Source organism: Ornithorhynchus anatinus, chromosome 4, assembly GCF_004115215.2.
Source record: "Ornithorhynchus anatinus isolate Pmale09 chromosome 4, mOrnAna1.pri.v4, whole genome shotgun sequence".
Taxonomy (NCBI): domain Eukaryota; kingdom Metazoa; phylum Chordata; class Mammalia; order Monotremata; family Ornithorhynchidae; genus Ornithorhynchus; species Ornithorhynchus anatinus.
Window position 1 is genome coordinate 103,115,961 of NC_041731.1, and position 222,078 is coordinate 103,338,038.

Sequence of the window (222,078 nt, forward strand, 5' to 3'; positions counted from 1 at the left end):
AAGTGCTTACTATGTGCAAAGCACCATTCTAAACACTGGGTGGGATACAGGGTGATCAGGTTGTCTCACGTGGGGCTCAGAGTTTTCATCCCCATTTTACAGATGAGGTAACTGAGGCACAGAGAAGTGAAGTGACTTGCCCAAAGTCACACAGCTGGCAAGAGGCAGAGCGGGGATTAGAACCCATGACCTCTGACTCCCGAACCCAGGCTCTTTCCACTGCTTCTCATGTTCTGAGGACTGTACTAATCTCTGGGGTAGATCTAAGCTAATCAGGTTGGACACAGACCCTGTCCCACTGGGAGCTCATGGTCTTAATCCCCATTTTACAGATGAGGAAACTGAGGCCCAGGGAATTGACTTGCCCAGGGTCATACAGCAGGCAAGCTGCAGAGAGAGATTAGCATCCAGGTCCAAAGGACTCCCAGGCCCGTGCTCTAGCCACTAGGCTGTGTTGCTGCTCTGTTGGAGTCTACCAGCCAATCGATGGTATTTATTGAGTACTTACTATGTGCAGAGCACTGCACTAAGCCCTTGGGAGAATGCAATGCAGAAGAATTAGCAGCCACATTTCCTATCCATAATAAACTTACAGTTTAGAAGCAGTGTGACTTAGTGGAAAGAGCCTGGGCTTGGGAGTTAGAGGTTGTGAGTTCTAATCCTGTTTCTGCCACCTGTCAGCTGGGTGACTTTGGGCAAGTCACTTCACTTCTCTGGGCCTCAGTAAAAAGGGGATTGAGACTGTTAAGCACTTACTCTGTGCCAAGCACTACTCTAAGCACTGGGATAGATACAAGGTAATCAAGTTGCCCCACATGGGGCTCACAAACACCATCATCATTATTATTATTACTGTTATTTAGAAGATGAGCTTACCAACTCTATGGTACACTCCCATCCCCTAATAGGATACTCTGTACTCAGTAATAATATTAGTATTTGTTAAGCGCTTACTATGTGCAGAGCACTGTTCTGAGTGCTGGGGTAGATACAGGGTGATCAGGTTGTCCCATGTGAGGCTCACAGTTAATCCCCATTTTACAGATGGGGTAACTGAAGCACCGAGAAGTTAAGTGATTCGCCCGCAGTCACACAGCTGACAAGTGGCAGAGCTGGGATTCGAACCCAGTGAGGTTGATTGGTTCATTTACTTACCAATCCACTTTCCCAGTTTTTTGGTTCTTTCCTTCTGATTTCTCTCCCCCTCTCTTTCCTTGTTTTCCCATTTCTCTTCGTTTCAAGTTGTACTTGTGTCCCTTCCTCTTGTTCTTCTGGAAGTTTCCTCCTTTTAAAATCAGCTCCTTCCCCTTGCAGTCTTTGTCTCTCTTTTTTTTTTTTCCTCTTGTTTTTCTCATTTTTACTAGCTTGTTCCTCCCCACTTTCTAACCCATTTTCCCCCCTTTCACAGTTCTTTTTCCTCACCTCTTTTTTTTCAAATTTTTCTGGCCTTCCCTCCCCTCCCCTTTACCCTGTTCTTCAGCAGTTTCCCCTTTAGACTGCTGCGAGTTTCTAATAATAATTATTATGGCATTTGTTAAGTGCTTAATTATGTTCCAGGCACTGTGCTAAGCACTGGGGTGGATACAGGCAGATCGAGTTGGACACAGTCTCTGTCCCACATGGGGCTCTTAAACTCAATCATAATTGTGGTATTTAAGAGTTTACTATGTCAGGCACTGTACTAAGCATTCATTCATTCAATCAATCGTATTTAATGAGCGCTTATGATGTGCAGAGCCATGTACTAAGCACTTGAAATGTACAATTCAGCAACATATAGAGACAATCCCTGCCCAAGAATGAGCTCACAGTCTAAAAGGGGGAGACAGACAGTAGTCAGTTAAAAAAAAACAAGTGGTCAGGATCATATATATATACACATCATTAATTAGTAAAATAGAGTAATAAAGCAATGGGGTGGATACAAGCAAATCAGTTTGACACAGTCCCTGTCCCACATGGGGCTCTCACAGTCTCAGTCCCCATTTTACAGATGAGGTCAATGAGGCCCAGAGAAGTGAAGTGACTTGCCCAAAGTCACAAAGCAGACAAATGGTGGATCCGGGATTAGAACACATGACCTTCTGTCCCTCAGGCCCATGCTCTACTGTTTTGTTAAGCACTTACTATGTGCCAGGCACTGCACTAAACACTGGGCATTGTACTAAGCCCTGGACAATAGTAATGGTGATATTCTTAAGGATTTACTATTTAATAATAATAATAATAATGTTGGTATTTGTTAAGCGCTTACTATGTGCTGAGCACTGTTCTAAGCGCTGGGGTAGACATAGGGAAATCAGGTTGTCCCACGTGGGGCTCACAGTCTTAATCCCCATTTTACAGATGAGGGAACTGAGGCACAGAGAAGTTAAGTGACTTGCCCACGGTCACACAGCCGACAAGTGGCAGAGCTGGGATTCGAACTCATGAGCCCTGACTCCAAAGCCCGTGCTCTTTCCACTGAGCCACGCTGCTTCTCTCCAAGCAGTGTACTGAACACTGCGGTAGATACAAGATCATAGGATCAGACCCCGTCCCTAATCCTACCTGGGGCTCACATTCTAGACTGTAAGCTCATTGTGGGCAGGTAATGTGTCTGTTTTATTATATTGCACTCTCCCAAGTGTTTAGGACAGTGCTCTGCACACAGTTAAGGCTCAATAAGTATGATTTACTGACTAGATGCTAAATAATTGAGACTTTTCTCTGATGTGCTGCATGATCTGGCATAAGTCATCTAACATCTATTTTTAGTGATGTTTATTAGACACTTGCCATGTGTCAAGCACTATTCTAAGCACGAGGGTAGGTAATAATAACTATTTGTTAAGCGCTTACTATGTTCCGAGTAGCGCACTAAGCGCTGGGGTGGATACAAACACATTGGATTGGTCTCACATTTTACAGATCCCCCTTTTAGAGATGAGGTAACAGAGGCTCAGAGAAGTGAAGTAACTTGCCCAAGGCCACAGCGGAGGAGCTGGGTTCTAATCCCGACCTTCTGACTCCCTGGCCTGTGCTCTATCCACTACACCATGCTGCTTTATCAGGTTGGACACAGACTGTGAGCCCCATGTGAGACAGGGACTAAGTAGGAGGGAGTAAGATTTAATCCCCATTTTACAGTTGAGGAAACTGAGGCACAGAAGAGTGAAATGACTTGCCCAAGGTCACACAGCAAGCAATTGGCAGATCCGGGTTTAGAGCCCAGGTTCTCTGACTCTCAGGACCATGTTCTTTCCACTAGGCCCCGGTGTTTCTGGTGCTCCCTATGCTTCGGTTTTCTCGTATGTAATTGGCAGTAATGATGAAACTGCCTGGAAAAGCCATTTGAAGTGGGAAATATTATTTCAGGGCTAATAAATGATAGGCTTTTGCCCGAACTAGTACCTGTTATGTGCTCTACCTGTTCTGGTCAACCGATAAACCTCGACGAGGATTATTTTAACGATGGTGAGAGAGGATCTGTGAAAAATCAGTGGGCTATCCTAAATCAGTAAACACAATCCGTTATTAAGTAAATGAAACAGGAATTCAGGTAATCACTGAGAACTCTCTCTTGGAAACTATTTTGAGAATGAGGAAATCTCTGATCGTTTTATTCATTCCCAAACTGTCTTTCCTTTTTTTTTTCTTCCCTAATGGTATTTAAGCGCTTATTCTGTGTCGAACATTGTTCTAAATGCTGGGATAAATAGAAGTTAATCAGGTTGGACACAATCCCTTTCCCTCATGGGGCTCATAGTAGGAGGGAGAACAGGTAACCTCATTTTACAGTTGAGAAAACTTAGGTCTAGAGAAGGTAAGTGACTTGCTCAAGGTCACACTGGCATAGCCGGGATTAGAACCCAGGTCCTTCTGACTCCTACATCTGAGCCCTCAAGAAGCAGCATGGCTTAGTGGAAAGACACGGACTTGAGAATAATAATGTTGGTATCTGTTAAGTGCTTACTATGTGCAGAGCACTGTTCTAAGCGCTGGGGTAGATACAGGGGAATCAGGTTGTCCCACGTGGGGCTCACCGTCTTCATCCCCATTTTCCAGATGAGGTAACTGAGGCACAGAGAAGTGAAGTGACTTGCCCATAGTCACACAGCTGACAAGTGGCAAAGCCGGGATTCGAACCCATGCCCTCTGACTCCAAAGCCCGTGCTCTTTCCACTGAATCACCCTGCTTCTCGCCGGCTCCGCTACTTGTCTGCTGTGTGACCTTGGGCAAGCCACTTAACTTCTCTGTGTCTGTTACCTCATCTGTAAAATGGGGATTAAAACTGTGAGCACCACGTGGGACAACCTGATTACCCTGTATCTACTCCAGCGCTTAGAACAGTGCTTAGCGCATAGGTGCTTAACAGATACCGTAATAATTATTATTATTAGGCCACACTGTTTCTTTTAGTAGTTCTCACTTTTTTTTTTTTTGAGTTTTTCCTTTTTCACCACGAGTATGTGCAGCTACTTTCTTCCACGTGTGTTCGCTGGTTTTCGGAGAACACGCCTTGACTGAGATTTGAAAAGCAGCCAGCAACAGAATCTGAGTCCACATGGTGGCAAAAGACTGTTCTCCGGGGTTGAAGACCACACAGAAAAGGTAAAAAGATGTGATCCTTGCCACTGAATTGCTTACCATCTAGTAAGAGAGACAGTAGACATTAAGGCACCATTTCCTCATCTATCTATTTAATAGCTGGAGCCCCTTTTTATTTATCTCCCACAGAGTTGTAATCTGTGGTTTCTCGTGTTTGAAGAAGTAATAGTTACTGGCTTCATTTTCCAAACGGGCTGCTTTTATTTGACGTTTATGCTATTTGGATGTAGCCCTGAAGTTACTACAAACTAATTATGGGTGTCTTTTAACTCTCTGGGACGTCATTACACTACACGTCTCCCCATCTGTTCTTGGGTGCATTCTTAAGGGACTGAAGAGTGATGCCCAGAAGAGAGTCAGGGCAGTAGATGGAAATTTGGTCTAGATCTCCCATACAGAAGACATTTCAGAGTTTTTACTACTTGCCTCAAGATTCATTCATTCAATAGTATTTATTGAGCACTTACTATGTGCAGAGCACTGTACTAAGCGCTTGGGATGAACAGGTCGGCATGACATTGCCCACACAGATCAGGAACGTAGAAGGCGCCTTACAAACCCGCCTTCCTGTCAGAAAACCTACGTCAGGATAACTCACTTCAGCAAAACAGAAACAACTCCTCAGAAACCAAGTGAAATGAAGGTGGATCCAGTTTGGGATGACAAGACAATGCAGCCCATAGTGGTTTCCACTGGTTCCTTCTCCCAATGAACATCTGTTGTTCTGCAGACTCAGTCCTAAAGCAGACTCTGCAGGCTCTCATGAAAAAATGAGAAAAAACATTTTTGAATAAGTCTAAGGGCAAAAAGCCACCGTATGCTTTCACCACTCACGTTGGAAGAAGCGATGACAGTTAACCAACGAGATGTCCTATCAGTGTAAACTCAGGCGACTATAGGGAAGCTAGGAGATAGGGCAGAGTTCCAAGTGGCTTAATTGTTCGAGAGTTGAAATATACACCGCATTTTTTTCTCTCTCTCCATTTCCCCTGGGTTTTTCCTTTCCTGACCTCTTCCTCTCTTCCCCGTCACTCTTTTTCTCTTTCTTCTCTGCCTGAAACATTCCAGTAATGTTAATGACGCCTGCTGTGGGGATATAAAACGCCGCATCTGTTTTCAGTACGTGTTTCTTATTCAGGCGATAAAGCCGCAATTGAACACATCTGTGTTTGTCAGCATTGAAGGACAATGTCAACAATGGCCCTAATGGTAGTAATGGAATTTATTGGGACCTGACTGAGCGCACTGCAATTTTTCCAAGCAGCGGAGAGATTGGAAAGAAGTGTAAGACACGTTTCCTGACCACAATAGCAATACTGTTGGTATTTATTAAGCGCTTACTATGTGCAGAGCACTGTTCTAAGCGCTGGGGTAGATACAGGGTAATCAGGTTGTCCCACGTGAGGCTCGCAGTCTTCATCCCCATTTTACAGATGAGGGAACTGAGGCACAGAGAAGTGAAGTGACTTGCCCACAGTCACACAGCTGACGAGTGGCAGAGCCGGGATTCGAACCCATGACCTCTGACTCCCAAGCCCGGGCTCTTTCCACTGAGCCACGCTGCTTCTCAAGGAGTCTGTGGTCTAACTGGGAAGGCAGATGTACAAATATCGAACGCGCATGTCTACACACGGAGAGACGTGAATAAATACGCCAGTGCAAGAGGGAGCCGGAAGGGTAGATGAGAATCGGGGGGCACTAACTAGGAAGCAGCGAGGTTTAGTGGATAGAGCACGGGCCTGGGAGTCAGAAGGACTTGGGTTCTAATCCAGGCCCCGCCACTAGTCCGCTGTGATGTTGGGCAAGTCACTTCACTTCTCTGGGCCTCGGTTACCTCATCTGTAAAGTGGGGATTAAGATAGTGAGCCCCACGTGGGACAGGGAGTGTGTCCAACTCCAGCATTGAGTACAGTGCCTGGCACATAATAAGCGCTTAAATAACACAGTATTATCATTATTAGCTAATCAGAGAAGGCTTGCTGGAGGAGGTGAGACTTTTCAGAGGAGGTTGAAAGTGGGGAGAGTTAAGATTGGTATTTATTGTTATTCTTGATTCTATTTATTGCTATTGTTCTTGTCTGTCTCCCCCAATTAGACTGTAAGCCCATCAAAGGGCAGGGACTGTCTCTATCTGTTACCGATTTGTACATTCCAAGCGCTTAGTACAGTGCTCTGCACATAGTAAGCACTCAATAAATACTATTGAATGAATGAATGAATGAACGAATGTAGTGGTTCAAAGACAAGGCCAGGCTGATATATGGCCAGGGTGTGGGTTTGGGAAGAGCAGAAATTATGAGTGGGGAAAGTAGGGAGTGAGGAGAGACATTCATTCAGTAGTATTTATTAAGCACTTATTATGTGCAGAGCACTGTACTAAGCGCTTGGAATGGACTAATCGGTAACAGATAGAGACAGTCCCTGCCCTTTGACGGGTTTATAGGAAGTAGAGAATTTTGAAGCCCAGAGTAAGAAGCCTGGGTTTGATGGCCAATGATTAGAGGGTTTTGAGGAGAGACGTGTGGGAGAAACACTGCACGGAGATGATCTAAGCGATAGCGTGGAATACGGACAGATGGGATTAGAGGTCGGAGGCAGAGAGACCAGTGAGGAGGCTGATACAGTAATCCAGGCATGAACTGTCAAGCATTTGAGCCTGGGTAGGGTCCTTATGGGTGGATAAGAAGGGATGGAGCTGCAAAACGCTGATTTTTTCCCCCTCAAAAATCGCTTTTATGAGTATATTGAGATGCAGAGTAGACTAGTGGAAAGAGCATAGGACTGGGTACTAATCCCAGTTTAGCCCCTGGCTTGCTGTGTGACCTTAGACAAGTCTCTTAACTTCTTTTCGTCCCAGTGTCTTCATCTATAAAGTGGAGATTCAAAACCTACTCTTTCTCCCCACACTGTGAGCCCCATGAGGGATGGGGATTGTCTAACCTGCTTATCTTCTATCTACCCCAGTGTTTAGGACAGTGCTTGGCACATAGAAGCACTTAATGAATAGCATTGTTGTTGTTATATTAGAATGACAGTGAGGAGTTGAAGATGATACTAAGATTGGGAAACTGGGATTAGGGATGTTGGTGCTGCCGTCAACAGAGATAGGAAAATCGGGAAGAAGGGAGGTTTTAAGAGGGAAGATGAGAAATTTGGACATGTTGAGTTTAAGGTGTCAGTGGATCATCCACGAGTTGTCCTGGAAGCAAGAGGAGATTACAGAGCAGGAGGGAACCCACAGCAAGAGGAAGATATGTAGTCTGGTGGATAGAGCGCAGGCCTGGGAGTCAGAAGGCCCTGGGTTCTAATCCCGGCTCCGCCACTTGTCTGTTGTGTGACCTTGGGCAAGTCACTTACCTTCTCTGTGCCTTAGTTACCTCATCTGTAAATTGGGGATTTAGACCATGAGCCCTTTATGGGATAGGAACTGGGCCCATCCTGATTAGCTTGCGTCTATCCCGGCACTTAGTCCAGGCCCAGCCACAAAGTAAGCACTTAATGCCATATAAAAAAAAAAAAGTAGATTAGTCAGTCATCGGCACAGAGATGGTAGCTGAAGCCAAGCAACTGAACGAATTCCCCAGGAGGCTGGGCGTAGATGGATAGAGCAAGAGATATGAAGGATACCAACAGTAAGGAGAGAGGAAATGGAAAGAGAGCCAGCAGAGGAAATGTAGACTTGGTCATAGCAGTAGGAGGAGACTGAGAAAAGTCAAGATCGGAGGCAGCGCGGCCCAGTGGAAAGAGCATGGGCCTGGGAGTCCGAAAATCTGAGTTCTAGTCCCCGCTCTGCCACTTGGCTGCTGTGTGACCTTGGACAAGTCACTTAACTTCTCTGAACCTCAGTCTCCTCACCATTAAAATGGGGATAAAATGCTTCTTTGCTCTCCCCCTTAAACTGTGAGCCCTGTGTGGAACAGAGACTCGTTCAATCTGATGATCATGTATCTACCCCGGTGCTAGGCACGTAGTAGGTGCTTAATAAATACGATCACTGTTATAAGTTCTAAGAAGAGGGTGGTCCGCAGTGTCAAAGGTGATCGGTAGGTCAAGGCGGATTAGAACAGTGTAGAGCCCACGGGATTCATTTTGAGAAAGTCATTTGCCTAGTTAGTACAAGAAGAGCTTCATAGCGCCGATGTAGTCTTATTAGGCTTATAAAAGGATGTATCAGCTCCTTGCTCCAAGAGCTGGGTGGGGCTTGCTGAATTCGTCTCCCTGGCTGGTGCCAATCTGTGGCCCCGGGGCCAATGAATACCTCTGCCAGCTTTTTCCTTATGTAAAAATGGGGCCCATAATGCCTACCCATTGGTGAGGTTGTGAAATTTAATTCATGTTTTTATAGTATGTTGCAAACCTCTGTTGAAATCCTCAAGTTATCATCAGTGGGTTTTTTTTCCTCAGTTTTGAATGTTCAGAAACATTCCCTACGCAGAAAATGGGGGTGGCGAAAGCACCCGGTAGATGCTTAGTGGTCTATGGCCCAGGGAGGGGCCAGGAGAGCAAACACTTGGGCTAAGAAAAGATTAAATAGTGGCAGGTACGGTTCTTAGTGGCTTATTTGTTCCAGGAGGGAGGTTTATATAAAGAGCTCTAAAGAGTCCCATTCCTCCTCCTTGGGTCTCTAGTGTAGAGGATAGAGCATGGGTCTGGGAGGTCAGAAGTTCATGGGCTCTAATCCTGATTCTGCCACCTGTCTGCTGTGTGACCTTGGGTAAGTCACTTCACTTCTCTGGGCCTCATCTGTAAAATGGGGATTGAGTCTGTGAGCCCCATGTGGGACAGGGACTGTCTAACCCGATTTTCATTCAATAGTATTTGAGTGCTTACTATGTGCAGAGCACCGTACTAAGGTGTACAATTCGGCACCAGATAGACAATCCCTGCCCACTGATGGGCTTGTCCCTCCCCCCGCCAGAGTTTAGTACAGTGCCTGGCACAGAGCAAGTGCTTAACAAATACCACTGTTATTATTATTATTATTACCACCACTGAGGAATAATAATAATGTTATTTGTTAAGCACTTACTATGTTCAGAGCACTGTTCTAAACGCTGGGGTAGATACAGGGTAATCAGTTGTCCCAAATGAGGCTCACAGTCTTCATCCCCATTTTATAGATGAGGTAAATGAGGCACAGAGAAGTGAAGTGACTTGCCCACAGTCACACAGCTGCCAAGTGGCAGAGTGGGGATTTGAACCCATGGCCTCTGACTCCCAAGCCCGGGCTCTTTCCACTGAGCAACGCTGCTTCTTAACATAGCCACTCCAGCCCCATCTCCCAGCCAGGACCAGAGCTGAAAGTGTCAGTTTGGAGACTTTATTTTGTAGACAAAGTCCTCTAGACTGTCAGATGGTAAGATTTCCCCTCCCTTTTTAAAAAAATGTTATTTGTTTAGCGCTTACTATGTGTCAGGCATTGTCCTAAATGCTGGACTGGATTGAACATAATCACATAACACAGTCCATGTCCCACATGGGGCTCAAAACCTTAATTCCTTTTTCATAGATGAGGTAACTCAGGCACAAGAAGCGAAGTGACTTTTTTAATGTATTTCTTAGGCACTTACTATGTGTGAGGCACTGTTTTAAGCACTGGGGTAGATATGAGGTATTATCAAGTTAGACACAATCCCTGTTCCACTTGGGGCTCACAGTCTTAAATCCCATTTTACAGATGAGGGAACTGAGGCCCAGTGAAGTGACTTGTCCAAGATCACACAGCAGATGTGGTTAAGCTGGGATTAGAACCCAGGTCCTTTGGACTCCCGGGTCCTTGCTGTATCCACTAGGCAACGCTGCCCTTTGTAGACAGGGAATTTGTCTAGTAACTGGTGTATTGTGCTCCCTCAAGTGCTTAGTATATTGCTGTGCACACAGTAAGTGCTCAGTAAATAGCACTGATTGATTGATTGGATAGTCATAGTGTAAATTGAGTGTCCACTTGCTGCACAGCACTGTGCTAGGCACTGAAGAAGTACCGAATAACAAAGTGAATAGTTTCCTGTTCACATGGGTTTACACTCCTATTGAGTTAAGGTTGTTTGAAATTACTCAATGCCTTACTGATACGAGTCAGAGGACATGGGTTCTAATCCTGGCTCAGCCATTTGACTGCTGGGTGACCTTAGGCAAGCCGCTTAACTTCTCTGTGCCTGTTACCTCATCTGTAAAATGGGGATTAAAACTATGAGCCCCACGTGGGATAACCTGATTACCTTGTATCTACCCCAGTGCTTAGAACAGTGCTCGGCACATAGTAAGCACTTAAATACCAATAAGAAAAACATTGTGTTATAGTCATTTTTTTCCCTATTCTGTGACAGGACAGTCATGTGGCCTAGTAGAGCACAGGCCTGGGAGTCAGAAAGACCTGGATTCTAGAGAAGCAGCGTGGCTCAGTGGAAAGAGCACAGCTTTGGAGTCAGAGGTCATGGGTTCGAACTCCGGCTCGGCCACTTGTCAGCTGTGTGACTTTGGGCAAGTCACTTAACTTCTCGGTGCCTCAGTGACCTCATCTGTAAAATGAGGACTAAAATGAGGATTAAGACTGTGAGCCCCACGTGGACAACCTGATTCCCCTGTGTCTACCCCAGAGCTTAGAACAGTGCTCGGCACATAGTAAGCACTTAACAAATACCAACATTATTATTATTATTATTAATCCCACCTCCACCACTTGCCCTCTGTGTGACCTCGGACAAGTCACTTCACTTTTCTGTGCCTCGATTACCTCATCTGTAAAATGGGATTTAAGATTGAGAGCACCACGTGGAACAGGGACTGTGTCCAACCTGATTATCTTCTATCTACCGCTTAGAGCGGCGCTCGGCGCATAGTAAGCACTTAACCAATACCATTAAAAAATAAAAAGGTATTTGGACTTTTGGCAAGGCGATTCGTACTGATGTTGAATTCATCCAAAATATAAAATCACCCGAATTCCAAAATCCTTCCAGTTGCGGCTGGGCCAGAAACAAAGCAGACTTACGAATCAAATGAATTGTTTTGGAAAATTCCAACCCAAGGAGGGCTATGGGCTTTTTCTAGGAGGGCGTCTTATCTGTAGGCAGTAGCAGGAACAGCAGCGGCGGCGGGTACAGGGAGAGTTACCCAACTGGTTCAGTGGGATTACACAGCTGCCTTAGTTTTGAAGGCCAAACAGGGTGAGTTCCTGGCTTTCTCCTTTCAAAGCCTGCAGGCTTTAACCTGTAAATGGGTGCCTAAACAAGGTCTCATCTGTCACACAAATATGCAGCAGGATCAAATCTAAAAACAGGCTCCTAAATGCTAATGGCCTTGTATCACCTATCCCAGAGCAGACAGACCCACTGCGGAATGCAGGGCATGCGTTAGTTAATCAATCAGTGGTATTTATTGAGAGCTTACTACTAATGATAACTGTGGTATTTGTTCAGCACTTACTACGTGCCAGGCACTGTACTAAGCACTGGGGTGAATAGAGGAGCAGCGTGGCTCAAGGGAAAGAGCCCGGGTTTGGGAGTCAGAGGTCATGGGTTCGACTCCCGGCTCTGCCACTTAGCTGTGTGACTGTGGGCAAGTCACTTAACTTCTCTGTGCCTCAGTTACCTCAACTGTAAAATGAGGATTAACTGTGAGCCTCACCTGGGACGATCTGATTACCCTGTATCTTCCACAGCGCTTAGAACGGTGCTCTGCACATAGTAAGTGCTTAATAAATGCGGATATTATTATACGCAAACTGGCTTGTCGTACCTGGGGTTCTCAGCCTCAATCCCCATTTTACAGGTGAGGTAACAGGCACAGAGAAGTGAAGTGACTTGCCCGAGGTCACACAGCAGACCAGTGGCAGATCCAGGATTAGAACCCATGACCTTCTGACTCCCAGGCCCGTGCTCTATCCACTATACCATGCTACTTCTGTGTGCTGAGCACTGTACTAAGCGCTTAGTTGCCCTATATTCGTCCTCTAGACTGTAAGCTTGTTGTGGATAGGGAATGCGCCTGTTATATTGTACTCTCCCAAGTGCTTAGTACAGTGCTCTGCACACAGTAAGTGCTCAATCAACACGACTGACTGACTGACAAGTTGTAACGCTTGCAGTGTGTGGGAATTTCCATGTAAGCCTCGTAGGACTTTGTTTACAGCCCTACATTGATTCAAATTTTATTTATAGGAACTAATTCGAACCCTCCCCCACCATCAGCCCAGGCCTCAAGAGCAGCTCTAAAATAACAAACCTGCAGGCGTATTTGTTAGATGCCTTTTGGCCTTAGACTAAGATCAAGTTTTATGTCCTCTGGGGATTATATCCCTACCCAACGGGGAAGCTGGATTTTAGTTTACTAATTTTAAAATGACCTTTTATACCGCCATTTTCATTTATAACCTCAGTTCATTTCAAATGTTTTCTTTATAACAGGATTATTTTCAGTAAGAGGAGGAGAAAATGCAAAGAAGGTATTTGGGAAGAAAACCAAAAACGTTTGCAAAAGGTTACTGTCCTTTAAGTTTAAGAGTTAAGGAAACTTTGTTAGTTTTGTTTTGGTTTTTTTGGTACTAAATCTAAATATATATTATAGAGCACTCTCTTACACTCTAGTCACCGCTGCTTCATGAAGTAATCAGGAGAGAGATTAGAGTTTGAGGACTTCCATTTACCAAAGAATATAAATATTTTGCATATCTCTGGAGCTAAGGCTTTCCAGGACAAATCTCCTTATCTGAAATAATGTTTCTATTTTGAGCGAGCGATCTAAAAAGCGGCATCTCGGCCTTTTTATGGTTTCACTGTAAACTCTATTGGGTGTTCACCCCAATTACTTCCCAAGCCTTTATTACAGTGCTCTGCAGACAGCAAATGCTCAATAAATAGGATTGATTGATATCCCTGAAGGAGTGGGCCATGAAGATATTTGCTAAGAACATCTCTTTCAAGCTCCAAGCACTTTCCTTCCCTTTGTATATCTGAGAGGCCGCCTCAAGTTCAAAGCCCTCCAAATATCCCAAGCCTTCCCAAAATCCCAAGCCTTCCCATAGTAATTTACAAAGCTCTTTTATCCTACAACCCTTATGATCTTGTTGATATCCATTCTCAGGACTCTTGTATATATGTCTATTCAATTAATCATTCTGTTATTTATTTTGACCTCTCTCTATAAATTTTTATGCCCTGAGAGTGAAAGCTCCTTGTGAGCTGAGAATATTTTACTTCATGATTCTTTGCTCCCCAAGCTCCTAAAAAAACTGAGTGGGTGCTTAATACATACAAATACTTCTTTCCAACTCCTAAATCATTAAATCCCAAATCATCGCTCAGATGAAAAGGGGCAAGTGTTGTCATTTTCAAGATGGAATCACTGAGGGCTGGTTTAGGTTGAAGAGAAACCAATTTGCAACCATTTTGTTTGCAGTTACGAGAAGTAAATAACTTGCCGTTTGAAGGCCCATAATAAATAGCTTGAAGTTGATGTAATCATGTCATCATGCCCAAGTCTCTCATTATCCACTTCATAACCAAGCTCCAGGGCCTCGTCTTCTTTCCCTGGACTGCCTTCAACCTTTTAAATATGTAATCTGTGCATATTTGGGGGCGACTTCCCAGCGCTTAAAATACAGTGCTCTGCAAATAGTAAGTGCTCAGTAAATACCGTTGATTAATTGATTGACAGTTTAGAAGAAGCAGCATGGCCTAGTGGATAGAGCATGGACCTGAGAGTCAGAAGGTCATGGGTTCTCATCCGGGCTCTGCCACTCATCTGCTGGGCGACCTTGGGCAAGTCGCTTCTCTTCTCTGTGCCTCAGTTCCCTCATCTGGAAAATGGGGATTAAGACTGTGAGGCGTATAAGGGTCAGGGGCTGTTTCCAACCAGATTATCTTGTATCTATTCCAGTGCTTAGAACAGTACCTGCACATAAGTGCTTAATAAATACTGTATTATCATCAGTAGCAGTACTGCATCGGATTCCAACACGGGACAGTACCCTGTGCCCTTCGGAACGCTACCCAGGTGAAACGTTTCCAAGACGACACGACAATCGCGCACTTCTCCAAAGATGACGTTTGTTCTCTGAGGAGTGCGAATTCCTCAGTCACCAGATCTGGGGAGCTGAGGACGACCCCGAGGAAGAGGGAGGTGGGATTTGCCGTGAAGCTGGGGAGGAAGGAACCCAGGCTGATGAAAGGGGCACGTGTGTTCTCCACCCAAGTGTGTGTGTGGATGCTCTCGAGCTGACCCTCCCGCAGTGGGGACCCACCTGAGCGTGCAGCCCTGAGTCGGTCTACCCACTTGTCCACTGGGAGCATGGAAAGCTCGGAGGGAGGGAGAGAGGGAACCGTTCCCTCTGGGCTGTCAGTTTGTTGTGGGCAGGGAATGTGTCTGTTTATTGCTGTATTACATTCTCCCAAGCGCTTAGTATGGTGTTGTGCACACGGTAAGTGCTCAGTAAATACAATTGAATGAATGAATGGAAGCCACCGAGGACTTTCAAACTGGCCACATCGCCATGGTGTAGTGGATACAGAAGCAGCGTGGCTCAGTGGAAAGAGCACGGGCTTTGGAGTCAGAGGTCATGGGTTCAAATCCCGGCTCGGCCACTTGTCAGCTGTGTGACTTTGGGCAAGTCACTTAACTTCTCGGTGCCTCAGTTACCTGATCTGTAAAATGAGGATTAAGACTGTGAGCCCCACGTGGGACAACCTGATTCCCTTGTGTCTACCCCCGCGCTTAGAACAGTGCTCGGCACATAGTAAGCACTTAACAAATACCAACATCATTATTATTATTATTATTAGAGCCCGGCCTAGGAGTCAGAAGGCCATGGGTTCTAATCCCGGCTCCGCCACTTGTCTGCTGTGTGACCTTGGGCAAGTCGCTTCTTTGTGCCTCAGTGACATCATTTGTAAAAGGGGGATTGAGACCGTGAGTTCCACATGGAACGTGAACTGGGTCCAACCTGATTTGCTTGCATCCACCCTAGTGCTTAGTACAGTGCCTGGTACATAGTAAGCACTTAAAACATGCCATAATTATTATTATAATTATTATCATTATTCCCAGGTAATCGGCTGGGCAGGGAGAGCGGCCTAGTGGAAAGAGCAAAGAAAGACCTTGGCACTTGCCGCTTGCTTGACGTGTGACTTTGGGCAAGTCACTTAACTTCTCTGGCCTCAGTTTCTTCATCTGTAAAAAGAGGATTAACCATCTCATTAGACTGTGAGCTCCATGTGGGACAGGGATTGTGTCCAAACTTAATTATTGTGAATCTACTCTAGCACGTGTGCCATGAAGTGCTTCACAAATACCACTATTATTAGTATTAGTTGGGAGTGGTATGGCTACACTGGTATAAGAAATCAATCAATAAAAGGTATTTAGTGTTTATTGTGTGCAGAACACTGTTCAAAGCACTTGGGAGAATACAATAGAGTCAGTAGACAAGGATCTCTGCCCCCAAGGAAATTACCATCTACCTCAAGGAAATTCCAATCCAGTGGGACAAACAAGACTGGAGTCAAAACATTAAGTTATCACTCTTTTGGATCAGGACATGCTACTGCTTCGTATCTTTGGATGCAAACAATTATCCATTGGTAAAACAGAGGCAAACAGGATAGAAAGAGCAACGATTTTTTGGAAATGGGGTGTTTGGAGAAGGCTTCTGCTAATACCACGGACTGCCTGAAAAACAAATGGATGGATTTTTGGATCGTATTAAGCCAAAGTGGTCTTTGGAGAGCCAAATGACTGGCTTTAGATTAACATATTTTGGACACATAATCAGGAGGACTAATTCTCTGGGAAAGACATTAATGCTAGAAAAAGTCCAGGACAAATGTGGAAGAGGCAGACCGGCAGCTAGATGGATAGAGACCGTAACGATAACAGAAGGACCGTTAGCAAGGTTACCGATTATAGCAGAAGACAGCATGTTCTGGAGAAAATATAACCACAGAATCGCTAAGAATAGGAAATGACTCAATGGGAATTGATAATAATAGTAATGAGAAAAGGCAGAAGGTCCTAAATGAAAATGCAGAATTCTTGGTGGTGAATTTCTTCTAATGTGGTTAGAATCTTCCCCTATTGGTTATTGTCAGTGACCTTTTAGTTTACTTAGTAGTGGAGATATTGATTGAGCATACAATCTATGAGCCCCATGTGATCAGGGATTATGTCTTATGTCCACCTGATTACCTTCAGTCTATCCCAGCTCTTATAAAGTGCTCGACACAGAGTGTTTAATATTATTAGTATAGTATAGTACAGTGGATAGAGCATGGGCCTGGGAGTCAGAAGGTTGTAGGTTTTAATCCCTGCTCCGCCACACTCCGTCTGCTGTGTGACCTTGGGCAAATCACTTCACTTCTCTGTGCCTCAGCTCGTCTGTAAAACGGCGATTGAGACTGAGCCCCAAGTGGGACAGGGACTGCGTCCAATCTAATTCACTTGTGCGCACCCCAGTGTTTAGTACTGTGCCTGGCACATAGAAGGGTTTAATAGATACCTTAATTGTTATGAATTACCATTAATAATAATAGAACGCTCTCTGAGTGTAATGATCATAATTAAGAACTTGGGAAGGTACAACTGAAAACAATGAGGCCCGTTTCCTGGCCACAAAGGAGCCGACAGTCTAAAGAGGGAGACAGGTGAACAAATATTTACAATACATACAAATATTTAGAGAAGCAGCACGACGTAGTGGATACTGCAGGGCCTGGGAATCAGAAGGACCTGGGTTCTAATTCTGTCTCTGTCACTTGTCTGCTCTGTCATTTAGGACAAGTCACTTCACTTCTCTGGGCCTCAGTTACCTAATCTGTTAAATGGGGACTAAGACTGTGCGCCCCTTATGGGACAAGGACTGTATCCAACCTGATTTGCTTATATCCATCCAAGCGCTCAGTAGAGTGCTTGGCACACAACAAGTGCTAAACAAATGCCACTGTTAATATATTTAGAGTAATCGTATTTCCTGAGGGATCATGAGAGTCTTCTGGTCCTCTGTGTGATGGAGACATCCCAGTTTACTCCAAGATGGAAAACTAGCTGGAGGCCAAAGGTATCCTTGGTGGAGTTTCTGTTTCCAGTTAGCCGGGAAGCAGTGTTGCCCAGTGGAAAGAGCACGGGCCTGGAAGTCAGAGGACCTGGGTTCTGAACCCAGCTCTGCCCCTTGCTTGCTGTGTGACCTAGGGCAAGTCATTTAACTTCTCTGTGCCTCGGTTTCCTCAGCTGTGAAATGAGGCTTCAATACCTGTCCTCCCTCCTACTGTTAGCTTTATGCGGGTCAGGGGCTCTGTCTGACCTGATTAACTTGTATGTAACCTAGTGCTTAGAACAGTCTTTGATACATAGTAAATGCTTAACAAATACCCTAAAAGAAGTGTCCAGGGTAATGCTACACTCCAGGGACTAGGGTTAGATCAAGTATTTCTCCTGAACGAAACAGAATGAGTTAGGAAAGACTGGTCCAAATGGGGCTGGTTGAAAGGAAGAGGGGAACAATTTCATGGTCTGGTTTGCTTATTTAAAAGATGAGTAAATTTGGATTATTTGAATAGTCCATCACTGGAATTCCTCTGAACTTTGAAAAAAGACTTAAGATGAGCAGAAGACATACTGGATGATGCATTCTCCTGAGTTCGATTCTTGCTCTGGGACAATCACTTTCCAATCTCCCACTTCACACTTGAGCTGAGTTTCTACATAGCACAGAACCCAATTTAGGCCAATGCACTGGCCTAAGCCCTTGGAGAAGTCTATAATAATAATAATAAATTAAAGCACTGTACTAAGTGGTGGGTTAGATGGTGGACACAGTCCCTGTCCCACGTGGGGCTCACAGCCTCAATCCCCATTTTACAGGTGAGGTAACTGAGGCCCAGAGAACTAAAGCGACTTACCCACAGTCACACAGCAGACAGGTGGCAGACCAGGAATTAGAACCCATGACCTTCTGACTCCCAGGCGCTATCCATTGCGCCATGCTGCTTCTCTATCAGAGGCACAGGGCACATTCTCTGCCTACACGGAGTTTCCCGTCTAATGGATGAGATTAGGTTTAGTCAGTCAGTTGCATTTATTGCATCCTTACTGTTTGCAGAACACTGTATTAAGCGCTCCTCCAATAGAGGGGAAACTCCTTGTGGGCAGGGCTTGTGTCTTGTGCATGTGTACTTTTCCAAGGGCATAGACTAGTGCTTGTACCAATTGATTGCCACTATTTCTACTGCTCCAACTAGTTTGAGGCAAGAGAGGAGGTAATTAGTTCACTTCCCCAAATTCGCCAACCGTCCTGGCAATCCTTCTGTTTCGGTCTCTGTTGATCTCAGTCGAGGGAGGATGCCGAAAGACCACTGCTTCTGAGCGCCTCCTCTTCGTGGAGGGAAATTAAGTAGGGGCTTTTCGGAAAGCGCCCTTGCAACGTCACACTGTGTCGCTTTGAAAAGGAATGAGTTTGGGCTGTAATAGGGGAAGGAATTGTAGAAGCGAAGTGAGACGATTTATGCGCTTGCCAGTACCCCGGGATACCTCTTCACCCACACAACTATGTTATACCATTTCTCACATCTGCATTCTGGAAATACACCAAGCACACAGGCCTGTTGGTGTGCGTATGCAGTTGCCTGAATGCCCTTTGTTTGAAAAACAGCTCTCTTGTTTCTCCTACTAGTATGTGTACCAAGCAGAGCTGTGATTCATATGTTAAATATGCATTTATTTAATTGAATCACGGAGTAAACAGAGACATAAAGCTTCACATGCCTTCCGGCAGTCCTGACTTATACCCGGCGTTTTGTTTGAGAGCTTTGTTCCTTTTCGATTTGAACAACCTTCGGGTGGGTAATTATGAGGCCGGCCATGTATTGTACCCGATAAAAGAGTTTTCCGATTAGTCAAACTGCACTGTAGTCCAAGGGAAAACTGCATTCTTCAAAGAAAGCATATGGAAACAGCTTTCTTGCTAATTCTTCATCGAATCCATTTTGAATTACTGTTGGGAGTGAAATTTCTTATTCCGTAGAGTGTAAAATTAGATCTCTAGAATCTCATCAAAGGCTTAAGGTTCTGGGACAGTCAGCCTCTATTTCAATAATATTAGTGTCTGTGGGAGCTCGATGTGGGCAGGGCATGTGTCTGATTGTCATTGTATTGTACTCTCCCAAGTGCTTAGTACAGTGCTTTGCACATATTTGAATGAATGAATGCTAGTTGAAATCCACAGACACAAGTTTATATCTTGATATTAACAAATCGTAGAACGGAAAACATTCACCTGTAGTTCTTTTAAAACTGCAGGTGTAAGAAACTGCAGGGTAATTTAGATTACCCAGTGAGGTCATGGAGAATTTTCTATAATAAAACTTAAAATTTAGAGCAATTCATCTTATCATGTGATAAAGTATTATTCCAAGGAAAGCAGCTGAAACTGTAGATAATGCAATTCCAGTTTTGGCATGGACCACTTTTGAAGCCACTGAATACCCACGTGCATATTTATATCTGATTTTGGCTAGTATCTTCATTAAAAAATATTCCTTTTAGAGAGAAAACAAAGTTAAGAATACATTTTTAGGAGTCTGAAATACACACTCAATATATACTTGAAGCTCAAAAAACATTCTTTGTGAGCTTGAAGTGAAATTTCAGGGGTTTTTTGCATTGTATTTTTCCCCTAAATCAGTCTATTCACTGTCTCATACCACCTAATATTATGTAGCAGATACTATAGTATTATAGGACTCTGGGAATCAGAGATAATCCTCAGCATGAAGCGAGACAAGGATAAATCTCTAATTGTGCTCAAAATACAGAGTATTTCACCATGGCGCTCCTGTAATGTGTGTTGTTTTGCCTAAATAACATTTACTTCCCTTGTTCTCCAAGGACCAAAAATCAGATTTGAAAAACACAGGTCTAAGTCAACAGAGGCGACATTTCTTCTCTGCTACCTATCCTCGCTCCTCTCCAATACTCCGCTCGCACACTCAACTCCTTAATTTGTTTGTTTTGATGTCTGTCTCCCCACTACTAGACTGTAAGCCCGGTGTGGGCAGGGATGGTCTCCCTTTATTGTTGAAGTGTACTTTCTAAGCGCTTAGTACAGTGCTCTGCACACAGTAAGTGCTCAGTAGTAATAATTATTATGGTATTTAAGTGCTTACTATGTGCCAAGCACTTTCTAAGTGCTGGGGTAGATATAAGTTGTCCCACATGGGGCCTCACAGTGTTCATCCCCATTCTACAGATGAGGTAACTGAGGCATGGAGAAGTTAAGTGACTCACCCAAGGTCACACAGCAGACAAGAGGCAGAGCTGGGATTAGAACCCATGTCCTCTGACTGCCAACGCATGCTCGTAATAAATACAATGGAATGAATGACTGACTGAATTCCTCCCAAACCAACCTTCTCAATGGGCCACATTCTTGCAGGGACTGCGTCTACCAACTCTGCTGTATTGTACTCTCCCAAGCGCTTAGTGCAGTGCTCTATGCAGACAGTAAGTGCTCGTTAAATACGATTGACTCACACCACCCACCTCTTGCTCCCTCTCTTCTGCCTGGAACTCCCCTTAAATGTAGCGATCGATCAATTAATCATCATTCATTAAGAATAATAATGAATCAGTTATTTATTGGAAGCTTACCCTGTGCAGAACACGGGGTTACGCTCTTGGGGGAGTATGATATAAGAGTTGATAGACATCTTCCCTGCTCACAACGAGCTTGACTGTCTTTGGCAGACCTCAGCTCTCCCTATCTTTAAAACCCTTTTAAAAACCACATAACCAGGAAGGCTAAATGAAGGTGCCACCTCTCATTTGCCCCATCATATTCTCCCCACGACGCCACCTCAACACTCGAGAAGCAGTGTGGCTGACTGGCAAGAGCACGGGCTTGGGAGTAGGAGGTCGTGGGTTCTAATCCAGGCTCCACAATATAGCTGTGTGACTTGGGGCAAGTCACTTCACTTCTCTGGGCCTCAGTTCCCTCATCTACAGAATGGGGATTAAGACTGTGAGCCCTACATGGAGCAACCTGATTACCTTGTATCAACCCCGGTGCTTAGAACAGTGCTGGGCACATAGGAAGCGTTTAAGAAATACCATCATTATTATTGTTATCACGTCACTGAACTACTTGGTAATCAGTGGTATTTATTGAGTGCTTACTGTGTCTAGAGTAATAATAATAATGTTGGTATTTAAGCGCTTACTATGTGCAGAGCACTGTTCTAAGCGCTGGGGGGGAGAGAAGCAGCGTGGCTCAGTGGAAAGAGCATGGGCTTTGGAGTCAGAGGTCATGGGTTCGAATTCTGGCTCCGCCACTTGTCAGCTGTGTGACTGTGGGCAAGTCACTTAACTTCTCTGTGCCTCAGTTACCTCATCTGTAAAATGGGGATTAAGACTGTGAGCCCCATGTGGGACAACCTGATTCCCCTGTGTCTACCCCAGCGCTTAGAACAGTGCTCGGCACATAGTAAGCGCTTAACAAATACCGACATTATTATTGTTATTATTACAGGGTCATCAGGTTGTCTCACGAGAGGCTCACAGTCTTCACAGTCTCTGAGGCACAGAGAAGTGAAGTGATTTGCCCACAGCCACACGGCTGACAAGTGGCAGAACTGGGATTCGAACCCATGACCTCTGACTCCCAAGCCCAGGCTCTTGCCACTGAGCCACGCTGCTTTATAATCAGTAAACAAATCAATTTAAGCTATTTATTGAGCACTTACTCTGTGCAGAGCACTGTACTAATTGTTTAGGAGAGCACATGACAAGAATTAGCAGACGCAAACCTTAAGTCCCGAAGGAGTTTATCAAAAACATTGGGCATTGGGATATAATAAAGTCAGTCAATGGTATTTATTGAGCGCTTACTGTGTGTACTAAGTGCTTGGGAGAGTACAGTATAACAGATATTCCCTGCCCACAACAAGTTAATCAGATTGGACACAGCCTCTGTCCCACATGAGGCTCACAGTCTTAATCCCCATTTTCCAGATGAGGTAACTGAGGCACAGAGAAGTTCAGGCACTTGCCTAAGGAGTACTGTGCTAAGTGATTGGGAGAGTACGATTATTACAGAATTGGTAGACGTGTTCCCTGCCCACAAAGCACTTACAGTCCAGAGGGGGAAACAGATGTTAAAATAAATTATGGATATGTACATAAGTATGTGGAGCTGAGGGTGGGGTGAATGGCAGCGTGGCTCAGTGGAAAGAGCCCGGGCTTTGGAGTCAGAGGTCATGGGTTCGAATCCCAGCTCGGCCACTCGTCAACTGTGTGACTTTGGGCAAGTCACTTAACTTCTCGGTGCCTCAGTTCCCTCATCTGTAAAATGGGGATCAAGACTGTGAGCCCCACGTGGGACGACCTGATTCCCCTGTGTCTACCCCAGCGCTTAGAACAGTGCTCGGCACATAGTAAGCGCTTAACAAATACCAACATTATTATTATCAAGGACCTAAAGGGTACAGGTCTAAGCGCGTAGAGCCAATGCAGAAAGAAGAGGGAGTCGGGGAACAGAAAGCTTGATCGGGGAAGGCCTCTTGAAAGAGATGTGATTTTAATAAGGTGTTCACCCAACACCCCCCTTTAGGTTGGATTTATGTACAGATTCATTCATTCAGTTGTATTTATTGAGCGCTTACTACGTGCAGAGCACTGTATTAAGCACTTGGGAAAGTACAATACAAAAATAAATAGTGACATTCCCCGCCCACAAAGAGCTCACAGTTTGGGGGCCGGGGAGCAGGGAGACAGGTATCGATACAAATAAATACAGTTCAGATATGTAAGCCCGTCAATGGGCAGGGGTTGTCTCTATCTGTTGCCGAATTGTACATTCCAAGCGCTTAGTACAGTGCTATTGTTCTTGTCTGTCTGCCTCCCCGGATTAGACTGTAAACCCCTCCAAGGGCAGGGACTGTCTCTATCTGTTACCGATTTGTACATTCCAAGCGCTTAGTACAGTGCTCTGCACATAGTAAGCGCTCAATAAAGACTATTGAATGAATGCTCTGCACATAGTAAGCGCTCAATAAATACTATTGAATGAATGCTCTGCCCATAGTAAGCGCTCAATAAATACTATTGAATGAATATGTACAAAAGTGCTTGGGGGCTGGGAGGGGGTCAGGGCAAAGGGATAAATAATGGTCTTCAAACTGTTGCTTTCCATCACCTGTAATATCTCTTAGTGTCTTTTTTTCCAGCTACACTTTAAGCTCCTGGAGGGCTGGGATCCCGTCTACTAGCTCTATTGTATTCTCCCAAGCCCTTAGGCCAGTGTCCTGCCTAGAGTCAACACCCAAATACTTGAATCACGTTTCATTCTCAAATGATATATCTGAGGCCATAAGGAAGTAGAGATTTAGCTCAATAGTTGCATACATTGAATTGTGAAGACAGTGTTTATGAATCTATTTTCCAAGTTATCGCTTTTAAAAGAATGGCCTGTCAAATCCCAAGACCTTTTAGTGTTATGTAATGTATATGAGAGATCTGCTTATTTATTGCTCACCTTTCCTTTCAACTGATCTTTTTCCATTCATCATTAATTTTATCTTTTTATCTTTCTCTCGTGATTAGAATAGGAAAAGGCTCATAGGCTATATGTTTCCTCTCTAATGCTTTATTGCTCTTACCAAGGAAATTCTCTACATTGTAATAGAAAACTTGATGCTTTCAGAAGCAGGGATTTTCAAACTTGTCAAATACTGTCAGCGAACAAGAAAAGTAAAAGTATTTGTTTCCTCAGGAAAGAGGTGCTTTTTGACTCTGAAGAGTTATTATTCCAACAAGTTGTTGTTTTATAACACTGTTCAGATTTGCATTCAAATAGCAAGCGTAGTAGGAATTCTACAACGCTGTAGCTAAATGACGAGAAGCAGCATGGCCTAGTGGATAGAGCACAGGCCTGGGTGTCAGAAGGGCATGGGTTCTAATCGCAGCTCCACTTCTTATCTGCTGTGTAAACTTGGGCAAGTCACTTCACTTCTCTGCGCCTCGGTTACCGTGGCTGTAAAATGGGGATTGAGACTGTGAGCCCCATATGGGACAGGGACTGTGTCCAAACTAATTTACTTGTACTCATCCCAGAGCTTAGAATAGTGCCTGCCACAGAGTGAGTGCTTAACAAAAGCCATAATTATTATTATTAAAATGGGATATGTATAGAAAAAGGAAAATTCATATACCACCTCTCAATCATTCTCTTTTCTGAAGCATCGTGTGGAGCTCATCGTTGTGGGAAGGAAATGTGTCTGTAATTGTTATATTGTACTCTCCCAAGTGTACAGTGTTCATTCATTCATTCATTCAATAGTATTTATTGAGCGCTTACTATGTGCAGAGCACTGTACTAAGCGCTTGGGATGAACAAGTCGGCAACAGATAGAGACAGTCCCTGCCGTTTGACGGGCTTACAGTCTAATCGGGGGAGACGGACAGACAAGAACAATGGCACTAAACAGCGTCAAGGGGAAGAACATCTCATAAAAAAAAATGGCAACTAAATAGAATCAAGGCGATGTACAATTCATTAACAAAATAAATAGGGTAACGAAAATATATACAGTTGAGCGGACGGGTACAGTGCTGTGGGGATGGGAAGGGAGAGGTGGAGGAGCAGAGGGAAAAGGGGAAAATGAGGCTTTAGCTGCGGAGAGGTAAAGGGGGGATGGCAGAGGGAGTAGAGGGGGAAGAGGAGCTCAGTCTGGGAACGCCTCTTGGAGGAGGTGATTTTTAAGTAAGGTTTTGAAGAGGGAAAGAGAATCAGTTTGGCGGAGGTGAGGAGGGAGGGCGTTCCGGGACCGCGGGAGGACGTGACCCGGGGGTCGACGGCGGGATAGGCGAGACCGAGGGACGGCGAGGAGGTGGGCGGCAGAGGAGCGGAGTGTGCGGGGTGGGCGGTAGAAAGAGAGAAGGGAGGAGAGGTAGGAAGGGGCGAGGTGATGGAGAGCCTCGAAGCCTAGAGTGAGGAGTTTTTGTTTGGAGCGGAGGTCGACAGGCAACCATTGGAGTTGTTTAAGAAGGGGAGTGACATGCCCAGATCGTTTCTGCAGGAAGATGAGCCGGGCAGCGGAGTGAAGAATAGACCGGAGCGGGGCGAGAGAGGAGGAAGGGAGGTCAGAGAGAAGGCTGACACAGCAGTCTAGCCGGGATATAACGAGAGCCCGTAATAGTAAGGTAGCCGTTTGGGTGGAGAGGAAAGGGCGGATCTTGGCTATATTGTAGAGGTGAAACCGGCAGGTCTCGGTAACGGATAGGATGTGTGGGGTGAACGAGAGGGACGAGTCAAGGATGACACCGAGATTGCGGGCCTGCGGGACGGGAAGGATGGTCGTGCCATCCACGGTGATGGAGAAGTCTGGGAGCGGACTGGGCTTGGGAGGGAAGATGAGGAGCTCAGTCTTGCTCATGTTGAGTTTTAGGTGGCGGGCCGACATCCAGGTGGAGACGTCCCGGAGGCAGGAGGAGATGCGAGCCCGAAGGGAGGGGGAGAGGACAGGGGCGGAGATGTAGATCTGCGTGTCATCTGCGAAGAGATGGTAGTCAAAGCCGTGAGAGCGGATGAGTTCACCGAGGGAGTGAGTGTAAATGGAGAACAGAAGAGGGCCAAGAACTGACCCTTGAGGAACTCCAACAGTTAAAGGATGGGAGGGGGAGGAGGCTCCAGCGTAGGAGACCGAGAATGATCGGCCAGAGAGGTAAGAGGAGAACCAGGAGAGGACAGAGTCCGTGAAGCCAAGGTGAGATAAGGTATGGAGGAGGAGGGGATGGTCGACAGTGTCAAAGGCAGCAGAGAGGTCAAGGAGGATCAGAATGGAGTTTTTTTTTCTGCACACAGGATGCACTCAGTAAATATGATTGAGTGAACGAATGAATGAAGGAGTAAACAGCCTTGGATTGAAGCTGGCACCCACCCCCATCCAACAATTCCCTGGAAGCAGGCCGTTTTGGGGGGGGGATCCTGGGGAGGGGGGTTCCTGATTGATTCCCAATTTTGAGGCTCCCCTAGGTCACGCTGACAGTGTTGCTTCTGCAGGTCTGCAAACCACTAAGAGTTGAACCTCTCAGTTTTAGAACCTCTCAAAGCGTAGTCGGTCACTCACGTTCAATCGTATTTATTGAATGCCTACTGTGTGCAGAACACTGTATTAAGCACTTGGGAGAGTACACTATAACAATAAACAGACATATCCCTGCCCACAGTGAGCTTACAGTCTATAGGGGTAGGCAGACCTTACTAGAAATAAATAAATGACAGATAGGGACGTAAGTGCTGTGGTTCTGGGGCGGGGGGGAGATGAATAAAGGGAGCAAGTCAGGGTGACGTAGAAGGAAGTGGGAGAAGACGAAGGGGGGGGCTTAATCAGGGAAAGCCTCTTGGAGGAGATGTGCCTCCTGGGAAGAGACCAGAACCCTTGGGAAGCTCCATGATCAACACCACCACCAGGTCTGCCAAGATACTCTTATGTGGAAAAAATTGAGGCACAGAAAAATGAAGTGACTTGTCCAAAGTCACTGAGCAAGCAAGTGGCAACTCCAGGATTAAGACTCAGTCCTACTGACTCCCAATCCTGTGCTCTTTCCACTAAACCACACTGCTGCGTTAAGTGACTTGTCCAAGGTCTCTCTGGCTCCCAGGCCAACACGCTTTCTACTAGATCATACTGCCCCAACTGTCTGCTCCATCTTGCCTACTCCCTGAATGAGGATAGGCTCCTATGGGCTTGGTTGGGACTACAGATAAAAAATCTATTAGGAGCTCACAGATTAGGGGGAAAAACAAACCCAGAATGAGTTCACAGCTCCATATTAGAGATTGTGGCTCTCAGAAGCCAGGTGGAAAACTGTCTTCATCATCACCTTTAGACTTCTTAACAAAAAACAGGTGTTCAAGGAGATTGTCTGGCACTTAATAAACACTTAAGTACCATAAAAAAAAATACAGCCCTCAATTTCCTGCCCTCTGCTCCTGGGGAGGGGTGGGGTTTGAAGTAGGCATCTTTTCTGAGCAGGGAAAAGGAAAGCAGGAGAAGCAAACCTCAGGAATCCTAATAATAATAATAATGTTGGTATTTGTTAAGCGCTTACTATGTGCAGAGCACTGTTCTAAGCGCTGGGGTAGACACAGGGGAATCAGGTTGTCCCACGTGGGGCTCACAGTCTTAATCCCCATTTTACAGATGAGGTAACTGAGGCACAGAGAAGTTAAGTGACTTGCCCACAGTCACACAGTTGAGTGGCCGAGCCGGGATTTGAACCCATGACCTCTGACTCCAAAGCCCGTGCTCTTTCCACTGAACCACACTGCTTCAACAGTTAAAATATAAGATAAATATGCAATCCAGATAAACAGAAAAATAGATATCTGGCACCTCAGTTGATGACATTATGCTGTGTATATTTGCTTTGACTGAGTGTACTATAACTTTAAATTCTAAATTCCTAGAGGGCAGGGTTTTGTCTTGCTTCATCTAAATTTGGCATTTGCCCTAGCAGAGTTCCATGCTTCTAAAACTATAGTACATGCTAACTTGCTCTTCTGATTTTGAAATCTGGTACATTAGAAGAGCAAGAAATTCCCCAGAGACAATTTTAAAATGCAAAACAATTCTGGTGCTCTGTTGCAGCAGAATTAGATGGGGTTGAGCTCCGAAAGAGTGCACGTGGCATTTGGTTCTAGACAGCTTATTTTGCAACACCTTCACTCCCAAGAGGTGAAATAAGGACAAAAAAATCAACAGTAACTTCTCAGTGCTTGACTTCAGTTAGTTCCAACAAAAATCTCAATTTTGTTTTGTCATCGTTTTTAGCATGTGCGAGGCTGGTTTGGCCAAGCAAATAGTAGGTGGAGCATTTCCTTAATTCACGTCTGTGTGAATTATGAAAAGGAAAGTTTTACCACCACCAATTGGAATGGGAATCATTTCTGAGCTACAGATCAAACTGAGTTTATAAAAATGGTTATTGGCAGGTTTACCCTCAGTCGCTTCCTGCATGGGAGAGTAATCTTACTGCTGAATTATTCACCGAATAGTCCTGAGCTTATAAAATGAAAATACAGTAACGAGTGACATTATCAAAAAAATCACCGCGTGACTTTTAAAAATGACTTTAATTCCTCTGAGCTGAAAAGTATTTGCCTGTCACCCTTTTTTTCTAGGCCTGTTTTGTCTACTGCACTATAGACAATCTACCCGTTCTGAATCTCTAATATTCATCAATGGAAATCATGGCAAAAATAACACCGAGGCGGTATGGTCTGGTGGATATCTAAGCAATGGCCTGGAAAGTAAAGTGGATTGTTTCCTTTAAATTTCATCTAGTATCCAGTCCCATGGCTAATCAGTGCACCCCAAAGAGCCAAAGAGGACTAATATTATAGAAGCAAAGAATCACAGAATTTAGAACGGTGTCCAGCTCTGAGAACAGTGTTTGATACATAGTGCTTAATAAACACCATTTTAAAAGTAGGGGGAATAAAAAAAAGCTAGGCCGGTCCTTGAGGAGCAGCATGGTATAGTGGATAGAGCACGGGCCTGGGAGTCAGAAGGTCATCGGTTCTAATTCGAGCTCTGCCGATTGTCTACTGTGTGACCTTGGGCAAGTCACTTCACTTCTCTGTGCCTAATTACCTCACCTATCAAATGCGGATTGAGACTGTGAGCCCCAGGTGAGACAGGGACTATGTCCAACTAAATTTGCTTGTGTCCACCCAATATCTGACACATAATAAGCGCTTAACAAATACCATTGACATCATTACTATCATTATTACCTTGAGAAATCATCTAGCCCAGCACCCTGACTCCAGGTAGGTCTACAATTAAACAGGGAGGGATTACCAATACTTTGGGAGATAGTAAAAAAAGTATTCCAAGTGATTTAGACATGTTAAAAAGAGAGTACTACAAAAACAAGACACATTTCAAAATTGTAAAGTGAAGAGTGCAGGGGAAAAAAATAACTCCTAATACTGGATGGAGAAGGATTGACTAAAAATAAGTATAGTAGACAAAGACTCCGGGGCAGGAGTTGACCAATATGTGTACAGAGTTCAGCAACATACTGACTTTAAAAAAAAAATATATATATATATATATATATGGTTCTGGAATATATCATTGGGAATGTTAAGCATCTGTGAACAGTTCCTGGGCTGTGCTCCGCTCTGGCCAGATCCTTATTTGAGCATTTTTTTCTGTTGTCAGTGTCCCTTAAAATGAAATAATCATGCACCGAAGTTAAACTAGGCACCCCTTAGCATAATGTTCATTAATCAGTGAATAAGTGGTATTTATTGAGCACTTGCACTGTGCAGAGTACTGTACTAAACACTTGGGAGAGTACAGTTGAGTTGGTAGGCAGGATTCCTGTCCTTGAGGAACTCAATTTAAGCACATCGTCAGTGCTTAACAAATGCTATCATTAATAGTCAAGAACTTCTAGTCCTTGCTCATTTCAGTCGATCAAATTAGAGGTGCCATTTCAGGCTACCATTTTGCAATTAGAACTTTAATTCGTATTCTACACAGATCAGTAACTAAGCACTCACATATGGCCTAGTGGCTAGAGCACAAACTTGCGAGTCAGAGGATGTGGGTTCTAATCCCTGCTCCGCCACTTGTCTGCTGGGTGACCTTGGGCAAGTCACTTAACTTCTCTTCCCTCAGTTACGTCATCTGTAAAATGAGGATTAAGACTGTGAGCCCCATGTGGAACAACCTGATTACCTTGTATCTACCGCAACACTTAGAATAGTGCTTGGCACAGAGTAAGTGCTTAATAAATACTATATTATTTTATTTTATTATTTATTCTATTATTTTTTATTTATTTTATTATTATTTTAGAAGGCAATAACGTTTTTATGCAAAGAGGCAAAGTCATCAGCTCAACAGTGTGAACCTTCCCAGGCTAAGCCCCCTTTTCCTCATCTCCCACTCCCTTCTGCATTGCCCTGACTTGACCCCTTTGCTCTTCCCCCTTCCCAGCCCCACAGCACTTTAGGGACTTGTCTGTCATTTTACTTATTTGTACTGATGTCTGTGTCCCTGACTCTAAGCCCGTTGTGGGCCGGGAATGTGACTGTTTATTAATAAATCGTACTCTCCCAAGCGTTTTGTACATAATAAGCGCTACATAAATATGATCGAATGAACGAATGAACCTCTGACATGCACATAATTTTGTCCAGAGTTCTCCCAGAGTTCTGCCCTAATGCCTAAATTCATACCATGGCCCCGGAATTTTATTTAGCATTTCTTCAATCTCTCCTCAGAACTTCAACTGCTTCTAGAAATAATGGGAAAACAAGATTACTTCATGATTTTGAACAGTTATCCACTCCTTTGTTACATAGAGGCCTTGAAAAATGTGTCCAACCCAAAACCAGCTGTGCTCCACTTTGTAAGTGACATAAATCTAACAATATACTAGTTGTTGCCAACCTTAATTAACTGCTCTCTTTCAGCAGAAAATGTTCTGTGAGCGATACCCACCCTTCTAGTTTATGACTGTGTTAACTTGGAAACACTTTTGAAAGAACTATTAGACATTATTTGTGCTCTATCTTTCTAGATTCATGTTTAACATTTCAAGTGAGGTGAAGGGCGTTGGACTTGACAAGCGACTAAACTGACAATGCTGAATTATGAGAGAGCTGTCTAAAAATTGGGGAAAACAAAAGTGTAGAAGTGATAAATATACGGGAACTTGAAAACCTTCAATTTCTTCGTAAGACCGTTTGTCTACTCTGTCATCCCTTTTGTTATCATTAGTTAAGTCTTCTCGCCTGTCTCGCCACCGACCCCTGGCCCCCGTCCAGCCTCTGGCCTGGAAAACCCTGGTTCTGAAATCCGACAGTCAATTACTCTCCCCCCTTTTCAAAGCCTTACTGAAGGCCCATCTCCTCCAAGAGGCCTTCCCAGACTAAGCCCCACTTTTCCTCATCTTCCACTTCCTTCTGCATCACCCTGACTCGCTCCCTTTGCTCTCTCCCCCACTACACTTATGTATATATCTGTCATTTTATTTGTATTGATGCCTGTCTCCCCCATCTCTAGACCGTGAGCTCGTCTTGGGCTGGGAATGTCACTGTTTATTGTTGTACTTTCTCAGGCGCTTAATACAGTGCTCCTCACACAGTAAGCATTTAATAAATATGATTGAATGAATGAATAAATGAAAGTGAACAAAAATACCCTTCCGGTTTATCCCAAAGGCATTTAGTCACCCATATCGTTAGCTACCTAGCCATATGTCCAGCGGGCCTGCAGTTAGAAACTCCAGATTCCAAACTTCTGAAAAGAGAAGTTGGGCATTTTGTCACTGGCTTGACTTGCTGGAAAACTTAGGGTGTAGTGAGAGTAAGTAGGGATATGTGGAGAAGAACTGGTGTGCTCTGCTCAGAGCAGGTTAAGTTTCAGACTGAAAGGGAGGAAAGCAGTTGCCTCTGGGCAGCACACAGTAAAGGAGCCCGATTTATCTCAAGATCGCAGACACTTGGTATATTCAAAATGGAGCCCATATCAGCCCTCCATATCAAAATGGCCACGGGGTAGGCACAGTCACTCGTGCCCTCTCCTCTCTTTGTGTGCCCGGCAGCCATCTTGAGTAATAATAATTATTATGGTATTTGTTAAGCGCTTACTATGTCCCAGGCATCGTTCTAAGTGTTGGGGTGGATACAAGCAGAGGTGATAGGACACAGTCCTGGTCCCACGTGGGGCTCACAGACTCGATCCCCCATTTTATCCCTGTAACCGAGGCACAGAGAAGTGAAGCGACTTGCCCAAGGTCACACAGCAGACAAGTGGCAGAGCTGGGATTAAAACACATGACCTTTTGACTCTCAGGCTCATGCTCTATCCACTAGGCCATATTGCTTCCCCTGTCTCCTTTATCAGACTCTATTTACAGGGATATTCATTCATTCAATAGTATTTATTGAGCGCTTACTATGTGCAGAGCATTCATTCAATAGTATTTATTGAGCGCTTACTAAGTGCAGAGCACTGTACTAAGCGCTTGGAATGTACAAACGGTAACAGATAGAGACAATCCATGCCCTTTGACGGGCTTACAGTCTAATCAGGCGAGACGGACAGACAAGGAGACCCATGGAAATAAAGAAATCTTTGAAAAAGTTCATTTAAGCACTAGGCAGCATTTCTCTTTCTTCCACCACCTCCTTTCCTTCTTCCTTGAGCCACAGGGGCAGTAGAAGGCACTTGGTGCAGGGGACACGGAGATTGTCACTGTCCAGGGCAGGGTCATCAGACCATCGAGGGGGGCGGGGGGCGGGTGAGGATGAAAGGAGCGGCCTTGGCATGGCTGCTGGGTCAGAAAAGCCCTTTGGATTTGTTGGTTTGTTTGCAGTGGTGTTTGTTAAGCGCTCACTCTGTGCCAGTCACTCTACTAAGCCCTGGCTGGGGGAGATACAAGGTAATCGGGTTGGACACAGTCCCTGTCCCACACGGGGCTCACAGTCTTAATCCCCATTTTACAGATGAGGGAACCGATGCTCAGAGAAGTGCCCAAGGTGACACAGCAAAGTGGTGGAGCTGGGATAAAAACCCAAGCCCTTCTGACTGCCAAACCCATGGTCTATCCACTAGGCCATACTACTTTTCTTTTTAATGGTATTTGTTAAGCGCTTACTATGTCCCAGGCACTGTTTGAAGTGTTGGATTAGATACAAGATAATCGGGTTAGACCCAGTCTTTGTCCCACTTAGGGGTCACAGTCTTAATCCCCATTTTACAGATGAGGGAACTGGGGCACAGAGAAGTTATGTGACTTGCCTAAGCAGCGTGGCTCAGTGGAAAGAGCACGGGCTTGGGAGTCAGAGGTCATGAGTTCGAATGCCGGCTCTGCCACTTGTCAGCTGTGTGACTGTGGGCAAGTCACTTCACTTCTCTGTGCCTCAGTTACCTCATCTGTAAAATGGGGATTAACTGTGAGCCCCACGTGGGACCACCTGATTACCCTGTATCTACCCCAGCGCTTAGAACAGTGCTCGGCACATAGTAAGCGCTTAACAAATACCGACATTATTAAGGTCACAGAGCAGACAAGTGGCTTCTGGGGACTGGGGGTCTAGAGAAGCAGTATGGTATAGTGGATATAGTACCGGACTGGAAATCAGAAGATCATGGGTTCTGACCCTGGCTTTGCCACTCGTGTGACTTGGGGCAAGTCACTTCACTTCTCTGTGCCTCAGTTCCCTCATCTGTAAAATGAGGATTAATTCTGTGAGCTCCTTGCGGGACAAGGACTGTGTCCAACCTGATTTGCTTGTATCTACGCCTGGCACATAGCGCTTGACAAATACCACAATTATTATTACTATTATTGTTACCATTAGAAATTGAGGTTGAGGGAGTGGATGGCTGGCCGTGGAACCGCCTTATTTAGCTTGGGCTGTGGGGCACCGAGGCCAGGGAGAGCGGGGCTGCCCATGGAGAGCTGGGGGACGATTATCCGCACTTGAGGAAGAGGGCCGTTCTGAAAATAGCCATTTTAGCAGGTGGTGGAACAGCACGATTTGGTGTCAACCCATGGTGGACCTTGTGACATTATCACACACCTCAGAGCTGCTGCGAGGATTCCCCACCCTTCTGAGCTGAGGCCCTTGGCTTGTTTGGGTGGCAAGGAATGTTGGCTGGCCACCTTAAAATGTTTCTGAAGCTTTCCACGGAAGAAGAATCGATTCTATTCTCATCAGACTATGGTAGAGGAAGAGATATCGCAAGAGAAGCAGCGTGGCCTAGTGGAAGAAGCATGGGCCTGGGAGTCAGAGGACCTGAGTTTTAATCTCAGGCCTGCCACTAGCCTGCTGGGTGACCTTGAGCGAATCATTTAACTTCTGTGGGCCTCAGTTTCCTCATCTGTAAAATGGAAACTAAACACCGGTTCTCTCTCTCCCATAGATTGTAAGCCTCAGGTGGGAGAGGGACTGTGTCAGATCTGGTCTTCTTCTCTCTACTCCAGCACCTAGTACAGTGCTTAACAAATACAAGAATTTTGTTTTTGCTTGGAAGAGAGCAGCATGGCCCAGTAGACAGAACAGACCTGGCAGTCAGAAGGACCTTGGTTCTAATCCCGGCCTTGCCATTTGTCCTCTGTGTGACCTTGGACACATCACTTCACTCTCTGTGACTCAGTTACCTCATCTCTTAAGTGGGGATGGAGACTGTGAGCCCCGTGTGGAACAGAGACTGTGTCCAATCCAATTTGCTTGTGTCTACCCCAGTACTTAGCTGAGTAAAGTGCCTGTCACATAGTAAGCACATGATAATAATAATAATTATGGTATTTGTTAAGCACTTAATAGGTGCTAGGCACTGTTCTAAGCACTGGGGTAGATACAAGGTCATCGGGTTGGGCACAGTCCCTGTCCCACCCAGGACTCACAGTTTTAATCCCCGTTTTACAGATGAGGGACCTGAGGCACAGAGAAGTGAAGTGACTTGCCCAGAGTCACCCAGCACATAAGTGATGAAGCCGGGATCAGAGGTCATGACCTTCTGACTCCCAGACCCTTGCTCTATCCATAAGGCCGTGTTGCTTCTCCAAACAAATACCTCAATTATTATTATTGTTTTCTGATCTGCCTGAAGGGACCAGAATTCTGTTCACCGTATATGTGGGCCCTTTAGCTAGGATTCCCTTGAACCAATTTCAGTGCTTTACCTAGTAAAGCACAGATATCAGATTTCTCCAGTGGCTATATTTTAATCTCAAGGTGCAAATTGGACTTTGTTTCATCTTTAACCTAGTACTGTACATGGCACAAAGTAGATGATTAATCTATATTGCTGTTGGTGATAATGATATCAGCTAATCAGGATTAATGTGACCATTCAACTCACACATGGCAGAAGGGAAAAAGGACAGGGGGGTTTTGGAAGGTTGTGGTAGAAAAAGAAAAGGAGCAGTAGTTCTTTAAACTCCAAACTATCCCTGCAGAGAAAGTTAATGCTCTCCGTTCCAAAAGAGAGCGTGATCCAAAATATGTTTATATTGTGAACCTCACTCCCTGGAGGTCTGGCTCACAAGTCTGGCATGAAAGTTTCCACTGCCTGCTCGGAGGACGTAATTCAACTCTGCTTTTAAAATTCCCCGACCCATTCTCTTTGGAGAGTGCAATAAAATTTTCACGGTATAACCAGAATGTTGTTAGCCTCACTTGTCTCGCTGAACAGAGACCGAGGTTGAACGGAGGTGCTTTATGAGAAGGGGTGGAGCTGGAGTGCAAATTTTAAAGGAAATTTGTGAGGGCTGGCTTGGGACACCAGTTCTGGCAACCAGTAGCGGATTGTACTGGTCGAAATTTGGTTCAGGGTCCCAGAGAAATGGCCTTTTGAAGCAGTGGGGTCTAGTGGGTAGAGTACGGGCCTAGGAATCAGAAGGACCTGAGTTCTAATGCCGCCTCCACCCCCACCCCCGTCTACTGTGTGACCTTGGACAATTCACTCAGCTTCTCCAAACCTCAGTTATCTCATCTGTAAAATGGAGATTAAGACTGTGAGCCCCACGTAGGTTAGGGGATGTGTCCAACTTTATAAGCTTGTATCTACCCCAGTGCTTAATACAGTTCCTGGTACATAGTAAGCACTTAATACCTTAAAAAAAAGTGTAAATTTCCAAAGAAATTTGTGAGGGCTGGGTTGGGAGAAAAGTTCTGGTTCGCAACTGTGGATCATACTAATTAAAACTCGGTTCAGAATCCAAGAGAAATGGCGTCTGTTTGGAGGCTTCCTCCCTTTTTCTACCTGTGACAAGCATTGTACTAACCATCAGAATAAATACGAAATAATCTGTCAGAAACAGTCCTAGGGTTCCCTGTCTAAGGGGAACAGAAGACAGATATTTCATCCCCATTTTACAGGTGAGGAAACTGAGGCACAGGGAAGGGAAGTGGTTTGCCCAAGATCCCACAGCAGGCAAGTGGCAGAGCAGGGATTAGAACCCAGGTCCCCTGCCTCCCAGGCCCCTGAGCTTTCCACTAGGCCATGCTTTGAAGAAGAGGTGAAGTTGAAGTGTGCCACTTTGGGCTTTTCATGTTTTTACAGTTACCTTGTCGCCCTTTAATATTTTGGAATAATAATGATGGCATTTGTTAAGCGCTTACTATGTGCCAATTTCGTTACGTGCTGACTGTGGGCCAAGTTCTGGGGTTCATACAAGATTATTATCAGGTCAGACCCGGTCCCTGCTCCACATGGGGCTCACAGTCAAAGAGGAAAAGTCACTCCACTTCTCCGAGCCTCAGTGACCTCACCTGTAAAATGGGGACGAAGACTATAAGCCCCACACGGCACAGTGACTATGTCCAACCCAATTTACTCGTACCCACCCCAGGGCTTAATACAGTGCCTGGCGTGTAGTAAGTGCTTAATTAATATCATTATTATTATTATCAAAGGTATTTATTGAGCGCTTACTGGGTGTATCGTACTAAGCGCTTTGGACACTACTAGAAATGCACCTGTGGGGACCATCATCATGATCAGTGACATTTTTTGAGCGCTTACTATGTACAGAGCACCGTACTAAGCGCTTGGGAGAGTACGGTTCACAGCGACATTCTGTTCTTCAGCTACAGACCACCCCTCTGAGCCCCGCCAGCAGCCTCGCACTGTCGGCTTCTATTCCTCCCTTCTGGGTCACCTACCTATTTGGTGGGTATAATAATAATAATGGTGTGCCAAACACTGTTCTAAGCGCCGGGATAGATGCAGGGTAATCAAGTTGTCCCGCGTGGGGCTCACACTTTGAATCCCCATTTTACAGATGAGGTAACTAAGGCACAAAGAAGTGAAGTGACTTGCTCAAGGCCACACAGCAGACAAGTGGCGGAGGCGGAATTAGAACCCACGTCCTCTGACTCCCAAGCCCGGGCTCTTTCCACTAAGCCACGCTGCTTCCCTTCCGGTATCCAATGATACTTCCCTCACACCCAGCCCCAAGGCCCTTACGCTGGGTTGATTCAAGGGTTTATCCTGCCCCCCCAACTTCCCCCTTTTTTTAATTGGTATTTGTTAATAGCCTTAACACCATTATATTTCCATCTGCCATTTTTATTTTTAATGGTATGTGTTCAGCACTTACTCTGTGCCAGACACTGTACTAAGCACTGGGGTAGATTCAAACTAATCTGGTTGGAACCAGTCCGTGACCCACATAGGGTTCCCAATCTCTGCCGCTTCCCCGTCTGTAATTTATTTCCATGTCTGTCTCCCCCACTAGACTGTAAGCTCTTTGAAGGCAAAAAGTCCTCACTCTAGGCTTCAAGGCTGTCCATCACCTTGCCCCTTCTTACCTCTCCTCCCTTCTCTCTTTCTACCGCCCACCCCGCACGCTCCGCTCCTCTGCCGCCCACCTCCTCACCGTCCCTCGGTCTCGCCTATCCCGCCGTCGACCCCCGGGCCACGTTCTCCCGCGGTCCCGGAACGCCCTCCCTCCTCACCTCAAACAATCTAATTCTCTTCCCCTCTTCAAATCCCTACTTAAAACTCACCTCCTCCAAGAAGCCTTCCCAGACTGAGCTCCCCCCTTTGTCCCTCTGCTCCCTCTACCCCCCTTCACCTCTCTGCAGCTAAACCCTCTTCTCCCCCCCTTCCCTCTCCTCCTCCCCCCTTCCGTCCCACCCCCTCAGCACTGTACTCGTCAGCTCGACTGTATATATCTTTACCACCCTATTTATTTTATTTATTCTGTTTAATGAGATGTCCATCACCCTGATTCTATTTAGTTGCCATTGTTTTTATGAGATGTTCTTCCCCTCGACTCTATTTATTGCCATTGTTCTTGTCTGCCCGTCTCCCCCGATTAGACCGTAAACCCATCAAATGGCAGGGACTGTCTCTGTTGCCGATTTGTACATTCCAAGCGCTTAGTACAGTGCTCTGCACATAGTAAGCGCTCAATAGATACTATTGAATGAATGAATGAAAGGAGTCATGTCTACCAACTCTGTTGAATTGTAATAATAAGAATGATAATGATGGTATTTGTTAAGCGCTTACTCTGTGCCAAGCACTGTTCTAAGCACTGGGGCGAATAGAAAGTAATCAGGTTGCCCTACATGGGGCTCACAGTCTTCATCCCCATTTTACAGATGAGGGAGCTGAGGCCCAGAGAAGTGAAGTGACTTGCCCAAAGTCACACAGCCGACAATTGTACTCTCCCAAACTCTTAGTATAAAGCTACGCACGCAGTAAGCACTTAGAGGAGCAATGTGACTTAGTGGAAAAACCCTGGCCTTGGGAGTCAGAGGTCATGGGTTCTAATTCCGGCTCCGTCATTTGTCAGCTGTGCGATCATGGGCAAGTAACTTAATAATAATAATGTTGGTATTTGTTAAGCGCTTACTACGTGCAGAGCACTGTTCTAAGTGCTGGGATAGATACAGGGGAATGCGGTTGTCCCATGTGAGGCTCACAGTTTCATCCCCATTTTACAGATGAGGGAACTGAGGCACAGAGAAGTGAAGTGACTTGCACCCAGTCACACAGCTGACAAGGGGCAGAGCCTGGATTTGAACCCATGACCTCTGGGTCCCAAGCCCGGGCTCTTACCACTGAGCCACACTCTCTTTGCCTCAGTTACCTCATCTGAAAAATGGGGATTAAGACTGTAAACCTCACGTGGGACAATCTGATTACCCTGTGTCTCCCCCAGCGCTTAGAACAGTGCTCTGCACATAGTAAGCGCTTAACAAATACCAACATTATTATTATTATTAAAATGGGGATGAAGACTGTGAGCCCTCTGTGGGACCACCTGATTACCTTGTATCTCCCCCAGCGCTTAGAACAGTGCTTGGCACATAGTAAGGGCTTAACAAATACCAACATTATTATTATTATTATTATTAATAAATACCACTGATCCTTCAAGAGACCTTCCCCGACTAAGCCCTCCTTTCCTTTTCTCCCACTCTCTTCTGTATCGCCCTGACTTGCTCCCTTTATTCATCCCCCCTTTCCAGCCCCATGGCACCTCTGTACGCATCGGTAATTTCTCTCTTTCTGTTAATGTCTGTCTCCTCCTCTAGACTGTAAGGTCGTTGTGGGCAGGGACTGGGTCTGTTTATTGTTATATTGTACTCTCCCAAGCGCTTAGTACAGTGTTCTGCACATAGTAAGCTCTTAATAAATAGATTGAACGAATGAATGGATGGTCACCGGGGAGCCGGGGAAAGGGTGTGTACCTGCTTCATTGCAAACCATTGCCACTCCGGGAAACAGAATTTAAGTGTATTTGCTTAAGGATACCTCTTTCCCCACTTCAGTTGTATTTATTGAGCGCTTACTGCGTGCAGAGCACTCTACTAAGCGCTCGGGAGGGTACAGTACAAAGATAAACAGAAACATTCCCTGGCCACCCTAAACCAAAGCCCAACTGAATCGCCTTTAGATGTTTTTGGAGGCGGCACTAGTGTTGAGCAGCACGTGAGCGTTTCAATAGTTTTATTTAGGAATGCTCTTCTCATTCCAAATGGGGAGGGAGTCTACGAAAGGTGCCTGGCAGGCTGGGCTAAAGCATTACGAGAGGGCCCTAAACTCTGCCTGCCTCGTAAAACTCAAAACTGGCTCCCGGGGGGATCACGTCGGGTGAACTTTAAATACACCGTCAGTAGCGCCATCTTCCAAGACCGAGGCGTACGCGAACGCAAAACCACAAAATGGCTTAAGTCATCTAACTGCGAAAGTTTTGCCGCTAATTCATTCTGTACCCTGAAATCCTCGCCCTCAGTTCCCGTACCTCACTTAGGCAAGTAGGTCACGTCGAAAAACCGAAGCTCGGCGACTTATCGATTCTCTGTCGGCCTTCTATTACTCTGTTTGTAATTCACTTACCAACCCTGAAAGTTTTTCCCAATCCATTCCTTTGCACTTTCTGGGAACACTCACCCCTTCGTGTCTTCCCTTCCTCACAGCCATCTTCAAAGGTTTGCTCTCCAATGGCTTCTTCCCTACTGCTTTCAAACACGTCCATGCCTCCCCTATCCTAAAAGAACACCTCCCTTGACCCCAGGGCTCCCTCCAGTTATCGCCCCAACTCCCTCCTACCTTTCCTCTCCAAACTCCTTGAGCGAGTCGTCTGCACTCGCTGTCTCAAATTCCTCTCCTCCAATTCTCTCCCTGACTCTTTCTAATCTTGCTTCTGTCCCCTCCTCCCCACAGAAACCGCCCTCTCAAAGGTCACCAGCGATCTCCTCCTTGCCAGATCCGACGGCCTCTACTCCATCCTAATCCTCCTCGACCTCCCGGCTGCCTTCGACACTGTCGACCACCCCCTTCTCCTGAAAACACTATCCAACCTTGGCTTCACCGACTCCGTGCTCTCTTGGTTCTCCTCTTATCTCTGGCCGTTCATTCTCGGTCTCCTTTGCAGGTTCCTCCTCTGCCTCCCACATCCTGACTGTGGGAGTCCCTCAAGGTTCGGTCTGGGTCCCCTTCTACTTTCCATCTACACCCACTCCCATGGAGAACTCATTCCCTCCCCTGGCTTCCACTACCACCTCTTTGCGGATGATACCCAAATCTCCATCTCCAGCCCTGATCTCCCTCCCTCTCTCCAGTCTCGCATTCCCTCCTGCTTTCAAGACGTCTCTATTTAGACGTCCTCCCATCTCCTCAAGCTTAACAAGTCCAAAACAGAACTCCGTACCTTCCTACCCAAACCCTGTCCTTCCCCTGACTCTCCCGTCGCTGTAGACGGCACCACCGTCCTTCCCGTCTCACGAGCCCGTAACCTAGGTGTTATTCTTGAACCCTCTCTCTCATTCCACCCGCGTAAATCCTGCCTTTCTCCCCCGCTAGACTGTAAGCTGGGTGTGGGCGGGGAATGTGTCTGTTTCTTGTTATATTGTACTCTCCCAAGCGCTCAGTACATTGCTCTGCACACTGTAAGTGCTCAGTAAATACCACTGAATGAAGGAATGAACCACTCAGAGGGCAGAGTGATGCTAACAAGGCCCAGATATTCGAAAAGGCGGCAACTAGCTGGTCAGCTCCGTCCATGTGAGATTCTCTCTGCCTTTCTTTCTTCTTTGTTTTCCCCTTTCCCTTCTTTACTTTCCCCAACCTCCTCCGCCTGTCCTTTCCTCCCACCCATCCTAAAAAGGTCGACAGGTTTCAGTCAGTCCATCGTATTTACTGAGTGCGTACTGTGTGCAGAGCACTGTACTAAGGGCTTGGGAGAGTACAATATATCAATAGGCAGACTTCAGCTACCAATCAATTAATCAATAGCATTTATTGAAAGCTTACTGTGTGCATTGGACTGTACAAAGCACTTGAGACAATACTATATGACAATCTAACAGAGTTCATAGACACATTTCCTGCCCACAATGAACTTACAGTCTAGGGGACGAGCGCTATTTTCAGGAAGGCAAATTTTAATTCTTCCTATTTTGTCTTTCTTTTTCCTTCTTTCTTTCTCACTTTCTCTCTTTCTTTCTTTCTTTCTTTCTTTCTTTCTTTCTTTCTTTCTTTCGTTCGTTCGTTCGTTCTTTCGTTCTTTCTTTCGTTCTTTCTTTCTTTCGTTCTTTCTCTCTCTCTCTCTCTCTCTCTCTCTCTCTCTCTCTCTCTCTTTCTTTCTTTCTTTCTTTCTTTCTCTCTTTCTTTCTTTCTCTTTCTTTCTTTCTTTCTTTCTTTCTTTCTTTCTTTCTTTCTTTCTTTCTTTCTTTCTTTCTTTCTTTCTTTCTTTCTTTCTTTCTTTCTTTCTTTCTTTCTTTCTTTCTTTTTCTTTCCTTTCCTTTCCTTTCCTTTCCTTTCCTTTCCTTTCCTTTCCTTTCCTTTCCTTTCCTTTCCTTTCCTTTCCTTTCCTTTCCCTCTTTCTTATTTACTGAGCACTTACTGTGTGCAGACCACTGTACTAAGTGCTTGGGAGAGGACTTTCTTGGCTCTCCCCTCCCTTATGCCAATTTCTCTGTGTTTGGAGTTTCAGGAATATTTTGTTGTGCCTGGTTTTGGGGGTTTTCTCACTTTCAGGTTCTTCCTTCTGCCATCTCTACTTCTCAGCCCTTTTTATGTTTGGGAACAGGTGGTTTTCCTTATAGTTGTATTTTTCTCTCAAGTCCATCTCATCCCTCATCTGTTCTGGAACTGGTCTCTTTTTTATCCAGGGCTCGAAGGTGGCTTTGCCCTGCTTTTTATTTTTTTGCCCCCCGGGGACAAGGGCTCCCAAAGCCAGAGTGGCCTAGCGGATAGAGTCAAAAAGACCCGGGTTCTAATCCTGCCTCCGCCGCTTGTCTGCTGGGTGACCTTGGGCAAGCCACTTCACTTCTCTGGGCTTCGGTTACCTCAAAGGGAGATGGAGGCTGTGAGCCCCAGGTGGGATAGGGACTGTGTCCAACCCAATCTGCTTGTATCCACCCCAGCGTTTAATACAGTGCCCGGCGCATACTTAACCGCTTAACAGGTACCATAATTATTATCATTATTATTTTTATTATTAGGGAGGAGGGAGGGGGAAGGATGGTGGGGAGGGGTGTGTGTGTGTCTGTGTCCGTGTGTGTGTTTTCCCCTTTTCCACTTTCCCCCTCTTTCCTCCTCTGCTTCCCGGGTTTGGCAACTCCGGACCTTTCCCCCTTCCCGCCAGGTTTCGGTAGTTTTTTCCTCCCCCCGGCCCCATAGTAATGATGATGATGATGTTTGCCAAGGGATTACTATGGGTCGGGCACCGTTCTACGTGGCTCAGTGGAAAGAGCCTGGGCTTTGGAGTCAGCGGTCATGGGTTCGAATCCCGGCTCAGCCACCCGTCAGCTGTGTGACTTTGGGCAAGTCACTTAACTTCTCGGTGCCTCAGTTACCTCATCTGTAAAATGGGGATTAAGACTGTGAGGCCCACGGGGGACAACCTGAATCCCCTGGGTCTACCCCAGCGCTTAGAACAGTGATCGGCACATAGAAAGCGCTTAACAAATACCAACATTATTATTATTATTCTAAACGCTGGGGTAGATACAGGATAATCGGGTTGGACACAGCCCCTGTCCCATGTGGGGCTCACAGTCTCAATCCCCCCTCTACAAGTGAAGGAACTGAGGCACAGAGAAGTGAAGTGACTTTCCCAAGGTCACACTCATTTGTATATACTTGGAAAGAGCCTGGGCTTCGGAGTCAGAGGTCATGGGTTCGAATCCCAGCTCGGCCACTTGTGTGACTTTGGGCAAGTCACTTAACTTCTCAGTGCCTCAGTTACCTCATCTGTAAAATGGGGATGAAGACTGTGAGCCTCACGTGGGACAACCTGAATCCCCTGTGTCTACCCCAGCGTTCAGAACAGTGGTCGGCACATAGTAAGCGCTTAGCAAATACCAACATTATTATTAACATTATTATTATTCCCCTATTCATTCATTCATTCATTCATTAGTATTTATTGAACGCTTACTATGTGCAGAACACTGGACTAAGCGCTTGGAATGGACAAATCGGTAACAGATAGAGACAGTCCCTGCCCTTTGACGGGCTTACAGTATTTATTTTGTTAATGAGATATACATCCCCTCGATTCTATTTATTGCTATTGTTCTCGTCTGTCCGTCTCCCCCGATTAGACCGTGAGCCCGTCAAACGGCAGGGACCGTCTCTATCTGTTGCCGACCTGTCCATTCCAAGCGCTTAGTACAGTGCTCTGCACATGGTAAGCGCTCAATAAATACTATTGAATGAACTCTGGCCCTCCTGGCCTCTAGGCCCTGCCCCTTCTGAACTTTCAGCCCCACCCCATTCCCCTTGACCTTTCCCCTCCTGTCCACTTGATCCCACCCCTCCAGTCCTGGCGGCCCCTCTGCTCCTCTAGTTAGAGAAGCAGCGTGGCTCAGTGGAAAGAGCCCGGGCTTGGAAGCCAGAGGTCATGGGTTCGAATTCCGGCTCCGCCGCTTGCCAGCTGGGTGACTTTGGGCAAGGCATTTCACTTCTCTGCCTCAGTTCCCTCATCTGTAAAATGGGGATGAAGACTGTGAGCCTCACGTGGGACAACCTGATGATGCTGTATCTAGACACTTGGCAGCGTGGCTCAGTGGAACGAGCACTGGCTTGGGAGTCAGAGGTCACGGGTTTGAATCCCTGCTCTGCCACTTGTCAGCTGTGTGACTGTGGGCAAGTCGCTTAACCTCTCTGTGCCTCAGTTCCCTCATCTGTAAAATGGGGACGGAGACTGTGAGTGTCACTTGGGACAACTTGATTACCCTGTATTTACCTTAGCTCTTAGAACAGTGCTCTGCACATAGTAAGCGCTTAACAAATAGCAATATTTTTATTATTATTACCCCAGCGCTTAGAACAGTGCTCTGCACATAGTAAGCACTTAACAAATACCAACATTGTTATTATTACACAGTAAGCGCTTAACAAATACCAACATTATTATTATTATATATATTAGGGGAAGCAGCCTGGCTCAGTGGAAAGAGCCCGGGCTTGAGAGTCAGAGGTCATGGGTTCGAATCCTGGCCCTGCCACTTGTCAGCTGGGTGACCGTGGGCAAGACACTTCACTTCTCTGGGCCTCAGTGACCTCATTTGGAAAATGGGGATGAAGACTGGGAGCCTCACGGGGGACAACCTGATTCCCCTGCATCTACCCCGGCGCTTAGAACAGTGCTCTGCACATAGTACGCGCTTCACAAATACCAACATTATTGTTGTTATTGGCTCCGCCCCCTCCAGTCCTCTAGGCCCCGCCCCTCCCGTCCCATTGCCCCCGCCCCGTCCCATTGGCTCCGCCCCTCCCCCTTCCTCTAGGCCCCTCCCCTCCCCTCCCATTGGCTCCGCCCCGTCCATTGGCTCCGCCCCGTCCAGTCCCATTGACCCCTCCCCTCCCATTGGCCCCGTCCCGTCCCATTGGCTCCGCCCCCTCCATTCCCATTGGCTCCGCCCCTCCCGTCCCATTGACCCCTCCCCTCCCATTGGCCCCTCCCGTCCCATTGGCCCCTCCCGTCCCATTGGCTCCGCCCTTCCCATTGGCTCCGCCCCCTTCGGTCCCATTGGCCCCCTTCGGTCCCATTGGCCCCGCCCACCCCTCCCATTGGCCCTGTCCTGCCCCATTGGCTCCGCCCCTCCCCCCTCTTCTAGGCCCCTCCCCTCCCATTGGCTCCGCCCCGTCCAGTCCCATTGACCCCTCCCCTCCCATTGGCCCCGTCCCGTCCCATTGGCTCCGCCCCCTCCATTCCCATTGGCCCCGTCCCGTCCCACTGGCTCCGCCCCTCCCGTCCCATTGGCCCCGTCCCGTCCCATTGGCTCCGCCCCCTCCATTCCCATTGGCCCCGTCCCGTCCCACTGGCTCCGCCCCCTCCCGTCCCCTTGGCCCCTCCCTTCCCATTGGCTCCGCCCCCTCCCTTCCCCTTGGCCCCGCCCTCCCCATTGGCTCCGCCCCCTCCTGCAGGCCCCGCCCCCCTGCCGTGCCCTTTTCCTCCCGTGCGAGTCCGGGTTCCCGCAGTCTGTTCCCGCTCCGGCTCCGGCTCCGGCTCCGGTTCCCCTTTCCCGGGCTTCCCCCCCGCGCCTACAAAGGAGGAGGGAGCGCGGAGCTCCGGGGATGAAGGGGCGGCTCGGCGGGCTCCGCCCTAAAACCCCCGGCCCCGGCCCCGGCCCGCTCCCCCTCCCGCTCCCCCCCCGGACCTTCCCGGCCCCCACCGCTGCGCTCACAGGTAATCAGCAGCATCATCAGCTTCTTTTTCTTTTTCTTCTTTTTCCTCTTCCTAGCGGCTAAGCGCTTCCTCTGTGCTAAACCCCGTTCTAAGCGCTGGGGGAGACACACGGGTCAAAAGGAGGTCCCCATCGTCCAGTTTGCACCCTCCCCTTTTCCAGATAATAATGTTGGTATTTGTTAAGCGCTTACTATGTGCCGAGCACTGTTCTAAGCGCTGGGGTAGACACAGGGGAATCAGGTTGTCCCCCGTGGGGCTCACAATCTTAATCCCCATTTTACAGATGAGGGAACTGAGGCACCGAGAAGTTAAGTGACTTGCCCGAAGTCACACAGCTGACAAGTGGCCGAGCGGGGATTCGAACCCATGACCTCTGACTCCAAAGCCTGTGCTCTTTCCAGATGAGCTCACTGAGGCCCACAGAAGTCAAGATGGTATTTGTTAAGCGCTTCCTCTGGGCCAAGCCCTGTTCTAAGCGCTGGGGGAGACACAAGGTCATCGGGAGGTCCCCATCGTCCAGTTCAATAATGTTGGTATTTGTTAAGCGCTTACTATGTGCCCAGCACTGTTCTAAGCGCTGGGGTGGACAGAGGGGAATCAGGTTGTCCCACGTGGGGCTCCCAGTCTTCATCCCCATTTGACAGATGAGGGAACTGAGGCCCAGAGAAGTGAAGTGACTTGCCCACAGTCCCACAGCCGACAAGTGGCAGAGCTGGGGATTCGAACTCAGGAGCCCTGACTCCAAAGCCCATGCTCTTTCCACAGTTTGCACCCTCCCCTTTTTCAGATGAGATCACCGAGGCCCACAGAAGTTAAGTTGCTATTTGTTAAGCGCTTATTCTGGGCCAAGCACTGCTCCAAGCGCTGGGGGAGACGCAGAGTCATCAGGAGGTCCCAGTCTTTCAGTCTTCACCCTCCCCTTTTCCAGCTGAGCTCACTGAGGCCCAGAAAAATTAAGTGAGTAGGGGTTAAGCGCTTACTCTGGGCCAAGCACTGTTCTAAGCGCTGGGGGAGACACAAGGTCATCAGGCGGTCCTAATCTTCCAGTCTTCACCCTCCCCTTTTCCAGATGAGGTCACTGAGGCCCCCAGAAGTCAAGATGGTATTTTTTTAAGCACTTACTCTATGCCAAAAAGCACTGTTCTAAGCGCTGGGGGAGACGCAGGGTCATCAGGAGGTCCCAGTCTTCCAGTTTTCACCCTCCCCTTTTCCAGCTGAGATCACTGAGGCCCACAGAAGTTGTTGGTATTTAAGTGCTTACTCTGTGCCAAGCCCTGTTCTAAGCGCTGGGGGAGACGTAAGGTCATCAAGAGGTCCCAATCTTCAAGTTTTCACCCTCCCCTTTTCCAGCTGAGCTCACTGAGGCCCAAAAAAGTTAAAGTTGGTATTTAAGTGCTTACTCTGTGCCAAGCACTGTTCTAAGCGTTGGGGTAGACACAAGGTCATCAGGCGGTCCTAATCTTCCAGTCTTCACCCACCCCTTTTCCAGATGAGGTCACTGAGGCCCAGAGAAGTCAAATGACCGGCCCCAGGTCACACAGCAGACAAGTGGTGGAGCCGGGATTCGAACCCACGACCTCTGACTCTCTCGCCGCTGAGCCACGCTGCTGCTCCAGGGGAGCCGGGGCCTGACTTTGGATTTCTTCCATTCCTTCCCCAACCCCTCTTCCCATTTTCTGGCAGGGGGGGCTGGCCAGGATTCCTCCTTTATCCCTGCGGGCCTTCCCACGAGGCTGACATGAAATATGTCAAAAAAGAAGTTTTTCCCGGGTGATCTTAAAAAACTTCTTAAGTTTACTTCTTAAGAAGTAAAAAAAAACTTCTTTTTTAAAAAAAAAAAATCTCCCCAAATTGACCCCTTTTGCTTTAATCCCCCATCTGGGCCTGGGGCCCTTCCTACTTTGTAGGTGGAGGGAGAAGGCGGGACTTGGAAGGGCTGGTGAAATTAAATTTAATCCCACATTGGGACCCTGCAACTTCTTTGGGAAAGGCTGGTGAAATATTGAATCCCACATTAGGATCCTGCAACTTCTTTTGGAAAGGGCTGGTGAAATTGTGTGGGATCCCACACTGGGATCCTGCAACTTCTTTTGGAAAGGGCTGGTGAAATTGAATTGAATCCCACACTGGGATCCTGCAACTTCTTTTGGAAGGGTTGGTGAATTGAATCCCGGATTGGGACCCTGCAACTTCTTTTGGAGAGGTTGGTTGAAAGTGAATCGAATCCCGGATTGGGATCCTGTAACTTCTTTTGGAAGGGTTAGTGAAATTGAAGCAGCGTGGCTCACTGGAAAGAGCACGGGCTTTGGAGTCAGAGGTCATGGGTTCGAACCCCGGCTCTACCACTTGTCAGCTGTGTGACTGTGGGCAAGTCACTTAACTTCTCTGTGCCTCAGTTCCCTCATCTGTAAAATGGGGATTAAGACTGTGAGCCCCACGTGGGACAACCTGATTCCCCTGTGTCTATCCCAGCGCTTAGAACAGTGCTCGGCACATAGTAAGCGCTTAACAAATACCAACATTATTAATTGAATCCCTCATTGGGACCCTGCAACTTCTTTTAGAAGGGCTGGTGAAATTGAATTGAATCCCAGATTGGGACTTTGCAACTTCTTTTGGAAGGGTTGGTGAAATGGCATTTAGTCCCACATTGGGATCTTGCGACTTCCTTTGGAAGGGTTGATGAATTTAATTCCACATTGGGACCTTGCAACTTCTTTTGGAAGAATAGGTGAAATTGAATTGAATCCCGGATTGGGATCCTGCAACTTCTTTTCCCTGCAACTCCTTTCCGCCCCCCCCCCCCCCCCCCCCCCTTGGCATGCACGTTTCCTCCAGTCAGAACGTATTTTCCGGATGAAAAAACAGGGATATTTTTCTTTTCCCTCCCCCCTCTCAGATTTGGCTTTCTGGGCAGTCAGAGATGATTCAAGTGACTGTATTTCAAATCCCGTTTTGGGGTAGGGATTCTCTCTATCTGTTGCCGAATTGTGCATTCCAAGCGCTTAGTACAGTGCTCTGCAAACGGTAAGCGCTCAATAATTGAATGAAATTGTACTTTCCAAGCGCTTAGGACAGTGCTCTGCACCCAGTAAGTGCTCCATAAATACGATCGAATGCATGAATGAATGAAGTCAGGTGAATAACATTTCACTGTTGTTGTAGAACAGTGCTTGGCACATAGTAAGCGCTTAACAAATACCATCATTTATTTTAGTAGACGATGATAAAAAGCAGCATATTTTATTTTTGTTTTTTTATATTGTATCTATTTTGAAGCCTGGGAAAAGGCCAAAACGTTTTGGTGCTGTAGCGTTTGTCAAAGTTAAACTCACTGTATTGTTCTTGGATTAAGAGTGAAATTTTGTTTTGCATAAAAGCAGCTGAGAGCAAACAAGTGGATAGGAGTTTGTTGATAGTAAACCACAAGAACCATTCATCCTCTTTCTTAAATGCTGAGATTTTTAGTATAAGTATGAAACTTTTTAGTATTGTTCTGATACCACTGATCACAGGTTTTTTGAGTTGCATTATTTCTGTGCTTTGTCGTGTAGTGCATGGAAAAAACTTACATGCCAGTGATATTTGAATGGTTCGAACAAACGAGATTTTTGAACCACGAAATGTAATAAATGCCAGTGATATTTGAATGGTTTGAACAAACTAGATTTTTGAACTTCGGAAATGTAATATTTTCTAGATATTTACACACATTTTGAACTGAATATATTGACTTTTGTTTTAATAAGTTTTTTTTGAGTAAATATAAAGTTAACTAGTTTAGAAAGCTATGCGACTTTGGGAAAGTCACTTCACTTCTTTGTGCCTCCCTTCCCTCATCTGGAAAATGGGGATGAAGACTGTGAACCCAGTGTGGGACAACCTGATGACCTTATAATAATAATAATAATAATGTTGGTATTTGTTAAGCGCTTACTATGTGCAGAGCACTGTTCTAAGCGCTGGGGTAGGTACAGGGTAATCAGGTTGGCCCACGTGAGGCTCACAGTTAATCCCCATTTTCCAGATGAGGTAACTGAGGCACGGAGAAGTGAAGTGACTTGCCCACAGTCACACAGCTGACAAGTGGCAGAGCCGGGAGCCGGGAGTCGAACCCATGACCTCTGACTCCGAAGCCCAGGCTTTTTCCACTGAGCCACGCTGCTTTAATACCCCCAGTGCTTAGAACAGTGCTTGGCACATAGTAAGTGCTTAACACATACCATCCTTATTACTGTTTATTACAAAAAGATACTGTGGGCAAATGTCTGGACAAAACTTCTAGGCACAGAGATGGTACGTACAGTGCTCTGCACACAGTAAGTGCTCCATAAATACTGTTGAATCTAAAGTGCATCATATTTCTAGAAAATATAATAGGAGTTCTGATTTATAACAAACCTACAAAATAAGGAATTCCTAGTAATGTGATTCCTTAATACCTGACTTACTTGAATTTTAAAGCCAATGTGGTGTATTATTAAATGCATCATGAAAATAGGGGTCCTTAAGCTCATTATGGGCAAGGAACCTATCTGCAAATTCTCTTGTACTCTCCCAAGCATTTAGAACAGTGCTCAGCACAGAGTTAAAGGCTCAATAAATACCATTGATTTTAGGAGAGAAAGCTTAAATGAAAGAGTTAACTTCCAATCATTCTCATAGCATAACACCGCTCCTTTCTAGCCCTTTAGTGGGCTTGATTCAAGTAAACTTCCAGAATTTCACCCTTTGTAGTATAAAATTTTTCAGACATTCTCTCTCCTATGAGGAGGCAAAATATTTACCTTTGGACAGCTCTTCATTTTCTTTTATGTATTCAAACAAGTTCTAAAACAGCCAATCCCTTTGAGATGTGGATTTGTTGAAATTTTACCAGCAAATAAGTTAGAGTTGCTTCCTGAATAAGCTGTAAGACTAAATTATAATATAAGTAGCATTGATCTTCTAAATGCATCTTGTTTCAGAAATCTAAAATGTCAGGTAATTTTAAAACCTCAAGATATTTTACTGCTCATACTGAAATTCAGCCCTTAGATAATAAGCACTTATTTATGTGCCTATCCTTTATTTATGTTAGTGTCTGTCTCCCCCCCGCCCCGGACTGTAAGCTCATTGTGGGCAGGGAATGTGTTGGTTATATTATTACACTGTACTCTCCCAAGCGCTTAGTAGAGTGCTCCGCACGCAGTAAGCGCTCAATAAATAAGATTGATAGAAAAGAGAAATGTAAAACACGAACCTGGAGAATCAATCACTTAAGTGTAAAATTTTAGATGTGACTTACATAGGATGATGATCAGAAAACCATGCATTGTATAAGAAAACAAAATGATCATGATAGGCAGAGAAGCCCTTGGGATTCTTTTAAGGATGAGTAATAGGAATTATATTTTAAGCGCTGAATACACAGGTGGAAATTAGACCTGGTCATTGTCCCTGGTTGGGGGGGAAGACTCAAAGTCTAAGAATATCTTGTGTTTATGCATACTTTACTCTGAGGGTCAGTCAAAATCAATGGCATTTATTGACCATTTGCGTGTTCAGAGCTCTGATCTTGAAATGTTTTTTGCACAGATAATTTGATTTTCCTGATATTCCAATGAGGGAGTTAGAGAGTTGCAGGTATTCTTTGGAAAAGGAAACTACTAATTCAGAGGAAAAGTTACTTATCTGCAAGTCGCCTAGGTAGGAGGGCCTGGAATCGATTGTAGTTCACTTTAAGATGACCTATACTATCTATTTGGGGGGGGGGGGGAGCAAGTATTTCACCTTTTAAAAAGTGAACTATTGATACCCACCACTTATGATTCTTCTCTCTTTCACTCACAGTTAGCATCAGACCTCAGTTCTGCTAATATGAGCAATTAAGATAAAACAGCATGCATGAGAACACGGCTTAGTGGAAAGAGCTCGGGCTCGGGAGTCAGAGGTTGTGGGTTCCAATCCTGGCTCCGCCGCTTGTCTGCTGTGTGACCTTGGGCAAGTCACTTAACTTCTCTGTGCCTCGGTTCCCTCATATGGAAAATGGGGATGAAGACTATGAGCCCCTTGTGGGACAACCTGGTTACCTTGTATCTACCCCAGTGCTTAGAACAGTGCTTGGCACATAGTGCTTAACAAATACCATCATTATTATCATTATTATTACTCTGAAAGCGTCATATCAGTTAATTCCTTTGTGTGGTTATCCACTAAAATATTTTAGGTTTTAGCAGCGGAATCCACATGGCAATTGAGGCCAGGTTATGCTAAGCATCACTGAAAAACTTTCGTGTTCCTACCCATGGTTTTATGCAGTAATGCATTTAGCAGACACGAGCCGGCCAATTAGTTCCTAATTGGGAAGATTATTTCAGAAAAATTTAAAGTTACTGCATAGAGAAGAAGATACTATCGTGTTTCTGCAAGCCTCAAGTTACTAAAGAATTCTGAACACATTTATCAGCTCTGCTACTTTGCCTTTACAAATAAGCAGTAAATTGCTTTATTCAGAGGCAATATGCAATTTTTTTTTCCTGCTCTGGACCCCGGAGTCCAGATATGTTTGTGCTGGGAATTTGAGACTAAAATATTTTTTAGGACTCTGTTTTAAAGTGCCTGGATATGCCTGAACTCATGGCAAGCCTATATTTCCTAGCCCTCCCCAGGCTTCATTTCCAGCCCTGCTGCTTCACTGCCAACCCTGCATAGCCTAGGGGAAAGACCACGGGCCTGGGAGTCATAGGACTTGGGTTCTAATCCTGCCTCCACTACTTGCCTGCTGTGTAACCTTGGTCAAGTCACTTAACTTCTTCGTACCTCAGTTTCTTCATCTACAACTCTGTCGATCAGTGTGGTATTTGTCCAGCACCTATGTACAACAATTAGCAGGCACATTCCCTTCCCGTAACAAGCATGTAATATGTAAAATGAAGATGCAATAATACTCCCTCTTATATACACATAGGTCAGGGATTGGGTCCAACCTGATTATCTCGTATCTACCCCAGTGCTTAGTACAGTGCTTGGCACATAGTAAGCGCTTAACGAGTGCCATAATCATCATCGTCATCACCTTATCCTCTCTGTATCAATTTCTTTCTTAGATTCAATTTCAATCTTGGATATCTTTCCTGGGATGACCACCAGTTTCCACACCCCTAAGATGTGACTTTCACCTTTACTTCAAGAAAATAATAGTATGTGTTGAGGGCTTACTAGGTTTCAAGTATTGCTCTAAGCGCTGGGGTGGATACAAGCTAATCAGGTCGGACGCGGTCCTTGTCCCACACGGGGCTCCCACTCTTAATCCCCATTTTACAGATGAGGTAACTGAGGCACAGGGAAGTGAAGTCACCTGCCTAAGGTCACATTGCAGGCAAGTGGTGGAGCCGGGATGGGAAAACGTGAACATTCTCTACAAAAGTAGCGTTAAAGGACAGTCGCGTTTAATGGAAGGAGTTTTCTGGACTGAAAACTCGTCAGCTCTGATTATAAGTCCATCTCTGCGACCGACTATGACAACTCTGTCATAGTTTCCCCTCTAGACTCCAAGTTCGTTGTAGATGGGGATTGTGTCTATTATGTTGTTGTGTTGTACTCTGCCAAGTGCTTAGTACAAAGCTCTGCAGGCAGTAAGCCTTCAGTGAGTACCATTGATTGATTTAGGGTAAGTGTTCAAATAGGCGTAAAGACAAGCAGTTGAGCAAAGCTAGTATGGAAAATAATTGCCATACAAGTTGAAATGTCAGAATGATAAAACAATGTAGCCTGAAACTGTATGTTCTGCCCATCAGCTATTGTTAGCAACTTCTATTTTGCATCCACTGTAGGCTGAGATGGGTTTTTTTAAAATGGCATTTGTTAAGCTCTCACTCAGGTAACATAGTAAACACCGGTGTAGACATAGGTTTCTCAGGTTGGAAATAGAATTCACAGCTTTAATCCCCTTATTACTAGTGAGGTAGCTGAGGCCCAGAGAAGTGAAGTGACTTACCCAAGGTCACACAGCAGATAAGTGGGATTAGAACCCAGTTTCTCTAACTCCCAGACCCTTGCTCTATCCACTAGACCATGCTGCTTCTCCCAGTGCATATAAAGTAACGCTTGGCTTTTAAGGAAATTTATGAAAGCCTTTAATGGTGGTGCCTTGAGTAGGCAGGAAAAAACAACAGATATTAATTAGTATGAGAGTAGATTTAAATAAAGATAAATGAAAGTATGAATGGTTTCAATTGTCAGCATCATAAATGCCAAAATCTAAGTTCAAGAGGTAAATTGACTATCCACTAATGTATTTTTTTTTCCAAGTTTCACAAACTTTACATAATTTCTCTAGTTGTAAAACAGAGCGTTCTATTAATACCTAGTACTGTTCTATTTCCAATAAAAAGGCTACATTTCCCTTCCCCCTTCAAAAAATTTCACCGTTGTGTTGAAAATTATGAACTAGGCTTCACGTGGTTTAATGTTTAGCAACAGCAAATCCTCTAGATTTATTGCAAAACAATGCTTCTTCAGAAAACATAATTGTTAAGATAGTTAACTAGTACTTAGAATACTTTTGCTCAGCAAAGAACTTTAATTGCTGCTTCTATGCATTCTTTCACAGGTAGTCAAAGGAATTAAAATGACTTTAATTAGGACTCTGTTAATTATACTGAAGGAGCTTGATGTATGACTGCAGCAAGATAAATACATTTACGTAGCAAATGTATAGGTAAAATTCACTCTTGTCTTTTTTCCCCCCATCAGGGTGTGAAGTTGGCATATATGTAGACTGAATTCCAAGAGAAATCTTAAATTTGCATTAATGTTGAAGGAACAAAAAATCAGAGGAGGAGAGCATATAGATGAGCAAAGAACTATCAATGTGACTTGTACTCTACATCTTGAAAATTTTAAGTAACTGGGAAAAATCACATACCTTAAATGATTAATATATAACTGCAACCAGAATCTCTTTGATTCACTTGACTGCTGAAATATCTTCCACAGTCTATAACATGCTTTAAAATAATTCTTTAAAGACTTTGAGCCATGTCAGTATTTATAGATTATTTTAAAAGTGAGTGGTGTAATGTTTGAAAAGATTGTTGAGGTGAAATAAAGTATTTCCCTGCAGGTGGTAAAATAAACCTTTGAGTATTACGTCCTGATTTTATTTTTGTAGAAGTGAAAAGACAAGAGACAAGCTTTTGTAGCCTGCAGTCATTAAAAATAGTTGCACCATGTGTTCTCACAAGATGTAATTATTTCTTTTAATATTTCACGTGCATTAAATACTTTATCAATAGAAGTATCAACTTGCTTAAATATGAGGCGGTAGCAGCTCAATTTTACTCCGTACATTTCTGTGGAATGTAGTGCAAGTAGAAGCGTGCCTGGCATATCATTTACAATGTTGTCAAAGCCTCTGTTAGGACTTTAAATAACGTGTCTAGCCAAATAAAATTTTGTTTGTGAGAGACTTTCTAGAAAATGTAAAGTGAGGGGTGGACTATAGCTGTCAGAAAGTACACAATTTTCTAATCCTCACCTTTCGTTTAAAGCATCTAAAGAGCCTAGGCATTCTCCTTTTTTGCGGGTATGCAAGTCTATTGAAGATTACAGGAGTTCTGAGATATGAGACGGGGCCTAAGGTGCAAGTGTGTTTTCTGAAGGGATGAAGACACCAAAAACCACAAGACTAAACCGTGGTTTATGTTTCAATCTCAGGTTTAGAGTTTGGTTGACTGTTTCAAAGCAGTCTGAGCTTTGCTGAAAAGGCCTAAATCTCAAGGCGGGAGGGAGAAAGAAAACGACCAGTGGGTGTGATGGTTGCTCAGTCTCAGGTCAATCAATAAATTGTATTTATTGAGCGCTTACTGTGTGCACAGCACCGTATTAAGCGCTTGGGAGAGTACAGTATAACGGAGTTGGTAGACGCGTTCCCTGCCCACAATGAGCTTAAAGTCTTAGAGTTTGCAGTGTACAGTTTGACTTTGCAGACTCGTAGTATCAATATTCAATCAATCAATTGTATTTATTGAGGGCTTACTTTGTGCAGAGCACTGTACTAAACACACTACAATATCACAGAGTCAGTAGATACATCGCCTGCCCACATTGAGCTTTAAAACTGCTTTTGGATTTGAGTTTTTTGAATTGGACTCAGTGGTGATATGTGTGATAAGGAATAAAGAGAGGGGAACCAAAAGTTTCATGTTTACCTTTTGTGGGGGACTCTTCTTCATGGATGAGATTTTAGTGAAAATTTGGGTTAGTTGATTTTGTGGTATATAGGAGAATTTAAGTAATTGAAATGCAGATTTGCTAATCTTTGCTACTATTCCATTCACTGCACAAGTGTCGGTTCCTTTAATTCTTCATTTAGTGATACCAAAGAAATAGACTTCCATTAAAAGTAAAATGCAAGTAAATTAGTATTAATACGGCTATATTTTATTCCATTGACACTTTGTTATTAAAGTTTAGCCTATGCAAAAGAATACTTCCTTCAACTTCTTGTAAATTGTGGCGATAAATTGTAAAAATACGTAAGTGAAATATAGTGGTCGAGTCACTTGTTTTTATAAGTATGTATTTTGCATGGAGGGTTATTCTAGAATTAAGAGGTGCTATTGAGGGAATTAGGGGACATTCTTCCATCAACACAGATCTGGCCTGAACACTGTCTCGAGAAACAGTAATAATAATAATTATTTATTATGGTATTTATTAACGCTTAGGGGTAGATACAAGTAAATGAATTTTGTTAATTAATTGTACATCGCCTTGATTTTATTTAGTTGCCATTGTTTTTACTAGATGTTCTTCCCCTTGACTCTATTTATTGCCATTGTTCTTGTCTGTCTGTCTCCCCCGATTAGACTGTAAGCCCGTCAAACGGCAGGGACCGTCTCTATCTGTTGCCGACTTGTTCATTCCAAGCGCTTGGTACAGTGCTCTGCACATAGTAAGCACTCAATAAATACTATTGAATGAATAAATGGGACTCCCTGTCCCACTTAGGGCTCACACCCTCGATCCCCAATTTACAGATGAGGTAACTGAGACACAGAGAAGTGAAGTGACTTGCTTAAGTTCACACAGCAGTCAGGTGGTGGAATCAGGATTAGAACCCATGACCTTCTGACTCCCAGGCCCGTGTTCAGTCCACTAGGTCATGCTGATTCAAAGCACAGTAGTGTGCCTTGCATCAGTCAAGGCTTAACTCATTCATTCAATCACTCATATTTACTGAGCCCTTTCTGTGGGCAGAACACTGTACTAAGTGCTTGGGAGAGACGTTACAACAGTAAACAGACACATTAAGTACAATAGCCCAAGTTTTTCTTAACGGGAGGATCTCAAAGAACCTCACATTATAGAAAACCTGGACTCCTAAACTCTGTGTTGTAGGAAAATGGACCGAACTCAGTTTTTCTTTAGGAAATCTACAGCTATACCTCACCTGTAAAATGGGGATTAAATCCCCCTCCCTCTCATTTGGAACGCGAGTCCCATGCGCAACAGGGACTGTGTCCAACCTGATTACCTCGTATCTACCCCAGTGTTTAGAACAGTGCTTAGCAAAGATCGTAATTACTATCCACCTAGGAAACTGCAGTAAACTGTGTTGATTAATAAATCAATAACAAATATTGAGTTTTGTTAACAATTTTTAATAACTTTTTGGGGGACAGTAATTTGCAAGTTTTAAATTAACAATCTACTTCTCTTTTTAAAGAAACTTTTAAAGACCGTTTGTGTGTGTTTTCCAAATTAACCGGAGCCGCTTTCAGTCCCACAGGTTTTCTGATTTAAAAGTGCAAATTGACTGTTCACTAGATCTTTTAAAACAAGAGTATATTGTCCTCTGGTTTTTGTTCTGGAGAGTAAGTACATTATAATGGTTTTTAAGCACAGGATCAGGCATGGGATTTTCAGAACTCTACTTGTAGAATATTGTTCTGACGGACAAATTTTCTGGCCAGTAAATGAGCCGAAAAGTAATGAACAGGGCACGGATATTGGGCTGCAATTCGAATGGGGAAAAAAATACATTTTTTTCAGAAAAGTGCGTAGCTGTAAATCATTTTGTATTTTCTGAAATGATTAGAAATTCTTGGTGTCTGTCAAGAAGGATAATATTGTACTGATCTGCACAAATAAAGTTTACTTTAAGTTACACATTAAACAGGTTGTAGCTGGTGTAAAAATAAAAGCTGATTTAGTACAAGGTGATTTTTATAAAGACAATCACAGAGAATGGGCGAATCTTTTCAGCATTGCATCATGAGTACCACAGTAATTCTCTGAATTTTCCAATTTCTAAATAATAGAACCAGAGTTGGAAGGAAACTCTAAAAGTTATTTGGCTTAGTTCAAGTCCTCTAGCCGGGTATGCTCATAAATATTTTGTTTCACAATGAGTTTAGAAAAAAAAATGGCTCCTTTAAGAGCAGGCTCAAAGTCAACATGATTGAGTGCCTCTTGACTGAATCCTGAAGTAATATTCCGTCTTTTTTTTATAATAGACTTAATTGAAAATGTTTACATGTCTTCAATGAAGAAAAGAGAATTTAAAGGCCTTAAGGACAATGAACTCTTTGAATCCAGGCCGAATAACAGCATCACTGTTTCCAAGAAACGTAACTGGTTACATCAGTGTACGCTAAAGATTCCTAATCTGAAAGAAGAAAATATTTCTATGAAATCTCAAGAGCTCTCTCAAGTGCCTAAATCTCCTACTCCTTTACCTGAACCTCGAATACCACACGCCTCTCCTAGATCACCTGGAGAACACTTTATTTACACAATTCACAGCGCTCCAAGCCCTTTATTATCCAAGGATTGTTCTTCAGACTTCGGCGAGGAAAATGACGCAGATGACGAAGGTGAAATATGGTACAACCCCATTCCTGAAGATGACGAGCCTCTCCTCCCTACTGTTCCTTGTTTTGCTGAGATGAACTCGATTAATTTGGACCCCCCAGCGAATGGCCTGAAAGTGTTGTCTGGGAATGACTTAATTAAATCAGTCAGGCACCCTGAAGGCCTCCCGTGCTCTTCAGAGTATGCTGGAGACAGTCAGACTGCACAATCCAGTGAAATTAATCAAGTAGATTCCATACATTCCACAGAGTTTATGCAGCTGCACAAGCAAAGATTTGGGAGCAGGAGTCAGAGTGGACTGAGAATAGATGAGAACCCCTCATTTAAATCTGCTCCAGGTAAGATGGGGACAAATGGCTCTTTTCTTTTCTCTTTTATTGCCCACCTCTGTCTCCCTCCTTCTTTGAACAAGGCGTCTTTAGCAGAGCAGATAACACGTTCCTCATTATTGTTTTTTCTTTGCCCACATTGAATATAAACACAGAAATGTGGCAAGTGTGGGTATGGTTTGGATTTTTTTCTTTGCGTAAATCATCCTACTTCTCCTAAGACCCTGAAAAATTAGCCTGACCGAAAGCTAGGAGAGTGAGTGGCTGAAAGAATCTTAATCTCTCCAGATGAGTCAGTCAATAAGCGGTATTTATTGAGCACTTACTGTGTGCAGAGAACTGTACTAAGTGCTTGGGCAGGTACAGTACATCAGAATTGGTAGACAACGAGCTTACAGTCTAAAGGGGGAGTCAGATATTCACATAAAAAAATACTAAGCGCTGTATCACACTGCCAACTCTAGTGCTTACAGACTTAATTTACAATCTCCTTAGCACTGATGTTATATGTCCACTCAGTTTATTTACTTTGATCACTTGCTGAAAACATTTTTATTTTTGTCTGCTCCTTTAGAAATCAAGCCCCTTATTGGCGGGGAGCATATCCCTTGTTTGTTCTGTAGTTCCCAACCACCTGCTTCCCTAGAGCTCCTCAAAGAGCTTATAATATCATCATCATCAATGCTGTTTATTGAGCGCTTACTATGTTCAGAACACTGTATTAAGTGGTTGGGAGAGTACAGTCCAACAGAGTTGGTAGACACATTCCCTGCCCACAGTGAGCTTAGTGACACATTCCCTGCCCACAGGGGAGATGGAAATCAATATAATTTAAAAGATGCATACCTAAGTGCTGCAGGCCGGGTTGAAGGAGACCACATGGGGCTCACAGTCTTAATCCTCATTTTACAGGTGAGATAACTGAGACCCAGAGAAGTGAAGTGACTTGCCCAAGGTCACACAGCAGACAAGTGGCGGAGCCAGGATTAGAACCCATGTCCTCTGACTCCCAAACCCGGGCTCTTGCCGCTGAGCCATGCTGCTTCTCAGTGGAAAGAACACAGGCCTGGGAGTCAGGGGGACCGGGTTCTAACCTCAGCTCTGCTATTTGCTTGCTGAGTGACCTTAGGCAAGTCACTTCAATCATTCATTAATTTGATCGTATTTATTGAGCCCATACCATGAGCAAAGCACTGTAGTAAGCCCTTGGGAAAATACAATACAACAAGATTAGATTCACTTACATTCACTTAGAATCTATGCACCTCAGTTTCCTCATCTATTACATGGGGCTTAAATTCCTGTACTCCCTCCACCCTTGACCTTGAGCTCCATGTGGGACAGACACTGTGCCCGACCTGATTATCTTGTACCTACCCCAGTGCTCAGTACAGTGCTTGGTATATAGTGAGCGCTTAACAACCATAATATTTTTATATTTACTATTGTATTTACTATTATTGAAACCGATGTCGTGGTTTGAAGAGTCATGGCCTAGTGGATAAAGCATGGGCCTAGGAGTCAGAAGGACTTGAGTTCTAATCTGGATTACTCCACTTGTCTGCGGTGTGACCTTGGGCAAGTCACTTCATTTCTCTGGGCCTCAGTTACCTCATCTGCAGAATGGGGATTAGGACTTTGTACAAGTCTGTTATCCCAAGCACTTAGTTCTTGACACGTAGTGAGTGCTTAAAAAAAACACCCTCTCCTCCCTCCTATTTAGACCGTGACCCCCATGTGGAAGAGAGATTGTGTCCACTGTGATTACCTTGCATCCACCTCAGCGCTTAGAACAGTGCTGATGCATAATAAGCGCTTAATAGATACTATCATTAACAAATACTATCCTCTCTGACTCCTCTGGCTGCCACTTTTGAGGCTGCTATCACTAATGCTGCATCTATAAAAGGGTTATTCAATACTGAGGATAATAATAATAATTATGGAATTTAAGTGTTTACTGGGTGCCCAGAACTTTTCTAAGCACTGGGGTAAATACAAGGTAATCAGATTGTCCCACGTGGGGCTCACAGTCTCAATCCCCATTTGACAGATGAGGTAATTGAGGCATACAGAAGTTAGTGACTTTCCCAAGTTCACAGAGCAGACAAGTGGCAGAACCGGGATTAGAACCCACCACCTCTGGCTCCCAAGCCCGTGGTCTTGCCACTGGGCCATGCTGCTCCCGGCGTAGTGGATAGAGCCTGGGCATAGCAGACGGAAGGACCTGGGTTCTAATCCCCGCTCCGCCACTTGTCTGCTGTGTGACCTTGGGTAAGTCACTTCTGCTCTGTGCTTTATTACATCATCCATAAAATGGGGATTAAGCTTGTGAGCCTGATGTAGGTCAGGAACTCTGTCCAACCCAATTTGCTTGTATTCTCCCCCAGCACTTAGTTCAGTGCTTGGCACATAGTAAGTGCTTAACAAATACCCCAGTCATCATTATCATTCTTGTTGCTGCACCTTCACTGCCACCTTGTCCCTTATTTAACAGGACCTACAAAATAACCATTTTTCAAAAGCTTTAAGTGGTTTGTTGTACCCAGGGTAGATGAGAAGTGATCTTTTTTTCAACTAGCACATTGGATTTCTCAAAATTTAATATTTACTTTATTAAAAAAGACAAACTTAAAGGTAGTTTAAAGACATGTGAGATCTCAAAAATGTAATGGAGATTATAACTTGAAATGATGTATTATTTAATAAGAAATATTCATTTAGTCTTATTGAAATGCCTCATACTGATATCTTAACAGATTGCGGGCTATATTTGCGAGTTAGTCCTGTGAGGCTTCAGGAATTTGCATGACTTCTCTGATAAAGCAAGCCCGGGAATACAGGTTTTATGAAACAATAAGTAACTGACTTAGTGAAATGTTTTCAATTATTTACAAGTCAGCTGATGCTGTTGATCTCTGCCCCAAAACTCTGCTTCAGTGGCTGCAGCAACTTTCCCAGATCTCTTCAAGGTGTGCCATAATATAGCATTATGTGAAATTCTGAATCTTTTCTCATTGAAAATCAATACTATGCATTAAAAATTATGTAACCATTCTTATCTACATATTTTATAGGGACAATTTTGATTCTTTGACCATTTTAGCTTCGGTGACTTTTAAAGATCATTTCTCTTGTGACTCATGTTTTCACTGTGCATTTTGGAACATTGTTCTGATGATATATCCATCTGGAGAGAATGCACGGTGATGGAGGAAGAAATAATTGTGTGCACCTCTGCAGTCTCATTTGAGGCATAAGTCCTATAATGCTAGTTTTCCTCCCCACTAGGTTCATCAAAAATAGACCCCCTAGCACAATAGAAGACTTTCTGATCTTTCAGGACTTTTGATCCTGGCATTATTTCTCATGATGTCATGAAAGGGCAGCAGTGTGGCCTAGTGGAAAGAGCATGAGCCTGGGGAGCCAGAAGAACTGCGTTCTAATCCCACCTCTGCCACTTGCCTGCCGTTCGACCCAGGGCAAGTCACTTCACTTCTCTGTGCCTCGTTACCTCATCTGTAAAATGGGGATGAAGACCGTGAGCCCCACGAGGGACAACCTGATTCCCTTGTGTGTGCCCCAGCGCTTAGAACAGTGCTCGGCACATAGTAAGCGCTTAACGAATACCAACATTATTACTATTATTATTATTGTTAAAACGAGAATTAAGACTGTGAGCCCCATGTGGGACATGGACTGTGTTCAACCTGAATTATCTTATATCAATCTATCAATCAGTAGTATTTATTGAGTGCTTACTTTGAGTAGAGCACTGTACTAAGTGTTTAGGAGAGCAAAATATAAAGTAGTGAGTAGCAAATAATAATAAAGATGGCATTAGTTTAGCGCTTACTATGTGCAAAGCACTGTTCTAAGCACTGGGGAGGATACAAGGTGATCAGGTTGTCCCACGTGGGGCTCACAGTCTTAATGCCCATTTTACAGATGAGGTAACTGAGGCAGACATAGTGTATTAATGGCTTGTCAAACATTTTGACAAGTACAGTAGTTTAGCTGAGATAACCCAACCATTTAAAAAATTATTTGATTTCAGTAAAATCCATCCCAGCAACTGGAATTCATTTTCCTTTTGCTTTTAAACTGTACACTTTCTTTAAGTGAATTGGAGCTCCTTATATGAAACAAAGTTTTAAGTTTTTCTTCTGTTCACCCAAGTGCTCCTTAGGGCATTAGCTTTGTCTTTGAAGTATTTTAGCTGGCAAGGAAGACCTCTTTCAAATCCAGGTTTGAAGCTGTAGTATTTTTGTAGAATGAAAGTCAGTCTTTTTTCTTTTTCTTTAATGGTGTTTGTTAAGCACTTATCATGTGCCAAACAGTGTACTAAGCACTGGGGTAGATTCAAGAAAATCAGATGGGACACAGTCCCTGACCCATATTATCATTATGTGGCTACTCATACTTTATATTTTGCTGCCAAGCACTTAGTAAAGTGCTCTGCACAAAGTAAGTGCTCAATAAATACTACTGGTTGATAGATGGATACAAGATAATTCAGGTTGAACACAGTCCATGTCCCATATAATAGTAATAATAATAATGGTATTCGTTAAGCGCTTACATATGCCAAGCACTCTTCTAAACACGTGGGGCTCACAGTCTTAAACCCCATTTTACAGATGAGGTGACTGAGCCACAGAGAAGTTGAGTGACTTGCCCAAAGTCACACAGCTGATAAGTGGTGGAGCCGGGATTAGAACCCATGACCTTCTGACTCCTAAGCCCGTGTGCTGTCCAGTAAGTCACGCTGCCATATAATAACACTAATTTCCCTATTCCACATAATAATACTAATTAATCGTGAAGGTATTTATTAAGCGCTTACTATGTGCCTAGCACTGTACTAAGTGCTGGGGTGGATACAAGCTAGTCAGGTTGAGCACACATTCTCAGTTCCCGTTTTCCAGGTGAGGTAACTGAGGCACAGAGATGTGAAGTGACTTGCCCAAGGCAACCCAGCAGTCAAGTGGCAGAGCTGGGATTAGAACCTATGACCTTCTGACTCCCAGGCTGGAGCTCTATCCACAGTGCCATGCTGCTTCTCCAGTTTAAATCGGAGCGGGGAGGAGGCGTCCATCCCCATTTAACAGATGAGGTACCTGAGGCTCAGAGAAGTTAAATGGTTTGCCCCCAGTCACACAACAGGACAGGTGGCGTAATGACACAGGCCTGGGAGTCAGAAGGATCTGGGTTCTAATTCCTGCTCTGCCTCTTGTCTGCTGTGTGACCTTGGACAAGTCACTTAACCTCTCTGTGCCTCCTCTGTTAACTCGCCTGTTAAATGGGGATTAAGACTGTGAGCCCCGTGTGGGACATAGACTGTGTTCAACATGATTAGCTTGTATTTTCCCCAGTGCTTAATACAGTGCCTGGCATGTAGTTAGTACTTAACAAGTACCATAAAAAACAATAACAGCCGCACTGGGGTTAGATCCCAGCGCCTCTGACTCCCAGCTCAGTGTTCTTTAAACTAGATCATGCTGCTTCCCACAGAGGGTAGGGTGAAAGGGTGAATTAAAAAAAAGAAATCTATCTTTCATGCAAATAGGCTAAGGAATTTGTTCCCTGATTATTGAGAAGCAAACATTCTAATATGCTGTATTGGTAACTCCAGATCTAGTTTCAGGGGAGAAAGGAAACGGATAAGTCACCATCTGAGCGCTTTTTTTTTCCACTGCCACACTTTTGTGGCATGGCTCAGTGGAAAGAGCACTGACTTGGGAGTTAGAGGCCATGGGTTCGAATCCCGGCTCTGCCACTTGGCAGCTTTGTGACTGTGGGCAAGTCATTTCACTTCTCTGTCTGTTACCTCATCTGTAAAATGGGGATTAAGACTGTGAGCTTCATGTGGGACAACCTGATTACCCTGTATACCCTAGCGCTTAGAACAGTGCTCTGCACATAGTAAGCGCTTAACAAATCCCAACATTATTATTATTCTTTGAGACTTTGAATTTACCAAACCTTTTCTTCTCGCATGTTGCTTGAAGTGAAGATTCAGAAAGGGACAATTGAACGTATCTGTGTATTTAATAATTTCTTTTTCCTGTCTGAGTTATTTTGGATCTGTCTTCCCCTTCAGATTGTAAACTCAGTGTGGACAGGGATCGTGTCTTCTGCTTCTATATTGTACTCTTTCAAGTGCTTTGTATACAGTAGATAAATGGTTTTATATTCATTTCTGAAGAACATACCATTAAAAATGTTTTTCTTTCATATGGGATTTCCACTAGTGCTGTGTGTTCATAGACATCACTACATTTCTATCTTCTGGAAATAGAGATGTGAGATTTCGTGTTTACCAAACCTTTTCTTCTTGCATGTTGCTTGAAGGGAAGATTCAGAAAGGGACAATTTTCAATTATCTTTGGTTTGTTTAGATGTGAAATAAATTCTTGAGCTCCTTCCAGGTGCTTCCCTCTCTTCCTATGTGTTGTTTACTTCACTTTCTTAATCTCAGTACTTGGTACTATTTTTCTGCCTTTCTTTACAAAAGAGATTATTAAAGAAAGCATAATTCCTAGTTTAGTTGCTACACTGCTGCCTCATTATTTTTTTTTTTTGCAGTGGTATTTAAGTGCTTACTATGTATCGGCACTGTACTACGTGCTGGGTAGATACAAACTAAACAGATTTGACCCAGTCCACATCCTGCATGGGGCTAACAATTTTAATCTTCATTTTGCAGATGAGTAACTGAGGCATAGTGAAGTGACTTGCTCAAGTTCCCTCCTCCACCTCACTTCTGGGGTGATTGGGTCTTGGGGATTGTCTTATTCACCTCACCCTCAGCTCATTCAATTGTATTTGAGTGCTTACTACGTGCAAAGCGCTGTACTCAGCTCCATAGAAGCAGCGTGGCTCATTGGAAAGAGATCGGGCTTGGCAGTCAGAGGTCATGGATTCTAATTCCGGCTCCACCGCTTGTCAACTGTGTGACTTTGGGCAAGTCACTTCACTGGGCCTCAGTTACCTCATCTGTAAAATGGGGATTAAGACTGTGAGCCCAACGTGGGACAACCTGATCACCTTGTATCTCCCCCGCTCCTCAGCGCTTAGAATAGTGCTTGGCACATAGTAAGTGCTTAACAAATACCGTGATTATTATTATTATTGTATGTATATACCTTCATTTTATCATCTATCTCCCCCTATAGACTGTAAGCTTCTTGTGGGCAGGGAATGTGTCTACCAACTCTGTTGTACCCTCCCAAATGCTTAGTACAGTGCTCTCCACACAGTAAGTGTTCAGTTAATGCCACTGACTGAGAGATGCTGCCCTTGGAGCAAACCCATTCAGTCATTGGTATTTATTGAGCACTTACTATGTGCAGAGCACTGTGCTAAGCACTTGGGAGAGAGCAACACAGCAAAATTAGCAGGCACGTTCCCTGCCTCTAATGGGGTGAGCTGATTTGAGTGCTTTAGAGCCACTGGGGAGGTGTTTCTGTTTAATGCGGAGATGGATGGGCTGCCAGTGTGATACGGAGCTCAAAGACCTCTGAGTGTACATCTGTATGCTCCGTCGGAGTCACAGCTCTGAACTGGACAGTGTCTGTTTGGCTCATCCCAAGTAAACTTAGCCAAAGTGATAAATTCTGCTGAAACGTTACTCCAGAAAGGCTTGATTTAGAGCACCACTGGCTTAGGGCACTCCATCACCTTACCCCCTCCTACCTCACCTCGCTACTCTCCTATTACAACCCAGCCCGCACACTTCGCTCCTCTAATGCTAACCTCCTCACTGGGCCTTTATCTTGCTTATCTCACCGCCAGCCCCTTGTCCACCTCCTGCCTTTGGCTTGAAACGCCTTCCCTCCTCATATCCGCCGGACAATTACTCTGCCCCCCTTCAAAGCCTATTGAAAAGGCCTCCAAAAGGTCTTCCTTGACTAAGCCCCTTTTTCCTCTTCTCCCACTCCCTTCTGCATCACCCTGACTTTCTCTGTTCTTCCCTCCTCCCAGGCCCACAGCACTTAGGTACACTTTTGAAGTTGATTTATATTAATGTCTGCCTCCCCACCCCGGGCTGTAAGCGCGTTGTGTGCAGGGAATGTCTGTTGCTGTATTGTACTCTCCCAAGCGCTTAGTACAGTGCTCTGCACACAAGTGCTCAATAAATACGTTTTAATGAATGAGAGCCAGCTACAGCTGAGAGCTAGGTATGCATGGGAAGAAAGAGTGAGCTCTATAGCTTTTGGTGGGCAGGCATCAGTTCTACCAAATTTGTTATAGCACTTAGTACAGTGCCTGGCACATAGTAAGCGCTTAACAGATACCATTATCATTCTTTCCCAAGCACTTAGTATAGTGCTATGCCCAAAGTAAGCTCTCAATAAATACCACTGATTGATTTATTATAGCCTCTTCATAAAATGGGGAGAGCTGGTAGCCTTGAAGCCAATCAGGTACAGTTTTTCCTTGACACTGAAGGAAATGGATTTTTGAGGAGTAGAGAATTGATGAATGCTGATTGGAAAAGCATGGCTTATAATTTGGTAAAGTGTGATCATTCTTCCAGGGCCTTTCTTGAGTTTCAAGTTCTTTTATTTTCTTTGCCTATCCTGTAGTGGAAGCCCAAGGTATTCAAGCAAAAGGAGGAAAGGAAGAAAAAAAATTGCCATGGATAATCCTTGAACAGTGGTTAAAGAATATTTGGCAGATAGTCATTTTTACTTTCATATCCAACTTTAGCATTGTCTATTTGGTGTAAACCATTTGTTCACAGTGTACAGATTTAAGTATACTTCCATTGATGTATATATTTAGAAAGCCATAACACTTAAAGCAGTTAAAAACAAACAAATCCTATAATCTATCCTAACAGTGAGATTATTTAAATATCTTTACTTTTCATTCAGTTTTGGCCCTAAATTTAAATATACATTCCTCATTAAGGATAACATTTGTCTTAATTTATGCCAATTCTGAGTATCAAAATGTATCAATATCTGTGCTATGTGAGTAGAAAAAAACCCCTTGTAAATAAAAAAAATAGATTTTTTTCTTTATCACATGAAGTTCATAGATTATTCTATAAGGCTTAAACTAAGTCTCCTGAGAGCTGAGACTTGTGGTGCCTCGTCTTAAAGCAGGTTTTGGATAAGTTAAATCCTTGAAAATAGCTCAAGAAAGGCTTGGGTACTTCATAGGTAATCTGTATTACCATACCAAAATACCATGTTCTTTGAGCGCTCAGAGTTAGACTGGCATAAGTATATCTGACATTCACCAAGAATGCACTTCTAAAAATTTTTATAATTTTTTCATGTGTGGTACAACTGAAATCATCTTCAGAATTAATTTATTGGTATTTTTGAAATCAGAATGTAGAGAAATGCTCAAAGAAATATATTGTATTTTAAATAGAATATTAGGAATGAAAGTCGCAGCATGGTGGAGAGTATAGTGTATCATTAACCGTGTATTTGAGTATTTACCATATATCAAATATATAAATATGAACTATATCAAATACATAAATAGCTACCTACAAGCTAGGTACAGATCACAGGCCTGAGAGTCAGAAGGACCTAGGTTCTAATCCCAGCTCTGCCTCTTGTCTGCCGTGTGACCTTAGGGAAGTCATTTCACTTCGGTGGGCCTCAGTTCCCTCATTTGTAAAATGGGGATTAAGACTGTGAGCCCCTATGAGACATGGACCACGTCCAACCTGATTAGTTTGTATCTACCCCACGGTCAGTACAGTGCCTGGCGCATCGTAAGCACTCAACAAATATCTTTTAAAAAGTCAGTGTTCAGTTTTTACAGGCACCGTTGAGCAAACCAGTTTTACAATAAGTAGCTTAGATGATCTCAATTAATGCCTTAAGAATTTAACCACATCATAGAGGGATTGTGGTTAATTTAATTAGGATTAAACCAATAAGAAGAAGAATACAGACTTCATTTGGGAAGTATGGTTGGAAGAAAAAGAATCCTGACCCTACAGCTTTTAGGACTGGATGCCTAACCTCGCCCATCTGCTATATGATGAGACCTGACTGGTTATGGAAGCTGCTGGCAGCATTCTGGCCTGTTTTGGGGGGGGATTTTTTTGTTGTTTTATGGTATTTGTTACGTCCTTCCAATGTGTCAGGCACTATACTAAGCATGGGGGTAGATACAAGCTACTCAAGTTGGATACAGTCCATGTCCCATAGGAGCTCACAGTCTTAATCCCCACTTTACAGATGAGGTAACTGAAACACAGAGAAGTGAAGTGACTTGCCCAAGGTCACACAGCGGACAAGTGGTGGAGTTGGGCTTAGAACCCAGGGCCACCTGATTTCCCAGCCTGTGCTAGGCCACGGTGCTTCTGTAGCCTGTTCTCTCCCAGAGCCCACCTTCTTAAAATCCACTTTCGTTCCACACTTAGCCCTTACTACATGAGGTGTTCATTTTCTCTTATTAAAGGTGAAATTTCCTTATATCTTATTTCATTATAGTGCAAACACAGTTTTACTTTACCAAGCGACCTTGGAAAAATAAAATAATGCTTAGTAAGCAATCAAATCACTGTAAACTTCCTTAAAGGTAAGTCTCCTTTTTTATGAAAGTTAAGGATAAAGGAAATTTTATGTTCAGTATATAGAAAAAGCGACTTTATTTGAACTAAGTTTTCATATAGAGCAGTTTTGAAGTGGAGTGCATCAGAGGGAGCAAATTGCACACCAGTCGAGTCTCCTTGCTTCGTGTACAGAACAAAAATAAAACACCCGTTCCAAATCCCAAAAAACAATATTTAGGTAACCATTCTTCCTGTCATCATTCCCTATTTCAAAAATATACAGCAGTCATGAGTAGAAGATACCCCATTTCCAAAATATTTAAAGACATTTCCTTACTAGGCCGGCCAAGAAGCAGGTTATCCAGGACAACTTGTTTTCTCAAACAATATTTTAGGAAACTGTTCTGGAAATAGGCAGTTGAGAAAGCAAGCATGCATTTTAGAGATATATTTAATCAGATTGTGTGAGAGGAACATTGTGTAAAATTTTTTAAAGCTTTTTAGTCCTTCAGTTCACCAAATGGCATATATCTTTGAACCCCCATTCAGGCTTTATCGGCACATCATTTGAATCTTGATTCGCATGGTGTTGGGACTTTTACATTCTCTGCTAGCAACATCATTTTAACCATTCAGTGCTGACCGAAGCACAAGTTGCAAACCCAGAAGTCAGAATGTTAAACTGACCTCTTGGTTTTAGTGAAATGGAGGAAGTTAAGTATGTTGGCTAACTTTTTTCAAACCTGTGCCAGAGATTGTTGACAGAAAAGGAAGATTAATGTTAGCAGACTACAGCGTAGCCCTGATTGCTAGAGAATGCTTCAAGCCAACCCCAGCCCACCAGTGGGATTGTGCTGTGATCTGCTGTATAAGGGAACGCTTTGTCCAATTTTATCAAGCACCACATTTCTTATTAACCGCTTGCCAGCAAAGCACGACAGGCATGCTCAAAATAATCCTTTCCCTGTAAGGAAACTACTTCTACTTCAATGGGGGTACATGAAGTAGGGAAAATAAGGAAACTTGTTTCACTGGAAAAGAGTTCATATCTTATTATCTAGTGGAAGAAATTGTTGAAGCCTTTTTCACAATTTCTAACTTTATCTCAGAAAATTAGGAATGAAACTTGTTGGCTGGATTAGATAATAATGTAGGGGTGTGGAAAGAGTTTTTTGTCCCAAAAAAAGGTTGTACAAGTTATAGAAAGAATAGTGCTCTTCACACAGTAAGCGTTCAGTAAATACGATTGAATGAACATTTTAATTTTCAAAATTGAATCATTAATGAAATGCCTAAAAGGCACTGTATTTTTCTTTTAAGTCATGGAAAAATTACCTAGGAATAAAAGTTATTGACCATCTCTTCATGTGCTGGTTTTCAGGGTTCTCAGCCTGTCCTATTTCCACTTTCCTCTCTCACTCTTTCTTCCTTCCTTTCCTTCAGTCAGCGTGTTTGAGTGCCTTAAAGCTACTGGTAAGGAGTCGGTTGGGGTGCTCAATAAATACCATTACTGCTGCTATTAAAATTTCTGCTGCGGGTACCAGCTAAAAAACATAACAATAAACAACCTAGGTTTAATTTTACCTTTTAGACCTGGGACATTGTACCTTGCCCTTTATTTTCTGGGCAATGTGTAGTTTATCTCTAGGGGGTTGAAATTAAGTGAAACATTTGGACTAATTCAGTAAGAATAGTACAATCTCAGATGAAATGTGGCTTTGACTTCGGGAAATGGAAGCAGTGTTTGACTTTTTCGCCTTCTAGAGTAACCTATTCTGTTGAGCGAAGGGCACTATTTTATATTCTAAGATGTTTGCCTCACTGTGGGGAGGGAATGTGTCTGTTGTTCTATTGTAATAATAATAATGATGGTATTTGTTAAACACTTACTAGGTGCTAAGCACTGTTCTAGTGCTGAGATACGTACAAGTTCACTCTCTCAAGCACTTAGTACAGTGTTCTGCGCACAGTAAGCACTCATTAAGTACGATTGAATGGAATTTTGAGTATTTGCTGCTGAGGAGGAGGAGTGCATATATGCTAAGGGAGAACAAACTGATGATTCATAATGATGAAATCCTTTAATCAATCAATCAACTGTATTTATTGAGCACAGTACAGAGTACACGTTAACAGAGTTGATAGACACATTCCCTGCTCACAACGAGCTTACAGTCTAGAGGGGGAGACAGATATTAATATCAGTAAATAAATTACAGATATGTAAAGTGCTGTGGGGCTGAAGCGGGGGTGCAAATTCAAATGCAAGGGTGACACAGAAGGGAGTGGGAGAAGAGGAAATGAGGGCTTAATCGGGGAAGGCCTCTTGGAAGAGACGTGCTTTTACTATGACTTGGAAAGGTGGGGAGAGCGAGCATCTGTCTGATATTAAGAGGGAGGGAGCTCCATGCCATATGCAGGATGTGGGCAACAGGTTTGGGGCGAGATAGTTGATTCAGATTGACACAGTAAGCAGATTCAAGCTGAGTTTTTGCTGTTGTGATTCAAATAACCCCTTGAATGCATTCCCTCATGCATCATAGAGTAAAGAGCTCTTAATTGTGATTCAAAAACATGAATACAACTGTTTGCTGGCTTTTACTTTCTTTCCAGAAATCTCAATCAGTGGTATTTATTAAGTGCTTACTGTGTGCAGAGCACTGTATTTAACACTTGGGAAAGTACAATAGAGTTGGGAGATTTGGTCTCTTTTTTTATGGTATTTGTTAAGCACTTTGTGCCAGGCACTGTACTAAGCACAGGAGTAGATACAAACTCATCATATTGGAAACTAATTAGATTACGAGCTAATCAGATCAGTTCATGTCCCTCGTGGGACTCACAGTCTTAATCCCTACTTTACAGATGAGGTAACTGAGGCACAGAGCATGGTTCAGTGGAAAGAGCCCGGTCTTAGGAGTCAGAGGTCCTGGGTTCTAATCTGGACTCTACCACCTGTCAGCTGGTTGACTTTGGGCAAGTCACTTAACTTCTTGGTGCCTCAGTGACCTCATCTGGAAAATGGGGATGAAGACTGGGATCCTCACAGGAGACAGCTTGACTACCCTACAGTGCTCAGCACATAGTAAGCGCTTAAGAAATATCAACATTATTATCGTTATTATTATTAAGTGACTTACCCAAGTTCATACAGCAGACAAGCTGTGGAGCTGGGATTAGAACCCTGGTCCTTCTGACTCCCAGGCCCGTGCCCTATCCATCAGGCCACACTGCTTCTTTGCCCTCTGCCCTGGTGCTAAATGTACATTACCAGCCAAAAAGGCAGTTAAATTGTTTCCAGGTGGAAGAAGGATAAAAGAAGCAACTCCCAAAGAATAATTGAACATCAGTATTTATCGAGCTTCTACTGAGACCAAAGCAGTGTACTAACCTCTTGGGAGAGTAAAACAGAAGCAAAATACATACTCTTTGTCCTCAAGGAGTTAACAATCTAAAAGGCAATAGATGAACAAAAAGCATTTATAAGTAGCAGGGTAGGAGGAAGATCAAAGCAATAGCAGGAAAGAAATACAATTATATCAGCTGAATAAATATTTAAAAAAATGTTAGTACATGCTAAGGAGAGGGATAAAATACAGGGATAAAATAGCCAGGGAAAGTGTCTACCAACTCTATTGATTTGTAGTCTCCCAAGCACTCAGTACAGTGCTCTGTACACAGTATGTGGTCAGTAAACACCACTGCTTGTAAGCCCGTCAAAGGGCAGGGACTGTCTCTATCTGTTACCGATTTGTACATTCCAAACGCTTAGTCCAGTGCTCTGCACAAAGTAAGTGTTCAATAAATACTATTGAATGAATGAATGCTTAGTTGTTGGGTCACCTTGAGAACCACTTAGAAACCACTCTTACAGACCAATGTGTAGAAACCATATTGTCTTTCCCTCAGAAAATTGTGTTTTTCTAAGTGCTCATTGATTCTGAACTTTTTTCTAGATTCAGTTTTCCAGAAAGAAAGGGAGAGTCATATCTATAATTCAGGATTACCGCTGAGAAGCAGCGTAGCTTAGTGGTTAGACCTCGGGCCGGGGAGTCGGAGCTGGGTTCTAATTCCGAGTGCTGTTTGTCTGTTGTATGACTTTGGGCAAGTCACTTAACTTCTCTGTGCCTGTTACCTTATCTGTAAAATGAGGATTGATATGTGAATCCCAAGTAGGACATGAAATGTGCCCACTGTCATTAGCCTGTATCTACCCCAGGGCTTATTACAGTGATTAGTGTACCCGTGATAAGCACTTTACGAATACCATCACAAAACCCCCAAAACCCAGAAGGACTCTGAAACTGTTCTTCTAAGTGGGAGCTGACATTGGCTTGGTGATCATCAATCTTTTACTACAATGGCCATTTGGTGTGATGCTAACCACTCTTGTCAGGAGTTCACAAGTTCCCCTCAGAATTCTTTCTGAACTTCAGTGGAGCTGTCATCTGGTCACAATGATTTGTTTACATCTAGTGTATTAATTAGGTCTTAAAAGCCCTTTGCGGTTTCCATAATTTGAATCAATTCCTTCTGCTTCCAAGAAACAATTTGAATGTGTGGATTTCTCTCAACATCTTGAGAAAAGACAGAAACAGTTCATTGAACCTAGAGGTTATCATCTCTTTCCCTGTGATCACCAACTGGCCCCCTTGGCTCCCTAGCCAGCTTCCCATTTTTGCTAGGTATGGAGCTCTAGCATTCATTGCAAGATGACATTTCAACCCTTTGGCTTTTTGCTTTGATCCTTTTTGCATCAGAACTTCCACTCTTTTTGGGTTTTCCTGTACTCCCTAAGATGAGTTTTCCCCTTTTTTGAAAGGTAGGGCCCTTTTTTCCTTTGACTTACTGTATTTTGCCAGTTGGCCATGCAGGATTTCCATTTGGTCACTTGTTGGTTTTTTTTGTTGTTGTGTTGAAGTAGTGTGATGTGGGAAAAGGACGAGGGGCTGGTTGTCAGAGGACCTGGGTTCTTATCCCGTTCTTCCTTTCTCTTGTGTGACCTTGGGCAAGTCGCTTCACTCCTCTGGGCCTCAGTTACCTCATCTGTGAAATGGGGATTAAAACTGTGATTCCTGTGGGACAAGGACTTTGTACAACTCTATTATCTTGTATCTTATCCCAGTGTTTAGTACAGTGCCTGCCACACGGTAAGTGCTTAACAAATACCAATAAAAAAACACATTTTACCCATGTCTCATGGTGATTTTAACTGTCTCCGGCATCTAGGTCTTTACTCCTTTTTTTTAGCTACTACTTTTAGTTTGTTTCTAAATAAGGTCCGTACCTCTTCATAGTTCCCGTTTCTAAAATTTCCTATCCTTCCTTGCCTTGGCTTTTTTGGGTTCATCCTCCAAAGCCAGAATGTTAAATGCAGTCAGATCGTGGTTACTGTGGAAGAGTGACACTCCCACGTAAGCTTCCTGTCTCTGGTTGTCACTATCCAGAATTTAACCCAGCTTATTGTCTCTCTTTCTGGGTACTCTGACAGATTGTTCCGAAGACCTCAATTCCACTTTTCATTTTGATGAGATCTTCCGCACATCTGTGAGAGGATAATTATTACTGGCTACCCTAATTTCTCAGCTCCCCAGTCACATCTTGCCACATCTTGCTACATCAGAGAAGCAGCATGGCTCAGTGGAAAGAGCCTGGGCCTTGGAGTCAGAGTTCATGGGTTCGAATGCCAGCTCGGCCACTTGTCAGCTGTGTGACTATGGGCAAGTCACTTAACTTCTCTGTGCCTCAGTTACCTCATCTGTAAAATGGGGATTAAGACTGGGAGCCCCATGTGGGACAACCTGATTCCCCTGTGTCTACCCCAGCGCTTAGAACAGTGCTCTGCACATAGTAAGCGCTTAACAAATACCAACATTATTATCATTATTATCTTCTATACTGTGAGCTCCTTGCAGGCAGGGAATGTGTCTACCCACTTCGTTATATTGTACTCTCCAAGTGCTTAGTACAGTGCTTTACACACAGTTAGAGCTGTTTGATTAGTTTTCTCATATAGCTAAATTAGTTACCTCCTCCACCATTCAACACTCCCTATTGGCAACATAGCCCTTTTGAGCATCTAAACATATATTTTTCTGTTGCTTAAGTCACCCTGATTTATCTGCTTACCCATTTTCCCATTCTTTTATTCTTCCTATTTGTAATTATTCTGTGTCTGTCTTCCTCGCTTTCATTGTAAACCCTGGACGAGGATGTCTTACCATGTGGTTGTCCTCTCCCAAGGACTCAGTAAAGTGCTCTGCACTCAGTAGACAATAAATACTGTTTGAAAGATTATGCGAAGTTGCTAGCTATCAGGTTATAAATCTAAAGTGTTTTCTGGTTTTGTTTTGTAGTGTTTGGTAACTATATTACATATTTACTGTAGTCAGTAGGTACCTCAGGTTCTTCACAGTACCTTTTTTTATGGTATTTGTTAAATACTTGCAATGTGCCAGGCACGATACTAACAGTTGGGGTACAAACGAGCTAGTAAGTGTGGACACTGTCCATGTCCCACATAGGGCTCACAGTCTCAATTCTCATTTTACAGATGAGATATCTGAGGCAAAGAGAAGTGAAGTGACTTGTCCAAGGTCACTCAGCAGACAAATGGGCTGGGAACCTGTCTGCTAATTCTACAGTGCTCTGTACATAGTAAGTGCTCAATAATACTTATTGATTGATTGAAATGGTGGACCTGGGATTAGGACCCATAACCTTCTGACTCCCAGGCTTGTGCTTCTTCCACTAGGCCTCACTCTTCTCTCTCCTACTTAGACTTTGAACTGCATGTGGGACAAGGACTGAATCCAACCAGATTTGCTTGTATCCACCGCAGTGCTTAGTACAGTACCTGGCACATAGTAAGCGCTTAACAAATACCACAGGCCTTTGTTCTTGTTTGGGGTCTGCTCTTCTGGTCTACCTTCCCCCTCCCCTCTTGTGTTTTGTCCATCCTGTTCCCCACCTCACCATTCCCCTATCTCTGCTCTTCTGTGGCTATGGAATCCTTTCTTTCTGCTGCTCCTGGCTAGGGCTACTTTCAATGTCAAAAGGAGAGTGGATGAAGGTATTAAAATGGAAATGGAGCCTTGCAACTTGCTAATTTTTCTTGTTTTCGTTTTTCAAGGTCCTGGAATTTTAGCTATTGCCAATAAAACCGACTCAGGAGGATCGCAGCCATCTCCTCTGAGCCCTAATCCTGCGAAAAAAGGTGGTTCGATCAATTGGTCTTTTCCAGATAAAATCAAATCTCCCAGAACTGTGAGAAAACTTTCCATGCGAATGAAAAAATTACCAGACCTCAGCAGAAAGCTAAGTGTCAAAGGGATCTCAAGCCATATTAACGGTTCCGACCACTCTTCTTCCTCCGCGTCTAAGGGTAACTGTCCGGATGCAGGCCACACGGCCCCAGTGCCTTCTAGAAATGCAACCACGGCCACTAAAAGGAACATTATCAGTCTTTATCATCTTGACAGCAGTGTGTCTTCTCAGCACAGCTATAAAAAGAAAAATTCGGGGAGTTCTAAACCTTCCTGCAGGGGAGGTTACCTCAGCGATGGGGATTCTCCCGAGCTTCTAACTAAATCGGCTAAGCACACCACTGAACACAAGTTTGGGAAAGGAAAGGAAGCCCTGCCAAACTGTACCAAACCCGAAATAGACATCGACGCTTTCAGGCATTACAGCTTTTCTGATCAACCCAGGTGCTCGCAGTACATATCTGGGCTCATGAGTGTGCATTTTTATGGAGCTGAGGACTTGAAACCGCCTCGGATGGATTCCAAAGACGTGTTTTGTGCAATTCAGGTAGACTCGGTAAACAAAGCAAGGACTGCTTTGCTCACCTGTAGGACCACCTTTTTAGACATGGATCACACCTTCAACATAGAAATCGAAAACGCGCAGCATTTGAAGTTAGTGGTCTTCAGCTGGGAATCCACTCCGAGGAAGAATCGTGTGTGCTGTCATGGGACGGTTGTTCTTCCCACTCTGTTCCGAGTGACCAAGACCCATCAGTTGGCTGTCAAACTCGAACCCAGAGGCCTAATTTATGTGAAAGTGACTCTTATGGAACAGTGGGAGAATTCTCTTCAGGGGCTGGATGCAAATCGAGAGCCGGTCATATTCGGGGTAGAGGCTCGCAAAGTGGTGGAGAAGGAGAACGTAGGGTTGATGGTGCCACTGTTGATTCGGAAGTGTATTGTGGAGATTGAAAAAAGAGGCTGTCAGGTACTGTTCTATTTTTTTGTGGGTCTGTGCGCTTTTTTGAATGCTGTACTTTGAAAACGAGGCAGCCCCGTTTTTCTGCGTGTTTTTGATATATGTCTGTTGAACTTTTAGGGCCCGATGGGAAGCAGCATGGCTTAGTGTATAGGGCACGGACCTGGTAGGCAGAAGGGCCTGGGTTCTAATGCCTGCCCTGCCACATGTCTACTCTGTGACCTAGGGCAAGCCACTTCACTTTTCTGGGAATCAGTGACCTCATCTGTAAAATGGGTATTAAGAATATGTCCAGACTGATATGGTATTAAGAATATGGGTATTAAGAATATGTCCAGACTGATAAAGACTGATATGGGTATTAAGAATATGTTATTAAGATTAACTTGTATCTTCTCCAGTGCTGAGAACAGTGCTTGGCACATAGTAAGCACTTAAGTACTTATTATTAGCAATAATAATAATGTAATAAAATAATAAAAGGGGGAAAGCATGTAGTTTGGTGCCCTCCCAAGAGTTTAGTACAGTGCTAGGAATTCAGTAAATGCCTTTGAATGAGTGGATGGGTGAGTGGATAAGGGAGTGAGTGAGTGAGGAGTCAATAAGAGTTAGCCATCTCAATATCTAAGTTTATTCCCCCAAAGAACTAAGATCCAGCTTAGACTGTGAGCCCCATGTGGGACAGGGACTGTGTCCAACCGTATTAACTTGTATCTAGTCCAGTGCTTACAACAGTGCTTGACACACAGTAAGTGCTTAACAAATACCAATACATGAATAATAAAATTCAATAGGCACATTCCTCCCCTTGGTTTTCTCCCTTGTTTTTTTTGTTCCAATATTACCTGTTGTAAAAAGCTTGTTTTGGTCAGCAATTAGACAGGAAGTTATGTGATACTCCTAAATACTGTCTTGTGAAGCCAGTCCTGCCCCTCAGTGATTGATGACCTCCATTTTAATAGTAGTGATGATATTTACTAAATTATTATTAAATTTACATCTCTTAAACCCTGTGCTAAACCTTGGGGTGGATGCAAGATAATCAGCTTGGACACAGTTCTCATCCCAAATTTTCCCACAGTCCAAGAGGAAAGGAGAAGAGATACTTTATTCCCATTTTATAAATGAGGAAAGTCAGGCACAGAGAAGTGAAGTGATTTGCCCCAGATCATTAGCGCATAAGTGGCAAAGCTGGGACTAAAACCCAGATCTCCTGATTCCCAGGCCCATGGTCTTTCCACTAAACCAAACTGCCTTTTGTGGTATTCCAATGAAAAGCAGAATTGGGTAGGCAAGTGGAATAGCATCCTGGTTCTCTTTCCTGGGATTACTGTTCCTATCTCTCTATACTGGACAGGGAATGTGTCTTCCAACTCTGTTATATTGTACTCTCCCAAGTGTTAAGTACAGTGGTCTGCACACAGCGCTCAGTGAATACCACCGATCAATTAATACTGAAAATTACCCTAATGAAGAAAATACCATATTCCCCCTAACACTTAGATCAGTAAGCGCTGAGTAAAGACTATTTATTGATATTACCCATTCTTCCTTTCCTCATCCTTGCCAGTCAAATTGTAGATTGTTTCTGAAAGCATTGGAAAGAGGATGATGAGCAAGATGCTTAATTGTATGATAATAAGGAGTTACAGATCAGTGCTATGAACGTCCCAAGAAACACAACAAGACTATTACCTGATCTTTACTTAATGCTATAGGTTAAAAAATTTTTGGAAAGCCATCGAGTATTGGCGGTCAGATGTATTTCTGTTGTATCTCAAAACTTCACCATATATCATGGTTGAGTCAAAGGGAAAATTAAATCAGAAGTCACTGCCAAATGCATGTCTGCACAAATCTTCTACTTCAGCATAAATGTGAAAGAATTCCAACCAGGGCATACAGAGTTTAACACTGAATTTGTTCTGTATTTTCCCCCTTCATTAACACTTGCGCATTCAGTGTATGAAATGTTGCTTAGACTTGAGCAACAATACTTTTAATATCCTTGCCATCTTCCAAATAGGAAAGGCATCTCAACTCTGGTTGTTTTTTTTTTTAATCTTACATCACTTTCTCTTCTTCACTTTTGTCAGGAAAACTCTGTCCCTCACCAGTTATTAAAATAGCAAGTCATGTGTAACAGTGTGAATGTTGCAATACACCTGAAATGGAACTGCCCTCATATGATCTCCCTTAGGGAGTATGGGCTGTTCTGCTGTTAAATTCGAAGAAAATCTCACCTGTGGAGGTACATGAATCCTTCAGTGTTCACAAGGGATAGAAAATCCCCTCCTCCGTAGATAAGGTGATGCTGCACACATTATCCCTACTAGATAAGCGTCCGATGGAAGCTTCCTCATGTGACTTCATTCAGTTGTATTAATTAAACATTTCCTGTGTGCAGAGCACTGTACTAAGGCTTTCTGCCAGCTGGGGTGGGAAGAGAAGGTTAGTCACTGAAGGAGACAGGAGGCATAAGCTGCTCAGGGCCTAGGGCCCCAGTGAAATGGGAGAGGTGGATGGACGGCTGCTGGCTGCAGAAGTCTTCATTCATTCAATCATATTTATTGAGTGCTTACTGTATGCGGAGCACTGAGCTAAGCATTTGGGAGAGTACAATCTAACAATAAACAGACACATTCCCTGCCACAGAGAATGGAGGCACGGGGGAGAGAGCAGAGCCCTCATTACTTCTGGCAGAGCATTGATGGCATTTTATTCATTCAATCATATTTATTGAGTGCTTACCATGTGCAGAGCACTGTGCTATGCACTTGGGAGAATACAGTATAACCATAAACAGACACATTCCCTGCCCACAGTGAGCTTACGGTCTGGCCGGTCATTCTCGATCTCCTTCGTTGGCGCCTCCTCCCCCTCCCATCCTTTAACTGTTGGAGTTCCTCAAGGGTCAGTTCTTGGCCCTCTTCTGTTCTCCATTTACCCTCACTCCCTCGGTGAACTCATTCGCTCTCACAGCTTCGACTACCATCTCTACGCAGATGACACGCAGATCTACATCTCCGCCCCTGTCCTCTCCCCCTCCCTTCAGGCTCGCATCTGCCTCCAGGATGTCTCCACCTGGATGTCGGCCCGCCACCTAAAACTCAACATGAGCAAGACTGAGCTCCTCATCTTCCCTCCCAAACCCGGTCCTCTCCCAGACTTCCCTATCACTGTGGATGGCACGACCGTCCTTCCCGTCTCTCGGGCCCGCGATCTCGGTGTCATCCTTGACTCGTCTCTCTCGTTCACCCCACGCGTCCGATCCGTTACCGAGACCTGCCGGTTTCACCTTTACAATATCGCCGAGATCCGCCCTTTCCTCTCCACCCAAATGGCTACCTTACCGCTACGGGCTCTTGTTATATCCCCATTAGACTACTGTGTCGGCCTTCTCTCTGATCTCCCTTCCTCCTCTCTCGCCCCGTTCTGGTCTATTCTTCACTCCACTGCCCAGCTCATCTTCCTGCAGAAACGATCTGGGCCTGTCACTCCCCTTCTTAAACTCCTCCAATGGTTGCCTATCAACCTCCGTTCCAAACAAAAACTCCTCACTCTAGGCTTCGAGGCTCTACGTCACCTTGCCCCTTCCTACCTCTCCCCCCTTCTCTCTTTCTACCGCCCACCCCGCACACTCCGCTCCTCCGCCGCCCACCTCCTCGCCGTCCCCCGTTCTCGCCTATCCCGCCATCGACCCCCGGGCCACGTCCTCCCGCGGTCCCGGAAGGCCCGCCCTCCTCACCTCCGCCAAACTGATTCTCTTCCCCTCTTCAAAACCCTACTTAAAACTCACCTCCTCCGAGAGGCCTTCCCAGACCGAGCTCCCCTTCTCCCTCTACTCCCTCTACCACCCCCCCTTCACCTCTCCGCAGCTTAACCCTCTTTTCCCCCCATTTCCCTCTGCTCCTCCCCCTCTACCTTCCCATCCCCTCAGCACTGTACTCGTCTGCTCAACTGTATATATTTTCATCACCCTATTTATTTTGTTAATGAATTGTACATCGCCTCGATTCTATTTAGTCGCCATTGTTTTTACGAGATGTTCTTCTCCTTGACTCTATTTATTGCCATTGTTCTCGTCTGTTCCTCTCCCCCGATTAGACCGTAAGCCCGTCAAACGGCAGGGACTGTCTCTATCTGTTGCCGACTTGTTCATCCCAAGCGCTTAGTACAGTGCTCTGCACATAGTAAGCGCTCAATAAATACTGTCGAATGAATGGAGGGGAAGATATACATTAATATAAATAAATTACAGGCATGTACATAAGTGCTGTGGGTCTGAGATGGGGGATGAATAAAGGGAACAAGTCAGAGTGATAATAATGATGGTATTTGTTAGGTGCTTGCTATGTGCCAAGCACTGTTCTAAGCACTGGTGCAGAATGGAGTTGGCGAAGAGGAAAGGAGAGCTTAGTCGGGGAAGGCCTTTTAGAGGAGATGTGTGGGGAAGAGTAATTGTTGGATATGAAGAGGAAGGGCGTGGACGAGGGGTTGGCGGCAAGTTAGATAAGAAGGTTAGCATTAGGGTATTATGTGGACAGCTGTGAACCAAGTGTCTGCTGTGTGACCTTGGGCAAGTCACTTCACTTCTCTGGGCCTCAGGTGCCTCATCTGTAAAATGGGGATTAAGAGTATGAGTGCCATGTGGAACGTGGATTGTGTATTCAATCTGATTAGCTCGTATCTACCCCGGCGTGGCACATAGTAAGCATTTAACAAATACTATTTAAAAAAACAACAATTTGAGGCCAGTCACTTGTGCACAGGCAAAACCGTAAATAAAAATATCTGCTAACGCCAGGGACTGTGGTGCACTGTAACAAATTGCAGTGTTTTTGTATGCTTAGAATAGAGCTCGTCTCCCTGCAATTAGGGAGAAACAGCATGGCTTGGTGGGAAGTCACGGGTTCTAGGTTCTAATCCCAGCTCTGCTGCTTGCCTTCTGTGTGATCTTGGCAAAGTCTCTTAACTTCTTTGTGCCTCAGTTTCCGTATTTGTAAAATGAGGATTCATTTCCCGTTCTTCCACCTACTTAGATCTTGTGCCCGATGTGGGACAGGGACCGTGACCAACCTGATTATCTTCTTGCTTGTTCCAGTGCTGAGTATGGTGGGTGGCATTAGGAAGCACTTAACAAATACCACTATTATTATTTCTCAATAAGAAATATTAATTCACACTCACAGAAAAATTCTGGAATGAGATAATTATATTTGGGTTCGGTCATCTTGTCCATGCGTAATTGCATTCTGGAATTTCCATTTGGTTGTAGAATATTAGTAGTTGTTTTGGGGTGACTGTCTGTGAACTTCAGTTTATTTCCACAGTTTTGTTCCTTAAAGTGCATTTCCCTGCTTTAATGTTTTTCACGTTTTTATCTTCTTATGTATTGGTTGCTGTTCAAATTTCATTTTCATTTCTGCATTCTCTAAATATGTCAGCCCTTTGGCTGATCATACAAAGGTTCAGATAGACAAGAAAACCCTCTCAGGTTAGTCTTTCTTCACTAGCCTCACTTCAGCTTTTCAAAAAAAGCAGTGGCTATGAAGAGAGTTTCCCACTTTTCTAAAATACATTTTATTCTACTTTAATGGCATGGAATTGATATAGGAAACATAACAATTACACCCTATCCGATCTATACCCCTGCTGCTGCCCAGATCATCTTCCTGAAGTGTAGGTCACCCTCTCCTCAAAACCCTCCACTGACTTTTTGTGTCTCTTCCTGTCAAAGCGCTTAACAAATACCATTATTATTGTTATTATTATTCCTTCTAAGTTGTCCTTCTATCTCTGCTTCACTCTCTGCTGTCCAGCCTCTGGTCTCCTTGCTCACACCCACATCAGACAGACCACAACTCTGAGAAGCAGTGTGGTCTAGTGGATAGAGCACGGGCCTTGGAGTCAGAAGAACCTGGATTTTAATCCCAGCCCTGCCATTGGTCTGCTGTGTGATCTTGGGCAAGTCATTTAACTTCTCTGTGTCTCAGTTACCTCATCTGTAAAATGGGGATTAAGACTGTGATCCCCATGTGGAACAGGGACTGTGTCTAACCTGATTAGCTTGCATCTACTCCAGTCCTTAGAACAGGGCCTGGCACATAATAAGTGCTTAACAAATACCATAAAAAACCAACAAAGTTCTATATATTCAGATCCTTCCCAAGATCTTGCCTCCTTCCACAAGCTTTCCTCAATTCACTTCCCAACATCTTGAAACATGAAATTCCTTCAACCAACTTTATTTTGAATGGTATGTGTTATGTGCTTATTATGTGCCAAACACTGCACTAAGCAGTGAGGTAGATACAAGATAATAAGGTTGGACACAGTCCCTCTCCCACATAGGGTTAGAGAAGCAATGTGGCTCAGTCGAAAGAGCACGGGCTTGGGAGTCAGAGGTCATGGGTTCAGAAACCAGCTCATCTGCTTATCAGCTGTGTGACTTTGGGCAAGTCACTTCACTTCTCTGTGCCTCAGTGACCTCATCTGTAAAATGGGGATGAAGACTGTGAGCCTCACATGGGACAACCTGGTCAACTTGTATTTACCCCAGTGCTTAGAACAGTGCTTGGCACATAGTAAGCACTTAACAAATACCATCATTATAATTATAGGGTTCACAGTCTACATCCCCATTTTATAGATGAAGTAACTGAGGCATAGAGAATTTTACTTTCCCAAGGTCAAATAGCAGACAGTGTCAGAGCTGGGACTAGAACCTTTTAACTCCCAGGCTGTGCTCTATTAACTAGGCCTCACTGCTTCTCATTTCCTTCCTTAGGTTGTATATGTCAACTTTTTTGATCTCTTCCTGGTTGTAAATATGTTTATGTTTCTACCTCTGCTAGAGTATAAATTTTTGTTGTCAGGGAATGTGTGAGTAGTGGAATTTGCCCTATGCATTTTAAATTTGAACTAGTGTTTGTAAAGGCTTTATCCGGTTTCTGGTACTATTGAATTAAATTTTCAATTTGTTTAGCTGTTACATAAATATACTTTTAAAATATTAGATAATATTCAACTTGGTAATTTATGAGGGAGCTTTTGAAAAAGTTTTCTGCATACAACCACCTTGATGGACATAATGAAAGAGTGAGAAACATTTTTCATATAGTACAGTATTATTTTCTGACACCGGAGTATTAGTTCAGTAAGTGGCATGGAGATGAGATTGTATTTATAGGAGTTACGAAAAAAAGCAACTAGCAGGGTAACTCTTTTTTTTTTTTTTTCAATTTTAAGTCAAACCCAATGTGCTAATTGATACCTAACATTGAAAGTGGGATTTCAAAAACGAATTAAAAAATATTGTAACTGATAGCTTCACATAATATTTTTATTGGTTGCCGTGATAATTATGCTAGCTTGATATGTTCTCCAAAGTAAAATTTGATAACATGATCATAATTTTATTTCTAGGTAGTAGGCCTCTATCGATTATGTGGTTCAGCGGCAGTCAAGAAAGAACTTCGAGAAGCATTTGAGAGGGATAGCAAGACTGTTGGTCTGTGTGAAAATGAGTATCCAGATATAAATGTAATAACAGGTAATGACCCCACCTTCTTTATGTCCATAAAGAATTCTAGGAAGCCCTTATCAACTGAAAGGAAAAGTGAAATTCTAATTCTTGAGTTGAAGTGTTCCACCAGTTTTTGTCCTGGAGTGTGTCTTTAGACTAAAGAACTGGTTGCAGGTTAGCTTTCCTTTAATGGGATGGAAGTGTTTCGTTTTGTTTTTTAAGCCTTTTTCCTGTTGCGGACCAAGATGGTACAAATGATATTTTGGAAGTACTATATTACAGCTTCCAAGTACTCCTCTGTCCTTATTGATAAACTAATTATTGTGGCTTTATATGTGGAATGAATCAGTTTATACTCTTCTTACAAATTTAGACAAAATAATTGTTCTTTTAAAAATTCTTTGTTTTTAACTTGACTTTTTTTTATTTCCTCTCCCCACACTGCTCCACACTCCCCCTGACTTTCCTGGATCTATTTTTTCCATTTCTCCTATTCAGCTTTCCAGTGCTTGGTAGTCCTGAGCATCATTTTTTTTCCCACCCTTTTGTGAAGATACTGAACTCTTTATTTGTTGAGGATTCCTGAATGGGGAAAAAAAAAATGCCATCCTTTGGAAACCTGGCTCTTTAACAATGGTAGTCCTTCCAGGCTTTGGGGGCAACGAGTTTGCCAACTCAAAATAATCACGTTCTTTCCTCTTAATAGCGATCATTTAAGTCGTAAGCATCCTGAAACTGTTCATATTTGTAAGTTAGTGTTCCTGTGAAGGAGAGCCCTTGCCCGCCTGCTCTGTGACCCTGGAGCAAGTCACTTCACTTCCCTGTGCCTCAGTTTCCTTATCTGTAAAATGGAGATTAAAACTGAGCCCTATGTGGGGCAGCAACTGTGTCCAGCTTGATTTTAGTACAATGCCTGGCACATAGTAAGTGCTTTACAGATTCTACAATTATTATTATTATTCTTTGAGTGCATGCAGATCTTGCAGTTGAATTTAGCCCTAGTTGATAGATGAGACCCTGTTAATCACCATTGGCATAAATTCTGCCTCACTTGGTCCGCAAATGGTTCAGGTCCAAAATTGGGTAGTTCACTTCTCTTGTGAAGCTGATTGGAAAATGCTATCAGTGTTTGGAAAATGGGTGTGGGAATGTGTCTTTAGGTTTATCTCTTCTTCCCGTTGCTGTTCCTCAGAAACTCTGCCTCTCAAAAGCAGGGACCTTCCCTTCTGGAGGTGATCTGTGTGGGTGTGACTCATCATCTAAGAAGTAGAGAGACTAGGTATTTTATCCCCAATTTACAGATGAGGAAACTCAGGCCCAGGGAGGTTATGTAACCTGCCCAAAGTCACACAGAAAGTGAGGGGTTGATCAGCCCATCTGTTTCTACATAAATAGAACATTCTAAATATTTGAGAAGGAAATTAAAGTAATCAAATTTTCTTGAAAGAGAACAAAGGAGAACATGAATGCTACTGGCAGTGTCAGTAGTTGTCCCAGGTTGTAAGAGTGGAAGATCTGGCAGTATTAAATCTGATGAGGAAAGATACTAATATTTTTTTCTGAATTATTCATTCATTCAGTTGTATTTGAGTGCTTACTGTATACAAAGCACTGTAGTAAGTGCTTGGGGGAGTACAATTTAACAATAAGCAGACACAACAAATTTACAATCTAGAGATTACTAAATCTTTGGGTTGGGCTGGTTTTCTGGTACTGACTTTTATAGCCTTGCTGATAGCGATGTCCTCAGAGCACTAAGAATTCAAGACAAGTCAAAAATGAAGACTCAATTTCTTCTTTTACTTGTTCTAATCATATCACCTAACTGGAGGGCTAACTGATTTTAAAAACCATGTGTTGCTTGGTACATTTTTTTTTTTTTTGGATTCGATGTTTCCCAAATTAAAAGTCAATTAAAATTGTCGATGAAGTAAAGAAACCTTATCCTGACTACACCCAGCTGGCCTGTACCTTGAGGGTTGGGTTCTCGCAGTCACGCTTCCCGTTCTCTTGCCGGGTGCACGGAATGTCTTGGATTATGTGGCCCACTGAGTCTGAATTTACTCGTGGTGGGGAGGGAAGGGGCTGGGTCCCCAAGTTCCAAACTACATTCTATCCTGATGGCATTCTGGCAGAACTGACTGAACAGATCTGGGTCCCACCTGATGATCTTGTATCTAACCTGGCGCTTAGTGCAGTGCCTGTCACATAGTAAGCACTTCAACTCCTTGTGGTCAGGCAACGTGACTGCCAACTCTGTTATATGGGACTCTTCCAGGCCTTAAAACGGTCCCCTCCACGCAGTAAACACTCAGTAGAGAAACAGCATGGCCTAGTGGATAGAGCGTGGGCCTGTGAGTCCGAAGGACCTGGGTTCTAATCCTGGCACTTGTCTGCAGTGTGACCTAGGGAAAGTCACTTTCCTGTGCTTCAATTCCCTTATCTATAAAATGGGGATTAAGACTGTGAGCTGCATATGGGCCATGGACTAGCCCCTATCTACCCCAACGCCTCATACAGTGCCTGTCACATAGTGAGCGCTTTAACAAATACCATAAAAAATGCTTGATTAACACATACTGTTAGTATTATCAATATTATTCATTTCAGACCAAAAGGAAAAACCTTTGCCAACTGAGTAGAATTGACAAACTGGTCTTTCCAGTGATAAAATTTACCTTTTGCATTTTGTATTGAAATGTCACCCATATCAAATAAGATTAGGAAAATGATGGGAATATTATGGTATGCTTTGTCTTTTACATCAAGACAACTGAGTTCCTCATTGTGAGACTTTGCAGGTGGAACTTGTAGAAAGTGTGTATGGTAATGTACTTTCTTACTACATTTTAAAAAATTGATTTGGAATCCTCATTTACTCTTGGCTTTTTTAATACCAATTAGCACTTTATTGCCTACATTTTCTTTCTCTGTCATTGCATTTAAGTAACACTTTTCTGAGAGAGACTATAAAGCTATTTTCTTCTTTTGAAAAAGGCCCGAGGGGCGATTTAAATCTTGACTAAGAAATGCCAGTTGGACTGGCATTGGATTATACACAATTAAGCGCTCTCACGGATCCAAATAAAGTTGGTGTTGTCTCATGTCTTTTCATCTTAGTGAATTCCCATTTCTGAATAAAGCATGAATTATAGTGAACAGTTCAGTGGTTTAGCAAAATGAGAAATTAATGAAGTGAGTGGTGGACTTTGCTTGCTGTCTAACTTTATTTTCTGGGGTTAGCAGTTTTGCCGAGGTGAAAATGCAGAAGATGGCCATCAGGATAACAGATGCTAAATTCATAAAATTGATTCTTTTATCAGGGAATAACTCATTTGAGGGGCACACTGGAAGGTTAATGGGTAGTTGAAGTCATATATATATATTGAGTGTCCACTTGGTGCAGGACACTCTACTGCGCATGTGGAATGTACAGAATAAAATAGTGACACATTCCCTCCCCATAAAGAGCTTACGTTATAATGAAGAATGTGTTCTAGAGATCCTTAAAATACAGATTAACCAGAGTGGTAGGGAGAAGTAAGTGACTGAGTGTGGTTGTATTCTGAATAATCAATCACAAGCAGCATGGCTCAGTGGAAAGAGCCCGGGCTTGGGAGTCAGAGGTCATGGGTTCTAATCCCGGCTCTGCTACCTGTCAGCTGTGTGACTTTGGGCAAGTCACTTAACTTCTCGGTGCCTCATTTACCTCCTCTGTAAAATGGGGATTAAGACTGTGAGCCTCACGTGGGACAACCTGATTCCCTTAATAATAATAATAATGTTGGTATTTGTTAAGTGCTTACTATGTGCCGAGCACTGTTCTAAGCGCTGGGGTAGACACAGGGGAATCAGATTGTCCCACGTGGGGCTCACAGTCTTAATCCCCATTTTACAGACGAGGGAACTGAGGCACAGAGAAGTTAAGTGACTTGCCCACAGTCACACAGCTGACAAATGGCAGAGCTGGGATTCGAACTCATGAGCCCTGACTCCAAAGCCCGTGCTCTTTCCACTAAGCCATGCTATCTACCCCAGTGCTTAGAACAGTGCTCAGCAAATAGTAAGTGCTTAACAAATACCATTATTATTATTATCATTATTTTTAACCACTTACTGGGTTTGGAGCACTGTACTAAGCACTGAGTACAATATAACAGGGTTGGTAGGTCTGTGAACACAGTAATTGTAATACAACTAAAATTATTTTGGTAAACTCATAAAATGTATGGGGTTGTACTGCCTCCTTTTCTCACCCCCAAATAATTCACTTAAATGTGCTTCCTGTCTTTTCTCTGAATTAAATTGGATTGGGATTGGGAGCCTCAGAATAAGAAAACATGAATAAATTACTGCCCTAAATCCAGCGGAAGAAATTTAGAACAAAAGAAATGGGCATCTAATCAAGAATTCTGACTCTGACAGAAACCCACAAAGAATGATTGGTGGAGCAGTAGAATGGCTGGTTCTATATATTCAGTCTTGTGGTTAGGGAGTATATCCACCTGAGATGGATTCATGGCAAAACTTAAAGCCTAAAATTCACTACTCTCTGGAAAATAAATACTGTGTTATTGGTTCTTTTAGGGTCTGTTGAATTGATCCAGTGGTTTATCTTTTCAGTTAGTTGAAACTCCCAATGAAATTAATGTCATGGTTTTCTAGAGGGGTCAGAAATGTCCCTCTGCCACATATCTGCTCTGTGACCTTGGACAAGTCACTTCACTTTTTCTGTGCCTCAGTTACCTCATCTGGGGATTGAGACCGAGAGCCCCACATGGAACAGGGACTGTTTCCAACCAGATTTGCTTGTCTCCACCCCAGCACATAGTACAGTGCTTGGCACATAGTAAGCGCTTAAAACCACAGTTATTAATTATTATTATTATTGTGTGTCAGTAGATACAGTGTGAGCTGTATATTTTCTTTGAGCTCCTATATCGTCCCACCATCCTTCAGTGTTTGGAGCACCTGGAACATGGATAAATTGCTAATTCCAAGGTAGTTTAAAGCCAAATAAATTTTGCAGTTGCATTCTAGGGCAAGCCTGGCAAATTGAGTTTTATAACAACTAACAAGTCTTGCTTTGTTAAGGAACAAACACAGATGGTATTTTATCATGCCCTGGAGGATTAGTGGTGCCTTTATTTGGCAGATACTAAAATGGTATTTCCACTTCCTTCTTGGAACTCTGCTGTCCTCTCTTCATACTTGAATGTTGCCATTTATTGAAAGTGGGCTGGAATTACAAGCTAATGGAAATGGTAATCCCATGATGTAAATGGGATTTAACTCAGCATAAGATATTTAGTATTTAATTGAACTGAGATGTGGGTGAAAGTGCTTTCTTAGACTTTGATATAGTGATTTTAAAATGAAGAATGAAAACCTGAAAAGTTTGGGGTTTTTAAAATAGTATTTGTTAAGTGCTTGTTATGTGCCAGGCACTGTTCTAAACGCTGGGATGGATACAAGATAATCAGGCTGAACACAGTCCCTATCCCACATAGAGCTCACAATCTTAATCCATATTTTGCTGATGAAGTAACTGAGGCCCAGAGAAGTAAAGTGACGGTCAAGGACAAGCAGCACACAAGTGCCAGAACCAGGATTGGAACTCATAATAATGTTGGTATTTGTTAAGCACTTACTATGTGCCGAGCACTGTTCTAAGCGCTGGGGTAGATACAGGGTAATCAGGTTGTCCCACGTGAGGCTCACAGTCTTAATCCCCATTTTACAGATGAGGTAACTGAGGCCCAGAGAAGTTGTGACTTGCCCAGGGTCACACAGCTGACAAGTGGCAGAGCGGGGGTTCAAACCCATGACTTGACTTCCAAGCCCAGGCTATTGCCATTGAGCCACGCTGCTTCTCCTTCTGACTCCCAGGCCCTTGCTCTATCCACTAGGCTGCACCATTAAATTAAAATGTAGCCCTGGATTTAAAAAGGAGTAAAATGGGCTGATTAGTTTAGGCCAACCCTTCTTTCGCGGGCCTATACCGTTGTGGCGAATAGGCGCCATGTCCTGCCTCTGTCCTGAAACGCCCTCCCTCCTCATTCGGACGGACAGTGACTCTCCCTGCTTTCAAAGCCTTATTGAAGGCACATCTCCTCCAAGAGGCCTTCCCTGACTAAACCCTCCTTTCCTCTTCTTTCACTCCCTTCTGCATCTTCCTGACTTGCTTCTTTATTTATCCCCCTCCCGGCCCCACAGCATTTATGTACATATCAGTAATTTATTTACTTATATAAATGTCTGTCTCCCCACCCTCCCAGACTGTAAACTCATTGTGGGCAGGAAATATGTCTGTTTATTGCGGTATTATACTCTCCCAAGTGCTGATTACAGTGCTCTGCACACAGTAAGCACTCAGTAACAACAATTGAATGAACTGAAGGAATGAAGCCAGGGCGGGGAGAATGATGGACTGTGGAACATGAAAGGAAAGATATATGATCCCCCTCCCCATCCAGTGTCCAGGCTCCACAGCCTCCCTGCAGCCACCATTCTGGATGTCTCCTTACCCCCAGGAGCTCCAGTTTCCTAGTGGATGGAGAAAAAAGAGTGGATTTTAGCATTGTTGTGAAGGTCGAACTGACGGGATTTAGTGATGGATTAAATGAGAGAGAGGAGTCAAGGAAACCGCCAAGGTTACAGACTTGTGAGACAGGAAGGATGGTGGTGCCATCAGCAGTGATGGGAAAATCAGGGGGAGGACAGGGTTAGGGTAGAGCATGGGCCTGGTAGTAGGAAGGATCTGAATTTTAATCCCAGCTCCTCTGCTTGTTTGCTGTGTGACCTTGGGCGAAACATTTAACTTCTCTGTGCCTCAGTTACCTCATCTGTAAAGTGGGGATTAAGACTGTGAGTCTCATGTGGGATTTGGGCTATGTCCAACCTAATTAGCTTGTATTTACCCCAGGGTTTGCCCTGACTTCCTCCCTTTGCTCTAGCCCCCACCCTATTCACAGCCCCACAACACTTATGTATAGATCTGTAATTTTATTTATTTGTATTGATGTCTGTTTATTTGTACTGATGTCTGCCCTTCACCCCCCACCCCCCATCCTAGATTGTGAGCTGACTGTGGGCAGGGATTGCCACTTTTTATTGTTATATAGTTCTTTCCCAAGCACTTAGTACAGTGCTCTGCACACAGTAAGTGCTCAATAAATATGACTGAATGAATTCAGTGCTTGGCACATAGTAAGCATCTAACAAATTCCTTAAAAAAGTGCTTAATTCAGTGCTCTGCTTGCAGTAAGTGCTCAATAAATGTGATTGATCGATTTTTTTTTCTTTTAACTTCCCTATTTTTCAACTTCAGTAGTGGATAGAGCATGGGCCTGGGAGCTAGAAGGTCATGGGCAAGTCACTTCACTTCCTTGGGCCTCAGTTACCTCATTAGTAAAATGGGGATTGAGAATGTGAACCCCACATAGGACAGGGACTGTGTCCAACCCAATTTACTTGTATCCACCCCAGTGCTTAGCACAGTGCCTGGCACATAGTAAGCACTTAACAAATACCACAATTATTATTATTATCATTATAAATGTGGAAGCCAGTGAAAGGAGAAGGCTTTAAGGAAATATTTTGTGATTCATTCATTCAATCATATTTATTTTGGGCTTATTATGTGCAGAGCACTGTACTAAGCACTTGGAAAGTACAGTTCAGCTACAAATGGAGACAATCCCTGCCCACAACGGGCTCACAGTCTAGAAGGAAGACAGACAACAAAGCAAGTAAACAGATTTCAATAGTATTGGTGTAAATGAACAGAATTATAGAGATATATATTCCTCATTAATGAAATAAATAGAATTATGAATATTTACATATATACACACATGTTTTGAGGTGGAGGGGGAGTAGAGCACAGGAAGGAGTGGGGGCATTGGGGAGGGGAGGGGGAGCAGAGGAAAAGGGGGGCTTAGTCCAAGAAGGAGTACTGGGGGTAGTGTTACAAAAAGAGGCTCCTGTTGTGATTTTTCAGAGGAAGAGAGGTGGCTTTCATCAGTTCCCACCAGGGATACTTGGGAACTTAAGTCGGGAAGCTGGAATGGGTCTACCTTTACCGGTGTCCTAAGGCAGTCAATCAATCAATGGTATTTATTGAGCGCTTACTATGTGCAGAGCACAGTATTAAGCACTTGGGAGAGTACAACAGAAGAGTCAGCAGGTAAGTTCCCTGCCCACAATGAACTTACAATACCCAGCTGTTGGGGTTTTTTTTGTCCAGAATACAATTCACCTTATTTCTGGCTCTTCCCCCTTTCAAAGCCCTACTGAGAGCTCACCTCCTCCAGGAGGCCTTCCCAGATTGAGCCCCCCTTTTCCTCTGCACCTCCTCTCCTCCCCATCGCCCCGACGCTCTCCCTCTGCTCTACCTCCCTCCCCGCTCCACAGCACTTGTGTATATGTGTACATATTTATTATTCTATTTATTTTATTAATGTGCATATATCTGTAATTCTATTTATTTATATAGACGCTATTGATGCCTATTGATGTAATCTGTCTCCCCACTTCTAGACTGTGAGCTTGTTGTTGGTAGGGATTGTCTCTGTGTTGCCGAATTGTCCATTCCAAGCGCTTAGTACAGTGCTCTGCACACAGTAAGCACTCAATAAATACAAGTGAATGAATGAAAGGTAAAACCAATTCTGGACTACTGTGAGATCTTCTAGCTTTGGCATCACTACAATTTGCAATCCAGAAGACCCAAAGAACACCAATTCCATGTTGTACCTTTAAGTATTGAGATATCCTTAAGTGGCAAGGGAGCAGGGACCTGAAACTCTGTGGAACTGAGGAAACCAGAAAAGGTTTCTGGTTGATAAATAATTGTTTATATTGATGATATTGATGCCTGTCTACTTATTTTGTTTTGTTGTCTGTCTCCCTACTTCTAGACTGTGAGCCCCTTGTTGGGTAGGGATTGTCTCTATTTGTTGCCGAATTGTACTTTCTGAGCACTTTGTACAGTGCTGTGCTCACAGTAAGCGCTCAGTGAATGTGATTGAATGAATGAATGAATGAAAAAGGGAGGAAAAGGGAAGGAGGAAGGAGGGTTTGGTTTTTTTTTTAAAAAAAAAGGAGAAAGGCTGACTTGAAGGAAGAGGGAAGAAAAGAACTGAGAGAAGGAGAAGAGGAGAGTATTCACTGTCTCTGGTGTTTTCCACTGGTGCTGTGATACTGCCCCCCAGAACTGAGCTAGATTAAAGATAATAAGGTCCCAATTATGGTTCACAGTCTAAATAGGAAGAAGAGCAGGCTCTAAATCCCCGTTTTACAGATGGGGGGAACTTAATCCCAGAGGAGAACAAATACATATTTAATATTCTATTTATTTTATTAATTGTGTATATATCTATAATTCTGTTTATTTCTATTGATGCTATTAATGCCCTTTTACTTGTTTTGATGTCCGTCGTCCCCCTTCAAGACCGGGAGCCCGTTGTTGGATAGGAATTGTCTCTATTTGTTGCTGAATTGTAATTTCCAAGCGCTTAGTACACTGCTGTGCGCAAATAAGCACTCAGTGAATACAACTGAATGAAAGAATGAAAAGTGGTTACTTGCCCAAGGTCACAAAGCAGAGCTGCGATCAGTATCCAGGTCCTCTGACTCGCAGGTCCATGCCCTTTCCATTAGGCCTCACTGCTTTAAATTTGAATTAATGGTATTTATTGAGCACTGACTGTGTGCAGAGCACTGTAGGCGGTGCTTGGGAGAATACAATATATTAGAGCAGCTGTCGAGGGAGAGGACTGAGCGGGAGGCTCTTTTTATTCTTCCCCTCACACTGTTCCAGTGGCTCATTGTGGAGGAGAATAGGGCCTACGGCACTTATGCAGGAATTTTTTTTCCTTATTGTTTACTGGTGAATTAAGAACAAGGATCCATAGTATGTAAATTTTATGATCCTCATTTTGTATGTAGCACTAAATCTTCAGCCAACTTCGACTAACTAGTGCTTGCAAGCTGTAAGCTAAATGCTTTCCATTTGGAAGGGAAAACACATGCTCCTGAAATCTCTCCAGCAGAGAGAAATTTAACTCTGCTATGATATATTTGTGCAAAATGGACTTAAACTTAGACAAAGACATTTCTCAGAAGATTTATTTTTGAGGGGAATTGTCTTCATCCGCCCCAAAGTTTTAAAGTTACTTCATGTTAAGGCTAAATTGTCAAATCAACTTCAACCTGACCTCAAGTATGAGCCAGACTTTCCTATCTAAGTTGTCTTTGTTTTATTTTATTTCCAGTTTATTTTCTAAGTGTAGAGAATTAAATTTATCTGGAGAAGAAGCAGCGTGGTGTTTAGAGCAAAGACCTGGGAGGCAGAAAGATCCGGCTTCTAACCCTTGCCCTGCCATTTGTCTTTGTGAGTTTGGGCAAGTCACTTCACTTCTCTGTGAGTCAGTTACTTCATCTGGAAAATGGGGATTAAGATTGTGGGCTCCATGTGGCACAGGGACTGTGTCCAACCTGATTAGCTTGGATCTACCCCAGTGCTTAGAACAATGCCTGGCACATAAATTCATTCATTCAGTTGTACTTATTGAGCGCTTATTGAGTACATAGCACTATACTAAGTGCTTGGGAAAGTGCAACACAACAATAAGCAGTGACATTCCCTGCCCAAAACAAATTTAACAAATACCATCATCATTATGTAAATTACATGAAAATGATGGTGTCTCTTGAAAAACACTGAGATAAAAGTATTGTGTTAATGATGGTATTTGTTAAGCACTTACTATGTGCCAAGCACTGTTCTAAATGCGGGGGTAGATACAAGATAATCAGATTGTCCCACGTGGGGCTCACAGTCTTAATCCCTGTTTTACAGATGAAGTAACTGAGGCACAGAGAAGTTAAGTGACTTGCCCAAAGTCACACAGTTGACAAGTGGCGGAGCTGGGATTAGAACCCTTGACCTCTGACTCCCAAGCCCGGGCTCTTTCCACTGAGCCACGCTGCTTCTCTAGTGTTAGTGGGTTAATGTGTATTATCTTCTAGGCAATAAGTCCCATATGGGCAGGGATTGTCTCTATTGTTGAATTGTACTTTTCAAGTACTTAGTACAGTGTTCTGCACACAGTAAGTGCTCAATAAATACAATTGAATAAATGAATGAAAAGTCTGTCCTGGTGCTTCCTGAACAATACATGCTACTATAGTAAAACTGGGTCCTGTTGAAACCCTGTAGACTCAACTAATGTGGGGTATTTATTGAACATCTACTTTTATACAGAGCAGTCAATCAATCCATCCTATTTACTGAGCACTTTCTGAGGACAGAGCACTGTACTAAGAGCTTAGGTGAGTTGGTAGACATATTACCTGCCCTAAAGGACCATGCAGTCTAGAGGGGAGGCAGGGGAGACAGACATTATATATCCAGGTAAGGGAAATAATCAAGTATAGGATATGTATGGAAGCGCTGTGGAGGTGAAGTGAGTAGGGGAAGCAGCATGGTGTGCTGGATAAAGCACAACCCTGGGAGTCAGGTCATGAGTTCTAATCCCGGCTCTACCACTTGTCTGTTGTGTGGCCTTGGTCAGCCACTTTCCTTCTCTGGGCCTCAGTTACCTCATCTGTAAAATGGGGATTGAGACTGAGCCCTCTGTGGGACAGGGACTGTTTCCAACCCGATTTGCTTGTATCCACCCCCCGGTTTTTAGTACAGTGCCTAGCACATATTAAAAGTTTAAAAATACCACAATTATTAATTATTATTAAGTGCTTAGGAGGTGGGGCTAAGTGCATAGGCAGGATGGCTTAGTGGAAAGAACCCAGGCTTGGGAGTCAGAGGTCATTGGTTCTAATCCCCGCTCCGCCCCTTGCCAACTGTGTGACTTTGGGCAAGTCACTTTACTTCTCTGTGCCTCAGTTACCTCATCTGTAAAATGGGGGTTAAGACTATGAGCTCCATGTGGGACAACCTGATAACCTTGTATCTACCCAGCGCTTAGAACAGTGCTCAGCACATAGTAAGTGCTTAACAAATGCCATCATTATTATTTTTTTATTTTTATAGGTAAGGCAAGAGTCAGCCATATTCAATACTAATGATATTTGTTAAGCACTTACTATGTGCAAAGCACTGTTCTAAGCGCTGGGTGGGATACAAAGTGATCAGCTTGTCCCATTGGGGCTCACAGTCTTGGTCCCCATTTTACAGATGAGGGAACTGAGACATAGAGAAGTAAAGTGACTTGCCCAAAGTCACAAAGCTGACAAGTGGCGGAACTGGGATTAGAACCCATGACCTCTGACTCCCAGGCCTGCGGTCTTTCCACTAAGCCGTATTTACTGAGCACTTACTGTGTGCAGAGAGTACAGTATAACAATCTAACAGACACATTGTCTTCCTGCAACGAGCTTACAGTCTAGAGAGGAAGAATAGGACGGACAGGGTTGGGGTGGCAGGGGATGAGAGATTAATCATGGAAAGCTTCCTGGAGGAGCTGTGATTTCAGTAGGACTTTGAAGATGGGGAAAGTGCTGGTCTGTTGGATAGGCAGGGAATTCCAGGCAGGATGGAGTGGGTGAGAGAGATGAGAGCGAGGAAAAATGAGTGTAAGGTGGTGGTAGAGGAGCAAAGTGTGTGGGTTGGCTTAGAGAAGGAGGGTGGCTCAGTGGAAAGAGCACAGGCTTGGGAGTCAGAGGTCATGGGCTCTAATCCCTGCTCTGCCACTTGTCAGCTGTGCGCCTTTGGGCAAGTCACTTAACTTCTCTGTGCGTCAGTTGTGTCATTTGTAAAATGGGGATGAAGACTGTGAGCCCCACGTGGGACAACTTGATCACCTTGAATGCTCCTCAGCACTTAGGACATAGTGCTTGGGACATAGTAAGCACTTAAATATCATTATTATTATTAATTATTATTAGAGCGGGGAGGAGTGAGGATGAGTAAGGGGTGGAGATAGAGCTGAATGACTGCCTTGAATCCCAAGGTGAGGACTTTCTGAGAAGCTCTTTTACCTTCGTGATGCATAATGTGCCTTCCCCTTCTTAAGCTCTGGAGCAAATTGCATAGTAAGTTCAAGTAAGGAGGAATAGTACTTGTTTTCCCTACCTTTGTGTAAATAGTAAGTTGGAAGTAAATATGTTGTTCCCAAAAGAATCCTGCCCCACAAAGTACAGAGAAGAGTTAAAATATATTGTGTTGTAGAAATACCTCTTTTCACATTTTTACTATGTCATATTCATTAAGTGCCTACTGTCTGCAGAACACTGTACTGAGCACTTGTCAGAGTATGAGATAAAAGTATAATGGACCCATTCCCTACCTACAACAAGCTTACAGCCTAGAGGGAGAGACAGACTTTGATATAAATAAATTATAGATACGTACATCAGAAACGCAACATGGCTTAGTGGAAAGAGCCCGGGCTTGGGAGTCAGAGGACATGGGTTCTCATCCTGGCTCTGCCTCTTGTCTGCTGTGTGACTGTGGGCAAGTCACTTAACTTCTCTGTGCCTCAGTTACCTCATCTGTAAAATGAGGATTAAGACTGAGCCCCACATGAGACAACCTACTTACCTTATGTCTACCCCAGTGCTTAGAACAGTGCTTGGCACATAGCGCTTAACAAATGCCATTAGCATTATTATTACCTGAGTGCTGTGGGGCTGGGGGCGGGATGGGTGTGGGGAGCAAGTCAGGGTGACGCAGAAGGGAGTGGGAGAAGAGGAAAGGGGGAGCTTAGTCAGAAAAGGCCTCTTGGCGGAGATGTGCCTTCTATAAGGCTTTGAAGGTGGGAAGAGTAATTGTCGGTCGGATATGAAGAGGGCCAGAGACAAAATGTGGGCGAGAGGTAGGTGGTGAGATAGATGATATAAACTAGATCTTTACTCACTACTTCCATCATTGTGTAAGGCCCAGAAAAACTCTCTAATATCCTTCTGCTTCTGTGATTTACCTGTTACAATTGTTCTTTTTTGTGTGGTTTTGATTACATAATTCAGTTCAATTTACAACTCCTTACCATCAGCTTTAGGGCACGCTATCACCTTGCCCCTTTCTACCTTACCTCCCTGATTTCCTACTACAACCCAGCCTGCACACTTAACTCTAATGCCAACACATCGCCCACTTTTCACCCACATCCTGCCTCTGGCCTGGAATGCCCTCCCTCTTCAAATGCAAAAGATTATCACTCTCCCTGCCTTCAAAGCCTGATTGAAGGCACATCTCCTCCAAGAGGTCTTCCCTGACTAGGCCCTCATTTCCTCTCTTCCCACTCCCTTCTACATCTCTCCCTCAGCCACGAAGCACTTATGCCCCTATCCGTAATTTATTTCTATTAATGTCTACCTCTCACTCTAGACTGTCAGCTCATTTTTTGTTTTTTGAGTTTTTTTGTTATTCGTGTCCTCCATCTCTGTTATATTGTACTCTCCCAAGTGCCTAGTACAGTGCTCTACACCTGGTAAGCCCTTAATAAATACAATCGATTGATTATTTGTTATGCGCTTATTTAATCATTCAAACATATTTAGTGAGTGCTTACAGTGTGCAGAGCACTGTATGGAGCATTTGGGAGAGTACAGTATAACAAACAGACATATTCCCTTCTCACAAGAAGCATACAGTCTAGAGGTGGAGACAAACATTAATATTCTTAAGTAAATTACAGATATGAACATTAGTGCTGTGAGGCTGGGAGAGGGGATGAATATGTGTCTAAGTGTTAGGGCAGATTCAAGCTTCATCAGGGAGTCAGAAGGATCTGCGTTCTAATCCTGCCTCTGCCATGAGTCTGCTGTTTGACCTTGGGCAAGTCACTTCACTTTTCAGTACCTCAATTACCTCATCTGTCAATGTGAAATATTAATAATAATAATAATAATGGTATTTGTTAAGTGCTTACTATGTGCCAAGCACTGTTCTAAGAGCTGGTTGATTGTGAGCCCCATGTGGGTCCGGAACTGTGTCCAACCTGAGTGGCTTGTAACCACTCAGTGCTTAGTACAGTTCCTGGCACGCAGTAAACACTAAACAAATACCACAATTATTATTATTATTATTATTATTATTATTAGTCCCCAAGCACTCAGTTCTGTGCTCTGCACATAGTCCTCAATAAATATCATTTCTTGATTGACTCTTGTGGCTCTCTGGGGTTTATCATGTATGTAAAATTTAATTAACTGATCTCATATTTTATAAGATTTTATTATAGTATATGCCGTTTAGCTTGTGTTACTTTCATTTCCTCTTTATACATTTTAAAATACCTCCATTTATAGAAAATCCAGTCTGGAAGCTTCTTGAATGACAGTTTTCCTACGTCTTTCTGAAGGTGTCCTTAAAGATTATCTGAGAGAACTCCCTTCCCCGCTGATAACCAAGCAACTGTACGAAGCCGTGTTAGATGCCATGGTGAAAAATCCCTTGAAGATGAATGGAAACGGGTGTGAGAACGACCCTAGCGATTCTGAATACACCGTTGACCTCCTGGACTGTTTGCCGGAAGTTGAAAGGGTAAATCTTGCTTGGCATGAAGAAAAACTTATTTGAAAGCCTGTGCCAGTCGGTCAGTCATATTTATTGAGCGCTTACTGTGTGCAGAGCACTGTCCTAAGCACTTGGAAGAGTACAGTAGAACATATAACAGACACATTCCCTGCCTACAACGAGCTAGGGAGAGGCAGACATTAATAGAAACAAATAAATTGCAGATATATATCTGTGATCTTCAACCTTTCAATAGTATTTATTGAGCGCTTACTATGTGCAGAGCACTGTACTAAGCGCTTGGGATGAACAAGTAGGCAACAAATAGAGACAGTCCCTGCCGTTTGACGGGCTTACAGTCTAATCAGGGGAGACGATACTCTGATACTAGAACCACAGATAGCTCTTCAGGGCTTTGCATTTGACTTCTATGATAGTCATGTGCCTAAGCCTCTCCAAGCTGCTATTTTGGCATCTAACCAGCCATGGGAAAGCTTTTTATGGTGACTGTGGTGTAATAATTAATTAATGGTATTTGTTAGGCACTTACTGTCTGCCAAACACTATACTCAGCATTCATTCATTCATTGTCATATTTATTGAGCGCTTACTGTTTGCAGAACACTGTACTAAGTGCTTGGGAGGGTATAGTACAATAAACACTGGGGTAGATATAAGGTAATCCAGTCAGACACAGTCCTTGTCCCCACCTGGGGCTCTAACGAGGAGGGAGAGAGTTGGTAAACACATTCCCTGCCCCTAGAGAGCTCGCAGTGTAGAGGAAGCTTACAGTCTAGTGCTTGGCACATAGTAAGTTTAGCACTGTGACTTAGTGGAAAGAGCACGGGCTTGGGAGTCAGAGGTTTTGGGTTTTAATCCCACTCAACCACATGTAAACTGTGTGACTTTGGGTAAGTCACTTCACTTCTCTGTGCCTCAGTTACCTCATCTGCAAAATGAGGATTAAGACTGTGAGCCCCTCATGGGACTACCTGATAACCCTGTATCTACGCTAGCATTTAGAACAGTGCTTGACACATAATTGCTTAAATATCATTATTATTAGTAAGTGCTTAAGTGTTATGATGATGATGATCATTATTTTCATTTGAGTCCAGATGACCACCTAGAACTCTTTTAGCTACTACTAGAAAGGCAGAAAAGTAGGGATGTCCGTGAAACCATATGATGGTAAGAAGACCATTGAGTAAATGGTGAGCTATTCACACTTATTTTGTATTTCTCCAATTTCTGTGACTGTGCATTCTGACCCGTAGTATAATTATCAGTCATCATTATAATGTTGCTTTGAGAAAAATTTGCCACCGCCCCTATCTTAGCAGGCCAGCTCTGGTTGTTCAGGCCAGGAGAGTCAATTAAGGATGGGGTAGGGGGTTTGAGACTCAGCTTTACAAACGGAATAAACCACAATATTTAGTATCACAATAAGAAAACATTTATTAACATACAAAAAAACATCAAGCGCAGCGAATCCTGTTTCTGTTAAGCCCTCAACCCAGGGGCGATGAGATCTCTGGAATTACTTAAACCCTCGACCCAGGGGCGATGAGAATTTTCCTACTGCAAAATGATTAGTCCCAAGTTGCTATTCAGTTAAGTATGGGCTGGAGACCAGCACGAGCCTTCCAAGCCCATGCTCTATCCAGTAGGCCAGTGTATTTTGTCATTCTCCATATGACATGCACACTAATTTCTTGTGTTAGATTATGGAGTTACTTTGGAATTGCAGGTAAATGTACACACTTTTTTTTTTCCAGACAACCCTAAAGATGTTGTTGGATCATTTGAAATTGGTGGCTTCTTATCATGATGTAAATAAGATGACCTGCCAAAATTTAGCAGTGTGTTTCGGGCCTGTCTTACTCAGCCAGGGACAAGAAACTTCCACCCATAACAACAGAGTCTTTACTGATTCTGAAGAGCTCGCAAGTGCCTTGGATTTCAAAAAACACATAGAAGTGCTTCATTATTTACTTCAGCTGTGGCCAGGTAATAAAACTTTTGGAAAAATTACTTGTTTTTGTGACAGAATATTATAAATCCATTTAAATGTAGTAAAATGGAATAAGATGACCACTTTTCTAAGCCACGAGATAAAATGGTAAAAGAACATGGTAGCTTAGGGTCAAGTATGAAGCCCCCACTTTCATTCACAGCTCAAATATTGAACCTGGTAATTTAAAGAATGTATAACATGGAAATATAAAAATTGCACGTGGAAATTTGCACGGGAAGGAAGGTATCTATCACATCTGGATTTTCTCTTGTTTAGTTTTCATTAAAACCATGTTTTAAAATCCACTTGAAGATATTTTGCTTAAAAATGAAAGAAGTCAAAATTTTGCCTTAAGCAGTCAGCTTATTACGGCTGGTATAGTACAATGGAGTGTATGAACTTGAACATTTATATGTGGTTTTGCCATGAGAGAATGTCTCTGAGCCCTGTATGGGATGGGTAAAACTTTGTTGGGTGGTGTCATTTTTTGTATGAACAAGCTGTTTCCTCAATCATTTGCAAGCCTTTTTAGATAAAAAAAGGGTTTTGGGGGGTCTTTTTGTTTGGGTACCAACTGAACATTTTAGTCTGACATTAGATTTCTGATATTGAAATTTGGTGTTTTAGGTTGAAGAGTTTACGATTTGGTTTTATTTTTTGTTTTAATTTAGATGTGAGTTGTAATGCATTGAGGAGTGTTTTCATAGAATTACAAGCGTGTGCCTTTTGGAAGCTTTCAAGAGTGTGTATGGGTATATGAGGACATATAGATATATGAATACGACTGAATATATACATATATTCATTCAATTGTATTTATTGAGTGCTTACTGTGTGCAGAACACTGTACTAAGCTCTTGGGAGACTTCAGTTCAACAATAAACAGACACATTTCCTGCCCACAATGAGCTTACAGTCTAGAAAAGCTGCTTATGTACACACAGTCATATCTGCTTAGTTTTTCCAATTGATTAGCTCATAAATTGGTTACGTACTTTCCAGGATAGCACCCAGCTGGCCTAAATCTTGCATCACACATACAATCTGGAAATCTCAGGTTTTTATCCTGGCCAGTTCCGACTCAGCATGCATGGCCACAAATATCTTCTGGATCACGAAGCACCGTCCTCAAATCATGCTCATGTTGTCAGACAAACATCCTCTAATGATGTTCTAGCCAACACACACAGTGAAGATATGCTTTGTTGCCCACTTGAGTGTGTGGGTGAGCCTGTATGAGCCAAAACACATAACCTACCAATTAATCAAACAATCAATCAATGATATGTATTGAGTGCTTACTGTGTGTAAGCACATTCCCTGCCCATAACGAGCTTACAGTTTAAGAGGGAGAGACAGACATTAATATAAATAAAGAAATTATGGATATCAAACCAATCAATCAATGGTAGTGTTTAATGAGTTTCTGTTGTGTGCCCATTCATTCAGTTGTATTTATTGAGTGCGTACTGTGTGCAGAGTACTGTACTAAGTGCTTGGAAAGTATAATTTGGCAACAGATAGAGACAATCCCTACCCAACAACGAGCTCGCAGTCTAGAAGGGGGGATACAGACAAGAAAACAAAGCAAAACAAATACGCATCAATAGCATCAATATAAATAAATAGAAATTATAGATATGTACACATAATTAATAAAATAGAATAATGAATATGTACATATATACACAAGTGCTGTGGGGTGGGGAAGGGAGTAGAGCAGAGGAGGAAGTCAGGGCCATTGGGGAGGAGCAGAGGAAAAGGGGGGCTCAGTCTGGGAAGGTCTTCTGGAGGAGGTGAGCTTTCAGAAGGGCTTTGAAGGGGGCAAGTGTGCTAGTTTGGCAGATGTGAGGAGGGAGGGCATTCCAGGCCAGAAGTAGGATGTGGGCCAGGAATCGATGGCGGGACGACAGCGGGACAGGTGAGAAAGAAGCACAGTGAGAAGGTTAACACCAGAAGAGTGAAGTGTGCCGGCTGGGATGTAGAAGGAGAGAAGGGAGGTGAGGTAAGAGGGGGCACGGTGATGGAGAGCTTTGAAGCCAACAGTGAGGAGTTTTTGCTTGAATTGTATTTTGTATTGTATTTTGCTTGTATTTTCCCAGGTACTAAGTACTTGGGAAAATACAAAGAGAGTTAAAAGACATGATCCATATCCTCAAGGAAGCTTACAATATACTGGGAGAGACAGATATTTTAAATTGAAGATAGGGGTTGTGATGAACTAAATGGTTACACTGGTGGTGTGGAGGCCCTGAGGAGCCACTTCCGGGGTATGAAGTGGTGAAATTAAAAATAATTCATCATAGACCTCCCAAAGGAGATGTGATGACAATTGAAGAAAGTCCCAAAGTCATGTAGTTATGGTATTTGTTAAGCATTTACTGTGTGCGCATGCTAGGTGGATGCAAGCAAATTGGGTTGAACACAGTCCTTGTCTCACATAGGGCTCACATTCTTAATCCCCATTTTGCAGGTGAGGCCCAGAGAAGTGAAGTGACTTGCCCAGGGTCACATAGATGTGATGCGGCCGGAACTAGAACCCAGATCCTCCTGACTCCCAGGCCCAAGCTTGATCCACTAGGCCAAGCTGCTTCATGTTTCTTAATAGTAGAAGCATATCCAGCTTTCAATCAATCAAGTAATCAGTGGTATTTATAGAGTACTTGTGTGCTGAACATTGTACTAAGTGTTTGGGAGAGTACAATGTAACACTATAAGAGGGCAGGGAATAACCAGCCCATAAATGAGCTCACAGTCTAGTTTTGTGTTGAAAGCAGCAAATAAGGAATTTCATAAGGTGGCTTCTGTTGCAGCTTAAGTATTACAGCTGAAAGTGATTTATTAAAGAACTACCAGGTTTTTTTCCTGGGGATTATGTCCTCAAGCGAGGCTCTTGACTGTCCCAACTCTTAATCTGCTTCATTAACACTTTTCAAATCATCTCTTAAAACTTCAAAAGGAGTGAAGCCCTTGCTTACTACAGTGTTTTGCACACAGTAAACACTTAATAAATGCCATTGACTGAGAATATTTCTCTCATTGGATTTTACTTGAAATTCACAGAGTACTTTGTTTTCTAGGTGCTTGAGAGCATTTTGTATTCTATCTTCCCCAAGGTAACACTTTTATGAAGATTTTTCCCTCGCACACAGTAAACACTCAATCGTATTTATTGAGTCTTCAGTCTCTCCTTTTTCCCAGTTCAGACCTCACTCTGCTGCCTGGGTCATTTTTCAAAAACATCATTTTCTGTTTTCTCCTTTAGACGATGTCTAAAGGAGCTCCCTGTGGGCAAGGAGCATATCTTCCAACTCTTGTACTCTTGTACTCTAGAGTACTCTTGTACTCTAGTATAATAATAATAATATTAATAATGGCATTATGTACCAAGCACTGTTCTAAGCACTGGGGTAGCTACAAGGTAATCAGTTTGTCCCATGTGGGGCTCACAGTCTTAATCCCCATTTTACAAATAAGGTTACTGAGGCACAGAGAAGTGAAGTGACGTGACCTGGGTCACATGGCCAACAAGCGGCAGAGGGAGGATTAGAATCCAGGTCCTTCTGACTCCCAGGCCTGTACTGTATCCACCAGGCCATGCTGCTTCTCACCATAATGTTGCCGATAGTAGTAGAAAAATTAGGTGCAGGAGAGAATTTGAACAGGAATTAAGTTTTGAACAGGTTGAGCTTGGGGGGCCAGTGGGACAACCAGTGGTGTCCCACTGGAAACAGACATTGCTGAGAGGCAGCAGAGAAGGAGAGGTTGGAGGTGATAGATTTGGGAGTCTTCTGCCTAGTGATGGTAGGTGAAGCCATGAGAGCAGATGAGCTCCTCAGGAGAGAGAGTGTAGTTCAATCCATCAATCAATTGTATTTATTGAGCATTTACAATGTGCGGAGCACTGTAGTAAGTCTTTGGGAGAGTACAGCACAACAGTATAGGAGACATATTCCCTGCCCACAAGCAGCCTACAGTTTAGACGGGGAGACAGACATTAATATAAAGAAACTATAGATATGTACATCAGTGCTGGGGGGAGGTGATTAAAGGAAGCAAGTCAGAGCGATGCAGAAGGGAGTGGGAAAAGAGGAAACGAGGGCTTAGGGAAGGCCTCTTGGAGAAGATGTGCCTTCAGTAAGGCTTGGAAGAGGAAGAGAGTCATTGTCAGATATGAGGAGAGAGGGCATCTCAGGCCAGAGGCAGGACTTGGCCAAGAGGTCAGTGGCAAGACAGGCAAGATTCAAGCACAGTAACTAGGTTGGCATTAGAGGAGCAAAGTGTCCGGGCTAGGTGATAGTAGAAGATTAGCAAGGTGAGGTCAGAGGGGGCAAGGTGATTGAGTAGCTTAAAGCTAGCGTTAAGGGGTTTCTGTTTGATGGGGAGCAGTCTCTGGAGGTGCTTTAGAAGTGGGGAAACTGGACTGAATGTTTTTGTAGAAAAACGATCCAGGCAGCAGAGTGAAGTATTGACTGGAGGGGGGAGAGAGGAGGCGGGGAGGCCAGCGAGGAGGCTGATATAGTAGTCAACACTTGGATTAACATGGTGGAAGTTTGGATGGAGAGGAAAAGGCAGAGTTTAACGATGTAAAGATTGAGAATAGAGGGGAACCAGAACCGAACCTTGAAGGACTCCCAGAATTAGAGAGTGGCAGCCATAGAAGAATCCAGAGGGTTAGGAGGAGAACCAGGAGAGGACGGTGTCACTGAAGCCAAGATGAGATAGTTTCCAGGAGAAGGTGGTGGCCCACCTTGTTGAAAGCTGCTGAGAAATCAAGGAGGATTAGGACAGAGTAGGGACCTTTAGATTTGGTGAGGAGGTCATTGTTTGACTTTGGAGAGAGCAATTTCGGTGGAGGGGATGGAATGGAACTCACATAATAAGAGAGTCCAGGAGGGAGTTGGATGAAAGGAAGAGCAAGCTGAAGGTGTAGACATCTAGTTTAAGGCATTGGGGGCAGGATTGGGAGGGAGGTGGGGGAATAGATGGATAGCACATTAGGGTCAAGACCGGGTGTTTTTAGAATAGTTTGTAGGTATGTTTGAAAGCATTCATTCATTCAGTTGTATTTATTGAGCACTTACGGTGCAGAGCACCATTTGTAAATTACAATTGGGCAACAGATAGTGACACTCCCTACCCAACAACGGTCTCACAGTCCAGAAGCAGAAAGGAAGAAAACATCAGAGTAAGCAGTTGAAGATGGCCGAAAGGGATGGAAGGCAAATGGGGGGGGGGGGGGGGCATAGTGTTAGCTTTTAAATCCTCTTCAACAAAAAGCCCCTTGTACTAGCATATCTGTCATCACTGATACTAAATAGATGTCATTATCTAATTCTAAATTGAAAGGGGCTTTGATCACTCTATCTTAGTCTGTCAAAATACTTCAAAGGGAGGGGAAGGAAAGTGCTTAAGCCAAGGAAAACTTTGCAGATTGAAAGTAAGGATTCCTATTTTCAAAATGATCTCCAATCACTTGGCAAAAACCTATTTATAATGATAACTGATAATGTAGTGCCTATGAATGTATGTGTATATAAATATATATATATATATATATATATATATGTGTGTATATATATATATGTATGAGTATATTCCATAATTCTTTCAGACTTTATTAGAGGGTTTAATGAGTCAGTAGGTAATAATGCATATATAGAGTCATATAAGGTAATAGCTATGGGTATATATTATGTCATGAAGTACTTTTATGTGTCTGGTAATAACTACAAGAAGTAGTCACCATGGTCTTTCGAACCAATTTTCAAACCAAAGGTCACGCTCGCTAAACAGTCTCTCAAACATGTTTGTGTAATTCTTCAATTTCTTCAGTTTACTTAACTATAAACAAGCAACCTTTGTTCCATTCTAATGGTGGTGTTTTATCATTAACTTCTGGTCTTTTCATTTTTAATCCAATGGAGTTTAAACTAAAGGGCTTTTGTTAAAGTAAAATCAGGAAGAGAAAAAGTTATTCAGTGCAACCCTTTAGCTATGAAAACAACATTTTAAATTGGGGGCATAACTTCATTACCAGAGAAACTGAAATGTTTTAGTATGTGGTTAGTAAAAACTGCTCATGAAGGCCCATTTTAGGAGAGGTGGGGTTGGCATTTAGGAGAGGTGGGGGTGAAAGGGGGTGTATGTGTGTTTATGCAAGTGTGTGTGTGTGTGTGTATGTACATACCATTTACATAACACATCTGCTTAAGAAGAGGCATGAGGGATTGTTTCACAGTTTGGGAGATTTTAATTGGTTTGGGGAAGCGCTGTCTTTGAGAATTTAGATTACCTAGCAGTTATGAGAAAATAAAACAACACATTTGTACTGTTTACCGTAGGAAAACGGTAGAGGAAGACTATTAGTAGCTTTTGCTGAATAATCAATTTCAGGTAATCTATTCTCAAGCCTGTTTGGAGTGCTAATCCAACAATGGTGTTTTGGGGATGCATAGTATAAAATTCATTATGAAACTGCTACACTTAAGTATACAAAACTGGTTAAAAACTTTTCAAAAGTTACTCTAGATGTCTCTGGTTTCCTTGTGTGTTTATTAAAGGTCGGCTTTTTTTTATTATTATAACAATTTGCCATCTACGCTTTCTGTAGTTTAGTTTGGAAGGAGTTTACCAGCTAAGCTGCTGGTTTTAACTTGAACTTTAGCTGGATGATGATTAACTTGCATAGATTGTTAATCAACACCTCTGAAGGTACTTTTATTATTTTAATTGGCTTCTGTACTTAGCTTCCTACTAGCTTTTATCTGTAATCTCCAAGCCTGAAGAATGGAAAAATAACTGTGCAATGGTTTGGCCATTTGGCTTGCATGTTTTAATGCATGTAGGCACTTGACGGTTGATGGCTAATCTTTCAGCTCAGTTTGTTTTTTGAATCTCGTTTAGCTCTTATTGGTGAAAGCACATTTTCTTTTTGTTTGCTCTAGCACAACGCTTAACTGCCAGAGAATCTCCAGACGGTTTGTCCCCAGAGTCCAAGATTTCTCTGAGTTATCTGAGACGGAAGAAGCATCGACCTCAGATGTTGAACTTGAGCAGTATTGAGATGTCAGGGATGCTCAGACCCAGGCAGACCAGGCTCGATAGCCCCTCGAGTAATCGTTATGCCGGAGACTGGAGTCGATGTAGGGAGAACTACTTTTTAGACACGAAGGGAAATGTAAATGAAGCAGATTATGATGACGTTCCGTATGAAGACGGAGAAAGCGGGGAAGACTTCAACGCGACAGATGGCTCTGGAACAGTGATGGATCAATCAATCAGTTCCAAGCCCTTAGCCAAAGGATGCACGTTGGAAACATATTTGACAATGCAGACGATAGATTCTGCGGTGGATCGCCACGTCAATCTCAAAGACCTTCAAGAGAGTATCGATACTCTGATCGGAAACCTAGAGCGAGAACTCAACAAAAACAAGCTCAATATCAGTGTTTGATTTTAGGGACTGTTTGTTTGGCTAGTGACTTCTGGATTGAATTTGCCTCTTGACCACCCAAGAGACTAGCACATTTGTTCCGATCAGTCAATGGTATTTATTGAGTGCTTACCGTGTGCAGAGCATTATGTGATGTGCTTGGGAGAGTACAGTACAATAGAGTTTGGTGGTGGTATTTAAGCGCGTACTATGTGCCAAGCGCTGTGTTAAGCACTGAGTTGGATTCAAACAAATCACTTTGGACACAGTCCCACATGGGGCTCATAGTCTCGATCCCCATTTTACAGATGAAGTAACTGAGGCACAGAGGAAGTGAAGTGACTTGCCCAAGGTCATACAGCAGACAAGAGGCAGAGCTGGGTTTAGAACCCATGAACTTCTGACTCCCGGCCAGTTTTCTACCCACTATACCATGTTGAGTTTGGTAGATGTGTACCCCACCCACAGTGAGCTCACGGTCCAGAGGCTCTATTTCCTCTTCCCCTTTTCTAGCTTTGGTCCCTAGAAATCATTACTGTTCAGAAGATGGAATCCATTTTAGACATTGCTTTCAGAAGTATTATCTTCTCTGTGCCCTAGTTCCAGGGTTAGAAATTACCCAAAGTTTTCAAGATGCAATGAATATTTCTTGCTAGGGTTTCTGGATGTTTAATAAAGTCAAATAATTTAACCTAGTTTTGACAGGTTGTCTGAGATGAGCCGCCTTTTGGCCTGTGGGTTCTGAAGGAAATGTCCTCCTCTTTCGTGAAACATTAGAAGTGATCAAGAACCTCCTCTTTGGAGAGGAATTGCAGCTGCTTGGCTGGTATTTTGCTGCATGAATCCTACTAGACTATGCTCCAGCGATTTTCTTCACCTTCATTTGTAATGCAAAGGCTGCTACACAAAAGCTTTTATAAAAACAAGCTTTAATTGTACAAATAGTAATGTATTCCTGTATTAACATTTTTCAGTAATTATTTAAAGCCTACAAAATTAAATATTTTTCTAACCCTTAATGCTTGTATATATTTATAAAAGTATATACGTGTGTGTTTTTGTGTGTGTATGTTATTTGCCAAGGGAGGAAGTAGAGTAGAAAAAAGAAGCCAGTTATATTTTAAGGAATATATGTCTTGAAGCCAAAATCACAATCTACTTTGAAAAAGAAACCTTTTCAGGGGACATTTAGAGCGAAGGCAGTAAAGAAGGTTTTTATAGAAGGATGTGCTGAAAGAGGAAATTGTCATACCAGATTGAATGGATAGTGTAAATTTCCTTTTTGTTTCTTATCTTGATCTTAAATTCATTGGGTTGATCATTAGCTGCAATAAGAAGCCATCTGATCTACAGTTTAAGCAGTTATTCCAGTTGAAGTTCCCTACCCTCTTGAAACAGCTGATGATAGAACTTGATTTTCTAAAATTCCTTGCACAGTGCTACTTACTCAAGAACTTTATCCAGAGTGAACCCTGAATGGAACACGCTAATCTATTTTATGCATTTTTATATTCTGCGTGGTTTTAAAGTTATTTATTAACAGTAGGGCAAATATGACATTGGTGGTATAAAACTATATCCCCTTTTCTGAAGGAATATCTTAGCCACCTTGCAATTGTTTGTTCGTTGTCATTAACTTATTTTGATTGTCGGACAAGAAAACAGTTACAAGTGATTACGATTCTGTTGAAAATGTAAATGCAGTCAGAAGCATTTATCAGTGAATCAAAATGTATTTTTTTAAACTTTTATACCCATAAAATGTGTAATTTTTGAGTAACTGAAGAATAAATTGAAACTGCCTACTAAACATTAGTCGAATGAAGTTTTTAAAATTGGTCTGTGTTAATTTTTAAACAAGTCCTAGAGCAGTTGCTCTTTGCCCAAAAGAGAACTGTCACTGCTTTGAGATCTAAATGGATTTACAAGCCAAAATCTATGTGAGCAATAGGAAAAAGCCTTTGGATTCTTTTGAGGCATAAAAACATGCAATCAGTTCATCAGTGACATTTATTGAGTGCTTTACTTATCCTATCCTGCCTAGATTACAGTATCAGCCTCCTTGCTGATCTCCCAGCCTCCACTCCAGTCCATACTTGACTCTGCTGCCCGGATCATTTGTCTTCAAAAATGTTTCCCCACGCCCCAAGAAGCTCTGGTGTTGCCTACCCACCTCTGCACCAGACAGAAACTTCTCACCATTGGCTTCAAAGCACTTAATCACCTTTTCCCCTCCTACCTCACCTCGCTACTCTCCTACTACAACCCAGCCCACACACTTTGCTCCTCTAAATGCTAATCTTTTCACTCTACCTCCATCTCATCTATCTTGCCACCGACCGCTCACCCACGTCCTGCCTCTGGCCTGGAACGCTCTCCCTCCTCATATCCGACAATGTCTCCCCCTCTTTAAAGCCTTATTGAAGGCACATTCATTCATTTATTCAATTGTATTTATTGAGCACTGTACTAAGCGCTTGGGAAAATACTATATGCCAATAAACAAGTTCCCTGCCCACAATGAGCTCTCCTCCAAGAGGCCTTCCTTTACTAAGCCCTTTTTTCCTCTTCTCCCACTCCCTTCTGCATAGCCCCGACTTGCTCCTTTTATTCATCCGCTCCTCCCAGCCCCACAGCATATATGTTCATATCTATATTAATGTCTGTCTCCTCCTCTAGACTGTAAGCTCATCGTGGACAGAGACTGTGTCTCTTACATTGTTATAGTGTACTCAAGTAAGAAGTACAGTGAGAAGGTTAGCACTAGAGGAGCCAAGTGTGTGGGCTTGGTTGTAGTATTATCGAGATGAAGTAGGAGGGCACAAGGTGATTGCTTTAAAGCCGTTGGTAAGAAGTTTCTTTTTGATGCAGAGGTGGATGGGAAACCACTGGAGGTTCTTGAGGAGTGGGGAAACATGGCCTGAACATTTCTGTAGAAAAATGATCTGGACAGCAGAGTGAAATATGGACTAGAGTGGGGAGAGACAAGGGGTAGGGAGGTCAGCAAGGCAGCTGATAGGTAATCAAGGCGGGATAAGTAAAGCATATGGTATGCACTCAATGGATTTGATTTACAGATTGACTTTACTGTGTGCAGAGCACTGTACTAAGTTCTTGGGAGAGTACAAGGCAACAGGGGTGGTAGAAACGATCCCTGCAAGCCAAGGGAACCTGGGAGATACTGGTACGACTTTGGGGGTGAATAAGATTGAGGATAAGTTGAGAGGGGGCTCCTCAAGATGACAAGTTTGTTTCTGGGTGGAGAAAAGAAATGTGGAAGGTAGTAGGGTGGAGAAGAAAGAGGAAAGGAGTCACCTTGGGTGTCCCTCATCCTTCCACTAGCAAATTGTTGACGAAAAGAGTACACATGAAGACACCTCTTTTTCCCTGTTGTCTCTTGATTTTTTTTTTTTCTATCTTTAACCACTTTACAGGTTCTTCATGCACACTGAAAGTGTTCTTCAGTGTTGGTGGCTCCTAGTTAAAATGCTCAATTTTACTGGTTTGAAAAAGAAGTGGCCACCCAAGTTCTTTGTTTAGCCAACTGAGGGCAGGACAGCATCTACTGCTGAAGAAGTCTGGCCCTTGAACATTTTCTGTAAAGTGAAATATAAGGAAATCAATCATTTTAAATGAGTAGATCTATTGATAACTGTAGCATCTCCCTATTTAGGAAACATCTCCTCCCAAATGATTTTTACTTCAGTTTTAGTAATTTAACTAACATTCTGGCTGATTGTTTTAATGCCCTATGGTACCTTTCTCCTTCTGGGTACATGGCTGTCTTGATTTTAAGGCCTTTCTCTCTCCCTCTCTCTCTCACACACTCATACATACACACACACACACACACACAGCATTGATTTGAGTTCTTTTCCCATAACAGTTTTGAAGCTATCTCTTAGGCAACAGGTAGGTAACAGATTTCTTCATATAAGTGAGCTTGTAATAATAATAATGATAATAATCCTTGTATTTTTTATTGGAAGCAGCGTGGCTCAGAGGAAAGAGCACGGGCTTGGGAGTCAGAGGTCATGGGTTGGAATCCTGGATCGGCCACTTAGCTGTGTGACTGTGGGCAAGTCACCCAACTTCTCTGTGCCTCAGTCCCCTCATCTGTAAAATGGGGATTAAGACTGTGCGCCCCACATGGGACAACCTGATTACCCTCTGATTACCCTATATCTACCCCAGCACTTAGAACAGTGCTCTGCACAAACTGCTTAACAAATGCCAACATTATTATTAAGCGCTTATTATGTGCCAAGCACTATGTTAAGCACAGGGGTGGATACAAACAAAAATCGGATTGGACACAGTCCCTGTGCTATGTGGGCCCTACAAGTCTCATTCCCCATTTGACAGATGAGGTAACTGAGGCAAAGTGAAGTGACTTGTCCAATGTCAAAAAGCAGACAAGTGGCAGAGCTAGGAGTAGAACCCATGACTCTGACTCCCAGGCTTGTTCTCTATCCACCAGGCCATGCTGTTTCTCTGTTGCTGCTTCTAAATTGGAAGTACTACATTCCAGCCCGCGAACTAACTCTCTTCTCCTCTTCAAAGCCCTACTGAGAACTCACCTCCTCCAGGAGGCCTTCCCAGACTGAGCCCTCCCTTTCCCTCCACTCTTCCCCTCCCCATTTCCCCTACTCCCTTCCTCTGCTCTTCCCCTTTCCCTTCCCCACAGCACTTCTGTATATTTGTACATATTTATTGCTCTATTTTATTAATGATGTGCTTTTATGGTTCTATTTATTTTGATAGTAGTGATGCCTGTCTACTTGTTTTGGGTTTTTTTGTCTGTCTCCCCCCTCTAGACTCTGAGCCCATCGTTGGGTAGGGATTGCCTGTATCTGTTGCCAAACTGTACTTCCCAAGAGCTTAGTTCAGTGCTCTGCACACAGTAAGCACTCAATAAATACGGTTGAATGAATGAATGGCACTAGCCTCCTCATGGTGCCTCGTTCTCTCCTGGCCCACCGTTGACCCCTGGCCCACGTCCTACCTCTGGCCTGGTACGCCCTCCCTCCTCACATCCGCCAATCATTCTTACCACCTTCAAAGCTCTACTGAAAGTTCACCTCCTCCAGGAAGCCTTCCCAGACTAAGCCCCCCTTTTCCTCTGCTCCCTCCCCCTTGCCCCTACTCTCTCCCTTTGCCCTACCCCTTCGCGCCCCACAGCACTTGTTTATAAACGTACATATAATTCTATTTATTTTTATTAATGATGTATATATATATCTATGATTCTATTCATAATGATGCTACTGATGCCTGTTTACTTAAAGAAGCAGCGTGGCATAGTGGAAAGAGCACAGACTTGGGAGTCAGAGGTCGTGAATTCTAATCCTGGCTCCGCCACTGATCAGCTGTGTAACTTCAGGCAAGTCACTTGAATTCTCTATGCCTCAGTTACCTCATTTGTAAAATGGGTATTAAGACTTTGAGCCCATGTGGGACGACCTGATTACCTTGTATCTTCCTCAGCGCTAGAACAGTGCTCCGCACATAGTAAGCGCTTAACAAATGCCATCATTATTATTATTACCTGTTTTGATGTCTGTCTCCCCCCTTCTAGACTGTGAGCCCATTGTGGATAGGGATTTTCTCTATTTGTTGCTGAATTGTACTTTCCAAGCCCTCTGTGGGATAGGGACTGTGTCTAACTAATTTACTTGTATCCATCCTAATGCTTAGTATAGTGCCTGGCACAAGTAAGCGCTTAATAAATATCACAATTATTATTAATTTTGTAGATGTGGAAACTGAAGCACTGATTAGTTAAGTGATCTGCCCAAGTGGCAGAGCTGGGTTTAGAATCTAGGTCCCTTAACCCCCAGGTCTATGCTCTTTCCCAGTGGGCATTCAATACATATTAATACAGTACTGTGCACGTAGTAAGCACTCAATAAATATCATTCATTGATTACTAGTTTATGAGTAAGTGCAAAATAAATGAGGTCTCAGCTGCTTTGTCAGTGCCAGGACAATCCCCTTATCTGCCTTCACTGGCAAAATCAGAATTCAATCAATCAGTCGATCATGTCTATTGACTGTTTACTGTGTACACAGCACTGTACTAAGCGCTTGGGAGACTACAATATGCAGTTGATAGACACTCTCCCTGCCCACCACAAGCTTAGAGCCTAGCAGGGGATATAGGCATTAGTATAAATAAATTACAGATAAGTGCATAAGGACCGTGAAGGGCTGAAGGACAGGTGAATAAAGAGTGCAAATCAAAGTACAAAACAACGTAGAAGGGAGTGGGAGAAGAGGAAATGAGGCCTTCATCAGAGAAGGCCTCTTGGACGTGCTTTTAAATGAGGTCTCAAAGGTAGGGAGAGTGATCGTGTGTCGGATACCATTTCCGAAGTCTTCCGCCGGCTGTCTGTTGCCTGTGCCTTGTCCCTCGGAGACCCTGACAGAGAAGGAAAGTGAGCTCCATTTGTCAAGGTCAGTGTCTGGCGGCCTGGCCGGAATCCAGGCCGGGGAATTCTATTCTGGCTGTCAACCATTCCCCTGAGGCGTCAATCGGATGTGCTATCCGCTTTCATTTCCTGTCCTAAGTGACTGCAGAACGTGGCTGGGCTGGCGGTGCCCAGTGGCTCCGGGCCGCCCCCCTCAGCGGAGGCTGGGTGTCGCTGGCTGGCCGGGGGCAGTAGGTGGCCAAAAGGGAGACCCATCTCACGGCTATGACGGGATTGGCCCGCTGACCTCCATTTCCCTCATTCAGAGGGAATGATGTGACAGGATCCTCTGGACTGTAAGCTCGTTGTGGACAAGGAATGTTTATTGTTTATATTGTACTCTCCCAAGCGCTTAGTACAGTGCTCTGCATACAGTAAGCGCTTAATAAATTCGATTGAATGACTGAATAACCAATGCAGGGATGTGCGTGCCTGCCCTGGAGTCTCGTTAAACGTGAATGCATGCGGAGAACTTGGGGATTTTTGTGCTGGAATGGTGCCTTAATAATTGTACTATTTGTTAAGCACTTGCTAGGTGCCAAGCATGAACCAAGCTCTGGGGTATGTATCAATCAATCAATAAGTTGTATTTATTGAGTGCTTACTGTGTGCAGAGCACTGTACTAAGTGCTTGGGAGAGTATAACACAACAATATAAAAGACACATTCCTTGCTCACAACAAGCTTACAGTCTGTGGGAGAGACAGATATTAATATAAATAAATACATTGGCAACATAATAATAATGATATTAACAATGGTATCTATTAAGTGCTTACTACGTGTCAAGCCCTATTCTAAGTACTGGGGTAGACACAAGCTAATCGGGTTGGACACAGTCCCTGCCCCCATGGGGTTCAGCATCTTAATCCCCATTTTACACATGAGGTAACTGAGGCACAGAGAAGTAAAGTGATTTGCCCGAGATCACACAGAAGACAAGTGGAGGAGTGGGCACTAGAACCCACATCCTTCCGACTGCCAAGACTGTGCTCTATCTACTAGGTCATGCTGCTTTTCATATAATAATAATGTTGGTATTTGTTAAGCGCATACTATGTGCCAAGCACTGTTCTAAGCACTGGGGTAGATAAAAGGTCATCAGGTTGTCCCACGTGGGGCTCACAGTCTTAATCTCCATTTTACAGATGAGGTAACTGAGGCCCAGAGAAGTTAAGTGACTTGCCCACAGTCACACAGAGGAGCTGGGATTAGAACCCACGACCTCTGACTCCCAAGCCCGGGCTCTTTCCACTAAGGCACGCTACATAAGGGTTGTGGGCCTGGGGAGAGGGGTGAATAAAGGACACAGATCTGAACAAAGCAAAAGGAGGAAAATAGGGCTTAGTCAGGGGAGGTCTCTTGGAGGAGATGTACCTTCACTAAGGTTTTGAAGGTGGCGAGAGTAATTGTCAGATATAAAGAGGGAAGCTGTTCCAGGCCAGAAGCAGGAGGTGGGCAAGAGGTCGGTGGCAAGATAGATGAGGTGGAGGTACGGTGAGAAGCTTGGCATTAGAGGAGCGAAGTGTTTGGGCAGGGTTGTAGTAGGAAAGTAGCAAGGTGAGGTTGTAGGAGGCAGGGTGATGAGTTCTTTAAAACCTATGGTAAGGAGTTTCTGTTTGACATGAAGGTGGGGGGGCAGCCAGTGGAGTTTATCAAGGTGTAGGGAAACATGGACTGAACGTTTTTGTAGAAAAATGATCCCAGCAGCAGCAGAGTGAAGTATGGACAGGCATGAGGAGAGACAGGAGGCAGGGAGATTAGCAAGAGGGCTGGTACAGTAATCAAGGCAGGATAGGATAAGTGCTTGGATTAACATGGTAACAGTTTGGAGAGGAAAGAGTGGATTTTAGCAATGCTGTGAAGGTGGAATCAACAGGGCTTTGTGTTAGGTTGAATATGTGGATTGAATGAATGAGAGGAGTCAAGGATAATGCCAACCTTACAGGCTTGTGAGACAGAAAGGATGGTAGTGCTGTCTACAGTGAAGAAAAGTCAAGGAAAAGACAGGGTTTGGGTGGGAAGATAAGGAGTTGTGTTTTGGACATGTTAAATTTGAAGTAACACCAGGACATCCAAGTAGAGATGTTTTGAAGGCAGGAGGAAATGTGAGACGGGAGAGAGATCAAGGCTGGAGATGTAGATGTGGGATTCATCTGCACAGAGATGGTAGTTGAGGCCATGGGAGCAATGACTTCTCCAAGGGAGTGGGTGTGGATGGAGAATAGAAGGTAGATACAAGATAATCAGGTTGGACACAGTCCTGTAACAACTGGGGTTTACAGTCTAAGTAGGAGGGAGGGCAGGTATTTCATCCCTAATTTACAGCTGGGGAAACTAAGGTAATGGGCATTGAAGTGCATTGCCGAGGTCACACAGCACATAGGTAGCAGAGCTGAGATTCATTCATTCATTCATTATTGAGTGCTTACTGTGTGTGGAGCACTGTACTAAGTGCTTGGGAGAGTACAGTACAACAATAATAATAATAATGTTGGTATTTGTTAAGCGCTTACTATGTGCAGAGCACTGTTCTAAGCGCTGGGGGAGATACAGGGTAATCAGGTTGTCCCACGTGAGACTCACAGTTAATCCCCTTTTTACAGATGAGGTAACTGAGGCCCAGAGAAGTGAAGTGACTTGCCCACAGTCACACAGTTGACAAGTGGCAGAGTCGGAATTCAAACTCATGACCTCTGACTCCCAAGCCCGGGCTTTTTCCACTGAGCCACGCTGCTTCTCTGCCCACATCGAGCTTACAGTACAGAGGTGGGGATACAGACATTAATATAAAAAGAAAGATATGTACATAGGTGCTGTGGGGCTGGGATGGGGGAAGAACAAAGGGAGCAAGTCAGGGCAATGCAGAAGGGAGTGGGAGAAGAGGAAAGGGGGTGGCTTAATCAGGGAAGGCCTCCTGGAGGAGACGTGCCTTCAATAAGGCTTTGAAGGGGTGGAGAATAATTGCCTGTCGGGTTTGAGGAGGGACGGTGTTCCAGGACAGAGGCAGCACATGGGCAAGGGGTAAGTGATGAAATAGACCCGATTAGACCGTAAACCCGTCAAACGGCAGGGACTGTCTCTATCTGTTGCCGACTTGTTCATTCCAAGCGCTTAGTACAGTACTCTGCACATAGTAAGCTCTCAATAAATACTATTGAATGAATAGACAAGATTGAGGCACAGTGAGAAGGTTAGTATTAGAGAAGGGAAGTGTGTGGATTAGATTAATCCAGGGGATGCCATACAATCAGGGAGTGTATGGTGTCACATCTGTTCTTGAGAGAGGGTACAAGTTCCCCCAAGGCCCCTTCCTTCTTTGCCACTGACCAAAATATGGAGAGAGGCTACTTCTGGTTTGGTTTGAAATTACCTCGGGGGAAATATCTATTTTTGCAGGTTTAACTTGGTCTTCGAAATTTCCCTGGAACCGTGGAGACTGGCGGGGCTATTTTCCCAGGCTGCCACTGGGCTTTGGAATAAAAAGGCTGCTTTGTGGCCGGCTGACACTTTTCAACAGTTCAGACCTTCTCTCTGCTGCTAAAATGCATTTTTCATGAGCCACAGTAAGTGATCCCAACCCCGCTACAGTGAGGGTTAAACAGAGCCAGCTGGCTCGATGGTAATGTTTAACTGGTTTTTTGAAATCTCGGGGATTAATCCGGCCACTTCCTCAAACGGAGGCTCCGGGGACAAGGCATAAGATATTACACAGTTCTCTCGCTTCAAACGGGAGCCCCCAGAGAGTTCGAGTGTCAGCCCGGGCTAATACAGAAGGGAGGGATGAAGTCTTGGGCCCTGACAGCCTAGGAAGGCAGGTGCTTGGGCAGAAGGTGTTGGCACCGCAGAGCCACAGAGGGTTAATAGTTTTTCACAGTGGCAGAGGTGACTCTGGGTTGACCCTTCACTTATGACCTCTAGGCCTCAGACTGTGCCTATTCTTGCACAATGCATAGCCATCATAACTGCCACATTTTTACCTGGAGAACAAGCTCGCGCCGAGCCAGTGAAAAGCAGCTTGTCTGAACTGGTTGATAAGAAATGTCAGCCCATAAAGGCCGGTCTGTCTGCAGTCATGAATCAGAGAGTGATGCATCCTGTAGAAAGGATTCTATCTGGCACTTAACCTGCGTGCTCCGGGCTAAGGGGGTGCTTTTCCTGGAAGCCAGAAGTGCAGTTAGGAGTGACCCCTAGATAAGGTAGAGGGGCTGAACATTCTTCAGGATAAACTGCTAAGCCACCCCTTGTGTTTAGTTTATCCCAAGGAGCAGAGTCCAATATAAACTATTTCCTTTCCCTTTCTTGCCCCCAGGTCACTCGCGGTAGCTGAATCCCACCCTTGGGGAACTTAATGATAATAACAATAGTGGTATTTGTTAAATGCTTACGATTGTGCTAAGCACTGAGGTAGGCACAAGATAATCAAGTCAAACACAGTCCCTATCCCACATGGGGCTCGCAGCCTGAGAGGGAGAACAGATAGTGAATCCCATTTCCAGATGAGGAAGCTGAGGCACAGAAAAGGGAAGTGAATTGCCCAAGGTCACACAGTAGGCAAAGTGACGGAGTGGGAATTAGAACCCAGGTCCTCTGCCTCCCAGATCTTTGCTCTTTCCACTGGGCCACACTGGCACTAGGAAAATGGCCCCTTCGCCTCCCCTCAGCTTAGCCCTCTTTTCCCCCCTTTTCCTCTTCTCCTCCCCCTCTCCTTCCCCTCCTCCCCTCAACACCGTACTTGTCCACTCAACTGTATATTTTCATTACCCTATTTATTTTGTTAATGAGCTGTACATCACCTTGATTCTATTATTTTGTTAATGAGATGTACATAACCTTGATTCTATTTATTTGCTATTGTTTTAATGAGATGTTCATCCCCTTTATTCTATTTATTGCTATTGTTTTTGTCTGTCCGCCTCCCGCGATTAGACTGTAAGCCTGTCAGAGGGCAGGGACTGTCCCTATCTGTTATCGATTTGTACATTCCAAGGGCTTAGTACAGTGCTCTGCACATGGTAAGCACTCAATAAATACTACTGAATTGAATTGAATTGAATTGAATTGAAAATCCCAAGCAGTGATCCTGAATGCGTTTTTCAGTTCCCTTGGGCTGAGCTCTCTTGAAGCCAGTTCTGTTCTCTCCCAAGGCAACTTCTTGATACTTTCTTGTTTCCAAGAGCTTGTAATCGATCAATCAATCAATCAATCAATAGTATTTATTGTAATCCTGCACCTTGGGCTGTTTCAGCAGTGATGTCGGCAGTTGTGGGTTTGGCTGTATTGATAGAGCAGGTGATTTTGCGGGCACTGAAGGTAGCAGGCTGCCTGCATTTATTTGAATGTCTCCTCTAGCCTGTAAGCTCCTTGAGGGCAGGGATTGTGTCCACCAACTCTAGTATACTGTACTCTCCCAAGGGCTTGGGACAGTGCTCTGCACACAATAAACGCTCAGTAAATGCCACTGAGGGAAACTCGCTGTGGACAGGGAATCTGTCTATTATTATATTGTATTCTAGCTTGTCTGCAGTGTGACCGTGGGCAAGTCACTTCACTTCTCCGGGCCTCAGTTTCCTTATCTGTAAAATGGAGATTGAGACTGTGAGCTCCACATGGGACAAGGACTGTGTCCAACCTAATTTGCTTGCATCCTTCCCAGTGCTTAGTACAGTGCCTGGCACAAAGTAACTGCTTAACCAACACCACAGTTATTATTATTAGTGCACATTCTTGCTTATCCCCATCTCTCTTCCTCTCTTCTCCCTGATCCCCAGGCACACTGCAGCTCCTCGTTTTCCTCCTGCAGCAGCTTGGCTTAGTCTTTTTATCACCATCCCCCTCTCCCACTCCTCTGGCTGCTTCTGCACTCTTCCTTCTCTCTCTTTCATTTTGGGAGCTTTCACCGCTCTCACTGAGACTCTTCTCGGATGCTGGCTTGGACACCGGTGCTGATGAAACCCCCAGGCGGTCCGAAAAGAGGACGACTTTCCTTGTCCAACTTGGGGCTCTCCCTAGTCTCCTGCAAGAGTGGAAATGTCCAGAGCCGAGAAGACCGCAGGTGATCTGCAGCTATTCAGTTGTTTCCAAACTGCCAAGAGCAGCCTGTATCCTCACGGAGGTCAGCATGGCAGAGATTCCCAGCATGGATCCCTTAGCAACAACGGTTGGGGGGATGGGAGGGAGACTGGGAAATCCGGGCAACCCTTAGCTGGGGGGATGGGAGACTGGGAAATCTGGGCAACCCTCAGCTGCGGGGTCTACTCAAGAGGCAGCTAAACCCAGCTGTTGTTTCCTTTCTCCACATCAAAGAGAAACCCTTCACCACTGGCTTTAAGCACTCAATCACCTCGTCCCCTCCTGTCTCACCTCACTACTCTCTTATTACAATCCAGCCCGTACACTTCACTCCTCTAATGCTAACTTTCTCACTGTACCCCCATCTTATCTATCTCACCACTGACCTCTCGCCCATGTCCTGCCTCTCTCTACTCAAATCCAACAATTACTCTCCTCCCCTTCAAAGCCTTATTTCCTTCAAGAAGCCTTCCCTTTCTAAGGTCTACTTTCTTCTCCCACTCCCTTCTGCATCACCCTGACTTGCTCCCTTTATTCATCCCCTCTCCCAACCCCACAGCCCTTATGTCCCTATTTGTAATTTATTTACTTATGTTAATGTATGTCTCCCCCTCTAAACTGTAAGTCGTTGGGGACAGGGAATATGTTGGTATTTGTTAAGCGCTTACTATGTGCAGAGCACTGTTCTAAGCGCTGGGGTAGACACAGGGGAATCAGGTTGTCCCACGTGGGGCTCACAGTCTTCATCCCCATTTTACAGATGAGGGAACTGAGGCACAGAGAAGTTAAGTGACTCACCCACAGTCACACAGCTGACAAGTGGCAGAGCTGGGATTCGAACTCATGACCTCTGACTCCAAAGCCCAGGCCCTTTCCACTGAGCCACACTGCTTCAGTCTATGTCTATTATTATATTTTACTCTCCCAAGGGCTTATTCTGTACGCAAGAAAGTGCTCAAGAAATGTGATTAATTCAGGGTTTAAATTACAATTACCGATAGCACGAATTAAAAAGGGCTCTGGGGACAAGATATCTTGGATCCCTCTCCTGAATGCTACTGAGGACCACTCAGCTAAGAGGACCCCAGGCCCTGGTTTTCCCTGCTGTTGCTGCATCCTGCCCTGGTTATACACAGTCAAACTTGCTTCCAAGGGATTTCCTTACTCCTGTTCCTCAAGCACCGCTCTTGACATTAATCCACTCTGGGTAGCATTTGTCCGTTTCCTCTTTGCCCGGCAGTGAGGCCGAGTGGATAGAACATGGGCCTGCGAGCCAAAAGGATCTGGGTTCTAATCCCGGATCCTTCCCTTGTCTGCTGTTTGATCTTGGGCAAGTCACTTCACTTCTCTGTGCCTCAGTTACCTCATCTGAAGAATGGGGATTGAAACTGTGAGCCCCAAGTGGGACAGGCACTGTGCCCAACCTTATTAACTTGTATCTATCCCAGTGCTTAGAACAGTGCTTGCCATATAGTAAGCGCTTAGCAAGTACCATTATCATTACTATTATTGCCCCATTCCCTGCAGAGAACAAACCCTTCGACTGTGTTGCTCTAGGAATGTGTGTGTGCGTGTGTTGTGTGTCGTTTTCCGAGCATGTGACCGCAACTATTTGAGTGACTGGAGGGTGGGTGGAGTCATGTTTCTGTCTCCCTCTCTCTGGCATATGAACATGAAATAGATGTCCCGCATCTCACACCTAGACACCCTAGACACATGGGTCTTTCTCCTCGTGGTTTTACAATCCTCTCCCCCTAAGAAAATTCTGCGGTTTTGTATTACGCATGAACAAAAACATACCGAAGGCGAAGCCATTATGGGTCAGTTTTCTTCTGCTCCCTGGTTTCTATTCCGACCATGAGGACACGAGTTTTATACGAGCCCGTGACCCTCCAAGAGCTCAGCGAGTCGTGGAAAGAGTGAATTCACCCGTATAGAGTTTAATCGGCTTGGTCTCTGATACATTGAATTTCCGCTTGACCTACTCGACTCGGTTACGCGGTATCTGACCTGGAGATGGAAACTTAACAACAGGCCAGAGCTCTGCATTATGGAAAGAGACATTCAGGGGGAAGAAGTACATTCATATGAATGAGATGTTAATTATTTACACTGGTGAATTATATTGCTGTTGTAGAACATATGGTGCAACAGTTTACCGAGGATAATTGCTTTTCACCTGAAATCAAACAGACAACGTGTGCATTCGGGAAACAAAGGAGGGTGGTTAAATTATGCAACTTTTCCTCGAGGGGAACTTGTAGGAACCTAATTTCAATGGCTAAATCGTGATTAAATTGAATCTTAATGTCGTGTTTCCAAATTGAGATAGAAATACTAATTCAGTGTATTGTTTGCAAGGAAGAGAGTTTTTGAAGATCACGGCTACCCAACATGAAAATCTTGGGTCTAAAGTGTTGCAAGCATATGACACGTTTCTGTGTATACTCTAGGCTAAGAATCTCACTTCAGAATCAAGACCTGCTAAAGGACAAGGCTGTGTTACTTTTGTTCTCTGATGTGTGAGGGAATATTGTGTTTTGAGCAAAAGAGAATGCCGGGAATCGCATGGATTATAGTTGAAAAACGGCAGCGCAATGAACTCTTGGCATAAACAATCAAGACGAACCTCGGATTTAGCCTCTTCAACAAGTATATTCCGGGCATGTCTTTGTGGCTTGTAAATCTGATGAATTTGTGGTTTATTTTTGTCCCCTGGGCCTGTTTGGTTTTGTATTTTGCTGCTCTTGAACTCTGGAAGTCTTTTGTAGTGAAGTTCTTCCTTTGAACAATGGACCTCTGTTTAAAGTCAAGAAAAATGCAGAACCAGTTTTTTTTTTTTTTTGCATTATAACATGCTTTCCACTGCCAAGTTAACACTTCTAGAAGTGGTAAATACATAAATTACAGGGGGTTTTTTTGTGTGAAATTCCAAATAATTCCAGCCCCATGGCAATCTCATTTGGTCTCATTCTGCATGCTGAGATGTTTTCATAATTTACAAAAACATAGACTGCATTTTTTTCAGCAAAGCGCCATGTTTTCGCTCATCGGTAAATTATAAGATGAATGCATGATGTTGGTTTGGAAGTTTTCAAAATGATGTTTGTGTTGGAAAACCGCTAAAAGGTTCTAGAGACTTCTCTCCCCCAAAGAAGGAAATTTCCAAGATAATGCTCTTGTCTGTCAGTTGATTTGCTCCAAGTCACTGGTATTTTCTCTGGGCTTCCTAAAACCACTGCCCACATTAAACTGATGGTGCACTCTCAGAGTCATTTCCATTCCCCAAAAATCCATGATATACTGCTTAAAAAACTGGGGTGCAAAATTTATGATGTCTCTTATGGTTTGTTAAAACCCAGATTTTTATATTGCCAGTCAAATTAACTTGTCTACATTTATAAAATGTCAACATTTGCATCTCTTGGATATGACCCTAAACATAGCTGACCATCACAGATACATCATTCAGTGAAAACAAATACATCTTGGATGATAAAATAAACACTTTCACCAGATCTACAATAGCAATCAGTTCTCAGTGTACAGGAAATACTTCCTGCTCCTTAATTAGTCCAAGTTCTAACAGGATGTTTCTTTCTAGAGCCAAATATTCTTCGTATTCCAGTTTCACCTCTGCCTCCATTTGTTCTCGTGATTTCTGAGGTGGAGCTGCTCTCTGAAGGAGAGAAAGGAGAAAGATGATATCCAAAGAATTATTTCATGCTAAAAACATCTCATTATTTTTTAATAATGAGCAGTGTGTCCTAGCGGCAAGACCCCGGGCTTGGGAGTCAAAGGACGTGGGTTCTAATCCCGGCTCCACCCCTTGTCTGCTATGTGACCTTGGGCAAGTCATTTAACTTCTCTGTGCCTCTGTTGCCTCATCTGTAAAACGGTGATTAAATACCTGCTCTCCCCAACCTTTGACTGTGAGCCCCATATGAGACAGAGTCGGTGTCCAACCTAATTATCTTATATCTACTCGGGCATTTAGTACAGAGTTTGGTGCATAATAGACACTTAATAAATACCACAATTATTATGTTGATTATTAATTGTGCCGCTATTTTTAATGATAGGATTTAATTAACTCCTTGATTACAAATGGAATTTTGGGACTACCAGTAAAGACTTCAGATACACTGTCACATTGTCGAGAACTTGATTACAAAGGTGAAATGAACTTCTCCTGAAGCATTTATCTAAACTTGGCTTCATGGACACTCCTTTTTGAGCTCTCCTTCTCACTGCCCTCTCTGATATCTCCTTCTCAGTCTCTTTTGCAGGCTCCTCCTCTTCCTCTCCCTCCCTAAATTCATTCAGTCGTATTTATTGAGCGCTTACTATGTGCTGAGCACTGCACTAGAAAGGCAGCGTGGCTCAGTGCAAAGAGCATGGGCTTGGGAGTCAGACGTTGTGGGTTCTAATCCCAGCTCTGCCACTTAACAGCTGTGAGACTTTGGGCAAGTCACTTAACTTCTCTGTGCCTTAGTTACCTCATCTGGAAAATAGGGATTAATACTGTGAGCCCCACGTGGGACAACCTGATTAGTTTGTATCTACCCAGTGCTTAGAACAATGTTTGGCACATAGTAAGTGCTTAACAAATATCAAAATTATTATTATTATTACTAAGTGCTTGGAATGTACAATTCGGTGACAGATGGAGACAATTCCTGCCCAACAATGGACTCACAGCCTTAAAGTGGGAATCCCTCAAAGCTTAGTTCTGGGTCCCCTTTTATTTCCATGTGGACCTACTCCTTTGGAGAACTCATTCACTCCTATAATTTCAACTACCATCTCTATGCAGATGATTCCCAAATCTAGTTCTCTGAGCCTGATTTCTCTCCTCTGCATTCTCGCATTTCCTCCTGCCTTCAGGACATCTCCATCTGGATATCCTGCCATCACTTCAAACTAAGTACGCCTGAACTGGAACTTCTCATCTTCCCATCCAAATTATATTCTCCCCCACAACTTTCCTAACATTGGAGGCAACACCACCATTCTCCCTGTCTCAAATACTCATATCCTGGCATGGCATTATCCTCAGGTCATCACTTTTTCAGCCCCCATATTCAATCTGTCACCAAATTCTGGTGGTTAGACCTACAAAACATTGCTAAATTCCACCTCTTCTTCTCCATCCAAACTGCTACTACGTTAATCCAAGTACTTACTTTATCCCACCATAATGGCTACATCAGTCTCCTTCCTTACATTCTGACTCTATCAATCGATCAAACAATCGATCGTATTTATGGAGCTCTTACTGCATGCAGAACACTGTACTAAGTACTTAGGAGAGTACACTATAACAGAGTTGGTAAATATATTCCTTGCCCAAACAAGTTTACAGCCCAGAGGTGGGGGAGAGACACTAATATAAATGCCTAAATTAGGGGTATGTACATAAGTGCCGTGGGGCTGAGAGAGGGGTGGATCAAGGGTGCAAATATAAGAATAAGGGTGATATGGAAGGAAGTGGGAGAACATGAAATTGAGGCCTAGTTGGGGAAGTCTTCTTAGAATAGTTATGCCTTCTAGAAGGCTTTCAAGGTAGGAGAGTGAGAGTCTGTTGAATGTGAAGAGGGAGGACATTCCAAGCCAGAGGTAGGATGTGGGCGAAAGATTGGTGGCAAAATAGATGAGACCGAGTTGGCATTACAGAAGAGAAGTGTCCGGGCTGGTTGTAGTAGGAAATCAAGGAGGTAAGATAGGACGGGTCAAGGTGATGGACTGCTTTAAAGCTGATGGTAAGGAGTTTCCGTTTGATGTGGAGATGGATGGTCAACCACTGGAGGTTTTTGAGGAGTGGAACAACATGGACTGAACATTTACGTAGAAAAATGATCCAGGCAGCAGAGTGAAATATGAACTGGAGTAGGGAGAGACAGGAGGCAGGGAGGTCAGCAAGGAGGCTGATGCACTTGGCAGCGAGGGATAGAATAAGTGCTTGGATTTACATGGTAGCAGTTTGGATGGAGAGGAAATGGTGGATTTTAGTGATGTTGTGAAGGTTGAACCAATGGGATTTGGGGACAGTCTGAATATTTGGGTTGATGAGAGAGGTGAGTTGAGGATAACACCAAATGTATGGGCTTGTGAGATAGGAAGGGTGCTGGGGCTGTCCACAGTGACAGGAAAGTCAGAGGGAGGACAGTGTTGGGTGGGAGTTCTATTTTGGATACGTTAAGTTTGAGGGGTCAGCAGGACATCCAAATAGAGATGTCCTGAAGCAGGAGGAAAGGCGAGACTGAGGAAAAAGAGAGAGATCAAGGCTGGAAATGTAGATCTGGGAATCATCTTCACAGAGATGGTAGTTGAAGGCATGGGAGCAAATAAATTCTCCAAGGCAGTGGGTGTAGAGGGAGAATAGAAAGGGACCCAGAACAGAGCCTTAAACCTCAACTCCAGCACAGCCGAAGAAAACAGATTTAATTTCTCCAATTTGACTTACAGATTTCTTCCTTTGGGCTTCAAGTTCCATTTCCTTTCTTTCTTTTTCTCGGAATTCTTTGCGCTGACCAACGTATTCCAGGTGTTTGACTTCTCTCTCGAGGTAGCATCTGACACTAACACTCTTAGCAAAGAGACAACAGATCTATGTAGAGCCAAGATGAATCTTCCCACAATGATTTGTCAGAGATTAATATAGCATATGCTACTTAGAACAAATATAACAGTTCCACAAGTACATCTGGAGAGCGATTAAATTCCTCTGGAGAGGCTTTTTTTAAAAAAAAACCCACAAAACCAAATGATGAATATTCCATAGAAAGTTTGTTATTTTTTCACACAATGATGGAGCCTAATATTAAGAACAACAGTTGAGTTTTAGTCTTGGTCTTCTTGGTCTCTTTCCTTTTCCCTTTGAGGTTCATCCTCATTTAAGTTTTCCACACGCAGAGCTTAGAACTGATTGAAATTGTAAATCCAACTGGTTGTGTTAGCACAGTGAGCCAGTAGGTAGGCAGGGAGGCAGTACATTTAGAGGGGTATACAAAGGATTTTTGTATTAGCAGTGCCACCTTTTTTTTTAAGGTATTTGTTAAATACTTACCATATGCCAGGAACTTACTAAGTGCTGGGGTGGATAAAAGCCCACTGTTGGGTAAGGATTGTCTCTATCTGTTACCGAATTGTACTTTCCAAGCGCTTGGTACTGTGCTCTGCACACAGTAAGTGCTCAATAAATATGACTGAATGAATGAATACAAGCAAATTGGGTTGGACAAAGTCCCTGTTGCACCCGGAGTTCACACACTTAATCCCCCTTTTCCAGATGAGATAACTGAGGCCCAGGGAAGTGAAGTGACTTCCCCAAGGTCACATGGCAAATAAGTGGCAGAGCCGGGATTAGAACCCATAACCTTCTGACTCCCAGGCCCGTGCTCTATCCACTATGCCGTGCTGCTTCTCATAATAGTAATAATAATAATGTTGGTATTTGTTAAGTGCTTACTATGTGCAGAGCACTGTTCTAAGCGCTGGGGTAGATTCAGGGGAATCGAGTTGTCCCACGTGAGGCTCACATTTTACAGATGAGGTAACTGAGGCACAGAGAAGTGACTCGCCCATAGTCACACAGCTGACAAGTGGTGGATCTGGGATTAGAACCCATGACCTCTGACTCCCAAGCCCGGGTTCTTTCCACTGAGCCACGCTGCTTCCCATAAGTTTCCCATGAGATGAGATGAGAAGCTTCCCATGCTTCTCATCTTTGCCACCCATATTTTTCAGAGTTGCTGCTGGGCCTGTCCAACATGCAAAATAATAATAATATTATTATTACTATTGTAAGCAGCATTGCCTCATAGAGTATGGGCCAGGGAGTCAGAAGGACCTGGGTTCTAATCCTGACTCCCACCACTTGTCTGCTGTATGACCTGCTGTATGTTTGTAAAACATGCATTGAGACTGTGAGCCCCATGTGGAACAGACTGTGTCCAGCCCCATTAGTTTGTATCTACTAGAGTGCTTAGAACAGTGCCTAGCATAGAGTAAGCGCTTAATAAATGCCATGAAAAAAAATTTGGGGTACTCATTAAGTACTTACTATGTGACAAGTACTGTAATGAGCGTTGGGTTATAGCCAAGATAATCAGGTCCTACAAGGGGCTCAGGGTCTAAGGAGAAGTGAGAACAGGGATTGAATCTCCATTTTTCAGATGAGGAAACTGAGGTCTACAAAAGTGAAGTGACAGGCCTCTAAACGGTTTCTTGGTCGGAATCCTGGTCCCAGCAGCCTCTTTCCTTCTTACCAAATGGGAATTAGAGCCCAGACCTCCTGATTCCCCATGTTCTACTTCCCCTCTAGATTGCAAACTTCTTGTGGGCAGGGAACACGTCTACTAACCCTCTTATACTGTACTCTCCCATGTGCTTAGTACAAGGCTCTGCACACAGTAAGCGCTCAATAAATACCATTGGCTAATTGATTGATTTCCACTGGACCTCGATCTCATCTTTCTCACTGCCGACCTCTTGTCCACATCCTGCCTCTGGCCTGGAGCTCCGTCCCATTTCATATTCATTCATTTATTCGCTCGTATTTATTGAGCGCTTACTGTGTACAATTCGGCAACAGATAGAGACAATCCCTGCTCAGCAACAGGCTTACAGTTCTCTGCTCAGCAACAGGCTTACAGTCTAGAAGGGGGGAGACATATGACAATTTCCTCTCATTCAAAGCCTTATTAAAAGCCCATTTCCTCCAAGAGGCCTTTCCCGACTAAACCATCTCTTCATTTTCTTCCATTCCCTTCTGTGTGGCCTTTGCTTTTGAATTTGCACCCTTTATTCACCCTTCCTTCAGCCTCATAGCACTTAGGTACATATCCAAAATCTGTGAATTACATATTCACAATGCATGTATTTATATTCATATCTGTCTTCTCCTATAGACTGTAAAGCTTGTTGTGTGCAGGCAATGTGCCTACCAACTCTGGCGTGGCTCAGTGGAAAGAGCACGGGCTTTGGAGTCAGAGGTCATGAGTTCAAATCCCAGATCTGCCACTTGTCAGCTGAGTGACTGTGGGCGAGTCACTTCACTTCTCTTTGCCTCAGTTACCTCATCTGTAAAATGGGGATTAAAACCGTGAGCCCCACGTGGGACAACCTGATTCCCCTGTGTCTACCCCAGCGTTTAGACCAGTGCTCTGCACATAGTAAGCACTTAACAAATACCAACATTATTATTATTATTGTTAATAACTCTGTTATATTGTACTCTCCCCAGTGCTTAGTTCAGAGTTCTGCACACAGTAAGTGCTCAATCAATATGATTGGTTGATTGAGCGTCCCATTTAGAGATGCCTCAAGGGTGACAGCTTATCTGGACATGTGGATTATACCATGGATTGACAATTTCATTCTCTTCTAAACTCTGAGTGTGGAAAGCTAAAGTGAGGATAGGGAGGAATCTAAAGGGAGTAGGCCACAAGGGGAGAAGGAAAAGACCAAAAAACAAAAGAAGAGAGGAAATGGAAAGGGGACAGAACAAGGAAAAAGTAGAAGAGAAAAGGAGAACTGTGAACAGGTGGCTTCATTTCTTTCTCTGCCACCCATCTTCTCATGGCCAAGTGGGGATCGGCAGCAGCGGGTCGCTGAGGGGAGGCAAGATGAGGCAAAATGGGAGGTTATTTTTCATACCTCCTGATAATATATTGAAAACATAATTACCCATAGAGATTGGAACTCTTTCATACAATGTGTAGTTCAGATAACAGAACAAAACTGTGTTTGGTTAACAGACAAGTCCCTAATTTCAGTTCAATATCTGAAATTGATTGGAACATGAATGATGAAAAGACTGGGTACTGTTCATTAATACTGTCAAACCCCTGGCTACTTTTCCATAGCATAGTCTAGGTTGAAAATTTTCTTTGAAGGCTCATTAAAATAAAATCATATACACCCCTTAAGGACTTTGATACCGGGGTCTCACAGTATATATGAGAACTACCTTACACTTTCCTATTTCCTCTATTTATAATCTATTTTAATGTATTTCTTCCCTTGAAGACCCTAAGCTGCTTGTGGGCAGGGATCATGTAGAGGAACAGCATGGCTTAGTAGATAGAGCACAGGCCTGGGAGTCAGAAGGATGTGGGTTCTAATCCCGACTCTGCCACTTGTCTGCTCTGTGACCTTGGGCAAGTCACTTCACTACTCTGAGCCTTAGTTACCTCATCTGTAAAATGAAGATTGAAAGTTTGAGTTCCATGTGGGACATGGGCTGCATCCAACCTGAATGACTTGTATCCACCCCAGCACTTAGAACAGTGTTTGGCACATAGTAAATGCTTAACAAGTAGCATAATTATTATTATTATTATCATGTCTCTCAAGTCTGTTATATTATACTTTCCCAAGTGCTTGGCACAGTGCTCTGAATCCAGTAAGCTCTCAATAAATATTATTGATCGATTGATCTCTCTTTCAACCAAACTTACTAAATGCTTGGGAGAGTACTGTAGATATAATAAACATGATCCCCGCTGTAATAAATATGATCCCTGCCCTCAAGGAATTTAGACTGTAGTAGGGAAGAGAGGCAGTTGAATAAATGACAGATAGGAGGAAGTTAATTTGCACATATAGTCTACCACCAAAGCCTACCAGTTCTTCCTCTACACCCAAACGGCAACTCTCCCGTCATATTGCCATAGATGAGCAGCACGGCCTAATGGAAAGAGCACCGACCTGGGCCTAAGAGGACCTGCATTTTAATCCCTGCTGTGTGACCTTGGATAAGTCACAACTTCTCTGAGCCTCAGTTTCCTCATATGTAAAATGGGGTTTCAATCCCTGTTCTTCCTCCTACCTAGATTGTGAGCCCCATGTGGGACAGGGACTGTGTCTAACCTGATCACCTTGTAGCTACCCCAGCAGCCCTTGACATATTGTATGGCTCTGCCACTTGTCAGCTGACTGTGGGCAAGTCACTTCACTTCTCTGTGCCTCAGTTACCTCATCTGTAAAATGGGGATTAACTGTGAGCCTCATGTGGAACAACCTGATTACCCTGTATCTACCCCAGCGCTTAGAACAGTGCTCTGCACATAGTAAGCGCTTAACAAATACCAACATTAACAAATATTCTTCTTCTCCTTCTTTTCTTCTTTTTCTTCTTCATTATTATTACTATTACTAGCCACCCTCATCTCTCTGGAAACTCTTGGGAATTTTCTTGCCAATCAGGTGATTGAAACTTGTGTCTTGGATTCAAGAACCCGAAGAACGTTGTACTGTGGTTAACAGAGGTGTTCATAAGCTTTTTTCCCGAGTTGCTACACTCATTAGTTTCCCTTCAGTGACTGCAAATTCCCAGAGCTCCTTCTCAGATCCTGGGCTTCTTTGGTTATGTTTCCCACTGCTCCTCTAGCCTAGTTCTGCTCCACTTGTTCTACATGCAAATGCTTATGTCTTTGTCATAGACGATAATGTTTAGTTTCTGGATGCAATAGGCTGGGGCTGAAAAAAAAATAGCTTTTCACAAATCCAGTGAGAGTTCCGATTACATAAAGGCTCACAGCAAAAGGCATCTTACTTCATTGAGGGAAGGATGACTTAATGTCCACGGAATTTCCAGTATATGCAACGTTCCATTGTTATCGGATACCGCTATAAATTGCTGCTTCGCTGTAAGATGAACAAAAGGGAAAAGTCAGTCCTGTGTATCGAAGCATTAAGTTGACATTATTAATGTTAACATTAACGCTGGAGAAGCATCGTGGCTTAGTGGCAAGAGCACGGGCTTGCGAGTCAGAGGATGTAAGTTCTAATCTTGGCTCTTGTCACTTGTCTGCCCTGTGACCTAGGGCAAGCCACTTAACTTCTCTGCGTCTCAGTTACCTCATCTTTAAAATGGGGATTAAGAATGTGCGCCCCACGTGGAACAACCTGATTCCCTTGTAACTACCCCAGCGCTTAGAACAGTGCTAGGCACATAGTAAGCACTTAAATACTATAATTATTATTAAGTTGTCTTGGGTTTGCAGATTCACATTCATCTCACTTTGCTCAGGATTCAGCTTGTAGTTCATGGGTCGTTGAGGCTTAATGAGGTTCTGTGGCAGGAACCATATGGTTCTAGCAGAGCTAATTTTTCCAGTTTGGGAGAACAGAACAAGAACAATGACTGCTATCAAAGCCCCAGATATCCTCAAACCATGTTTGTTTGTTTTTTCCCCTCAAAAGATGTTTGCTTATTTTTTTCCCTTCTATCCAAAAAAGAAGCGTGGTCTACCCTAAACATGCTTTGTCAGGGTCTGGCGGTTGGTAAAGATGCCAGGTTTGAAGAGAAGTTCGTGATTACACACGAATGGGTTTTCAATGGCTACTTTTAACTTCTAGGGAGAAATAAAGCCTTCCCTGAGGCAGGAATTACAGAAAGGCAGCCCGGACCACAGCCTTTTCTCCTGCAGAAACAGCAGGTTTTGTTTTTCAAAGTTTGGAACCACATACCAACCATTAATGGGCACACAAATTTCTATCTTCATCTTTCATGTTGGCTTTATCTGTGTTCATTTAAAGGAGCCCCAGCCTTATTTTTTCAACGTTGCACGGAAGAAGACTACAGGAATATGCTAAATCAATGCAGGGAAATAAACACATGCAGCTCAGCAGAGCCGAGGCCATGATCAGTCACTGGTATTTACTGAGCACTTATTGTGTGCAGAACCCTGAACTAAGCGCTCGGGAGAGTACATTTCCATAGAGTTAGTAGATATGCATTTCTGAGGGAGGGCGTTACGGAAAGATTCAAGTTTCCTCTTTTTTTTCCTACTTGTATTTGTTAAACACCATGTGTTAATTATTGTTCTAAGTGCTGGGGTAGATATATGTTTGTCAGGTTGGACATAGTCCTTGTCCCCCAAGGGGCTCACACTCTTAATCCCCATTTTACAGATGAGGTAACTGAGGCACAGGGAGGTCAAGTGACTTTCCAAGGTCACTCAGCAGACAAGTGGCGGAGCTGTGACTAGAACCCACGACCTCTGACTTCCAAACCTGTGCTCTTTCCGGTAAGCACTCGACTTCTCTGACCCTCTGCTACTTCTCTTCTTCATTTAACCCACTGAGGTGGAAGGAAGTGGCTTAGAAGGCAGAGAGAGGCCGATGTACTATTTTCCTTCAGGGGACAAAGATGATCACCAAAATTAGGTAGCCTCAGCCCAGAAAGGGAGTAGACTGCATTCTCCACTGAATCGCCTTCTGACCGAGAACCATTTTTTACCCTATTTTTTTTCTCATGCTTCCCAGATTAGTAGTAATAATAGTATTTTAAGTGCTCAACCCAAAGCTAGGTTGGCTCGTGCCGAAATATGTGTAGATGGGGACAAGAGGAGCCACAAAGATGATGAAGAGGCTGAAAAATAAAGCCCCTGGGGGAAAGGTTCAAGGAACAAGGATTAGTCTGCCTGGAGAAGGGGTGAGGGGTGATTTAATAGCAGTCTTTAAGTATTTGAAATTCGAACGAATCCATCTCTGCTGAAGACAAAAGAGGAAATGAATTTAAACTGCACTTTGAAGGATTGAGGTTAAAAATATGGAATCGTTTCCCAACCAAACTGTTATATTTCCTTTTCTGGAAGTCTTTAAAAATAGGAGAGACCAGCTGAAACCCACAAAGAATGTAGGGTGAGTCCAAGGTCTCGGCTTTTTTCTTTTCTCTACCTGGCAGTTCGTGCTCCCATTTTCTGCCCCTGCCCAGATTTTTCACCCCTCCACCCTCAGCCCTCACCTCTTCTCTCTCCCCTTCTTCAACTGTGTCCTTGACAGCTCTCAGCTCCCTCTCCCACCTTGCTTTCTTGACTTGCTTCACTCCAGGACTAGATTTGAGTGTTTGCAGGCCCAGATAACCTTCTTTTCCTTCTTCCCCTCTTCCTCCCATCACAACATGCTCTATAGATCAGATCATTTGGGCTTTAGGATTAATGACGAGAGGCAGAAGAGCAGATGGATTAATTTAGCACTGCTTGCAGTTAGTACCGGGGCAATTCTCTTAAAGCGGGACTTTTGAGAAGATGGTAACCTCATGAGGAAGGATTAAAAACTGCAATAGGATTCCAAGGATCGCTCAGGTTGCCCTGAGGTAAGAAAATAATGCTAGTCCCCTCCCTACGGTGGTTTCCCTGACATATATGGTATTAATAGGTTCTAATCCTAGCTCTCCCTCTTGCCTACTGTGTGACCTTGGGTGAGTCATTTAACTTTTCTGTTCCTCAGTTTTCTTATCTTTAAGAAACTGCCCACTCCCTTCTGTCACCTTTGCATTAGGATTTTACACCCTTTATTCACTCTTCCCTCAGCCCCGTAGCACTTTTGTGCATAATCATAATTTAATTAATTTATTTATATTTATGTCTGTCTTCCTCTCTAGACTGTGTTTGTTGTTGCTTATAACTCCGTTATAAGCATTTAGTATAATGCTCTGCGTGCAGTAAGCACTCCATAAATGTGATTGATTTGCTCGCTGTGGGCAGGGAATGTATCTACTAATTCTGTTATTCTGTACTCTTTCAAGCTCTGCACACAGCAAGTGCTTGATAAATATGATTGATTGATTGATTGACGCAGCTTTCTCTCTCACCTTGCACCTTCCTACCTCACATCGTTATTCTTCTTCTACAACCCAGCCCCTACACTTTGCTCCTCTAATGCCAACCTACTCGGGTACGTCCATTTCATCTATTTAGCCAATGACCTCTTGCCCACGTCCTGCCTCTAGCCTGGAGCGCCCTCCCTCTCCTTAACTGACAGACATTTAACGATTATTCTCCACCTCTTCAAAACCTTCCTGATGTCACTTCTCCTCTAAGAGGCCTTCCTTAAGCCCTCTTTTCCTTTCTTCCACTCCCTTCTGCATCACCCTGATTTGCTCCCATTATTCATCCTCCCTCCCAGTCCCATAGCACTTACATATATATTCGTAGTTTATTTATATGAATGTCTTCCTCCCCTCTAGACTGTAAACTCGTTAGGGACTCCCAAGTGCTTAGTACAGGGCTCTACAGGCAGTGAACGCTCAGTAAATAAGTCTGATTAATTACCATCTGAAATTAGTCCTGCTAACTGCAGGAAGCAAATCCAACAGCCCAGAGAGACCCAGTTTATAAACGTACACAACTGCCAGAGACAGTCACTTGCTCCTTAGCCATTTTGGGGTGAAACCTCACTGTCAGTAGCCTTGTCCTAGATTCAGAAGGACAGTTAGCTTCATGGACAGATAACCCAACTGTGGATCAAAAGGAGGTTAATCAGCAGAGGACGTGGGTTCTAATCCCGGCTCTGCCACTTGTCTGCTGTGTGACCTTGGGCAAGTCACTTCACTCCTCTGTGCCTCAGTTACTATATCTGTAAAATGGGGATTAAGACCGAGTCCCACATGGGACAACCCGATTACGTTGTATCTACTTCAGCACTTAGAACAGTGCTTGGCATATAGTAAGCACTTAACAAATACATTATTATTATTAGTGAAACATTTGGCAGCACATACAAGAGAATATCCATGGCCTCATGTAGGTGATCATGGCTATACAGATGTTTTGGGTCTGGGACGGCTCGTGAGTTTTCTCCAGGAGATCCCAGATTTCAATATTCCCATCTTCTCTGCCGAGAAAGAAAACTCCTGCTCTTGATAAGGACCAGTGTCCGGCTGTGTATCTTTTGGTGGAGCAACATGACAAGAGGATTGGTCCAACCTTTAAATGAAGGGATACGACATTTTTAGAACACTTGACATTTTACCATTACCCTCCGATGAAGCGCAAGATGGTATGTCATTTTGAATATTAATGGTCTTTTTATGGTAATTTTTAAGCACTTACTATGTATGGGTTGAACAGTGTTCTAAGCACTGGGGCAGATACGAGTTCCTTAGGTGGGACACAGTCCCGTCCCACCCGGGGCTCACAATTTAAGCTCACGGTTCTTCTTTCAAGATGGTAAATGCCTCGAGGGCATGGATCATATTTACCTATAATAATGTATAATAATGATAATAATAACAACAATTGTGGTATTTGTGAAGGGCTTACCGTTTGCCAAACACTGTACTAAGCACTCAGATAATCAGACTAGACACAGCCCCCATTCCAGATGAGGCTCACTGTCTAAGCAGGAGGGAGAACAGTGATTCCATCCCCATTTTAAAAATGAGGAAACTGAGGCCTGGAGAAGTAAAGTGTCTTGCCCAAGGTCACAGAGTAGGTACATGGCAGGGCTAGGGTCAGAACCCAAGTCCCCTGGCTTCCACCTGAGCTCTCTCTGCTAGGCCAAGCTGCTTGTCCCTACTCTATTTACTCTATTGTAATGACCAAGTGCTTAATACAGTGCTGTGCACATAGTAAGTGCTCAATATATACTATTGAATGAATTGTGGCATCTGTTTAGTCTTTACTGTGTATTGAGAAATGTTCTAAGTGCTGGGGTAGACACAAGGTAATCATGCTAAGCACAGTCCCTTATAGTCTAAGTAGGAGGGAGGGGCGAGTTAATATCCATTTAACAGATGAGGACAACTGAGACACAGAAAAGTGAAGTGACTTGCCCAAGGTCACACAGCAGACAAGTGGAAGAGCTGAAATTAGAACACGGCCCTCTGATTCTCAGGCCCGAGCCCTTCCACTAGAGCGTGCTGCTTCTCTGTACTCTCCCTAGCACAGTACAGTGCTCTAAACATGGTGAGCACTCAACGAATGTCATTGATTGAGTGATTAATTCAAGAGGATTCTGTGAATTAGCTGTGGGAGACTCACATTAGACAGATTTATGCATAATTCATTTTAATATCTGCCTCCCCCTGTAGACTGTAAGCTCCTTGGGGGAAGGGAATGTGTTCACCAACTTTTGTATTACACATTCCCAAGTTCTCTGCCCACAGTATGTGCTCAATAAATACAATCGATCGATTGATTGTAAATGATAGACTAATTAGTGTCAAAAGAAATAGGCTTCCCACTGCTCCTATCCTGAAGTCTTTCAACTAAACAAGGTATGAAAAATAGAAGTGGAGTTTTCTTTCCTGTGTTTCTTTAAGCTGTTTATTTTTAAAAAGGCTCTGCCCCCTATCAACCTGCAGACAGCAGCTAAAACTGACGAGTGAGAATTTTAATAGTTCAGCTGTTTCCAATTTTCCTTCCTGTTTCTATGGAGATTGGTGAAAATTAGGTAAATATTGAGAGGCTCATCTTTTTAAGCCCTTAATTTATTTTGCTATCTGAAGTCTTCTTTCCATGGAAACGGGGTCAGGTAGCCAAATGTGGAGAATGTCTTTTGTCAATCCCATCTGTGGGTTCAATGCTTAGGGCCTTTAACAGAGTAAGGCAAAATTTTGGTCCACAAAATCCCAACTGGAAACTTGGGTGGGATTTGTCAAGCGATCTATATTTTTTGAACTGGTTTATCTGGTCAGTGTGGGGGACCATCCTTTCTCATCCTTTACTGACAAAAAGGGTCCCATAAATGGCCTAGGCTTTTCCTGTTTCTGCATCGGGTTATTTCCTCTGAGAAAGAGATGGCAGAACTCAATGATGGCTCTTTCCCAGACCTTCCTTTTGGACTTGATGAAGAGCAGTGTGGGCTAGTGGATAGAGCACAGGGCTGGGAGTCAGAAGGACCTGGGTTCTAGTCCTGGCTCTGCCACTTGTCTGCTGTGTGACCCTGGGAGAGTCACTTCACTTCTCCAGGCCTCAGTTATTTCATCTGTAAAATGGGGACTAAGCCTGGGAGCCCCACAGGTGTCCAACCTGATCATCTTGTATGTTCCCCAATGCTTAGAACAGTGTCTGGCACAGAGCTTAAAAAATACCATTAAAGAAAAGACCTGAAGGGAAAGGGCAGAATAATAATAATAGTAACAATAGTAATAACTGTGGTTATTTGTTAAGCATTTACTTTGTGCCAGGCACTGGATTAAGTGCTGGGGTAGATACAAGGTAATTGGGTTGGACACAGTCCCTGTCCCACATGGGGCTCCCAGTGTTAAATCCCTATTTTACAGATGAGGTAACTGAGGCACAGAAAAGTGAAGTGCCTTGCCCTAGGTCACACAGCAGACAAATACCAGAGCCATGAATAGAAGAACCCAAGCCCTTCTGACTCCCAGACCCATGCTCTATCCACAAGGCCACACTGCTTCTCAACTTCTGGGCATTATTTATTCGATTGTATTTATTGAGTGCTTACTGTGTGCAGAGCACTGTATGAAGCAGCTTGGCGTAGTGGATCGAGTACAGGCCTGGTAGTCACAAGGTTATGGATTCTAATCCCGGCTCTGCCACTTGTCTGCAGTGTGACCTTGATCAAGGCACTTCACTTCTCTGTGCCTCAGTTCCCTCATCTGTAAAATGGGGATTGAGACTGTGAGCCCTACATGGGGCAGGGACTGTGTCCAACCCAATTTGCTTGAATCCACCCCAGCGCTTAGTACAGTGGCTGGCACACAGTAAGCGCTTAACAAATACCACAGTTATTATTATTATTAAGCACTTGGGAGAGTACAATGCAACAGTCAACAGACACATTCCCTGCCCAGGCAACCTTTGTTCCGAAAGGGTGATTTTCACTGTTGCTTCTTTGTTCGGAAGGTGAGCTTACAGAAACATTTTAGAAAAATAACTTCCTCAGTCATGAATTTGTTTTGTTTAAGGTTTGTAAACAATGAACTTACAAGCTGATAGGCCGTGCCATGTTGCCCCTTTTCTACTTAGTGACTGGAAAGTATCATTCTGTCAGACCACAGAGGCCATTGTTCTTCACTAATAACCAAGGACAAAACATACACAGTCTTTGCTCAAGCCATTAGGCGTAAAAGGTGACTTACCATCAAACCTTCTTTCCAGATGCCAAAGTTCCACCCCCCAACAGTTAATATAATGTCTTTGAAAAAAGGAGATCTCTGGACAGTAACAACACTTCCATCGTGGACCAAAAAGCGGTTTATTGGTTTCTGGCCTGTTGGAATGGAAAATAGCATTTCACCATGTCACATGTCAAACCTTTCCCCGATTCCCACTCATAATAATAATGGTGGTATTTGTTAAGCGCTTACTATGTGCAGAGCACTGTTCTAAGCGCAGGGTTAGATACAGGGTAATCAGGTTGTCCCACATGAGGCTCACAATCTTAATCCCCATTTTACAGATGAGGTAACTGAGGCACAGAGAAGTTAAGTGACTTGCCCACAGTCACACAACTGACAAGTGCCAAGCTGAGATTCGAACCCATGACCGCTGACTCCCAAGACCGGGCTCTTTCCACTGAGCCACGCTGCTTCTGCACCTCCAATGGACAGGCCAGAAAAGATTATTTGTATGAACTGAGGAATTCAATTAGAAACTTTCCACTTGGCCAGACACAGCATAGGGGCATCGATGGGAAAATGTTATCTTTACCTTTAAAAGGGTAAATGTGGCTTTTCTGAATAAAAAAGAAGATGGAGAAGCAGAAACTAGGAAAATAAAAATGAGGAAACAATAAGAAACCTCCATTCTACCATCAAGGCTTTACTAAAGCCCTTGGAAACATGAGAAGCAGTGTGGTCTAGTGGAAAGAGCACAGGCCTGAGAGTCAGAGGACCTGGGTTCCAAACCTGACTCTGCCACATAATGACACTAATGATAATAATAATAATAGTCATGGTATTTGTTAGGCTCTTACTATGTGCCAAGCATTGTACTAAGCACTACGGAAGATACAAGATAATCAGGTTCCACATGGGACTCACAGTCTAAATAGGAGGGAGAAGAGGTATCGAATTCCCATTTTGCGGATGAGGGAACTAAGGCATAGAGAAGTGAAGAGACTTGTCCACGGTCACACAGCAAACAAGTGGCAGAGCTGGAGTTAGAACCCAGGTTCTCTGACTCCCAGGCTCTTGCTCTATCCACTAGACACACTGCTTCTCATGTTTGCCTGCTGTGTAACCTTGGGCAAGTCTCATTGCCTCAGTTTCCTCAACTGTAAAATGGGGATTAAATTCTCCTCCCTCCTATTTAAATTGTGAACCCTGATGGGACAGAAATTGTTTCCAACCTGATATACCTTATCTACAGTAGCACCTTTTGACACAGTAGCAGTGTTTGACACATAATAAGTGCTTAACAAGTACCATAAAACAAACAAATCGAGCCAGGAAGGTGGGTGAGCAAGCCGTTGATTCATTTAGGCCTCTGGACCGCAAGCTCTTTGTGGGCAGGGAATGTCTCTGTTAGACTGTTATATTGTACTCTCCCAAGTGCTTAGCACAGTGCTCTGTGCACAATAAGTGCTCAGTAATTACGATTGACTGACTGACTCTGGACTAGTCATTCCCAAGAGAGTCAAGGAGTGGAACAATCTCTGCAGAAGCGCCACCTTTTCTTGAGGTCTCAGAAACTTCACTGGTGAGTAGTACTTATTAAACTGGGAACAGATGTTGGGGCTCAAGGTCTAAGTAGGAGGGGAACTGAGGCACGGAGAAGTTAAGTGACTTGTCCAAGATCACACAGCAAGCATTTGTCAGATCCGGCATTAGAACCCAGGTCCTCTGACTCCTCTTTCCACTTGGCAATGCTGCTTCTCGTGCTTCCGAGGGTTTTACTGAAGACTCCATGGTAAGGTAAAACCACTTACCATAAAGTTTTCTTAAAGTTTCCTAATCAATCTTCTAGTTGTGCCCCAGTGCTCCCATGAGAAGATTGCAATCAAAATTGACTTAAATATTAAAGAACTGTTTTCAATGAGAAATTTCCTCACTCATTTTCTAGACACAGTGTACATTTCTGTAAAGGCTTTCTCCAGCTGTGAGTAGGGAGTATGAAATGTGCTTTTGATTTTTGAAGCATGCCATGTTCTACCACTTTGTTTTGATTACATGATCTGTTAGCATTCAGTTTAAATTCCTCGGTTCATCACATAAGCCACATTTATTACTTATGCTTCTCAGAGTTGTAGGAGTCTGTCATTCTTTAAACTCCCCTTTTTAGGTAAAGGAAATCCTTCCTCCTCTAAAGTAAACTGTTTGGGATAAAAACTCAAGTCCTACCAAGCCAATAAAGAGTCTAGCCAGCTGCTTCTGAGATCCTGACTATTTAAGTAGAAAAACTCAGATGCTTTTTTTGAAAATGGCATTTGTTAAGCATTCACTATGTGTCAGGCACTGTACTAAGGGCTAGGGTAGTTGAAGCCAGTCAGGTTGGACACAGTCCATGTTCAATGTGGGGCTCACAACTTAATCCCAAATTTAAAGATAACATAACTCTGGCATAAACAAGTGAAGTGACTTGCCCAAGGCCACACAGCAGAAAAGTGGCAGAGTCAGGATTAGAACCCAGGTCCTTCTGACTCCCAGGCCTGTTCTCTATCCATTAGACCATGCTGCTCCTGCACTTTCAGTGCTATTTTAGGGTTGGTGAAAACTATCATTCTATAAGCTCATCGTGGGCAGGGAGTGTATCTACCAACTCTGTTATAGCGTACTCTCCCAACTGCTTAGTTCAGTGCTGTACACACTGGAAGCGCTCAATGAAAATGATTGATTGATTGATAGCATCAGCAGCCTGGTGCAGTGGAAAGTGAGGCAGCGAGGGGTAGAGGAAAGAGCCTGGGACTAGGAGCTGGTGGCCTGGATCTAAGTTTCAGCTCTGCCCCCGGCTTACAGTGGGACTTGAGCTCCCTATGCTTCAGATTTCCTTGGGTGTAAAACAAGGATAATCATTTCTGTCTTTCCCTATCTCACAGGGATGTTGAGGACAAAAATGCAGTAAGCGTTCAGAAGTACTTTGGAAATTAAAAAGCTCATATAAAAATCAAAGTATTATTGGAGACTGCGACAGCTTTCCCACAGAATAAGCACCAAGTAATGGGGAAAAATTGGAGGCCTAAAACATGGAGGCCTTCCTTGATTAAGCCTTTTCCCTCTTCTTCAACTTCCTTCTGCTTCACCCTGACTTGCTCCCTTTATTCATCCCCCTCCCAACCCCGCCGCAGTTTCATTCAATCGTGAGCGCTCACTGTACTAAGCACTTGGGAGAGAACGGTACAACAATAAACAGTAACTTAATTATATTGTCTGCCTCCCTCTCTACACTATAAACTCTCTTTGGGCAGGCAATGTGTCTGTTAGTTTGCTATATTGTACTCTCCCAAGTGGTTAGTTCTCTGCACACAGTAAGAGCTCAAAAAATAGTACTGACTGACTGACTGATGAAAACTTGGCTTCACTTCCACGCTGTAGTCTCTGAAGATTTTTGGCAGGGCCAGAATGGCACTGAGGGAGAAATGGCTAGGGAACATATTATCAAAGGAACAGGAGTAATGGAAGCGGTGACAGGTGACTTGTGAGTTTTGGGGGGGTTTGAGTGGGGGAAGGGAATGAAGATGGGTGGGGGGGATGGGGACAGGACAGGGACGGGGGGACAGGGTGGGCTGCCTCTTTCACCTGGAGAGCAGGGAAAGTGTCTTTTATTTCTCTTGTAATTTCCCAAGTGCTTGTTGTTGTCTTATACTGTCGTGTCCAACCCATAGCGACGCCATGGACATATCTCTCCCAGAACGCCCCACCTCCATCTGCAATCATTCTGGTAGTGGATCCAGATAATTTTCTTGGTAAAAATACCAAAGTGATTTACCATTGCCTCCTTCCACGCAGTAAACCAAGTCTTCACCGTCGACTCTCTCCCACGCCGCTGCTGCCCAGCACAGGTGAGTCTTGACTGTAGCAGATTGCCCTCCAAACGCTAGCCACCGCTCAAGCTGGGAATTGAACGGATATGCCTCTGCCTGACTCTACCTCCCATAGTCCAGACTGGTAAAGTACAGGAAACTCTCCAGGTGTAAACCTGAGAGGCCCAAATGCTTAGACCAGCTTATCCCACTCAGTAAACTAGTTATTATTACGTGTTCTCTGCGGTTGCCGCTGTGATTTACTGCTGCCTACTTTGTGGTTGTCTCTGACATCCAGGTCTGAGGGGAAACTTTAGGGGGTCCACTGGGCATTTTGGGAATGTCGCCACAGGTGAACAGGAGTCAGACATGTCCCTTGAAATTCAGAACTTTTCAGCACTTTTGTTGATGATAATAATGTTGGTATTTGTTAAGCGCTTACTATGTGCAGAGCACCGTTCTAAGTGCTGGGAGAGATACAGGGTAATCGGGTTGACCCACGTGAGGCTCACAGTTAATCCCCATTTTACAGATGAGGTAATTGAGGCTCAGAGAAGTGAAGCGACTTGCCCAAAGTCAAACAGCTGACAAATGGCAGAGCCGGGATTCGAACTCATGACCTCTGACTCCCAAGCCCAGGCTCTTTCCGCTGAGCCACGCTGATGAAGCAGTTAGGATTAGATTTTAAGATTTTAAGAGTCAGAGGCCTTAATTCTAATCCTGGCTCTGTCAAATGCTTGCTGTATGACCTTGCTGTGTGAGCATTTAACTTCTGCTGACTGTGGTCAGGGAATGTGTGTGTTTTATGGTTATAGTGTACTCTCCCAAGAGCTTAGCATAGTGCTCTGCATACAGTAAGTGCTCGATATATACAATTGACTCGTTCACTCAGTGCCTCAGTTCTCTTGTTCTCCCTTAAATCTTAATGTAACTAACAATAATTTATGTACATAACCATAATTCATGAGCAAATCCGCAATTTATTTATATTAACGTCCATCTCCCCTTCTAGACTGAAAGTTTGTTGTAGGCAGAGAATGCGTCTACCAACTCTGTGATGTTATTAACAGAGTTAATAACAAAAATGCTTAGTACAATGTTCTGCACACAGTGCACAGAGTAAATACTACTGATTGAAGAAGGTAGGACAAAGGAGAATGGAAAATAGGGCCAGATTCAGTCAATCAGTGATATTTACTGAGTGCTTACTATATGCAGAGCAGTGTACTAAGCACTTGTGAGAGTATAACATAATTAGCAGACATCTTCCCTGTTCATAATGAGTTTATTCTCAGATTATTCTGGGATTTCTTGGTCCCAGGCCCAAGGTCTCTTGGACTAACTGAACTGATACTTCTAGCCCACTTTGCAGAGGCAAATGCACTACCAGCAGATGGTAACCAGAGCCCCTCTATGGGGCATAAATAGCCAGAGTCGAGGCTGTATTGAGAATCACCCTGAAATAAGTAGGAACTAGGTCCTTCAAACTATCACTCAGAATCAGTCGGTCAATAGATCATATTTACTGAGCACTTACTGTTTGCAGACCACTGTACTAAGCAGTTGGGAGAATACAATATAACAATGAAGAGACTCATTCCCTGCCCACAACGAGCTTACAGTCTAGAGGGGAAGACAGACATGAATATAAATTTTAAAAATTACAGATAAGTAGGTAAGTGCTGTGGGACTGGGAGTGGGGATGAGTAAATGGAACAAGTGAGGACAACATGGAAGGGAGTTGGAGAAGAAGAAAGTAAGGCATAGTCAGGGAAGGCCTCTTGGAGGAGATGTGCCTTCAATTAAGGCTTTGAAGTGGGAGAGAGTGATTGTCTGTTGGATATGAAGAGAGAGGGTGTTCCAGGGCAGAGGCAGGACGTGGGCGAGACGTCACTGAGAGATAGACGAGATGGAGGTAAAGTGAGAAGTTGGCATTAGAGGAGTGAAGTTTGCGGGCTGAGTTGTAATAGGGGAAAGTAATGAGGTGAGGTAGTAGGGGCAAGGTGATTGAGTGCTTTAAAGCAGCTGGTGAGGAGTTTCTGTTTGACGCGGAGGTGGATGGACAATCAGTGGACGTTCTTGAGGCATTAGCTAGAACCACAGGGGTTATCATTCCCCCCTCTGGTTGATTTCAATCAGAAAGTCATTTACGTCAGGGAGCAGCTGCTTATACTTACAAGTCAGCCTTCCAGAATCAGGATTTTTTTCCAGTTTCCAATCTGAATATATCAGTTCACCATCCTACAAAATGACAGAAGTCAAATCAGTGCATGGACATTCCCAAGGGCCTGAGAGGGACTGAGACACGAGAGGGATAGGTCTATACATAGAACGCAAATAGGTTGAGTTGGGGAAGTGCAGGAATGAAGACTTCAAATGGCTAATAGGTCAGTGAGGCTCAACAAGGGCTTATTTTTGTTTTTTTCAGCCATTTCAAAGTTCTCAGGCCTCGTCGAGTACGTGAGGTGACTAAGGCTAATAATGATTAGACTGTGAGCCTGTCATTGGGTAAAGACTGTCTCTATCTGTTGCCGAATTGTACATTCCAAGCACTTAGTACAGTGCTTTGCACATAGTAAGCACTCAATAAATACTACTGAATGAACTAAGGCTGGGAGCCCAGCCCAAACAGCTGAGCGGCAGCCTGGCCTAATGGAAAGAGCATGGGCCTGAGAGTCAGAGGACCTGAGTCCTAATCCTAGCTCTGCCACTTACCTGCTGCGTGACCTTGGCCAAGTCGCTTAACTTCCCTGTGCCGTCCCTGTGCCTCATTTTTCTCAACTGTAAAATGGGGATTCATTATCTGTTTTCCCTCCTGCTTAAACTGTGAACCCCATGTAGAACAGAGACTATGTCTGACCCGATTAACTTAATAATAATGTTGGTATTTGTTAAGCGCTTACTATGTGCCGAGCACTGTTCTAAGCGCTGGGGTAGACACAGGGGAATCAGGTTATCCCACGTGGGGCTCACAGTCTTAATCCCCATTTTACAGATGAGGGAACTGAGGCAACGAGAAGTTAAGTGACTTGCCCAAAGTCACACAGCTGGCAAGTGGCAGAGCCGGGGTTCGAACCCATGACCTCTGACTCCAAAGCCCGTGCTCTTTCCAGTGAGCCACGCTGCTTCTCATAAACTTAACTTCTCATAAACTTAACTTCTCATAAACTTAACTTGTACATATCCCAGCTCTTAGAACAGTACTTGACACATATTAAGTGGTTAACAAAACCATAATGACTTCTCTGGAAAGAACACAGGCCTGGTAGTCAGAGAACCTGACTTCTCCTCCTGCATGTTGTGTGACCTTGGGCAAATCACTTAACTTTTCTGTACCTCATTTCCCTCATTTATAAAATGGGGATTAAACACCTGTTCTCCTTCCCCCTTAGACTATAAACCCTATGTGTTTCTGGGACTATGTCTTTTCTGATTGCATTATATCTATCACAGTGCTTAACACAGTTTTTGACACAGTGTGAGCACTTAACAAATACTATGTAGCCAGAGATCCATGAGTTGAGACATTGATCTGCATGTCCCAAAGGAGTTGATGTCTGTATTGGCATTATGTTCCTATAATATAATCCTGCAATATATCTGTAGATTAGAATTTTAAGGGCAAACAAAAATCATGAAATTTAAATATAATAATAATTGTGAAATTTATTTAAGCAAATGCCCTTCTGGAATGCTCTCCCTCCTCACATCTACCAAACTAACTTTCTTCCCCTCTTCAAAATCCTACTGAGAGCTCCCTTTTCTGCTGCTCCTCCTCGCCTCCCCATTAACCCTAATCCCTTCCTCTGCTCTACCCTCTTCCCCTCTTCCCCTCTTTTGATGGTATCGATGCCTGTCTACTTGTTTTGTTTTTGTTTGTTGTCTGTCTGTGAGCCCACTGTTGGTTAGGGATTGCCTCTGTCTTGATGAATTGTACTTTCCAAGCGCTTAGTACAGTGCTCTGCCCACCATACATGCTCAATAAATCCGATTGAATGAATGACTGAATAAAGCACTTACTTTATACCAAGCACTGTACAGGGGTAGTGCCAAGATAGGTCAGGTGCTTGTCACACATGGAACTAACCGTGTAAGTAGGAGAGAGAACAGATATTTAATCCCCAATTTACACATGAAGAAACTGAAGCTCAAAGAAGTTAAGTGACTTGCCCAAGATCACACAGCAGACAAGAGGCAGAACTAGGATTAGAAACCAGGTCTTCTGACTCCCAGGCCCACCTGTAGCTTTTACCACTAGGCCATGTTGCTTCTCATGTAAGCAAGCCAAAAAGTATTTCTCTGACAATTTAGAAAGCAGTGGAAGCAAACTACCAAATTATCTCAGTCTATATTTTTGACCTAGAAAATACTTACTAATGGAGGGAGTGTTGACGAGTAGATAGTAAAGGTATATTGTGTCCAACCCAATTTTTCTTCCACCCACCCCAGAGCTCAGTACAGAGCCTGGCAGATAGTAAGTGCTTAGCAAATTCTATCATATTTTCATAGATGTTACTGGCATTCTGCACATAGAAGATGCTCAAAAAATGCTATTAATTGATAAGTGGAATTGTGGGGATAGAAGTCTGAAAGTTTGGGAAAGTCACTAACCTTCAGGACTAAAGGGACTGCCTTATATTTAACTTCTCTCTTTGTCAAAAACCTTGCTGCATCAATAAATCAATCAATGGGATTGAACAGTGTGGCTTAGTGGAAAGAGCCCAGGCTTGGGAGTCAGAGGTCGTGGGTTCCAATGCCAGCTCTGCCACTTATCAGCTGTGTGACTTTGGACAAATCACTTAACTTCTCTGTGCCTCAGTTACCTCATCTGTAAAATGGGGATTAAGACTATAAGCCCTATGTGGGACAACCTCATTACCTTGTATCTACTCCAGTGCTTAGACCAGTGCTTGGCATATAATAAGTGCTGAACAAATACCATCATTATTATTACTTAAACAGTTCTACAGATTTTCTAATTTTAAATGAAGCACATATCACACTTGAGAATATGAGATAGCAAAAATTATTGTTCAAGCAGGCATAAAATGCTTCAGAAATCTGTCACCAAAGATAAAGACAAATCCTCAGATTAAAAAAACCAAAAAACAAAAAACCTATATTGACATTTCCTTTTTCCACATCTTTCAAATGAAGTTATGGATAAATTAATATTGATAAGGCTAATTTCACTCACTTCAGTTCCAGCGAAGAAGTTTGTGCTGATATCTTCTAATGGTTTTAGGTTGAAGTTCACAGGATGGGTTAAGTTTTTATATGGACTTTCTTCTTCTGGCTTTAATGCTTTGCTCTGGACTTGCAATTTATCTTTTTACAAGAGAAGGTATGATATTACTTCTTTTAGCAAAAAGAAAAGCACTAGTCATAAAATAATATTTTAATAATCCCCCTTCCAGACTGTGAGCCCTTTGTTGGGTAGGGATTGTCTCTACTTGTTGCCCAACTGTACTTCCCAAGCACTTAGTACAGTGCTCTGCACACAAGTAAACGCTCAATAAATACGATCAAATGAATGAGTGAATATTATTTTTGCAGCAGTCGAGAAACACAGGTAATGATAACTTTCACAGTCAGTCTTTCTAAAGTCAGCTGTTCATCTTTATCTCCTTTTAAACCAGCATGTGAAGGTAGAGCTAAGCTTCACTGTACTGAAGAGCCACCAACTAAATACATAACATGGCCGACAGTCACAGATTAAAAAAACTTATATCAAATTTAAAATTACAATTTGGGAAGCAGCGTGGTCTAGTGGAAAGAACAAGGACCTGGGAGTCAGAGGACTTGGGTTTTAATCTTGGCTCTGCCATTGACTCCTGTGTGACCTTGGACAGTGTGACTTTCCTCATCTGTAAAATGGGGATTAAAAAGTGAGCTCCATGTGGGACATGGACTGAGTCCAACCTGAATATATTTATGCAGCTTTATATTTTTTGAGCACTTACTGTGTACACAGCATTGTACTAAGTGCTTAGGAGAGTAAAATATATTAGAGTTGGTAGACATGTTCCCCCCCCATAATCCATTCATTCAATCATATGTGTTGAGCACTTACTATATACAGACCACTCTACTAAGCCCTTGAAAAATACAATTCAGCAATAAAGAGATACAGTCCCTGCCCACACCAGGTTTACAATCTAGAAGTGGGGAGACAGACATCAAAACAAGTAAACAGGCATCAAGTAGAGTGCTCTGCTCAATAAAGAAGCAGCGTGGCTCAGTGGAAAGAGCATGCATGGGCTTTGGAGTCAGGGCTCATGAGTTCGAATCCCAGCTCTGCCACTTGTCGGCTATGTGACTGTGGGCAAGTCACTTAACTTCTCTGTGCCTCAGTTCCCTCATCTGTAAAATGGGGATTAAGACTGTGAGCCCCACGTGGGACGACCTGATTCCCCTATGTCTACCCCAGCGCTTAGAACAGTGCTCGGCACATAGTAAGCGCTTAACAAATACCAACATTATTATTATTATTATTATTAAATACTATTGAGTGAATGAAGGAATATAAGTAAATACAATTAGAGACATCAAAATGAGTAAACAGGCATTAATATAAGTAAATAGAATTATAGAGACACCTAAACAAGCTAACGGGCATTAATATAAATAAATAGAATTGTAGATATATACATATATACAAAAGTGTTTCGGGGCAGAGGTGGGGGGGAAAGAACAAAGGGAGGGCGTCTAGATGACACCGAAAGGAGGAGCTGAGGAAAAGTGGGCCTTAGATTGGAAAGGCCTCTTGGAGGAGGTGCGCCTTCAGTAAGGCTTTGAAGGGGGAAGAGTGATTGGCGGATTGGATGAGGGAGGGCGTTCCAGGCTATAGGGTGTTGTTCTAGGCCACAGTGAATTTACGGTCTAGAAGAGGAGGCAGATATGAATAAAAACAAATTACGGTTATGTATATAAGTGCTGGGAGGCTGAGGGAGGGGTGAAGAAAGGGTACAAATCCAAGTGCAAAGGTGGGAGTAGGAGACGAAGAATGAAGGCTTAGTTGGGGAAGGCTTCTTGGAGGAAATGTGCCTTCAATAAGGTTTTAATAGTAGTAATAATAATCATAATAATGGTATTTGTTAAGCGCTTACTATGTGCAGAGCACTGTTCTAAGAGCTGGGGGAGATACAGGGTAATCAGGTTGTCCCACGTGAAGCTCACAGTCTTCATCCCCATTTTACAGATGAGGCAACTGAGGCACAGAGAAGTTAAGTGACTTGTCATACAGCTGACAAGTGGCAGACCAGGATCGAACCCATGACTCTGTCTCCCAAGACCATGCTCTTTCCACTGAGCTACGCTGCTTCTCTCTCAGATATGAAGAGGGAGGACCAAGGTAAGACGTGGGTGAGGGGTCGGTGGCGAGATAGAAGAGATGGAGGTACAGTGAGAAGGTTAGCTTTAGAGGAGCGAATTGTGTGGGTCGGGTTGTCGCAGGAAAACAGGGAGGAGGGAGCAAGGTGATTGAGTGCTTTCAAGCCTGTGGTAGGGAGTTTATGTTTGACGCGGAGGTGGATAGGTAACCACTGGAGATTCTTGAGGAGTGGGGGAACACGGAATGAAGTGTAGGAAAGGGATCCAGGCAGCAGAGTGAAGTAGGGACTGGAGAGGGGAGAGATAGGAGGCAGGGAGGTCAGCAAGGCGGCTGATACAGTAATCAAGGCAGGATAAGCTAAATGCTTGGATTAACGTGGTAGCATTTGGGATGGAGAGGAAAGGACGGATGTTGTGAAAATTGAACTGTCAGGATTTTGGTGACAGATTGAATGTACCTACCCCAGTTCTTAGAACAGTACTTGGTATATAGGAAGAGCTTAACAAATACTATAATACTGATAATAATGACAGGTATTGTTATTTTTGTAACATTAACATTGTTATAACATCTATAACATTATTATTATAATATGAATTATAACATGAATTGAAAGAACAGTCTCAAGAACTCTATCCACAATTTACTGATTTTACTTATGTTTATCTGAAGACCTAGCAAGCATTAAAACGTCAATTCAGGGCCCGGATAACTTATGAATAGAGACCATTACCTTGCATTTTGTAATGGAGATATTCTTCACTCAGGCTAATTCTTGTCAGACAGTGGTCTAAACTTGTGTCACCTTTGGGTAGAGTAATCTTTTTAAAGACAAAAGGAACAGACTTAAGCATTCATTGTATAGATCTCTTAAAGTGATTCACCTGAGTGATTAGTTCTAACTTTTGGGCTATAGAGGAAAAAAAATATATAGATTTGAACTGAATCGTGAAAACAACCACTCCTTGCCTTTTTTCTCTTTTCCACTGGTACTGGAAAAAAGTGAATCAAGACGTTTCTTTTACATCATCTCATTCTTAGAAAGGCAACTGAGAGTTTCCTAATCAATCAATCAATCAATCAATCAATTAATCAGGCATATTTATTGAGGGCCTGGGAGTCAGGAGATCGTGGGTTCTAATCCCGGCTCACCACTTGCCTTGGGCAAGTCATTTCATTTTCCTGGGCCCCAGTTCTCTCATCTTTAAATGAGATTGAGACTGTGAGCCCCACATGGGACAGGGACTGTGCCCAACCTGATTTGCCTGTGTGTACCCCAGTGCTTAGTACAGTGCCTGCCACATAGTAGGTGCTTAACAAGTACAACAGTTATTATTGTTGTTATTATTATTATTATTTTTATTAATAGTAATCCCCATGATCCAAAGTATTTGTTCACCCAGGGTTGCTTGAGTGAAGAGTTGGATGTAAGTTAATATAGAAGAAGTTCTATTAGGCTGACTACCTTGATGAGAGGCTTCCAGGAGAGATCTAGATGCAAAAATGTAGCGGGTACATCATAAGGAACCTCAATGACAGTTTCTTCTTTCTTTTTGTCAACCGGATCGGTAGAAGGTTTGGCCGGTCTAATATCCCAAAAAAGAACTGTACTAAAGAAACCAAAGTTCAAGCTCCGTCATTCACCGAATGTAGTTCTCAATAATTTCCGCTTGTAGTAAACAATAGAAAGCTTTCAGAATATGAAACTGATAAATAATTAAAAGAGCAGGAGGCAGTAAGAGGGTAGGACAAAAAGGAAAATGAAATTAAATTACGCAAGAGGCCTAGGAGGCCTATTAGGAACGCTCTCTTTTCCTTTCAATTCCCTTCCGTGTCGCTGCATTGAAGATAGGACAAAAAAGAAAATGAAATTAAATTATGCAAGAGGCTTAGGAAGCCTATTAGGAACGCTCTCTTTTCCTTCCTTCAACTCCCTTCTGTGTCGCCCTGACTTGCTCCATTTATTCATTCCCCCTCCCGGCTCCACAGGACTTATGTACATATCTGTCATTTATTTCTTTATATTAATGTCTATCTCCTCCTCTAGACCGTGAGCTCGCAGTGGGCAAGGAACGTGTCTGTTATATTGTTATAGCGTACCCAGCACAGTGCTCTGCACACAGTAAGGGCTCATTAAATACGATTGACTGATTTAGGCCACGTGGATGGCAGGTTTACTAACAAATGGCACCCTCTGCTGTTGACAGAGCAAAAGGATGGCTTCTCATCATAACTGGTTTTTGTTAATAATAATGTTGGTATTTGTTAAGTGCTTCCTATGTGCAGAGCACTGTTCTAAGCGCTGGGGTAGAATCAGGGTAATTAGGTTGTCCCACGTGAGGCTTACAGTCAATCCCCATTTTACAGATGAGGTAACTGAGCCACAGAGAAGTTAAGTGACTTGCCCACAGTCACACAGCTGACAAGTGGCAGAGCCGGGATTCGAACCCATGACCACGATCACCATACAAGGTGATCAGGTTGCCCCACATGGGGCTCACAGTCTTCATCCCCCTTTTACAGATGAGGGAACTGAGGCCCAGAGCAATGAAGTGACTTGCCCAAGGTCACACAGCTGACAAACGGTGGAGCCGGGATCAGAACCCATGACCTATGGCTCCCAAGCCCGGGCTCTTTTCACTGAGCCACGCTGCTTCTAATAATAGTAATAATAGCATTTGTTAAGCGCTTACTGTGTGCCAAGCACTGGGGTAGATACAGTACAAATAGATTGTATACTCTCCTTGTCCCACATAGACCACACGGTCTAAGGGGAAGGGAGAACGGGTGTTAAATCCCCATTTTACATTGAGATGCTAAGAAATTAAGGTCACAAGGTCACATAGCAGGCAATGGAACGTCCAGAATTAGAACCCTGTTCCTTTGACTCCCAGGCCTAGGCTCTTTTCACTCGGTCATGCTGGGCCAGGCTGCTTCACATTAGACCACACTGCTTTACAGTGCTTCGACAAACTTCAGTTCAAGCTTTTCAACCCCGGGTAGGTTTCCTCGGACCCTAATTCCAGCCCGGGAAGCCTTAGAAAACACTCCTCATCTTGACAACTGAGTGAGGCTAGCATCCTGGAGGCAGCAACTGTCAGTCAAAGGAATTTCAGAACCAATCAATAGTATGTATTGAGCACTTACTCTATGCAGAACACTGTATTAAGCACTTAGGAGAGTAGAATAGAACAGAGATAGCCGACTTGTTCCCTATCAACAATTGTGCATTATGCTTTACTTAAACCTAACACTTTTCATCTTTTCCCCACTGAATTACAACAAGGGTAGTGCTATCAAATGATCTTAAACAGGAAAATAAGTTAGATATTGTTGTGCTGTCGTATCGTTTATAATTATAATAGTGGTAATTGTTAAGTGCTTACTATGTGCCAAGCGCTGTATTAAATGCTGGGGTAGATTAAAACATAATAAGGTCAGACAGTCCCTGTTTCACATGACAGGAGGGAAAATAGATAATGAATCCCATTTTACAGATGAGGTAACCAAAGTACAGAGAAGCTAAGTGACTTTCTCAAGGTCACTCAGGAGGCAGAGGGCAGATCTGGGATTAGAACCCCGGTCGTCTGATTTCCAGGCCTGGACTCTTTCCACTAGGCCACACTACTGTTATTGTGAGTGCTGCTTTCATCCGGCTGGCCTTGCTTTCTCCTGGTCTTGATTGTTAAACATCCCACAAAAATCCAGGTGATCAAACTGATGTGACTCAGCACAAAATATCTTCTATGGGATCTTACCCTTCCACATCATTACCTTCCCTCCTTGAATGTCACTCACATCAATCAATCAAACAATCAGTGGTAGTTATTTAGCTCCTAGTATGGAGACAAGACAAGATGGGAATACTATGTAAGGATTGCAGGAGGGGACCATGACATCTGATGGTGACCAGCAAGGACTGTTCAGGATCAGCAGGCAGTTGTCCCTCATGTTTTTGCCCCTTGCAAATCTTGTCAGCTTTAATATTTTTATAGATAAAGTGCATGACGGATTTCAAAACCCATCGCCAAACCATGATCCGGTGAAAGATTAAAGAAATAGAAAGATGAGGAGTTAGGAGGTTGTCAGGAAAATTAGAAATACTTGGAAAACTGCAGTACCAGTCAGCGGAGCAGGTTACAAGCTGGCAACATAATCCACTTCGATTTTCAAAGGTAGCACCAAGTCTGTTGATCTAGGAAATAGAAAAGAGTTGTGAGGAGAATGTCTTCTAAAAATCACAGTCATTCAACAAAGTTGTCAAGTTTTTTGCCTCACCTTCCCTGTTCAATCCATCAGTGGTATTTTCTGGGTGCTTACTGTGTGCAGAGCACTGAAGTGCAGAGCACTTGGGGGAGTACAGTATAACAGAGTTGGTAGGTATGTTCCCTAATCACAGAAAACTTACAGTCTAGAGAGGAGATAACTACGTCTCACATGGGGCTCACAGTCTAAATAGGAGGGAGAACGGGTATTGAATTCCCATTTTTACAGATGAGTGAATTGAGGCCCAGAGAATTTAAGTGACTTGTCCAAGGTCACACAGCAGGTAAGTGGCAGAGCTGAGATTAGAACCCAGGTCTTCTGATTTCCAGGCTCATGGGCTTTCCACTAGGCCATGCTGCTTTTCTTAAGCACTTGGGAGAATACAATGCAATAGTGTTAGAGTACAATAGAACAGTGCTTAGCACATAGTAAGTGCTTAATAAGTACCATAATTATTATTATTATGATCTCTGCCCCAAAGGACTTTACAGCCTAGAGAGGGAGACAACCTTTCCACTGCTTACTTCCTCTCTCTCCTCACCTCCACTGACCTTCTGCTCCACCCCACTTCACCCACTTACCAACTTGGACACACAGTTAATCCTTCTCATTATCTCCAGTCACTGTACAATCTCTACCCTCCCCAGTTCTGAAATTCCTCCATCTGACCACAAGCTCCTCACCATTCTGCTCTCCCACATACCCACTCTATCCTGGTCCCTCACAGGGACCTCCAATCTTTTGACCCCCTCTAATTATCAAAGTCATCACACCCCATTTCATTCATTCCTTCACTCAATTGTATTTACTGAGCACTTACTATGTGCGAAGCACTGAACTAAGTGTTTGGGAGAGGAAAATATAGCAATAAACAGGCACATTTCCTTCCCACAATGAGCTTAGAGTCTAGAGGGACAGAGATTAATATACATAAATAAAGTACAGATATGTACATATCTGTGCTTATACAAAAAGTTTGGTCTTCATACCCATACTACTGCTTTTGATGCACAGATCGAAATCTGAACAACCATCATCTCCCCTGAACTCACTTCCCTCGCTCGCCTGGCCCTCTGCCGATCGCATACCACTAATCCACAGCCGAGAATGGCTTCCACAGTATTATTCTTCTGCTCCTGTGCACGAGGCACAGAGCACTGCTTGTGGAAATCCAGACATGGGATTGACTTTGTCCATCTGAAATTCATCCTCATCTGCATTAACTCTGCCCTCTCCTCTTCGTGACGACATTATTTCTCCATTCTTATTAGTCCCATGCCCATTGGCCATGCCAGCTAGAACAGCTAACTTCCTTCTCAAACACCCTGTACCTCCCCCATCATCGCTTGCTCTTTATGACCTGACCACATACTTTTTGATAAAATTGAAACCATAGGATGCAATCTCCCTAAAATCTTTCCTGTTCCTCTTCAGTCCCTCACTCCTTCTTTTACTCTCCCACCTTTCCCAGCAGTAGCTCAAGAGATCTCCTTCCTCCTCATAGTAAGCACATAGTAAGTGCTTAACAAATACCATCATTATTGTTATTATCATTATTATTGAACACAGTCCCTGTCCCACATGAGGCTCACATTCCTAATCCCCATTGTCCAGATGAGGCAATCCATACACTTCAATCCTCTAACACCAACTTTCTCACTGTACCTCCACCTCATTTGTCTCACCACCGATCCCTTACCCATGTCCTCCCTCTGGTCTGGAACTCCTCGCCCTTTCATAGCCATCAGATCACCACTCTCCCCACCTTCAAAGCATTATTAAAATCGCATCTCCAAGAGATCTTCAGTTAAGCCCTCTTTTCTTGGCTCCCTCTCTCTTCTGCATTGCCTCTGCACTTGGATCTGGGATTTTGGGGCATTTGATATTCTCCCCTCCCTCAACCCCACAGCACGCATGTACATGTCCTGAAATTATATATTATAAATTATTTATTATATTAAAGTCTGTCTGCTAACTCTGTTGTATTGTACACTCCCAAGAGCTTAGTACAGTGCTCTGCACATAGTAAGTGCTCAATAAATACCACTGATTGATAGACTGTAAGTTACTTATAGGTAGGGAACCGACTCTGATTACCAACTCTGTTGTACTGTACTCTCCCAAACACTTAGTAAAGTGCTCTACATACAGTAAGTGCTCAGTAAAAACCACTGATTGGTGAACTGGGAAGTAGACATTAAAAGCCATTATAGACTGGGGAAAAGGGAGAGTCTAGGTATATGTACATAGGCTGGGGGTGGAATGAATATCTTAAGTGCACAGGAGAGGCAAAGAGGAGATCAAATAGAGGAAATGAAGGCTCTCTTTTTACTCTCCATCAGGCTCTCTGCTGGTTCTGTTCCCTATCCCCACAGACTTTGGCTCTAATGCTCAACCCAGGCTTGTGCTTGTTTTCCTCTTGCCCTCATGCTTAGAACTTGCAACTCCTGGATTCTATGATAATTCTCCTAGAGTATCATTCTATCTTGAATACTGTGAGCCCTCTGAGGGTCAGGGACAAGGTCTAATGTATTTTTTATTTTATTCCTTCCCAGAGCTTAGTACGGTGCTTTGCACGCAGTAATAATAATTATAATAATTGTGGTTCTTGTTAAGCTCTTAGAACATCCAAGTACTGTTCTAAGATCTGGGGGAGGGACAAGTTAATTGGGTGGACCCAGTCCTTGATCCAAGTGGGGCTCACACTCTTAATTCCCATTTTACAGATGAGGTAACCGAGGCACAGAGAAGTTAAGCAACTTGCCCAGGGTCAAACAGCAGACGTGTGGTAAACCAGGATTAGAACTCCCAGGCCCACACTCTATCCACTAAGGAACTCTGCTTCTTCAGTTAATACCAATGAATGAATATTCTTCAAATAAGGACTGTACAACCAAAGTGAGCATGCCTTAAGATGGAATGGGGAGTTTGCTGTTTTTAACAAGTTAAAGGAGAGATGCACTGTACATTTCCCACATCCTTTGTTTGAAATTTACTGACAATTTGTCCAGCTTTATTGGGGAAAGGTTTTGAATAAAAAAAGGCAAATTATTCAATGTGACTCACCTCAAAAAAGTCCGATAGCCAGTGAATGTCCGTAATGACTTTTCTATGTCCGTGTTCTATGGAAGAAACTGCACTGTGCCTCACATATGGTGCCTCCTTATTACTATCTGGTTCCAGCAGAAAAATTGGCTGCAAGAATCATTTAAAGATACCTTTTTAGAAAAATCCTATTTGAAACTCAAGCATATTGATGAATGAACTAATCTTTCACCTTCTGGGGACTGACAATACTTTAATCAATCAATTAATCATATTTATTGAACATTTACTGTGTACAGAGCACTGTACTAAGCACTTTGGAGAGTCCTCTTCTTTAAATGCCATCGAGTCATTTCTGACCCATAGCGAATCCAAGGACACACCCTCTTCCAAATGCCCCATCTTCTGTTATAAAGTTGTCTGGTATATGTATCCATAGAATTTTGGTTAAAGATGCAGAGGAGATTTATCACTGAATTCTTCTTTGGAGTAAAAACTTGAGACTAAGCTTCCCTTTGTCTTTAAATTGTTAGTTCTGACTTCCTTGCTTGCATTTTCATCCTTTCGGTTTCTCCTTCTTCTTCAAGTGCCATCTAGTCATTTCTGACCCTTAGCAACTCCACGGACACATCCTCTTCAGAACACCCCACCTTCTGTCGAAGCCGTTCTGGTTTGTGTATCCATAGAGTTTCACCTATTCTGGCCAGCAGCGTCATGGGAAAGGTCAAAGGCGGATGATCAAGTAATCAAAACGTGATCTAAAAGCGATCAAGTGTTCAAAGTAGATGACAGAGACTCAGGTTTTCACTGTGTGAAAGAAGGCTGTAATCTTTCCCAAGAAAGCTCTTTGGATGCTCCTTTCAGTTTACCATACAGTAATACGTATTAATATGTACATACATTAATTTGTATTAAGTGACAAACTTAAACACCCTCTTAGGGTCGCACCTGGAGAGTTTCCAGGCCTCTACCAGTCTTGACTACAAGAAGGAGACTCAAGTAGAAACATACCTATTCCATTCCTAGCTTGGCCAGTGGCTAGTGAGTGGCAGGCAATCTGCTACCAGTCAAGACACCCCTGTGCTGGGCAGCAGTGGCACGGGAGCGAGTCAAGGGCCGAGACTCAGGTTTACTGTGTGGAAGGAGGCAATGGTAAACCACATCTGTATTTTTACCAAGAAAACTCTATGGATCAGAACGATTGTAGATGGACGTGGGGTGTTCTGGGAGAGATAATAATAATAATAATGTTGGTATTTGTTAAGCGCTTGCTATGTGCCGAGCACTGTTCTGAGCGCTGGGGTAGACACAGGGGAATCAGGTTGTCCCATGTGGGGCTCACAGTCTTCATCCCCATTTTACAGATGAGGTAAATGAGGCACCGAGAAGTTAAGTGACTTGCCCAAAGCAGCTGACAAATGGCCGATCAGGGATTCGAACCCATGATCTCTGACTCCAAAGCCCGTGCTCTTTCCACTGAGCCACGCTGCTTCCTTATAATGTTGGTATTTGTTAAGCACTTACTATGTACCAAGCACTGTTCTAAGCTTTGCGGTAGACACAGGGGAATCAGGTTGTACCACGTGGGGCTCACAGTCTTTATCCCCATTTTACAGATGAAGGAACTGAGGCACCGAGAAGTGAAGTGACTTGCCCAAAGTCACACAGCTGACAAGTGGCCGAGGCGGGATTCGAACCCATGACCTCTGACTCCAAAGCCCGGGCTCTTTCCACTGAGCCACGATGTGTCCATGGGGTCGCTATGGGTCGGAGATGACTCGACAGCATAAGACACGACAGACTTAAAACCCAGAAGAGTCAACTAGAGGGTGAGACTGGATGGAGAAGTGTGTTTCTCTACATTGGAAACAAATTACACCGTGGTGCCCTGTCTCATCAACACAGCATCAGTCCGTCCTGAGGAAGGTAGATTTGGGAATTTCAAAATCTCTAGGTACAGGGATGAGAAACTGAAGCTGTGAGACAAAGAACTTGGGACAAGATACAGCAAGGTAGATCATACAGAGAAGCAGCATGGCACAGTGGGTAGAGCATAGGCTTGGAAGTCAGCTCATGGGTTCTAAACCTGACTCTGCCACCTGTCTGCTGTGGGACCCTGGGCAAATCAGTTTACATCTCTGGGCCTCGGTTACCTCATCTGTAAAATGGGGATTGAGACTGTGAGCCCCATGTGGGACTGGGACTGTGTCCAGCTTGATTTGCTTGTATCCACCCCAGTGCTTAGTACAGCGCCTGGCACGTATTAAGTGCTTAACAAATAACATCATCATATATCACTTCTTTATCAAGGAGAGCATGGGTCTGAGAGTCAGGAGGATCTGGGTTCTAATCCCAGCTCTGCCACTTGTCTGCGGTGTGACCTAGGACAAGTACTTCACCTCTCTGGGCCTCAGTTACCTCATCTCTTAAATGGGGATTGAGACTGTGAGACCCATGTGGGATGGATTGTGTACAGCCCAATTTATCTGTATCCATCCCAGCGCTTAATACAATGCCTGGCACATTGTAAGCACTTAACGAATACCACAGGAGCCCACAGATCGATCAATCAGTGGTATTTATGAAGTGCTTACTGTGTGCGGAGCACTGTGCTAAGCACTTGAGAGAGTACAATATAACAGAGTTGGTAGACAACCACAGTTGTTAGACAATACAACAGAGTTGGTAATCGAGGAGTCACTTGCCTAGAGGAAAGAGCACGGGCCTGGGAATCGGAGGACTTGGGTTTTAATTCCAGTTTTGCCAGTTGCCTGCCGTGAGACCTTGGGAAAGTCACTTAACTTCTTTGGGCCTCAGTTTCCTCATCTGCAAGATGGGGACTCACTGTCTAGTCTCCTTCTTTCTTAGCCTATGGAAACCCATATGGGACTGTGTTCAACCTGATAACTTGTATCTACCCCAGTATTTAGAACAGTACTTGACACATAGTATGCGCCTACGATACCATAATAACACAGAAATAATAAGTTCCCTGCCCACAACAAGCTCACAGTCTACAGAGGAAGAGTGCAGTTGGTGGGACATGTCACTTCTTTCAAAGAGGAGCTAAGAAAGTCTGGAAAATGTGGCTAATTTTTCTAATTGAGGTTTGTTAAACCTTGGAATTAGTAGATCTATGCTGTAAAATTTTGAATCTTTTTAGAGGGAGAGTACTATGGAGAGCTTACCTTAAGGGTTGCTTTTTTACTTCTAGTAGTGCCAGACTTAGCAACTTCTAAATGTTCTCTGTGAGCAGTAATATCCCATAAGACGATCTAGGGCAGAAAAATAACGTTAGAAATGATAAAGTTCAACTAGCAAGTATATGAACATTTTGAATCAGAGAATCTTAGGATGTTTTGTTTGATAACTTTGACTAGGGAATTGGAGTTTCTATCAAATCAACCTAAAATGAAGCACTGTCACTGGTTCAATTAGCTCATATGTTCCAGTTTGGAAAGTTATTTTTTTTTCCCTGTGGTACCTAACATCATTTTCAATGATGAAATCAGCCTTTATCCTGAAAGATGTCTGCAACAGTAAAATTATTTGCAGCCTATTATCACGCATCAGTATCCCAACGTAATAATCCATCGGCAGACATTGTACAACCACAACCATAAAATTAACTATACTGATGTCAGTGGTACAAAACTGGAATGTCATGGCTCTCAGTTGTATTTATGGACTTTTTCAGCCTGTGGAGGGTTCTATGAGAGCTGTAGTAAATGCCCGAAAGACAAAAATAAAACCTGAAGCTTTTAAATTAAATCTGGAAAAGGTTTTCTTTAACCAAAGGAGGGATAACACAACTCTGCAACTTTCAAATTCCAACAAGAATTAGGAACGGGAGACATGATCACAGAATCGAATATGTTAAGATGAATATTTTAATATAACACAGAAAATAGGATAATAATAATAATGATGATTGTGGTATTTGTTAAGCACTTAGTGTGTGCAAAGCCTGCACTAAGCGCAAATTGGATTGGACACAGACCCTGTCCCATGTAGGGCTCACAGTCTCAATCCCCATTTTACAGATGAGGTAATTGAGGCCCAGAGAAGTGAAGTGACTTGACAAAGGCCACAAAGACAAGGGGTGGAACGGGGATTAAAACCCATGACCTTGTGACAGGCCCATGCTCTGTCCACTATGTCAGAACAGCAAATGACAAATGTAAATCTTCCACAGTGATCTCCTTTAAACTAAATATGTTTGAGAGAGAATGGAAAAAAGTTAACAAGTCATTTTCTGTGAGGAATAAAAACAAAGTTCATTTGGGGAAAAAACCTAAAAACCTTTAAATTCCAAACTGACATGTTCCTTTGCTGAGCAACTGGCCTCAGCTCCATTTTCAATAAGATGAAAGAGAATTTTACAATTAGTTGTTTTTATTTTTTTTGGCAGGGGGGTGGGCAGGGAGGAGAAATTCTAACTGTATAAAAACTATTTATTTGAGGCTGGGCAAACAGGCTTTTTTAGCCCTGGAATTGAGTTCATTCCTCTAGAGTAACAAAATTGGCAACTCAACATCAACACCATGAATTTTTCAGAGCTTACTAGCTGCCAGGGGGCCATCCAAAAGCTGAAGAGGATGGGATCCCTGTCCTTAAAGAGTTTGCAATTTAATGGGAGAGACAAGTGGATCCAAATAAAGAAGGGGTGGCCATTGAAAGGTAGGAGGGGAAACAAGAGAATTGTGTGCCGAGAACAACCAAGCTTAAGAACTTCTAGGTGGAAGGAATGGTCAACAGAGCTCAAGACCATAGAACAATGCTCTTCCCACAGTGGGTGCTCAGTAAGTGCTGTTGACTGATTGAGTGGGACAGTGGATTAAGGCAGAGTAGAAAGGGCAGAATCGAGATGGTAGCACACCGAGATGACTGTTAATAGAGAGGAAATGGGAGTCCACGGAGTCTGATGGGAAGGGGGAAAGGGGCAATAGCTGGAAGTAACAGTCAGGTTGTTCAGAATGTTTTCAATAAGGGGGAAACATGGACATGTTTGGAAAAGTGAAGGTCGGAGCCAGGGGAGAGTCAGATGTTGAAGATAACAAAATAATAACAATAATAATAATGATGGCATGTGTTAAGTGCTTACTACATGCCAGGCACTGTACTAAGCGCTGGGGTAGATACAAGCGAATCGAGTTGGACATCGTCCCTGTCCCATGTGGGACTCACAGCCTCAATCCCCATTTTACAGATGAGGTAACTGAGGCACAGAGAAGTGAAGTGACTTGCCCAAGGCCACACAGACAAGAGTTGGAGCCGGGCTTCGAATCCATGACCTTCTGACTCCCAGGCCCGTGCCCTAACCATTACGCCATGCTGCTTCCCTGCTATGTCAAGCTGCTAAACCAGAGCACTGTACTGAGAGGTTGGGAGGATGCAATGCAATAGAACTGGTAGACTGCAAGCTCACTGTGGGCAGGGATCATGTCTACTAACTTTTCGTAATGTTCTTTTCCAAGCACTTAGTACAGTGCTCTGCACACTGTAAGTGCTCAATAAATACTATTGTTTGATGGCTTGTTAGGAGTTTACAGCAGGAGTTTAAAGTCTAGAGAAGGTAACATTTTAGTGGAGAAGCAGCATGGTCTAGTGGATAGAGCATGGGCCTGGGTGTCAGATGGATCTGGATCTTAATCCTGACTCCAATCCTTAGCTGTGTGACCTTGGGCAAATCACTTAACTCTTCTGTTCCTCAGTTACCACATCTGTAAAATGGGGATTAAGACTGTGAGCCTTATGTGGGACAGGGACTGTGTCCAACTTGATTAGCTTGTATCTACCCCAGCACTCAGTACAGTACCTGACACACAGTAAGCACTTAATAACAAATACCGTGAAAAAAGAGTTCTGTATGATTTTGGGATTTTTTCCCAATATTTTTGACCTGCATGTGTTTAGATTGAGAAGGTAAATCAAGAACAGAAAGGCAACAGGTAAGGAATTGGTTTACTGGAGGGGGTCAGTATTGACGTCAGGGCCTTTACCTTTACAAGGGCAGGAAACTTGCTAGAGCAATAGTTTGTTAGAGACAAACTATTAAAAAAAATTGTTTGAGGTTGGTGGAGAGACTCCAGAGACCACAGGGCACTTTTGGAGAGGATGTGGGTGAATTGACAGAGGAGACTTTATGATAATCCAGAAAGCTGTAATTCAGATTTGGAGAGGTATGAGGTGAAATTTGTGGTTTAGTGGCTGGTAATTAGGAGGAGTCTTTGACTCCTATCCTGTGACGATGGCAACTCTCATTTGTCCTGAACTGTCTCCTTCTATTCATCTCACATTTCCTCCTGACTTCAGGTTAGCTCTACTCGGATGGCTCACCAACACCTCAAGCTCAGAATGTCCTAAACTGGCCTATTCATTTTCCCACCCAAGTCCTCTCTTCTACCTAACTTTCCCATATCAGTCGACACATTATCATCTTCCACATCTCAGAAACCTGTAATCTTCGTATTATCTTCAACTCCTTCCAGTCTTTGAAACCCCAGATTCTGTCTCTCACCAGTAACTGTCATTTATTCTTCCAGGACATTCCCAGGCTTCTCCCCTGCTTCTCTTTCCTGCACCCCCAGCTCCAGGTACTTGCCACAGTCTACTCTCCCAAGTGCTTAGTACAGTGCTCTGCACACAGTAACACAGTAAAAACTCAATGAATACGACTGAATGGTCACCTGACTACTACATAGGCCTCTTTGTTAATCTGTCTCTTGTCCTTTCCCTCTCCAGTTCAAACTTGTCTGCTACCCAGATCAAGGTTTTAGTGTTTTTCTGAGCACTTCTTCCCATTTCTCAAAACCTCTATGATCGCCCATTCCTCTACTCATCAAGCAGAAACTTTTAAACATTTTTAAAGCCCTCCCCGGTGGCTCTCCCTCACTCTCTCTCTCTCTTTCTTTCTCTCTTATCCATTCTCTTCTCCCACTAGGACTTGCTTGCTCTGTTTGTTCTTCTCAAGCTAATCAACTCACTGTACCCCCTACTTATCTCCTGCAGGTGACTTCTTTCTAATGTCCTCCCTTTGCCTGAAACACCCGCCAACTTCATATCTGATTGACGATGGCATTCCTCACTTTCTAACACCTTTTAAAATGACAGGACATCCTGGAGGCTTGCCCTGATAAATTTTTAATATCCTCACTTTCTAATCCCCACAAACGGCCCCTTTGGCAGGCTTCGGTGCCTCAGGTACTTTAAAATGGGCATTAAGCCTGTGAGTCTCATGTGGGAGAGGGACTGTGTCCAACCTGCTTACCTTGTATCTGCCCCAGTGCTTAATACAGTGTCTGGCACAGAGTAAGCGCCTAACCACGACCGTATGAAGGTGGTGGTGGTGGGAGGAGGTTCTGAAATGTCTGGAAAACTGTCTTCCAAGCAGGTGTTGTCCCTCTAGACTGTAAGCTCATTATGGGCAGGGAACGTATCTGCTTATTCAGTTGTATCGTACTCTCCCACATGCTTACTACACTGCTCTGCACATAGTAAGCACTCAATAAATACCATTGATTGATTATTTGATAAGTAAACTTCCTTAAGCTGTGGTTCATGTGCAGATTCTGGGGCTAATAATAATAATTAATAACAATTGTGACATTTATTAAACACTTCCTATGTGCCAGGAAATGTACTAAGCACTGGAGTGGATACAAGCAAATGGGGTTGGACACAGTTCTTGTCCCACATAGGGCTCACAGTCTCAATTCCCATTTTACAGATGAAATAATTGAGAAGTGAAGTGACTTACCCAAGGTCACTCAGCAGATATGTGGCGGGGCCAGGATTAGAACCCATGAACTTTTGGCGCCGAGACCCATGCTCCGTCCATTACACCATGCTGCTGTATGGTTCCTTCCACAAACGTATCCCCTGCTTGCCCAGTGCTGTCCCAACACATATTTGTATGCCCATGGAAGCTTAGGTCAAAAATGTCATTTTCCAGCTAAAAAAGTCCTTTTCAGAAATACCCTTGGACATATTTTATATTTTCAGCTTGTGCCAAATAAACTACCGAATTATCCAGGGAAGCTAATTTTGCTTATAGGGACTACCGTAACATTCATAAGGCTACCGGTCCAGATTCATAAGCGAACAGTGTCAAAAATATCTCCTGACCCCAAAAAAGGGAACTAAATACCTGTCCGTTGAAACAGCCTCCAGCAATGATGTTGGGGTCACTGGGACAGAAGCGGAAGCAGAAGATGTCATCGGGGCTCTCAAGCATGAGCTAAAACAAATCCCGAAGTTATAAAGATAGTGATCGTCATTAGAGAGTAGTCTAAATTACAACCGCACTCTGTTCTATGATGACGTGTTTTCACTATGTATTTGAGGTTATAATAATAATTACGGTATTTGTTAAGCACTTACTATGAGCTAAAATAAGTCCCGAAGTTATAAAGAAAGTGATCGTGATTAGAAAGTAGTCTAAATTTCAACCGCACTCTGTTCTATGATGACGTGTTTTCACTATGTGTTTCAGCTTATAATAATAATTATGGTATTTGTTAAGCACTTACTATGTACCAGCCACTGCACTAAGCGCTAGATCCAAGCTAATAGGGTTGGACACAGTCCGTGTGCCATGAGGGGGTTGTTGTCTTGATCCCCATTTTAGAGATAAGGTAAGTGAGTCACACAGCAGAGAAGTGGCAGAGCTGGAATAGACCCCTCTCCTGGACTTTCCCATCATCCGTCCCATCTCACAAGCGCATAACCTGGGCGTTATCCTTGACTCCTCTCTCTCATTCAACCCACATATTCAATCCATCATCAAATCCTGTCGGTCCCACCTTCACAACATCGCTAAGATCTGCCCCTTCCTCTCCATCCAAACTTCTACCATCACTCATCCTATCGCGCCTAGATTGCTGCATCAGCCTCCTTGCTGACCTTGCAACCTCCTGCCTCCCCCACTGCAGTCCATACTTCACTCCGCTGTCTGAATTATCTTTCTAAGAAACGTTCAGGACATGTCAACCCCCTCCTTAATAACCTCCAGTGGTTGCCTATCCACCTCTGTATCAATCAAAAACTCCTTGACTTCAAAGCTCTCCATCACCTTACCCAGTCTTAATCCCCACCTCGCTTCTCTCCTTTTAGAGCCCACTCCGCTGCTCTGCCGCTCAACTCCTCATGGTGCCTTGCTCTCGTCTTTCTAGCTGCCGACCCCTGACCCATGCTCTACCCCTGACGTTTGAAGAGGGAATGTCCTCCCTCCTCAAATCTGCCAATACTTTCCTCCCTTCAAAGCCTTACTGAAACTACATCTCCTCCAAGAGGCCTTCCCAGACTAAGCCCCTCTTTTCCTCATCTCCCACTCCTTTCTGCGTCACCCTGACTGGTTCCCTTTGCTCTTCCCCCATCACTTATGTATATATATGCCATTTTATGTATTTATATTGATGTCCGTTTATTTGTATTGATATGTGTCTCCCTCCCTCTAAACTGTGAGCTCGTTGTGGGCAGAGATTGTCACACTTTATTTCTGTTTTGTACTTTCCCAAAAGCTTAGTTCAGTGCTCTGCATTCAGTAAGCGCTTAATAAAACGATTGAATGAATGAATTGATCCCATAACCTTCGGACTCCAGAAGGCCTATCTCATTGTACTTTCCAAGCACTTAGTACAGTGCTCTGCACACAGTAAGCGCTCAATAAATACCATTAAATGAATGAAGAAGTGGCTTGCTCAAGGCCAGACAGCAGACAAGTGGCAGAGACTATGAGCCCGTTGTTGGGCAGGGATATTCTCTATTTGTTTCTGAATTGTACTTTCCAAGCGCTTAGAACAGTGCTCTGCACACAGTAAGAGCTCAATAAATACGATTGAAGGAATCCTGTCATGCTCTATCCACTACACCATGTTGCTTCTTTAAGCAGCAGAATTAGTAGTAGAATTTCATGAAATTAGAGAATTAGGGAGAATCCACTGAACAACATGACCTCGTTCTGAGACACTGCCACTCTGCATTGGAAGAAAGTTCACGTGTGTGTGTGCTCGGTGTTGGACACGATGAACATTGAAGTGTGAGTTTTCCTTAATGTTTTGCAAGAAGGCAAACCCTCGTGTAATAGAGAAAATGGGTATATTTGGAATGAGACCAGGTTGACCTTTCTTTTACATCATGTGCTCCCCATGTGTCCTCCTAACTGAGAAAGGGATAAAGTTAATAATAAATAATAATAGTAATTGTGGTATTAGTAAAGCATTTACTATGTGCCAGACACTGTACTTAGTGCTGGAGTGGATACAAGCAAATCAGGGTGGACGCAGTCCCAGTCCCACATGGGGCTCACTGTCTTAATCCCCATTTTACAGATGAGGTAACTGAGGCACAGAGAAATGAAGTGACTTGCCCAAGGTGAGTTGACTCTTCATTTTTCTCTGGGATTCTCTCCTCTGGCTAAACTCACATGTGGAAGAAGGTGGGAGACTTCCTATCAGGGGGCAGAAAGCATCTTACAAGATATTTATCAGCTCATCGTGGTCAGGGAATGCAGTATATTGTATTCTCCCATGTTCTCAGTACAGTGCTTTATGATGATTTGCTGGGAGAAAATCAAGAGAATTATCCATCATGTGCGACACCTTGCCGGAATGATTTTTTTTGACATTAATAGCTTACTACATGCTAAGCACTGCAATGTTACAGATACATGATAAAAGGATTGGGTTCAGTTCCTCTCCAGTGTGGGGTTCCCAGTTTAAATCTGAGGGAGAACAGATATTCCCATTTTACAAATGTGGGAAGTGAGGAAAGTGAGGAGTTAACTTCTAGCTGGGACATGGGATTCCCAGCTCCCTTCCCCGGTTTCTTTTTTCTAGGCATGGAAACATGGAAGCAGCATGGCTTAAAGGATAGAGCACTGCCCTGGCAGTCGGAAGATTTTGGATTCTAATCCCAGCTCTGCCATTTGTCTGCAGTGTGACCTTAGGCAAGCCACTTAACTTCTCTGTGGCTCAGTTACCTTATCTGTACAATGGGGATTGAGACTCTGAGCCTCAGTCTCTTTCACGGGCTCCTCCCCTGCCTCCCATCCCTTAACTATGGGTGTCCCTCAAGGTTCAGTTCTGGGTCCCCTTCTTCTCTCCATCTACACCCACTCCCTTCAAAAACTCTTTCACATGGCTTCAACTACCATCTCTATGCTGATGACACCCAAATCTACATCTCCAGGCCTGATCTCTCTCCCTCTTGGCAGACTCGCATTTCCTCCTGCCTTCAGGACATCTCTTCTCTCTGACCTCCCTTCTTCGTCTCTCGCCCCACTCCAGTCTATTCTTCACTCCGCTGCCTGGCTCATCTTCCTGCAGAAACGATCTGGGCCTGTCACTCCCCTTCTTAAACAACTCCAGTGGTTGCCTATCGACCTCCGCTCCAAACAAAAACTCCTCACTCTAGGCTTCGAGGGTCTACGTCACCTCGCCCCTTCCTACCTCTCCTCCCTTCTCTCTTTCTACCGCCCACCCCGCACGCTCCGCTCCTCCGCTGCCCACCTCCACGCCGTCCCTCGGTCTCGCCCATCCCGCCGTCGACCCCCGGGCCACGTCCTCCCGCGGTCCCGGAACGCGCTCCCTCCTCACCTCCGCCAAACTCATTCTCTTCCCCTCTTCAAAACCCTACTTAAAACTCACCTCCTCCGAGAGGCCTTCCCAGGCTGAGCTCCCCTTCTCCCTCTACTCCCTCTACCACCCCCCCTTCACCTCTCCGCAGCTAAACCCTCTTTTCCCCCTTTCCCTCTGCTCCTCCCCCTCTCCCTTCCCATCCCCTCGGCACTGTACTCGTCCGCTCAACTGTATATATTTTCATTACCCTATTTATTTTGTTAATGAAATGTACATCGCCTTGATTCTATTTAGTTGCCATTGTTTTTACGAGATGTTCTTCCCCTCGACTCTATTTATTGCCATCGTTCTTGTCTGTCTATCTTCCCCGATTAGACCGTAAGCCCGTCAAACGTCAGGGACTGTCTCTATCTGTTACCGACTTGTTCATTCCAAGCTCTTAGTACAGTGCTCTGCACATAGTAAGCGCTCAATAAATACTATTGAATGAATGAATGAATACTTGGATGTCCTCCCATCACCTCACACTTACTATGGCTAAAAATGAACTTCTCATCTGTCCACCCGAACCCTATTCTCTCACTCATTTTCCCATCAGTGTTGACGGCACCACCATCCTTCCTGTCTCACAAGCCTGTAACTTTGGCATTATCTTTGACTCTTCTCTCTCATTCCACCCATATATTCAAGCCGTAATTAAATTCTGTCAGTTTTACCTTCACAACGTCACCAAATCTTCCCCTTCCACTCAGTCCAAACTGTTGCCACATTAATGCAAGCACTTATTCTCCCCTGCCTTGATTATTGTAGCAGCCTCCTTGCTGACCTTCCTGCCTCCTCTCTCTCCCCACTCCAGTCCATAGTCCAATCTGCTGTCTGATTCAGTAACCTTCTAAAATGTTCAGACCATGTTTCTCCCCTCCTCAAGAAACACCAGAGGTTGCCCATCCACTTCCATATCAAACAAAAATTCCTCACCATTGGCTTTAAAGCAATCCATCACCTTGCCCCCTTATACCTCACCTCGCTACTCTCGTACTTCAACCCAGCCCTTACACTTCATTACTTTTATGCTAAAGTTCTCACTGTATCTCGAACTCATCTATCTCACTGCCGACTTCTCACCCACATCCTACCTCTGGCCTGGAACGCCCTCCCTCCTCATATCAGACAGATAATTGCTCTCCCCCACCTCAAAACCTTACTGAAGGCACATCCTCTCCAAGAAACCTTCCCTAAGCCCTTCTCTTCTCTCACTCCCTTCTACACCGCTTATACTTGCTCCGTCATTCATCCTTCCGCCCATCCTCACAGCACGTATGTATCTTCCAAGCGCTTAGTACAATGCTTTGCACATGGTAAGCACTCAATAAATACGATTGAATGAATCTGCAATTTATGTATTTTTTATGTATTAATTTATATTAATGTCTGTCTCCCCCTCTAGACTGTAAGCTCACTGTGGGCAGGAATGTCTGTTTGTTGTCATATTGTACTCTCCCAAGTGCTTAGTACAGTGCTTTCCACACAGTAAGCACTCAGTAATTACTTTGAATGAATAAATGAGCTCCATGTGGGAAAGGGACCCCGTCCAACTAAAATGGCTTGTATCCATCCCAGTGCTTAATACAGTGCCTGACATAGAGTAAATGCTTAACAAAACCATCATCATCATTATTATTGTTATTAGGCCCTTAGCATAATTAGCTCAATGCACAAACGTTGTGAGGTCCATCCAGCTCAGAGACCAAGAGGAAGAAATCGTCCCTTTCTCCTTCCTCCCTTTTCTCTTTTCTTCCTTTTTTCCCTCTCCCTCCTGCCTCTCTCCATCCTTCAAACAGCTACAGAGAGATGCCTTGGATTAAGCAGAGAAGGGCAAGAAGATAAAATTCAATACTATATTAAGAATGCTGAATAGATACCTGAGGATGTATAGGATCAGAGAAACTCCAAAAGAGAATCAATGACGGCTGCAATAGTAATTTACCAGAAAACTGGACTCTATTTTCATAGGAGAGCCGTTCTGCTACTGAAACCGCTAGAAGCCCTAATTGGAAAAAAAAATTCACATTTGTCATATTTGTCAGTTATTTGCATAGCTAATATTTTTCCATCCTATCCCCAATATTTTTTGAGTCTTTGGTGAAGATCTTCTATCAAAATCTATAACCTTCTTTCACTCAATTCAGGAGACATGTAGTATAGCATTCTATAAGGCACAATAATGCATAATAATGATAATAGTAATATTTTTTAAGAACTGTTCCAAACACTGGGGTAGATACAAGCTGATCAGGTTGGACACAGTCCATGTTCCACATGGGGCTCATACTGTTAATCCCCATTTTACAGATGATGTAACAGAGGCACAGAAAAGCTAAAATGACTTGCCCAAGGTTACACAGTAGACAAGTGGCAGAGTCAGGATTAATAATAATATAATAATAACGTGTTAAGAGCTTACTATGTGCCAAGCACTGTTACAGATACAAGGTAGAATATAGTACCTGTCCCACATGGGGCTCACAGAATTAATCCCCATTTTCCAGATGAGGGAACTGAGGCAAAGAGAAATGAAGTGACTTGACCACAGTCATACAGTAGACAAGTGGCAGAGGTGGGGTTGGAACCCACGACCTCTGACTCCCTGGCCCCTGCTCTTTCTACTACGCCATGCTACTTATTCATTCATTCGATCGTATTTATTGAGCGCTTACTGTGTGAAGAGCACTCTCCTAAGCGCTTAATAATAATGGTATTTATTAAGCGCTTACTATGTGCCAAGACCTGTTCTAAGCGCAGGGGTAGATACAAGGTAATCAGGTTGTCCCACGTGGGGCTGACAGTTTTAATCCCCACTTTACAGATGAGGTAACTGAGGTGCAGAGAAGTGAAGTGACTTGCCCAAAGTCACAGAGCTGACAAGTGGCGGAGCCGGGATTAGAACTCACAACCTGTGACTCCCAAGTCTGTGCTCTTTCCACTAAGCCACATTGCTTCCTATGGCCAGGGAATGTATCTACAGACTGTTGTACCGTACCCTCCCACGCACTTAGAACAATGCTCTGCACAGAACAATCCCTCAATAAATGTCATTATTGGTTGATTGATGATAATAGAAGCAGCGTGGCTCAGTGGAAAGAGCACGGGCTTTGGAGTCCGAGGTCATGGGTTCGAATGCCGGCTCGGCCACTTGTCAGCTATGCGACTGTGGGCAAGTCACTTCACTTCTCGGCGCCTCAGTTACCTCATCTGTAAAATGGGGATTAAGACTGTGAGCCTCACGGTGGGACAACCTGATTCCCCTATGTCTCCCCCAGGGCTTAGAACAGTGCTCGGCACATAGTAAGCGCTTAACAAATACCAACATTATTATTATTATTGTTCTATGTGCCAAGCTCTATACTAAGCACTAGGGAAGATAGAGGATAATCAGATTGGACAGTCCTGGGACCCTCATGGAGCACCTAGTCTAAGGAGGAGGCCCTCCGGGCCACTAAGGCAGAATCATTTTGTTGATTTGGTTATAAAGGCCACAAGGCCTGGGTCACCAGTCAGGTAACCAATGAGTAGCCCTGATCTCTAGGCCCAGTGGAAATGGAAGCCTCAACTGAGAAGAATTAAAGAGATCTGGAGAAATAACCCAGGCCATTGTATCCACCGGAGAAGAATAAATCATGCTTGCAGGTCTCTATCCAATAATAATAATATTGAATAATAATAATAATAATGTTGGTATTTGTTAAGCGCTTACTATGTGCAGAGCACTGTTCTAAGCGCTAGGGTAGACACAGGGGAATCAGGTTGTCCCACGTGGGGCTGACAGTCTTAATCCCCATTTTACAGATGAGGTAACTGAGGCACAGAGAAGTGAAGTGACTTGCCCACATTCACACAGCTGACAAGTAGCAGAGCTGGGATTCGAACTCATGACCTCTGACTCCAAATCCCGTGCTCTTTCCACTGAGCCACGCTGCTTCTCTAGCCACGCTGCTTCTCTAATAATAATAATTATTATTATAATAATAAGAATAATAATAGTTATATCTGCTAAGCACCTTCTAGGTACCGGGCACTGTACTAAGCCCTGGAGCGGATACAAGCAAAAAAGTTTGGACACAATCCCTGTCCCACATAGGGCTCACTGTCGTAAGACCCATTTTACTGCTGAGAGAACTGAGGCACAAAGAAGTTGTCACTTTAATAATAACAATAATGATGATGGTATTTGCTAAGCACCTACTATGTGCCAAGCACCGTTCTAAGCGCTGGGGTAGATACAAGGTTATCAGGTTGTCCCACGTGGGGCTCCCAGTCTTAATCCCCATTTTACAGATGAGGTCACTGAGGCACAGAGAAGTGAAGTGGCTTGCCCCGAGTGACTTGCCACTCGCTGACAAGTGGCAGAGCTGGGATTCGAACCCATGACATCTGTCTCCCAAGCCCCTGCTCTATCCACCTTGCCATTTAATCTGCTTCCCACATGGGCTGGGTGGAACAGGTACGAATAAGTCAATCCAGCCGTTTCAGATTCGATTGAATAGTGCCACCAGAATTGGACAAATGATCCCCAAGAATGTTACACGCAGTTTGTGGGCTTCTGTCTGTGTAGTTAGTTGGTCACCTTTGCCAACTGGCATTACTGGGATCTATCCTAGCTATTTAAAGGAGGGGAGACTTGTGATTTTTTTCTAGACGGTAAGCGCATTACGGGCAGGGAACGTGTCTGCTAATTCTGTTGTATTATACTCTCCCAAGCGCTTAGTACAGCGCTTAACTCTGCCCATAGTAAGTCCTTGAGAAATATAATTGATTAATGGATTGATTTTTTGGCCCACAGCCTGCGGTGGTTCAGGGGTTGGGAAGAAGCCGGAAGTTGTTAGCAGACTTGGTGTGTTTCCTATAGTTTGTAAAAGGTACAGTATGTACGTGCTTCTGAATGTAATATGGCCAACCATAGACTATGTTATGCGTCAGGCGTATTCTAAACTCTCGGGTAGATACAGGATAATCGGATTGGACACAGTCCCTGTTCCACACGGGGCTCACAGTCTTAATCCCTATTTTACAGATGAGGTAACTGAGGCCCAGAGAAGTGACTTTCCCAAGGTCACACAGCAGACAAGTGGTGAAACGAGGATTAGAACCTGGGTCCTTCTGACTCCCAAGCCCGTGCTCTCTCCACTAGGTCTTGCTGCTTCTTGTTTTGAGTGCAGAGGTGCACTAAAAATAGAGTTTTGAAGGTGGGGGAGGGATTTGAGTGGGAAATTGGTCCTGGGGAGGAAATGGGCCTTAGTCCCCAAAATGGTGAGGGTCCCAGGGGAAAGAGAGCCCAAGGATTTAGAGAAGAAGCAGGAAACAAGAATCGCCGTGTCGTGTCAGTATTACCGTAAATGGTTGGATGCCAAGAAATGCAGGTTATGGTTTTTTCTCTTATATTATGGAGATCTGTAAAAGATTGATACTCCTTAAGGTAAGAATCTGACTTGTCCCCGAAACTGCCATCATCTTCTGCTAGTGATTTCCAGTCGTCGTAAAAGACATTCATAATTTCATTTTGCTGCAGGGCTATTTCAACACTGTTTGGTATAAGAAATGAAATATATTTAGCGTTTCCTCTGATTCAATCCTTTATAATGTGTATTTACTACAATAATTCACTTTTCCTTCATTTTTCTTATTCAGATAATAATTATAACCTCTCTGCCCTCACTCTGTCCAGAGAGTGACTTCAAATGAAGGGATTTTCATAAGAAGCCATTCTCTGCAACATAATCTATATTCATATTGGATTTGACTTAAATATTTGATTTTGGATAGGAGTATGTGTCTTTATTCCGGTTTGTCCATTTATTTGAATTTTGGTTTTGACATTTTGCTAGAAAAAAAAATGACTTATTTTGAAATACAAAAAATATCCTTTCAGATTCCTAGTCAATCTCGGAAATAACTAATCACAGGTAGGAGTTTAGATTCTCAATCCACAGTTGATATTTGTGAAATTTTTGTCATTTGCATGGTTTTAACACTACTTCTTCAGGCTGATACTGTGCACAATAATCTCGTACCATCTGCCAGCGAACTAAATTAAAATGCAGAAATAATGTTGTGGGCTGTTAAATGGTTAATCTTACTATTCTTTTTTTTTTTTTACCTTACAGATACTGAGTTCAGAAAATCCTTCAGCGTTTCCGATTCCAGCAGTGACTCTTTTTCTTCCTCTGAGAACTCTCTAGGAAAATATTGGGTAGTGGCATTTTTAGGGAATTTCCTAGTTTATGAAAATAAATATGAGAAATGTTATCAACTCAGATGACAAAATCATCCACTTCTACAGGTGGGTCTAGATATGCTATTATCTTCCTCCCTTCCCTCCCCTTTCCCTCCTCTCTTCCTTTCCCATTCCCCTTCCCTAACCTTCTCCCCGGCCCCTTCTCTTTCCTCCTCCTCCTCCTCCTCCTTCTCACCCCCTTCCATCCTTCTTTGCCAGAGGCTCCAAAATTATCAAAATGCTCCTGTCATTCAATATTTCCACTGACTGCAGGCAGGGAATGTGTCCGCCAATTCTGTTATACTCTCCCAAGCTCTTAGTACAGTGCTCTGCACACAGTAAGGGCTCAATAAATACAACTGGGTCAAGACTTGAGCAGCTTTGTGGACTGTCATTGGCCCTATTTTCATGCTCTCTGATCCTCAGACTCCAAGAAAGGTTGGTTTTTGTCAAGCACTTACTATGTGCCAGGCAGTGTTGCTTCGATAAACAAGCAAATCGGGTTGGACACAGTTCCTTCCCCACATAGGGCTCACAAACTTAGTCCCGATTTTAATAATAAATAATAATGTTGGTATTTGTTAAGCGCTTACTATGTGCAGAGCACTGTTCTAAGCGCTGGGGTAGACACAGGGGAATCAGGTTGTCCCACGTGGGGCTCACAGTCTTCATCCCCATTTTACAGATGAGGGAACTGAGGCACAGAGAAGTGAAGTGACTCGCCCACAGTCACACAGCTGACAAGTGGCAGAGCTGGGATTCGAACTCATGACCTCTGACTCCAAAGCCCGGGCTCTTTCCACCGAGCCACACTGCTTCTCACTGAGGCCCAGAGAAGTGAAGTGACTTGTCCAAACTCACACAACTGACAAGTGGTGGAGCTGGTATTAGAACTCAAGTCCTTCTAACTCCCAGACCTATACCCTATCCTGTAGGGCATGCTGCTTCTCTGTGCCTACCCCAGCGCTTAGAACAGTGCTCTGCACATAGTAAGCGCTTAACAAATACCAACATTATTATTATTATTCTCTGTTTAGCAGTCTAGGAATGTTTGGTTCATTTTTTTTTCTTTCCCTTCACAAATACATCAGAATATTTTTCTTTCTGGGTCTTAATCATATACTACTCGTTAAGTATCCCATATCCCTTCTGATTAGAGAAGCAGTGTGGCTCAGTGGAAAGACCCCGGGCTTGGGAGTCAGAGGTCATGAGTTCGAATCCCAGCTCTGCCACTTGTCAGCTGTGTGCCTGTGGGCAAGTCACTTCATTTCTCTGTGCCCCAGTTATGTCATCTGTAAAATGGGGATTAACTGTGAGTCTCATGTGGGACAACCTGATTCCCCTGTATCTCCCCCAGTGCTTAGAACAGTGCTCGGCACGTAGTAAGCGCTTAACAAATACCAACATTATCATTATTATTATCATTTAGAGAGTCAGATTTACGATGTGTGTTTCCTTGCAGTCTTCTTGTCCACTTCTCTCTTTTCACTGATCCCTGTAGATTCCCCTTCTAAGCTTTGAGGGATTGATGGGAGTTTTCGGAGTTCATGAAAATGTAATTATTATTTTCACAGCTCTTCAGCTCACTGGAATTGTTGCTTTCCGGCCTGGAAAGATTTCCCTCAAATCCGATAGACAATCACTCCCCCCCATTCAAAGCCTTATTGAAGGCACACCTCCTCCAAGAGGCCTTCCCTAACCAAGCCCTCCTTTCTTCTTCTCCCTTTCCTTTAGTGTCACCCTGACTAGCTCCCTTCATTCATCGCTCCCCCTCCTGCCCCAGCCCCACAACACTTATGTACATATCTGTAATTTATTTATATTACTATCTGCCTCCCCCTCAAGACTGTAAGCTTGCTGTAAGCAGGAAATGTGTCTGTTTATTGTTATAGTGTACTCTCCCAAGCGCTTAGTAGAGTGCTCTGCACACAGTAAGTGCTCAGTAAATCAGATTGAATCAAATCACGAGAAATGTGGAAAATATTTTCACGCTTACCACTTAGTCTGAGTAGTCTTTTCTTTTATTTTTGGCACTACTTGCGTGCCTGCATCTTTCTCAAGCTGCCTGATGCTAAAATGTTTATCTGGGTAGGATGAACAATCAACAGAGACACCTTTCTCACTGGAAGCATTGTAATCCGCAAACTCCACCGGTGCCCCAAATTCCTTGCGGGTTCGAGAAATCATATACTTAATCTGCAGTAAAAGAAAGAACAATTAAATGGGCGAATGGATAAGCGTTCTCTGGGGCCCTGATGGTTAGAGAAGCAGCGTGGCTCAGTGGAAAGAGCCCGGGCTTGGAAGTCAGAGGTTGTGGGTTCTAATCCCGGCTCTGCCACTTGCCAGCTGTGTGACTTTGGGCAAATCACTTAACTTCTCTGTGCCTCAGTTACCTCATCTGTAAAATGGGGGTTAAAGCTGTAAGCCCCACGTGGGACAACCTGATCACCTTGTATCCCCCCAGCGCTTAGAACAGTGCTTTGCACATAGTAAGCGCTTAACAAATACCACTATTATTATTATTATTATTGTGTAACACCCTCTGTCAATATTTCAAGCTAGCACTGCTGTTTCCTAGGAAACCCAGTAATTCTGTCCTATAAAATAGTTACTGAACCAATAAGTAATGGGGGAGTAATTACGATTACAATGGAGGAATATCATTGAGAATTCCAACCTGGATCTGAGATCCTTTAACGGATTCTTCCTCAATTTCTTTTTCACTTCCCAGCGACACCCACGGTTTGGGAACCGGGGGGTTATAAACATATTCTTCTTCAACGCTTTCCTTTTCTTCCTTCTCAAGCTTCTCTTGTAGGGGCTGTAAAGGAGAGACACAATATGAATGCAGTTAGTCAGGTTCACAGTTTATTTAAAAAGTTAAAATGTGGCATTCAATCGTATTTATTGAGCACTTACTGTGTGCAAAGCACTGTACTAAGCACTTGGGAGAGTACAATGCAACAACAGATGAACACATCCCCCGTCCACAACGAGCTCACAGTGTAGAGAGCTTGACTTGATTTCAAGGTATTACTTTTATTCGTTCAATTGTATTTATTGAGCGCTTACTGTGTGCAAAGCACTGTACTAAGCACTTGGGAGAATACAATGTAACAATAAACAGACACATTCCCTTATTGCACTCTAGACTGTAATTTCATTTTCAGTGAATTCCGTTCCATCGTCCTTTCCCAAATGGTTAGTACAGTGCTGTGCACATAGTAAGCACTCAGTAAATAAGATTAATTGAAAATTGCACACGACTCTTATGGTAATCACAGATGGCACTCAAAAACAGACTCAGAGGCAACCCTGATTCTAGACTGTAAGCTTGTTGTGGGCAGGGAATGTGTGCTTTGCACAAGGTAAGCACTCAAAAAATACAGTTGAATGAATGAATGAATGTGCCTTTTTATTGGTGTATTGTAATAATAATAATAATGATGTTGGTATGTGCAGAGCACTGTTCTAAGCGCTGGGGTAGATACAGGGTAATGAGGTTGTCCCACGTGAGGCTCACAGTTAATCCCCATTTGACAGATGAGGTAACTGAGGCACAGAGAAGTAAAGTGACTCACCCACAGTCACACAGCTGACAAGTGGCAGAGCTGGGATTCGAACTCATGACCTCTGACTCCCAGGCCCGGGCTCTTTCCACTGAGCCACGACTCTACCCATCCCACAGCTAGGTGTTCTGCACACCGTAAGAGCTCGATAAATCCTACTGACTGACCGACCGTTACGGCAAAGACGCTACCTTGACGCGAAGCGGAATGTCATGAGATTGAATATCATTTTTGGAGGCATCAGCCCGATCGCGGCTGGATTTCCCCAGCCTAGAGTGTGTTTCGGAGTTAGCGTCATCCCGCCTGACACAGTTGCCCTAGAGTTGACTTGTTCCTGAAAAGTTGGCATGTTCCTTTTCAGGACTGGATGAACTCAGGCACTTCACCCCGAGTATCGTTAATAATATCGTTAATGGAGACATGGCCGGGGGAGGCTGAGACATGAAAATTCAAATACTGGGCATAAAAGAAGCAGCACTGGAGAAGCAGCATGGCCTAGAGGAAAGAGTCCAGTTGTGGGAGTCAGAAGGTCCTGGGTTCTAAATCCGGCTCTGCCTCTTAATAGTATTGGTATTTGTTAAGCACTTACTATGTGCAGAACACTGTTCTAAGCGCTGGGGTAGATACAAGGTAATCAGGTTGTCCCACGTGAGGCTCGCAGTTAATCCTCATTTTACAGATGAGGTAACTGAGGCACAGAGAAGTTGTGACTTGTCCACAGTCACACAGCTGACAAGTGGCAGAGCTGGGAGTCGAATCCATGACCTCTGACTCCAAAGCCCAGGCTCTTTCCACTGAGCCCGTGACCTTGGGCAAGACACTTCACTTCTCTGGGTCTCAGTTCCCTCATCTATAAAATGGGGATTAATAATAATAATAATAATAATAGTATTTGTTAAGGGCTTATTATGTGTCAAGCACTGTTCTAAGGGCTGGGGTAGATACAAGGTAATCAAGTTGGACACAGTCTCTATCCCACCTGGACCTTACTGTCTTAATCCTCATTTTACAGATGAGGAAACTGAGGCACAGAGAAGTGAAGTGGCTTGCCCAAGGTCACACAGCAGACACGTGGTGGAGCCAGAATTAGAACCAACATCCTCTGACTCCCAAGTTCATGCTCTTGCCAGTGGGACATGCTGCTTCGGACTGGGAGCCCTATGTGGGACAGGGATGGGCTTGACTTGACTAATAATAACTATAATAATAATAATTGAGTATTTGTTAAATGCTTCCTATGTCCCAAACACCATACTAAGTGCTAAGATAGGTACAAGATATTCAGGTTGGACTCAGTCCCTGCCCTACCCAGGGCTCACAGCCTCAATCCCCATTTTACAGATGAGGTAATTGAGACCCAGAGAAGTGAAGTGATTTGCCCAAGGTCACACAGCCGACAACTGTTGGAGCTGGGATTAGAACCCAGGTCCTTCTGACCTCCAGGCCCGTCCTCTATCCCCTATTAGTAGTAATACCGGCATTTATTGAATACCCAATGGGTGCAGTGTAGTATAAAATAGAGAAGTGACATGATCTTATGCTATTACAGGAGAGACAGACAGGGAAGCACTGTGGCCTAGCAGAAGGAGCATAAAGCGTGGGAATCAGAGGACCTGGGTTCTAATCCCAGCTTGGCCCCGCCACTTACCGGTTGTGAGACCTTGGACAAGTCGTGAGACCTTGGACAAGTCACTTGACTTCTCTGGGCCTCGGTTCACTCAACTGCGAAATGAAGATGGATGTTCTCCCTCTTCCTTAGACTGTGAGCCCCATGTGGGACCTGATTATCTTTTATCTCCCCCTAGGTCTTAGTATAGTGCTTGGCACGTAGTACATGCGTAACAAAAAGCACAATTATTATCATTATTACCTAGAAATGTTTACAAATAGGGTAAACTAAATAATTCAGTATATAACTGAATTAAATATATATGTGTGATAAGGATAAGTGGTGGAGATAGCTGATGTTTAAATGCGACTTGGGGCATGGGGAATTACTTGGAGTAGACTTGTTGGAAAAGGTGAGATTTCAGGAGGGCTTTGAATGTAATAATAATAATTATTTCTTAAGCACTTACTATGTGCCAGGCACTATACTAAACATTGAGGTGGTGAGAGTGGGGACTGGGCTATCTAAATGGTTAAGGGTTTAGACAGACTCCAGTGCAAAGTAACAATTACGGAAAAGCTAAACCACTCAGAAATGATCAATCCAACAGAGATCCTTTGCCGCAACTTAGTATTACTGTGGTGAAAAACCACTACTTTCAATTTTCAAAAACCCAGCAACTGTTGGGGAATTTGCTTACCAGCAAGATGCTTTCCTTGATTTCTTCAGTAGCAGCTAGATAAAAGTTTTGTCCATATGTAAAGTCTTTATCAAAAACAATCAGAAGCTCTTCTCCCGGGTATTCCTGTGTGAAAAGGATCATGCAGAGGAAACATTAATTTGCTTCAGTCCACAGGAGAGCTGCCTTATAAAACTGTTAAGCTTTCTACGAGACTTCCACGAAATCAAACAGTGCCTACAAGCAATAAATTCGAATTGCTAATAAGTAGAATGAAATAAAGAATGATGACCTTGGGGAAATTAAAAGAGCGATGATTTTTTAAAAAAGAAAAGCAAGAATTTCTTGTTTTATTTTGCTCTCTGCAACATGTAGTGGATGCAAACAAAGCCCAAATTCAATTTAGACGTCAAATTTCACTTGAAAATATGAATGTAAAGCATCTTTTGGAGTCAGTGTAAACATTTATCAGAATGAGCTTTTGGGGTATGGAAAAATGAAAACCCAGTGGACTTATATACATATCTGTAATTTATTTATATTAATGTCTGCTTCCCCCTTTAGACTGTAAGCTCGTTTTAGGCAGGGGATGTGTCCACCAACTCTGCTCTATTGTGCTCTGCATGCAGTAAGCACTCAAAAAATATGACTAATTGGCTGACAAGTAGTATCTGTATGCTAGTCCTCAGCAAAAGGTCCTCAGGAACAGTCAAGATGTTGTTACAAACTGGACCCAGTTCTATGATCTTGTCTATTTTTTATTTATTGAAAGCGTAGTTCCCATGATCATGCCTAAATCCATCAATCGGTGGTATTTACTGAGCACTTACTGTTTGCAAAGCAGTCTACTAAGCACTTGAGAGAGGATAAGACATTAGAGTTGGTAGACTTATTCCTTGCCCACAATGAACTTAGTGTCTAAAAGGGAGACGGGCAATATAAATAAATAAATTATGGATATTCATTCATTCAATCATATTTATTGAGCGCTTACTGTGTGCAGAGCACTGTACTAAGTGCTTCAATGCTATGGGGATGAGGGTGGGGTAGAATATCAAACGCCTAAAGAGTACAGATCCAAGAACCTAAGTGAGGTGATCATATATATAGTAAAGCCTTCTGTGGATTCATGTGCCTGGATGTTGCAACCTATGATTTTAATGGTGGGAACTTCAGAATGAAAAAGATTTACCAGGACAATTTTTTTGACTGGGTAGAAGTCAGAGATCGCAGCTCTGTTCCTCATGTCCTGAATGATATCCTCTTTCTTAATAAGTTTGTTTGGATTTTCTTCTGTGACATCAATATCAGGTTGGCAGTTAAATATTTCCTGTGTCTTTGTAGTCAGTAGCAGAGGAATAATCTCAGTGTGATCTTAAAAAAAACCATAGCGAAATTGGAGAGTAATACAACAACTGACTTTAAGGACTAACATTCAAAAAAATACACCATATATCCTACCGAAGCCTCATAATAGAGTCTCATATTGTAGAACAGTCAGTTCATTGAGATTGTGAGCCCAGAGTCGGACAGGGACTATGTCCAATCCAATTTGCTTGAATCCACCTCAGTGCTTAGTACAGTGCTTGGCACATGGTAAGCACTTAACAAATATCACAATAATTATTATCATTGCTATCATAGAGAGGTTGGAAAGAGAGATAAGAATGTTCCTTAAATTCTACCTACTTAGATAGAATATCACCAGGAAGGACAGTTGTGAGCACAGTTTGAATGCCACAAGTTGAATTTTCCTCAACATAGGGCTCTTCAATCCCCACATTATAGGGGACCTGACTTCTTAGAGAAGCAGCATGGCTTAGTGGAAAGAGCCCGGGCTTGGGAATCAGAGGCCGTGGGTTCTAATGCCGACTCCGCCACTTATCAGCTGTGTGACTTTGGGCAAGTCACTTAACTTCTCTGGGCCTCAGTTACCTCATCTGTAAAATGGGGATCAAGACTGTGAGCTCCAAGTGAGACAACCTGATAACCTTGTATCTATCCCTTTGCTTAGAATAGTGTTTGGCACATAGTAAGTGCTTAACAAATGCCATTATTATTATTATTAATTCATATTTACTGAACACTCACTGGGTGCCAGGCACTGTACTAGGGTCTTGGGAGAGTACAGTATAGCAACTGACACATTCCCTCCCACAACAAGCTCACAGTCTAAAAGACTATAGTAATGTACCATTCTTTTGCACGGTGTTTGTGAAACACATGACTTCAAAACTAATATTGATTAGATTATTATCGTTATAGCTCATCCCTCAAGACTGTAAATTCGTTCCTCTAATAATAATAATAATGGTACTTTTTAAGTGCTTACTATGTGTCAGGCACTGTTCTAAGCACTTGGGTGGATACAAGCAAATCAGGTTGGACACAGTCCCTGTCCCACGTGGGGCTCGCGGTCTTGATCCCCATTTTACAGATGAAGGAACTGAGGTAACTGAGACATTCCGTTCATTCGTTCATTCATCCAGTCACATTTATTGAGTGTTTACTGTGTGCAAAGCACTGGACTAAGTGCTTCGGAGAATACACTATAACAACGAACAGACACATTCCCTGCCCACAAAGAGTTCACAATCTAGAGGGAGAGATGGACATTAATATGCATACATTCATACATAAATAAGAAAGTACAGATATATACATAAATGCTGTTGTGATGGGAGGGAGGATGAATGAAGGGAGCAAGTCAGCGTGACGCAGAAGGTAGTAGGAGAAGAGAAGATGAGGGCTCAGTCACGGAAGGCTTCTTGGAGGAGATAATAATAATGTTGGTATTTGTGAAGCACTTACTATGTGCCAAGCACTGCTCTAAGTGCTTGGGGAAGGTACAAGGTGATCGGGTTATCCCACGTGGGGCTTATTTTATTTACAGATGAGGTAAATGAGGCCCAGAGAAGTGAAGTGACTTGCCTAAAGTCACACACTGTGCTTTCAATAAGGCTTTGAATGAGGGAGAGTATTATCTGTCTGATAGGAGGAGGGAAGACGTTCCAGGCCAGAGATAGGATGCGGGGGGGAAGTTGGCGTTGAGATAGACAAAATGGAGGTACTGCGAGAAGGTTAGCATTAACGGAACGAAGTGTGCGGGCTGGGTTGTAGTAGGAGAGTAGCGAGGTGAAGTAGGAGGGGGCAAGGTGATGAAGTCCTTTAAAGCCAGTAGTGAGGAGTGTCTGTTTGATGCGGAGACGGATGGGCAACCACTGGAGTTTCTTGAGGAGTGGGGACACCTGGTCTGAACATTTTTGAAGGAAAATGAACTAGGCAGCAAAATGGAGTATGGACTAGAGTGGGGAGAGACAAGAGGCAAGGAAGTCAGCAAGGAGGCTGACAGAGTAATCAACGTGGGAAAGGATAAATGCTTGCATTAATTTGATAGCAGTTTGGATGGAGAGGAAAGGGCAAATTTTAGTAACGTTAAGTGACTTCTCCAGTGTCACAGAGCAGATAAGTGGCAGAGCCAGGATTAGAACCCTTGATCTTTGGACTCCCAGCCCAGTGCTCTATCCTCTACGCCGTGCTGGAAGCTCGTTGTGAGCAGGGAATGTGTCTGTTATATTGTTATATGGTGCTCTCCCAAGCGCTTAGTGATGATATTAATGATAATGATATTTGTTAAGCGCTTACTATGTGCAGAGCACTGTTCTAAGCACTGGGGTAGATACAGGGTAATCAGGTTGTTCCACATGAGGCTCACAGTCTTAATCCCCATTTTACAGATGAGGTAACTGAGCTCAATAAATACAATGGACCGATTTTCTTATAAACTGGCTGTGAAGAAGAGTCACATGCCCTCCAAATCAACAAAATCTTCATATTCCCATCAGAGAAATTTGAGTTTCAAAAATACTTTAGGCCCCCTCTGTTTCAAGAGGGCGATTGCTGTAATCTCCTCTCTGGAGGTTTTTCAAACCTAATTTGTTTCTCATTGACCTCTATGAGTAATAGTATTTATTAAGCTCTTGCAGTATGTAGATCACTGTACTAAGCGCAGGGAAAGAGTGCACAGGTGGGAATTTGATATGGACGCCATCTCTTGAAGGGCTCACGATCTGTGCATTATGACAGTTTTAGTGTAGTTCTGTTTGTCTTTAACCATGCTGAAATCTTGGTCTCGTTTCCTGCTGTTAAATCTGAATAGGGTCAACAGCATTTTTTTAAAATGGTATTTGTTAAGCGCTTACTATGTGCCAGGCACTGAACTAAGCTCTGGGGTGGATCTAAGCAAGTCAGATCAGACACAGTCCCTGTCCCACGTGGATCTCGCAGTCTTAATCCCTGTTTCCCGGATATGGTAACTCAGGCACAGAGAAGTAAAGCGACTTGCCCAAGGTCACGCAGCAGAGAAGTGACAGAGTCGGTAATAGAACCCATGACCTAGTACTGTTCAACTGTCCATCCAAACTGCCAGGGTGGCGGTTCAAGCACTTATCGTATCTCACCTCAACTACTTCATCCTCCCCCTTCGCTGACCTCCCTGCCTCCCGCCTCGCCCCTCTCCAGTTCGTACTGAGAAAGATTCATTCGTTCTTTCAGTCGTATTTATTGAGCGCTTACCGTGTGAAGAGCACTGAACTAAGCGCTTGGAAAGTACAATACAGCAATAAAGAGAGACAATCTTTGGCCACAGCGGGCTTAAGATGGCCCTCGGGTTTGGATCGCTTACGCTCTCCCATGTGCTAACACAGTTCCTTGATGAAGCTCATTGTGGGCAGGGAATGTGTCTATTGTTACAGTGTACTCTCCCAAACGCTTAGCACAGTGCTGTGCCCACAGTAAGCACTCATAAATACGATTGAATGAATGAATTAATGAATGAATGGATAAAACCCTCCCCCTCCTCCATTTCCTTTCCCGGACTTTGAAGCCTTATTGAAGGCACATCTCATCCAAGAGGCCTTCCCTGATTAAGCCCTCATTTCTTCTTCTCCCACTCCCTTCTGCATCACCCTTGTACTTGGATTTATTCCCTTTATTCACCCGCTTCCTCAGCCCGACAGCACTTATGTCTTAGGGAAGCAGCATGGCTCAGTGGAAAGAGCCCGGGTTTGGGAGTCAGAGGTCATGGGTTCGAATCCCGGATCTGCCACTTGGCAGCAGTGTGACCGTGGGCAGGTCACTTCACTTCTCTGTGCCTCCAGTTACCTCATCTGTAAAATGGGGATGAAGACTGTGAGCCCCACGTGGGACAACCTGATTACCCTGTATCTACCCCAGCACTTAGAACAGTGCTCTGCACATAGTAAGCACTTAACAAATACCAACATTATTATTATTATTATTATTATTATTATTGTCTTATGCTGTCAAGTCATCTCCGACCCATAGCGACTCCATGGACACATCTCTCCCAAAATGCCCCACCTCCATCTGCCAACGTTCTGGAAGTGTATCTACAGAATTTTCTTGATAAAAATACGGAAGAGGTATTTTTCCACCCAGTCAACTTGAGTCGCCACCCTTGACTCTCTCCCATGTCTTTTGACTTGTAGCAGATTGCCTTCGACTCACTAGCCACTGCCCTAGCTAGGAATGGAATGGACAGGTCTCTACTTGAGAAGCAGCGTGGCTCAGTGGAAAGAGCATGGGCTTTGGAGTCAGGGCTCATGAGTTCGAATCCCACCTCTGCCACTTGTCAGCTGTGTGACTGTGGGCAAGTCACTTAACTTCTCTGTGCCTCATTTCCCTCATCTGTAAAATGGGGATGAAGACTGTGAGCCCCACGTGGGACAACCTGATTCCCCTATGTCTACCCCAGCGCTTAGAACAGTGCTCGGCACATAGTAAGCGCTTAACAAATACCAACATTATTATTATTATTATTATTACTTGACCGCCCTATAGCCAAGACTGGAAGAGTGCTGGAAACTCTCCGGGTGCGATCCCGAGAGGATAGCACTTATGTACAGATCTGTAATTTACTTATTTCTATTAATGACTGTCAAATGAGGCCAAATTATATTTTTAGGTCTAAATCAAACAGATTCACCTAAGAAGAAATTAATTTCAAAGTGGAAAAAAAGTGATTTTTTTAGGTACTACCAGGTGTTGCCGCTGTACTTTCCTAGAGTGACAGTGAACACCTGAGGGTACCAGGAATTGAAGATGGTGATATTTTTTAAAATATCAGTCACTTCTATGACCAAATGTGCAAATCTGATCTGAGAAGCTCATTTTTAATAATTTGTCATTCTCATCTTACTACCAGGGAGAAAAGTAATTCCAAAAACAGTTTAGTATCTAGCTGCACTTTTTATAATAATAGTTTTTTGAGGAGAACAGTTTTGTTTGTCTTTGTGTGTGTCACTACTCTTAGAAATGGTGACAGCACAGTAAGTAAACCTAAATTTACCGAGTTAAAAACTGAACCCAAATCTAAAGAAGGAAAGAGAGACCTTGGATAATCATATTGCCTGTGAATTTGGACTCCTGAGCCCCTGAAATGTCTCATAGTCTTTTAGATTTTACCGAAACAGGGATCACAGTTTACCTAAACCTCTTCCTTCTTTCCTGACTGCCTTTGATTATTAATGTGGCACCATTCATTAATAATTTCTCACTAGAACACATCAAGAGAAGCAGCTTGGTTAAACGAATAGATAGCTTGGGAGTCAGAAGGTCCTGGGTTGTAATTATGACTCCACCACACGTCAGCTGTGTGACCTCGGACAAGTCGCTTAACTTCTCTGGGCCTCGGTTACCTCATCTGTAGAATGGGGATTAAGACTGTGAGACCCATGTGGGACGGAAACTGTGTTCAACCTGATTAACTTGTATCTACCCCAGGGTTAGAACAGCGCTTGGCACACAGTAAGCCCTTGCCGAGTACCATCATTATTGTAATTATTATTTTCATCATATTATAATTTACCAATCACATTTTGCTCCCAAATATTTCCTGAATTCTGATCTTTGGTTACTATTTTTCACAATCCTGAAATATAAATATAAAGAGTTTTTAAACAGTAATTCAGGATAATCATGCTCTTCATTTCCTTTCGTGGCACTGGGGTAAATACAAGATAACTGGAACAAACACAGTCAGAGTCCATTTGGTAAGGGGGTCATGTGGAGCAGAGATCATGTCTACCAACTTTTTTGTATTGTACTTTCCCAAGAGCTTCGTACAGTACTCTGCTCCCAGTAGGTGCTCAGTATATACCATTGCTTGATTGATCGGGTGTCTTATTCCCATTTTACTGATGAGGAATTGAGGTACAGCAAGAAAAGCAAAAACTTAGCTAAGGACCCCATTGGACCAGTAGCAGAGCTGGGGTCGATGAATTCTCCCATCAGCAACGAGGGAGGAACCTCGGTCCTGAGACGTCATGATTGAGGACTTGTGCTCAGGCATTAATTATCGGGCTATCTCAGAGCACCTCTCCCATTTTTTCATCCCTGCCAATCATGTTCCCCGTGAAGCACTAAATGCGATGATCAAGTAGCCGGGTAGGGATGCAGAACATATCATTACAAACATTGGTAGAGGTGTCTTAAGTCTTAATCCCCATTTTATTTAAACTTAAACCCAAAGTCTTAATCCCCATTTTCCAGATGAGGGAACTGAGGCCAGAGAAGTGAAGTGACTTGCCCAAGGCCACACAGCTGACAAGTGGCGGAGCCGGGATTAGAACCTATGTCCTCTGATTCCTGAGCCTGGGCAGTTGCCATTGAACAATGCTGCTTCTCTGATATTGTCTCCCTTGAAGAGTTAAAGTTTTCCAGAACATTCAGCACAACTTCTAGCCAATTTTATGACTTACCACTGCTTGCCATAGATATCGAAATCTCTTCATCTTTAACTAGAATGCAACAAAATTGTGTCAAATTGGAATTTTCAGATCACACATTGTACAAATCATACTACAGTCATGACCCAGTTCTCAGATAAACACAAAAATATGCATACCTTAAATAAAACGTGCTTTATATTTTACAAAAGTCAAATGAAACTCAAAGGAAAAGTAAATTCATTGTGTAAAAGAAAGACTTGCATTCACACAAAGCCTCAGATTACATATATAAGACGTCATCCGTATTTTTACCACATTGACAGAATTGGTCATATTTATAAAGGGATGGGGGCTTCACTCCAGGAATCACCCAAGAACTTTTTATTTCAGGATGCTCTGCTTCAAATGGATCATCTGGAGCAAGGCATAAACTCCTCTGAGCAAGGAACATACCTACCAACTCTGTTGTATCGTACTCTCTCAAGTGCTTAGTACAGTGCTCAGCACACAGTAAGTGCTCAGTAAATGTCAGTGACTGATTGGCCAGCTTGAATTTCTTTCTCCTTCTCTTGTGCTCTGTCCCTCTCTTTAACCATCTGATATTGTCTCTATTTGCTGCTATCTCTCTGTCTTTCTGCATCTTTTTCTTGCATCAACATTCAGAGTCTTTTTTTAAATAATAATGTTGGTATTTGTTAAGCGCTTACTATGTGCCGAGCACTGTTCTAAGCCCTGGGGGAGATACAGAATAATCAGGTTGTCCCACGTGAGGCTCACAGTTAATCCTCATTTTACAGATGAGGGAACTGAGGTCCAGAGAAGTTAAGTGACTTGCCCACAGCCACACAGCTGACAAGTGGCAGAGCCGGGATTAATGTATTGTTAAGCGCTTATTACATGCCAGGCACTATACTGGTCTCTGGCGTAGATACAAATTAATTAGGGTAGACCTAGTCCATGACCCACATGGGGCTCACAGTCTTAATCCCCACTTTACAGGTAAGGTAGCTGAGGCTCAGAACTGTGAAGAGACTTGCCCAAGGCCACACAGCAGGCAAGTGGAGAGGCCGGGATAAGAACCCACGTCCTTAGTGCCTGTGGTGTAAAGAAGACTGAACTAGGCATTTGGGAATAATAATAGTCATGATATTTAAGCGCTTACTATGTAGCATGGACTGTACTAAGCGCTGGTGTAGATACAAGACAAGCAAATCGGTAACAGTCCCTATCCCACATGGGGATCACAGTTAAAGGGGAAGGAAGAACGAGTATCTCATCCCCCTTTATACAGATGAGGAAACTGAGGTGCAGAGAAGTTAAGTGACTTGTCAGTGAGTCAGGCAATTGTATGTATTGAGTGCTGTGTGCAGAGCACTGTGCTAAGCACTTGGGTTATACAGTAGGTAAGAAGTAGCTTTAGTACAGCGCCTTCTACACAGTAATTGTGTAACGCATACTATTTAAAGAAAAAAAATGAGATTAGAACTACGGTCTCCTAACTGTTTATTGTTGTATTTTTCTTTTCCAAGTGCTAAATTCAGTGCTCTGCACACAGTAAGCGCTTAATAAATATGACTGAACAAATGAATGAACTCCCAGGCCCTTGCTCTTTTCACCAAGCCACACTGCTTTTCACATGGGAAACATGTAGAAGAGATAAAAGCAGTGATCCTTGGCTGCAACGAGCTATCAACCTAATGGATGGATTACATTAGTTAAAAGATCTATGCCAAAGACTTCGTTCCCTTCTCCATCATTCAATCATATTTATTGAGCACTATGTGCAGAGCACTGTACTCAGCGCTTCAGAGAGTACGAAGTGACAATAAACAGACACATTCCCTGCCCACAATGAGCTTCAGTCTAGTAGGCTGTAAAGTCCTTGAAGACAGAGTGGGCCGTTTATCTCGTGTGCTCTCTCGACCACTCAGTACAGTACTCAGTGCGCAGACACTCAATAAGTACTATTGGCTGACTGATAACTATAATAAACCCACGCTGACATATCTCTGACAAAAAGGTAAGTACGTGAGAGGTAAATACTGTCTGTCTCTCTTTCCTGCTTCTTGCCCCCCTTTCTTGAATCATGGTCTCTTCCCACTGGAAGCTTCAAACCATGGATGCCTCCTTCGTCGCTGAATCCTCACCTCTTGGAAGCTCCATATTCCATCCTATTTTGAGCTAGGGAATATATGGATATTTTAGAGGTATGTAAATATTAGCATAAAAATACATGCATGTGAAAATCATACTTACTAGGAATCTTTTGTTTTCCCTTGACACTTCCTGACTTTTTAGAGTCTTTACTTTTTGTACCCTTGGCCTTAGAAGACTTGGCAGATCTTGGAGATTTTGACATGGTTCAGATTTCGCACCTGAAAGAGCATATCTCATCAACTAATCACAATTTATTATTTTTCAATGTCAGCTATAATAATAATAATAACTGTGGTATTTGTTGAGCACTTACCGTGTGCCAGGCACTGTACTGAGTGCTGGAGTGGATAAAAGCAAATCGAGTTGGACACAGTCCCTGTCCCACATGGGGCTCCCAGTCTCAATCCCCATTTTAGAGATGAAGTAACTGAGGCACAGGGATACTGTCCAAGGTCACACATCAGGTAAGTGGCGGAACCGGATTAGAACCCATGACCTCTGGCTCCCAGGCCCGTGTTCTATCCACTACGCCATGCGGGAGAGAGGTGTAGTCACTCCATCATTTAATAATTATAATAATAATAAAAATGTGGTACTTGTTAAGCGTTTACTATGTGCCAAGCACTGTTCTAAGTGCTGCAGTTAGATACAAGGTAGTCAGGTTGGACAGAGTCCCTGTCCCCCACAGGGCTCAAACTCTTAATCCTCATTTTACAGATAAGATAACTGAGGCCCAGAGAAGTGAAATGGCTTGCCCAAGGTCACACAGCAGATATGCGGCAGAGCCGGGATTAGAACCCATGACCTTTTGACTCCCAGACCCGTGTTCTAGTCACTAAGCCATGCTCCTACTGGTGAACATGAGCAGAAATGTATCAAGTCGATCATAGGACTGAGAGAGCCAACGCTAACTTTTTACTGGACGATAATTTATTCACATTCTAATCCGCTTGGCTGCTGTGTGGACTTGGGAAAAGCACTTTTTTCTCTGTGCCTCAGTTTCCTCATCTGTAGAATGGATATTAAATGCCTATTCTCCCTCCCCCTTAGGCTATGAGCCCCATGTGGGACAAGATCTGTGCCTGATCTGATAAGATCGTATCCACCCCATCACTTACGACATTGCTTGGCACGGGGTAAGGGTAAACGCTGGGGGAGATGCAAGGTTATCGGGTTGTCCCAGGTGGGTCTCAAAGTCTTGATCTCCATTTTACAGATGAGGTAACTGAGACACAGAGAAGATAAGTGACTCGCCCAAAGTCACACAGCTGATGAGTGGCAGAGCAGGGATTAGAACCCACAACCTGGCTCCCAAGCCTGCGCTCTTGCCACTAAGCATACTCTTAGATACACGTACACAAAAATACACAGGGATAGATTCACAGTCACCAGGTACCTTCAGTAACACACTCTCCCCGAACGCACACACATACACGTTGTACGTATGTGTGTTTGTGTATGTCATACATTGGGCTCACACACACCAACAGACACAGTCACAGAAAGAGACACAAAAACACAATTCAAGCACAGACTGGACATACGTTGTGCATATGTGGGTTTGAATATGCCATACATTGGGCTCACACACACCAACAGAGACAGTCACAGAGACACAAAAACACAATTCAAGCGCAGACGGTCTCACGGATAAATGTTTTCCCAGGTTATCTTCAATAGACTACAGAAGAGCTAGTCACTGTAATTACGACTTGACAAGTAATACGATCGGAAAAGGTTCAAATCCACAGGACCAGATATTTCCATGCATATCAAAAATGGTAACTGCAGTTCCTACCGAGCTCCAGTTAAGGGCGGAGAGACAGTTTTCTACCTCATAGAATGAAATAGAAAAACTCCGATTTCCAAATAAGTCAAAAATAAGCAGCAGTTGCAGCACCATCCTGTGGGAAAATATACCTATTGCAATAAGGCTGACTCTACGTGAAACAAACGTTTTCTACTGCAAGTCTCCAAGCTCCTTTTGGTCGGGAAACGTGATTACTAAACCGTTTGCATCGACCTCTCCGGAGTGCTTAGTACAGTGCTGGGCACTCAACCTTTCCTGTTTTAGAATCCTAGCAATGAACACTACTATTCTTTTTAGGGATCACTTCCCTTGGATTTAAGGAACACTCTTGTGTCTTCCCATACCTCAATAGAATAATATTAATAATAATGTTGGTATTTGTTAAGCGCTTACTATGTGCGGAGCACTGTTCTAAGCGCTGAGGTAGATACAGGATGATCATCCATCAATCCCCTTGATTCTATTTATTGCTATTGTTTTTGTCTGTCTCCCCTGATTAGACCGTAAGCCCGTCAGAGGGCAGGGACTGTCTCTATCTGTTACCCATTTGTCCATTCCAAGCGCTTAGTACAGTGCTCTGCACATAGTAAGTGCTCAATAAACACTATTGAATGAATGAATGAATAATCAGGATGTCCCACGTGAGGCTCACAGTCTTCATCCCCATTTTTACAGATGAGGTAGCTGAGGCACAGAGAAGTGAAGTGACTCGCCCAGAGTCACACAGCTGACAAGCGGCAGAGCGGAATTCAAACCCATGACCTCTGACTCCCAAGCCCGGGCTCTTTCCACTGAGCCACGCTGCTTCTCTACACTGCTGGGTAAGGATAGTAAAGAGGAACAGGTCTTACTCCCTGCCTAAACTCTATGTGGGCAGGGAGTGTGTCTGTTTATTGCTATATTGTACTCTCCCAAGCGCTTAGTTCAGTGCTCTGCGCACAGTAAGCACTCAATAAATACGATGGAATGAATGAATGAGCCCTTCAGGATCCTAGTGACATGCAACAAGTTTTGGCCTTGAAAAACCTTAGTCTTTCCCCAGGCCCTTTTTGATTTTACGGCACTGAGTCCAGGAATTCCAGGGAGCTAGGGGAGATGTGGGTTCTAATCCTGACTTTGCCATTTGTCTAGAATTTTCTAGAAGCATCGTGGCCTCCAGGAGTAGCGTGGCTTAGTGGATCGGCCATGGGCCTGGGAGTCAGGAGGGCCTGGGTTCTAATCCTGACTCCGTCACTTGTCTTCTGGGTGACTTTGGGCAGGTCACAGCTTCTCCGTCCCTCAGTTACCTCATTTGTAGATTGGGGATTAAGACTGTGAGCCCCATGTGGGAAAGGAACTGTGTCCAGTCCGATTTGCTTGTATCTACCCCAGTGCTTAGAACGGTGCCTGGCAGGTAGTAAGCACTTAACAAATGCCACAGTTATTATGAACATTTTTATCTGTGCCTCAGTTTCCTCATCTGCGAAATGGGGAATAAATATCTCTCCTCCTTAGACCGTGTGCCCCATGTGGTACAATAAATGTGTCTGATCTGATTGAATTTAGCCTAATAATGTTGGTATTTGTTAAGCGCTTATTATGTGCAGAGCACTGGTCTAAGCGCTGGGGTAGATACAGGGTAATCAAGTTGACCCACGTCAGGCTCACAGTTAATCCCCATTTTAAAGACGAGGTAACTGAGGCACAGAGAAGTGAAGTGACTTGCCCACAGTCACACAGCTGACAAGTGGCAGAGCCGGGAGTCGAACCCATGACCTCTGACTCCGAAGCCCAGGCTCTTTCCACTGAGCCACGCTGCTTCCCTAGCACTAAGCTAGTGCTTAGTGCAATGGTTGGCTCATAGTAGGGGCTTAACAAATACCACATTTATTATTATGCTAAAGCAATGTAATTTCTCTTAGGGGTAAGTCATCTCCCCTGGCCCATGAATTCCCTAGGAAAGGATGACGATAGCCACCTTGAGCCCGGGTTGACAGAAGAAGTTCTTTTGTTCTTAATCAGAGGCTCAGTTGTGATGGTTTCAAGTTCCCAGAAGAACTGGGAACTTGGACTGCCGAAACCCCTTTAAGAAATCCCCTGGCCTACACTTAGAAAATAAAGAACCAGTCCCTTTAGCATGTCGGAGCACACCTGAGAGATAAAAGAAATGTTTATTGAGAGGATTGGCCTTCTGACGGGAATGATTTCGCTGCTGTATAAACCTATATTACAGCACCCTGTTGTTTATAAATGCTATCTTCTTGTGACTCGTAAAGTTACTGATGGATGTTTCATGTATTCTTTGTATCCCCCTCCCCTGCATCTGTTCATTGCCTTAAGGTTTTGAATCCTAATCCCATGGCTTTTGCAACTTCCCCTGACATATTATTATCTATCATCTATACTCATTTTTTGAATGACTTGGATTCAATATTACTTTGCCCCAAAGCTCTGTATGGCTACTGGGCCTGAGATCCTGCCTGACCCCACATAATTTCTTTTTAAGAGCGCAGCCCAACCTTTCTGCCACTGGAGCTGGGGAGGGTGTCTCTGTGTGTGTAGGGGTGTGTGTCTGTGTCGGCTCAGCCACTTGTCTGCTGTGTGACCTTGGACAAATCGCTTCACTTCTCTGTGCCTGAGTGACCTCATCTGTAAAATGGGGATTGAAACCATGAGCCCCATGTGGGACAGGGACTGCGTCCAACCTGATAAACTAGTATCTACCCCTGCACTTAAGCGTGGCGCAGTGGAAAGAGCACGGGCTTTGGAGTCAGAGCTCATGAGTTCAAATCCCAGCTCTGCCACTTGTCAGCTGTGTGACTGTGGGCAAGTCACTTAACTTCTCTGTGCCTCAGTTCCCTCATCTGTAAAATGGGGATTAAGACTGTGAGCCCCACGTGGGACAACCTGATTCCCCTGTGTTTACCCCAGCGCTTAGAACAGTGCTTGGCACATAGTAAGCGTTTAACAAATACCAACATTATTATTATTATTATAGTGCCTTGTATTCATTCATTCAATAGTATTTATTGAGCGCTTACTATGTGCAGAGCACTGTCCTAAGCGCTTAAAAAATACTACCATTGTTATTATTATGATTATTAGAACTCAAATCTGGGCCGCCCTCATAGGAGGAGCGGGGTGATGGAGGGGAATGATGAGGGAGTCATTTCCGAACCTTCAAAACACCGGTGATTCAATATAATGAACCACTGAAGGAGACGGGAGAAAGGGTTGTACTTGTTGCACTAACTCCACTGACCAAAGGGCATTTTGTTTAAATACTTAAATATTTTTAACGTGAAATTTCTGTGTTGAAACTCCTTGATTGATTGACCAGGCACTATTGTTCACTGCACACTGTGTTACAAATTAACAGTTCTGATCCAGTCCCTGTCCTACAAGGGGTTCACAAAGGAAGAAGGGGATGGTAAAATGGTTCATGGATAGGAGGGTCCTGAGGGAGTCATTCTGCTCCAGCCCACAGTCCTTGTCAGTCAGTCAATCGTATTTATTGAGCTATTACTGTGTGCAGAGCACTGTACTAAGCACTAAGGAGAGTACAATATAACAATTAACAGACACACTCTCTGCCCACACGAGCTTAGCTCATTCTGTAGGTGGGAAACAGAGGAATGGGGGTAAAGTCTGTTCTTCTTTAATATCTTTACCCAGCAGTCAGTGCAGCATATTGAAGAATGGGAACACACAAGAGTGTTTAAGGATAACAATAATAATAATAATAATGATATTTGTTAAGTTTGTCCCACGTGGGGCTCACAGTCTTAAGTGGGGCTCACAGTCTTAATCCCCATTTACAGGTTAGACAACTGAGGTACAGAGAAGTTAAGTGGTTTGCCCAAGGTCACACAGCAGACAAGTAGCAGAGCCGGCATTAGAACCCATGTCCTCTGACTCCCAAGCCCGTGCTCGTTCCACTAAGCCACGCTGCTTCTCATACTAATAATGAAACTTGTTAAGTGCTTTCTATTTGCCAAGCACTTTTCTAAAGCACTGGTGTAGAAACAAGGAAGTCAGGTTGGACACAATCCCAATTCCACTCAGGCCTCACAGTTTTAATCCCCATTTTACAGATGAGGTAACTGAGGCCCAGAGCGGTGAAATGATTTGCCCAAGGTCACACAGCAGACATGTGGCGGAGGCGGGATTAGAACCCATGACTTTCTGACTCCCGGGCCCATGCTCTACCACTAAGCCCTGCTTCTTATATTATGTACTAAGGCCTTGGGAGAGTTCACTACAACAACAAACAGGTCCATTCCCTGCCCACAACGAGCTCACGGTCTAGAGGGGGAGACAGACATTAACAAAAATGAATCGATAAATAAATTACATTTGTGCTGTGGGGCTGGGAGGGAGGATGGATGAAGGGAGAGTAGAATGAAGAGAGACTAGGGAGTAGAGGCTCGTGGGCCTGGTCCTCCCTGGTAATGGGCTGGATGGGAGGGGAAGGGAGAGAGGAGAAACAGCCCTGACCACCTCACGGTACCCGCTGCGTCTCAGATCTTGCCATGCCACAGCAGCCCTGAGGACTTGGGACCTGTGGGAGGACAGGAACAGTCTCTCATTAAAGCACCGTGACTTCGTGGAAAGAAAAAAAGATGGTATTTGTTGAGCGCTTACTATGTGTCAGGCACCGTACTAAGCGCAGGAGTGGGTATAAGCGAATTGAGTTGGTCACAGTCCTGTCCCATGTGGGGCTCAAAGTCTTGACCCCCATTTCACCGATGAGGTAACTGAGGTCCAGAGAAGTGAAGTGACTTGTCCGAGGTCACTCAGCAGACAAGTGGGGAGTCAGGATTAGGATCCATGACCTTCTGGCTCCCAGGCCCGTGCTCTATCCACTCTGTCATGGTGCTTCATGATGCCTATCAACCCCCCAATTAAAGAAAAACTCCTCACTATCGGTTTCAAAGTTCTCCGTCACCTTGCCCCTTCTTACCTCACCTCCCTTCTCTCCTTCTCCAGCCCAGTACGCACACTCCGTTCCTCTGCCGCCACTAACCTCCTCACTGTGCCTTGTTCTCGCCTGTCCTGCCGTTGACCCCTGGCCCACGTCCTACCTCTGGCCTGGAACGCCCTCCCTTCTCAAATCCACCAAACAATCATTCTTCCCCGCTTCAAAGCCCTACTGAAAGCTCACCTCCTCCAAGAGGCCTTCCCAGACTAAGCCCCCCTTTTCCTCAGCTCCCCCTCCCTTCCGAATCACCTCGATTCACTGCCTTTGCCCTCCCCCCCACAGCACTTACGTATATATGTATATATCTATAATTCTTTTTATTTATATTGATGCCTGTTTACTTCTTCTGTATATATCTGTAATTCTATTTATTTATATTGATGCCTGTTTACTTCTTCTGATGTCTGTCTCCCCCCTTCTAAACTGTAAGCCCAGTGTGGGCAGGAATTGTCTCTCTGTATTGCTGAATTGTACTTTCCAAGTGCTTAGTACAGTGCTCTGCACACAGTAAGTGCTCAATTAATACGAGTGAATGAATGAATGACCTGATTTCTGATCCCAGTTCTGCCACTTGTCTGCCTGTGACCTTCGGCGAGGCACTTTACTTATCTGTGCCTCAGTTACCTCATCTGTAACATAAGGATTCAATGCTTGTTCTCTCTCTTCTCTAGACTGGGGGCCCATGTGGGACAGGGACTGTGTTGGGTCTGATTAATCCCAGAGCTTAATAATAATAATGTTGGTATTTGTTAAGCGCTTACTATGTGCCGAGCACTGTTCTAAGCACTGGGGTAGATACAGGGTAATCGGGTTGTCCCACGTGAGGCTCACAGTTAATCCCCATTTTACAGATGAGGTGACTGAGGCACAGAGAAGTTAAGTGACTTGCCCACGGTCACACAGCCGACAGATGGTAGAGTCGGAATTCGAACCCATGACCTCTGGCTCCCAAGCCCGGGCTCTTTCCACTGAGCCACGCTGGGGGAGCGTTCAACAAATACCCCGATTATGATTATTATTATGATTATTATATTATTAATATAGTCTTACCACTTGTATTCCTAGACACTCTAATATTTCATACATTATAGGTGTTCAATAAATATTAATGGTGATATTTCCAAAGATGATATTTCTGGGTTTTGTTAGGAATTTCTCAGTTTCTGTTGTGTTAATTTTTATTTTGTGGTTTTGCTCGCCTGACTCTACAGCCAATTATGGCTCCGTCTATTTTCTGGTCCCCTCTCAGGGTCTTACCAGCAGAGTTTCCAACACTCTACCAGTCTCGACTATGGGAGGGAGAGTCAGGCGGAGGCCTGTCCACTCCATTCCTAGCTTGGGCAGTGGCTAGTGAGTGAAAGACAATCTGCTACAAGTCAACAATCCCCAAGCCAGGCAGCAGCGGCATAGAGGGGGTCAAGGGCGGAGACTCAAGTTGACTGCGAGGAAGGAGGCAGTGGTAAAGCAATTCCATATTTTTACGAAGAAAACTCTATGGATCCACTACCAGAACGATTGCAGATGGAGGTGGGGCGTTCTGGGAGAGATGCGTCCATGGCGTCGCTATGGGGCGGAGAGCACTTAATAGCATAAGACAAGACAAGAAAAGATCCTAATTGGTTAAGCCCCAGTTTAGTCCCAAATTCTGGGAGATGAAATGATCGCTACTTGGGATGCAGCAGATATAATTTTACTAACCAGAGTTTGGCTCTGAGTAACCATGACAAAATTCTCCATCACAAGGATCTCTCTAAATATGCAAAGTTTTGGGGTTGTTTTTTTTAATGTCTAACCCATGATTAGCCACAGCTGGGGATCTCAATCTGGGAATTCCTGGCTAATATTAGTTTCTTTTGAAGTTTCAAAGAAGAAACTTCAAGAAATGTGCAATACAATGCACCATTCAACGTCATTGAATTACTTAGTAGAGATTACCTGTAATACCCCTTTTCAAGCAATTCTGCTTTGATCCTCAATTACTGCCTTCATGGAAACTGATTTTTAAAAGCGCAGAAGTAAACGACTTTGAACAAAAAAAAAACAACACAATGTAATGATGTAAAAGGCAAATTTAAAAATCAAAGGTACTTTAAAACTCTAATTAGAAAGTGAACTAGTCTTTATAATCTAGTGTTTTTATAACATCGTTCATGTCGCAACTCCTATTCTTCCCGAAGGCTTTAGGATCCTTGGACCTAATTCTAAGAAAATTACAATGCATTATATTCATCAAGCACCACTATTTGTATGCTGTAAATCAATTGGTTTTCTCCACAAATCCAATATAGTTTGAATAAAATGTTTAAATAAGTTAAGTGAAAGCTCCTACTTAATAATTTAATCTTCATCATGTTATTCTCCCTCCTACTTAAATTGGGAGCCAAGGCTGTGTCAAGCCTAAATATCGTGTATCTGCCCTGGCGCTTAGAACAGTGCTTGATGTTTATTATTATTATTATTATCAAATGCCGTCTAGTCGTTTCCAATACATAGCGACTCTATGGATAGATTTTCTCCAGAATCTTCTGCCATAATCTGTACCCTTGCTAAAGGTTCTTCTGTTATCATTGTGATGGTTTCTATTCATCTATCTGCCGGTCTGCCTCTTCCATGTTTTCCTTGGACTTTTCTTAGCATTAGCATCTTCTCCAGAGAATTAGTCCTCCTGACTAATAGGTTAGCAGCGTGGCTCAGTGGAAAGAGCACGGGCTTTGGAGTCAGGGCTCATGAGTTCGAATCCCAGCTCTGCCACTTGTCGGCTGTGTGACTGTGGGCAAGTCACTTAACTTCTCCGTGCCTCAGTTCCCTCATCTGTAAAATGGGGATTAAGACTGTGAGCCCCACGTGGGACAACCTGATTCCCCTATGTCTACCCCAGCGCTTAGAACAGTGCTCGGCACATAGTAAGCGCTTAACAAATACCAACATTATTATTATTATTAATATAGTGCTCCTGTCCAAAATAGGCTAATCTAAGACGAGTCATTTGGCCTACCAAAGACCACACTGGCTTAATTTGCTCCAAAACCCATTAGTTGTTTTTTCTGGGGGCAGTCCATAGTATTTGCAAAAGCCTTCTCTGACACCACATTTCAAAAGAATTGTTGGTCTTTCTATCCTGTTTTTTCATTATCCAGTTTTTGGATCCATACACTGTCACTGCAAACATCATAGAACTGACCGTTTGTATTTTTGTGACAATTGTTACATAATAATAATAATAATGTTGGTATTTGTTAAGCGCTTACTATGTGCCGAGCACTGTTCTAAGCGTTGGGGTAGACACGGGAATCAGGTTGTCCCACGTGGGGCTCACAGTCTTAATCTCCATTTTGCAGATGAGGTAACGGAGGCACCGAGAAGTTAAGTGACTTGCCCAAAGTCACACAGCTGACAAGTGGCCAAGCCGGAATTCGAACCCATGACCTCTGACTCCAAAGCCCGTGCTCTTTCCACTGAGCCATGCTGCTTCTCATCAGCCAGTATCATGATTTTTTTCCAGGCTCTTCATAGCAAATCTTCCTAACGTTAATCTTCGGCATATTTCTTGACTATAAGTTCCTTTATTATTGATTATCGAGTCCTTATATATGCTATTATTATTATCATCATCATCATCTCCGTTTTCTTGGATTCAGAGACAAGACCTGATATATACACACGGAGTACAGTTGTGGGGGTGAGAAAATTATGGAGAGGTCTGGCCAATGTAACCACCTTATATTCAACTTATATCTAAACTGTAAGCTTATTATGGGCAGGCAACATGTCTGGTAATTACGTTGTATTGTTCTCTCCCAGGTGCTTAATATAGTACTCTGCATATAGTACCTGGTCAATAAATACCATTGATTGATAAAATACCATTGATTGATGTCCATTAGGCTTTCTTAAAGCATGCTGAGAAAGCATATTTCTTAAACAGATTGGACAGGAGGCATGAGTTGATAATAATAATAATAGTAACGATAATTATGGTATTTGTTAAGCACTTATTATGTTCCAGTCACTGTACTAAGCACGGGGGTGGATACAGGCAAATCCAGTTGGACCCAGTCCGTGTCCCACATGGTGCTTACAGTCTTAATCCCCATTTTACAGGTGAGGGAACTGAGGCACAGAGATGGGAAGTGACTTGCCCAAGCCCACACAGACAAGTAGCAGAGGAGGGATTAGAACCCAAGATCTTCTGACTACCAGGCCCATGCTCTAAGCAGCATACCCTAGTGGAAAGGGCACAGGCCTAGGAGTCAGAACGACCTGGCTCTAATCCCAACTCTGCCACTTGTCTGCTGTGTGATCCTGAGCAAGTCACTTAACTTCTCTGCTCCTCGCTTACCTCATCTAATAATAATAATAATAATAATAATGTTGGTATTTGTTAAGCGCTTACTAGGTGCAGAGCACTGTTCTAAGCGCTGGGGTAGACACAGGGTCATCAGGTTGTCCCACGTGGGGCTCACAGTCTTAATCCCCATTTTACAGATGAGGTAACTGAGGCACAGAGAAGTGAAGTGACTTGCCCACAGTCACACAGCTGACAAGTGGCAGAGCTGGGATTCGAACTCATGACCTCTGACTCCAAAGCCCGGGCTGTTTCCACTGAGCCACGCTGCATCTGTAAAATGGGGATTCAGACTGTGACATGGAAACATGGACTGTGTCCAACCTGATTACCTTGTGTCTACTCCAGTGATCAGTACAGTGCCTGGTGCATAGTAAGCGCTTAAAAAGTACCACTAAAAAAATGACTCTCTGTCTTTGAATGTCATGCTTTCTAGATTAGAAGCAAGGAATTCCATAGTCATGATCAGGTCAGCTCTTCCTCTGGCTCTTACGTTCAAAACTGAACCTCTCTCTTCCCTCCCCAATTTGCTCTTCCACCTACTGCAGTTAACACCACCATCGTCCACATTTCTCAAACCCATCATCTTAACATGATCCCTGACTCCTCTTTCAACCACCATTTTCAGTCTCTTACCACATCCTGTCCATTTTTCTTCCACAGCATTTCTAGGACCCTTCCCTTTTTATTCATTCATTAATTCATTCAATAGTATTTATTGAGCGCTTACTATGTGCAGAGCACTGAACTAAGCGCTTGGAATGTACAAGTCGGCAACAGATAGAGATGATCCCTGCCCATTGACGGGCTTACAGTCTGATCGGGGGAGACAGACAAAGACAATAGCAATAAATAGAATCAAGGGGATGTACAGCTCATTAACAAAATAAATAGGGTAATAAAAATATATACAAATGAGCGGACGAGCACAGTGCTGAGGGGAGGGGAAGGGAGGGGGGAGGAGCAGAGGGAAGTGGGGGGAAGGGGGCTTAGCTGAGGAGAGGTGAAGGGGGGGCGGAGAGGCAGCAGAGGGAGCAGAGGGAAAAGGGGAAGCTCAATCTGGGAAGGCCTCTTGGAGGAGGTGAGCTCTCAGTAGGGCTTTGAAGAGGAGAAGAGAATTAGTTTGGCGCATGGCCTAGTTTTAGTGATGTTCCCAGCAGCCATCCCAGTTGTCCAGGCATGTGGCATATCCTGGCTTGCTTGGTGCATCAATCTACTCGCTAACTTCCCTGGCCTCCAGTTTTTCCCCTCTCCAGTCCATACTTCACTTCCCTGCCCAGACCGTTTTGTAAAACCTTCATTTTGCAGTTTCTCCATTCCTCACTTTGCACAGTTCCCACTTCCTCTAAACAGTAAGCTCGTTGTGGGCAGGGAATAATAATGATAATGGTATTTGTTAAGTGCTTACGACGTGCCAAGCGCTCTTCTAAATGCTGGGAGAGATACAAAGTTGTCGGGTTGTCCCAGGTGGGGCTCACAGTCTTAATCCCCATTTTACAGATGAGGTAACTGAGGCACCAGAGAAGTGAAGTGACTTTCCCAAAGTCACACAGCTGACAAGTGGTGGAAACGGGATTAGAACCCACGACCTCTGACTCCCAAACCCATGCTCTTTCCACTAAGCCACGCAACTCTGTAAAATTGAATTCTCCCAAGTGCTTTGTACGTGCAGTGCTCTGCACACAGGAAAAGCTCAATAAATTTGATTGATTCGTTGGTTGATCCTCAGAACCTTCAACTAGCTGCTCATTTCCCTCCACGGCAAGCAGGAATACCCAACCATTGCCTCTGAGGCCCTCACTCAGCTCTGTCACCAAGACTCACCCTCTTTCTCTTCCCAGTTCACATAATAATTGTGGTATTTGTTAAGAGTTTACTATGTGGGTCACACAGCAGTCATGTGGCAGAGCAGGGATTAGAACCCAGGTCCTCCTGACCCCCAAGCCTGTGCTCTATCCGCTAAGACAAGTTCTGTTCATGAAAAAAGACCATCAGCCTTTTTGAAGAACTGGACAGTCATTGAGATGATCTAAGCAGCTAATTGGGTTCTCAGTTTTCTCCAGTTCTAATTCCTGGAAATTTGGGGGTGGTTATTCTGAAGAAATTGGGCTCCTTTTGGAAAAGAGATCTTCCAAAGGCCCTAGAAACCTGAATCATTGTAATGAGCAGAGGTAGAAGCGATTTTAGTTGCAGAACAGACAGATCCCTGTTTTCATCCCCCCTCTTTTATTCATAACAGTAATTATAACATTAAGTGCTTACTATATGCCAAGTATTATACTAAGCACTGGGCAAAAATATGCAGATCAGACACAGTTCCTGTCCCACCCCGGGTTCATGATCAGTCTGAATGAGAACAGGGTTTTTAATCCACATTTTACAGATGAGGAAAATGAGGCATAGAGAAATCGAGTGACTTGACCAGTTCCACTAAGCAGCTCAGTTCCACTGAGAAGCAGCGTGGCTCAGTAGAAAGAGCACGGGCTTTGGAGTCAGGGCTCATGAGTTCGAATCCCAGCTCTGCCACTTGTCGGCTGTGTGACTGTGTAACTTCTCTGTGCCTCAGTTCCCTCATCTGTAAAATGGGGATGAAGACTGTGAGCCCCACGTGGGACAACCTGATTCCCCTATGTCTACCCCGGCGCTTAGAACAGTGCTCGGCACATAGTAAGCGCTTAACAAATACCAACATTATTATTATTATTATTAAGCAGTCAAGTGGTGGAGCTAGAATTAGAACCTAGGTCCTCTGACTCCCAGGCCCGGGCTTTTTACACATTTTTCACCTCACCACAAGAAAATGTAAAAATATTTTATAATCCAGCATTTTCTTACTACAATGGGTGGGTACAATATCATCCTGGCTTCATGCTTACCTGGATAATTAATTCTATCTAGCCTATCACTATGGCAACTTCTCTGTGCCTCAGCGCCTCAGTTACCTCATCTGTAAAATGGGGATTAAGACTGTGAGCCCCACGTGGGACAACCTGGTTCCCCTGTGTCTACCCCAGCGCTTAGAACAGTGCTCGGCACATAGTAAGCACTTAACAAATGCCAACATTATTATTATTATTATTATGTCTAATGTGGTATTTGTTAAGTACTTACTATGGGTCAGGCACTGTTCTAAGCACTGTGGTAGATACAAGTCAATCAGGTTGGACACAGTCCCTGCCCCACATAGGGCTCACAGTCATAGTTCCCATTTTAGAGATGAGGGAATAGACACAGAAAAGTCAAGTGACTTGCCCAAGTTCACACAGCTGACAACTGGCGGATCTGGGGTTAGAATCCAGATCCCTCTGCCTCCCAGGTCCATGCTCTATCCACTAGACAACACTACTTCTAAACTACTAATTGTATATCAAACAGAGCGGTTGATGAGCAGCCAGGCCTTGTGGAACGAGCATGGGCCTGTGAGTCAGAGGAACTGGGTTCTAATCCCGGCTCCACCCCTTGCCTGCTGTGTGACTTTGGGTAAGTCACTTAACCTCTCTGTACCTTAATTTTCTTATCTGTCAAACGGGGATTCATTCATTCATTCATTCAATAGTATTTATTGAGCGCTTACTATGTGCATAGCACTGTACTAAGCGCTTGGGATGAACAAGTCGGCAACAGATAGAGACAGTCCCTGCCGTTTGACGGGCTTACAGTCTAATCGGGGGAGACGGACAGACAAGAACAATGGCACTACACAGCGTCAAGGGGAAGAACATCTCTCCTGTTCTCCCTCCTACTTAGACTCTGAGCTCCATGTGAAACTGTGTCTATCCTGATTAACTTGTATCTACCACAGCATCTAGAATAATGCTTGACATGTAGTAAGTGCTTAACAAATACCATGACTATCATTATCATCATTATTATCAAGCAGATGCTCCCGACCACTGGATCTATCAGCTCCCTTCCTCTTACTTATCAATCAATCTTATTAACGGAGCACTGTGCAGAGCATTAAACTAAGCACTTGGGAGATACTCTCCAGCTTGCACACTTTGTTCCTCTTAAGATACGCTTCACCATCTCTGACCCCTTGATCGTGCCCTTAGTCCGGCCTGGATCTCCCTCCCTTTTCAAATCCATCAGACCACAGCTCTCCCCATCTTCACAGCCCTTTCTGAAATCACATCTCCTCCAGGAGGTCTTCTCTGATTAATTTTTTCTTCACCCCAAGTCCCTCTCCATTTCAGTACTGGGGTGCCAACCACTTACACACTCACAATTTTCCATATAGGTTGACTAATATTACTACTGAATCACTTTCCCCATTATACACACATTTTTCCTTTATCTTCTTCTACGTGTAAATTATTTTGTATCTGCCTTCCCCCGTGACAGTAAACTTTAAACTTCTCAAGCACAGACATCAAGTCTTCTAACTCTGTTGTCCTCTCTTTGTGCTTAGTACCATGCTCTGTACCCTTGATTCTATTTATTTGCTATTGTTTTAATGAAATGTTCTTCCCCTTGACTCTATTTATTACCATTGTTCTTGTCCGTCCGTCTCCCCCGATTAGACTGTAAGCCCGTCAAAGGGCAGGGACTGTCTCTATCTGTTGCCGACTTGTACATTCCAAGCGCTTAGTACAGTGCTCTGCACATAGTAAGCGCTCAATAAATACTATTGAATGAATAAGTGCACAATGTATAGTATTGATTCATTTGCTCCTTCATTTATTCCTTTGCTCCTCCTCCTCCTTATCCTTTTCTTCCATCCTTTCTCTCCCCCTCTGCCTCTTCCTATTTTTTCCATTTTCTTTCCTTCCCCCTTTTCCTCCTTCTTAATCAAAGCCTTTTCTCTCAATGCCCAGCCACTTACTGCTCCCCCAAGATTATCCCCCCAAATAAAAAGTTGGCACCATCTGATCAACACAACCCTTGAAAACATCCAAAAATCTGTGGCAAGCTTAACCAAAGAAAAATCATAAACTCATCATATTTCCACTTTTTTAGGATGGCCTATAATCTTGGCTCATTTAATTCTGAGAATAAATGGACTTTAATTTTTTTTTCCCTTCAGCACACTTTGTCCATATAGCAGGGTAGCATATTAAAATGTGTGTTGACTTTGCAAAGCTTATTAACAGGTATTAATCATTTTAACACATCTAATGCACCTTGTCACCAAGGGAAAATGATGATCAGGCATTTCCTAAGCATTTCAGCTTTCTGACCACTCCTAACGATGAGGCAAATTTTCCAAGCTGCTAAACTTTAGAGGTGGATAAAGTTAATGAAATGAATGTAATTCAGTGAATGTTGCCTACCTGAGAAAAAAGTGATTTATTTGTGAGCAAATTGAATCACTTAAGACACAATTGTATTTCAACTGGAACTGCTAAATCATTAGAATATATTTCTTTAAAAAAACCAACTTAATATTATGAATGAAAGGATGATTTGTTTGTGAGCAAATTGAATCACTTAAGACACAGTTGTATTTCAACTGGAACTGCTAAATCCTTAGAATATATTTCTTTTAAAAAAACAACTTAATATTATGAATGAAAAGATGATTTGTTTGTGAGCAAATTGAATCACTTAAGACACAATTGTATTTCAACTGGAACCGCTAAATCATTAGAATATATTTTTTAAAACACCTTAATGATATTATGAATGAAAAGGTTCAATAATTTATCTGTGATAAATTAAAATTAACATTTTTGAGTTGTCCCAGAATTTGTATTGGGATTTACCACTACAAAATAAAATCCCACCTATACAGTGGTAAACTTCTTAAAATTTACAATGTATGTACACATTTAATTCTGTATTTTATTCAGAAACCACTTTGAGGGCTAACATTTGCCTTAAATGTAACCTTGGGCCAGTCACTTAATTTCTCTGTAATCCAGTTTCCTCATCTGTAAAAATGGGGATTTAATAACCCTCTTAATCTGTAAACCCCATGTGAGACAGGGATTATGTCCGAACTCCTTAGATGTATCTATTCCACTGCTTACTACAGTGCATGGCACAAAGTAAACACTGAAAAGACACCACAATTATTATAGCATAGGAGACACCTCTTTGAGGTTATCAGTTTCAGTCAGAGGCAGGTTATTACATGATACATGCTGCTGTAATACTCACCCATCCCTTGCGAACCCTATGCAAAATTTAAAGTTTTATTTTCTATTTCACTGCCGTGTTCCACCTTTAATATGCAAATGCAATTGTACAAAACGTAGAACTTCTATAATGAATAATCTAAGGTTTTCTTTCGATCTAAGGGGAGCCCAATAGTGATGATAATAATAACAATAGTAATAATGATATTTGTTAAATCCTTATTGTGTGCCGGGCACTGTACTAAGCACTGGGGTCGATACAAGCAAATCAGGTAGGACACAGTCCCTGTCCCAGATGGGGCTCTCAGTCTCAATCCCCATTTTAAAGATGAGGTAACTGTGGCACAGAGAAGTAAAGTGACTTACCCAAGGTCACACAGTATACAAGTGGCAAGAGGCAAGATTAGAACCCATGATCTTCTGACCCCTGCAGAACCTGGAGAGCCCCTGCTGGGAGTGGAACTCCTCCCCTTTCTTCTCCTCTTCCTAGCAAGAGGCAAGGAGAAGCAGCATGGACTACTGGATAGAGCCCCGGCCTGAGAATCAGAAGAACCTGGCTTCTAATCCTGATGCTACCAGGATTGTCTGCTGGGTGACCTTGGGCAAGTCACTACACTTCTCTGTGCCTCAGTTCCCTCATCTGTAAAATAAGGATCGAGACTGTGAGCCCCACGAGGGACAGGGACTGGGTCCAACCTGATTTGTTTGTATCCACGCAGTGCTTGGTACAGAGCCTGGCACATAGCAAGCGCTTAACAAAATACCATAATCAATTAATTAAAATGGGAATGAAAACCGTGAGCCCCATGTGGGGCAGGGACTTTGTCCAACCTGATTACCCTCTATCTACCCCAGTGCTTAAAACAGTGCTTGACACATAGGAGGTGCTTAACAAATATTATTAAAATGAATTACTCTTATTATTATCATTAAGGGGGGGGTTATGCTCTGGGCACCGTGGAAACTCCCAAGTCTCTTCCTTCACTGGTTCTCTGGTTTGGCGTAGCAGCAGCATGGTCTAGAGGCAAGAGTCCCGGCTTGGGAGCCACAGGACGTGGGTTCTAATCCCGACTCCGCCGCTTGTCAGCTGTGTGACTTTGGGCAAGTCACTTAACTTCTCTGTGCCTCAGTTACCTCATCTATAAAATGGGGATTAAGACTGTGAGCCCCACATGGGACAACCTGATCACCTTGTATCCCCCCAGCGCTTAGAACAGTGCTTTGCACATAGTAAGCGCTTAACAAGTACCACATCTGTAAAATGGGGATGAAGACTGTGAGCTCCTCGTGGGACAACCTGATTACCTTGTATCTACCCCAGGGCTTAGAACAGTGCTTGGCACCTAGTAAGAGCTTAACAAATACCATAAGTATAATAATAATGATATTATTATTATTCAGCTCTCCCTTTTACCTGGCTAGGCTCCCTGGAGCGTCTTCCCGAACCCAAGTTCCCGATCTCTGAAGGAGCAGACTGGTTCAGGCCGCTCTCCCTCCACCAGGTTTTCGACCGTTGCTAGGACGCATCCGTTGCTAGGACGCATCCGTTGCTAGGACGCACCCGTTGCTATGGCGTGCCCGTTGCCAGGACGCCTCCGTTGCTAATGGAAACGACCAGGCAATCGCCAGCGCCCATCGGCTCCATGATGATGATGATAATAATAATAATGTTATTAATAATGGATAGAGCACAGGCCTGGGAGGTCATTCATTCAATCGTATTTATCGAGAGCTTAATGTGTGCAGAGCACTGTACTAAGCGCTTGGGAAGTACAATTCGACAACAAATAGAGACAATCCCTGCCCACAAAGGGCTCACCGTCTAGAAGGGGGGAGTCAGACAACATAATAATAATTACGGTATTTGTTAAGCGCTTAACTATGTGCCAGGCACTGTACTAAGCGCTGGGGTGGATACAAGCAGATCAGGTTGGACACAGTCCCTGTCCCACTTGGGGCTCACAGTCTCAATCCCCATTTTACGGATGAGGTAACTGAGGCCCAGAGAAGTTTAGTGACTTGCCCAAAGTCACCCAGCTGAAAAGTGGCAGAGTCAGGATTAGAACCCACGATCTCTGGTTCCCAAGCCCGGGCTCTTTCCACTGAGCCACACCAAGCAAGCAGGAACCAGCAGCATCATTATAAGTAAATAGAATTTTAGATATATATATATATATACACACATCATTAATAAAAATAAACATAATTATAATTATGTACATATATACATGTGTTGTGGGGCGGGGAGGGGGGTAGAGCAGAGGGAGGGAGTCAGGGCGATGGGGAGAGGAAGGGGAGCAGAGGAAAAGGGGAGCTCAGTCTGGGAAGGCCTCTTGGAGGAGGTGAACTTTCAGTAGGGCTCCGAAGAGGGGAAGTGTGCTAGTCTGGTGGATGTTGGAGGGAGGGCGTTTCAGACCAGAGGGAGGACGTGGGCCGGGGGTCGATGGCGGGACGGGCGAGAACGAGGCACAGCGAGAAGGTCAGCGGCAGAGGAGCGGAGTGTGTGGGGTGGGATGTAGAAAGAGAGAAGGGAAGTGAGGTAAGAAGGGGCAAGGTGATGGAGAGCTCTGAAGCCGGCTCCACCACTTGTCTGCTGTGTGTCCTTAGGCAAGTCACTTCACTTCTCTGTGCCTCTGTAACCTCATCTGTAAAATGGGGATTGAGACTGTGAATCCCATGTGGGACAGGGACTGTGCCCAACCCGCTTTGCTTGTAACCACCCTAGTGCTTAGTACAGTGCCTGGCACATAGTTAAGCGCTTAACAAATACCATAATTATTATTATTACGTCTGCCTCTTGACTCCTAACGGTGACCAGGTGAAGCGTCTCCAGGTTGTTCCCCAATTGGCAGAGAGACCTAGGGATCGGAGGGAATCGGGCTGGCTTCGGGAGAAAAATCCATGCCCCACAATCAGATCCCAACTCCTAGTTTGATGAGTTGCCAATCCTGGATCTGTGAGGTGAGGAGGAGGCGAGCCGATTGAGTACCTTAAAGCTGATGGTAAGGAGTATTCTGAATATTCTCAGTATTCTTTCCCTTTTCTGGGGGACTCCAAGCGAAGAATGTAACTCTAGCCTCTTCCTTTTGGAAGTTTCTTAGGAGGAGAAAGGAGGCAGAGGACTGACAAACAGCCTCCGTTTGAGGAGACATCCCTGGTCAGAGGTTCTAGTTTCAAAAAGTTTTCATGGAGAGACATCCAATTCCACTGTTTTGAGTCACATATGAGGTGGATCAAATTCATTCATTCAATCATATGTGCAGAGCACTGTATTAAGTGTTTGGGAGAGTAGTTGTGTCTTCTCTTCAACTGAACAATGTTTGGCACATAGTAAGCGTTTAACAAATACCATCATCATTATTATCTTCAGCTCCTAATTTCCCTGTTTCAGGCAGGGTTGCATCTTGCCGCTAGGTCAGACCAGAGTTTTAGAGCAGAAAATGCAGAGAATTGAATGAGAAGCAGTGTGGCCTAATGGATAGAGCATAGGCCTGGGAGTCAGAAGGTCCTGGGTTCAAATCCTGTATCTGCCACTTGCCTGCTGGATGACCTTGAAAAAGTCACTTCACTTCTCTGTGCCTCAGCTACCTCATCTGTAAAATGGGGATTTAAGACTGTGAGCCCTATGTGGGACTGGGACTTTGTCCAACCCTATTGTCCTGAATTTATTCCAGGGTTTAGAACAGTGCCTGGCATATAATAAACACTTAACAATTGCCACAATTAAGTCCTTTCACCACTCTGTGCCTCGGTTACCTCATCTGTGAAATGGGGATTGAGACTGCAAGCCCCATATGAGACAGGGACAGTGTCCAACCTGATTAGCTTGGTTAGTCCAGTTATCTGGCACATAGTAAGCGCTTAACAAATACCATTATAATATTAAAATTATTATTATTGTCGTACGCTGGTGATAGAGGAGCGGAGTATGTGAGCTGAGATGCAGTAGGAGATCAGTGAGGTGAGGTAGGAGGGGAGAGCTGATTGAAAGCTTTCTTTTTTTCTAAAAAAAAAGATGCAAGCGGTAGCACAGAATTCGCCATTCAAAGTTTCTGACAATTCTCTGGTGCTCTTAGCTATCTACTTCCTTCTGCGTGTCATCTGAGATAGATTGTTCGGGCTTAAGATGGGAACTCCTACCTAGAAGCTGTTTAGCTGAAATTTCTGATCCAATATTTGTCAGTCCATCAGTGCTATTTATTGAGCACTTAACTTTGTGCAGAGCCCTGTACTAAGTGCCTTAGGAAAATGCAGAGTCACATTTGAGGAAGTAAGAATTGTAAACTTGTGATTTGTGTTGGCTAGCCTTATATCCCTTTGTCATCAATTCTTTAAGGACACTCCTCAAGAGAAGATGAATCATAAGCTCAAGGAAAGTAGAAATGGAAAAGATTACTCAAGTCAGCATTCTCCCAACTTGCAATTGCCTCACTTCTCCCACTCCCTCTTTCATCTCCCTTGCCCTAGGATTTGCCCCCATTTATTCACTACTCCCTCAGCCCCGAAGCACTAATGCCCATATATGTAATTTCTTTATATTACAAGAGAAGCAGCGTGGCTCAGTGGAAAGAACCCGGGCTTGGGAGTCAGTCATGGGTTCGAATCCTGGCTCTGCCACTTGTCCGCTGTGTGACTGTGGGCAAGTCACTTCACTTCTCTGGGCCTCAGTTCCCTCATCTGTAAAATGGGGATTAACTGTGAGCCTGACGTGGGACAACCTGATGACCCTGTATCTACCCCAGCGCTTAGAACAGTGCTCTGCACATAGTAAGTGCTTAACAAATACCAACATTATTATTATTATATTAATGTCTGTCTCCCCCTCTACACTGTAAGTTCACCGGGGAACGTATCTACTAACTCTACTATATTATACTCTCCAAAGCAGTTAGTACAGTGCTCTGCACACCGTAAGCACTCAAATACAATTGACTGACTGATTGAATGCATCATGACTGTAGCATGTCCTAGCAGACAGCTAGTTATTAAACCCAAGAGAAATAATGGGCCACAGAGTTATTCCACCACCCTTCCATGCACTCCAACTGTGGATGACCCAAGATATCTGCTCTAATGATAATAATCATAATGGATTATGGTATTTCTAAAGTGCTTACTGTGTATCAAGCACTGTTCTAAGTGCTGGGGTAGATACCAACTAATCAGGTCGGACACAGTCCCTGTCCCACCTGGGGCTCACAGTCTTAATCCCTATGTTACAGATGAGGTAATTGAGGCCCAGAGAAGTGAAGTGACTGGGTCAAGGTCACACAGAAGTCAAGTGGAAGAGCCAGTTTTAGAATAATAATAATAATGTTGGTATTTGTTAAGCGCTTACTATGTGCCGAGCACCGTTCTAAGCGCTGGGGTAGATACAGGGTAATCAGGTTGTCCCACGTGAGGCTCACAGTTAATCCCCTTTTTACAGATGAGGCAACTGAGGCACAGAGAAGTTAAGTGACTTGCCCAAAGTCACACAGCTGACAAGTGGCAGATCCAGGATTCAAACTCATGACCTCTGACTCCCAAGCCCGTGCTCTTTCCACTGAGCCACGCTGCTTCTCTAGAACCCAGGTCCTCCCGACTCCCAGGCCTGTGCTTTATTCCTCAGGCCACACACTGCCTCTTGATTCCTAACTGTGACCATGTGAAGCATCTCCAGGTTGTTCCCCAATTGGCAGAGAGACCTAGGGATCGGAGGGAATCGGGCTGGCTTCGGGAGAAAAATCCATGCCCCACAATCAGATCCCAGCTCCTAGTTTGATGAGTTGCCAATCCTGGATCTGAATCAGATTAAGTGGAATTCCCATGACTGGGGCGGTCCCTGGATAGCTGAAGGTCATCTTGATGTGGGTAACGTATGCAGGGTGAGTAGAATTTCTTCTTTTCTCTCCCGTCGCCTCTTTCTTCTCATGCTGGGAAGCAGATATTAGTAGAAAGAAAGGGAGCTAAAAGAGGAAAGAGGAAAAAAGAGAAGAGAAAAAAGAAAGAGAAAAGGAAGTGGCTAAATGGTGAGAGTCCATTTTCAGTCAGCATTCCATCAGGCACTATGATCAATCATTCAATGGTATTTATTGTGCCTTTACTGTGTGCAGAGCACTGTACTAAGCACTTGGGAGAGACCAGTATAATAGAGTTGTTAGGATGTCTCCCCATAAGCAACTTGGCCTAGTGGAAAGAGCATGGGCCTGTGAATCAGATGACCTGGGTTCTCATCCTGCCTCTGCCACTTGTCTGCTGTGTGACCTCGGGCAAGTCATTTCACTTCTCTGTGCCTCAGTTATCTCATGTGTAAAATGGTTGGACACAGCCCCTGTCCCATATAGGGTTGACACTTTTCATCCCTATATGGGACAGGGACTGTGTCCCACCTGATTAGTTTGTACCCACCCCAGTGCTTAGTACAGTGCCTGGCCCAAAGTAAGCACTTAACAAATACCATTTAAAATAAAACAAGAAAGAAGGACCTCTCAGTCTAGAGGAGGAGCTTAAACAATGCCCTCCTGGGTCAGATGACAATTCAACCAATCAATCGTATTTACTGAGCGCTTACTGTGTGCAGAGCCCTGTACTAAGTCTAATATTCTGTTTCTAACAGTGGCTGCAAAAGAGGCTTAGAGGAAGTTGGATGGCTGCTGTCCTTGAGATCCACCCGTATTCTTGGCATCACCTGACAGTCCTACTTCTTCCTCTACTGTGCTGTGGGGAGGAATGGTTTGCCCAGCCTATTTCTCAAATTTGCAGTCTCAGGAATGTGGCCATCACAAGGGGATTGGAAGTGGTGACAGGGATGTTGTAGCTGGTGGTTGTGGGGAACCATCTTTTTCAATAGTAATAATAATTGTGATATCTGTTAAGCGCTCCTTGTGGGCAGGGAATGTGTCTGTTTATTGTTGTATTGTACTTTCCCAAGCATTTAGTACAGTGCTCTGCACACAGTAAGTGCTCAATAAATACGATTGAATGAATTAATTAATACTATATGCCAGGCCCTGTAGTAAACGCTGGGGTAGATACAAAATAATCAGGTTGGACACAGTCCCTGTCCCGCATGGAGCTCACACTCATAATCCCCATTTTCCAGGTGAGGGAACTGAGGCCCAGAGAAGTGAAGCGACTTGCCCAAGATCACACGGCAGACAAGCCCCTTCCTACCTCTCCTCCCTTCTCTCTTTCCACCGCCCACCCCGCACGCTCCGCTTCTCTGCCGCCCACCTCCTCACCGTCCCCCGGTCTCGCCTATCCCGCCGTCGACCCCTGGGCCACGTCCTCCCGTGGTCCCGGAACGCCCTCCCTCCTCACCTCCGCCAAACTAATTCTCTTCCCCTCTTCAAAACCCTACTTAAAGCTCACCTCCTCCAAGAGGCCTTCCCAGACTGAGCTCCCCTTTTCCCTCTGCTCCCTCTACCCGCCCGTCACCTCTCCGCAGCCAAACCCTCTTCTCCCCCCTTTCCCTCTGCTCCTCCCCCTCTCCCGTCCCATCCCCTCAGCACTGTACTCGTCCGCTCGACTCTATATATCTTCATTACCCTATTTATTTTGTTAATGAGATGTACATCACCCTGATTTTATTTATTTGCTATTGTTTTAATGAGATGCTCTTCCCCTCGATTCTATTTATTGCCATTGTTCTTGTCTGTCCGTCTCCCCCAATTAGACTGTAAGCCCGTCAAAGGGCAGGGACTGTATCTGTTACCAATCTGTACATTCCAAGCACTTAGTACAGTGCTCTGCACAGAGTAAGCGCTCAATAAATACTATTCATTCATTCAATAGTATTTATTGAGCGCTTACTCTGTGCAGAGCACTGTACTACGCGTTTGGAATGTACAAGTCGGCAACAGATAGAGACGGTCCCTGCTTGAAAGTGGCGGAGTCAGGATTGGAACCCAGGTCCTTCTGACCCCCAGGCCTGTGCTCTATCGACTAGGCAACACTGCTTCTCCCCTTCAGGCAGCCGCCTCAGTGGCCGATCCCGCTGAGACAGGCGAGAGCCCCTGGGCCTACTCCTGAGACTTTCTCATCTAGAAACTGAGCGACGAGGGAAGAGGAGTCGGCTGGGCTTTTCAAAATGGGAAGAGTGAAGTTTCAGTCTGATGCTTTACTTAGGTTATTAGGTGCTCCTTTCGTTTTGAAGTAGAACAGAAGACACTCTTGTGCGATTTGGTTTTATTTTCTCTAGAAACACATTAGCCGTTTGGATTGCGTGATTATCGTTGTTATTATTATTTTAATGGTCTTTGGAGAGCACTTTCTTTGTGCCACCCAGGAGAAGAGCTGTCCTGATTATGACTGTGAAATTCCTGACTTCTAATCTAGTCCTCATGATATTCCAAAACAGTACTTTTTAAAAAATGGTATTAGGTGCTTTTTGTGTGCCAAACACTGTACGGAGCACTAGAGCAGATACAAGTTAGTCAGGTTGAACACGGTCCATGTTCCAAATTCTGTTGCCAAATTGTACATTCCAAGTGCTTAGTACAGTGCTCTGCACATAATAAGCGCTCAAAAAATACTGTTGAATGAATGAAAGGGAGCTCAAAGTCTTAATCCTCATTTTACAGATGCATTAACTGAGTCCCAGAGAAGTGAAGTGGCATGTCCAAGGTCACACAGTGGACAAGTGAAGCAGCATGGCTAAAGAAGCAGCGTGGCTTAGTGGCAAGAGTAGGGGCTTGGGAGTCAGAGGTTGTGAGTTCTAATCTGGGCTCCTCCATTTATCAGCTGTGTGACTTGGGGCAAGGCACTTCACTTCTCTTTGCCTCAGTTCCCTCGACTGTAAAATGGGGATTAAGACTGTGAGCCCCAACTGGGACAATCTCATAACCTTGTATCTCCCCCAGTGCTTAGAATAGTGCCTGGTACATAGTAAGCGCTTGTGTCTGTTCTGAATTGTACATTCCAAGTGCTTAGTAATAACAATAATGGTGGTATTTGTTAAGCTCTTACTATGTGCAGACCACTGGTCTAAGCGCTGGGGTAGATACAGGGTAATCAGGTCATCCCACGTGAGGCTCACAGTTAATCCCCATTTTACAGATGAGGTAACTGAGGCACCGAGAAGTTAAGTGACTTGCCCACAGTCACACAGCTGACAAGGCAGAGCCGGGACTTGAACCCACAACCTCTGACTCCCAAGCCCGGGCTCTTTCCACTGACCCACGCTGCTTCTAAAATACAGCGGTCTGCACACAGTAAGCGCTCAATAAATACGATTGAACAAATACCATCATTATTATCATCCGTTGTGGGCAGGGATCGTCTCTATTGCTGAATTCTCCCGTCCAAGCGCTTAGAAGAGTGCTCTGCGCACAGTAAGCTCTCAATAAATACAATTGAATGAATGAAGGATGATGATTATTAAGTGGTGGAGCAGGATTAGAACCCAAGTCCTTCTGACTCCTAGGCCTGTGTTCCATCCACTAGGTTATGTCGTTTCACTGTGCTTGGGAGAGACATGTTTCCTGTCCTGTTGTGCTGATGAGAGCTTTTCTCTCCCTTTTGCTTCCCCCAGTATACTTTTTGGGGGTCTGTCCTGAGTCCCTTCTCCAGTTGAAGCCCCTTCTCCCTCCTCACACACCGACATATCTATCCTCGGGGGTCCTCAGGGCTTGGCTCGGGCTCAGGCTGGCTTCTCTGGCCTCTCCCGCTCCTCTCTGTGGCTTCCCCTCTAGCCCGAAAGCTTCTTTCATTTATTCATTCATTCCATTTTATTTACTGAGTGCTTACTATGCGCCGAGCACTGTACTAAGCGCTTGGAATGGACAATTCGGCAACAGATAGAGACAATCCCTGCCCAATGCCGGGCTCACAGTCTTGGAAAGAGCCCGGGCTTGGAAGTCAGAGGTCATGGGTTCTAATCCCGTCTCTGCCGCTTGTCAGCTGTTTGGGCAAGTCACTTAACTTCTCTGGGCCTCAGTGACCTCATCTGTAAAATGGGGATTGAGACTGTGAGCCTCACGTGGGACAACCTGAAAACCTTGTATCTCCTCCCCCCTCAAGTGCTTAGAATAGTGCTCTGCACATAGTAAGCGCTTAACAAATACCACTATTATTATTATTATTATTAAAGGGGGGAGACTGACAGCAAAACAAAACAAGTAGTCAGGTGCGTGGGTAATAATAATAATAATAATAATGGTATTTGTTAAGCACTTACTATGTGCTGAGCACTGTTCATTCATTCATTCATTTAATAGTATTTATTGAGCGCTTACTATGTGCAGAGCACTGGACTAAGCGCTTGGAATGTACAATTCGGCAACAGATAGAGACAATCCCTGCCCAATGACGGGCTCACAGTCTAACCGGGGGAGACGGACGGACAAAAGCAGGACAACATAATCACGATAAATAGAATCAAGGCGATGCACACCTCATTAACAAAAACAAATTGCTGGGGGAGTTACAAGGTGATCAGATTATCCCAGGTGGGGCCCACAAGCTTCATCCCCATTTGACAGAGGAGGTAAGTGAGGCACCGAGAAGTGAAGTGACTTGTCCACAGTCACACAACTGACAAGTGGCAGAGGCGGGATTCGAATCCATGACCTCTGACTCCCAAACCCGGCCTCTTTCCACTGAGCCACGCTGCTTCTATATGCGGGCAGGCGGGTGGGCAGTAAAGCACCCCCTGGAAGCAGGCCGGTGGCTGTGGGTCCCCTTTGCCCCCTTTCCCTCTTCTCCTCCCCCTCCCCCTTCCCCTCCCCTCAGCACTGTGCTCATTTGTACAGATTTTTATTCCC

At 43.7% G+C, this 222,078-nt stretch overlaps 2 protein-coding genes across 4 annotated transcripts; one reads left to right on the forward strand and one right to left on the reverse strand.

The window, feature by feature from the left end:
- Positions 1-46,083: 46,083 nt before the first annotated feature.
- On the forward strand, positions 46,084-110,852 carry SYDE2 (synapse defective Rho GTPase homolog 2). Of its 2 annotated transcripts, XM_007664651.3 has the most exons (7): positions 46,086-46,267; positions 58,771-59,466; positions 77,121-78,223; positions 85,643-85,769; positions 101,069-101,250; positions 103,002-103,233; positions 110,188-110,852. In XM_007664651.3, the coding sequence occupies exons 1-7, from the start codon at positions 46,156-46,158 to the stop codon at positions 110,694-110,696; spliced, it is 2,961 nt and encodes a 986-aa protein (XP_007662841.2). In that variant the 5' UTR covers positions 46,086-46,155; the 3' UTR covers positions 110,697-110,852. The 2 variants fall into 2 exon arrangements, with proteins under 2 accessions (XP_028919573.1, XP_007662841.2); XM_029063740.2 differs by lacking the exons at positions 101,069-101,250; positions 103,002-103,233 and having other exon boundaries at positions 46,084-46,267.
- Positions 110,853-126,545: 15,693 nt separating this feature from the next.
- On the reverse strand, positions 126,546-212,883 carry DNAI3 (dynein axonemal intermediate chain 3). 2 transcript variants are annotated; one of them, XM_029063030.2, is made up of 23 exons: positions 212,748-212,883; positions 194,238-194,356; positions 192,012-192,050; positions 185,423-185,604; positions 184,252-184,356; positions 181,051-181,194; positions 180,370-180,569; positions 178,257-178,373; positions 177,491-177,681; positions 174,025-174,149; positions 168,673-168,762; positions 163,712-163,798; positions 160,545-160,673; positions 157,334-157,407; positions 154,678-154,822; positions 153,946-154,033; positions 151,077-151,207; positions 148,057-148,120; positions 142,059-142,189; positions 138,732-138,936; positions 134,778-134,869; positions 129,684-129,806; positions 126,546-126,896 (listed from the first exon to the last, which is right to left on the reverse strand). In XM_029063030.2, the coding sequence occupies exons 2-23, from the start codon at positions 194,338-194,340 to the stop codon at positions 126,756-126,758; spliced, it is 2,706 nt and encodes a 901-aa protein (XP_028918863.1). In that variant the 5' UTR covers positions 194,341-194,356; positions 212,748-212,883; the 3' UTR covers positions 126,546-126,755. The 2 variants fall into 2 exon arrangements, with proteins under 2 accessions (XP_028918863.1, XP_028918860.1); XM_029063027.2 differs by having other exon boundaries at positions 129,684-129,827.
- Positions 212,884-222,078: the final 9,195 nt, after the last annotated feature.

Excerpts from the sequence above, each read along its gene's own strand:
- SYDE2 (XM_007664651.3), top strand. The coding sequence starts at position 46,156 with ATGAAGGGGCGGCTCGGCGGGCTCCGCCCTAAAACCCCCGGCCCCGGC. Across the intron at positions 78,224-85,642 it reads TTGAAAAAAGAGGCTGTCAG|GTAGTAGGCCTCTATCGATT; the intron begins GTACTGTTCTAT and ends TTTTATTTCTAG. Across the intron at positions 85,770-101,068 it reads AGATATAAATGTAATAACAG|GTGTCCTTAAAGATTATCTG; the intron begins GTAATGACCCCA and ends GTCTTTCTGAAG.
- DNAI3 (XM_029063027.2), bottom strand. The coding sequence starts at position 194,340 with ATGTCAAAATCTCCAAGATCTGCCAAGTCTTCTAAGGCCAAGGGTACA. Across the intron at positions 177,682-178,256 it reads CTGAACTCAGTATCTGTAAG|TGTTGAAATAGCCCTGCAGC; the intron begins GTAAAAAAAAAA and ends TATACCAAACAG. Across the intron at positions 163,799-168,672 it reads GAGGCTGTTTCAACGGACAG|ATCGTCTTATGGGATATTAC; the intron begins GTATTTAGTTCC and ends TTTCTGCCCTAG.